The sequence below is a fragment of the Acinonyx jubatus genome, chromosome A1 (genome assembly GCF_027475565.1).
Source record: "Acinonyx jubatus isolate Ajub_Pintada_27869175 chromosome A1, VMU_Ajub_asm_v1.0, whole genome shotgun sequence".
Taxonomy (NCBI): domain Eukaryota; kingdom Metazoa; phylum Chordata; class Mammalia; order Carnivora; family Felidae; genus Acinonyx; species Acinonyx jubatus.
Genome location: NC_069380.1, coordinates 152,659,642 through 152,947,999, shown reverse-complemented (window position 1 = coordinate 152,947,999; position 288,358 = coordinate 152,659,642). Strand labels below are relative to the sequence as shown.

Genomic DNA, 288,358 nt, shown 5'->3' with positions numbered 1-288,358 from the left:
AAACTGAGGCAAGGGAAACTTCTTTTCCCTTTGGTGGAACTGCATCTCCAAGAGGGTGGTATCAAAGTGTTGATGTTTCCCCCTCTCCTTCCATCCTTCTGCCACGTGGCCCTGGAGGCAGTGCAATCACAAAAGAAGGTAATTTCTTAGCAGAAGACCAAAATGCAAAACCCAGTACCACTGGAAAGTGCCAGTGATATAGAGAGGAAATATCTAGGGAAATCAATAATTTTGTTTATTAATTCTTGGGAGAACCCCCTCACTAATGTAAACATGAATCTGATCATAATTAGCATACCATAAACTTTGACAATGGTGTTAAGGAGAAGATTACTCATCAAGTCCCAGACTGACTACGCGGCCATGCAAAGGCAAGATTGAAAAGGCAGCACTGCAGATGCTTTGAAAATGGAACTAACCTTGGGAACACAGCCTACAGAAGGCTAAAAGAAAATGATAAACATTCTCATAGAATATGAACAAGACCCAAAGTTTCATAGTGTAATATTTAGAACAAACACAATACAACAAAAATCACTTGGCGTATGAAGAACAGAAATCTCAGCTCACATGGGAAAATTAAATCAAGAAATACACATGAAAAGATGACTTCAGTGTTGGAATTACCTGGCAAGGGCTTTAAAGTCTCTGCTGTCATACATTGCTGTCATGGTTTCCACTTATCCATAGCCTATGATTACCCAATGCATTGTTACTATAATTACCTTGAACAAGCAGGTGTTTTTTAAGAACAATTACGAATAAGAAAAATAAGATTCCATTTTATTTTCATTTATTATTTCTCCAGTACTCTTCTTCTGTTTAAATGTAGATTCAAGTTTAAACCTACATACATAAATTTCCTTCAGCATGAAGAACTAACTTCTCATCTTTTTTATAAGGTTGGTCTTCTGGTGAGACAGTCTCTCAGTTTTGTTTGTCTGTGAAAGCCTTTATTTTTGTATTTTGAAGGATGGTTTTGCTGGATATAAAATGGTAGATTGGTTAGTTGGATTTTTTCCATTTTAAATATTTGACTCTCTTTTCTTGTTCTTTACATAGTTTGTGCTGAGAAGTCACTTAATTCTTACCCTTGTTCTTCTCCAGACAAAGAATTCTACCTCTAACTGAAGCTTCCTTCAAGGTTTTCTTTGTTTTGGTTTTTCTGAAGACTGGTTATAATATGCTGAGGTTTGCATTTGGGGGGCATAGAGTTTTTGTTCTGCTTGCTTCTCTGAGATTTCTGGATCTGTGGAATTTGTATCTACATGAATTTTGAAAAGTTCTCAGCCATTATTACTTCAAATATTTCTTCTCTATTTTCTCTTTCTACTGCTTCTGGCATTCCAGCTATAATTATGTTAAACTTATGATATTGTACCACAGTTGTTGGATGTTCTTTTTATTATTATTATTCTTGTTTTTTCTCTTGCATTTCAGTTTGGGAAGTCTCTACTGACATACCTTCAAGGTCACTGATATTTTTTTTTTTTCCTCAGCTGTCCTGTGCCTATTAAAAGCATTTCTCATTTTTGTTATTGTGGGGTTTTTTTCCTAGCATTTCTTTTTGTTTCTTCCTTAGAGTATCCATCTCTCATTATATTACCTTTCACTTCTTGCATGCTGTCTGCTTTTTTTCTGTTAGAGCCTTTAACATATTAAGCATAGGTATTTGAAATTCCTTGTCTGATAATTCCAATATCTATATCAGACTTGTTTGTGATGATTGCTTTCTCTGTTGAAACCGTGGGTTTTTTCCCCTGATTTTAGCATGCTTTGTAATGTTTCTTGAGAGCTGGAATGTTGGGTTAGGTAGTAGCTACTGAGGTAAGTAAGCCTTTAGTGTGAGGATTTATGGTAATCTGTCGAAGAGTTCTGTTTAATGCATGCTGTAGTTATAAGTGTCAAAGACTTCAAATTCCTATAGTATCCTTGTATTTGTTTCTCCTCTTTGCTTTGGGGCTTTCCTTTGTTCTCTTCCTCAGGTATAGTCTGTATCTTGTGGATCTTTTAGCTGTAATCCATTATGATTTTACTAGAGCTGTGTTGGTGTGGTCCTAAAGTATGGGAGAGGGAATCTTTTATTTTCTTCACATTAAATTACAGTCTTTTAATGGGTGTGTGTTTGGGGGATGCATCCTTCACAGATGTTTCTCCAGTGGCATAACTATCCCTCCCATGTCCTCTATTCTCTTTGCTTGCTGCAGTGCCCACCATCTATTTCCTTGAAGCCCTGACCCCTGTGACTAATTTTGTTTCCCTCCTGAGGTTAGATACAAAGGCTAGAGAAGGTGGGATGGGGATGAATTCCCTTCCTACTGCTGGAATAAGGCTTTGGAGTTGCGCTCTGGCAATGTCTTCTTTTCTGGATAGCAGTCCTTTGTTATGGAGAAGGTGCTAGATATATTTCACAATGGTTATTGTTCTTCCTCTGCCAGAGCCTCTAAGGAATCTTAGTTTAACACTCAGACTCTATCCATTTGTCAAAATTATTATTTAAGTGCTTTTACTAGCTTGAGACTTCATTGACTTCTGCTTTACATTAGTACCTCTCATCTGCTATATCTCTCTGGAAACATCTTTCAAAACAGATTTCAAGGTGACAATTTGCCTTATGATCTCAGGTCTCTGACAGGTCAAAAAAGTCATTAATATTCAGTTTGTCCAGCTTCTTCTTGTTCTGAAGATGAAGATTCTTCTAATCTCTTTACCTCATTTCATTTAGAGATGGAACCAGATGTCCCTTCTCTGCTTTTTCTCCCTGATATATATCAGAATCTAACAAGAAGTGTATTTTATTTGTTTATTGATTAATTAGTTAATGGTCTTTCTCTCCAAATTGTCATGTAAGCTGCATTCAGGCAGGATTCTTATCTTTCTGTCTCTATAACATTTCTATTTACTGGCAACAATCCAAAGTGAATGCCCAAACATTAAAAGAAAAACAATTGGTTTTTAGGCAATTGTTTTTGGGATAATTGATTTCAGGGTGAGAAATAATTTTCATCTCATGCACCAACTTAATAGATGAGTAGTAAGTTGCTTAGAAAACATAAAATAGTAGGAAAAAGTTCCATGATCAATGAGATTTTTTTTTCTACTAAATAGGAAGAACAATTGTATTACCCTTGTTCTTATATGCCATCTCTGGCCATTGGCACACGGACATCAAATAATTATTTTTAAATAGTGGACAATGTGATTTCCCTAAATTGCTCTTAGCTTTCTAATTTCACTTAGAATTTTCTCTTTACACTTTCTAATTTAGTCAAATTCTTAAAAATATGTGTGTGTGGGGTCTCCTAGGTGGCCCAGTCTGTTAATCGTCTGACTTCGGCTCAGGTCATGATTTCATGGGTTGTGAGTTTGAACCCTGCATCAGGCTCTGTGCCGACAGCTCAGAACCTGGAGGCTGCTTCAGATTCTGTGTCTCCCCTTCTCTCTGCGCCTCCCATGATCATGCTCTGTCTCTCTGTGTCTCTCAATTATAAATAAACATTAAAAAAATTTTAAAAATGTGTGTATAATTTATTTATTAACAATATATAATTATTTACACAAATAATTTCATCTTAATTTTAGTCCTTTCTAGAGAAAAAAAACTTTTTAAATTTCTAGTAACTAATGTTCTTTCTACTAATATGAGTAATCTTGGTTCAACCTACTTATATTTAACTTGTATTCTCTAGTAGCTTATATATGTGAGGTTTTCCATTTTAATTATATTTCCATTAGTCTTACAAAATCAGATTCACTAGGGTCAAATACAATAAATTTGAAAGTTATTTGGATAGATTTCCTTTCTGGGAATCCAGTTTCATATTAAGTGATTGGAATTTAACATCTTTATTTTAGATGGTAAGAGCTTTCAACAGTTGGCACTCTAGAGTTATCAGGAACATTACCACTTAAATCCTTGAAAAGTCTATCAGATAGTGTATCAACTCAAAATAACAAGGTGGGTTTTTTTTCTCCTGTATCAGGTGAATATTATATAGAAATATTTTAAACCTTTTTTTTTCATGTTGGTACACTATCATTAAAATCATTTGGACAAAGAGCTTCTAAGTTTAATTTCCAGGTCTAGAAAATACTGAGGAAATTTCCTCTATTTTAACTGCAGAATGAAAAATGGAGTATTTTTTCTCTGTGTGAAAACCTTGAAACAGCACAACATATCTTCTTGTCTCTGAGACATTTCTTCTTCTTATTTTTTGATGATTTTTTTTGAATGAAATGAAATTAATTCAAATTACTGGTAGCATTTCAAAAACTGAGAACCCTAAAATAACCTCTAGGAAACAAACATTTAATATCAGAATACAATGTAGGTTTGATTTGCTGAAAGAGATAAAACACAGTGAAGTATAACAGGATGTATAGACATTGATGTATTTGGATCGGATCCAGGTCTGCTCTGGAAACTCCATTATTTTTATCCCATAGAGTAGTTCTGTATAATTGTTTGATATACTGCCCTTACTGCCCTCCCAAACCATGCCCTTTTTGGTTCCTTGAGCTGGCATTTAAGGTTTGAGAGTAAAGCATGAAGTAAAATTAGATCTGGTTATCTCTTCTAAAATGCTTTAATGCAATTGCATACATTAAGGCTTAGATGAAGAAAGTTAGAAATTTTTTTCAATTTGAAAAGTCACTAGACTAGAGCTAATCTCTAGCTTGTCTAGGGACAAGCAAGATGTTCCTTTTCCCCTCCCTTGATTTGCTTTGCCTTGGTGCCATCGAGGTGCTAATTTTATTCCATCCAGTTTTTAAATATTAATTGTACATGTCAAAACAAAAATTTCTTCCTGGAACAGGATGTCATATAAAAAATGTCATCTTGAAAGAAACTGAAGCATGAACTCTAAAAGCTTTAGCTAGCTAAATGAATATTGACTGGCTAATGCCACCTATAATGAAAAAAAGCTTTCATAAGGTCTCAAGTAATAATATGAAGACTGCATCTCAGTTACCAATGTTTAATCACATCTTAAAAACGTAAAGTTTACTCCATTAAGAATGGTCAGGTTCATCTAAGAGTACCTCTGACCTCCTGTTTAGTTTACCAGATAGGCAGTGACTAGAGTGGAGTGAAATATGCAGTTCTTTTCATTGTGTGGAGCTTTCAGTGATGACTGAAGTGCTGAAGTTTAGCAATTCCCAGCTACTTCCTATGCTATATAATGAAGAGTCAAAGGAAACTGCATCATTAAATAAATCCAATAGTGAGATCATTGGCAAGATCATTCATACAACATTGATTTAACAGTAGTTTGTGAGATATGGTGTATGTTAAGGGACAGCTCCAAGAAAGATGAAGCAACAATTACTGTATTTCAAGGATTTTACTGAGCACTTTGCATGGACTATAGCATATAATCTTCTAAAGAATCCCTTGAGACAAGCCTATGTTTATCATCCTCTTTCCAGGTGTAAACAGTGAGGCTCAGGGATTTAAGTGACTTGCCTCTTAGGGACACATTGATTAGTAAATTAATAGACAAGATTTAGTTCAATCCAGGCATGATTTACCCTCCTTTCTGCTCTCAATTACCATATAGTACATTGCTAGAAAAATGACCAGAGGCAGAGGTAGTTAAGGAAGTACAGTTCCTCTACCACAGGTATTTAAATCTCTTTGCCCTGATTTATTTCCTTTGTTGTTGCTGTGTAGATTTAGACTATGGTAGGAAGGATAATGGCTCCCCAAAGATGTCCTTATCCTGATTACCAGAACTTGTGAATATATTATCTTGTGGTAAAAAGGGACTTTGTAGATGTGATTAAGTTAAGGATCTTGGGCAGATTATCCTGGATTATCCTCATGAGGCCAATGTAACCATAAGGGTCCTTATAAGTAAAAAAGGGAGGCAGGAGACTAGAGTGATTGGATATGAAAACTCAACCAACCCTTGCTGGCTTTGAAGATGAAGGAAAAGAACTATGAGCCAAGGAATACAAACAGTCTCTAGAAACTAGAAAAGACAAGGAAACACAGTATCCCCTAGAGCCTCCATAAGGAACACAATCATGTCAACAGTTTGATTTTACTCCCATGAAAGCCATTTCAGACTTCCGACCTCCAGACCTGGAAGAAAATATTTTGCATTGTTTTAAGTCACAAAATTTTGTTAATTTGTTACAGCAACTGAAGGAAACTGACATAAAACCCCAAAGCACACTTTTTCCAAAAACTTCTTAATTCCTCTCTTCCTTCCTGCCTCCCTGTGCCTCTCCCCCAATAATCCATAAAAGATTTGGAATGTTTGAACAGCATGTATTCAGGTGAGCTTTATTTGTAACCAACCAACCTCTTTGAGAGATATTAAAACACAATGAATGCATACTCTGAATCCCCTCCACCTGTCTGATGTTTCCACTACTACTTGGTGTAGGGGAAAGGATGAATAAAAATTTCATCTGTCAATGCTGATTCCTATTTAATAGTGATGTCATATTGGAGTGCAAGTTTGAGAAAAATTCTTAAGCCATGTGGAGGCTCAGTAGGAAAAAGCATTGTGGTCAATTATCAATGTACATATTGGCCACAAGCCCAGGAGGAGGAAAGCAATGCCAGTCCAGAAGTGGCGGGGAGACCTGGAGAGGCTGTTAGAGTTATGAAGGAGAGTTAATTGATTGGGAACAGTCAGAGATCATAAAGAAACTTGAAAGTATTGGGTAAATGGTGAAAGAAGAGGTATCCCATAATAAAAGTCTTATTTCAAATATTTTTTGTGGGCATCAACTTGCTCAACAATGGGCATGTCACAGTGAATTGGAGTAACAGTTTTACAGAGACTCCTGGTGTTTTAGCAGACCACAATCCATACATAGTAATACTTTTTTTAAAATTTTTTTTAATGTTTATTTTTGAGGAGAGAGAGAGAGACAGAGTGTGAGTAGGGGAGGGGCAGAGAGACAGGGAGACACAGAATCTGAAGCAGTCTCCAGGCTCTGAGCTGTCAGTACAGAGCCTGACAAGGCTCTCGAACTCATGAGCCGTGAGATCATGACCTGAGCTGAAGTTGGACATTTGAAGTTGGACACTTAACCAACTGAGCCACCCAGATGTCCTAGCAATACTTTTGTTTTTAATGTTATGTATTTTGAGAGAGAGACGGAGAGATGACGTGGGGGGAGGGGCACAGAGGGAGAATCCCAAGTAGGCTCCATGCTGGTGACACGGGGCTTGAACTCATGAATCTTGAGATCATGACCTCAGCTGAAACTAAGAGTTGGATGATTAACCCACTCAGCCACCCAGGTGCCCCCATACACAGTAATACTTTCTTTGGCCTAGGGAGATTTATACACTAAGCAAAACCGTGAATTATTTTGCTCATCATTACAGTTGATAAACATATTGTCAGCAACTTTTAGCAGTTAGACCAGTATCCCAAACTTAAATGGCACATGGCCAAGGAAAAACCAAGCGTTAAGTTAAACTTTGTATTGTGTTTGATGAGCCCTAATTAAATATCAGATTAGAGATCTTTCTCCTTTACTTAAGAACAAATTACCTGAAAAAAATACTTGTTAGAATTGTCAGATATTCCATTTTATCATTACAGCAATGCTTCAAAATCAACTGAAGGGAAAGGTCAAAATACTGACCTTCCTATCTGTAATAACTGGAAAGTTCATGGCTTTAGAGAATATGCTGGTCTAGAATGCACATTCAGGCAACAGATAATTTCCTTCAAATATTAACCTTTTAAGTTTTCATTTTTATTTACATATAACCTAGCTATTTCCTTGAATCATTTTCATTTATTGTTTTTATTAGCTGAGATGGGAAAAAAACTCTTATCTAACCATAGGAAGAAAAACTCTTCTCAATTGATGTGTTCATCATTTTAATTGGGCATAGTATATAATTATACACACTTGACAAAGGACATGTTTACAATTAAGGCTTCTTTACATTAGTTGTGACATTAACTTACTATGGCCAACTCAGCATTTAAATCATGTGCTAATTTAATACTAGGTATATGCTACAGTTGAAATACTCCTCGTATCAAAATGTTAGCAGGACTAAAATCATGTACCTTCTTTATGCAATTAAATCTACTAATTAGCAATCTATTCTTGTTGGCTTTACGGCACACAAACTTGTCACCAATCATAGGAGCTGTTGTCAGATTAAAAGGAGGAAAAAACGACTGCTTTGTGCATGTTGAAAAAATACAGAGATTCCTGATATATAATAATCATTTAAGACAATCTACATGTCTGTGGTTAAGTATAAGTAGGACGTGACACGGAGGGAAGTAGAAAGAGAGCAATGTCTTAGGACTGATATACAGGGAATAGCTTTGCACGAAAAATTAAGATTCATCTGGACCTACCTTAACTAAAGCATCCGGTGCGTGATAGAGATGGATCACTTGCTCTCATAAATCTGGCATTTAAACTGAACTGGTTGTGAATATTCGTGACAGAAAGATTTAGCTGTATGCCTCATCCCCCCACCAGTGACTAAATAATTAGTCTTTCAGTTAATCTTCATTACCATTGTCATCTTCCACCTTGTCCTTTGAAAACAAGATTGAAATAGAAGGGTATCTAGAAATTCATATTGAGAAATATGAGAGCTGTAAGCCATTCGTATGACAAAAGTGCTTGAAGAGACAGCAAAAGTTATTTCATCTAATCTATAGATACACCAGTGTTAAATTGATTAAAATTTCAAAGGAGATTTCAGTGCATGGTAATGCTGATGAATAGTCTATAGACAGCAAAGGGTAAGATGAAATGCAGGCTAGGAGGAAGCACTAAATTGTCTTTCACATTCCTTGTGCCTCTCTATTGTTCCTGCCCCCTGCCCTCAAACACATCTCGCTGCTACTTCAATCTTACAGTATAAAATTGTTTCTGGAAAAGAGTTTACGTGATAAGAACTAAGCTCTTGAATAGGCTTTTAGAATCCCCTTATGAATTCTATGAGGAGAAGAGAGATGTACTGAAACTTAACCTTCGGAGTTAAGTTCTTTGTCACTGGGAGGGCAACTTCATTTAGGCACTGTTCGCTCATTAATCACCAGTAGGAAGTGCATTAATTGAAAAATAAAGGTGATTGTAATACTATTTATTTAGCACCTACTAGGCATTAGGCAGTTTGATCATGTTACCTGATTCTTCCCAAGATCCTGCCCTAAGATGTTAATCTCCTTTTTCAGACAAGGAAATTGGGGCCCAAGAGGTAAAGTAACTTGTTCAAAGTAATTGAAAGTTTGTGGTAGAACAGTGGCTTGAAACCGTATTTATGGGATTTCAAGAAAAAAATTGTCAGGTCATTTTATTTGTGGATGGCATATCTCAATCACTACTTTTACTTCCTAGGTGAACCAAGGAGAGAGAAAGGGTACTGAGAAAAATCAAGCTTGTGGAGGAAAGCAAAAGTAAAGGAAGCGAAGAAATAGGCTTAATGAGAGAGACGTAGTGTTTGCTCAAGGTTAGATTTTTTTTAAGCTGAATTTATGCTGATAATAGCCATTTTATTCATTTATTTAAAAAAAATCTTTGGGTGCTCATTCGTCCAGTAACTCGTCTGAATAGGCAAGACGAGTTGGTTTTAGCATTTGTTTAACTGAAGTTATTGATAAAATAAGATAGTTTCATCCACTTTTTTTTCCCTTTCATAGACAGATAGCTCTTTTTCACAGGTCTTCTGAGTCCTTTACCTGGCCTGGATGTAGAAAAGATCATGCGTCCTTTATTTGCTTGCAAGAGCACACAAACAGAAGCTTCATTGACATTCAACAAGAGGGAATCTTCTCAGTGAAATTTAGAGAAGTCACCTTCCTGTCAATAGCAGATTTAAGGAAGTTTTGTTTTCAATATTCATACATAACTTGAGCCACTTATTATTCGATACCTTCTTTCAAGACCTAGTATCTAAATCAAGCAAGAACATCTTGTATTGTCACCATGTGATGAATTTATTTGTGAAAGAGTTGCTCTTTTGTTTTTCATTTAGACATAAATAAATGCATTCTTCTTCCTAGACATGAATTAATTAGTGCTTTTCTGTCTCAGACATCTACAACATGAAAAGAATGTAAATCCAGAACTATCGATACAATTAACATTGGAAACACAAGAGTTGGGAAAGAGAAAGTCGTCCAAGAATAAATTTATAAATTTTAAGTCCGTCATAAACTAATAAAATAAATTGTGAATTAAAATGAAAAAAGAAAACTCACTGGACTCCAGATTAGGTACTTTGTAGTTATGTTGTGTGGTATTCCATGTTATCTTCCTGTAATGGTGAACTGTCACCCTGAAATAATTAACTTCAACATATAAAAATTGTGATATTTTGGGCTCCCAATTTGGAAGAAACTTCTGCTTTTGCTTATAGATGCCTCTTCTTTGCATGGTAGTCAGATTTCTTCTAATCTAGTTAGAACATTAATTAAGATCATTATGACTCAACAGCAGAAAGTTTTGGTACCTGTTTTAAGATGTATATGCTTTGAAGCTAAACAGAAAAATTATGGCAGTCTGAGCTCTTTTCAAAAGTCAGGTTCAGGGAAGCATTGAATCATTCCTTAAAATACTTCATTTTTTTTTAATGTGTATTTATTTTTGAGAGAGAAAGAGAGAGAGAGAGGGGGGAAAAAAAAAAGCACAAGTGGGGGAGGGGCAGTGAGAAAGACAGACACAGAATCTGAGGCAGGCTCCAGGCTCTGAGCTGTCATGACAGACCCCGATGTGGAGCTTGAACCCATGAACCACGAGATCATGACCTGAGCCAAAGTCAGAGGCTTTAGCAACTGAGCCACCCAGGTGCCCCTCATTCCTTAAAATACTTTTAACTCAAAATCTTGATTACTTTAGACCACCAGATGAGTACATAATTAGGAGAAATTACTTCAGATCAGGGAGATTAAATATGGGGTGCTCTGTCATTCTCTCACCTTCTATCTGCAGCCCCACTGATTCCAGCACTGGCTAGAAACTTATTTTGGAGACTGTTTGATGTCTTCCCTGAAACTATATTAACAAATGTGTATTTTATTATAATGTCATCATATTTGTTAAAAGACATTTAAGAAAGTTCAAAATAAAATTTATGTTTATGTTTGCCATACATTTTTTTGAGGGAATAGTGTTCCACATAGAAGCCTCAAGAATGAATCTTGCTTCTACCTGAGAAATTTAAAGTTTTTCCTCCTTTTTAATGAGGGCACATAACTATGTTTCCCATTTTGAGTTCACTGCTGGAAACTTCAGATCCAAATTTTAAGCATGCATAATCTTGTTAGTCATGCTGACCCTTATCACCAACAAATCTTCATAATCTTTTCCTTGGTTCTGATGTTCCATTTCTCTTTTACTTTTCATTACATGTTTTTTCTTAGAATCTGCTTCAAGCTCTCTGTGGGAAAAGGTAAGATTATAAAGAAATAAAAATTTAAAAATATATGTGGTGGGACTGAATATTGTTGGATAGAAAATTGCCTACTATTTTTTCAATGAAGATGTTCCCACAAAGAAAAGAAAGACTTTCTATTCCAAGCAAACTTTCAGATATTTGAATGCTAAAATTCTAAAGCTCACATAGCCTTGTAAATATTAATGATGAGATAAGATAGGGGGTTTTGAGGTTCTTGACCCCAAGAGCTAAGTACATTTGTACACATGGATTTAGTCCTATTTAGCAGGGACTGCTCCAGATTTGCATACAGCTCGTTCTGCTTTTAGGTCCTGTGCTTTCATGCTTCAGTTCCTTCAAACTTACCTACAACTCTCACTGTGAAAAATAAGCCAATTTTATGTCATTTCTGTTCAAAACCGTAAATGACTTGTACTTGATGGTTGAATCTAGGTGGTAGAGAGATGTAGCATACAAGCCAAATGAATAACTTGTCATTTTGGGGAAGGAGAAAGAAAAACCTTGAGAATGTTAATTTAATAAGTATGCAGGGATATAGCCTTAAGACCGTTAAAAACTGTCATTTAAAGATTTATTTACTAACTTTAAGAAAGACATTTCATTCTTTGATTTCAGATACATGCTTATTAAAAGAGTAAACATTGCCTCACCCAATACTTTCAAACTCTAGCCGTATAGGCTTACTAGAAATTTGTAATTGAAAAAAATAAAAGATTTCACCTAAGTCCAACAGGATTTCCATTTGTTTTTCAAAGTAGTTTCTTTTTCCCTATTCAAAAATGGAAAATATTGCCTTAAGTTTTCTCTTCCCAACATCTAAGACAGTAACAGGTATGAGATGGTGGCCCATAAAAATGAACTTATACCCCTGAAAGCCAAATAATCAGTGACAATCCATATTTGGCTGCTTAATAAACCAAAGTTATATTCCTGTGAATTCTTGCCAGAACTTAAAATTTAATGTTATGAATTCTCATTATCTATGTGACCCATTTCCAAAACACCCATCTATAATCCCTCTGCTTTGCATGCATTAAAAAAAAAAACATAGATAAGAATTATTATTAAATCTTTGCCAGGCTGTGTCTTAAATTGAAATTTTTTTTTCTTTAAAAAAAGAGTCAAAATCAAAGAAATGTAGAACAGAAACTTGATTGCCAGGGGTTAGAGAAGGCAGGAAGTGTGGGATGATAAAAGGACAGCACGAGGAGTTTCTTCGTCATAATGAAACAATTGTGGGGGTGGCTTTAAGATCTCTCTCTCTCTCTCTCTCTCTCTCTCTCATCTGTCATCTGTGTATCTGTGTGTGGCAACTTGTCATACAATTATTTATAAAGACATACAAAAGTGAGTGAATTTAAAAATTAGCAAAATCTGAGTAAGATCTACAAACCAGGTAACTGAATTGTGCCACTCAGTTTTCGGTTTTGATAAGGCAACATAGTTATCTAAGATGTCGCCACTGAGGAAAGCTGGGTGATGGTTACCCAGGGCTTCTCTGTACCTTCAAATGGGTTTAAATTATTTTAAAAGAAAAAAATTTAAATATTTTTTAATGTTTATTTATGTTTGAGAGAAAGAGAGCAAGTCGGGGAGATGCAGAGAGAGAGAGGGAGACACAGAATCCGAAGCAGGCTCCAGGCTTTGAGCTGTCGGCACAGAGCCCAACATGGGGCCTGAACTCATGAACTTTGAGATCATGACCTGAGCTGAAGTCAGACACTTAACAGACTGAGCCACCCAGGTGCCCCCAAAGAAACACTTTTTAAAAAAAGTAATGCAATTAGCTGAAAGTAGGACAGGTCTTATTGATTTTGTTTTCAAGAAAGAGTCACCTAATACCTAGTAAAACGAAACTTCTGTATGAAGCAGAAATAAATACATAAAGAAGGAATTGTATTTAAGTATTTTTTGAAACTGATTTCCTACATCTTAATTTAAAAGGGTATTACAATTACCTAAAAATTTATATTCATTATTTTGCTATTACGTTGTGACAGAAAATAGCATTTTTCACTCACTAATCTATTTATCTAGATGTGTGAGACCACTTCAGGTGTGACAGCACTGTTCCTAAAGAGAGTAAAAGAATACCTAGACCCCAGTAAATACTTTGTCCAAAGGCTGCCTGGCTAACTGCTTCCATACTACCTCGGTGTAGAATGGTTTAATTTATGGAGAATAATTCCTGTCAAAGTAGAACAGTGCCTCTTCTATGTACTTTATGACCACAAATTGGTAACATTTATTGAGCACTTGTTATGTTAACAGGAACCATGCTAAAAGCTTTATAAATTATCTCATTTAATAGCCATACCCACCCAATGAAGTGAGTTAGTGTCACTGCAGTTTTAGAAGACTGGCCTACGTATGCCACAGGTTTCCTTTCGAACCTGATCCTGCCGGGTATTGGTTTGAAAACCACATGTTTAGCATAAACGTCTATCTACTAAAGGGTGGACTTTGATCGAGGTCCACATTGCCTATTTTGAAACAGCCGCATCTTCTCAGGCTCGCAACAATACTGCCTTGGTTCACAGTTTTCCAGTTTCAGCATTGGATTCCCCCGGCCAAGATCTTCCTTGTCATCAGTGAACATGACCCATTAGCCCACTTTGCAGTTCACACTCCCAAAATGAAATGTCGCTGGCCCGTCAGCTGCCAGAGAAGGGGAATCCCCGTCCTCTACTTGGATTTGCTGCTTTTGCATTAAAAGCCTAGTGGGATTAGTATAATTGCCCTAATTTATAAAGAGCAATTTATTAATCAAGACTTCAGGATTTGAGTGATGTCTCAATTCAGTGTTGCATGATTAAGTCAGGTCTTAAAACACAAAACAAAAGAAAAAAAGTAAACCTAAACTTTGAATATACAGATTCTCAAAGTTTAAAAAGATACCGTGGTGGTGGTGGTGGTGGTGATAATGATACACAAAGGATCAATTTACTTTTGGTGGGGATTTATTGATTCACCTATAGATTCTGTATAAATTAGGTTTTTGTGGTGAATTTGAAAGCACAACATAAAACATGTGTCACCTAATTAAACTATGCTATTCCTTATTTTGTTTAACCTTAATTCATGTTTTCAAAAGGTAGATTTTCATAAGTTTGGCTCTTTAAAGCTCCTTGAGAGCAAGAACTGTGTGATTTGTAATCACACAATAAGTTCCCAGCATAGGAGAGAGGCAGTAAGTACGTGATGGATTGATGTTTGGAGACAAGAAGTGTAACTGATCTAAAGCAAACAAGCACTGTAATACATCAAAACCATTCAAATAAAACTGAATCGCTGTTATCACTTCAAATTGCCACAGATGTTAAAAAAATTCTTTATTCACATTTCTATGGTTATGTATTTCTATATGGTATGTTGTGTTATGTGTGATGTAGTCTATAAATCATTATTAGTATATTTATGTATATGTGTGTATATGCATTCAACTTATTCTCCTAAAAATACAGTTTAATAACATAATTGTGATAAAAAATTAAAGCAATAGCCAGGTAGAAAATAAATGGGGTTTGGGTCAACCTTCTTCAAGAGACAAAATAGCTATTATATGTGCTTACTTTTAAGAGGAGTTTGGGAAATTTCCAAATTTTTGGTTCTTTAACCTTCTATATAAAATTAGCATAAAGGGGTAGGGAGGCAGAAAATAATTGCCATGCAAAATATATTCAACTGAAATATATTCAAAATATGTTCAACAAATCTGCTGTTTAACACTGAGCCTCATTAAAAACAGTGCTTTTACCTTAATTAGCCCTACCCCAATTATTAAGAATGCATAAGCACATATACAAATGTATATGAAAGAAAGTGAAAACCACAGGTAATCCCAATACCCTGAGATAATTGCTATTAATGTGTTGGCAAAAACATTAATGGCCCCAAAGTAGAAATGACCTAAATGTCCATTAACTGGTAAACAGTTAGACAAAATATGGTATATCTACATACTGGAATACTATTAAGCAGTAAAAAAAAAAATAGTGCCACATTTTTAAGTTGTGCATGAATCTCAAACACATTATGCTAAGTGAAGGAAGCCAGAATGAAAGGTCATATATTACATGATTTTATTTATATGAAATGTTCAAAAAAGGGAAATTTGTAATTTTTTTAATGTTTATTTATTTTTGAGAGAGAAAGAGAGAGAGAGAGAGAGAGAGACAGAACATGAGCAGGGGAGGAGAAAAGAGAGAGGGGACACAGAATCTAAAGCAGGCTCCAGGCTCTGAGCTGTCAGCACAAAGCCAGACGTGGAACTCGAACCCATGAACTGAGAGATCATGACCTGAGCTGAAGTCGGAGTCTTAACCAACTGAGCCACCCAGGTGCCCCAGAAAAGGGAAATTTGTAAAGACAGACGGCAGACTAGTGGTCACCAGGAGCTGAGAATACAAAGCAGAATCAACCCTACATAAGCATGAAGGATTTTATTGGATTTATGGTTATGGTTATACTACTTGGTAACGTTACTAAACCATTGAATTGTCTGCTTGAAATAAGTGAAGTTTATGATATGAAAAAAACCAAAACACTAAAGTTGTTAAAAAGACATGTGTTGGCATAAAGATTTCCCAACTTTTTCTAATACATGTATTAAAAAGAGTTGTAATCAATATGCTGGGTTTATAATCTTTTTTTTTTAATTGAGCACATATGATAGATATTTTTTATTTCAGTCCAGTACTACATTACCATTTTGGTAGACTGTGATATTTTATTATACCATAATTTATTATTTTTCTAATTTTTTTAACTTTAACATTTGTGTGTATATAAACCATTACACATTAGTTTTTCTTTTGTATCACCTAAAATCCTATAACTAGTTTTTAGTTAAAGTATGATACTTTATATATTTTTATATATACTTTATATATTTTTGTATATAAATACTTATATATTTTTATATATTTTATCTCTATTTTTTATTAACAGATCATTCTCATAAGCATATTGCCAATTTATATTTTCATCTCTAATTAATGTGATTACTCATCTGCCATCACCCTTAGCAAACATGGACTTAATCAACCTTATTAATACAAGCCAATGCTTAAAAAAATTATAATAGTGTTACTTTAATGTGCAGTACCTACATGTAGAGGTTAACATCCCTTTGTAAAATATATGTTCATTTTTTTTTTTGAGAATTTCCTGCTTGTTTATATTGCTTATTTTTTTTCAATTGAGTTGTTTAGTTTTAATTTATCAGTTAAGATTTATTTACTTACATTATTGGTAATTTGCTTTTTATATATTTCACAACATTTTTTCATAAAGTTTTCTTAGATATAAAAATTGTTATGCTTGTCATATAAAAGCTCACCATTTTTATGTAGTCAAATCTACCAAATTCTCTTTGGTGTCTTTTTCTTTTTGATGCTAAGATTATGAAATTCTTTCCTTCTCAAGGGATTGTAAAAATATTCGCCTAAATTTTTTTTCAGTACCTCTTTGATTTTACTTTTAATCTTAAATATTTAAATCACTTGCAATTTAGTTTGGTATTAGTAATGAGGTAAATATGCAGCTTTACTTTTTATTCTTAGGAGTCCTTAGTTGTATCAGCAGTGGTGACTGAATAAGCTATTTCTTCCCTAAACTAGTTTGAAGTTGGCATATACCAATCAGGAGTAATAGAAATGCATTTCAGAAAATTTTAAAATATATATTTATTATAAATATTTTGCAGGTGTTCTCATTCCCGACAGACAGTTTTGCAGTCCTTAGTTATTTCATATCACCAAAATCAAGTAAAACTTAGGACAAGAACTGTTTCCTATTTGAGAGATGAAGTAGGAACATTGTCTCTTCGGGTGCTGATTGACACTTTACAGTAAGCCATCTGAGAGGAGAGACGTAATGGCCATTTTTTGTTTGGTACTTCCGAGAAAATTCTGTTTCGTCATTGACTTGGAGTGAATTCTCTCCATTTACTACTTTTTCCTGGATAGGGTGTTTTAAATTAAATGGAATCTTAGAAATCCCTATGAATTATGATAGATATAATAAAACCATAAATATAAAATAAAAGATTAGAATCACAGTCTTTAAATATAGAGTATGCACATGTTGCCATGATTTAAAATGGATCATAAAATATGTGAGTGGATTTGAAGGTAAATTTTAAAGATTTTTGAAGAAAGCACTTTCTAGCACAGGGTAGGAAGGACCCTCGGCTTGAAATAATAAATGCTGATAACTGTTGAATGTTTTCTATTTGGTAGGCACTGTTCTAAGCAATTTGCAAAGGTTGACTGCTTTGATTCCCGCACTGACTCTATGATGAGACCGCTGAAAGGCCAAGCACTCACCAAGCACTCTGGGTAACTCACTGAGGGGCTCACAGTGGTGAACAGCAGAGCCAAGATTCCTCCCTCAGGCAGTCAGCTGTGAAGCCCAACACTTAACCACGACACTGGCTCTCCCACAACTCTACTGAAAAATACGAGTTTTTATCATTATTACAAAAATGTTGCCTTTTCCTTTTTATGGCATTTCATAAAGAACAGAGTAATAACTCTAGGCTCTATGAGTTACATACACTTCATGTATTCATTTACCCATCATTCATTCAAATAATAAATACTCAATGAGCAGTATTGTGAGCCTGTTTTTATAAGTGTTGGGAGCACAGTGGTGAACACCGAAGCATGGGCTTTATTCTCATGGAGCTTCCAAAGGGCTTGGGATAGAAGAGGAGGACTTTGCAGAAACTAAGCAACCCGTTAGGAGATGCAGAGTTCTGGGATGATGCTAATGAAATTAGTCCAAAGGAAGTATCATTTTCTATACTTAACACCATGAAAATCAATTCAGCTGAAGAAACCTTTCATGAAATCCTCTTCAAAATTAAAACCACATCATGTTAGAAGGCAGGGTGATTCTTTAACATAAGAAATCAATTATTATTTTAATGCTGTTACATCACAAATCACTATTGATGGAAGTTACACCAATCTGGAAAAAGTGCTTCTTAAGAATAAAACTTAGACTGAGTACTGTATTTAATTTTAGGTCTGTTTTTTTTTTTTTTGAAAGTTAACACTTGAGAACTAAGGTTTTGAACCTTAGAACAAACCTGGGATAGCAGTCACTGAGTAGAAACTTTCAGTTTCCAGTTTGTGGAGGAAGCACACAATCGATACCAACAAATAAACAACTTGGCATTTCGTCCAGACTTGAGAACAAACTACTAGATTCAACATATTAAAATTATCCAGGAAAATCATCAGAACTTACATCAGATTAGATAAACCAGTAGGATTTGTAATGCCAATAGTTCCATTTTATCATGAGATCAATAAGCTGGATGTTAATTTAAGCCAAGTCTTTTTGGTTTTATTTTTGCCCTTGACTCCTGGGTTGGAATGTGCCCCAAAGCCAATGTGACCAGAAAAGGAAGGAGGCTGAAGTAGGGGTGAACTGCAAGATGTGAGCAATCTTTTAGGTAACTAATATATTATTAGGAAATATCCTGGGGCACCTGGGGGGCTCAGTCATTTAAGCATTTGCCTTTGGCTCATGGTTCACCAGTTCAAGCCCCATGTCAGGCTCTGTGCTGACAGCTCAGAGCCTGGAGCCTGCTTTGTGGACTCTGTGTCTCCCTCTCTCTCTACCTCTCCCCCGCTCATATTCTGTCTCTCTCTCTCTCTCTCAAAAATAAACACAACATTTTAAAAAATTAAAAAAAAAAGAAGTATCCTGTATGGTGATGAGTCTTTCCTCTTAGCTATTGATGGAATTCCTTTTCATAGTTTATTTATAATGTATTTATTTATGGGCTTATTTATTCATTTATTTGTTTTACAGATATGTAGCAGTAACATCTCATGAACAAAGTTAAGCTATGAATTTCTAAATTTTAATATGAAAAACATGCTACCGAAACACCTAAAACTACCCCCAGATTTCTCCATCAGCTATTATTTAAATCAGATTAGCTGAGTCAACTGCTTGCAAAATACCAAATTCTCATATCCATCCTTTTCATAGTCACTGACCCCCAAATCTGAGTAAGTTATTTCCTTAGTTTGATATCTTAGCATTTTGCACTCTCCCTGGTGCTGGGATTTGGCATTTTCTACTCAAATGTCAATGCCCTCAGAGTATGAATAGTGTCTTTTTATTTACCACTGTATCAACATCTTACAATAGGGCTGATAGCGAATGATTATTCAGTATTTCGTGAAAAGACAACAAATACACATTTCAAACAGTCAGGTGAGTTATTTAGTCACCAAAGTTACTGAAAATTAAATTCAATCAGATGAGTAAAAGATTTCAGAACAGGAAGAATTAATTTGGAAATGTTAGAGTTTTGTCAAGTTTGGAGTTTTTATAAAGTTTTGAATTAATTCATATGGTGTATGGAATGCTGTTTAATGAATTAAAGTGCTTTCACCTTTAAAGTTTCCCAAATCCAATAAATGTAATATTTGCTAGAAAACAGATTGTTGTTAACACTAATAATTACTCTACTACATATACCCACACACAGTGCAAACTTAGCATTCAGAATTTCTAATCGTTTCAGTGCTGCTGAAAGTTTTAAGAGGAAGCTTTTCAGAGACGGAGTTAAGTAGAAACTTTATTTCTTGTCTTTTAATCAAAGGAAGAATTCATTTCCAAAAGCTGTCCATCTGGTTCCTTTCATGAGCTCTAAATTTACATGATAAAAAGGCAGAAATATAATTAATATATTTTTTCAATAAGAGCCAGTTTTAGGCATGTCTTTAGCAATGAATTGTGAAAGCTTTGACACATCTAATTTTGAAATCTATGTCTCCACCCAGAGAGAGGATGAAGGAGAAGGCAGGGCCTGCAGCCTTTTACGTCTGAGATCTTTTTGGTGATCTATAGCTGTGAACCATGGGAGGATAGTTTCAATTTTGCTCTTGAAACATGTATCAAGCCCTATTGCCAACACATAGTCTTTCCTGTCACACATTTCACTGATTCTAAATCAGTGAAGTAGCTGTCTTCTGGCAGCATTGCTGCATTTGAATCTCTACTCTTTCAAATCTAATCTGCAATTGCTAAACCTGGCAATCTGCATTACCCCCTCCAAAAAGAAAAAAAAAAAGGCAGTGACTGTAATAATGTTATGCCATTAATATTCCCAAGAAGTAGACTGACAGGAAATGGAACTTCTATAGTGTAGGGAAAAGAAGACCTGGGAGAATCCAATAGTATATTTTCAAAAGCAGAAAGTCTGGGAGGGGAACAAGATCCAACTGTCAGTATGCGAAGATCAGGTGCATTGACTTAATGCAGAAGTTCAGTCACAACACCGCCAGTGTGCAGCAGACTCATAGAAAAAGAGGAAGAAGTGTATGGTTGTTGGAAACTTAGGACCTCTGTCATAAATACTAGATTTACTAGAAACTGTTGCCTGACAAATCACTTAATTTCAGGCAGCATCTTCTGTACAATATTACATGTGGGTTGAATCTACCTAACAAAGTTCTTGTGATTAGCGCCTGAACTGGAACTTGGGAGGCTATTGCAGGAATGAGGCTTAGAGTTTGGGGGTTCACCTGGGCTCCTTTTTCAGAGATAATGGACGTCTATACATTGAACACTAATTATTCTTATTGTATGGCTCACCCAAGACTTGCCCAACGTGGGAGCCAGGGATGAAAGGAGTTTCAGAGGAATGTTTTAGAACCTGATTCTGTTGGAAGTTTCCACATATACATGTAAGGCACATAGTGAAACAGATTTTTGTTCACTTGGTAATATGGAATGATTGGTAAAAAAGGCTTGAAGATAAACATCGTTGTTAGAATGTGTTTATGCAAGGAAGATGAATGTCATTTATGCCTACACATTCATGCCAGCTTTGTACTGAGTTAATCTGAATATATATGTGTGATCCCTGTTGAACACACTGAAAGGGGAAATGAACAGTGAGAGCAGAAAGGGGAGAGCAAGACAGGTATTGTTAACTTTTCTAATGATCTTCCATACATTTTTGGTAGTTTAAAAATGTTTGTGGAGAAACATTAATGGAGTTAGCAGTTTGTTTCCAAGAAATGGCAAATTACTTTCTCATTTGGCTTAGAAGGTATACTCCTAAGCATCTGAGGCCTCCATGCTCAGAGAAAATTAACAGTCTTGTATGGAAAGAGAATTTTCAATCTATGCCATATCCATCCAGGAAAGACACACATTCATAGAAATTTGAACCCAGGTAACCCTTAACCAAGGGTAGGGAAAACTAATATATAAATAAGAAGTTGTTAAACACAAACGAATTTTACGTATTGGTACAGCCATCCTATCCAAGACCCAGAAAATTTCTTTCTAATTTTTCCCAATGGGTTTCAAAAAATATTTGAGAAACCAAATGCAGATTGAAGACCATAGGTACATCCCTATCAGTCCTTTTTCAGCATTTGTTTAGCTTTGCTGGTTTTGAAAATTCTAACTCTGTTTTTTCCCCAAATTGCCCAAACATAAACAGTACTTTAGTTTTTGAAAATATTTTCCATTCCACACTTGTTGATTATTACATGTATTCCATACATGTTGATAAAACCTAGGCCCGTGAGCAGTCAGAATTCCACATATTGAATAAACCATATTTACTTTTCTGTATATTTCTGCTATCGAGGCAACCTAGAGGTCAAATTCTGTCTAGGTAAGTAAGTGACTCTGTGTTAATAATTTATGTCAGGACATAGTTTATGTCACAAATTCTGCATAATCTAAATTATTTGTGCAAATCATAAGAAGAATAATTTGGGCATTCTTTGAACTCACCATATAATTTTTAGCAGATGTTCTAAGTGACTTGCATTTCCCTGGTTAACCAAATTGTATGAAAAATGTCAAATTAGGTTAATGATCTGTCAATGTATTTTAATAGCTCTTAGTATACTTATGGAATATTTTTATAATCTTGTGTTAATTACTAACTGCCCTATTCTTGGAAGAAAAGAACTAAGAATGAGAATAAGAAACTATCTAGGCATTTTGATATTTAGTCAGAATCAGTCTGGTATTTGATACTATGTGCCCTTGTGATGCCAAATACATTTATTTATATTCACTTATAAACAGAAAAAAAAGTGGCAAGGTGGAATTTCCTCTTCTGAATAGTTATTTGCCAAACATAACTGCATAATATAAAATTTTCCAATATTGACTATTCCAAAAATTTCAACAGTGTCACTTACCACAAGATAGAATTATTTACTCCTTATGTCTCTGACTGATTAACTCAGTATATGATTACAAATGTACTATGGGCTAAGAGTTGGGGCAAATAAGTCACAAGTGGTCTTTACCTGCCTAGAGTTCATAGCGATGATGAAGTCAAGGTAGAGGGTGGTTTATTCTAGACTTGCAAAGCCTAGAAGCAAGAAAGAAAATGGCTCCATTATGCAACTACTAGGGCCATGGATGGATACAGCTACAGTTTTTAGAAGAGAAGAAGCCTCACCTTGAAGCTCACCTATCTCCCTGTTGCCAGTGAGAAATACTTCTCCTTGGACTGTACCTTCCTGGTTATCACACATTCCTGTGAAAGTGTCAGTCTTCCAGGTCATCTACTGCCAGAACAAGCAGACCTATTATGTTGTGCTCATGCCCCATTCTAGTGCTCTAGTACTCGAAGGCTCCAATCTCATAGTGACCTTCAATCCACAGAACCCCCTCCCCTGGCCCCCCCGCCCAGCCTGGCATTTCAGGCGTGGCTTCATGGGTATACAACTGTAGAGTGGCACAGCGTCTCTGTTCAGACAGGCCTACCACTTAGTTTAATGCTCGACTGTCACCATCTGGAAATTTTTAATAATTTTTAAACAAGAGCCTGGCATTTTCATTTTGGTCTGGTTCTAATTCTGTAACCATCGCCCACTTCTGCCATTGCAGCCTTACATCTTTGAGATTTGCAGTTCCTTCTGCTTCAAATTATTAATTCAACTCTTCAAGCAACTGACCCATTTTCTTAAGATCTTGGCAAAACTTTCACTTTCTCATAGAGCCTTTTCTCTATCACCATTTTTAAAGAAGTCTTTGCCCAGTTTCCTCTATCCATGTCACTGGATTATCACTAAAGCATTTATGACAATATAGAACTATTTTATTTGTTTATTTACTTCCCTGCTAAAGGTATACTCTATGAAGGAAGGGGCCTTACGTAATCTCTTTCAGTACTTTAACTCCATGTCTTACAATGTTGAGTCGGTATTTATTGAATGAATGAATGAATGAATGAATGAGTGTGTGACACTCAATGAATCTGAAGCAAAGGAAGCATGAGGGGGAGTGATAGGAAAATAAAGCTGTTGAGGTAAGAAGGGGCCATAAATTAGGGATATTTGTCTTTATCTTCTCAAAAGGGGAAAGGTATGAACTGAGGTGTAGCTATCTTTTTTCAATATTAGAAAGTTTTAAATTGCATTTTTGTTTAAAATTGACATGCCTGATAAACAATCTATGTCTCATTACAAATCATCATGTATAAGTGATATTTGACTCAAAGGAAAAAATACACTCATTAAAAGTGTAACAGACACTGTATTATGAATATATAGATAAAGTAGACCAATTATCCTCAGTTCGGTCCAGCTAGAAAAATATGGCTGTTATTTTGTTAATACTCCTACCTTAAAAAAAAAAACATAAAAAGGGAGAAATAATATCTAAATTAAAATCTCAAGGGTCATTGTGTGTATTACAAATGTTCAGGCCATTCGGCATGTGAGAGCGATCTTTATCCAAAATTATACTATTTTCTGGTGAACATCATTTTTTCTCTGGGCATGTATTCTTTTCATAGAAAAAAATCATATATTCAGTTAAAATGATCTTATAATCAAGTAAGTAGGTGTATAGAAATGTCAAATAGGAATGATAATATTTCCCACCTACCTGCCTTTACAGGATGCTTTGAGAATTGATATGAAAATGTCTTTGAAGTGTTTTGAACTCTTTAGAAGGAAGATATGATATAAATACAGGGCTATATTTTTGGAAGCATGATTGTAATGGCCTGTATGATAAAGCCTATGACTTTAGAATTAGAAGCAATATGGCTGCCTTCTTGTTCTAACTCTCACTAGAGGTTTGAAACCCAGAAAGGTGAACATTTTTGGTGCCACTAACTATATAGCAACTTTTATTTTTTCAAGCAAAAATGAACATTGACTCAGTGAACTTTCAGCAGTGACTTCATAGCTTTGGGCATTGAAGGATGTTGTACTGGTAACTCAGCGTATTCATTTGCTAGGGCAGTCATAACAATCCTGGGTGACTTAAACAACAGAAATCTATTTTGTCACAAATCTAGAGGCTAGGAGTCTAAGATCAAGGTGTCAGCAGGATCGATTTCTTCTGAGGCCTGTCTCCTTAGCTTGTAGATGGTTATCTTCTCTTCCTGTGTCTTCCATGGTGTTTCCTTTGTATCTGTTTGTATCCCAATTTCTTTTTTGTATGAAGACACCAGTTATATTGAAGGAGGGCCCACCCTAATGACCTCATTTTAATTTAATTACTTACTTAAAGGCCTTGTCCCCAAACACAGTAATATTCTGAAGTACTGGGACCTAGCATTTTAACATACAATTTTGGGTGGACATGATTCAGCCTCTACCTGGATGTGGGCCTGGAATAAAGTCAGTAATTAGTCACTTCACGCACCCACACTTACAGCCTATTACTATTTCCCATTGCTTTTAGGGTGACATGTAAACCCCTTACTATAATCTACATGAGTCTGTATCTCATGCCCTTCTCCTTGCCCCTTACTCTTTTCCAGACACACTGTTCTTCTTCCTGGTTTTCCAACATGCCCTGCCCCTTCTCTCCTGGGTTTATGCCCTTGTTTTTGCCTGGTTAAGTTTCTTTTTAATCTCTTTATATCATTATACCTTGGGTCTTAGCTTAATGTCATCTTCACAAAGAGCTCTCTTTTGGGCACGTTATGTATATTAGTGCTGGTGAGGTTTATCATTTTATCCTGCTTATTTTCTGAGGAATCTGCAAGGAAAAAAATAAAAAAGAAGAAGAAGCAATCCCTAATGTCTGGTCATGGATCCATCACTCAAACCTAGGCCTGGATGTTGTTACAAACTGAACTCGTTGCTACAACTAAGCCACATTGTTCTCTTGCTGGACAATAATGACCCACACAGAACGTTCACGTCATCAAAATCACTAGGTAGCCCACAAAATACCCACAATCTCCTGTCACTAAATGAGTGACCACCACCTTTTAAAGCCAGTTACAGCTTTAACCTTGCCTTATCTGTCTTCTCTACAGATAAGATTTATTGAGATACTCCATGTTAGAATTGCGCATTCTTTATGAGAACACCCAATCTACCCCTAAACTAGCCCCAGTATTACCCAGAGCTCAAATGTTATAAAAGACTTTTTCTAATGCCCTTGTTGACACCACAGGTACCAAGAATGTGTACCGACCCCCCAACACCCCAGCTGCCACCCCCAGGCCGCAACAAGTCAGACACAACTTGTTCAACGGCAGGGGTTCCTGTTGATTTTCTTTCTTTGGCCAAATTAACTATTAACAGGATCATTGTTTATTCCTTGTCCTTTCCTGTCTGTCCCTTTCATGAGGGTGTAAACTACAGGAGAGAAAAAAAAAATTCTAGGTTTTCCCTATCACTTCTTTATTGCTAGTAGCTCTCATAGCAATTCCCACCGTGCCCGGCACATAATAGGCACTCAGTTCACACTGGATGAACAATGAATGGACACCAGAATCTTTATGACTCTGTTTTATATACTTCCGAAGCCTTCCCTCTAGAGCTTTGAGGGTCTTCCTAATAATATTATGGCTATATGAAGGGGATATATTCCCTATATAGAGAACGATGTATTGCAAATGGTATGTGAGGAAGATAATCTCAGCTACTGAGAGCAAAACAGAGTCCAAGGCGGGGGGGAATAATACATATCACCATGCTAGGTAATGAAAGTTAAGTTCTGAGTGGACACCTGGTTAGAGTGAGCAAATGGCCTGTTTGAGAAATCTGCTATGTGGCAGTGTCCCTCGAGTATACATTGGTTAGAAGGAGCCAGGATAATAAGTTTGACAAAATAGCTTCAAGCTTGTGAGTCTCTACAATTTTGATTACATTTTATTTGTTGCTCTCATTAAGTATTCACTATTTGTACCTGCCACGGAAATCTATCAACAGAAGCCTCAACTGTTTTCTTCATTATAACCTTATCTTGTAAAAATGGTTTGTATGTATCCTCTTCAAATGAAGCCATTGTTATCTGGAATAGGTAGGCAAATTGTTTTAGATATTTACACTTTAAGTTGTTACACAGAAACCTTCGCTAATGGATGTGGCGTGTAGTTTTGTTGTCTTTAACATTGTTTTCTCTCAAAAAATTGAAGGATAGCCATGCTATTTGTGGAAAAGAAACACCCCAATGAAAACACCTGAGCCCAATTTAAAAATCTTTTGGATATTGGATAAGAAACTATCAAGCATAAAATGAAATAGAGAACTATTTAATTTCACAAATATTTTGGAGAGTTAAGTTTTTGTAAAACAATACACAATATGAGGACTACAAAGATAGAAGAAACAATTTCTGTTTTGTAGCTGAGTGATATGGATGATCCATGCAATAAGTTCCGATTCTAAATTTTAAGTCTTAAATCTACTGCTTCAGTGCTTTTAGGATAATCTTACAGAAAATAGACTTTCTGAATCTTATAATTGGGTTTTGTTTTGCTGACAAAATTATAAATATTGGGTGCACTAATAATGAAAGATGTTGTGTATTATTTTGTTTATATTAGTATAAAATATTAATTCAACTTTCTATAAGTAATAATGATGTGTATCCAGATGTTTTCAATTCTACATAATCCTATGTTTTGTGCTTAATGCATAACAAAACAAAACAAAACCCTCTGATTACTGGATTTAGCAATGTATAATTCTATATGGAAATTACTGCTGAAGTAGTAAATAGTATTATATTCATGTTTTATAAAGATGAACGTAGGCTTGCTTATGAAGCATCTACTTAGAATCTGTCCATTTTTTTTTTCTTTTAATTTGTAAGCTCAAATTCTTTTAAGTGGCCAACAATTAAATCTTGAAAGGAATGCTTTGTTAATTATAATTCTCCTAATACAGACGTCTAGATGTTTCCTTTCTAAAGGTTTAAATAGAAAGTTTCATGCTACTTTTCTACGGTAGACATTTTTTGTGACTCTATCTTTCACTATGAGCTATTTCTGTTTTTGCATCTTTAAATCTTTTGAGTTCTGAGTTACACATCTAAACATCTGACAAGCATAGGCTTAAAACGCATTTTCCTATCAGAAGGGAAACTATTTTATGGAATGTGAACAGCTGTGCTAAATATGGACTTAATGTTAGAATTACCATTGAGTGCAAAAGTGTGGAAATTCCTTTTGCTTTCTTTAAAAAACAAAAAAGTTTTTAAGTGCCACCCTCAAAGTGTGACAAGGCAACAAAAGTAAGAAAGAAAGAGAGTAGAGAACATAACTTCACGTTACTGGAAAACAAGGCACCATGAGGACCTGAAATACAGCAGTGTGGGTTGTCTCTTACTATAGTTTTGTTTATTTATATTTCTGTACACGGTATTATGTACTCAAGTGTTTACTTACTTTTTCAAATCAGGTTTCTTCCTGGATCACATCATTTTTCAACTAGTTAGTTTAAATGAAGAAGTGGAAAAAGGATTCTGGTATGACTCACGTTTCAAGAGGCAAGCTTAAGGCGGCATCAAGGGCACACACTGGCAGGCACTGATCTTGCATGATGTTCATAGTCTCTGAATCATTTTGCTTGGGGACTAGCACAAAGAGATCTTTAATCTGGGGGAGGACAAAGGGATGGTGGAGGGAGAGCTTTAGAGCTGTCTCTTCAGTGGGTCTCCAGAGGAAGAAGGCTATTTTTTGCTTATTTTTATCAAAATATTAGGTGAGAATGGCTAGAGTGGACAAAGCTTGAGTTCTCTTGTTTGTTTGGGGGTTAAATGTGGACACCCAGGGCCTAAATATGGGCAGAAAGGATCAATTTTCCCCTTAGCCATGTTCTCCTTTCAGACCTCAAGTATTTAGGAAAAGAAAAACCAGTAGCCCTTATACCTATTACACAAAGTGATTATTAGAATTAAAGGCAAAAAAATCTTTACTATGACCTATTTTAATCCAATTTAGAAGTACTTGGTGTAGAAATTTTGTGGAAACTTGATTTTTTTTTTTTTTAGGATTGGATAGAATGAAATTATATTCTTGTTTTATGCTTATCTACTAGTTATTCTAATGGACCACTCCTTCATTATATATTTCCACCGTTCTTGGACATCGATTTTCTAACAAAATAAAGAAAGCATTCCTGAAGCATAGCCTATTAACTACTGAGGATTTATAGGACAGTCTTTTTTTTTTCCTCAAAACTTTCCCCAAGTTAATTTTTTTCCCTATAATGTAGGAAAGTAGGTAAATCGTTCTCAATTTTCTATCATTTTTGTAACTTTTTCAAAATTTTATTTAAATTCTAGCATACACTGGGGCACCTGGGTTGCCCAGTCAGTTGAGCATCCGACTTTGGTTCAGGTCATGATCTCACAGTCTGTGGGTTCAAGCCCCACATTGGACTCTGTGATGACAGCTTAGAGCCTGGAGCTGGCTTCAGACAGTGTGTCTCACTCTCTCTCTGACCCTCCCCATTCACACTCTGTCTCTCTCTCTTTCAAAAAAAAAATGAATAAATAAACATTAAAAAAATAAACTCTAGTATAGAGTACAATATTAGTTTCAGGAAGAGAATTCAGTGATTTATCACTTACATACAATACCCAGTGCTCATTGTAACCAGTGCCCTCCTTAATACCCATCACTCATCTACCCCATTCCCTGCCCACCTCCCTCCATCAACCCTCAGTGTATTCTCTATTTTTAACAATCTCCCATCATTTGTTTCTCTTTCTCTCTCCCACCCCCTCATATGCTTATTTGTTTTGTTTCTTAAATTTATGTATGAACGAAATCCTATGATATTTGTTTTTCTCTGACTTTATTTAACTTAGCATAATATACTCTAGCTCCATCCATGTCATTGCAAATGGCAAGATTTTATTCTTTTTGATGGCTGGGTAATATTCCATTACATATATGTTTGCACACACACACACACACACACACATAAGGGGTGCATGTACCCCTTTGAGTCTATAGTTTTGTATCCTTTGGGTAAATACCTAGTAGTGCAATTTCTGGACTGTAGGGTAGTTCTATTTTTAACGTTTTGAAGAACCCCTATTCTGTTCTCCAGAGTGACTCACCAGTTTGCATTCCCACCAACAGTGCAAGAGGGTTCCCCTTTCTCCACATCCTTGCCAACACTTGTTGTTTCTTGTGTTGTTAATTTTAACCATTCTGACAAGTGTGAGTTAGTATTTCATTGTGGTTCTGAGATTTGTGTCTCCCTGATGATGAGTGATGTTGAGCATCTTTTCATGTATCTGTTCAGATGTCTTCTTTGGCAAAGTGTATAAGACAAGATTTTTAAATGTTCATGCTTATGACTTAAAAAAGTGACTAGATTCTTACTAAATAACATTTCAGCTAAACATTTCAGGATTAATGGATGTTCATACCAATATTAATTACTCAGTCTATTTTACCAGTATTAGTTCTGAGAAATCTGTATACTTTCCCTTTGTTTCTTTAGTTCAACAGGATTTTACTTCATATTTCTTAATATGTTTGACACATAGGTCCCTTAGCCAAACTTGCTGAAATGAAAACAAAATCTCCTTTAGATATAGTTCGTCTTATTGCATGAACAACATTTGCATATATTTCCTGTATCAGTAGGCTTTTGGGAGAGTTCTAAAAGCAAGAATATATAGAGAAGTTTGCCTTTTGTGTCTTTTGTTTCATCTAGTAATTTATAATGAGTCTATTTCACAATCTCATAACAAGTCAAGTATTTTGTAAAGCTAGACTCATCGAAAATCTAGATTCAAACCATATATCTGGCAAAGGATTGATACCCAAAATATATAAAGAAGATATATACCTCAATAGTAAAACAAAAACAAAAACAAAAACAGCCCCATTTAAAAATGGGCAGGGGCACCTGGATGGCTCATTGGTCAAGCATCTGACTTTGGCTAGGTCATGATCTCACAGTTCATGAGTTTGAGCCCAATGTCAGGCTCTGGGCTAACAGCTTAGAGCCTGGAACCTGCTTTGGATTCTGTGTCTCCCTCTCTCTCTCTTCCTCCCTTGCTCATGCTGTGTTTCTTTCTCTCAAAAATAAATTTAATAAAGTTTTTAAATGGGCAAAGGACCTGAATAGATATTTTTTCCAAGGAAGATATTATTTGCTAACAGGTACGTGAAAAAGTGTTCAACGTTATTAATAATCAGGAAAATGCGAATCAAAAGCACAACAAGCTGTTACCTTACACCTGTTAGAATGGCTGTTCTCAAGATGACAAGAGATAACATGTATTGCCAAGAATGTGGAGAAAAGACATACCTTGTATACCATTGGTGGAAATGTAAATTGGTACAGCCACTATGAAGAACAGTATGGAACTTCCTCAAAAAATTAAAAATGGAACTACTATATGATTCAGAAATCCCACTTCAGGGTGTATTTCCAAAGGACATTAAGTCACTCTCTCAAAGACATATCTGTATCTTCGTATTCATTGCAGCATTATTTATATTAGCCAAGATAAGGAAACAACCTAAGTGCCCACTGAAAGATGAATGGAGATAGAAAATGTGGCATATATACACAATGGAATATTATTCAGCCATGCAAAGGAGAAACTCCTGCCATTTGCAACAACATGGATGAAACTTGAGCACATTATGCTAAGTGAAATAAGTCAGAGAGAGACAAATACCATACAATCTCACTTATATATGGAGTCTAAAATAAATAAACAAAAAACAAAAACATACAGAAACAGAGAACAGATTGTTACATTCCAGATGTGGAGGTGGGGGAAATGGGTGAAGAGGGTCAAAAGGCACAAACTTCCAGTCATATTATAAATAAGTCCTGGAGATATAATGTGCAGCAGAGTAACTATAATTAATAATACTCTGTCATAGACTTGAAAGTTGCTAAGAGAATAGACTTTAAATTGTTCTCATCACAAGAAAAAATTTTAACTGTGAGGTGATGGATGTGCGAACAAAAGTTGTTGTGGTAATCATTTTGCAATACAAACTTAGATCATCATGCTGTACACCTTAAAGTTATACAGTGTTGTATGCAATTATATCCCAATAAAGCTGGAAACAAAATCAGGATGATAATAATAATACACAGGATGTTGGAGGATGAAACAAGACTTTAATTGAATTAGCATATTGTAAAGAAACGCAAAATGACATTATTTATTATTACTCCTGTTGTTATTATTACTCTGATATTTTTCATTACTCTGGAAGAACCTGATTTAAACAGTATAAATCATTCACATGAGGTCTCGTGATGCTTTATATAGGCTAGAAAGCACACCAGTAGAAAGTTGGAGAAAAGCTCTAAAAACAATTTATTTCACTTGTTACGACAATGGACCTGACTGATCCTATAAAACTTACAGCTCTTGACTTGCGTGAGGGGTAACTATAATCATTCCTACTGATTTTTGGAGAAAGAGTAACAAATGAGATCTGGTAGGTTTTACAGGAACGCATGCAAGACATTTTTACACCTTAAAACTTTTCATTCAGAAAGGCAGGGCTACACAGTCAAAGCGAAGGCAGTACAAAAGGCAGCACTATCTCCCCTTTACAAAATACGTGCCTGGAGGAAAAACATAACCTTGAAATTTAAGAGTTGGTTGCATCTTAAGTAGCATTAGATTGTGTTAGTAGTCTAACAGGTAGTTTGCCCAAGGACATTTTGGCATTCCTTCCATGCTTTTCACAGGCTTTTAAGTACTCTTGAGAAATCAAAGTTATGTTCAGTATTTAATGTTTGTAGTTGACTCTGTGTAAAAGATAAAGGGAAACCATTCGTCTGACTCCCCTTCCTTATAGTTTTACAACATTCGCTTTTGAAGAGTGATAATGCTATGCACAGTATATTATTGCCTTAATTTCAAGAAGTGAATTTCCAGAAGGTTGAGACCTCTTTCATCTTCAGCCGTCCTCCCTTCCCATCCCACTTTCACACGTTGCCTTTACTTCTGTGACAGGAACTGCCATGCTCCTTCCTGAAATTTTTATTTTATTTTTTGAAAACTTTATTTATGTATTTAAAGCAGGCTCAACACCCAATGTGGGGCTTGAACGCATGACCCTGAGAGCAAGAGTCCCATGCGCTAGTGACTAAGCCAGCCAGGTGTCCCTCCGTTCTGAAATTTTTAGAGGTAGAAATAATTAGGAGTAGTGTGGACCAGCTCTAGAAATGGCCTAGAGAAATGAAGCATCATTCTCCAGCATCAGCTGGTTTCTGGCTGCACTGGCAATGTGCCAGAAATCAAAAGCAGGATTGGATCTTAGTGTCCAAACTGTCACTATATAACTGTCACAATAGAATGCTCTTTTCCTTTTCTTTTTTTTTAATTAATTAATTTATTTCTGAGAGAGAGAGAGAGAGAGAGAGAGACAGAGAGCGAGTGAGGTGGTGAGGGACAGTGAGAGGAAGAGACAGAATCCCAAGCAGGCTCTGCGTTGTCAGCTACAGAGTCAGATGCGGGGCTCGAATCCACAAAAGGCGAGATCATGACCTGAACTGAGATCAAGAGTTGGACACTTAACTCACTGAGCCACCCAGGCACCACTAGAATGTTATTTTTCATGCTGATGTTTTGAGTACCTACCTATCTGCCCATAGGTTTGGCCTTCTCTAATTGTTTCAATTTCAGTACGGAGAATAAAATCTTACTCCTACAAAGGTTTACTATATATTTTATTTGTCAAGGGGTGTGAGTAGGAGAGTAGAATGCAATGTCTGTATAGTAATACCTTTGTTAATAAATAGGACACACTAATGATAAAATTTGTGGTGGGGGGGGGGGAAACGTAACAGAAATCAACATGTGAGTGTGCCTGCCAAGATATCAGAGCTCCTGAAGAGGGGAGGAAGGATACTTTGCTGTCAGCTTCAGAGACAGCACAAGTGTCTCCACTTTGGGCAATTGGAGGTTAGCTGGCCCAGGGAGAGCGGGTGGGGTTGGGAGTGAATGGTGTATGTTGCTTGAGAAACAGTAGACTAAATGGGAGAAGTCCTTGAAAGATGAAAATCAGTTCTCCACTCCAGCCGGAGATGCTGAAAAGCTTCACTTAGACTTGCCGTAGGCTCCCTTCCAAATCCTATGGAACCACTAGCAAGCAACGTAAGCAACCAAACACGAGCATTTCTGTCCCTCTGCTTGAGGGTACCCTGCCCATCAGTGTCGGTTAAGTCCTTGCTGTCATCATTCTGTGGCATTCGCAAGCCTGGTACCAAATAAGTCTCAGCTGAGTCACTCTAGAAGGAATGTTTTAAAGAGCTCAATCCACACACTCTTTGAAAAATAACCCAGTTTATCCTTGTTTAATTGGGAAACAGGATTAAAAATAGAAGAAAATAGAAGTCTTCCCTAGGTGAGTAAAGACTTCAGGTAAAGAATACTGTACCTTGAAGACAAATGGAGGCAAATTATGAGACCTCATGACCTCCTCAGGACCCACCTATTTATCTCAACCAATCTATGCTCAGACGTGTGTTTTGTCAAACAGCTAAAATTTCAAACAACATTTTACGTGACATGAGTTTTTGGCTTTTTTTTTTTTTAACACTGGATTTCTTATAAATTTTCTCAGCTCATAGACGATTTTTTAAATATTTATTTATTGATATTGTGAGAGAGAGATAGAAAGCAAGTGGTGGGAGGGGCAGAGAAAGAGGGAGACAGAGGATCCCAAACAGGCCCAGCAACTGTCAGCACAGAGCCTGAGCCTGGGGCTTGATTCCACAAACAATGAGGTCATGACCTGAACCAAAACCAAAAGGCGCTTAGCTGACTGAGCCACCAAGGCACACCTTTCACAGGTAAATTTTAAATTAAACTATCATTATATAGCAACACTCAAATCCTTATCAGAAATAATAGGCCGTTGTAATAGAAATAAAATAGAGCAAAAGAGAGAGAGTAATACGATTCTATTCGTATTATTGAATGGTAATTGCTGCTCTTTACTTAAAAATATGTATCAAATTAGAAGTTGACTTTAATGATAAATGCTCCCTTGGATGACTCAGATGTTACTTATTTTAAAAGTTTCAAGGTTATCAGTGGAGAAGTCAGGTTGCTAAAAAACAGTTTAATGTATCCTTGTATAAGACTGAAAACTTGTCTGATAAGTCTGATAAGGGACCCTTTGAACAAGATGAAGCTGTCTGGGAGGCTAGTATGTAAGTTTGTGTTTAAAAAGTGAATAAAATGTAAAAATAAAATCTAGTGATTTCAGGACTTAACTACATTCATAATTAATGTTCTTACTCTTTTTTAGTTTTTTTTTAACGTTTATTTATTTTTGAGACAGAGAGAGACAGAGCATGAACGGGGAAGGGACAGAGAGAGAGGGAGACACAGAATCGGAAGCAGGCTCCAGGCTCTGAGCCATCAGCCCAGAGCCCGACGCGGGGCTCGAATTCAGGGACCGCGAGATCGTGACCTGAGTCGAAGTCAGACGCTTAACCGACTGAGCCACCCAGGCGACCCTTAACGTTCTTACTCTTGCAATTAAGGTTTAAAATTTATTTAAAAATGCATGTGTGACCATAGTTTATACATATTTTAATGTTTCAAGAGCAATTTCTTTTAACATATGCTTGGTTTTTTAAACGTGAAGATAAATGTGATAGGGAGGAACTGGAAAGAGGAAGACAAATGTAAGTTTGTTTCAGAATATTTTATTTTCACTATGACTATGAAATATTCCAAAGGGAATTACATCAGTATGCTCATTCTATTACTTAGGAACCACTATTAATTTCCCTAAAATGTAATTTTTCTTTGTAATACATTTTCCAGTACATTGCCTTTTAATCTCAAAAATACATTTTACATGTAAATCAAAATGGTGACACAGTTTGCTTTTCTTTTGCTGGGACGATTCAGAGACTGGAAATTACCTGATGATGGGTCTGGCAACAAAGAGACAAAGAGGTGAATAAGATCACAGTTTCGTTTTCTGAAGTTTGCTTTCCTGATGTGTACTCTGATGCTTGTAGTCGTTAAGTCCACTTAATGGCTCTGGAGGGGTGGCCATTTCCAGTGGGTGGCCGTTGGTGAAAGTACACTGTTTTGTGACAGGACAGTATTTGCTAGAAAAGTCAGTAGGTGGACAGACGGCTTCATGTATTGGTCTATTTATAGTTTTCAGTGGAAAAAACTTGTGGGCACCTGTTTAATAATCTGCATTAGGAAATGTAGAGTCATTGGAGGTTTAGTAAAATTTTCATTGATGGTAATTGTGAATATGAAAGAAGCCAGGGAAGTCTCCAGTTATATCTTTTTATATTTATTAGTATTATCATTTTACAGTTGTTGATATGTATCTTCAGGTCGCTGACAGGAGGAGGACCCTTACAAGGATGGGGAGATAGTATCCCACAGAGGGGAGTTTATTTTACACTCAGCAATAGCAATTCTATTTTAAGTTCTATGGAGAAAAATGTTCAGGTATTGATCCAACTGACCAGCTAGCTTGTATTTTTCAGAATAAAAAAAAAAATCAAACAATAACAAAGAACAAAAAAACCCTCCAAAACTAAATACAGAATTCAACTTTTGACTGCAGCGAGTAAAATGCTGCTACTTGGAACAAGTTATTATTATTTTTTTAAACAGTGGATTCATTTAAGTAAAAAGCATCCCTCACAGAATCTCTTTGTTCTACACGGAGAATTAGTCATTGTGTTTCGCCTTTTGATGTACTGTGGCACCAAGGATCCTCACATAGATTCTATTCAGCTTTGCTAATGTTCTATCAACTCTGGGACCTACGGATGAAACCTATAGAGATAATGTGGCTCTCGCTGCCAAAATCAAGTTTTCCCTCAAAGCACACAGCATGTTCCCATCTTCCACTCTTGGGCATTTCCTTTTCACAACAGGTCCCCTAATGGATATTAGACCAAAATAATAATAGCATGGCAGTCAAAAATATATTGTCTCTTTTCAAATGTTGCCCTACAGAGACAAAGAGAGTGTGCTAATTTCCCTCCTTTTAACTCAAAAAAGTTAATAGTAGCTGAATCCCTGACAATCAGCACTCAATCAAATAAACAAATAAATCAACAACAAAATTATTTTTAAGATATATGTGATCTAATCTGTAACTGAGAAAGGCCAAAACAGCATTCATTTTATGCAGACCTCGAGCAACTCAATTTCTGAAGGATGATTTTAATGGTAGCCTTCACTAAAATGCATATTTTAACAAGGCATATTTACAGTACATAATAAATGTTTAAATTAGATTAATTAGTATGTATGGTTGAGGCCTTCCTAGTGTTTAGAATTATTTGCCTTGCTAAAGTAGTAAATCTAGATGAGCTGAGCACTCAAATTATTCCAATAACAACACTTGGCATTTGTGTAGTACATTATATTTTCTAAGTACTTTATAATTACAGTATTAATTAGTTAAGTGACACAGTGATCTTGTGAAGAGGTCTACACCATTATTCCCTTTCACAAATGAGGAAACTTTAAATGTAAAGGACACAGTAATTCACATAGCAAGTAAATAAGGTTAAAACTGAAAAACCTTCGGTGTGACTTGTCCGGGTCTGATGTTCCATTTTACTAAGAATAATTTGTTTTGATGTCATGTCCTCTTTGCTTAATCCCAAATACACATTTTATGAAAGCTAAAAGACTAAGAATAGAAAAGGTGGTCCTTAGTTTCAGCGCACTTTGTCTCCCAAAATAAACTTGCATTGGTCCTGGAGTCTGAGTTGTTTTCCACATTTCTTTTTTGGATAGTTTGTTGTTAGCTCATACAGATGCAACTGACTTTTTGTAAGTTGATTTTGAATCCTGCAAATGTACAATTTATTTATTAGTGCTAATAGCTTCTTTTTTTTCTTTTTGTGTGTGAAGTTTTAGGTTTTTGTCCTTTTTTTTAATATATAAGATCATGTCGTCTACAGACAAAATTTTGCTTTTTCCTTTCCCATTTGGACGCCTTTTATCTCTTTTTGCCTAATTCTTACCTCATACCATATAAAAGTAACTAAAAGTGAACCCTAGACTTAAATATAAGAGATAAGACTATAACATTTCCAGAAGAAAACATGCAATAAAATGGTTGCATCTTGAATTAGGCAAAGATCTTATATACAGGGCACAAAAGGCACAAGCCATAAAAGAAAAAAAGTGAAAAGTTGGCCTTTATCAAAATAAAATAAATTTTTCTTTTTGAAAGTCACTACTAAGAAAATATAAGGCAAGTCATTGACATGATGAATGTGTTTCCACAAAACATTTTTGAACAAGGATTACCATGTTTAATACAGAAAAATTTTACAACTCAATATTTAGAAAGTAAAAGCTATATTTAAAAATGAGCAAAAATTTGAGAAGGCACTTTTATAACAAAAGATATGCCAATGGAAAATAATTATGGAAATGTAAATTAAAACCACAATAATTTAACACTCATGAGTGGCTCAAAAAATTTTTTTAAAGACATGCCCGAAACTGGTGAGCATGTAGAGGAACAGGGTATCTCACATGTTGCTAATGAGAATGCCAGTAGTTTGGAGAAAAATTAATTTCTAATATGGTTAAACATGCAGTTAACTATGATCCTGTAACCCAGTTCCAGAAAAAAATGAAAACTCTTGTCCACACAAGAAACTATATGTGAATTTTCATAAGACCTTTATTTATCATTGACCAAAACTGGAAACAAGCTGAATGCCTATCAGGATAAACAAACTGTGGCACATTCATGAAATGGAACGACTCATCAATGAAAAGGAGTGAAATGCATGCAACGTCGTAACAGAATCTTGTAAAAACATTTCTTGCTAAATGTAAAGAAACAAACATAAAAGTCTGGGATCTATTTATGTGGCTCTATGGAAAAGGTAATACTATAGGAACAGAAAACATTATCGGTGGTTCCCTAGGGGAAGAAAACAACTAAAAAAGGGCACAAGGGAATTTTTGGGGACATTGAAAATGTTCTATATCTTGATTGTGGACATGATCACACAATTGTATATTATCTGTGAAAATTTATTAAACTTTATGCTTAGGAAGAATGAATTTTATTGCATGCAAATTATATCTAGATCAACCTTGCTAAAAAAATGAATTTAAAGGCCAATGAAAGAGGACTTAAGAAATTGGTTTAGAGTAGTAAATTATAGTTAAAAATGTGGCATTCTGTGTAGCTATCAAAAAGAACAAAGTGATTTGTGTATACATTTTTGATGAATTTACTTAAGCATATCATTAAGTTAATGAAAAAAAAGGTGCATACCAAGAGTGTATTATGAAGAAATAGAAAATCTGAATGGACCTAAAAACCAATAAAAGACTGAATCAGGTATCAGAAACCTAACAAAGAAAGCCCGAGACTAGATGGTTTCACTGATGGAGTCTATCAAATATTAATTAATTAATTAATTTCTCTATCAAACATTTGAAGAAGAGTTAACGTCAATCCTCCTCAAACTCTTCCAAAAAATTGAAGAGAGGGAAACACAAACTTATTCAGTGAGGTCAGCATTACTCTGATTGATACTAAGCCAGACAAGGAAACTACTGGAAAACAAAACTGAAGACCAGTATTTTTGATTAATATGCAAAAATGTTCAACAAAGTCTTATCAATCAGTATTCAGCAGTATACTAAAAGTATTATACATACTTTTAGTACATACCAAGTGGAATGTATTCCTATAATGCAAAATGGTTTGACGTATAGAAATCAATGTAATACACTATTAACAGAATGAAGGCAAAAATGTAACATGATCATCTCTATTGATGGAGAAAAAGCATTTGACAAAATACAATGCCCTTGTATGAAAAAAATACCCAACAAACAAGAAACAGAAGGAAACTACATCAATTTAGTAAAAATCAATATCAAAATTCCACAACTAACATCATACTCAATGGTAAAAGACAAAACTTTCCCAAGGTCAGGAACAAGGCAAGGATGCTCACTTTCACCACTTCTTTTAACATAATAGTAGAAATATGGGCTAGAGAAATTAGGCAAGAAAAAATAAAAGCTATCCAAACTGGAAAGGAAGAAGAAAAATTGTCTTTGTTAGAGATCTTATATTTACAAAACACTAAAGATTCCACATATGAATACACAAACCTGGTAGAAATCAGAAAAAAATAATGTAAAGTTACTGGATACAAATCAACACATAAAAAGCAGTTGCACTTTTTAAATTTTTTTACTAATTATTTATTTTTTAATTTACATACAAGTTAGTCAGGGTATGGTGCAACCATGATTTCAGGAGTAGATTCTTTAATACCCCTCACCCATTTAGCCCATCCCCCCTCCCACACCCCCTTCAGCAACCCTCTGTTGTTTTCTATATTTGAGGATCTCTTATGTTTTTCTCCCTCCCTGTTTTTATATTATTTTTGTTTCCCTTCCCTTGTGTTCATCTGTTCTGTGTCTTAAAGTCCTCATATGAGTGAAATCATATATTTATCTTTCTCTAACTGACTAATTTCGCTTAGCCTAATACCCTCTAGTTCCATCCATGTAGTTGCAAATGGGAAGATTTCATTCTTTTTCATTGTGGAGTAATACTCCATTGTATATATATACCACATCTTATTTATCCATTCATCCATTGATGGACATTTGGGCTCTTTCCATACTTTGGCTGCTGTTGATAGTGCTGTTATAAACATTGGGGTGCATGTGCCCCTTCAAAACAGCACCCCTGTATCCCTTGGGTAAATACCTAGTAGTGCGATTTCTGGGTTGTAGGGTATTTCTATTTTTAATGTTTTGAGGAACTTCCATACTGTTTTCCAGAGTGGCTCAGCAGTTGAAAAGCGGTTGCATTTCTATACGCTAACAATAAACAATTTGAAAAGAAAATAATTTTACCTTTAAGAGCATCAAAAAGAACAAAATACTTAGGAATAAACTTAGCCAGGACACCAATATTTGATTATTGAATATTATAACATATACTGCTGAAATAAATAAATGAGAAGACATTCCATATTCATGTTTCAAGAGATTTAATATTATTAAAATTTCAACATTATCCAAAATGATATACAGACTTCATGAAATCTCTATAAAAATCCCAAAGGCATTTTTTGCAGAAATAGAAAAATCCATTCTAATATGTATATGGAATCTCAAAGGGTCCTGAATAGCCAAAATAATCTTGAACAAATTTGGAAGTCTCAACTTCCTGATTCCAAAACTTATTGCTAAGCTATGATAATAAAAAACCGTATGGTATGGGCATAAAGAGAGACATACAGACCAATGGAATAAAATTTCAAGCCCAGAAATAAACCTTTGCATATATGGTCAAGTGACTTTTTAAAGAAGTGCCAAGGCATTCAAAGGAGAGAGGACAATCTTTTTAACAAATGATATTGGGAAAACTGGATATCCACATGCAAAAGAATGAAGTTGGATTTTTACCTTATACTACATGCAAGAATTAACTCAAATGAATCAAAGACTTAAATGTAAGAACTAAAACTATAAAACTCAGAATAAAACATGCGGAAAAGCTCCATGATATTGGATTTCTTGGATGTTATACCAAAGCACAAGTTACAAAAGTAAAAATAGATAAATTATCTATGAAAATTAAAAATGTTATACATCAAAAGACATAACCAACACAGGAAAAGGTAACCTATGGGATGGGAGAAAATATTTGCAACTCATATACTTGATAAGGAATTAATATTCAATGTATATAGAGAACTAATAAGGCTCAACAATAGCAAAAAACAAAACAAACAAAAACCTCAATTAAAAATGGGCAAAAGGCTTGAGCAGATATTTCTCCAAAGAAGATATACAAATAGCTAAAAAGCATATGAAAATACAATCAATAGTACTAATCATTACAGAAATGCAAACCAAAACCATAATGAGATACCATCTCATACCCGGTAGGATGATTATTATCAAAAACCAAACCACAGCAAAACAAAACAAAACAAAACAGAAAGTACCAAGTTTTGGTGAGGTTGGTGGAGCATGTGGAATGATTGTGCACTGTTGGTGTTAATGTTAAATGATGCAACCACTGTGGGAAACAATGTGGCTCTTCCTCCAAAAATTGAAAAATAGAATTTAACATATGATCCAGCAACTCCACTTTTAGGTATATAGCCAAAGAATTGAAAGCAGGTGTCAAAGAGATATTTGTACTGCTCATGGCAGCATCATTCAAAATAACCAAAAGGTGGAAGCAACCCAAGTGTTCATGGATGGATAATGGACCAACAAAATGTGATATATGCATGCAATAGAATATTATTCAACCATAAAAAGGAAGGAAATTCTGACATATGCTACACTATAGATGAACCCTGAGGATGTTATGCTAAGCGAAAAAAGACAACCACAAAGAGACAAATGCTCTATGATTCCGCATTATGAGGTACCTAGAATAGTCAAATTCATAGAGAGAGAAAGTAGAATGGTGGTTTCCAGAGACTGTAGGTAGGGAGGAATAGGAAATTGTTTAATAAGTATAGAGTTTCAGTTTTTCAAGATGAAAAGAATTCTGGAGATTGCACAACAATGTGAATATACTCAACATTATCACACTGTACACTTAAAAATGGTTAAGATGGCAATTTTATGTTATGTAACCACAACTTAAAAAGTATTTAAAAGGTGATAAAAAAAAAGCAAAGTGCAGAATAACAGCCATTTGTATGCACCATTTATACAAATAAAATATAATTAAAAAATTGAATTAGGGCAAAAGAACTAAGAGTAAGAGAAAAATGGAAAAAAATCTTGCTTTATTTTTTAAGTTTATTTATTTTGAGAGAGAGGGAGCTTGAGCAGGGGAAGGGCAGAGAGAGAGGGAGAGAGGATCCCAAGCAGGCTCCACATTGTCAGCACGGAGCCCGATGCGGGGGTCAATCCCACGAACCCTGATGTCATGACCTGAGCTGAAATCAAGAGTCTGACACTTAACTGACTGAGCCACCGAGGCATCTCACAATTTTGTGTTTTATTTTCACCTTTGGTGTGTTTTGGAATTTTGTACCTGAGCATGTATTATCTCTACTTCGATAAAAACACTTAGAAATATAGATTGATGTAGGTATGTAGATAGATGGACTGACAGGAGACAGAGAAATAGATGGGTAGATGGATATGTAATTGGGACGGACCATATGAAATTGCCATTTGGTCAATTTTGACGTGCAAAAAAGGCACTCTCATACAATTCAATGAAATACAGGAATTAGCAGATGAAAACAAAAGTAGCTTAGTTAATATTTAAAATCCTTTCCAATTTTGATTTTATGAATCCAAAAAAGATAGCTTCAAAATATAAGTCTCAATTTAGTGTTAAAAAGTAGAAGTCTATTCAGTTTTTGATGTTATATCCCAAATTGCTTCATTTGCAATTCTGGTTGCAAGTATTGGTTTTTGTGGAGCATTTTAGCTCATAGAATTTCTAAGATTAGAATTTAGGCTTTACTGCGTAGTTTATTTACAGCACATTTATTGAGACTTAAACAATACAGACATATGTAGCATCTTAAAGAATATTTCTAGACAAGTCAACTTTGTTGATTATCATAGAGTGTTTTCCATGTACTAAATATATCAAGGGAGATAATTTGAATGTTATAGAAGTCGACTTGCCCTTTTTGGATCCACATCAGTTTAAAACATGCAGAGCAGAAAAACCATGATTGTAAAATGGGAAGAAGCTTAGAGTGTTTGGTTCAAAAATCTTTCTTTGCCTGTCATGGAGCTCATGTTCCTTAGGCAGATAATGTATAGTAATAGTTGAAGGCTATAATAAATATCCTTTCTTACTAATGTATTACATTTTATTAGCTAGATCAATATTGCTGTAATTTCCACCCATTAGCATCTCATTGCTCTAAAGTACATAAAAATATTTACATTAACACTGATCAAAATTGCAACGGCGTATATTAAAATATGAATGACATATAATCAGAATTTTCTGTTTCTACTGCCTCCAGTTATTTGTGACCCCAGATATGAAGTTCAAGTTTATACTTAATAGCACAATTATGTAAATCTGTAATTCTAACACTGAATTACAGCTGGTAATGATCAATAATTATATTTATGTATGATGGGAAGTTAATACTGCCACCATAGATTAATGTAAACAACAAAATTATTTCTGTAGTCAAGAGCTAACAAATCATCATAAACAAAGAGAACTGAAACAATCTCTTTAGAGCCTAATTTCTCCAGCAGAGTAAACAGATTTTTTATTCCCAATGAATGTAAAGCCCCCAATGAAAGAGAACACAACTCTACCAAAATACCATGATGGTTGAATGTTTCACTACACTTATTGATTCTTATTTCAGTCTTCAGAAAAGGGACAGTATTCGGAAATATCTACAACCAGTGATTTATAAAAACCAATTTGGAAAACATACACATATTTCTGTACATTATAGAGTTCAGAGTCTTTCCAATAAAAACAGACGGTTTTGCAAATACATCAGAAAATTGTACATAGTTATTTTGTTGTCTGACCCTATCTTGAATTACAACCACAGTTGTAAGAAACAGATGCTTGAAATATTCCAAATAAGAGAGATTTTAAGTGTCAATAATTATGAATTTCTGAATCAGGGGGAAGACCTAGGCATCATGTTACAAATCTTTGTGTTGCTTAGTGCTGTGTAAATAGTGTGTACTTGATAAACACACATAGATACAGAAGAGTCCTACTGAAATACAATGAAAACTGAAGAACAGTGGCAAGACTAAAACTATTATACTCCTCGCTAAGAATAAATTCAATGCCTTATTTCCGATTTCACTAATAAGGTTAAAAGAGGCGGGATTGTCTATAGGAGGGTTGGTATTTTACATCTGTTTTATTCATTCACCAATCACTTATTTTTAGCTAATGTTTATATAATGCTCCCTAAGGGCCAGGACCTGTTCTAGTTTGTACATAAGAACTTATTATTTCTCACAATCACTCTGTGAAGTAGGTACTACCAATATCCCCATTTTACAGATGAGAAACCTGAGGCACAGGGGCTTTCTAAGCTCATACAGGTAATAAGTGGAGGAGGTAGGATTTAAACCTGTTTGTCCTGAAATGAAAATCATGTTCATTGTTTCATACTATGGTGCAAACACCGAATTATTGGTGTTACTCAGTAGAACACTAGTAAAATACAATTTTAGCTTCTTAATTTAGGCCAAGCTAGATTATTACACATCACTGCACTCTGCTTAAGTGTGCCTGATTTTCAGCCCTATTGACACTTGTGAGTCACACAGTAGTTTGTTTGGAAGGTTGTCCTGTGTGTTATAGGATGCATGGCATGTCCCTGGTTTCTTCCCATTAGATGCTAGTAGCAGCTCCCCACTTAGTTGTGACAACCAAAATGTCCCCTGGGGGCTAAATCACCCTCAGTTGAGAACCATTAAGTCTTAGCCACATCCTAACAACTGCATATGGTAAAATGAATTTTTAATAAATGCTTTTCAATAACATAGAACACTTACTCAATAAAAGTCAAGTATTATCTCTATCCTCAAGCTACCTAGGAAATGTCACATCTTGATACTATCAAGAATGAGTCTGGAATATGAACATTGACAACAAGAATTAGTCATTTCCATGTAACAACTTCTCATGATGTTACCGGTGATGAGTGGTCTTCCTGTCTTCTATGGATTCTAATCTCTGACATAGCTTGTATTTCACTGTGACTGTATTGACTATACAAATAGACATTGGAAGGAGATCATTTCTATTCCTCCTAACTCATTGACACAAGTGTCTTATCCATCCAAAGACCAACTATTTCTGAATTAGTAAGTTAAAACGTTGTTTATGAATGTATTCCTGTCTTAATTTATTTTAATTTAAAATTTTTTTTAACGTTTATTTATTTTTGAGACAGAGAGAGACAGAGAATGAACAGGGGAGGGGCAGAGAGAGAGGGAGACACAGAATCGGAAGCAGGCTCCAGGGTCTGAGCCATCAGCCCAGAGCCCGACGCGGGGCTCGAACTCACGGACCGCGAGATCGTGACCTGAGCTGAAGTCGGACGCCCAACCGACTGAGCCACCCCGGCGCCCCGTATTCCTGTCTTAATTTAAATAAAGTTCTAGTTTCTTTTAATGGTCACCTTAACAAAATAATTCCATTCACTCTCATGCTATAGAAACTTTTCTTGGGTTGGCAGTAAGGAATTATTGGCTGATAGGCCAATTTTCTCTGAACAATCCTAGCCACTATTTTAGAAAGGGGGAAAAAAGCAGAATAATTCTACTCCTCTTGCAGAAGTTCTTTGTGACATGGTGTTTTCCTCACACCGTAAATGTTCACCTAGTGATTTCGGATTATAGACTTACATTTCTTACCTGGTCCCTGTGGGACTTCTCAGGCAGCTTAACCAAGGTTAAACTGGTTTATTCTCCCTTTTCTGTACAAAAATGTTTCTGAGACAATACATTTATGTGACATTTATTTGAAAAAAAACATACATATAAAATTTGTTATTTGCCAGTCACTGGTCTAAGAGAGTCAAAAGAATTAGCTAATTTAACTCTCAGAGTACTATGAGGTAGGCACTATTTCTAAAATGGTCTCAACTTCAAAAACAAAGAAACTATGGGACAGAAGGCTTAAATAACTTGCCCAACATCCTTGGCTAGTAAGTAGCAGAACCAGGATTTAGACCTAGGTGGTGTGGTTCCAGAACAGGCACACTTGGCTCTTGGCCACCCTCCAGAACGTTCTGAATCATTTTTTAAGGGAGTCCATTTCTTTTTTAACTTGAAAACCCCTCTACATCTCTGCAAAGAAAGATTTGCTATTATTAATACTTTTATTAATATAAAGATTCCCATTTAGCAGATAGCTGAGGTTTTTGAGATGAAGCTTGAATCCTAAATTTGCAAATGGAGATGTGTGTGTGTGTGTGTGTGTGTGTGTGTGTGTGTTTTGGACCAAACAAAGTTGTTATAATTACATTATTTGTCAACATTTAAACCTTTGGGAACTTTCTCAGAAAAATATGGATATTGGGTTTTCCTTGAAATAATTAGAAGATAAGAAAATAACAGATTTAGTTTTCCTATATGGCAACAATCTGTCACAGCTAAGCAGCTGTCCTTTTTATATAGAACGTGTAAGCCCCAGCACTTGTATCTTGCTAGTCATGCTCATGATGTTTCTTGATGGTTTCTGTGGAACTTTAAGACCCCTGATCTAGTCGCTGGAAAAACCAAAAAGAAGCAAGACATCTTAGTTCTCAGAGGACATAGGACTCCTGGGAGGTATCATTTCTAGAACTTGAGAATAAGATGAGATATTAGGCTCAGAAAAATGTTCAGAGCTCAATGATTACATCTGGGTTACAAATTACAATATTGTGATTATTAAGAAAACCCTGAATTCAACTGAATAAAAAGTAAAAATCTTACTGGCTTTATTCAATAATTCCCGAATTGGGCAGCATCCAATCTAGCAGATTGAAAGGAGCTCCAAGGGGCTGTGCATAATGAAAGACTTTTACAGGCACAAGGGAGCAAGAACAAGGAAGTTGTGCTAGTAAACTTGGTTGTGGCAAGGTCACCTTGCTTCAGGGTTTCTACCAGGAAGATTACTTCACTAATGCTGATCAAGTAAATCCTGATTTGACTAGTTTAAGATTCCATTTCTGGGAGAGCTGAAAGTGCAATTAAGTCTCAGTTTGGTGATGTGGGGTTTAGCATTAATGACTCCATTTTGGGCCTATTGTCTTGCTTTTAACATGGTTTGTAAAAATATATATTTGGTCATTCACATGACCCAAATATACTTCCTATATATTCAATCTTTGTCCACAGGTCCTGGCTCACAGCTCCCCAAACCCTTGGGATCTCCTGATTGATAAGGGCAGCAGAGACATCTTATGTCATAGTATTTAGTTCCTGAAAATGCTTCAGAGCCAAAGGGTGAAATCGGTAGCTTGTTATGAGTAACAAGCCCCTTTCCACCACAACAAGCTTTATGTTAACGAAGTAACTTTTGGAAAGCACCTGGGCTGGTTGCCAGTGGGACTAACCACTAACAAAGGGGTGGGACTTTCCGTCCCAACCCCCTGATTTACAGGAAAGAAAGAGGGATAAATGCTGAATCATCACCAATGGTCAATGATTTAATCAATCGTGCTTGTGTAATGAAGTCTCCATAACAACCCACGAGGAGAGGGTTCTGAGTGCTTTCAAGTTGGTGGAGTTCCTGGAGAGGGCATGGAAGCTCCCTGTGCTTTCCTTATACTTCACAGCTCTTCTTCTCTTCCATCTGGTGGTTCCTGAGCTTTATCCTTTTATAACAAACCAGTGATCAAGTAAGTAATTGAGTTTCCTAAGTTCTGTGAACCTTTCTAGCAAATTAATCAACCCAAGGAAGAGGCTGTGGGAACCTGTGATTTATAGCCCTTTGGCTGGAAGTGCAGGTAACAACGTTGGTTTGAGACTGGCATCTGAAGTGGGTGGAGGTGGGGGAGAGTTGGGAGGGGTCTCGGAAGGTTGTAGATGAGAGCAGTTTTGTGGGGCTAAGTCCTCACCCTGTGGAATAGGATGCTGTCACTGGACAGATAGTGTCTGAATTGAGTCAAAATTTAAGACTCTAAGCTGGTGTTGAGAATTGTTTGTTGGTGCAGGAAATCCCTAGCCCTGCCTGTGGAAATTGGGTCCCAGAACCCTATTAAATAGGAAAACCGGTAAGTCTGACCATGTAAAATTTACCATGCCATTACCCTATGTAGGCACCATATCCTCCCCTTGATAAGAAATAGGAACTAAATTAGCAAGTGGGGCAGCAGTGATTGTTAAGTTGGACCAGATGTGCAAGGGAGATTTGCAGACGGCTTTAATTTTATCTTTCCACTATTGAACATGCAAAATGTCCACTATTTAGATGTAATTATCACTGTATTCCTTGCCTTTGTATATTACCTGGGCTTCATTTTTGTCAAATAATTCTATAAGAATGTAAGTTCTATGTGATTCTCTGGAAACATATATTAGCGCTTATTCTCTGAATTCCATGAAAGGAGAACATATATAAGAATTTACTAAAGAGGAGAGGAGAAGGCTATTAAAAATGTCTTTGACCTCACTTAGCTAGACCCTGGAATTTCACAAAACTTAACAGTGGTTAATTGGTTTACTATTGAATGATGGACAGTTAAGGGAAGAAGCTGATAGCTGGGAGACCGTAAAGAGTCTGCAAGTGGGCATAAGTGTTTATGTGACAAAATCTTAGTAGAGAGGTCAGTGGAAGGCTTTAAACCTGAATCCAAGGGTACTTGATTATAGATAAAAAGTGAGAGTTAAGAAAGAAAGGACTTGTGAGTGAAGGAAAGAATCTCTAATGCCACAATCAGCCTGTTAGCATTGTCTCCCTAGCAAACCAGAAACTGAAAGACCTTTAGTATCATAGTTGTGTCAGTCGCTTCATGGATCCCATTTTCAAGGAAACATTTTGCAGGAACTTTAATGCCTTACAGAAGAAGTTGTTGTAATTGCATGGGTGTACTCACAGGTACTCAGCTTTAGAAATAGTTTATACCAGGGGTGCCTGGGTGGCTCACTCAGTTGAGCATCAGATTTTGGCTCAGGTCATGATCTTGCGGTTCATGATTTCAAGCCCCACACCCAGCTCTGTGCTGACAGCTCAGGGCCTGGAGCCTGCTTCAGGTTCTGTGTCTCCCTCTCTGTCTGCCCTTCCTCCACTTGTGCTCTCTCTCTCCATCTCAAAATTAAATAAACATTAAAAAAGTAAAAAAAGAAATAGTTTATACCATAGTATTTTTATTGATGATATTTATGAAGCAAGACGAGGCATTGAGAAATTACAGGTAAGCCAGGCCTATTCTGCCAGAAGCAAATCAATTTGAGAACTAGAGATTAAAATATATTTAGAGATTAAAATCAATGTGTGCAATAAGGGAAGATGAGCCAAAGCAGAATGAATGAGGAGAAAGTATTTGCAGATTTCTGGTTAAAGACATCATCAATACTCAAATGAAGAAAGCTTGGTCATTAGCTTCCAACTTGCAGGACATTTATAATTAAAGATTTTATACTTTGTGATGTCAGCAATTATATATTCTTAAATATATTCATTTAAGAATTCTGTTTCATAAATTCTCTATATATTAAAGTGTGAATTTTGTTCTTGTTTATTCATCTTCCTATGGCCATTTTAAAGTACAGAATTAAAAGGTTTTTTGTTTTTTTGGGTTTTTTTTTTTTTTGGAAGAATCAAAGAGAAACCATACCGGGTTAATCTGCCTGGTATCTAGAGACTCTATTCTTGTGCAAAGACAGAGCAGACCAGGTCAGTGGCATCCCAGATAAGGAGGTTAGACCAAAAATAGGACTGACTAGGTAGAGTTCCACTGCCTGGGCAGGATGGAGAGAATAGTTGTTTGGAGACCTTATATCTTTGCCATGGCAACATGATGAAAATGAAAAAAATATTCCTCAGGTTGTATTTTAATAGTCGATATTTGAAAAAAGTTAGACGTAAGTTAGATGGTTCAAACCCAGGTCATCAATCTAAGGCCTCAGGGGAGAGAGGAAGATTAGGCACTACATCAGTTATCTATTGCCGCACAACAAGCCAACCCCAAATTCTGTGGCTTGAAACCATAACAATTTACTGTCTATCATGAGTTTGGGCAATCTTTGGATGATCTTGACTCTTGGTTTCTCATGTGATTACATTTTACTGGAGAATCTGCTGGGCTAGAATATCCAAGATGGCAGGTGTTGCACATTGTTGGCTGGTGAATCTCATTTCTCCACGGACTGCTACCCTTCAGGGGTCTAAATTGACTACTTACCTAGCAGTCTTAGGGCAACCTAGTCTTAGGGCAACCTAGCCAGAGGTTGAAGACTGAAGGGGCGAAGTGTCGTGAGACTTAGAGTCTGGTACTTGAAAAACTTTACTTCAGTCATATTTATTTATTAAAACAAGTCCTAAGATTGGCTCAAATTCACTGGATGGGGAAATAAATGCCATCTCCTGCTGGGAGGAGCTAAAAAGAATCTGGACATGGAATAGAGACCTTGAATCAATAGTAGGCTTAAAAACCAGGGACCCAAGAAAATTTTTATGAGTTAGAAGATGAGAAGTCTAGAGCAATCTTAAAGGCAAAGTGTGAGTGCCCATAGCAAATATTGAAGTGTTATTCCTGTGCTTACTTACTAGTGTTTTGGGTATACTTGAAGATGTTTAGAGGGAGTGAATACCTGCAGAATGTGGTCTAAGCAGGGATTTTTCTGGGGTAACATGGTAACTTAATTATATACTTAAATATTTGGTTGGGATATGTACCATCTTCATGAAGTAATGTCTTCATATCTTTCACTGTAACAGCATAACAAAGTTTCAAGTGTTTTGGCTACAAAAATTTTCATTCATACTAAAGCTATCTGAATGGGGTGTTTCCTACCACACAGTTATATACTTTTCATTGAAAAATGATACTGTAATAGCATTCTTTGGAGCATATGGTAGCTACATTTGTGGTGAGCATAGCATCACATATAGAGAAGTTGAGTCACTATGCTGTATACCCTCAATTAATGTAACATTGTGTGTCAACTGCTAGAAAGAAAGAAAGAAAGAAAGAAAGAAAAAAAGAAAAACTCGGAAGGATTGTTTTCTCAGGATCAGAAGACAATTATACATGGATCTCAGAACTCCAGGAATTTTTTTCTTATATCTTGGAGTTGTGTGATTATGTGATTTCTGTTTTCTAGTTGCTACTCAATGGTACTGAACGCAGAGGACCCAACATGACTCTGGTGGTGATTTCAATAAAATAATCTCAGCTCTAAGCCTTTCTTATTTTAAGTTAGTCTTAAGTACAGCTTTGTATAACCACATGAATTGAGGAATGCCCGGTTTGGTATTTTGTGTTGTCTACAACTTACTAGGTTTATCCATACATTAATCATTATATTATGATATAATGATCAAACATCCCCAGCTACACAGAGCCCTGAATGTATTTTATGAATGACAGCGATAATCTAAGTTCACTCTTCAAATGTCTAGTGTATTCTTAGAGTGGTCTAGTTATTTATCCCAATGAGATATTAACTTACTTTAGTTTTATTCTTCATTTGACTTCCTAATCATGGCAGATAATAGATCTAAATTACCTTCTTTAAATTAGATGAGAAAGATAGGATTAAATTGCACTTGTGCCCAAAGTATCATTTTTCACTTAAGAAACAGCATCAATGATGTCTATACTTCCACTCATGTTAAATTCTCAGTTTCCCACCATTGTGCAAAAGTGAGCTTTTTTTTTTTTTGTATTTCTTGGAAAAACAAGGACACACCACTTCCCATATTTAGCACGCATGTATGCACTTATATCAGGTTTAGGTGTGACTGCATATTACATTTCCCCTATAATAGTAGGCTAAAATGTTAATTTTTCTCCAGCGTTTAAAGTTAGGTAGGCAGAACAGGGTGGTCTGGCAGTCCCAAACGCTACTTCAGGTTATAAGTTTCTTTTAGATCGTCTTTCTATCATTCCTAGACTGAGCCCATGGAACCCATGTGGTTAGTGGAACTCCAATTGTCACATGCATGTTCTAGAAAGCAGGAGAAAGGGAAAAGCGATAAAAGATAACTCCCTCCTTAAGTATATGATACTTTATTTTAATCTTACTGACTCAATCTTAGTCATATATATACATCTGCCAAGAAAGCTGGGAAAGGCAGTCTTTTAGCTGGATGTATGACTTCTGTTAAAAAAGAAGAGGAGAATGGATATTGAGAAGCAACCATCAATTTTTTCCATGGTACTTAGTAAGAATTAATGGAATTAAATTGAATAGAAATCAGAGATTTCTGATATGTGCTTTAAGAATCACTACCTGACGAGGTGTTTGAAATCATTCTCATTATTTGGTGTTCATGTTGTTGAAAGTGTAACCTGAATTTAGATTACCAGAAGTTGCTGTAACCTCTTAAAGTATGAATCTGTTTATCTTCAATTTCTGTGCTGAAGGCAACAGCTGCATCTTACCAATGAACCCCCATCTGATAGAAACATGTGTCTGATTTCTATTTTAGTCTTGGCATAGTAACTGTGAAAGATTTTGGTTGGCACTTAGTTATATTGCTAATATGTCACTGACTACTATTGCTACGAAACCAGCTTTTCTGTCACATCTCTTATCATGTAGCATATCTATAATCCTTATAAATAAGCTAGAATTCTACCCTTTTATAAAAATATATATCTTAATTCTGTGTCTAAACATATACACTCCCTCTGACTTGTGCATTTCACATTGTCTGCTATTTTCACTTAAATTCTAATACCATTATTTAAAAATTGTCAAACAGCCAAGAAAGACTGAAAAGAAGGAAATCAACTAGAAAATTACTGAGTTGGCAGCACTGTGTAAAAATGATCAAACTGTATATGTGTATTATTTTACACACAAGAGATGATTGTTTTGTTTCCTTTCTTTTGGTTTCTCACAACATTAAAGCTTAAAATTTGTATATACTCAAAATTTTGTTCTACACCCCCTGTAGTTAAAATATTGTCAATATCCTGAAATCAGAATTACAAGATGTTTAAATTGTTTTTCTTTTCCTTAAACAAAATGCCCTTCACAGTCTTCTGTGGTTAATATGTTATTGACATCATTGAATATGTTCTTTTTTTTTTTTAATTTTTTTTTTCAACGTTTATTTATTTTTGGGACAGAGAGAGACAGAGCATGAACGGGGGAGGGGCAGAGAGAGAGGGAGACACAGAATCGGAAACAGGCTCCAGGCTCTGAGCCATCAGCCCAGAGCCTGATGTGAGATCGTGACCTGGCTGAAGTTGGACGCTTAACCGACTGCGCCACCCAGGCGCCCCCTGAATATGTTCTTTATTTCAGATATTTTATTTTTCATTTCTAAAATTTCCATTTCATTCTCTTGAAAGGTTTAATTTAGTATTAAATGTTTTGTTCATTTCCTTCATTCTCATAAATATTTTTATCACAATTATTTCATAACCTGTTGGCTCCACAAATCACCAAATTATTAGAGTTATCGTTTCTTTTTACACTTTTTGGTTTTTAGGCATGTGGTTCTGTCTTTGTTGTGCCAAGTGACTTTTGATGGAATGTCAGATATTATATATATAAATCATGGGGGCTGCAGATATTATCTTCAGAGAGAGTACACCCTTTATTTTTGATAGGTAGAAAGAATGAAAGCTAATCATGCAAATAAATGAAGGAGAATGCTGCTTTGGTGAGGTGTGGCAACAGTGATGTGGCTTGGCTGATCCTGGGTTCACCCTGGACTCCTAGAATCTCCAGTGGATGGGCTTCCCCTTTAGGGGCCCCATTCTCTTGACAGGTCTCATATTCTGATTTTTATTTTCTGAGGCAATATAGACCTCCAGCTACTTTTCAGGTATTTTATTTTTTAGCTTTTTTAAAAAATATATTTTTTATTGTTTTTATTTTACAGATAGAGAGCAAGTGACTGGGCAGGGGGGAGGAAGAGGGAGAGAGAGAATCTTAAGCAGGCTCCACACACAACACAGAGCCTGACGTGTACTCTGATGTGGGGCTCAGTCCCATGACCCCGGGATCATGACCTAAGCTGAAATCAAGAGTTGGGTGCTCAGTCTACTGAGCCACTCAGGTGCCCCTATGCGTTAGCTTTTAACCTTCTACTCTGCATAGTCCCAGAATTTGGGTTAAACCCATTCATATTCTTGAACCTCCTTTCCAAATATTTGTCAAAAGCTCTGTTGGTTTTTCTTTTCCCAGGAGTAACACTCTATTAGTTTAAAATCCAATTCTCAGGCTCCTGCTTAAGCCCAGGATAGGCACAGGCCTCATGGTAAAAGCAGCTGCAAAGGTCAGCTTACTCACTCATGATTTTCCCCTCTCTAGAGTTTTAGACCTTCCAGTCCTTGGTGCCTCATCAGTTTTCCAGCATCTTCAAACAGATGATTTGCATGTTGTATCATTTTTTTCCTCCAATTGTTCTCTGAGAGAGCTTTGCTCTGCCCAAATCTACTCAATTCCATCTGGTATGATCTATGTTTTTGTACTGTTTGTTCATTTTATTTTAAACGGTATACCATATGGACATCTTGGAAATATACCTACCTTTGTAGTGTATTATTGATACACAAAATATCAATCAATGGTCTGAATGTATACTTTTTTTTAAGTTTATTTATTTTGAGATTGGGGAGCAGAGAGAGAGGGAGAGAGAATCCCAAGCAGGCTTTGCACTGTCAGCGTGGAGTCTGACACAGGGCTCAAACCCATGAACCATGAGATCCTGAGCTGAAATCAAAAATGGGATGCTTAACTGACTGAGCCACCCAGGCACCCCTGAATTTACACTTACATATAGGGAGGTATATTACTTCATGAATGGAAGCATAAAAAAAATATTGTCACAAAATATATAGTCTTAATAAAATTCTTTCAAAATTCTTAAGCTTTGTTAAATCTGTGCATGATATGAAGTCTTTAAAATGAGTACTTCAATCTCAAAAGCATATTCATGCATTCATAAAAATTTGCTATTTGAAATGTTTTTCTAGCAGAATTGGGAGAGAGGAAGAAGGTACACTTTGTGTGCTTTGCTCTCCCCTGAAATCTAATGTTACCCTATTTTTAAAAAGTTTATCTGGTTAACATACAACTTTTACACCTGTATAATAAAATAGGTTTTTGGAAATTGATAGATCTAAAATTTTGAATTCTATCTGTAGCTTTTTCTCTTTGAGAAATCTCCTCTATGTCTATTACTTGAAGCACCAGTTATACAGTAGTGACGATTCTCAACCCACGTAACTCTTTGGGGCTCCAAATTTGTACATAAAAAGTCACCAAGTTACTGTGACTTAAATGTCACCTGGGTATGTCAGACTCAAGTTGCTGAAACTTTATTTCTACCCTGTCTCTCATGGTACCTAACGTGCGGTAAGCGCACATACTCTATGTTTACCGATTGAATGAATGAATGACACACCCATCCTTCTCCAATCTAGAATCCTCTTCTTTATTCCTTCCTTTGGCAAACACAGGAAAACCAATCACCCCTTGTAATTAGCCCAGGTTCCACATATCACTTTCTGTTACTCATTTAAGATGAAAAATATCTCTCCTTTTTTCTGTTTCTTTGTTCTAATTTCTGTCTTCCATGAGAGGTGTTCTCAAATATCTGAAACCACTGGCCTTTCCATATGTATTAAGAATAAAGCAAAAAATCTGACTGGAAGCTCTGTATCTATTGTCAGGGATTAATGAGTGAGTGATTTCATACCAGGATTTGGGAGCAGAGACCTGTCATTTATATTGGAGAAACCCTCATATAGCAGCCTGTCTTTACTGGTCATTCAGTTTCATCAGAAATGAATCCTCAGGGCTCCTTTCTGTGAGCTATAGACCCATAGACTTGATGGAATATATTCTGGTAGTGACTTTGTCTCTCTCTCTCTCTGTCTCTCTCTCTCTCTCTCTCTCTCTCTCTCTCTCTCTCTCTCTCTCTCTGTGTGTGTGTGTGTGTGTGTGTGTGTGTGTGTGATGGGGGTGAGCTCACCATTAAGTATATAAACTTTTATTTAACAGTATCATAAGTCAGTCTCACCCTTGGCTGTTTCTAATGTCCCTAAATCTACAGGTTGTTTAAATTTCTCCAAAGAATAAATCTCTAGCCTCTGTCACATGGAGAGACAACTAAGTGGCCTTGCTAGTTGGTGAAGTCCTCAGCAGGTTTTTCATGTTCCCATAATACCCCATGTATAACTCTATTACAGCTGTCATAGTATATTATACTATGCTAGACATTAGTTTCCCCTCTGTTTTCTGACTATGGATTTCTTAAAACTAGACTATTATCACATGGACAGTATTTAATAAATATTTGAAGAAATGAAATGATTAGAGATATATTTATATTATATCATTTATTTATTACTACTTGATTATATTTATTTAATTCCTGATATATTTTTAAACCATACACCTTCACCAGATGTTTATTAGTAAGTGTCACACATGGTTTTAAGGAGTGGTGATTGATCAGTCGACAAAACAGTGCCTTATGAAACTTACAGTCTAGTGATAAGAGAAAAAAAAGAAAAGAAATGTTATAAATATTTAAGTTACATGATGAATAGATAGAATTTGATAAGTGCTATGAAAAAGACCTACTAGAGCAAGTTGAGAAGGACTGAGAGTGTTGGAAGAGGAAGTTCAGTTTGTGGTATTAAAGTTGTTCCTTAGGCCATGTTGATGAAATTAGAGCAAAGCTTGGAAGAAAAGTATTCGCTAAGAGAATATCTGTAGGAAGAATAGTCCAGATAACGAAAATAAATAGAGCATTGACCCCAAAGGAGAAAAGGTTAGTGTGGCTGGAGTGGAATGAGCAAGAAAGAGGGAGAGTGATGGAAAATGTGGTAACAGAGGAGCAGGACCAGTTCATGCTGGGATTTTTAGGCCATCACAAGGATCTTGGCTTTTATTCTAAGGGAAATGGTGAGTCATTGCTGAATTTTGACAGTGACGTTTCATGATCACAAGTACATTTTATAGGAAGACTCTGTTTGCTATAGTAAGAGTGGACTGTAGCAGGGAAGGGTGGACACAGGGTGACCTGGTAGAAAGGTACTGCAATAAAAATGAGACAACATGGTCATTCTAACTAGGATGGTAATGTAGAAGTGAGAAATGGTTAGATCTTCGATGTTTGAAGGTGGAGCTGATGAGGTTTGCAGATGGATTAAACATGGCTTTTGGCCCAAATAACTGAAAGATGAAACTGTCATCATCTGGGGCACAAAAAGGCTGTAAGTAAAACAGATATGGGGTGGGGAGAAGATCAGATTTGAACACATATTGGATTTGGCTCTTAGACATTTACATGGGTATGTCAGGTCATCAAGTCAGGACAGATATTTAAATTGGAAACATATTGGAGAGTTTAAGCACCCAGATGCTCTTCAAAGCCATAGGACTACACGAGATCACCAAGGAATGGGACATAGTTGGAAAAGAGAAGATAGAGGAGTGCACTCTGGGGAACATTCAGATTAATAGGCCTGGGAGAAAAGGAAGAACCAGTAAAGGAAACAGAGGAAGAGGCATTCATCAGATAGGAGGAAAACCAAGAGACTGTCACCTAGGAACCAGGTACAGACAGGAAGTGTCTCAAGGAAGAAGGACTAATCAACTCTGTCAATTGTTGGTAAGTCACATAGGGAAGGAACTTGGAATTGATCAATGGATTTACAATTAGGGAATTGTGATTGAAAAGCAGAACTTGGTGGCAGCGGTCATGCTGTGGTGGTGATCTAGACTAGGGTGAGTTTAGTAGAAAATGGAAAGAGATAAATTGGACATAGAATAGAAAGTCTAGGGCACTTGGGTGGCTCAGTGGGTTAAGAAACCCACTCTTGATTTCAGCTCAGGTCATGATCTCACAGTTGCTGGGATCGAGCCCCATGTCGGACTCTGCACTGATAGTGAGGAGCCTACTTGGGATTCTCTCTCCCTTTCTCTCTCCCCCTCTCCCACTCATGCTCTCTCTCTCTCTCTCCTTCTCAAAATAAATAAATAAACATTAAAAAAAGAAAAGTCTGTTGAGAAGTTTTGCTGAAAAGGGGAAAAAAAAACAAAAAAAGAGATCTGTCTAAAGATGTAAGTCATAGTGGTGTAATAATCAGAATATGATTTCCTGTGTGCTGATGGGGAAAGTCTAGCAAAGAGTGAACAATTGATATGACAGGAGAAAGCGAGGAGCACATTCCTGGGGCTCTGTCCATGAGGAGGGGGGAAAGATGGGAACTAGTGTGAAAGTCAGACTTGAATTGAGAAAGGAGCCTGGGAATGGCATGAGTCCCACCAGGCAGGAAGGCAGAGTATGTGAGCACATGTACTGGTAATGTGGGGAATAGACTCTTCGGAGGTTCTTTTCTGATTGCTTCAGTTTTTTTCAGTAAAGGAAAACAAAAATGTCATCAGCTGAGAGTACGGACAAGAAAGGGGGTGTTGAGGTTTGAAGAGTGAGAAGCCATGAAATACATGTGTAGGAGAATAGAAGTATAAACATACTGGAGACATATTTACTGACTACGATATTATTAAGGGCCCACTGTAGGCAGTAAACAGGAATATAAGACCAGTTAGCATGATGGAATGTTACTCTCTAGACAGACAGATTAAGCTGTATAGTTGTGGGATTTAACCAAAATCAAGAGAGGGGCAAAATAATTAAGGGTATATCTAAGGAAATGCTTTTAATGCTTGACCATGGAGGTTTTTTATGTTTGTTTTGTTTGGATTCCAAGTTAAATTTAGAGGAATCATACAAAATTCTTCTTTTTGTAAACCAAGACAATATTCCCTGGAAATGGAATGATAATAATAATGGATCCAAACAAAAACCCAATTTTAATATTTAAAGTTTAAATACAGCCTTGAAGTTTCTTCATCTCTTTTTAGATCTTCAATGAGATATCAGTATTGATATTTCAACAATTGATTATTTTGTGTCTATTCTCTAAGTGGAAGCATTATTAACTACCATGGCTAGTAAAGTAATGATGTTTAAAAACAAGGACTGTGACTGTCCAGTCATTTGAAGCATCTCTTCTGGAGCAGATAATTAAGGAAATGTTGGAATAGGAGAGAATAATGGGTACCATACTGAAGAGCATTGGATTTACTTTCAAATCTCATTTTCAGAATTGTTATTAGGACTATATATCTGTACAGTTGACCCTCAGACAACATGACTTTGAACTGCATGAGCCCACTTATGTGGATTTTTTTTTCAATAAATATAGCACAGTACTGTAAACGTATTTTCACTTCCTTATGATTTTCTTAATATCAGCACCCCTAGCCCCTGCATTGTTCAAGGGTCAACTGTGTATCCATTATTTAGTTGACCATTGAAATTATGCTGAAAATCTAGAAAAAAATGAAAACCGCATATTTATTGAAGTGAGACATCTTCCGTCTTTCAATGATCCTGGTTCTATAAGAGGCAATGCAAATGAATGTGTATATTCTTTATGCCAATGAATGTTTTTTTTTGTTGTTGTTGTCTATGCAGTATGGCCCAGTTTTTGACAGGAAACATGTAACTGATCTTTATAACCTGGTACTTAATTGCTTCTTTCCTATAAGATTAAGTAGAAACCTTTTAATCTGTAAAACAGCATTCTCCTTGGCACTAAAGGAAGTCTATTTCAAAACAATTCTATTGAAAGGGCTCTTAACCTAATGCATAGGAATTATTGTTTACATGACATATTGTTGGCAAAATGTGTGTGTGTACACTTAAACATACACTTGTGGGTAGAGATTGCTACCTTTCATAAACCTTTCAAAGGGATCTTTGACCTCCCCCCCCCAAAAAAATAAGTGATATAACTGACAATTCCATGATAAAGGGCTTTTTCCCTATGTTCTAAAGATGAGTAATTCTGTTGCATCCTTATGTCCATTAGACAGAGTAAAAATGTGTATGTAGTAGTTTTAATTTGCATGTAATGAAGCTGGATTACTAAAGGGACAAATGTATGTACCCAAATCACCCAAAAGGCAACAGTGTCCAACACAAAAGCCACATTAAAAAATTCCCTCTCCAATGGACTAACCAGGAGCATGCAGTTTTTCAGCTGTGAGCAATTGGCTACTGATAACCTTGTTCATTAACAAATCAAGCAGCTGTTCAGATCTGCAGAAAAGCCCCCATGTTGTCCCTAAATACTCCAGTACAAAATCAGAGTAAACCAATTAAGTTACACAATGGGAAAAGCATCAGATGTGTAACTGATGCTTCACTTAGCCTCAGCCTACTCTTCTTTTAGATTTCAATAATCCTCAACCTCCAGAAAATGATAAATTTCTACATTAATCTTGAGTAAATATTCCAGAGTCGATTCTACTGTGTACAGAGAAACATATTTTAGAAATTTTCTAAATATTTGGTGGCTACCTGAACTGGAATTATTTTTGTCCACGGAAGAAAATAATTTAAATCAGTGACTAGAAGTAATCTGTGGTCCAAAAGATTTTTATTACTTATGTTAAGAAATACTGTTTGTACTTACAAAGCTGTCAATTATCTGTGGAAGAAATGGTGGAGGTATTTATTATTCTGAAATTATATTGTTGTAATTGAATCAAACTGTCAATATGTACTCAGCACACTTAAGATACGTCAAAAAGAAATCTTAAGTAGGATTTTGGGGGTGTGGAAAATTTAGCACACAAAATTATACACATTATATTTTTCACACCAATGGAATCAATAAAACATATGGCCTACCTTCGTCTTTGTGGCTAGCAGTATTTTGAAGTAATTCATCTCAAATCTCATTGTGCAAGAGCTGAAATAATTTTACCTATCGCTTTTTAGTTCATCTTTATAATCTGTTATTTATTCTCTTTTGTTTGGGTAGTATCAAAATTGTGGTAAATATTAATCTTAAAAATCACAGCATTTTTAGAACTTCAAAGGATTCTCAAGGTTCTTAGGTCCAACTCCTTTATTACACTTCCTCAATAAAAAACTCATTAGGAAAATAATCCTATTTTTCACAATCATTTCTAAAAGGAACACAGATTTCTATGCTCTGTCACCCAGCCCAGCTCTTTCAGTGAAAGGAATGACCTTGAATTGAACTGTAGAAAGTACATGGAAGAAAAGTTTACTGAAGAAGTTTAGTAAGGATACAGGAGATTAATGCATATATTTGTGTTGGACACCCTTGCCTGTGCTGCATATTCAAAGTGATGGGATCATGTTATTTATTATATTTTTCAGATCATTTGCAATGTTAATTTACATGAGTTTGATATCGCTTTTGTCTTTTAGTTATGTGTTATTCTGAGAAATCCCTGGGGAAGCAGAGGATTTATATGCTTTGTGTACATGTTCCGCAGACTAAGCGCTCTGGCATAATTATTTTTGGCACTCGCTAACTGATTAAAACATCCAATTTAACTCATGATCAGTAAGATTAAACCTTTTTAATATACCTCAAAAGTAAATTATCATTTACTACTCAAACATCCCTTTCTGCACATGTCCTCAATAAAGCTTTTCTTTTTTCGTTAATGTACCTTTTAACGAGCATTCCCTTTTATTTCTTCCTTTGGGCAAAACTGCCTTACCCTTTATAGAGAGGTAGGAACAAAGATGAGATGGAGGCTGACTAGATAAATACATGGATTTTTAATGTTACACCAATTACAAGCCCTCGTTCTTATTGTATTTTGTAAAGAAGTTGCTATTCAAGAAGACATGCCCCTGCTTTGGGTTTATTTGATGTACAGACAAATGAGAACAGTTAGAAAGAAATAATATTTGAAAAAAAAAATCATTTATACGACTTGGCGAAAAAACTGCCTTTTGTTTAATTTTAAATCAGTTGCTTTTCAAAACTTGAGGTTACATTTCAGTTTTGCAGTGAAACCCATTTAATGGAATATCCAAAGCACGTAGCAATATTACAAAAATTTGAAAGGAAGAAAAGGTTCCCAAGGATGACTAAGTATGATCTAATCTTAAATTAGAATATTGGCAGTTTGCTGGTCCTCTCCTTGCCGAGGACTCTTGCACTGGATCGTCACTGTAAGGAGAGATGAGGAAAGTAAAATGCCCTAGATAACGTGTGCTGGTTAAGTCAGGAGCTCATAGAGCTTTAAAGCAATCACAGGTGTAAGCCCCTCACACACACACCTCACACGCTGAGGGAGGTAGGGGGCAGTCAGATTAGGAGAATCCTCCTGTGTGGATGTTAGAGTGTTATTGTGTACAAATGTTGTGGTTACTGCCTTTTATGCATAGGATTAACATCAAATGAAACAAGAATTATGGAGTAGGGCTTTAGATAGAAAATAGGTCAAGTCAATGCAATAAATATCCTGTCAGAATTTTGATCCAGATTTACAAATACTTCACCAGATTGCTAATAAGCCTGTAGCCCAGCATGTAAATATTTGAACAGTATGAAAAATGCATCTGAGTTAAACAACACGACTATGCCCCAAGTAGGTTGAACTACTGTAATGTTGCAAACCAGGCAGAAGGAAGACTTTTCTGGAATATGTGGTAGATAGACCAAAAACATTGCCAAAGTGGTTTCCTAAATTGTCAGGAAATCAAAATCTCAAAATAAGTAAATCTAGTAGTTGGTTACACAAATTCTAAGAGCTAGAAGAAACAAGCTTACAAACTTTGTGTAGATTTCCCATTCTTGGATCTAGAAGTGTTGGAGTCTTCTGAAAAAAATTGGCCACGCATAAAACTATCTTTGAAATTGCCATATCCATGGAGTGGTCTCCCCTCCAAGACAGATTCTGGATGTGAGAATAATTTGAAGACCCACTAACAAATGTGATTTTTTTATTAGGTGTGTTTGTGCCAGCCCTTTGGACGTTAGGGGTTGCATGTAGGCAAACATTTTGGTGGGCATTTTCTCCCTCTCTCCATTTCACATAAAATTAAAGAGTAATTTAGTGTTGAAGTCCAACATATGAATCCCTAGGTTAGCATATTAGTTTCAACAGTTATTAAAGCTTGCATAAGACCAATCACATTTCCATTGTACCATTGTAACTAATTTATGGTCTTGATTTCCACCCCCTCCCCCAACTTTCTGACCAAGCATGACATTAAAGGCTCCAAGGAAAACATTTGTTTAAAAGGTGAAAACAATAGTAGTAAATGTTCTGCTTTTTCTCCTCTGGTTCCAGCAGCAGTCATTCCAAATTTCTAGTATATTTACTTGTTGCTAATTGATGAAATAATGGCATTCTTTTCTATTAAGAAGCGAGTTCAATTATTGATCCCATCATCTGTAAAAAGGCAATATGCTATCAGTTTCCAAGTGTGTGATTTGTTTTTAACTAAGAAAGAAAAAAACTTTGAACATGGGAGAGGGTAAGCTTGTTGTGCTTAAATTTTCATAAATTGGCAACTTTTGGCACAGATGCCAAAGAGAGAACAAGAATAAATGTCTCAAGCCTTGGTTGTTAGGGTCTGATCACAAGCGTTGTGGTGTAGAATTCATGGATTATTCATGTGTAATTACAGATAGCTATTGTGCTCCTTTAAATCATCCCTATGGCCCATTATGGCCCATAACAACTGAAATAGCAATTGTCATAGTAAGGTTTGGGCTCTGTCACAGAGTGTGGACTCTAATCAATAATGATGAATGGTAAAATTTTACATCAAGCGGTCCAAAGTCTGGTTGGCCTCCTCCATAAATCTGTACAAACACTAAGCAGAGCAGCTGCAGGGTCTGGAAATTTAAAAGCCAACACTCGCCTTACCCCCTACATGCATTTACCTCTGTAAAAGTAAAAAAAAAAAAAAAAAAAAAAAAAAAAAAAGGGAGGAGGGGGGGAGAAAAGGAAATGCTCAATATATCAATTCTAATAATTCACATGCTGTTAGAAGCATTTCCCCCCTATTTAAATGGGAGTGAACCCTAGGTTGTTTTCAAGGTCAATTTCAGGTGAAAGGGGGGGTCATCTAAAGGTCACTTGAGCTCCCATGCAGGTCAATAACACCTCTTCACTTCCACAGCAGACAAGCGCTCACACCCAATCAATCCACCAGCGCTGCGGCTGCACCCAGTGTAATGAACAGTGAATAAATGTAGCCTATCATCACAAAACATGCTTTTTAAGTACCTTTCCTTTTCATGTAAAACCTCTCGCTGTCAAATTCTACATTCACTCATCCAGCAGTGAGTAGCAAAAGTGAGAAATCAGACTCTCATTGGGGTTGGTAAAAGGTCACAGCTGACAGACACGGAGGTTAAACTGCCGAGTTAAAATACTGTTCATTACCCACTGCAGCTTTTTGCTAACTACACTTCTTTGTGTTATAGTCAAGCAGTACATCAATATGCCCCTCCTCTTAATTTATTAGCAATTGTTGAATTGTGTGGGGTAGGGGCTAAAGGAGAAATTAATGTCTTATATGTGGCATATCTTTATATACACATATATATTTTGCTTTTGAATATTCTAATTCCCTGTTTTAATACTCAATACCCTGTACAGCATGGTGTCTACTTGAGATGTGCCCTAATTATTAGGGAAACATAATTCCTAAGATCATAAGAGACTGGGTAATCTGAATTCCAAAGGCCCAGGGTTGGTTGTTTGGAGACCGTTTTTATTCAGATATTTTTTCTTAAACGAATTGTATATGAGACCTTTTGATGGTTTTCAGTCAAAAAAAAAAAAAAAACCAAAAAACCTGGTTAAATATATGGGAACTTGTAATTTCCACCAAAACATGTAAAAAATACGTGTTAAATGTACACAGTGTTTCAAAATAATTCATTTCATCAAAAAGTGTGATGGTCTTATGTTGACAAGGGTAGCACCTATCAAACACATTGTCAACCCAGAATATAATCTATTATTTTTCCAGAGAAGTGCGTCATACCTGCATTCCCCCCTCCCCCAATTCTGATGGAGTCAAAGGAGCCTTTAATAGTGGTGAGTAATCACTGGAGTTTAAGAGGAAACAGTACTTTTTCTGAATTCAGTTGACTAAATGAAACGGTTTGGTGTTAAACCTGAATGGATTAGTACAATTTTCCAAAAATGAAATTTCATTCTTTGATTAATTAACACGTAGGTGGAAGGCCCTTTATTGAAGCACAGAGGCTTTGTATTTAAAGATACCAATATGAAAACAAGTTGTAGAGTGTTCCAGCACAAAATCACAAATCATGAATAAAATAAAGGTTTATTTACATGCTCTCTCCAACAATAATTTGACTCAACAAAATTACCATTATCTATTTACATCTTTAAAAAATGCATTCTGAGATTTATTCTAGAAAAATATATCTTTTTCCCCCTCCTGTATGCCTTCTCTCTCAGTGGGACTGAAAATAAAATGTTATGACTTAAATCACAAGAGGCTAACATCATTTTTAGCAACAAGGGCTGCATAATTTCAAGACTATGAGTGAGTGGCTGACTTTAACTAAAATGTTTCAGTTCTCTGCGTATATAGGTACATAAATAATTCAGAATTAATCCCTGCAGAGGGGACAATGGGAATCGTAAATTATCCATGTGCCGTCCTCAACATTAGAGGCAATGAACCTATAGTAACAAACTATGAGTGTTACTCATTACATACATTTCACAGACACCTTAACCTTTTGAATATTAATTTCCCTCTGCAGCTTGTAGCTAGGCAGTATCATTTTTTTAATTTTCCTTCCCACTCCTCTTGCCTTCATTTCGTTCTCTCACGAAATCTCCCAAACCGTAGTTAAGCCACAGCTACTGAGTGGATGTATTGGAATACATTGATTTGTTATAGAAAGGAGTTTTTTTTTTAAGCTGAATATTTTTTGTTTTGTAAAAACCCCTCAATATCAGAGGTAGCCTTTCTGTAGAATGCAAGTTGAGGTGTATCAGTCAGGCTGTTTTTATAAAAATAAATGGGCTTGCAAATCTGGACAAATCTGACTCCACTGTGGTTGATAGTGTCCTTCAAATTTCACAAATATATATCATGCTTTTATTTTTAACTAAAAATATATTGAAGAGTCGTCATAATTTTCATCTAAAGATGAAAATAAAGTAAAAAAAAAAGAGGTATGATAGTTCCTAATTATAAAATCAATTAAATTACAAAATTTAACTGTTAAATTAGGGAGTTTAATTTTTTTAAGACTTAATGAGATATAATAGTGGGTATTCTTATTTTTGTCTCTAGATTACCCTCCCAGGTAAAAATATCCTGATTAGCTTTAGAACTGTTATTTTGAATGACAGAGTAAAGAAAAGATTCTTTCTAGTCTAATTCATTATGCCCATTCCTGTCTATTAGATAAGATAAATCGAAATGTTTATCATAAAAAATTATGAGAAGTAACATTTATAAAATAAATATAAATATTTGTAAGGATATATATAAATATAGACAAACATGCATGTATTAGACATGTATGTAGATGAACTGATATGAACACTATTATAAATCTCTGCGTTTAACTGAACTATACATCATATGAAGATTGTCGACAGACACAGCTGGAGTGAAATTCAACAAAATTGTTTGTGCATCAGGCTTTTCAGAGATTTCAACATGCCCTTCCCCAGCATAGTTGCATGACTTACTCCTCCATCTTGTTAAGATCTTTAATTACCTCTCTGTACCTTCTGTCAGTGCCTAGTTTAAAATTACAAATCTACCAGGGGTCCCTGGGTGGCTCAGTCAGTTACGTGCCTGACTCCTGATTTTGGCTCAGGTCATGATCTCAGCGTTCTTGGGATGGAGCCCTCGGTCGGGCTCTGTGCTGAGAGCTTGGGATTCTCCCTCTCCCTCTCTCTCTGGCCCTCCCCACTGTCTCTCTCTCTCAAAATAAATTTAAAAAATGAAACAAAATAAAACCCACTAATATCCAAGATATCTCTTAGTTTCCTTTCCTTGCTTTATCTCTGCAACTCCTGTAACTCTGACATAATGCTGGAAAATTTTTGAGGACAGGAAGTTTTGTTGATTTTGTTCTTTGCTGTATCCCGAATGCCTAAGAGATAGTAGGAGCTCATTAAATACACTAAAGAAATGAAACATGGTAATAAATTTGAGGTGTCAAGAACTATTTGAAAATCACTCTAGTCCCAGCATGGCTGACTAATGGGGCAAATCATGATATGAATTTAAGGCAACACTGCCTTATTTCTTGGGCATCTCCCACAACTTGCACAAAACCTTCCCTTTGGGCAGCCATTGCCCTTGGACTCTCCCTGCAACTGCTTTTATTGAAATTAAAACTTGCTCTCACTAAAAGTCCGTTATCATTCATTGACAAATTGCACTGTACATGTTAATTTTGTTCCATAGAATGCATTTGCACTTTAGGCCTTATCTCATACAGTCAAAGGATTTGTTTTCTATGAAAGAAATTTCCAATAGAGACAATTAAGTTAGGCAAAATACTTTGGTTTTCCTTTTGGTTTGTTGCAATCTTGATTTTAGGTCTTCAATTCATGTTATGTAAATTTCCATCTTTTTCACCACAATTCTGCATATGGTTCATTTAAATTAACTGGAAATAGCCTTAGTACTAGTGCCTGAGGTGTGGCCAACAGGTGGCTCATTCATGCCTGCGCGCGCGCACACACACTTTTTCATGGGAGGCAAGTAACTAATTCTTTGTATTTTAAATTCTTTGTAACAAATTGTATTTTCTTTTTAAAAAGCAGACACTTTTTCCCTAAAGGTCAAAGAGTTCTTTGAAATTACATTATACCTGGATTTAGATTTTATTTTGGAAATGGTATTTGTAGATGTGAAGAAAATCAAAGAAAGAGCTTTACCTCAAACACTCAGGCCATCCGCTCCCAATTTTACCGCAGGACAGTGTTGGCTGTTTTTTTAGGACTGAGTTATAAATTTTATCCTATCATTTTGGCATCAATGATATTGGTGTAAAATAATGATTAGGAAATAACAATTCATAAAAAACAAAATATGAATTCTTTTAAAATTCAATTTTTATGAACTAATCACTGGTGAAGCTATAGTGTCTAATTAAACTGTTATTCCAATATGAATGTGGGATTATGAAAGCAAGGACCCAATACGTAAGTAAATCGCAGCTTTTTTATAGCAGGTAGTGACTATGTCGTTTGAATATGTGTTTTGAGACACACCCTCTTTTGTAACCCAGTCTTTCATGTGTTGAGCAGGAGTGCTCCTCATTTAGTCTGCTCTAGAGACTGTGTTGTGGCAGGAATGAATCTCAGTACTTGATTACAGCTTTGTGAGGAGTATAACATTTTAATTTTCTATAGGTTCTACTTCAGGTCTAAACTTGGAAGATAATATTAGCCATTCAGGGTGTCTTCTATCCATTCCTATGGGTGGAAATCTATGCCTCTGGGGTTGTGCAGTCGTTGACCCCCCCATTGGGGTCACAATGGTTATCTTGCTCCCTGCCTTTGCCATTACCTAAACTGGCATTTGCAGGGGGCATCTATTTACCTAAAGGATTAGGCTTTGGGACCAAGCACATGTCTCCTGTATTCTTCTGGACCTACAGGGCCTCTCCTTCTCTTCCAGTTCTTTGAATGGCCTCATTAATGCACAAGACACTGCAATTGTTTTGCCTCTCTCTTGGGTCACAGGAAACTTGAAGCTTTCCCCCTGACTTACTGGATCACGTTTTGTGTCAGAACTATATGGCTAGACATCTCACTGAGCCATCCTTCCGCTCCATCTCCTGGACCATCCATGCTGGTTGAGAGGGTAGCACTAGGGTGATAGAGCTTTTCTGACCCCTGCGTTAAATGGTGAGGGTTAAGCACCAGTCCTCTTTGTCCTTTGGTTTTCCCAAACCCATTTTTACAAAAAGAATTATGTTCTCCTCTTCTCTTATTAATCCTTTAAGGAGCAGGACAATGGATCCTAAGTGTAAAACAGATATTTAGGGTGGAATTACTTTGAGTACTTGTAATTATACTTCATGATGCCATCCAAATTTTTAGAAAAGACTATTACAGAATAGGCATGTTTATATATCTAATCAGCTATCAAGTTAAGGGTCATTACTATTGAAACTGTGTTACCCTGCAATGAGATAGGTGGTATTGGGGCAGTTACTTCTGTTTGGAGCAGAGGAGAACAGAGCACATTCTCCTTCTGTAGGAAGTCTTGAGAGCATGGGAAAAAGCAGACTTCTCTGTGACTTATCCCAGAGTAATCTTAAAGAGTACCGAGTAGTGGCAGTTGATTTCAAAGTGAGAAAACCAACTCAGTAGGGTTCTGAGTTGTAACTGATGAGGAGTCAGGTATCCCTTAGTCTAGAGGAAAGTAGTTTCCTTAATTCCCTGTTTTCTTCAGGGCACCATTTCTAATAGTAGCCAGACTAAGATTTAGCAGGCAGATATCTTCTTTTGAAACATGAATGTTTACATTCTCATAATTTTATCCTCTTCAGGGAAGGAACAGGATTAGTGAACGCATGTCCTAGTTATTCACGTTCATCATTTTTATTCCCTAGACCCAAAATATATGAATATAGTGCTGAGGGGCTAGCAGTTTCCTTTCCTTTAAAATTTAAGACCAAAACAGAGAAAACAAAGAGTTCTAGGCAAACCTGCAATTTAGTGACATTCCATAAGCAAAAGATTCAATAATACTGTTGAAATAACTTCATAGTGAATTCAAACTGAATAATCCTGGGTGGCTCATCCAGTTAAGCATCTGACTCTTGAGTTTGGCTCAGGTCATGATCTTACAGTTCGAGGACTGAGCCCCACATTGAGCTCTGTGCTGACAGCATGAAGCCTGCTTCGGGTTTCTCTCTCTCCATCTCTCTGCCCCTATCCTGCTCAGACATGTGCTATGTCTCTTTCTCTCTCTCCTTCTCTCTCTCTCCAAATAAATAAACATTAAAAACAAAAACAAACAAAAATCTGAATGATCCTATTCAATCAGGTAAGTCTTGTAAGTGGACTCAAAGGGGTGACAAACTGCAATGTCTTTGTCAAAATTAAAGTTGGCTAAGATACCAAATAGATGAACACAGGGCAAGGGAAAATAAAAAGAGAGGGAAGCAAGAGACTCAACTATAGAGAACATACTGAGGCTTGGTGGAGGGAGGGGGGTGGAGGATGGACTAAATGGGTGATGGATATTAAATGATTTTTTTTTCAACGTTTATTTATTTTTGGGACAGAGAGACAGAGCATGAACGGGGGAGGGGCAGAGAGAGAGGGAGACACAGAATCGGAAACAGGCTCCAGGCTCCGAGCCATCAGCCCAGAGCCTGACGCGGGGCTCGAACTCCCGGACCGCGAGATCGTGACCTGGCTGAAGTCGGACGCTTAACCGACTGTGCCACCCAGGCACCCCGGGTGATGGATATTAAGAAGGACGCTTGTTGGGATGAGCACTGGGTGTTATATGTAAATCATGAGTCACTAAATTCTACACCCAAAACCAATTTTACTATATTTGTTAACTAACTAGAATATAAATAAAAACTTGAAAAGAAGTTGAGATGTATAGTATTATCACACTATTAAAATTTATGTTCACATTTAAATCCGTTTCTATGAAAGGAGAATCAGGATAATTTAGAATATAAAATTAAATCACATTGCCAAAGAACTCTTTCTGTATGGTTTGGAATGAATACACCAAACACCTAGCCTTTTTTTAAAAAAATTATTTTGCATACAGTAAATGCTAAATAAATGCTTGAATCACTTTAGAAAACCATCTCTCCTCATATCCGTAAGTGCCCACAAATTATTTCTTCCTGAGGGATTTTAGATGAGTCTGTGAGAACATACTATCCTTAACAATAGAATTTATTGGTTTAAAACATGTCAATGTAGTAATATAAATAAAATTATGTAATCTGCAAATATCTGGCAGAGAGCTACATAAATAGTTAAACATTAGTTTGTCTGAAAGTTACATGAATAGAAGCAAGAAAGTGTGTAATGAGATCAGGAAGCTTCTAAGCATCTGAAAATAAAGGTGCTGCCACAGAGAGGAAAAAAATTTTTGAAAATGCAGTCTGATGACATCAAAGGAGGTATTTACTTATTTCTTCATTTTGGGGTTCCCAGTTTTTACTGTTCCCATTTAGAGGCTACACAGTAGCTCCTATCATCTACTTAAAACCTAAATGTTTATCCTGTGAAAATAAATATCTGAATTATGCTATTGTAGGGAAATTTATATATAAATCAACATAATACGTCAATAGCAAAAGAATAGTTACTGAATCATTAATTGTAGCCATGAAAAATCTAGACATTGATAATAGTACCCTTTTCTTTACTTACATAATTGTTAAAATAAGCTCTACTCAGAAATGCAAATTATTTTGCAATGCAAATACAAAGCAAAAGTAGATGTTTTTCCAATGTATCAATGCTTTTTTAATATAACAGAAATAAAGATGTTATGTATAATATAATGATATATTTTGGGACAATGTTACATGAATACTTCTTAGTGAAATTGATGAAAACATGCATGCTATTAAAAATCAACTTAAAAAAACAAACTAAACTTAAAAAAATGTTATAGTTGTGACATACAACCACTAGGATATTTCTAGAAGTGGTATCATACTTAACACCCAACTTTGCCTTTTTCCACTTTCACACTTATAATCTTGTGTTCTGCCATGATCAAACAGTGTGCCCAAGGCTACTGCTTCTCTGAGATGGTATTTCTGGAAATGACCTTATAATACTATCAGAAATACTGCTGCCAACTTTGATAATAGTGGGCATCGAAAGGTCTAGGACTTTATTGTAGAGACAAGGCAAAGCTACGAGAAAATGTTAAAATTTAGAGTCTCTGAAGTTTTACCCCCCAAAAAAACGTACACGCAGTCACATACATGACTTCAAAAAAACTAACTTCCAGAGGTCAAGTTTATATTATATATATGACAGTACAATTTGTTGAATGATGTAAAAAGTTCTCTATGCCTTGTATGTGCCTCAGGTACTCAGAACCCAGAAGTTTCTCTGGAAACTTAAGACCAATAATCCGCCAATATTGATATTTTGGGATATCTGCATTATAATTTTTTTTCAGTGCCTGATTTCTGAAGGGCACCATAAATGCTTCTGAATTCTTTCTTAAAGTTTATGGATAAACTGAATGGTTGAAAATATCTTAAAAGTTGGTGAGTCAACTAGAGAGAACCTGGTGAAGAATGTTCACCTACTCAACATTTTCCATAACCAGCCTTAAGTCAAAAAATTGAAAAAGCAAAAACAATAGCTATTTGAGTCATTCTTCAGGGTGTCAGTCAGTGATAGAAGAAACCAGTGCCAATAAAGGACCCAAGATTAGTTGAGATTTCACTAAAAAATTTGGATTATAACAAATCCTTCAGGCTTAAATTAGGTAACAGGAACTGTCCCTTTCCATCATGGATTTAGACTACACGTTCCTTTATAGCAGGCATTTTATTTTCTTAATGATTACATCCCTGGCATCTAAGACATGGACATTCGATTCATATCAATTGAATTGATGAATGAGTGAATGAGTGAATGATTGAAGAAAGCAATTGAAATACTTTTTCAGTACGTCATCAAATTATAAGTACTTTACAGTTCTGCCTAGCAAAGCACGTTCTACTATAGAACATAATGTGAGAATAGAATGGGTAAAGATATAATAAATGTGATATTTGTTAAGAGATGCTCATTCAAAACAAATCTTTGCCTCAGAGGCAAATATGAGTCAAATTAGTTTTATCTTTTCACAGTGTTATAATTCAGATGTTGACTCTCAAGTGTTTCATTCTATTAAGGGAGCCCTCTTTATTTTTCTTAATCTTGCTGTAAATTTATATTGAAATTAAATAGTATACTTTTATCGAAAACAACTCTTGAGTGGAAAGCTATTGTGTGGATATTTTAGTAAAAGAGTGAAGAAATCTATGCTTGATTATTTATTTGTAGCTCTGTTAAATTATGTTAAAATAAATCAAGTAAGCCCACATAACTAGGCCTTAAAGATTACATGATTTTTATTTTTAGAGGAAAAACCCCTCATAAACCACAGTCCAATTATTCAATTTTGCTTACTAATTATGGAAACTTCTCATTTCTTGGCCTCAAGCAGTAGATGATACATCTCTGAAGGGTGACACAAAATCTGTCACCATCTACGGCTCATTTTATTCAATGTAAATATTTTTGGAAAACAAAATAAATAGTTTAGAAATTCCTACATTCAGTGTGGTTGATATATGCATCATTTCTGATATGTGAGCCTTCGTTCATACTGTCCTTTAGGTAAGGTTGTGGGCTGTGCTTTTTCTCCCCTAGGACAGTGAAAAACACAGAAAGGCATCAGTTGGAACATAATTATAAACATGTTTTCTCATAATAAAAGCTGGTGTTTAAGCTATCAATAAAATTAGAATTAAATTGGGCCAATAGCTTATATTTTTAGAACCATCATGTGAGAAATTGTATCTCTTTCTTTCCTACATGGCACAAAAGGAATATTGCAGCATAGCAAGTTGATATAAAGCTCCTTCCATGCTTTCTCAAGTGTCCTCTGAAGCAGCTCAAAATTCAGAGCCAAATTAGAATCTTCAAAAAATGTTTTAAATGTTTAAGATTATAGAGAGGATTGATGAGACCGTGTGTATGGAATTTTCTCCATGCATTCATAGAATCCTGTACTAACTAGAAGTGTTAAAACTTCAAGTTTCATAGCAAACATCACTTATAGGATGTGGAGCTCACACAGTTATTAGATTGGAGATAAAGACTTGAGGAAATGTTTTCACTTAAATACTAACCTAGGAAGACTGGCCCTATATTTATGGAGTAGTTATTCTTGCCATTTTGAGTTTTTTCAGTAGTCCTCACTGCATTGTTTTAAGAGCTTTATGAGAAGTTAGGAGCTTGCTAACTTAGGTCTTGAGAATATATTCGTGTACTCTAAACGCACTTTTCATGAAATCATACTTTTTATTTAACTATGTAGTTATTTAACAAGTATGAATTTAAAAGAAACTGATGACAGTGATTCCTTGTTTATTGTTATTGGTGGATAATATTGAAAACAATTTAAAATAAGTAAATTACTAGAATTTTTATCACCCTTCATGTCATGTATTACTTAACAAAACGAAACAAAACATTATTTTTAACTTTTTGAGGAACCTCCGTAATGTGTTCCAGAGTGGCTGCACCAGTTTGCATTTCCACCAACAGTGCAAGAGGGTTCCTCTTTCTCCACAGCCTCGCCAATGCCTGCTGTTTCTTGTGTTGTTGATTTTAGCCATTATGACAGGTGTGAGGTGATATCTGATTGTAGTTTTGATTTGTATTCCCTGGTGATGAGTGATGTTGAGTGTCTTTTCCTGTGTCTGTTGATGATATGGATGTCTTCTTTGGAAAAATGTTTATTTATGTCTTCTACCCATTTTTTAACTGGATTATTTGGTTATTATGGGTGGTGAGCTTGCTAAATTCTTTATAGATTTTGGATACTAACCCTTTATCAGCTATCTCATTTGCAAATAACTTCTCTCATTCCGTAGGTTGTCTTTTAGTTTCATTAATTGTTTCCTTCACTGTGCAGAAGCTTTTTTATTTTGATGTAGTATCAGTAGTTTGTTTTTGCTTTTGTTTCCTGTGCCTCAGGAGATGTATGTATCTAGTAAGAAATTATTATGGCCATTGTCAAAGAGGTTCCTGCCTGTGTTCTCTTCCAGGATTTTTATGATTTCATGTCTCACATTTAGGTGTTTAATCCATCTTCAATATTATATGTATATTAACTAGCTGGAATTTAAATGAAAATTTTAAAAACCATTTAATTATTTTGTGAAATCAAGGTGGGGAATATTTTGAGAATCGTGTTTAACTTGAAACAATAAATAATTTAAAAGATATAAATGTGAGACAAAATTAATAATATTTAATTAAAAGTCAGAAACAACTTCCTGACTGGGCATTTTTAAAAGAAGAATCATATATAAATATTTACAAGTTTAGATATTACTAAATAGAGGACCTGGATAAATACCAGTCTAATAATGTGTTGCCTTATAGTGATGTATTCTACAATACAGCAATAGAAGAGATTCAAGGGCTAGAATATTAACTTGTCAGATCCCATGTTTTGTAGAGTATAAACTACAATGCTTATGTAAGTAAGTATATTAAGCATCAAAATGACTAGACAAATCTTAAATAAAGGGTTATATATATGTGAATGAAGTCAATATAATTCTGCCTACTGCATGTTAGTTGAATTGGATGTTGAATGTTTTAACTTTAGGGAATATTTTAGACCATTTCAAGTCTTATAAAACTGAGAACATCAGCTAGATTTCCTAGATATAATTTCCCTTGTTAAACATAAACATAAACATAAATATAAATATAAATATAAATATAAATATAAATTTTTTTTCAGGATAAACAAAAGTTATTGAGCTGGGGGTGTCATGATAGGAGAAAGATCATACTATTAATATCAGCTGGATTATAAAATACATGGGTACACATGGGTACATCTCAGTGTCTTGTTATTTTTGTGCCCTGACTTCGTTTTATCTGTGGCATCTGTTACTACGTAACATATTCTCTTTCCTCTCACTAGACCCTGTACTTTGTGAAAATAAGAACCCCATCTTCTTTGTTCATTTCTGGATCCTCAGAACCTGGTATGTAGTAGGATTTGAAAAATATTTGTGGAATGAAATAATTGACATTAAAATTTATATAGATGCATTTATCAAAACATCTATGGTCTTACATAAATAGAAAAGATAGTGACACATGTTACTTCCAATGTTTGCCATAGTATTTCTCCCTTATGGTTCCTCTTGTTAGTTTATATTTATTGGTGTATGTGGATGACTTCATAGATCTTTTCATTTTTTGTTGTTGTTGTTTTCTTTTTTTTTTTTTGCATTTATAAAATACTTTAATCTTTCTTTTTTTTAATATGAAATTTATTGTCAAATTGGTTTCCATACAACACCCAGTGCCCATCCCAAAAGGTGCCCTCCTCAATATCCATCACCCACCCACCCCTCCCTCCCACCCCCCATCAACCCTCAGTTTGTTCTCAGTTTTTAAGAGTCTCTTATGCTTTGGCTCTCTCCCTCTCTAACCATTTTTTTTTTCTTCTTCCCCTCTCCCATGGACTTCTGTTAAGTTTCTCAGGATCCACATAAGAGTGAAAACATATGGTCTCTGTCTTAGATCTTTTCAAAGAAAACATAGATATTAGGAAACTCACAGAACATTAAATTTATAACTAGCTATTTAAAGACTAGAGTAGGGAACAAGAAAAGATACCCCAAGCTAAAAGGAATGTGTTTTATTTTCCACTGAATTTTAGTTAGCTAATAATAATTTATGAACAAAATTATAGACTCATCTCTAGGGTATGAGGTTCCTGGGTGTAGTGGTTCTATAAAGAGCAGCAGAATGACTTTCTTTTCAATATGTAGTCAAGGATTACCTTTAGTCTAGGTATTTCAATGAAGAATAAAATAATTCTTTAGTTTTGAAGAGGAAAGAGAAATGGTTAAAGAGACAGGCAGGTTTGGGACATTAGGTGATAAAATTTACTTTGATTTAAAAACTTACACAAAAAACATTTTCATGATTTTAGCTCACTAACTGCATCATTGATATTTAACACTTATTTATAAACAACCAAAGACTACCTACTAATAAATATATTTCTGATAGATAAATTTCTTTTACCTTTTGGTATAATCGTGTATTATTTGCGAGTATTTCAGATGCCATACGATAATTTTTTTAAACCTTGTAAATTGATTTTATGGATGAGACTAAAATCACATATTCTAATCTTGCTTCATTTAATAATTAAAAGCAAACTTCTGCTCCTCAGAACATATGGGTTCCTTAAGAATTCCTCAAGAATTGGTTTCACAAAATAGACAACTTAGCTAACAAATAGTGTGTCGTATTGATTTTATTGTATGAGAGTTTTCAGTTGCTTAGAATTATGCTCCAGTTAAAGAACTTTGAAAGTACCCACAAAATGAAACAACACAGTTTTATAAAACATAAAGTTTTAATTAATGTTCTATGGAAAAGACATTAGGCTATTTTTTTCCACTAAATTTACCTAATTCTTTACATTGAATTAATCAGGATTAATCAGATATTTTTGTGTCATGAAATATTTCCAGAATTATACACTGGAGGTAATGATAATCCTGGAGGTAGACATGGAATTCTGTGTTTTATAATGATATGTAGCATTAAAAATTGAAGTGGTAATTATTAGCTCTTTCCTTCAATTGCCTGAGCATCTAGACTAAAAGTGACATTTTTACCATAGTTATTTTGACAAATAACTCAATTCTTTTATTCATTTTGAACATAATTTTTACATAAGCAAATTTCTAAAACTTTTGGAGCCATAATTCAATTGTAATTTACTGGAGAGAGATGTCATTTTAGAATACACATTCTCATGTTGCATCCATTTATTCATAACTTTTCAATCCCCCACATGGCTAATATCCTTGTTCTAGATTATTTTTCTTCTTGTCCTTTATAAGTGAACTGGACATCTATGGAACTCAAGCTTACACGCCTTTTGTCAACACACACGTTCTAGCTTAAAATATCTGTATGAGATCTTTAATTCCCTGATCATTATTATTATTATTTGTTTAGAGATGGTTTTTATCGCATTTAGACTTAATATTCCATACATAGCTACTTGGGCATCAATTTCAACCTTTAGAACTGTTAGCAGAAATACATAGGTCTTTGAAAACATGGGAAGCATTAAAGTGATGGGGACATTCTCGGCTGATATTTTAGTATTTGCCACAAATTTAGCTGGCAGTTACTTTAATTAAAAAAAAAAAAAAAGCTAGAGTAGAAAGTTATTCACCGGGAGGTAAGTGAAGACCACCAGGAATCGGCTAATAACTTATTCTTACATTAGACTGAACCTAGGTCAAAAAGGTAAGCATCTAGCTATTACACAGCCAACTTTATATCATTCAAGTCAAGCTTGAAAAAGCAGGTTTCAGATGTTGACTTTTGCTTTCCCCTGATATATGTGATCTTTGGAGGAGAAAAGGACAGCTTTAGGCTCTTGGTGCTGGCATTTTCATGTCTTTCTCAATACCGCAACCATGCTGTGTCCTTTGGAGATGTTCTTTTACTGGACTGCTCCCCAATGAAACTGGGTCTTGAAGTGTCAATGGTATCAAGAGAGATCATAGGATACCCCTCTAAATCTGCCTCTGGTTGATGTCAGTCCTGCTAGCCCTGTGGATTCTGGTCATAGCTGCCAACTTTCTCTTTGAAACTTCTTCCTTTTCATTATGTTTAGGTGCCTCTCAAGTCACCGAGCTTTGGTCCAGACTCAAAATCAAATTTCTTTTTTCTCGTCTCTCCCTGACTGATCTCAGAGATATTACAAAGCACATTAAATCTCCAAAGAGAGACAGCACTTAAAAGTGCTATTTCACTTTTGTGTTAACTCACAAAAGTCAGTATCTCTGACTGATCACCTATGAAAGAACCCTTAAAAAGAACAGTATCACATTAAAAATTTTTTAAAGCATTTTAAACTGCTCTTTGGGGTCTATCTTCTTTTAGACACTTCCACCTGATATAATGGTGGGGGTCGGTGGGTGGAAACTTGGTCTAAAAAATAATGATTAGCAAATTTAGGAAATTCTTTAAGTTTGGCTGGATACTTTTTGCTTTGTCAGAACTGTCAGTGCGTGCATTTCACCCTTCATTTGACCAGGTCCAATTACTTTATAAGAGTTTCTGTTTTTGAAAAACTGATTTCTTTTGTTGTTTTTTTTTGTCTCCAACAAAAGAAGTCATGGTAATACTAAAGGTAGACACAGAATTCTTTTTTCGTAAATGTAAAATTAAGAATATTAATTTATAACAGTTATACCATCTTGAAAAATGTTAGGAAAACTAAAAATTACATGATGGTGAGATTTTATCGAAGAGTGGGAGTCAGGTTAATCAGCTTGGCCAGAACATGGAAATGATCTAATAGTTGTTATAACTTACTTTGCTCTCAAAGAAGAAGATATTAACGTGAACATATTACCAAGAGGACTGAACATCTTGCCAAGCAGATAGAGCAAAGCTCAGAAAAATTAAGCTGGTCCAACCTTTCCAAAATCGTTTTTTTTTCAAATACTTATATGTAAGAGTGGAATCTATAAGGCTTTAACTAGATCTTATGGCACAGCGTGAAATACCAAGCAAAGGTACGAGATTAACAATCGTTTTTATTATGTCAAGGGAAAACAATAATTATCAGTCTCACATACCAGTAAGAATTGTCCATTTATATGTGGAATCTAAAATAAACAAAACAAACAACAAAGGGACACCTTATAGAAAAAGAGATCACACCTGCGGCCACCAGAAGCAGGGAGTGGAGGAAGGAGGAAGGGAAGGAAGGTCGTGAAAGGCACAAACTTCCACTAATAAGATAAATTAGTACCAAGGATGGAATGAGCAACATGATGATTCTGGTTACCACTGCTCTTTGATATACATGAAAGTTGGTAAGAGAGTAAATCCTAGGAGTTTTCATTCCAAGGAGAAAATCCCGCCCCCCCCCAATTTCTTGTATCTATATAAGATGATGGATGTTAACTTCCTGTGCTAATCGGTTTATAATATATATAAGTGAAATGTGTATGCTATATACTTGAAACTTATTCAGTAATGTATGTCAGCTGTAGCTCAATAAAACTGGGAAAAATTTTTGCTGAACTAAATTGGATAGAGTGCACCTGACATTACTTTTCTCTGCAATTTGATTGCTGTAGTCTGAGGTTGCTACACTAGACCCTGGGACTGACTCTCCAAATCAAGTGTTAGATGAATTCTTGATCTGCCCAGTGAATAATATTAGAAGCTTTTTGAAGAGTGCAACTGTCTTATACTTTTTGGGCTTATATTTTATATCAGAAATCCATCAGATATTACATCTACATATACTCAGTTGATAGCTTCTGTAAAGGAATTTCATGTAGAAATGCATGGAATGTGAGAAAATGTTTGTTTTTGTAAATAAATGATAGGAAATCAGATGTTTGATCTGTGTTGTCATGTGGGATCCATGAGCATATATATGAAACCATATTTTTGGTGTCTAGAATTAGGACTATGATTATAGGTGCTCAATAAATATTTGCTGAATGCTTGAATAAGAAAAAAAATCATAAAGGGCTGGGAAGTCACATATAGGTTTGATTTCCATAGAGTGTTTCTTATGACTTAAATTTCCCAAACTAGGCATGAGAATTTTAGGAACATTTATTTGATTTTAATTTTTGCAAATGGTGTGTATGTATGTGTGTGTATGTGTGATCTTCATTTTCTTATCTTTGTAAAGTGAACCTACTAAGAGGAGGAGGTCTAGAAACCAAATTTTGAAGTACCTGGTACCTTTAATGTGAAAAATAGCTACAAAGTATGATTTCCCCTCAACTAAGACTTTACGTATCGTCTTCCACATGGGAAAAGCAAACTATTAACTACAAAATATTCTTTCTTCGGTAGTTTTTATTACTGGCATCAAATTTATATTTCTTTTTCTTCCCCCTTGGGTTTTAAGCAACTGCTAGAACCCTTTATATCTTAAACTTTGAGGCAAATTGCATATAAGTATTTATATCCTGAAGAATAATTTTCAAACTTTTTATACTTTGGGATGGAAGAGATACTACATGTGAATCTGAGAACACTCTTGGAACTTACTAAGTTCTCATACATTGATATAGTACGAGGGTTTAGTTTATGATTCGATTTGCTCCAAGTCAGAGCATTTGACATTTTGATTTCAGATTTTACATATTGAAGTGTTGTTACAAATTCTACTTTCTAGCTTGTTCATTTGCACTGACTTTTTTTAGGTGAACAGGAGTGCACATCATTGACAGATTTTCCACATTTTGAGATAAGGTAAATTCAAAATCAAACTTAAATCTATGTTCTTAATTTTTTTAAAATCTATCGGGAGAGAGCACAATGGAGCACAAGCATTAGTATATCATATTGTAGACCAATTATAAATTGGTGCCCACTAAATAAATAGTTAACATCATTGGACAAATAATTTACTAGGCTTATAAATGCAAAAGGAATGCTTATCTAGTATGCTATTTAAAACGTACAGAGTTGACTTGTATGATGACCATAATGTCAGAGGAAGATAGAAATAGCTGTCACATAAACTTCTATAATTCCTAACTGGCAGACTGTTTGCTAAGTCCTCAATTTGAAAGAGTCATAAAATTAGATATATTCTTATAATGTTGTCCTCTTGGTTTTTCTAAAAGGGAATATACCGACATACTATCTAATAGTCTTCTGAAATATTTTACATTGTATGTGTATTTTAAGTTTTGAAAAAGTAATAGTTACTTTTTTCAGATATATTGAGTGAACTAATGCGAGCTTATGTTTCTAGCAAAAAAGCTGTCTTCACTAAAATTAGCGTGGTAATAGCCAACATTTTTTGAGCAACTGTTACATGTTAGATACTGCTTTATGCATCCACAGGTATAAACTTATTTAATACTTACAACAGTTCTGTGTGGTAAATACCATCATAAGATCATTTTGAACCTAAGGAAGTTGAGGTATAAAGTTGTAGAGAAAATTCCCACGGTTACACAGCTCCTATAGGTTGGATTCAAAACCAATGCCCTTAATCAATGATTTATATTACCTATAAAATATTTGCAGGACTTCTCATCTCTGTCCTGATCTGTATGGCTTTACTTAGTGTTGCTTTTCCAGAGGACAAACATTAAGATGAAACTGAAAATTTAGTTTATCATTTGCGATTTCTATTATTTTCTTATTACAAGATACAGGAAAATGTAAAGTCATTTCATAATTTTCTTGTTGTTTTTTGTGGTTTATTTAATTGCATCGAGATTTTTGGTCCTACACTGACCTAACTTAACAACTTAAATGGAGGCAAGCATACCCGAGAGAGGAAAGAAAGATTGATTGTACACACCTCATGACTACATGTATCTGTTCCCTAAAAAGTTGGTTTAAAGAAACGAAAATCCCAAATCTTAAGATATCTCTTAAAAACATTATAAGACATTTCAATTGAAAAGCTATGTTAAAACGTGAAAATTTTGGGTTAGCAAATTATTAGTTAGATTCTTATTAGTCACCGTCACAGACGCATAGTGTGACACACACTATAAGATCAAAAGGAAAAAAAAAACATTGTTTTATTATTTCCGTTTCGAAATCTACAAAGGAAGAAGTTGGGCTTGATGGGAGCTGAAGATGAACATCAGCTGCAGAGGGGAAAAGTGCTGAAATAAACAGAAGTTTTTTATCAGGTAGTGCATTAAGTTTCATGCAATAAACTAATTAACTAAAAAAAAAAAAAAAAGCAATTTACACAGATGCCCCGTCAAACACTACAGGGGAAGCACAGATGGGGCACTATCAAGTAGCATAATGCTCCAGTACTCATTTATAAAATCTGCATAATTCTTCCAAACATCTGAAGCCCTGTAAAGAAACACATGCTAAATTAAAAAAATATATATATTGCTCTAAATTCAAACACTCTTTTACATACTGCAATATATTTGAGTGGGTGAAGTTCTATTTGTGGGTAGTATTTGCCTCACATGCAGTAAAGTTTGGAGATGGAAACAAATGTACAGATACAGGGAATTCCCTGGAATAAGCAATATATCTGCCCGGTACCACAACACACACTGTGTTTTCAGCAATCATGCTCTACCTGGTTGAATCATTATAGGATATCTTGAGGAGTTGAACCATTCACTTGTTCGAAGACAGGTGTAAAATTCAGGAAATTTTATCTATGCTGTAGGAGAGATTTATTTTCTCCTTTTAAATGATTTTGTTTTTCAGGCTTCCAAAGCCCATTTTATTTAATTCGTATGGATGTTCCTTGTGTTATAATGCCTTTTGGACTGATGTTCAAAGCGAAAGCACCTAAATTTAATAATCACTGCTAAGTGCACCCGTGCATTTTCCTCTAATGATATTAGTGAGCAAATTTATATTGTTTTGCTTTATGCTTATCTTTTAAGGGTGTATTTTTGAAAATGACTCTAGTGCCCTGAGCGGTGTGTGGAACAAACATTAACTAAGTGCCTGACTCTTGTTTCTCTGACTTATGCCTCATCTTTTCTATGAAGATTCTTGATAGTCCTTTATGATTTTCTTGTTTTGCTTTTTAATTTTCACAATGGTGTAAGCCAACACATAAAATGCAAGAAGTGAAGTTTTGGGTTAAGGTTGGGGGCAGGGCACGAAAGCCTCTGTAAGCATTGTTTTCTTTTCCCCCCAATCTCTCTGCTACCTCTATTATAAAACATACAATATGCAATCTCATTGCCTTTGACCTTATTGGTTTCTCTTTCGCATGGGCACTAATAATTAATACAGAGCCACTGAGTGATACGAATATATTCTCTGTTGCATTGTCGAACATGCTAAATAATTTAAAACGCACAGAAGACTCTCTAATGCTTGGTGGGGGAGGAAAAACCATACCCATTTGGAAGGGGCAGGGGGTTGGGGGGTCTTTGCTTTTTTGTTTCTATTGAATGCTTTTCGGCTGTACAGCTGGAAAGGGCATTCCTATAGGACTTTAAAGGCAAAGTAGAAAAATGACATAAAAGCCTTGCTTGGATTTGATTGATGCACTCTCATATTTGAAGTTCACTCAGAGCTTTGTGCTAGAAGGCCTGGGTCACTCTATCCAGCACTCTAATGAGACTGTGTGTGAACACTTCCAGCTTTGTGGGCCTTGCTTTAATCAGAGATTGGAAAACACTCCTGACTGATAGGCTCCAGAATCAGATCTAAACAGAAAATAACATGCTCGATTTGGCCTCTGAAGGTGGGTTGAGCAAATCTTTGTGATGTATTGGAGCATTTGCTGAGTGCAAGTGCACGTGGGGTGGTTCCTATTTCTGTCGGCAAATACAAATTTTTCACTCAGCAGGCGTAATCAGAGCTAACTCGAGAGGAGAAATAACAAAAACTCAACAGCCCTTAGCAACTCAGCATGGCATAGAGGGATTTAAGACTTTAGCATTTTATCTCCATCAGTATGAAAATGTATGAGGAAATCTGAACTTTGAAAGTACAAATAAACACATTTAACACATTGCAAGCCACTGAAACCACTGGCTCTAGCTGGGCACTTTTAATTCTCCTTCTTTTGTTTAATCAATTGTTTATCAATTTCACTTAGGATTTTCAACTTTCATAAAACTTCTTTCCTAATTTGCACCGCGATCGTTTGGATGAGCAAGGAATAATCCAAGTAGTACCCCCTAATGAGTTACTGGTGCTTAGTGATAATCTGACGTTTAAAATGTTGTGCTAGATGCCAAAAGAGAGTGTCATTCACTGAGGGGCAGAAATTATCCTCATGTGTCATGAGAGATACTAGAAATCCCTGACAGTCACCATTCAAAGTCACCAGGGTCAGAGGTGCTTTTGGAACTCAGTTATAGAACTTATAATTGTTTAAAAATAATGCAATCATGAAAATAATCACAAAGGGTGCATACTTGATGCCTTGTTTACACAATTTTGATACAAATTCTCATTATTTTGTGATTTTCTTATCTTTGTTAATGTCATTTCTTGGAAGCAGTGATATAACAGAACTTATGATATCAAGGTTTAATATTGAACCTTATGTGCCTTTGTCATCATGTCTGATATATGACATCTTTCTTAGATAATGTTGATCTCAATCAACATTCTAATTACCAATGTTGCCCAAGCATTGATGGTGCTAAAATTCTACCAGAAAAGTAGTCATGTGTTTTATTATCCGAAGTTAGACACTTCTAAAATGAAAGAGCTCTATTATTAATGAGGCCAAGGGAACAAGTATACAATGGACCATACTGGGAAAACCAGGATGTATGGCACCTTACCTCCAGGAAACTTCTTACCTACAGGCCAATTCCTACAGGAAACTTTGTTTGAGTGATGTTAAATTCTTCTTGATAAATCTTAGAAGGATAATTTTTCCATAATGAAAATTTTACTTTTCATTTTTTTTGTGTGTGTACCTAGTCTTGAGTCAATTTGGTTTCCAACAGCACTCTAAAGTTACTTGATTCCACATTTTATAGATTTGTTAGCAATTAAGATTTTAGATATAGTCTTGTTTGAAAATTCTAAGGAAATGTTAGCAAGTGGCAAATACATGCTACATTACTTTTAATTACTATTCAGTCTAACTCCTGGAAGGACCAGAGTGATATGAGTGGTTAAAGGGATATTTTTTCTCTGACTTCTGGGCAATGAAAACATCATCTTTATCATAGAAGTGGGCATTAGACATCCAAATGAAGAGTGGGAAATTAATCTAATTCCATAGAACACAACCTGACTTGTTTTTTTTTTCAAGTTTATTTATTTATTTTGAGAGACAGAGAGCACAAGTGGGAGAAGGGCAGAGAGAAAAGGGGAGAGAGAATCTCAAGAAGGCTCCAAACCGTCAGTACAGAGCCCAATGTGAGGCTTGAACACACTAACAGCAAGATCACAACCTGAGCTGAAATCAAGAGTTGGATGCCTAATTGACTGAGCTCCTGAGGAGCCCCACACATCCTGACTTATGTTCAAAATCAATCTACCTTTCTCCTTAACCACTGGGGGTGTCTGTTATGAACCCAAAGAAATTGCCAGATCAAAGGATTCTACCCCCATAAAGGAGCCAAGGATGTACTGATGTCACAATTGTAAATTCTGGCATCAAATATTCTAGGAAAATCTTTACTTTCACTACTGCCTAGATACCCTCACCTACTCCCTGGGTCTGTTTTTCAGAATGCAAATGAATTCCTTGGCTTAGACTAAACTGTGCGCGCTCTCTCTCTCTCTCTCTCTCTCTATCTCTGCAACAGTATTTAAAAATAATAAACCTGAAACAAGAGAATCTTGTAAACCATCTAATCCCTTTGGCTTTCTTATTGTACAATTTGCGTAAATATTTGCATGTGTATGATAAAATAGTTTGTTGAATGAGTAAATAAATAGAACTAAATTAAAAGGTTAATGCAAACATTTCTATATATACCTAAATGAATAATTATACAAACACATTTGTAAATATTTTACTATTTCTTCCTAAAGAACGTTTAAAACTTTTTTATTTATTTTTGAGAGAGAGAGACAGAGAGACAGAGACAGAGAGACAGAGACAGAGAGAGAGTGAGAGAGAGAGAGAGAGAGAGAGAGAGAGAGAGAGAATCTAAAGCAGGCTCCAGGCTCTGAGCCGTCAACACAGAGTCCAATGTGGGGCTCAAACCCACAAACCAAGGGATCATGAGCCAAAGTCGGATGCTTAACTTACTGAAGCACCCAGGCGCCCCATAAAGAACTTTTTAAATTCAAATTGTCATTTATTCTAAAGTTGGAAAAAAGATTATAAGTTATTAAGTACACTCGCTGCAGTTCACTAGTTGGCAAGTATCTATGATTCTACATATGCCACAGTTGTTCTTATTTTTGGACTTTTTTGTTTTAAATAATTTTATGTAAAGTGTATGTAATTTCCTTGTAACTTGGAAAGAGTTAGTAAAATGAAAATGGTTACCAAAGAATCATGCTCTCAGTAAAATGAGGAAAAATTGATTACGTGTTGAGATATCATGGTGTTTAAGATCATAGAAGGTATATAGATGGGTAGACTTGTTTCTGTCATGTGCTTTTTTATGGTGTAATTTCAGTATATTTGGGGTTGTTGTCACGTGACATAAATGCTTTAAAAGTAGCAGGCAATAATCTGGTACGATTATTATTTGGTATAATATTATAATATTGTTTATATCCTTAACTACTCCTTTTTTCTTTTCTCTACCTCTAACCTAAGACTAATTTCTGTCCACTCTACCTTCTAAATAGCGGTCAGATAGAGCTGCTTCTCCCTGAATGCCTGTCACTGATTTCATAGTCTCCTACGTGAACCGCTTGCCTCCAGCTTCGTCACTTTTCAATCCATTCTCCACGTTGCGAGGATAAGCTTTCTAAAATTCAAATTTTTGACCATTCCCTGCTTACAGCTCTTTGAAAGCTCTCCACTACTCGGAGATAAAGCTACACTCTTAAAGTTACTGACAACTTCCTCTCCACCATGGTCCTTGCTGACCTATCACTCACACCAGTCTGTCGTTCCTCCAGTGTGCACCCCTGCTCATTTTCCCCCAACACTCTTTCTTTTGAATGCCTTCCCTTTTCCTTCTACATTAATTTAATTATTTCCATCTTTGAGGCTTGTTTTGCCACTCCTCCTGAAAACTTTCCATGATCTTTGAAGTCTGGGTAAGGTGTTCCTCTTTTCTGTGCCGGTAGTAACCTACACTCGCTTTATGATACGCATCCATTTATTTATTTGAACTCCTGCTGCATTGTAAGTTTCATAATGTTATTCACCTTTCTTTTCTTGTTCACAATAATAAACCAGGTTTAAGCGTGGTATCTGGTACATTGTAGGTGTTCAGAATTTGTCTGTTTATTTAATATGTGAAGCATCAGCCTCTATGAGAACAAATTGATATTAAAAACATATACATTTCCATCTTGTTAACCACACTTCCTTACACACTTCTAGGTAGAGATCTGGCTTCAAATACATGAAGTGATTTATAAACAAATTCATTATTTGATTTTGAATGTTGAGCCACCCATTCTTGTTATTTGTCTCCTTTATAAATATATTCTTACCTCTTTCTCACTTTCTCTCTCTGTCTCTTTCTCTCTTTGTCTCTGTCTCTGTCTCTCTGGTCCTGGCTGTGTTTCACAGTAAAACGAGTCACCAGTGAGTCACAGAACAAACAGTAGGCTTTTTCCATGAAATGTTGATAATAAATTCCAAAATCTTTGAAAGAAGAATGTTGACATGGATTCTCACCCCATATTGGTAGTCATTAACAGGTACATTTTCATTAACGCAGACTTCTCTGTAAAGAAAAAAAACATACTTCATGTAAGTTTATTGCTACTTCACTGTGAAGTGAATGTATACTCACCTAGCTATTAATTTTCTTTTACACCATTTTTAAGACCAGACAGCATTCTTTTTCTTCTCCCTCTCACACTTCTGGGTCTGAATCTTATGTGTCTGAACAATGGTTAGACATTTAATGTTATTAACATTTAACGTTAATGATTTGATTGTAATATTTTCCTCTCTGCAACTGTGACGTGATAAAGTTTATAATAGGAAAATATTTAATATATAATAAATAAATTTATTCCTTTTTATTCGAATTATTTTCAAATTCCTAAAATAAAGTGGAAATGGAAGAAATGAAACAGGAATAAATCTACTTATCTTAAAAAGGACGAAGTTAGAAGTAAAGAAAATCTCTAAATTCAGGTCAGTTTAAGAATTAAGAGAAAAAATCCTAAGGATTAAATAAGTTAATTGAAATATACATGAATAAATTGGCTAATATATTTAATCAGAAAGATCAAGTACCAAACATGTCAAGAGCCTTGAGACTAGTCTGGTTCATGTTGGACATACAGTTGACGCTGAACAAACACAGGAGGTGTGGCAACGCCACCCCCGCCCCCCACAAGATAGTCAGAAGTTATGTATACCTTTTGACTCCCTAAAACTTAAATATCAGTAGCTTACTGTTGACTGGAAGCCTTATGATAACATAAGCAGTTGATTAACACATATTTAGTATGTTATATGCCGTCTATACTCTATTATCTCAATGAAGTAAGCTAGAGAAAAGACAGTGTTACTGAGAAAATCATAAAGAAGAGAAAATACATTTGCAGTACTCTGTGTATACTTATTGAAAACAAATCCACATGTAGGTGCATCCGCGCAATTCACATCTGTGTTGTTCAAGGGTGGACTGTAATTTCCGAGTGTTTTATGTTTACTCACAGACCCAGTTCCCTTTCTCTTAATTTTTTATGGATTTGATGAATGGGAATGTTTCAGTAAAGTTTAATTAATATTCACATACGACTTGTCATTTTCTAACACATGACATCCTTTTTTCTGTGATGGGCACAGATGATAAGTGAAACATGTATCTTGAGTGAACAAAATGGTGCTGGTTCCGACAGTACAAGGGGGAAGCTACGTTTACTCGACCAGCTCATATTCCCCTCAAAATTGCATAACTGCATGACTGTGCCCTCTGAGTTCCAGGTAAATGTGTCTACTGCATTGGCACTTACACAGTTTGCACTATTACCTGCAGGTAGAATCCCAAGGATACATTAGAGGGCCAGACTAATAACTTTAAGATAGATTTTACTGAGTAGCCCAACAGTTGGTTTCTATCACAGGAAACAAAGAAACAGAGTTAATATACTCAACTCAAGCTCCCTCCGCTCTATTATTTAATTATATAAATACAAAATGTTTCACTACTGCTTCTGTTTGTATGAATGAAATCATACAAACTTGGGAAAAGTCAGGTGTTGATTTCTTACTACAACATCTACACGGAGTTTACTTACTTAGAACAAGTGCATCTTTCCACTTCACTTTAACTTGTGGAAATCTGACAAAATGAAACTCATTTTAACTAATGTTTTTAAAAGCATTTTATGTTTCTTTGTACTTTTTATAAAGAAATATCAGCTTTCTTTTTTTATTTACATTTTTTAATGTTTATTTATTTTTGAGAGAGAGATAGAAACAGAGCACCAGTTGAGAAGGAGCAGAAAGAGAGGGAGACACAGAATCCGAAGCAGGCTCCAGGCTTTGAGCTGTCAGCACGGTGACTATGGGGCTTGAACCCACCAGCTGCAAGATCATGACCTGAGTGGAAGTCAAGCTTAACCGACTGAGCCACCTAGGGCCCCCAAAATATCAGCTTTCTAGTAGCACTAATAGACATGTAATTTAAAATGTCCCAAACTGGTTTAGTTTTCAACTAAAAGTTCAAGATGTTTCCAGAGGTCAGACTAATTGTGATTGAATCATCTCCCTCCTTCCCCTAGACCATCCCTTTTAAAAAAGTGGCACTCTTCAGTAAATAATGTCATCATCGTGATAGAAGTTGCTCATGTGGGTTGAGAATAGTTTATTGCAAAGAGAACTTGATATTTGGTTGGTAAAGGAGTAGAGATTGGAATCAGAGGAAATCAATTTCAGTTTTCAGTACTTTGGTTCATGTCTTCTTAATGTTTTCTTTTTGTAAAATACAATTTGTTCTTAAAATCAGTATGCCTTATCTACCGTGTTGTACGTAAGGTGATACAGAAAAAACAAGCTAATAACAAATGAAAGAGCTGCTTATGTTTTTTTCCTTCTAAAATTCTAAATATTCCTACTTAAATATTATGCTGGCTTTTAAGGTACATTTTAAGTTCTCTCAATTTCAGGCAAATTGTGGAACGGATTTAGATTATGGTTACAAGGTATAAAAATATAGAAGAGGTAAAATAGAACTTATAATCGTTAAACTACCAAGAAGTCAAACTGAAAAAAGCCATTTCCTTTCCAAAGAAAAGAATCTCAATGTTTTTAAATCAAGGAGGAAAAAAAAAGCAAAGGTCTAACTGCCATGTAAACTCATTTTAAATGTCATGTCTTATTAGAACCTAATGATCAGAATGCCTATTTCCCCCTTTTGCTTGAGCTATCAAATTTGTCAAAATTTTATGATAATTCATCCCATCATTCCTTAGACATTTAAATGACAGACAGTCATGGTAAAGGGGGAAAAAGGATCTGTAATCCTACTCCTCATGTTAAAACTGCCTCCAGAGAGGTTTTAAAAATATTCCATATTATAGCATGTGGAGCCGCTCAACTTCTCAGTTCCACTTATGATTCCCTGCCTTTTTGGAAAATGACAATAAATTGGCTATCTACTATTCTTGACCTTGTGACTTCTGAACCATGGCTGACCAAATCTTTGCTGACTTGTTTAAGTCAGTAGCTCTAGTATCTCTTAGATCCTTTCCCAAAGGGTCCGAAGCTTTCTCTCTCCTGAACGGGTAAGCTCCCCCTCTAGTGTTCAGTGCTCATCAGATTATTCCTCCAACAAATAAGGGAACTGCCCGGTTTGGGGCTCCCTCTAGACAGACATAGCTTAGAGTGACATTTATAAGTGTTTAATAGCACAAAGAGGAAAAGGTATGCGTGAATTCTACATTTTGAAATATGTTCTTTCCTTTTTAAAGCGTCCCAACTGTTTGGTTCTGGAACTCTAGGAAGTGCTGTTTTGTGCGCCTTGCAGGCAGAATGTAGGCTGAAGAGATAGGATGATTTTGGAAACTATAAGATGACCCAGTAAAAGTGATCCTTTCTGTTGAGAAATTTGAAGCCTTGTTACAAATAAGGGACTTCTTACTGAAAGCTGACAACCCAGGAGCTCTTTATTTGCAGACCAACTACCAACAGAGGAGCAGGATTGGGGAGTATGGAGGGTTGAGCCTCCAGCATGTTTGTTTTTTTTTTTCTTTTATATAAGAATTTTGAGAAGGGCCAGTTAAAGAATTAAAACCCCTCGATTTTCTGTGAAAAAGAGCTTGGGTAAACAAGCTCCTGTACTCTACATGGCTTATTCTTCCTCTATCTGGAACAGAACCACTGGGCGGCAGGGCGGGGGGCGGGGGTGGGGAGTACAATGGATATTGGTGATAGTTTTAAAGTATGTTGGTCTCAGAGGTTAAAAGTTCAGCCACTTCATTAAATCTAGTGTTGAAACTTCAGTGAGACATAATCCAGAATTTATCATGAAGTTGAAAGTAAGAGAAAGAGAAAACAAAGAAGGAAAGATCAAACAAAAGAAGGGAAAAAGTAAAACAAAAATCTGAAATAGTCCCATGAGGTTAAAATTCCGCAGTTGGTTACCAAACTAAAACTTAGTAGGTTTATTTGTTTTTAATCATGGTACATAATTTTCAATTAAACAGAACAAAATTAGTCAGCAAATATACACCAACGTTTTTAAAGAAGGCCTAAAGAATTCTACTATTTAAGTAATTGCTTCGAAGTATGTTTCAGAGGATAGGATATAAATTGGAATAGATCATAGAATTCACTTAAAATTCAGGTTGGAAATAACATGAAGACATCAAATTAGCTTTGGCACTAATTGTCTGAATTTTGGGGAATAATGTAAGTCCTCAAGCAGTATTTTTCTTAATATAAGTGATTTCAAAAACATGCGTGGTTAATTTTATTCTTGTGTTATAAGTTAACATACATTTTTTAATGAAAGTACTAAGACCTTAAAAAGTGGTGAGAAATAAAGATGACCTCCCAAACTCGAGAGAGGAACTTCCTTTTAAAGTGTTCCATTTTAATATTCATGATCAAATGATCACTATTATCCTCATTATCACTAAGCATGTATCAAGTACCTACAAATCATATAAAACATATATCCTGTGAGATCCCAACTTACATTTTGTTTTGGTGTTGAATTATTATATGTTGGTGTAAGAAGTACATTAAGATATTTTCTAAAGTAAAATAAAGTATTCCTTAATAGTATTCCTTACTTTGTTGTTGTTTTCCTCTTTACTGGATCATTTTAAGTAGATTATTTAATGTAGCATAAGAATAATGTCTGCAGGGCCTGAAATGTTAGACCATCCTAAATTTTGGCTATTTTCATTTTTTTTTTGCTTCTGTGTTTTACTAAATTTCATTTTAGTGCTCTCTTTTAAAGTTGACTAAAGGGTCTTCTTAAAAAATCACCCTTCTTTCGTAAACTGATAGGATCAGGTGACTAGGGCCTATCTTTGGTCCAAGGAGTCCCTTTGAAGGTTTAAAGTCCTAATATGTTCCATAGTCCATTTAGTTTTGAACTTCTTAGATCAGACTGACAACTCATAGGATGACCATTTCCACCAGGTTTTCCAGGTGGACAGTCTGCTCTGAACTGGACTGAGATCACACACATTTGTCTCTGAATAGTTGTTTGACAGGAATATCCATCTATCACATGTCTCATACTAGATTGCATTATAAGACACACAGGATTAACTGGAAGCCAGCACAAATATATTACCGCCTTTATTTTTGCTCTCGTTGTTGTTGTTGTTTAGTTGCTGCTCCAAGTCACTGGTTTAGGTAAAGGTCAAACCATCAGTAAAATTCTAAAGTAAGTAGAATTACAAAGTAAATATAATACTATATAACAGGAAAGCTGACTTAAAAAAAAAATTAAGTGTTGATTTATTTTTGAGAGAGAGAGAGAGCGAGCCCCAAGTGTGGGGGCAGAGAGAGAGGAAGACACAGAATCCAAAGCAGGCTCCAGGCTCCAAGCTGTCAGCACAGAGCCTGACTTGGGGCCCAAACTCACGAACCAAGGGATCATGGCCTGGGCTGAAGTTGGATGCTTAACTGACTGAGCCACCCAGGTGCCCCGGGAAAGCTGACTTTTATGCAATTTTTATACTTCAAATTTAGTTGTACAAAAGTCACATCAAAATTTCTAGCATGGTGGAGGTCATGAGTTGGCTTGAGTAACTTTTAATTGCTAAGATTGTGTGGCGTCGTGAAGAACAGATGAAGGGGCCCCTATGTATCAAAGTGGTTATAGAAAAACAAATACAGAAAAACTGTGGAAAATTACAAAAATAAAAGCATGAAATAAAGTTAACTACACAGAACCCTGAGGGTCCTGGTAATTTGGAGTGACTCATAATAAGATTATACAATATACAAACTATAAAGGGACCTTATAGATGATCACATCTACTTTTCTCATTTGCCAAATCTCAGACCCAGGAAATGTAGAAAAATAAGTTGCTTACTTAATATCATGTGGCTACAAAATGGAGGAAAAAGCATTGGATCTCGGTCGTTGGGTCTCAGTGGCACTGCACCTTTTACCAAGTAAGCTTCGGTCATGCCCTGAAGGTAGGCAGGGGTGGTTTCATAGAAATAGAAAGAAAGTCATATTTTTGGAAAGTTTAGAATAGATGTGATTAGTCAAGGAGTTAGTAAATATTTAGAGACGGGTTAAGTTAAATGTTTGTTGGGAGTAAAAAGGTACTTGTTAAGCTCTTGAAACTCTTGATCTTGGAATTTACCCTCATTAACGTAACAACAAGTAAGATACAATTTGTTATTGAGATTAGGTATTAAAGAATAAATGATGGTTGATTGAAGCGTATTCTTTTTAACAAATACATTAGAAAAGTTTATCAATTTAAGTACTTACTGGTTAGGTCTCTGTAATGAATCCACAGTCCTGGGCCCTGGCAGAGGCATAAAAATGGTTCTTATGAGTTATGGTGAAAACTTTGATCAATTGTGCTCATTTATTTTCGGAAGAAATTGTGTATTCTTTGATTAACCAGCAGCCATCCAGGGGTGATGAGAGAAAACTGTCACAGGTCTCTTTAACAAAAGAAAGAAAAAAAAAGGTGGTGGTTTTGAAAGTAGTTTAGGAAAAAGTCTAGATACAGTTAAAAGAAAATGGTCACAAGGGAGTATAGATGGCACCTTTCGGAGTTTGACTTCAGTAAGGAAATAAAAAGGGACGTTTATTTGCAGGGGCCAGTGACTTCAAAATGTGCTTCACTGTTCTTATTGGGCTACTGAACTGAATAAGAAACAAGAGTATTGTTGGCATTTACATTTAAGACAAAACTCACGAATTGCAGATTGTTCTTTAGTGTAAGAGCAAAGAACACATCCATTAAACGTGAATCAGATTGCTTAGAATCAATTTTAATTAGTGGAAATTGCTAGTCCACACAGTAAACAAGTTACTGTGGACATGTTGGAATGTGATTATTTTGATCATCCTATGTAACTTGTCTTCACTTACAAGAACTCACATCATTAATTGTCTCCATTTGGAGGCCTGCTTTGTTACCCTTGTCCTCCCTTGCTCCTTTCCTCCTCTCTCTGTTAGGAGCCTAATTCTTTGCTTTATTTAGATACTGGCCCTTCCTACACTGACTCTACTGTAGATTTCCTCATCCTGGGTAGCCAGAAAGTGTTCAAGCGTAGTGGTTATATCTTGCTTTTCTGCATCTACAGTTCCCCCTTCTCACTGTCTGGCAAATAGTAGGCACTCAGAGAAAATTGTTTCATGAATGATATCTTTGCTGTAAGATTAGAATGAAAGAAAACTTTGATTTCCCAGTGTTCATTCTACAGTTGACTCCTTATTTTGTAGAAACAGCAAGAAAGTTTCCATGATACTCAACAGTTCTTTTTGCAAGGTAAAATGATGTATTCAAAATTGGAGCCATACTTGGAAATCATGACTTTAACTCTAAAAAATTGTACAATAATTGTAAAACTGCTTTGCTGTAAAAATATCAAAATTATGTCACTTTTAACATGTATCTCTTTATATATTATATAATACCTATGCAAGCATTTTAATCTCCTTATATCTTCAGTGACATATTAACCATTTCATGGCATTCATTCAATGAGTGTTTAAGGAATGTGCTGGAAGCACAGTAGTAATTAATTTTTTTTTCTTCATGAATTTACATACCAGGGCAAGAGGCAGATGATAAATAAATGTGACAACATACAATGGATGGAAAGAATAGCAGAATATTGGAGTTATGGGAAGCTAAAAAAAGGTCCATACTTGAAGTTGCTGTATGTCATATGTATGCTGTATTGTGGTGGCAGGTCCCCAAGAGTCTGCCTTTGTTCATATAAATATTATTCTATACAGACAACAGTGTGTCAGGTTGTTCTTCCTTAGCTTTTTCTAGAGATTCTATCCAAGAATATCGTGGCTGAGGCTCCAGTGTGGTTTCAAGTGTATATTGAATGCTCCTCACATTGCAACAGCTTGAACATTCGGCTCTTGGTTATTCTCCAGACATATTCAGGCCAATGTAATTTGTGGCAGAAATTATTACTTTAATAATATTTGAGAGATACGGAGGAAATGCCCAGAAAAAAAAAATAGAAATAATAAAGAGAGAAGAAAAGGGGCAATAGTAGTTCCCCAGAAATCATTAAGAAAAACAGAGCCGACGATCTCTTACAAAACTTAAACTTGCAGGTAAATTGGACAGGATTTAAAACAGATACTATGTACACATTTGTACAAATTGGACCTAATAGAAGGAGCAAAAAGTGATACAGATTACAAATTAGTCATTCTACCTTCAGTAAATTCCATGAACCTTAGACTGGAAATATAGTTGATGGAATTTAAGTAGGAATTAAAAGAGAGAAGACCCACATGACATGATTTTAGAAGCATAACATTTCAGAGATAAAATAGATCTTAGAGGGATGTTTAGATAAAATTTTTAACTTCATAGATGAAACTAAATTGAAGAGCACTGTTGAGTACAGACCACCTTGCAAAAGAGAAGATGTGGCTATTGATGTCATAATAAAAATGTTATAACATAAGCTTAATTCCTTTGCTTCCTTCTCTCGTACCTTTTATCATATCAATAATATGAATGTAAATTTCTAGAGTGTAGGAACTTTCTCTCACATACCACTGAAATCCTGCTAGTTAGCACAGAGCGTGGTATGATAGTTCTAGAAATCTTTATAAATAGTTGTTATAAATGCTCAATTACCGCATTACTTGCTGAATAAATGAGTGAATGAAGGGTGAATAAATATATGGCCAAATGTGCAAACTGTGATAAGTCAGAAAGTCAGCACCATACCATCTGACAAAACTTGACTTAACTTTTGGAAAATTTTCTCTCAAACTTTTAAGAAATACTGAAAAGAATTGCCTCTTCAATCTTCATCCTAATAAAAATAAAATCAAAATTAGGGAGTGTGAAGTGTGTGCCAAACCACTTTGCTTGTTTTGATTCACACCACAACCCCCTAAGACATATACTCTTGTCAATGAGAAGGTAAAGAAACTGAAGTCTAAGAGAAATTAAGCAAATCACCCCAAAAAACATCTACCTTTGCGAATAGCAAAGATAGATTTGAATCCAATTGGCTGGCTGTACAGCCAATGCCCGATGCCCTTCTGTGCTTCCATGCTCCCTTCTATTGAAACAGGTTTTGGAAAAGTGGTGTTTAAAAACCTGTGAGGGTGTGATATTATTAACTTAGAATTTATGAAAACATGGAAAGGAACATTGAATATAATGTAACCTAGCCCCTAGACTTTAGAGAAATAGATTTAAAAAATGTTGAGAGAGGGGCGCCTGGGTGGCTCAGTGGGTTAAGCATCTGGCTTTGGCTCAGGTCATGATTTCAGGTCATAATTTCACGGTTTGAGAGTTTGAGCCCCATGTTGGGCTCTGTGCTGTCACTTTGGGGCCTGGAGCCTGCTTCAGATTCTGTGTCTCCCTTTCTCTCTGTCCCTACCCCTCTCATGCTCTCTCTCTGTCTCTCTCAAAAATAAAAAAAACATTAAAAACATTTTTAAAATGTTGAAAGAAAAGAGACTTGATTCCAAGACCATACATTTTATTTATTTGTTTGTTTGTTTATTTTTATTTACTTTTTAATTTTTTTATGTTTATTTTTGAAGGAGAGAGAGAGAAAATGTGAGGGGGGAGGGGCAGAGAGAGAGGGAGACACAGAATCCGAAGCAGGCTCCAGGCTCTGAGCTGTCAGCACAGACCCCGACACGGGGCTCGAATCTGTAAACCAGGAGATCATGAGCTGAGCCAAAGTCGGAGGCTTAACTGACTGAGCCACCCAGGTGCCCCCCAAGACCATCCATTTTAAAATGGAAGATGGCTCCAGTGTTATAGAAGACTCTGAAACATGAAATTACCAGTAAAATCATTGACCTCCATTCTTCTAAATCCTGGCTTTGTCACTTACTAGTGTATTATTCTGGGGACATGGCTTGTCTGCACCTCATTTTCCTAATTTATAAAATGGTGGTAACAGTAATACTTTTCCTTACAAAGAAATTGGAGAGTTCCATGAGATGTAATTGTAAAGAAAATTCAGAATAAATGATTGGCACATAGTAGACACTTAATGGATGTTAGCTATTATACTGAAGATGGAGACGCCCAAGTATCAAATTGGTTCTATGATAAAAGATACAGGATCAAACAAGGGGCAACAGAGAGAAGGGAGTAAGTAAAGACAGTATGGAACAAAGGTCAGCGGAACCACTGGGACTGAAAAGTCAAGTCTCTTTAGGGAGAGGGTTGCAATAGCAGTCTGCATTTCTGAAGAATAAAGTGAATCTGGCAAAATCGAAAACGATTTGCCATGGCTCTGGGCACCAGGAGTGGTGCGGTCTGCGTGGCCATCAGCTTTGCAGAGAATAAAAATACCAGGAATCAAAAAGAAGTTAAAACCTGGGGAAAAGGGACTAAAATTTACACGATTAAAACAATGAGAAATAAATATAAAGATCTGCACTTAGGTCAAAAGTTCAAAAATTATGTGGAAAAATCAGCATTACCTTGGAGACAAATTTGTTTTTTGATTATTGAATCATATCTTTATTTATAATACTTCTCACGAACATTGCGTATTTTTTTTTACACACCCAGCTACATGTGTACTTACTAGAACGTATCTTTCCAGATAGCAGGGAGCTCATGCATCTTGTCCACAGAAACCTATGATGCGTTTAGTACAGTGATGGGCACAGAGCACGCACTCCAGAAATACTTTTCAACAAAGGCACTACTTTCACCTTATCTTGGGGGGGGGGGGGAGTGTTACTTAACCTAAGTTCCCAAATCTTTATCTCCAAAATTGTTGTAATAAATGAGATACGTAAAGCATTTGGCCTGATGTCTGGCCCATGGCAGCTTCTCATAAATGCTAATTTGATTCTTCCTGCATAGGGCTGCTGTGTAGTAGATAAATTCTGTGCTTTGTAGAGGTGTTCTTTAAATGCCATGCCTCACAAAGTACATAACGTTTTAGGTATTTTATCTTTTCTAGAAACTCCTAAATTATTTTACAATGAAAGTTGCTATTTACACTATATCTTTAGTACAACGTTGGTCAAAATATCAAAGAAATTCATGTACATTAAGTTTAGTAAACATTTATTGATTTTTATTACACTACATAGAGATAATACCACCTCTGTTTTCAAAGACTGCATACGGCCCAGGTGGGTGGACTTAGATTAAATAGCTGTATTTCAAAAATTATATTTTTAGGGGCACCTGGGTGGTTCAGTCGGTTAAGCATCTGACTTTAGCTCAGGTCATGATCTCATGGTTCATGGGTTTGAGTCCTGCATCAAGCTCTGTGCTGACAGCTCAGAGCCTGGAGCCTGCTTCGGATTCTGTGTCTCCCTCTGTCTCTACCCTTCTCTCACTGGTGCTCTGTCTCTCTCTCTCTCTCTCAAAAATAAATGAACATTAAAATTAAAAAAAAAGAAATATATTTTTAAAATTGTAAAGAGGAACCAAGCCATCATTATTTTCAGTATATGATTTTTTTTTTTTTTGGTTTTATAAAGTTGGTATTGAACTCTTGGAGATATCAACTTTAATACTAATAATTGTATACTTAGAGTTTCCTCTGGTTAGACAAAAGCACTGCGAAGCAGTAAAACAAATTACAAAGGATTATTTAGCTATTTTTTTTAACTTCAACTCCAAATGAAAACAATTATATTGGAGACATGCATTTAAGAAATGGGTGTATCATAAGGTCAAATTATCTTTAAAACAGAATCAAATGACCATTGAAATCTCTTACAAAAGACATTTGGCTTAGGAAAATTATTTTCTTTTACTTGAGACTCAGCATTTATACATTTGCTGTTTTAAAATTACTTCTTAAGATTATCTTTGTATTATAATGGAATTGTTGTGCAAATATGGCTTAATACATAAAATGAGAGCTATTATGGTCTCCCTTATGGTTCCATCACAATCCATAAAGCGTCCTCCCAGGTCTCTGTAGAGTCTGCCCTCTGGTGCCCTAGGTCTGTGCTGCCACAGTCACATTCTCCAGCTTATCAGCTCTGAAATAAAAAGCAAATTCTGACCTCAAAAAGAGACTGGACAGATGTAGCCTGAATGCAATTTAAGAAAATCAAATACTATCAAAGGCTGATTTTGAAAGAAGGCTTTCCACCATTAAAAAACAAAACAAAACAAAAAATAATAGATCTTAAAATGCCAGCTGAGTGTAGTTTCTAATCAAGAAAAAAGGCATGATACAGCAGAAACTTTCAATATGCCACATTTGACTTTCTTCAAGGATTATAAATTAATTTTAGAATTTCTAGAAGAGCATTTCTATTAGAAAAATCATCCATACAGTAATATGCCTAGCTATGAATTCACCCTTCATTATTTCAAAGATTCCTTCTTGAGAAAAAAAAAATTATAGCCAGAAAAAGTTAACAATTTATCTTCTTAGAGATATTTTGAAAAATTAAGCAGAGATTCAAATAAATGTACTTACTGATCATATGCTACTTGTAAGATTTCTTCTTTTAAGCTTGGTGCCAAAATTCTTATCCTTTAAATAAACATAGGAAATAAATTCTAGGAGAGGAAAAGCATGTTCTGAAACTCTAAAATATGGTTTAGAGTTCATAAATCACATGAAGAAAATTTATTTCATTAATTTAAACAAGCTGCCAGACTTTATGAAAGACATCTTCATATTCCAAATTGGTAGTTAAAATGTGATAGGTCTAGAGTCTTGTTTTAACCTGAAATGATCAAAATCAGGCTACTTAATACTTCGTTAATTATAATACATTAAAGAAGATGACTAAATTCAGAATCCACCAGTTGAATATGTGATAATAGCTGACATTTTGTGGTATTAACAGTTTATAATAATTGTCTTTTCACATATGGAATATTATTGATATGATTAGCACTGTACAAAATGAATAGCAAAGGGAAGTTATGTGTCTTCTGGAGGAATAGCTGACATTCTTTTTTTAAAAAAATGTATATATAGCATTGGAAAACCCACAAATCTAAGAACTGTGCATTAATTGAAGTATTATGAATTAATTTGTTAGGGGTGGAAAGCAGACTTATGGGTGATTTTAATGATGAGTTACATTGAATTTCTTGCACAATAGTATGCATGTCTTTGATGATATCAACCTCAGAAATAGATCATTTTAAACAGCAAAGGCAGCAATTATAGAAGGTTGTCAGATTACAAAAATTCAGCGATTAGACATGAATTTTATCAGGGCATGATGCACTGTAGATATGTTTTTTTTCATACTGATTTCTGTTATATCTCTTTAATAATAAAATATTTTAATCTCTCTCAAGATCTCTCTGTTTAACAAAATCCTCCTACCAGATATGCAAACTAGAGCCAGGCTAGTCATTTTGGAATTGTGAAAAAAAAAAAAGGGTAATAATGTGTTGTGTTAAACTCTACTGTTCCAATTCATTTCAATGAGAATCAGTCAATAAAAAGTCTCTGTTTCAGCAAAGGCGGGAGGAGAAACAAAAGGACTTAATGAAATGATCTGTTTACAAAATGCTAAGTGAGGGTTCTATGAGAAAACAGCATTAAATCCAATTTTCCTCTCCTAATGCAATTTAGGAAATCTCATATTCTCCCAGTTTTTGCTTGTCATTTTTTTTTTTTTTTTTGTAAATGGACTGAGGCATGTGGCCTTTTTTCTTAATGTTAATTTTTTTTAAAGCTATTTAACTTTCTTTCTCTTCAACTTTGCTACAGTATTTCTAAATAGCCCAGAAGAGATAAATCAACGCCTGAACTGTAACCTTACACTTATATACTTGTTAAATGACTTTTTTACAGTCTGTTATTGCTAGAAATTGGATTGCTTTTAAACTAATGCTGTCTGGCGGGCAAAAGTGAGTGAAACCGCAAAGCCTGGAGGAACACTAATTACTTGTTTTAATTAGCAGCAACTTTCACTAGAGTATAATCTCCCTACAGGCCACTTTTCGGTAGGTGTGGAAAAAAAAATCACGTACGAACAAACTGATCATCTCTGACTTTCGCCTAAATGAGAGCAGAACTTTGCGTCTAGTGTAGACATATTCTGTACAAGCCTCTAAACCCGCCGGGAACAGGGCCTACCAGGCTCGGCTACCCAATTCAAAGATCTTTAGCAATCAGTTACACAATAGAGCCCCCTATTTTATGCTGCTACATCATAAAAGTGGTCCTTTTGTTACATTTCCATCCTGAAAAGGGTCTTAATCCCTTTCTTTTCAGGCCAGTCTATGGCAAATTCCATTGGGACATCCCATTCGCCACAAGGACTGAAATGACCCACTCCGAAAGCAGCATGTGAAGCTTTGAGCCTTTTTTTTCCCCCTGCCACTCTCCAGAGAACATTAAATCGTACTTTTCATTCCCCTCACCATAGGGGGAACCCCCTTAATGATGACAGAGAAAGAAAAATTCCATCACACTGTCCTATGATACCATTCTGTTGTCAAGCAGGCGTTTCCCTGGTCAGAGAATCAAACATGGCTTCCAGCAGGTGGATGGTGCTGAAGGTCACAGGCAGCCAAATGCAGAGGTTACACACGGAGGAAGCGCAGGTTCCCACAGCAAATTAAGTCATCTGTGAAGCCTTCTCATTTCCCAGCGACTAAATTTATGACTGCTCTAAAGGGTCATCATCGCTTGCATGCACATGTGCTTTAATGAAAGTATTTGAGTTTAGAAGAGTGGGACAGTCCCAATTAAAAACACGTACATGAGCTACATGTTTAAAGGGATGAGTGAAATATTCAAATCTGCATATATAACTCTTTTATTCCTAAGGAGGTAAACACTTCATAACTTTTAATAATTTAAAAGTAAAGTTGTAAATACTAGATTGAACATGGGTGTATTTCCAAGGTAAGGTGGAAATTAAATGTTAAATGTGAAAGTGGAAGTAAAATGTTACTATTGGTAAATAGTAACATTTTTTTCTTTGTTAAAAAAACTGTTTTAACTTTTACATTAAAGATACTGAATAAAACCCCCCAATATTATAGTTGTGTAATGCTATTATAAATCTTGATTATTATGCTATTATTTCATATAGAACATGAAATATGCATTTCATTTTTTAAAACTCAAAGCTGACTTAAAATGTTTTTTTATAAAATAAAAATATGGAGTAGTAAATTAGTAGTTTTCATTTGATTTAATAACCTGAACTTGATTGATTTTATTCAAATTAAAAGTAAAGTTTTCTCATAGATTTTACCATATTTAAATTTTTCTTTAAAATACCTTTTAAATTATACTGTAATTCCTACTCAAAAGATGAGATTGGCTAATAAACTTTCACAGTTGTTAACATGTCCAACTGTAAATGGCGATACCATTGTAAATATTCCCTTGACCAGATTATGATATTTTTTTAATGTAGATATTTTTTGAAAAATTTTGTTCATTCTCTTAATAACTTAGAAAGGGACTTATCCCTCCTCTCTACAGGTATAATTTCTTGCAAAGTTTATTTATATATAATCACGTATCATAGGGAGCTATTCTATATATATATATAGAGAGAGAGAGAGAACTAAATATATATATGTATATATATATGTGTGTATATATATATATATATATATATATATATATAACTTCATATGGTCATATCATATACATACTTATTTATCTCATACTCCAGGATTTAAAATTTTCTGGATTATAAAAATAACCTAAAAAATCAAAGCAAACTCAAAACTAAGCATATTATTTCAGAATACAACAGATATTTTATTCTGCCATTTTTATATTACTCAGGTGATAATGTTTTCCCATGCTTTGTTGTTCGAAATATCAAGGAAACCAACCCTCCAAAATGCTTGTACTGTAACTTCCCTGTGTTGCTGCGGAATGTTTCTTCCCAGAAATCTATTTTAGCTTGCATTAAGGTACCTATAGTTACTGTTTTGTAAATATGAAAACTCACCATGCATTTCTACAAATTATCAAATCTTGGGCCTGAGATTCGTTTTCTTCAATGGCAAGCTTGTGCTTTGGTTGTGTGCAGCGTGCTGGAGGGTGGGGTGTGCTGTGCATGAGATAGCAAAAAGAGATCTGAATGAGTAAAAGTAAACATCCAGAATAAAGGAGCAGTTGAAAGGAGCTTTGTGAACAAGGGGTGTTGCAGCAGAGGAGAATGGGTGAGGGGGGGCTGCCCCAAACCCTTTGTTTCCCTTCACAGTGGTGCCTCTGAGGGACCTGCATTGTGCCATGAATGAACGGACCATCTCTCAAACAGGCTAATAGTCACCCCTTGCAAGCGCATTTAAATCATGTAGCCTAAATATTTAGAGTTATTTGGGGCTCTTTTTTTCATTAATTAGTGGCTACCTACCTACCACTCCTCAATTTTCTGTACGCTCTTTTCCTGATACTTTCCACGAGGCACATGCTGAAATCCCTGGCTAAAAGTTATGCCTAGGACTGGTGTTGTTTCATTGAGCCTGAAGAAAAATCATTTATTTTGTAAGATTTCTGTGCTTCAGAGAGAGAACCTGTACATCACATGAGATGCAAACTAAAACATAATTTATTCCTATTTTCCAGTCTTAATTTCTGGGCAGAAAGGCTTTTTGAGCACAATTTTAGTTTCTTTGCTTGTAAGTGGGAAAAGAAAACCCATGTCTGAAGAATTATCTTTCAGAATCTATACACCACAGAGGGAAGTTGACTAAGTACAGGTTGCAAAAAGAAGAAGCAAAAAAAGAAACAAAGGTGTTTTTTTTTTTTTATCCTTTTGCTAAATATCAAGGTATTTGTGTTTTATATTTCTGAAGATTCTCCAGGTAGGTGTCTTGATGGGAAATAGAACTTTAATGTCCATGAAGAACTCAACCACAGTTTCCAAGTGCCATCTAAATTCCATTATTAACTTTTTCAGTATTTTGACTAGTGATTAGCCTCCTAGGGATATCCCACCAGTAAAATCACTTAATTTAATTACTGAAAGTCCAAGTATAGAAGCTATGAGCATATATACATACATGTATTCTATAGCTGATAGCTTATTTGATAGGGCTTTATGAAAAAGGTAAATTTTTCTTCTGGCATAACCAGTCATAAAACTATAAAAGATTTTAATTATTGACCTTTGAAGCAAATATTCCTGACTTAAAATACCTTCCCCAATTATGTATGATGCAAAATTTGAAGGTGTGGGCATAATTACCATTTTGGTAATATAATTCTTTGTATCTTTGGAGAACATTTGTCTTTGATTTTAACATATAAATGCCGAAACAAAGATAATGTTATATTTGAGAAGATGTGATAATACAAACAAATATTTTAATTATAAAAAATTATAACTTTATCAGTACTTATGTATGGGTTCTGGTTACATGGCTGTGTTCAAATTGTGAAAATTAATTAGGCTGCTGTTTATTATCCTTATAGTATGTGTATTTTAGTTCAATAAATATCCTATTTAAAATTCTAAATGATTTCCAGAATCATAGAACTTCAGGAGTTACCTTACAAATTGTCTAATATAGATTCCCCAACAGGTCTTTCTTTTTTGATGGATAGTTTTATACCCAGACTGTCTTGACAGAGCAGAAGTCCCTGACCACATATTTATGGCATGTTTAAAAAGGGTATAAATAATAAACATGACAGAATTATGCAAACCAAAATACAAATTCTTAATTACGAAGTATTGTTAAAGTTTCTAAGGGATAGCAAGTTCATGAGACAAGTTTGCTTACCTCCAAGAATTCAAAATATAGAAAGGAGGAAGTTAGACATATTCATAAGTGTGACAGTTCTTCTTTATTTTTTTTTTAAATTTTTAATATTTATTTTTGAGACAGAGAGAGACACAGTGTGAGCAGGGGAGGGGCAGAGAGAGAGGGAGACAGGATCCAAAGCAGGCCCCAGGCTCCGAGCTGTCAGCACAGAGCCCTATGCGGGGCTCAAACTCACTAACTGTGAGCTCATGACCTGAGCTGAAGTCGGACGCTTAACTGACTGAGCCACCCAGGCGCCCCAAGTGTGACAGTTCTTCTGATTGAAATACAAAGAGTTATGGAGTATTTTTTTTAACCTTTATTTATTTTTGAGAGACAGAGAACGAGTAGGGGAGGAACAGAGAGAGAGGGAGACACAGAATCCGAAGCAGGCTCCAGGCTCTGAGCTGTCAGCACAGAGCCAGACACGGGGCTTGAACCCATGAACCGCGAGATCATGACCTGAGCTGAAGTCAGTTACTTCACTGACTGAGCCATCCAGATGCCCCTTGAGTATCTTTGATAAATGCTGACAATGTGCCAGTTATGGCTCTAAGGGTTTTACCTGAATACTATTTATTTTTCACAAGAGCCCTGTGAAATGGTTACTAGTATTTCCCCTCTACAGATGGAAAAGCTACAACTTTAAAAACATCAAAAACATAGTGTTAGTAAGTGTTGAAGAATGAATTTCAGTGAAGGAAGTCTGACTCTGCAATCTATGTTCTTCTCTTCTACTATTTGAGACTAATATACTTCTTAGGTCTCCTCAAAGTCCCAAGAGGGAGCAAGTAAATGTCAATTTCCTGACTTCTTCAGATGAAATGCATATTCAGTATGAATTAGACAGTGACAGAATTCAAAATATTTGTTTTCCAACTTATTAATTTAGATGCTAAAATGGATTTATACACAGAAATGCTATTATAAATATATTCCCCAGTTTACAAATATCTGGTTAATTCCTTCCTGGTTAGGATTTTTTGTGCTAATCTTATGGATGAAATTGCTGCATTTTAAGTTTTATGAAGTATTCATTGCTTAATAGATATTCATTATGGACTCTGTACCACATCAAAACATTGAACTATGATTATTAGGCCCACATATTCTAACAGAAGAAACATGGAATTATTGAATGCATTGTGATAAATCCTATAGTAAATATACTTTCATAGTATTCTAGGAATACAACAGAAGGTAGATTTGTTCGGGCTAACGGATTTGGGGAAGACTTTTTTTTAAGTTTATTTATTTATTATTTAAGAGAGAGAGAGAAAGAGAGAGTGAGAGCGCCTGAGTGGGGGCAGGGGCAGAGAGAGAGAGAGGGAGGGTGAGAATCCCAAGCAGGCTCCATGGTGACAGCACAGAGCCTGTGCCTTCCCCACTCGTGTGCACACATGTGCATTCTCTCAAGATAAATAACATTTCAAAAAAAAAAAAAACCAATAGGGGCTTTAACACTAAATAAACAAACACATAAATATATTATGATAAATTGTGATCAATGGTATAAAGAAAATTAAGACAGTGTTGTGAAGGGCAGCTATGAGGAGAATCTACTTCACATTAGGTGCTCAGGAAAATTACTCTGGAGAAGTGAGATGAAGAATGGGAAGGAGTAGGTGGGAGAAAATGAAAATAGTGAATGCTCTAAGAAGAAAGAGCAGCTATGTGGCAAGTCCACAAAATAGGAAAGAGCTTGGAATATTCTGGAAACTGAAGGAAAAAAGAAATAAGCACTATAACTGAACCATAAAAAGCAAAGAGGAGAACAGTTCAAAATGATTTGGGGGATGTGGCTCAAGAGCCGGATTTTAGAGGCAAACTCCTTTAAAAACATGTTTATTGATTTTGAGAGAGAAAGAGAGAGAGCCAGCAGGGGAAGGGCAGAGAGAGAGGGAGAGAGAATCTCAGGAAGGCTCTGGGCTTCAGGACAGATCCCGATGTGTGGCTCAGTGTCACAAACCACCACATCATGAACTGAGCTGAAGTCAAGAGTCCAATGCTCCACTGACTGAGCCACCCAAGTGCCCTGAGGAAAACTTTTAAAGAGCCTGGATTTAATCCCAGATTCAAGGGAGGCCATGTAAATTCTTTATAAGTGTTAGCTACTATTATTTCTACTTACGTTGTAAAGCATTTGCCAGCTCTCTTTCTAATAAAACATTACATTCTAGTAATGTTTATTAGTTTATTACTAACATTATAATGTTTATTACTAGTATAATTAGTATATTATAATACTAATATAGCATTGAACTTTTAATATTTTTCTTTGTAGAAATTTCAAGTCTTCTCAAGCCAAAAGCATGCTCTCTGCAGAAAAAAATTAATGCCATTTCTTCCTATAATTTGTCCCCACATGGTAAGTGCTAGGCAGCTTCTTAAAGTCACCTACAGTAGCACAGGAATTAACAAACAAAGAAAAAGGGCCCAGGGGGACTAGAGAATTGAAGTTCCATCTGATGTTAACATTGAAAAAAACAAAAAACAAAAAAACTTTCCCAATGGCCATAGTGAGGGCCAAAATAGGACTTAGGGTACTTGTGAGGCTTAAATAAAATAATACATGTATTTCACTCAGGATATGATGTGCCACATATTGGTGTTTCAGTAAGCATTCATTATTATTGTTATATTCAATGTATAATAAGCATTCACAAACTCAATATTTCTTTTCAGTAGGTCTCATTTATAGAGGCTAGCTTTTCTGCCATAAGTTACATGCAACATACCAACCTGTCACTGAATAGAGTCATTACTTTAAGGGCAAGTGAATTAACTAATTTTATACATAAGTCCAGACAGAAGTTCAGTTGCTTCAAAGGGAAGTTTTCACTCCTTTCTTGCATATCTCACAATACACTGAGGTCATTCAGGACCATGTCACCCAAATTTGGATAGTTGATGTGACCTAATAAGACCAAGGAGGTATAGACACTACTTCCTTTTTCTTTGTCACTTGAACATGCCACAGGTGTAAGAATGTGGTCATTACCCCACCCCCCCGAACCAGTTTTCTTTCTCTGTGTCTCCCCATCTGCATCTAGATGCAGATGCTCCTGCAGAGGACTCCCAGGGGAAAGGTACATCCATGAGATGGAGGGAGCTTGAGTCCCTAAGTCACCACGTGAGTGTTCTCCAACCAAACCCTGGGCTTGAACTGTGTGAGCGAGAAACAGGCATTTTTCCCAGTAAGCCATTTGTTGAGATCTTTGGATTTTCTGTTTTAGCTATTGGGGTAACTTGATTAAATACTGAGATACTCCAGAAAATGCCATTCTCTTAAGATATAAACATGTTTTTTAAAAATCACTTAAAATTCCCATCTTTTTCTCTGCTTTAGTTGTCTGTTTCTCCTAATAGTACCATAATGTTCCCAGGCTCTCCATTTCAAAATCTTGGTGTTATCATTGGCTCTGTTTTATTCCTCATACATTATTGGTTGCCATCTTTGGTAAAGTTTGAATCCTCAGTGATTCTTACATCTAGTCTTCCTTTAGCTAAAATAGCAGTTTATATCTTTGGCTTCTTTCCTTGATCATTATTTTCGTAATTCAACCACAATATATTTGCTTGTCAGTATGCGCCGAGCATTGTGCTAGGGAGTTATCAGTCAGAGTCCAGCCGGGAGACAGAAACCATACAGTAATTTGAATCAGGAAAATTCAGTATAAAGAATTAACTAGCATAAAGGGTAAAAAAAGGACTGTAAGGCTAAAGAAGTAGCAAATGCAAAAAGCAGCTACTCGTATCTAAGGCCAAGGGAGAGTGAACAAGAAGGAACTAAGAATTTAGAAAAGGAATTCTTCCCTGCCCCTAAAATGCAGAGATTCTTATGGGAGAAATTAGCACTCCCAAAGAAACAATGTTTTGACACATAAGAAATTTGCAGAAGTAAAAAGGGCGCCAACTGGCCCCTAAGAATTACCTGCGGAGGGGCTGAGAAATCTGTTCAAGGATGGTGTAGTTGTACTTCATTCTTAGGAATGTCCCACTGAATGTCTGAGAAACCTGTTGGAGGGTGCAGTCAGGCCAGAGCTGGTCCCTAGAAAACCTACAAAAGGTTTGTCACGTGGCCAGGTAAACTGCTAGAGGGTCTGGGTGGACTGGTCCCTAAAAATGGACTTGTTTTTACTTTTACTTGTGTTCCTCCAGTTCCCTCTCTTAACAAAGCCTCACATCAAGTCAACTGGTGAAGGAGAAATGTTTGCTGGTCCAATTATAGTATTAATATTAGAGCATAGAAAATGGATTTTGAGCTGAGAAATATTAATGTAATAATTAGCACAGGGAATCAGAGAATAACAACAAAGTCCCCACATTCTATTAGCTCAGAAACTACTTGGGCCATGATTCAGAAGTATTTGCGATAGATTTGAATAAGTGCTATGGTAGGGGTATATAAAATGTTGATAGGAATATAGAGAAGCTGACTTAATCCATACTGGGAAATGGGAGATGATCATGGAAGAGCTGACGTCTTGGGTGAGTTTCAAAAAGTCAACGGGCACCAGCTGGATGGGGTATGGGTGAAGAGGAGGAAATTTCCCAGATAGAGGAAAGAGCAAGGACAAAGGCTACAGGTGAGCTGGAGCATTGTTTATATGATGAATCATAAATTATGTAAATTATAAACTATGGGAAAAAAAGTGACCCTAATCTGTCAGCATGGGCTAGATCATAAATTTTTCTGTTTTTTTTTTTTTAATTTTTAAATGTTTTACATCAGAGACTAACCTAAGGATTAGAAATAGTTGGTTAAGGGCAGGGGGAGGTTCAGAATCACAACACTGAATATCTGTTGCCAGAGTGAACTTGATAAAAGTTCTGCAAGGGTTGATATCTGTATTTGCTGGTGAAGTTCACATGCCTCTGTACCCGGTACATAGCATAGGCTCAAACACCATTTGCTGAATAGATGAATGAATGAGTGAATTATAGTTCATTGTCAAGATGGTATCTAATTTGACCTGAGTTAGAAGTAATTGATTATTCAGTTGTAGAAGCTGAGGAGCCAGGTGGATATAAATCACCAGCTCAAGGCAGAATTCTACAAAGAAATTTAGTTTGGGAGTTGCCAAGATATGGGCAGGATTTCAGCTCTTGAGTCTAAATAAAATCATTTAAAGAGAATGTAATGGAATGATATGAAATGAGGGGTATAGCAAAATTTGGAGGCATCAGTAGTTACTATAGAATTAGAGAAAAAAGAATCAGAAATGAGATAGAGAAAAACCCAAAGATTTTGGACAAGATCTTGAGAGAGGTAATTTGAATACAAAGGAGGAGAGGGATCAAGAAAGAAGCAGCAGTCAACAGATTCAGCATAAGAATCAAGTTAAGATTAAAAAAAAAAAGTAATGTTAATATCTTTTAATCAGCTTTTCCTCGCTAACCTAATACTACAACCTAGGTACTGTTCTCTGTGGAGCCTTGCTAAAGTCTAGTTCTCATCATTTAACTTCCCCTTTAAAAACTTTCAATGATTCCTCATGACTCTTGAAATCATGATCAAGAACCAATCAACCAGACCTCAGGACCGGTGTGACCTCTGCTTTGAATTCCATTGCGTTTCTCTGGGACTTGGCCACACACAGCCTTTTGATTAGTATTTGTGTACTGTCTTATCACATCTGTAATGCCTCTCAACTAGACTGTAAGTTTTCTGAGAGCAGGAACTGAGTCTTACTCTTTGTATCTCTACAGATTTAGCATGATGCTTATTTTTTTCTTTTAATGCATTAAACACCATATTATGAAAATTGAACTACATTGCCTTTCCTGATAATGCTTTTAATTAACATTGAAACTCATAAATTGGGTATTATAGTCCCATTTTCCCTGTTCAGTGGAACAAAAGTTCCTTTCTACATTACTGTTCTGTGGAAAATTGGAGCTTCAGACTAGGACTGCGTGCCTAACAAGACTGAAATGCTTTACCACATTGTACCACACTGCCAATGGAAGGACACCAATAAATATTCATTTAATAAAATTGGTTTGAATTGATATGGGCCTTGGAAATGGCTTTCAGTTGTGTTGGTAGAGCTCCTTGCCTGGTCTTTTTTGCGTGTTATTTTAATTGTACAGCCTGGGTGATGATATAGAAAGTGAGGGTGGGGGATAGAAGGATAATAAGTTGTAGAGGACAGAATTTGGATTTTGAATGATACTGACAGGGTTGAAATGATGGGTTAAAGCGAATGAGTTGAAATTCAACCAGGAAGGATTCTGGAGGACGCATTAGCCGCGGGGAGGCACAAAAGGTGAAAGAGAAGTTAGGAGGGTTTTAAACAGTCCAGGAGAGAAGAAATGAGGACCTGAACTCTGTTAACGGGAATGGATGTGAGTGACACGGAGCATTTCAAGTCCATATACCTTGACAAGTGAATGGATGCAAGCGTGAGGGAGAAAGATTCAAATGGGACTTTAAATATTTGACCGTGAATAACCCAGAAAAGGTGAAGACATTGGCAGAGACAGTGAGGTCAGAAGAGGGACTCAGATGGGGAGCAGAATGAGAAGATCAGTGATTTCAGCTTTGGGCATGCAAGTTATTCAAGTGGACATAAAGTCATTTTTTTTTTTAATTGGGACACTGTTGATTCATCTCATTTATTTTAGGCAAGGTATTCAACCTATTCATAAGTTTTAAAGCTGTATAGTATTGAGCATACATACGTTGTGCCAGCAACAAAGCAGAGTGCTTTATATGCATCTTCTTACTTAGTTGCCATAACTTGCCTTGGAAATCCATTTACAGCTGAGGAAGTTGAACCTGGCAACTAGAAAAGACAACTTAAGATACCCAGAGACATTTTTTAAGACATCCAAAGACATCTGTGGAAATCACGAAAGCTCATATTAAATTCATTATTAAGGCTCATATTAAGTGAAATTGCTTTCTTTTGGTAATATTTCTGCCTAATATAAACTATTATTTAAACCATGTTCATCTCAGTGAACTTGATATGTACCTCTGTTTCCCATTTTGTCACCATTTTGGCACTTACTTATAGGCTGAATCTATCTGATCCTGACCTTGCTTAGGAGGAGCTCTAACACCCCAAACTACGATTGTGAGTCTCATCCATCTGGCTACCCTTAGCTGGCCATATCCCCCACCTCTGAGGAAAGGAACTTCGATATCCTCTGCCAGATATGTCTTGAAACTGTCCTACTCTCTCTGGGCTTTCTACGATTATAGTTTGAACTAGCTTTTGAAGTTTGAGGGAGAGTTTCATGAGTGAATAGGAGAAGAAAGAAATTCCAGATGGTGGAAACAGTATGTGCAAAGCAAAATGCAAGAAAGGCACAGCAGACTGAGGTGATTGTGTTAATGATTTGTTACACGCTTCTCAGTAAAAGGGTCTTTACCCTGAAGGCTGAAGATGAAGACCAAGAGATGGGTAGTTTTGTGTTTCACTTTCATCTTCTAAGAACAAGTGATGTTCCCTTTTTGTTCATTTTTGTATACCAAGCATAGCTAAAGTGGACTTTCCTGTTCCAGTCTTATCCCTAAAACTTTATCTCATCTTTGACTTTCTCTTCTTGGTGATGGTCACAAAGGTCCACGACATTTTTTTACTTCTAAATCTTAGGTCATCAAAACTGTGGTTTCTTAGGATAGTCCTTCTTTATTTCTTCATGGGTTTTGCTTTCATTTTTGTTTCGCTTAACTGTTCTGCCCTTAAGAATCTTCTTTGGGGAGCTGAGAGAGAGTTCTAGAAACCAGATGCCTACACTTTTGCTTTATTTTATATATGGCTTTCTTAAAAACCTAAGGCATATGTTTAGGAATCTCCAATAGACAATTTTTACATTTTTATGAACTCATAGTTGACATATGGCAATTAACTATTAGTTGTTCCTCCCAATATTTAGTTTTTCTTTATTTTCTGAGTGAATTCCACAAGCTTTACTGGGATACAGAATAAAGACCACACATCTCATGTTCATGGGCCTAAATTATGGCCAATTGGATGGAAGTAGAGATTATGTGTACACAGGAAGTGTCCTTAAAGGAAGGTGACATAACTTTCTTTTGGTAAGGATGAAATTATTGGAATTCTAGCCGCCATCTTGGACTGATTAAGAGGGCCACATCAGAAAAGCAGTAGCAATGATAGTGGCTGGCAGTATATGTAGCATTTGCCATCTCCTAGGAATTATTCTTTGCAATTTGCATATGTTAACTCATATGCAACTCATATGCACATGACAGTCATATGAGATGGAGATCTCAGTTTCTTCATAGAGCTTAAGCACAGGGTTCTACATTGCCTGGGTTATGTTTGATATGGCCTTTTATCATCTGCATCTTACTTAGCAGGTAAAGAGTTAAAAACAGTACCTGGACATGAGAAGCACTCATTAAATGTTAGCTACTGTTATGTTTGAGTACTTATTACAAATTATTACCCACAGTTTCAATTAGAAATTTCCATTAAAGTAATTTATAGTTAGTAATTATCAATCTATTTACAGATGTAGATACGGAGGCACAGAGAGATGAATTGACTTGCCAAAGATTGGACAACTAGGAAGTGGTGAAGTTGGATTCTGTGTCAATGTTCTTAACCTATTCCATTTTGAATGAAAGGCTGAGAGGGAACTGGAATCTGCACTAATTTGTTATGTTGCTACCCTAACCCTAGAGAGCTGACCTCGGGACTTTTTCAACAGAGAATGAAATCTTATGCACTAGGCCAGTTAATTTGGATTTTCTGTTGCATGCAGCTAAACTGGATTCTAACTGTATAGTGTCTTAATTCCTCCCAAGGTCATTGCCACTTTCAGATCATTACACAATTCTTTCTTTTTGATCAAAGTGAAGTTCAGAATAACAGTTCTTGTTCCCTTTGTATCGTCTGTGAGATAAAATTATCAGCAACATTAGTGAAGCATTTTAAATAGGAAATTCAAGTTAATGGAGTTGATGTTCCCATAGATATGTGGATAGATGTAGGCCCCAGAGCTCTGTCAGCATCTTCCACCTGGCCTGTATCATTTATTTCATGTATTAGGAGATCGTCATTCATATCCCCTGTATGTTTGGGCATCCAATAATACACTTCCACCAGCAAAACACTAGAACCTCTCTCTTTTTAAATTTTCATCCAGTATCAAGCATGCTTTTATCTTCATGGCCATGGATTTTAATAGAAATACATATCTGACGAATTTATCTCCAAGACTTATTATAGCTAAATTCATGATTTTAAGAATAAGAAGGTATTGAGAATTGGTGGACCTCTTTGTTTAACACAAACACTTATTTTGTTGTTTCTGCTGGGCATGTCTAATGGAAATACAGAAATATAGTGTTTAATGGAAATATGGTGTCTAAAAAAAGTCTTGCTGTCTAATTTTGGCTCTTAGGAATTATTAAAATTGTTTAGTATACAATGGCAGAAGTTAAAAAGTAAGACAATATGGTGAGCAAATTATTAACATTTAAGCTAACAAATTTAGAAGCATAGTTGAATCTAAGATTTTCTATTTGTTTTATTTGATGCTGCTATTAGGTAATAGCTGTAGTATAGAAATTCATCTATAGATCTTATTTTCTACAATTTCAGTGATCTGGCTAGATGTAGAAATTCACATTAGCACATTTTAATAATTTGCTTTTTCACCTTATTTTGTTTTTACTAATTCTCAGAAGTGAGAACTGGGAAATCCATGTGTTTGAATACGAGGAGAAAAAAAATAATGTTGTGTAAATTTTACCAGAATATCCAAATGGAGTATCTTTTGAAAACTGATCCATCTTTTGTTACTGCCGCCTAAGTAGTCAACCACAGGATGTTTTGATTTAACCTCAAATCTTCTCAGATACACTCAGAGGTGTAACACTAACACACTAAAGTAAATACCACAAAACATCCTTTGCCTTTGAAACATAACTGCTGTCATAATGACCATCTGCTGGCTGTAGGTTTCGAACATTCAGTGACCTCTGACATTTATGACAAATTATGTACCAAAGTGCTAGTGACGCCTTGTTAAAATGAAGCCAGAGGCCCTCAAGTTCCCAACCCCTCTTGTCTTTAAAAGCATGGGTTAAACGGCAGCAAGAGGCAGCCTGGACAGAAAACAGACATGGCGACAGCTAAAAGGAAATGAAATCCTAATCCTCTACCCTTTGACTTTTGTAGCTAGCTTCACTGCAATGTGCTTTCAACCATTAAACAACCTTAACCTTCGGAAGAGCCAAACCAGTTAAAATTGACTGAAAATTTGCACATTACCACCCAGGACTTGATTGATTCTTATTTGAAAATTGCGGGGAGGACAGTCGCTTACTGCAATATTTTTAACCAACAAAATGTTTCTCAGTCACCTCCGGTGCACAGTGAAATTGATGTCATATAAAAAGCAATGTGAAGAGCACTTTTCAAAGTCACAAAGTTAGTCTAGCTGCAAAATACAGTTGTGTCAGTTGGATTTAGACAGAGTAGACTATATTGTGTAAATGGTTTTTAAAAATACATAAAAAACAATTTTACTTTTTCATTCCATTTCCGAAGATACATACTCATTTTACATATATGGGATAAACAAGGTTAGATAGTTTTTATTATAAAAATCTAGTGGTATATTTTTGTAAGCAATAGTTATGTTATTACTATTGTCATGAAAAATGGTGAAAATAACATACACAGAATAAATTTATACAATGCAACTTCTTCACACAAAAAACAACGTGAGGTATTTTTAATTTATGATTTTGTGACACAAGGTAATGGTCTGAAGGCCAGAATCTTCAAATAAGTTAACATTGTAATTGATAAGCTTATGAGGCAAGCCATATAAAAGAAATGCATATAACTCCACATGATGGGATGACACAAAAATGTTGACATACTGTGAAATAGTAAGACATTTCTTAAGCAAAACCTTTAGGAAAATTGGAGCTCCCAGGTGTCCAATTTCTCACCTATGTTTTCTTGACTGATCAATGTAAAATAGATTATGCGGTCTTTGGCATGACAAAAAAAAAAAAAAAAAAAAGAACAACCGAGCCAGGGGACCATAGAGCAGTAAGGCATGTACTGAAACAATGCAAAAACTTACATTGTATCTCCATGCTTATCTAAAAAGGAGTTTACCTATACATTTTCAAAGAAATTACAAAGTTTTCATAACTTTGCTTTGTTGGAACTATTATCTGCAGTTTCTTTTTTCTTTTTTTTTTTTAATGTTTTATTTATTTTTGAGACAGGGAGAGAGACAGAGCATGAGCAGGGGAGAGGCAGAGAGAGAGGGAGACACAGAATCGGAAGCAGGCTCCAGGCTCTGAGCTGTCAGCACAGAGCCCGATGCAGGGCTCTAACTCATGGACTGTGAGATCACGACCTGAGCCAAAGTCAGATGCTCAACCGACTGAGCCACCCAGGCACCCCTTACCTGCAGTTTCAAGAATTACTTTAGATAGACAAGATTGTAACTTGTCCAAAGGAGAATTTATGACCCCTGCAAAACCAGCTTCAAATGAAGCTAAATTCTTTGTGTGAGGGGATGTGAGGTGTTCATTGAACAGGTTTGAATTTCAAAATTGGATTAAATAATAGACAAAAAGAATTCTAGAAATACCCCATTATCTATCATGTTTCTTCTTTGTGTGTTTTATAAACTCTATCAGGCAATTATTTCCTTATCTTTTTTCTGGACTACTTTTGTTTTATTTAATTTTTTTAATGTTTATTTATTTTGAGAAAAAGAGAAAGAAAGAGAGTGTGTACACGTGAGCAGGAGACGGGCAGAGAGGGGAGGAGAGAGAATCCCAAGCAGGCTCTGCATTGACAGCACAGAGTTCAACTGGGGGTTCTATCTCACAAATCATGAGATCATGACCTGAGCTGAAATCAAGAATCTGACACTTAACTGACTGAGCCATCCAGGCACATCTGGACTACTTTTATTTAATTAAAAAAAAACTTTATGTTTATTCATTTTTGAAAGACACAGAGAGACAGAGCACAAACAGGAGTGGGGCCAGGGGTGGGGCACAGAATCCGAAGCAGGCTCCAGGCTCCAAGCTGTCAGCACAGAGCCCGACGTGGGGCTCGAACTCACCAACCGTGAGATCATGACCTGAGCCGAAGTTGGATGCTCAACCAACTCAACCACCCAGGAGCCCCACCTCTGGACTACTTTTAGAGGGCATGGGTCACAGATTTAGATATTACACTTTCTCTCCTATTAGAATTTTATAAATTGTCGGTGCCTGTATAAAATATGCCCACAAATGTATGAATATGTTTGCATATATGTATATACATTTTATAATTATAATTTTATCATTTTTTATTTTAATAATTCAATTGACACTTCAAAAGTAAAATCTAGTCTTAAGCAAAGTAATATATTGTAATATATTTCCAGTTCCTTTGTGCCTTTGCATTTCAGCAGATTCTTTCTCCTTCATCCAGTGCCTTTCTTTGTCCTTTTTGCCCCTACGTGGACAAACACTTCCTTTTCCCCCTCAAAATTAGCAGCTATGTTGCAGTCCCCAGGGCATGTTTTCTTTTCTAGAAAGTAACAAAATAGTCACAATGAACACAGAAGCACTCACCAAATTTTTCCATGGAACGTTAACACTAAAACCTTATAAATCATAAGACCCAGAGGTTTTTCATAAATATATTTTTTTCATTAAAAGGATTCCTTTTACTTTTTCTGAAGATATCTGTTATTTGATGTGGAACTTAGAAGCCAAGCGCCCTCATTGCTAATCTTGACTTCTGCCTCTTCGAGCTTCTCTCCAGTTGCTATGGCGTATGACAGACTCCATGAATAGAGTTTAAAAGCTTTATGTAGCTCAACTCTACAGACAGGTAACTAAGTCCAGAAGAAGTGAAGTGACTTTGGCCCTGTGTCAGAAATGTTCTTCCTTACTCTGTCTTCATTTCTAAAACCCCTTTTCATAGGACTCCTATTCCGTCATAACCTGACTTCTCCTAGAAAAGTCATTTTATACGATTTTGTGATTACATGCTTTTTCTTGCAATTTTTGGATAATACTCTGCTGCAATTGTTTGTATACTTTATGGGGACAGAGACTATTTGACTCATTTTCATCCATGGCTTCCACCAGGGTCTGACGATAGCAGGTACTCATTAAATGTTAATATACATCAGTACTGTCTTTAGAGTTGACAAGAGTTATGTACAGCTTGACGCTGGCAGGAAAAACCAAACTAAACCGAAACTAGCCAGTTTTCCAATCTTTATTACAATGCTTTATCTACTGTGTGACTTTTGTTTTAGATTCTTTTCTAATAAGACTATATAGTAAGACCTTTATCCAGGCACTCAACTCAAAACAATTAAGTATGAGAATTTCAGATATAAAACAAAATACTACTGATATACCTATGCTAAAGAAATTACATTATATATTTTTTGGTAGCTAAATTTTTCTGTTAACACTTGTGGCTCCCAAAACTTTTTTTTTTTTTTTTTTCACTGCATGAATACTTCTGGCTGCTTCTCATTTTGCAGCAGGTATGTTTCTCCTACCCATAGCCAGGACTTTGCAGTTTCACTGCATACTCATTGGCTCAGTCTCATGGGAAGAAATTTTGCTACTTTAGGACTGTCTGAAATGGAATGGGTTATAATAAAATATAAATATTCAATGTTGTTGCTGGGTTCAAGTAGAAGACAGACTCTCGGTTTTCTAGATGTTCAGGAGTGAATTTATTTGTCAAGTCATGGAATAAACATGTGTCCACACTATTAAATGCACTAGTAAACTCATATCTATGTCCAAAAGCTCTGCCTTCCCCTATTAAAACATATAAAAGTCTGTGCTTCTAAGGTAAAATCCTGTACTTGTCCCTAATCAAATCCCTCCTCATCTACTCAAAAACATCACCCCAGCAATTCTACCTCTGTCTTCTGCGTCTTCATTGTTTCCACTAGACAAACACAATGTAATACTCTCCATCTTTAAAACAAATTCCTCCCTTGAGGAAGAATAAACTCTCTGACTGCTTATCTCTGTCTACTTACCACCACACTTCTCTACTCTGCCTTGCAGCAAAACTCTTGGAAATAGATCTTATATACATCTCAATTTCCTCCCTTTGCTTTGCTTTGATTTTCTGTTGATTCAACACTAGTCAGCTTTTTTGTTATTCTGAAACTCAGAATTACTTCGCCGAAGGATAGAAGATGGGGGCATTTATAACCCTGAGTCCCATCTTCTCATTAGTGTGAATTGCCTGTGGGGTCCTTAATTCCATACATGACCACAGGGACTGAGTGACTGGTTTTCACTTTGGAAAAAAACCTTGAGAAGTTAAGCAGAAAATCTTGGAGGTTCTTAGCATGAACTGAAACTGTCTACCACAGTTTCAGCTGAGCTTGGAGACTGACCAAAGGGATGTGATGCACAGGACACAAACAAATGTCTGCTTTGAACTTTTCCATGTTTGGTTCATCTTATTCTCTTTTTACAAAACCTCCTCACGTTTGTAACCTTTAAACTGGCATGCCCCAGGAGTTAATCTTTGGCCTTTTTCTTTTCTAACTACGTTGACTACTTACCTGACCTTATGCGATCCAATCACGTTGAAATAATGTTGATAATGTTAAATTCCAATTTTGTACCTACCTATTTCCTAAATTCTAGACCAAGACATCAGGTACGTACACAACGTCTCTCCTTGGATACTAACTCAAAACCAAACTCTTCACATAATTTTACCGTCCAAACCAGCAATTTTCCTCCACATACTCTACCCATGAGAAATAAAACCATGACTTGGATGTGAATAGTCAATGCCACATTATTTATAATAGCCCCAAGCTGGGGAAAAACAAAAACAAAAACAAAGTAACTGATAACATATCCATTCAGTGAAATATTATTCAGCAATAAAAAGGAAAGAAGTACTGACTCTTGCTATAATATAAATGAATCTGAAAACATAGCATTAAGAGAAAGAAGACAGATACCAAAACCAACACATGTATCATTCTGTTTCTATGAAATGTCAGAATAGGGAAATCTGCCAATACGGAAAATAGGTTAGTGATTGCCAGGGGCTTGAGATGTATATGAGGAGTTACTACAAATGGGTACCAAGCATCTTTTTGAAGCTGATAAAAATATTCTGAACTGAGGTCAGATTGATGGCTGCATAACTCTAAATTCACCAAAACTTACTAAATTCTATACCCCCAATGGGTGAAATTTATGGAATGACATGTATACTTCAAAAATGTTAAAAATAACCCGAATTTTGATCTTCTGCCTTGAACTTTCGTTTTTCTTTCCCATTTGGGGACACGTCAGCTCTGTTTTACCAGCTCCTTAAACGAGAAACCTTGGAATCATTTTTGACTCCTTTCTCTTCCATCACAAACCTAATCTGTCACCTCCACTACTGCTGATCTCCGTCCCCATTACTGCACTAGCAAGACCTCATCCTCTCTGGCCTTGACTACAATGCCCCAACCAGTCTCCATGTATTTATCCTTACCATTTTATGATTTTTTTTCCATACAACAAGTATTCCACTTCCACTCATTTGTTCAAAATGCTTCAGCACCTTTCCTTCTCGCTCAGAGTAAAATCCAAAGATGTCATCACTGTAGGGTTTCCAGAGAAAATACAGGACACCCAGTTCAACATGAATTAGAAATGAACAGCAAATATATATATATATATATATATATATATATATATATATATATTACATATGTCCTATACAATATTTAGGACATACATATATTCGAACCATTTGTTGTTTATCTAAAACTCAAGCTTAGCATTCTGTATCTTTATTTGCTAAATCTAGCAACGCCACACCAAAAAGTGCCCGATGACCTGGGCTCTCACTCTCTCTCTCTCTCATGTCACCTTCTTCCTCATCCTTTTTGCTCAAATTACTGAGACCTTTTCACCACTTTCAAGCAAGTTAAGAATATTCGAACCATAGTGCCTTTGAGTTTGTTCTTCCCTGTATCTAGAAACATTTTTCTCCCAATATCTGCCTGCTTTGTTTTCCCGTTTTACTTACCTTTCCGGCTAAATGACAGATCTACGTAGAGGCCTTCCTGATCAACCAGTCAATAACAGCTCTTGCCATGCACTTTCTCATTTCTTTCATGTGGCTTTCCTTATTTTCTTAGCACTTATCACAAATGGGCATATAATACATTTGTTTTGTCAATCTCTAATGTGAAGTAGAGGCAGAAAACTTGCCTCTGGACACTTCCGTATATAAAAGGACTAGAATAATATTTGGCAGGTAATAAGTGATCAGTAAATTCAGTCACACACTCATCCATCCACCCATTGATAGATCTATGCATCCATTCAACATTTTTTTCCTTTTCTACGTTCTAGGTGTCAAATCACATGTAGTGCTACTGTCAATGTCTCAAGTAGTGTATTTTTAGAAAGCAAGTGGAAAAAGAGAAGCAAGGGTGTGGTGAAGCTAACAGGGACAAATTGACAGGCAGAAATAGATATGTGTCTGTAGGCTAATGATAGCACGATAAGTTGGATGGTAGCATGGTCACTGCACTTGTATTCCTGAGTGACAAGCCCACCCACCCAACTGGAGTTCAGAGGAAAGGTTAAATCGAGAGACAGTATTTGGGACTCATCTGCCTGGGGTGATAGTTAAAACTGACGTATCCTGAGTTCCTGTCAGCAGCTGTTCCTATGCACTTGAGAACTCTCCATTAACATTTAAACTGACTGTCAAGTCCATGATTTTGTCCTCTCTCTTCCATCAATTACTTTCTTCCTTTTAAAACGTTGAAGTCTTCCCTGTCCATTGGCACATTCACCATTGCCTCCCCAGTTCTCCAGGATTTTCTATTCTCAGGATGATTTTGCTTTACTTTCGAACCTTGCTCCATCTTATTTCTCCTTTCCTTCATTTCTCTACTTCCTCATTATCTCACTTCAACCATTGAATTGAAATTGAATCCTTCAAAGTCACCAATCCCTAATCCATTTTTATTTTTTCCAATCTTCATTCTCCTGGACTTGTCAGGGGAATCTGAGACTATTGGCCGTAAACACACACACACACACATTCATTCATACATATATTACATAATATATGTATATATATAAAATACATGGATATATATATAAATATATACATAATATATATTATGTATATGCTTGCTTTGGTTTTTCCACTATTACTCAACAAAGTCTTTTTTCTTTATGTTTTTGCCCTCAGGAGTAAATAATCCTCAAGATTCTGTTATCAACTTTCTGTTGTTCCTTCTATAGTCTCTTGACTGTGGAAGCTATGTGTAGCCTTATGACTTTGAATTTCAACACTAGATATATGTCTCCAAAACTGCCTGGTTTCTTATTGCTCCATCTCTGGTAATGTATCACTATTTGTTTTGTGTATTCATTTTAACATACTAAAGATATACACATTGCAACATGTTGCAATATAACTTAATAATTGATATGTCCTGTTGTCCCAAATAGATTTTTATATTATTTAGCAGAATAAGCCCTGACATATACTTCTTTCCAAAAATTGCTTTTATATATATGATAACTGAAGAAATATTGTTTTAGATGAAAAGGAAAATGAAAAGTTGTATTTATTTATACAGATTAAGGACCATACATAACTGTGTACCAAGTGTTTTCCATTTTCTATTATCTTACTCTTAACCAGTTTGGGTCTTAAAGTATCAGTGGTACTTAGGAGAGCAGGATGGGAAAAATTGTAGATGCATGCACGTTTATGTTCCTACTCACATCGTTCTGTTGCCTTTAATCATGTTAAACTTCATATCATCTTCATTTATACCAACTATAGCCAATAAGTCCTGCTCTAGACCTGTGTTCAGTGCTTTCTTCTGATTCCATTCAACTCCAAAGTCAGTGATTAAGCAGTCAGCTCTGTTGGGAGAACTCTGATCATGATCTCTGGTTGAAACCAACCTCCCTCATTTCTAGTGAACCCCCTTTGTGTCTCAGTGTCTAATAAGCTGCTCAGTGGGTAGTGGGATTGCCATGCAAGAGGATTTTGCTAGAATTGACATTCTATCTCTTTAAAGATATTTAGAGTTTGTACTTAAAATTTTTTGAATTAGAAAAAAAAATTTTTGAACTTGAGAGAATTTAATTGTACTGAAAAACTTTTATTTACAGAACTTAGTAAAGAATCAACAAAGATAAAGTAAGCCTGGATATGGACATAATTAATCTTTTAACCATTACATATGTTTTGGTTCTTAACTATTTAAAGAAAACAAGGTTAGATGTAAATATATACCTGTTGACTTTACAGTCTGATCAGAACAAGAGAAAAATTGGGAATTGGAAGAGGGATGATGAAAAGGTGAGAAGGAGCTTCTAATTTAATTTAAAAAAGATAAAGACAAGCTAGGGAGAATAAAGAAGGAAAGGAAAATAACAATTTAGAAAAGGCAAGAAAAATCAGAGAAATGTATAAATCAGCAGACACAAAAGGTCTGTTGGTCTCTTTGTAGGAGTGTACTATTACCAAAGCAACACAGATTTTAACTTATTAAAAAAGCACCATGACCAAATCTTTAAAAATATATCGATGGTTACAATACTAATTTCAGTCATGTGAGAAAAAAATAAAAGAATTTCAAATAATTGGCATTAAGTGAAAGAGCAGTTACATAACTGTCTGGACCTTTAGGTAAGTAATTTTGTTATGTACATAAGAATATCTAAACAATACATACAAAGTTAGGAAGCAAATTGTCAAGAATAACACCTAGAAATTTATGGTAGAGTTAGTAGAGCTTGAACGTTTAATGCTACTTAGGTCCAATTTGATAATTAAAAAACAAACAAACAAACTTTTTTTAATGTTTATTTATTTTAGAGAGAGAGGGCAACACAGAATCTGGAGCAGGCTCCAGGCTCTGAGCTGTCAGCACAGAGCCTGACACATGACACGAATTCACAAACCTAGAGATCATGATCTGAGCCGAAGTCGGATGCTTAACCAACTGAGCCCCCCAGGTGCCCCCCAATTTGATAATTTGATTAAGGTGTCAGCAGTATACTATTATATGTAGTCTGTTTCTATCAAATAATATATAACTATATGACTACATATTATATCATATTGCTAGAAATTTTCTTGCACAATTTATATTTATCTTATTAATTTTAATAAAATGTATGAAATGTATTTATCATTATTTTTAATTCATTGATGAGAAAATGAGAGTAAGAAATATTAAGCAACTTCCGGATTACATAGGAGCTATTAAAACAGTGTCTTAGTAAACCCCAGACTTCATGCTTTTTCTACCACAGTATATTGCTTCCCTCCACATGTGAATCAAAATGTGGCTATAATTTACATGCATTAACTGTCTTTATATCTCAAAATATAACCTGAAATTATGCTTCAAAATCTACTATAGGTGATTGAGTTATTTGGGCTAAAATTTGTGAGTCAAGGAGTTCACCATTAAAATGCAAATATTATTAAAATGGTATCATGTAGTTATCTTTGATTATCAAATTCCCTAGCTCAAAGTAATCTGTAAGACCAATTTCTGACAGTGACAAGAAGAAGAGAGGAAATTGGAAGGAAGAATGTGGAGTATTGGCTCTCTCTGGAAACCAAAACTCAGGGAAAGGACTCACTGCTGGCAGGGACATTTATGTGGGTGGGGAAGGGTTTAGAAGGGGACAAAATGAGCACTGAGCTCCTTAGCTAAGGGAACAGGCACCAAATGGGAAAGGAAGTGTGAAAAACAAATTTCTTACTATGCCTTGGATTCAGTGCTGAATAGTAGGACATCATGCCAAAATTCAAGTTGGTATAACTAGCATGCTTCATTGATTTGAACATGGATAGATTTTCATATTTTAAACTCCAAAAATCAAGAGAGTATTAGATCATTGTTAAGTTGGCAGCATTTTTATTTCTTAGTAATGGTGTATCTTACAATTGATGATGACACCTTAGATTTGATGAAGGACAGTGAGTGAGGTTCATCTGAAATTTAAAAGCGAATGTATATGAGTCTATTCTGAGGTCCTCTAGTGATGCTCAACATCACTTCTGATGCTAATTCTCTTCTTGTGTTAATTCTCTTAATCTGTAATGATAAGACTAATGTCTCATAAGTGTGCCATTCATGTTCCCTGTCTGATGGATTCCTCTATGAAGATGGAGTGATGTCAGTTGAGAAAAGGAGTTAAAACTGCATTTATATAAGCAGTATTATAGAAAAGCTATGAAGTCTTCATGGCATTTAAAATAGAATTTTAAAAATCTCTTAGGATTCAAGATATTTTTACTTTTTAAGGAATTTTCAAGTTTTCCAAGCTGTGTGATTTTTGTAATCTTCTGTAGTCAAAAAAAAATGTTTTAACTAAGTTAAAATTTTAAGCTACTCTGTGATGTTAAGATTGAGTTCAGTGTAAAAGTCTTCAGTCTAATAAATTGAGTAGTGGTTAAGCTCAGAAAGCAAGAGCTCTGAGCTGTATGTTTCTAGCTGGATTCTCAGTTTTTGTTTTGTTTTTTAATAAGGCATAGTTTCCCATGCAGTAACATATGGTTTCAATATTTGAGCATTCTCAGCCATTTCCCCCATATGTTTGTTGTAATCAACTAACCACACATGGCCAAATTCTGCCCTTAGATGAGTGTGGAGAATGTTCACTGGGGTCGAGGAAAGCAAGCACACTTCTTGCAGCAACCTATGGCAGATAAACCAGATTTCCATCACTATTTGCACAACAATGAATAGCAAATGAATGATTATTAATACATTTTAGAAGTGACTTTGATTGCAGAAGCTCTTTTGTTCTGAGAATGTCTGAGATTAGCTGTTTCACGGAGTTATTGAAAGACTCAGGGAAAGTTAAGTGTGAAGGTATGTATGCATTGGGTAGGGGAATGGGGAGCATTAAAAATCACTTGGGGTGTGGCATGCAGAGATATCCAAGGCATTATTCACTTATTTCATTCACTCCACAAGTCAGCATGCATCTAAGTGCTGAGTATACATTATCTGCTCTCATAGAGCTCCCATTCTAGATGCCATACGGACAATAAACAGATAAACTAGTAAATAAACCAGGAAATGTGTATAACTGTAATGAAGGTGATAAAACAGGATGATATTATTTAGAGAGATATGAATTTTTTTGCTAGGGTAGTTAGAGAAAGTCCTCTCTGTCTAGAAGTGATATTTGACATGAGGCCACAATGGTGAGAAGGAGCCAGCCATGTGAAATCGCAAGTGGAAGTAAGAATTTACTACACAAGAGGAAGCCCCTAAGGCTTGAACAATCTATCTGATGGTTCTGGAGAGAGGTGGGGTTGCATATGCAGACCAGATCATGCAGGTTCGGATAGACCATAGTAAGTTTTGTGGATATTAGTCTAACCACAATGCAGTGTTTCAAGCAAGAGAGGGAAGCAAGCTCATTTATTTATACATTTATATTGAAATATACCATTACAACTGCTTTGCCCCATGAATGACCACAATGATAATCATTAGGATAGTAATGGAAGGTATAGAAAATACCACTATTTGATGGGAGTGAAAATTGTGACCCTGGCAAGCGCATATCAAGACATCTTGAACATAATTTTGGTTTTCTGGGATATAGTGTCTTTAGGCACAGAGTCCTTGTCTACCTACATACAATCTGAGAAGACATCTTCCTGTGAGTTTTAGGGGAGAAATTTAAGACATGGAATGGTCAACATGTGAACCTCATATAATTAACATAAACACACTTACATCTATGATAATTTTAGGAAAATTGGAAGGAAAAGTATTATAAAGATAGACTTCCTTTTGACTGATAAAGATTTTTGAAAATAGGAAACAATGGATATATTTAGAAATCATAAAGTGATTTCCAAAATTGAAGTTTGGCAGATGCACATACAGTAACTCTTCATCACCCCTGTGCAATTTCAATTTGGACCAATTTTTATTCACTTTAAATGTGATAAAGTGACATTTATACATCAATATTAAGGATATTAGAATTCTTTAAAAGAAGTTTAATTTTCAAAATAGCAAAAGGAATTTTTTTGACATATGAGAACATCATTACCCAACGTCTAATCTTTCCTCTTTTCCTTTCTAAGATAATGATAAAAGTAAATTCAAAGAAAAAAAACCCTAAATGTTTGAAAATGTTTAACAAATATTTGCAGATAGATTTATTTTCCAGATATTTGCTATGTATTTTCATGTTTTAAGGTCATCACTAGTTTTCATGGCACTTTCAAATAGCTATATATGTTCAGTGACATACAGAAATTTATATCAAACCAAGATTGTCTTGCTACAGAAATATGTAATCCAATAAATTTGGGATGATTGAACTTTGTCTTGAGATTCTGAGAGGGTATGGATTTTCTAACTTGATTGGTAGTTAAATACAGGAATTCTTTATTGGCCGTATCATTAAGACATGCTGTGGTAACAATCACAAATTTCAGTGGATCAGGACAACAAAATTCATTTCTCCCTTATGCTCCGTGTGGTTTACAGGAAAGTTTTGATTTTCATGGTCACTTGGCAATCCAGGTTGAAGGAGTTGTCATGATTCTTTTTTTAATATTTTTTTTTCTTTTTCAATCTTTTTGAGAAAAAAAAAATCACATAATGTGGAATTCACTGTGTAAAGTATACACTTGAGTGGTTTTTAGTATATATGTAGTGACATCCAACCATCACCACTGTCTCATTCCAGAACATTGCCACTACCCTTAAAAGATATACTGTATCTGTTAACAGTGACCCCTGACTCATATTTCCTTTTCACCCCTGGGCAAACATTAATCTACTTTCTATCTTTATGGATTTGCCCATTCTGGAAATTTCGTATAAGAAGAATCATACAATAGTCAATCTTTTGAGTCTGGCTTCTTTCATTAGCATAATATTTTTAAGGTTCATCCATTTTGTAGCATCTTTCTACTGCCAAATAATATTCCACTGTAAGGATATAACACGTTTGTTTATCCATTCATTAGTTGATGCACATTGGAATTGTTTCCAGTTTGGGGATATTATGAATAATCCTGCTATGAAAATTTGTGTACAAGTTCTTGTGTAAATATGTTTTCAATTGTCTTAGTTGTAGACCTAAAGGTGGAATAGCTGTGGCTTGCCGTAACCCTATATTTAGCTTTTCGAGGAATTGCCAAACTGTTTCCACAGCTGCACCATTTTATATTTCTACCAGCATTATATGTGGTTCCAATTTCTCCACATCCTCACCAAGTCTTGTTATTTTACCTTCTATCTCTCTGTATATATATATTTTAAATGGACATCCTTCTGGGTATGAAGTGGCATTTCACTGTGGTTTTGATTTGCATTTGCCTAATGATGAATAATTTTGGGAATCTTCTTACCTGTCTTTTGGCCATTTGTATACCTTCAATGGGGTAATGGTCTATTCAAGTCTTTTGCCAGTTTTGCATTTCTCTTTATAATTCTTTAATTATATTAATTATTTAATTATATCTATAATATTCTTTATAATATAAAGAATTATCTTTATATTCTAGGTAACTAGATCCTTATCAGATACATGATTTGCAAGTATTTTTATCAATTATGTAGCTGTCTTTCTATTTTATTGATAGTGTCCTCTGAAGCACAACATTTGTATATTTAGATAAAGTTCATATTATCTATTTTTTGTTTTTTGCTTTTGGTGTCATATTTAAGAAACACCTGAGAAATCCAACTTCATGCAGATTTATACCTATGAATCCTTCTAAGACTTTTATAGCTTTAGCTCTTACGTTTATGTTTATGATTCTTTCTGAGTTAATTTGTGTACCTTGTGTGAGCAGTCCAAATTCATTCTTTTGCATGTGAATATCCATTACTATTTGTTGAAAATACTATATTTTTCCATTGAATACTCTTGGTATATCTGTAAAAAAATTGACTGTAAAAAAAGGATTGACCGTAGATGAATGGGTTTATTTCTCAGCTCTCAATTTTATCCCCTTGATCTATATATTTAGCTTTTGCCAGTACCACATTGTATTAATCACTGTAGTTTTGTAGTAACTTTTAAAATGGAAGAATGTAAGTCCTCCAACCTTATACTTATTATTCAAGATGGTTGTTGCTCTCTGAAGTCCCTTTCATTTCATCATAAATTTTAGGGTCAGCATATCCTTTTCTTAAAAAAAAATCAACCTGGAATTCTGATAGGGATAACACTGAAGCTGTACATCAATTTGAGGAGTATTGCCATCTTATTGATATTAAGTCTTCTAACCCATTAACCAAGGACATATTTCCATTCTTTTAAATCCTCTTTGATTCATTTCATCCCTTGTTTCATAGTTTTTAGCATACAAATCTTACACTTCATTGGTTAATTTTTTTCTACTAAGTATATTATTTTTTGATACTATTAAGATTAGAATTGTTTTTAATTTCATTTGCAAATTGTTTATGACTAATATATAGAAATATAGTTGAAATTTTGTATGTTAATTTGATAACTTGTAACTTTGCTGAACTCATTTGCCAGCTCTGATTGTGTGTGTGTGTGTGTGTGTGTGTGTGTATTATTTAGTGTTTTTTAAAGTTTTTAATTTTTTTTTTAAATTCCAGTATAACTAACATACAGAGTTATATAGTTATATAGTTTCAGGTGTACAATATAGTGATTCAACAATTCTATCCATTACTCATTGCTCATCACCGTACCTGTACTCTTAATCCCCTTCACCTATTTTACCCATCCCCCGCTCACCTCCCCTCTGATAATCATCAGTTCTCTATATTTAACAATCCTGTTTTTTTTGGCTTGACTCTTTTTTCCTTTGACAGTTCATTTGTTTCTTAGATTCCACATGTGAGTGACATCATGTAGTATTTGTCTTTCTCTGACTAACTTATTTCTCTTAGCATTATACTCTCTATATCCATCCATGTTGTTGTAAATGGCAAGACTTCATCCTTTTTTATGGCTGAGTAATATTCTATTGTGCACATAGCCACATTTTCCTATCCATTTATCTATAGATGGACCCTTGGGTTGTTTCCATATTTTGGCTATTGTAAATAATGCAGTGATAAACATAGTAGTGCACCTATCTTTTTTGAATTAGCGTTTTAATATTCTTTGGGTAAACACCCAGTAGTGGAATTACTGGATCATATGATAATTCTAGTTATTTTGTTTTTTAGAAAACTCCATACTGTTCCTATAGTGACTACAGCATTTGGCATTACCACCAACAGTGCACTAGGGTTCCTTTTTCTTTACATTCTTGTCAAAATTTATTTCTTATGTTTTTGATTTTAGCCATTGTGACAAATGAAATGCCATCTCATTATGGTTCTGATTTTCATTTCTCTGATGATGAGTGATGTTGAGCATTGTTTCATGTGTCTGTTGGTCATTTCCTTGGAGAAATGTTTGTTCATGCCTTCTGCCCATGTTTTAATTGGATTATTTGCTTTTTGGGTGTTGAGGTGTATAAGTTCTTCATATATTTTGGATAATAACCCCTTTTAGTGTCTTTTATATATGAGATTATTCCATGTGCAAATAAATGGTTTTACTTCTTTCTTTCCAACCTGGACGATTTCATTTTTTTCCCCTACCTAAATGCCAGAAATTCTGTACAGTATTGAAAAAAGTGATGAAAATATATATCCTTGTCTGTGTCCTTACCTTAGAGGGAAAGTTTACAGTCCTTTATCATTAAGTATGATGTTAGCTGTGGGTTTTTCATAGATATGTTTTATCAGGTTAAGGATATATCTTTGTATTCCTAATTTGTTGAGTATTTTATTCTGAATTTGTGTTGGGTTTTGTCAAATGCTTTTTCTTTCTGTGTCTATCGAGATGATTGTATGTGTGTGTGTGAGTGTGTGTGTGTGTGTTTATTCTTTTAGTATGGTATATGATATTGCTTGATTTTAATATGTTCAAAAAATCTTGCATTCCTGGGATATATCCCACTAAGTAGTGTTGTATCATCCTTTTTATATACTGCTGAATTCTACTTATCAGTATTTTACCTATATTCATAAAACTATTGGTTGGTAGTTCTCTTGTGATACCTTTGTCTGACTTTAGAATTAGTGTAACACTGCCCTCACAGAATCAGTTCAGTAACATTTTTTTCTTTGATTTTTTGGAGGAGTTTGAAAAGAATTGATGTCAATTATTTTTAAAATCTTTGGTATAATACACCAGTGAAATCATTTGGCTCTGGGTTTTTGTGGTTGTTGTTGTTGTTAGTAAATTTTTGATTACTAAATCTTTTTGTTTGTAATAGTTCTACCCAGGTTCTCTATTTCTTCTTGAATCAGTTTTGGTAGGTTCTGTGTTTCTAAGAATTTGTGCATTTCATCCAAGTTACCTAACTGGTTGAAATACATTCATTCATAGTAGTTTCTTGTAACCATTTCTATTTCTGTGAAGTAAGAAGTAATGTTACCACTGTTATTTCTGATATTAGAAATCTTCTCTATTCTTCATCAGTAAGCATATTCATAGGTTTGTCTATTTGTTTTCATTAATTTCTCAATTTTAAATTTCTTATTTCAGTTATTTCCACTCTAGTCTTTATTATTTCCTTCCTGCTTGTTTTGAGTTTAGTTTGTCTCCTTTTTTTCCCAATTTCCTAAGATGGAAGATTGATTTGAAATATTTCTTTTTTATTAACGTAGGTATGTAAAGTTACTTATTTTTCTTGAAGGACTGTTCTGCATCCCATAAGTTTTGGTATTTTGTATTTTTATTCTCATTAATCTCAAGTATTTTCTGATTTCTCTTGTGATTTCTTCTTGGACTCATTTGCTATTTGAGAACATGGTGTTTAATTTCCACATAATTGTGAATTTTTCATTTTCCATTTTGTTACTGGTTTTTAGTTTAATTTCATTTTGATTGTAGAACATACTTCTACAATTTCAATTGTATTACATTTATTGAATCTTGTTTTGTGCCCTACCTTATCATCATTCCTGGAAAATGCTCCATGTGCTCTTGAGAAGAATGTGAATTCTGCCTTTGTTGGGTAGAATGTTCTATAGATGTCTACTTGTCTATTAGGTTGGATCTGTTTGGTTTTCACCAATAGGTCTATTAAGCTTACACTATTGTTAAAGTCCTTTATTTACTTATTGATCGTATGTCTAGTTCTAGCTTTCTTTGAAAGTTAAATGTTAACATCTCGAACTATTACTATTATTATTTTTTTAACATTTATTCATTTTTGCAAGTAGAGGTGGGTCAGAGACAGAGGGAGACACAGAAGCTGAACCAGGTTCCAGGCTCTGAGCTGTCCACACAGAGCCCGCTGTGGGGCTCAAACCGTGATCTCACAAACCATGAGATCATGATCTGAGATGAAGTCAGAAGCTTAACTGACTGAGTCATCTAGGTGCTCCTCCAAGTCATTTTTTTGTTTTGTATATTTTGGGGTTTGGTTATTAGGTGCATATATATTTATTATTGTTATATCTTCTCAATGGATTGACCTTTATATCATTATATGATACCCTTCTTTGTTTCTATTGACAATTTTTTCTAAATTTTTTAATGTTTATTTATTTTTGAGACAGAGAGAGAGACAGAACACGAGCAGGGGAGGAGCAGAGAGAGAGGGAGACACAGAATCTGAAACAGGCTTTAGGCTCTGACCTGTCAGCACAGAGCCTGACGTGGGGCTCAAAATCACAAACCGTGAGATCATGGCCTGAGCTGAAGCTGGATGCTCAACCAACTGAGCCACCCAGGCACTCCTCTACTGCCAAATTTTATCTTACAGTCCATTTTTTCTTTTATTTGTTTAGCCACTCCAGCTTTTTTATTTTATTTAATTAATTAATTAATTAATTAATTTATTTATTTATTTTTTGGTTACTGTATGCGTGGAATATCTTTTTCATCTTTTACTTTTCAATTTATTTTATTGTACCATTTTAATTCCTTTGCCATATCTTTAATATGTATTTTAGTTATTTTCTTTTTGTTGCCCTAGTGATTACAATAAACATTTTAATTTGTAATAATCAGTTCATATTAATACTACATTAATTTCAATAGTATACAATTTGCTCCTATATGACTCTGTTCTCTTGACCCCTTTAAGTTGTTATTGTTACAAATTATCCCTTTATATATTTTTGTGCCAAAGAAGACAGATGTAAAATTATCATCTATGCGGTTCTGTTTTAAGTCACATAGGTAAAAGAAAGATTTACAAACAAAAAATATCATTATGTCTTTTATATTTACCTGAGTTATTTCCTTTATCAGTTTATAAAATTTCTTTTCTTTTTTTTAATTTATTTCTGGATTCAAGTTACTGTCTATTGTCCTTTCATTTCAGTCTGAAGAATTCCTTGTAGCATAGATATGTTAGCAATGAACTCAATTTTAGTTTATCTGAGAGTGTCTAAATTCCTATCTCATTTTTGAAAAAGAGTTTTGCTGGGTATAGAATTATTTATCATCAGGATGTTTGAATTTATGTTTCTTTTAGCACTTTGCTATGTCATTCCATTTTTTTCTAGACTCTATAGTCTCAGGTGAGAAATCAGCTTTTAATCTTACTGAGGATCCTTCTATGTGATATCACTTTTATCTTACTATCAAGATATCAAGATTCTCTTTTTGTTTTTGTCTTTTATCAGTTTGCTTGTGCTGTATATAGGTTTGGCTTTCTTTGAATTTATCCTACTTGCAGTTTGTTGAAACTTTTGGATGTGTAGATTAATGTTTTCATCAGATTTGAGTTTTCAGACATTATTTTTTCAAATACTCTGTGTATTCCCTTTTCTCTCCCTCCGTTTTTGAGATTTGAATTATGTGTTTATTGTTATGCTTAATGGTGTCCCACAGATGTCTTAGACTCAATTCATTTTTAATGTTTATTTATTCTTGAGAGAGAGAGGGAGAGAGAGAGAGAAAGAGAGAGAAAGTGCAAGCCAGGGAGGGGCAGAGAGAGGGAGACACAGAATCTGAAGCAGGCTCCAGGCTCTGAGCTGTCAGCACAGAGCCTGACACGGGGCTTAAACGCACAAACCACGAGATCATGACCTGAGCCTACGTCAGATGCTTAACCAACTGAGCCACCCAGGTGCTCTGACTCAATTCTTTTTAAAAATTCTTTCCTCAGTTCCTGAAATGGCGTAATTTCAACTGGCATAATTTCAACTGACCTGTCTTCAATTTCACTGATTAACTTTTCATCAGGCTTCAGTCTGTATTCAGCTACTCTCGTGAATTTTTCATTTCACTTGTACTTTTTAACTCTATAAAGAAAATTCTCTCTCTCTCCCTCTCTGTGTGTGTGTGTGTGTGTGTGTGTGTGTGTGTGTGTGTGTGTGTGTTCATTTTTAATATCTCTAATTGCTGAGATGGCATCTCATACTTTAATTGTTTTTTTTTTAATTTTTTAGTGTTTTATTTTATTTTTGAAAGAGAGACAGAGACAGAGCACAAGTGGTGGAGGGGCAGAGGGACAGAGATAAACAATCCAAAGCAGGCTCCAGGCTCTGAGCTGTTAGCACAGAGCCTGACATAGGGCTCAAACCCACAAACCGTAAGATCATGCCCTGAGCCGAAGTTGGACACTTAACTAATTGAGCCACCCAGGTGCCCCTAATTCTTTAGACATGATTTCCTTTAGGTTTTGAACATATTTAAAATACCCTATGTAAAATCTTTTTGTCTAGGAAATCTAATGTTTCAGCTTCTTTCGGACAATTTCCATTGATTGTCTTTTCCTCTTATGAGCCACACTTTCCTGTTTTCTTTGCATGTCTCTTAATTTTATTGTTGTTGTTGAAAACTGGACATTTTCAATATTATTTGGCAATTCTAGGAATGAGAGAGCCCCATTTTTTTTGTTTTTGTTTTGTTTTATTTTGTTTTGTTTTGCTCCTGAATTACTTATGGTACACTTACTATACATATAGAGTACCTTCGAAGTAAAAAATTAAATTTTTTCCAAATTCAAAACTCTTTCTAATTAACACAGAAGTACCCTATATAACAAAGTAAATTATTTCTGGTTTCTGTTTTGCTTTCAAAAGTCACTTGGTAACGTTTAGGGGATTTAAGACTCTAAGTAACTAATTTCTGAAAGCATTAAACTTTAGAAAAATAACTCATTAACAGGTTCAAAAAAATGAAAAGTATGTATTAACATGGAATGCATTATTATTGATATTTTATTTAATATCTAACATGGTTAAATTTTCATTCTAAAACAAAGGTCATTATTTTGACCCAATCCAGGCAATACAGAGTAAATTATACAAATAGATACTATGATGTGGTGGACTAAGCTTTAGGATAGGTAGTGCAGTTTGTTGGGGCAGCTCAGTCTGTTAAGTGACCCACTTTGGCTCAGGTCATGATCTCGCAGTTGGTGATTTTGAGCCCCACGCTGGGCTCTGTGCTGACAGCTCAGAGCCTGGAGACTGCTTCAGATTCTGTGTCCGCCCCCTCTCTCTGCCCCTCCCCTGCTCACACGCTGTGTGTGTCTTTCTGTCCCAAAAGTAAATAAACATTAAAAAATTAAAAATAGGATAGGTGGTGCAGTAAGTATTTTCAACTCTGGTACTGCCTTATTACAGGATTGTGTTTCCTTGGGCTCAATTTCTTTGTTTGAGTAATGGACCCAGTTGGATCATTTGTAACATTCTATAATTTAAATCCACAAATCCCTAAAATTTCCAGAGTGCTGTCTATTTGTCACATTATGCTTCACAATCTGTTTCTGTTAGGTTTTTCTGTTTACAATAGAACTTGTTAAATAGCTAACCACATCTCCAATTTGTAGTTATTAAAATAAAGTCCTCATATTCCTGGTGTTTTTTTTCTCTCATGTCCTTATTTCTAACTCTGATGATCAATTAAAACTGCCTATTCTATATGAGTTTCCCTCGAAACATATTTACTATGTCTCCCTATGTACAGTAAAACCTTGGACTGTGAGTAACTTGTTCTTTGAGTGTTCCACAGGAGGAGCAAACATTTATAATTAACTTTAACTTGATAAATGAGCAATGTCTTGCAATATGGGTAGTACATGATGCCGAATGTCATATGATCATGACAGAGCCAATGGTTCCTGAAATTCACTTTGTTATATATACAAGTGCTTTGGATTGCAAGCATATTTCCAGAGAAAATTATGCGCACAGTCCAAGGTTTTACTGTATATAGCACGCTTTGGTTTTGTTCACGGTGGTGATTCAGCAGTGAAGGAAGATATCTCTTAAATGGTAAGGTTTAAATGACTAACCTAGTTGTTATCAGGGATATTGACTAGTCTTGAACAATAGAGATCTTAAAAGGGGGCAAAGGAGCAAGCTCTTTGAAGCTGATATCTTGACCCCCAACAAAATCTTGTCCAACCTCCATTACTACCATCCTGCATTCTCTTTAATTCGTCCCTCTGCCCTGTGAAGATAGATTGACAAAAGTTATTTGAGGGACAGATAAAAATGAAGGTGCTGCCTGCTCTATTTTCTCTGCCAGTGTCATTACAGGCAAGAAAATACATCCTCTACTGTCTGTACCTCCATTCAAGCATCTTTACTTATCTGTTTTTCCCCACTTCCCCATCTGCATCTTCTGCTATCAGGCCCTGGTAAATGAAAAGAATACAACATAGGTACTGGCTGTAAAAAGGTAGAGTGATTGAAGAGAAGGATTCTGATTGAGTCTTCCTTTCTCTTCTTCATCATTGCATGTGATTGTAAAACCCTCCATCATTAACTAGTGCAGACCATAAAAAGAAATTATGTCCCATTTCTAAAGGTTTTCAAAAGATAAAATTCCAAATTTATTTTTAAATTATCTTTTATTGTTTCATCATTTAATATGGAAATGGAAAGTTAGCTCCTCCCTTATTTTTCTTAGGAAAAACAATTCAAAGAATATCAGTTCTACAAAGGAACGAGCCATCAATTCTATGGTGTCTTCAACCTATGTTCTTTCCACTAATACTGATGGTTCAATATTTTTCTGTCACAAAGCAGCATAAATAACCCTGATGATGAGTCTTTTGAAAAGTTCCAGGGACGCCTGGGTGGCTCAGTCGGTTAAGCAACCAACTTCAGCTCAGTTCATGATCTCTCAGTCCGTGAGTTCGAGCTCCGCGTCAGGCTCTGTGCTGACAGCTCAGAGCCTGAAGCCTGCTTCAGATTCTGTGTCTCCCTCTCTTTCTGCCCCTCCTCTGTTCATGCTCTGTTTCTCTCTGTCTCAAAAATAAATAAAAACATTTAAAAATTAAAAAAAAAAAGTTCCAGAGTGCAAGAGTAAAACCTAACTAATTCAGCAAACCAGTGTGGGTGCCACACATGCCCTGAGCATACAGTTAGCAAATTATTCAGAATCTGTACTTTCTTGTCCTAAAATTTGAGTATAGGTGAGATGTGTTGTGTGTGTGTATATGTGTGTATTTTAAAGAAATTCCTGTCTCCATGAGTGAAGTAAAAAACCAACAGCAACCTAGGACACCTCACAATCCATGATGCTAATATTTTTTATTAAAACTTTTATTATAGTTTCTTTGCTACAAGATTCCAAGCTCAGGTCTAACCGACCCTGCAGTATGCCTCCAGCATGAAACACCGAAGTGACATCTTCAATATCCACCCTAAGGAAAGGGGTCAGGCATGTGAAAAGTGCCATTCTTAACATATACTTAGTATATTTTTTAGGCTAAGTTACTTTACAGATGAAATTAACTGATTAAATGGAGTTAAGTTGTATGTCAGTTTTTATAGGAAACCTTGGGGGTCAATAGTTTCCAGAGTTCACACAAATTCTTGAAGTAGGAACCTTGGTACTCATGGGTGTGGATATACCCACGTCATAAGACTTGGGAGGGGTTATTAAAAAGCTCACAGAGAGAGCACAAATTCTGCACCATTAATTGTACTAAATCAAAAGTCAATGGGCTGCACAACACGTAGGGACTCCCACATGTTAGTAAAGATTGCAAAGGCTTAGTGTGAGCCTGACATAATGAACATAAGAGAGCCAATTCTGTAGACATGGCAGAAAGCCTACATAACTTTCTTAAGTACATAGTATGATGCTTTGTACACAATGAACATTAACTGAATATTGTGTTTGACTACAAAAGAAATTGAAGTATAATGAAGAATAACATGAGACAAAATAATGAGATTTCCTTTTTTATCTCTTTAGCCACTAACAAAAATCTTCATCGGTCTTGTTATACTAGACTTTGTAATAATGCTTTCATATTTTTTAAAGATGGAACCACATCAAACATCTGTACTTAAGAGATAGACAAGGGAAAATAACCAGGCAAAGTTCCAAGAGAAGGAATGACCAAAGTTTGAGAAAACGGTAGTGTTGAAACAAGCCAAGGGGTGGGGTAAGGAGAAGCCAGTAGTGAGAAATACTTTCTAAGAAGGATGAAGTTCTTTCTAGTGTCAACTTACACTGAGGTTAAGTAAGAGAATGACTGAAGCCTACCCACATGCAGCACTTTCGGCAACAATTTTGGTAGAATGATACAAACACGAGGAGAGAGGGGAAAAGAACTCAGAACAGGTGTCTGTTGGATGTCAGCAAGTTGGGTTGACTCTCAACGATTTCTATGTTCCTTGCTGAATGGGAGGTAAGGTGATTTTCTAGGAGTGATAGATTGGGGTTATGGTACATGTTTTGGAAAGATGGGACTGAGTTGAAATAGTTTCTGTGAAAAATAGGTGAGGGAGCTGACCAGGCAGCCCTATGGACCTCGCTGGGGCTGCAGACCATGACTGTAGAGGGTCACAGATGTTTTAGTGAGGATCCAGGAATTGCCATGAATTGTCCTCTTAAACTCTGGGTTTCTCTTGAAGATGAGGACTATATCATAGCTCTCTAACGTCAGCAGATAACATAATGCCTGAACTCTGCATGCAGGCGTACCTCAGAAATATTGTGGATTCAGTTCTGGGCCACCACAATAAAGTGAATATTATAGTAAGGTAAGGAAAATGAATCTTTTGACTTCTTACTGCATATAAAAGTTATGTTTGCCCTACACTGTAGAGTGTTATGTGTGTGCTAACATTATGCTCCAAAACACAATGCACATACCTTAATTAAAAGTACTTAATTGCTGGGCACCTGGGTGGCTCAGTCGACTGAGCATCCGACTTCGGCTCAGGTCATGATCTCACAGTTCCGCGTTCGAGCCCCACATGGGGCTCTGTGCTGACAGCTCAGAGCTTGGAGCCTGTTTGGATTCTGTGTCTCCCTCTTTCTCTGCCACTTCCCCGCTCACACTCTGTTTCTCTGTCTCTCTCTCTCTCTCTCTCTCTCTCCCAAAAATAAATAAATGTTAAATTTTTTTTAAGTACTTCAATGCTAAAAAAATGCTCTCCATCATCTGAGATTTCAGTGGGATGTAATTACTGACCACAGATCACCATGACAATTGTAGCAATAGTGAAAAGATTGGAAACATTGCAAGAATTACCAAAATGTGGCACAGAGACAAGAACTGAACAACTGTTGTTGGAAAAATGATGCCAACAGGCTTTTTCTATGCAGAGTTGCTATGACTTTATATAAAATAACAACAACAACAACAACAACAACAAACACACAGTATCTGTGAAGTTCAGTAAAGCAAAATGCAATAAACAAGGTATGTCTGTAATTATCTACAATTATTTACTGTATAACAAAATGCTGACCTATGTCATAAGATGACAACAGCAATTATTGACTCTTACTCATGAGCATGATCAGATACAGAAACTTCCTTGTTATCTGACTATGCCAACCATGTCCTCACACTCCAACAATAGTTCTCCCTTCTAATTCTTTCTTTCTCTGTGGCCCATTTTCTCCCCCCAGTCAACTGATGATAATTACAGATTCTTAATCATCTTTCGAATTTAGCAATGGCAGAATCTTTTCAGTGCAGATTCTTGATATTATAGCTATATTAGGGAAATACCCCAAAAAAGACCACAGTCCATTTGTATAATAGACCCTTTTCTTGATCCTCAGTTATCAACTCTACTTTCCATCACAGCAATATACTATTTGTTATTGGGAAGCAATTAGATTCAGTTTCAATTCATAAAATCAATCTTTAGTGCTAGATAAATAGTCTTAAAACTCTATATCTCATGCTAAACAAATAGAAAAGCATCCTGTTTGTTTTGATCCGTGAAACGCTTGACAGAGTTAATTCACCACTGAAACTTGAGTTAAAACTCTAAATTGGTGGGGTGTCTGGGTGGCTCAGTCACTTGAGTGTCCAACTCTTGATTTCAGTTCAGGTTATGATCCCAGGGTCTGGGATTAAGCCCTGCATCAGGCTCTGTGCTGAGCATGGAGCTTGCTTAAGATTCTCTCTCTCTACCTCTTGCCACACCCCCGCTTTAATATGAAAAGAGGAAAACAAAAACAAAAACAAAAAACTCTAAGCTGGTTTAGTGAAGTGATCAAGAATATTGTCTCTCATTTTCTGTTTCCTTAGTGCCTTTTGATGACTTTGTTTCCCTCCGTGTGTGGGTAGAAGTAAGCAATGAAGAGTATAAAACAGAAAAAGGGAAGAGCCTGGGCTTGTATTCTGTATAGACTAATACGAAGGAATCAACTTGAACGCATGATGGCCAATGTCAGGCATGTCATAGGACAGCGGGGACAGGGCATATTTCACATCAATTCAAAATAATCTCTGTGCTTTCCAACTCACTTTAGCTATATCAAAGAAGGGGACAGACTGGGACTCCAGAAGATCGTATAGCTAGTAGCTTTCAAATTCAGACTGTATGGAATGTATAAGAATATCTGTCCATCATTCTAAATTGTGCAGACGCTACTCTTCATTTAAAAAGTGTACCAAAAAAAATTGCCTGATCATAGCCATGTTTTAAGATCTTTAATGCTTGTCTACGATTAGGGGCAAAATGGCTTTAAATTTTTTTTTTTTTTTTATAGAAATTCTGGCTTTTCTGTGAAGATCAGCCTCTTCCTAAGCTGCATCAACTTCAAATATTCTGCTGGCAGTGTCCGCACAAGAGGCTGCTAGGCTTCAGTCTGCCACAGGCCCTGGGATTCTACAGGGTCTAGAATCCTATGGTGTATGTCTATTCATTTCAAATAGTTTTCAAAAATAGAAAAATGTGAGAGGATGAATGCTTAATATTAAATGAAAGGGATCTTGGGCTACAAAGCACACATTCTGCCTCTGTTGTACAGAATCATAATTTGAGGTTGAAATTTATATTCTTAATGTAATTTCAGAGTGGAACATAGCTTTTAAAACAGTAAAACAATAAAGGTGGCCATGCATAGCTTACAGATATCGCTGTGCTGATAATGCCTGCACCGAAAGTGTCAGAGTTCTCCACGCACACGTTACTTTTAAAACCAGTCAAGATATGAAGAGAAGTATTAAAACACTTGAACCATCCTCTGAGAACATAGGGAGTGGGCGAGAGATACCTGTGAGTTTTGTATCAACACTTCCAATATTGAGACGCAAATTCTCATTTGGTTTCTGCCTGGATTGTCCAGGCACACTATAATGTTAATTACATCTTACAACTCCAGGATATCATTAACAATATGTAAAATCCTCATTTATATTGTTTTCAATTTGCATTTATTCTTATATATCTTTAGGGCTTAAATAATTATGGGAGGTAAAAACTCAAAACGTTGGAAATCTCCTTGTGAACCACAGTGATGAACACGAATATGGCCTTGGTAGTACTTGGTACCCATTTAGTAGAATCTGGTGCTTACTGTGGTCACCAAGTGTTGTACTTTCCAACCACAAGAGAGAAGGCCGTTAATGGATTCCTGGTCTCTAAAGAGGCGTCTTAGAAAATGCAAATGCAAATTGCGGTAAACAGTTCTCCAGTGCAATGCTTACCTTACAAGCGAAAGGTGACTTTTTGGAAATCAATTGTATCAACTTTCGCATCCTTACCTTGGCAATATTTTCAACTGCATTAATTTCTAATTTAGGTTATTAAGTATATGACAAATTTGAATATCCATTGTACACTCTACCTCATATTTTAACATTATCCAATTACCCAAAGAGACAGACGTAGAATACTTTTATTTTAGGATCAATTATGCCATATTGCTAAATGAAAATGACATCGTCCCTTAGCATTATCATTAATAAACCATTCATTAGGAAACTTGTATCATTTCTCTCAAAGTCTCAAGATTTTTCTTACGAATATATGTCATCTGTCTTTCCGGAAACAACAAATACATTTAAAAAGCGAAACAGTTGACACTTCAACTTTTACCATTTCCTCCCTCCTTTCTTCCCTGCCCCCCCCCCCCCCAGCAAAAACAACAGAAAATTATTTGAACTCGCTGGAAAGAGTTGGCTGTGATTAATTGCCTTTCTTGGTGTGTGTGTGTGTGTGTGTGTGTGTGCGCGCCACAGTTCATTTTATGATGAAGATTTCTGACTCGAGCAAAAGACGATATATCAAAGTTTAAATATCAGTAATAAAACAGTACAGGAGATATTCTGTGACTACTTAGATCTGAAAGCATTTTATTGAAAAAGGTTTGTTTTCTTTGGCAGCCTTCCATGACCTCCTACTGTTGACCAAACTAGCAGCCTGTGTCCTGTTTGAAGAGCTACTGCGGCAGAAGCCGCTGCCTCCAAGCGCTTACGGGATTTATCTCTAAATTAATATTTTCATCGAACACGCTCACGATACACCTTACATAATCTTTAAATTATAGGGAAACGCTAGAAGGGTGTTCTGCAAGTCACTGGCTGGAGTCCTGCGAGAGATTTATGGCTCTCTCAAGTCGACATTTGTGACTGACCTACAGCACACCAGGGCTGCTATTTCCCTTTCCTGATTCATGATAAGTGCAGCTGCCTCCAAATAAGCCTCCCGAGCCCATTAATGCTCAGTCCATTCCCTTCTGGTAAATACGCACATCCCCAGCCTCACTTTTGAATGTTCAGCGGCGACAAAGTTGAATAGAAAATCAGGTTGCCTTTTCCTGTTCGAAACCCTTTGCCAAGTGCCTTGTCACCAGAACGTGGGCGCCCCAGAGTCCAACTTAACCTCTGGCTCTAATTAAGGAGATACTTTCCAATATAGTTTACTCTCGCAAAAATAGCAAGATTGTTTTCCCCTGGCAACACGGGCTTTAAGGTCCTACACTGGGACGCCTTCCGTGTTTTGCTGCCAGCACCATAGCTAATTAACAAAATTGCATAAAGATTGATATGAAGGTAAATATTAAAGGCACAAAAGGGAAGGGAAGGCAAATTATTTAAAATGTCAGAAAAGCCAAGACATTCATCTTCCCTGCCGCAATTTGTTTTTCATTAATAAAATATACATTGTTTTCCGCTCGGAAAAGTTATTAGTGGCAACACGGTCTGCATGAAGCTTTGTCTCTTCTGAAATGAAGTCTTTGTTTAGACATCGGTGATGAGGGTTTTGTGCCATTGTCTAATCTGTCAGATTAGATGAGCAAGTGTATTTAGGGGTGCAAAGATGTGCAGCCACACCTGCTGTGCAAAGCTGTGAATTCACAACTCTTCTGACTATTAAAATGTGTTATCCTGGGAGCTCTTTTGTTGTAATGGAACTGTTGGTGGTTGTGTGTTTGAAGTCGCGCAAGTGTCAGGCCTTATTACAATCATAATAATCACTCCAAAAATAACCTCATATTTCGACCATTTCATGTTAATGCGCAAAAAATTAAAGGCTAAGCACCTAATAGATTTGAAGATGTGAAAGTGATTTTGCACTCAAATCTTTCTAAGCAAAAACGAAAGTCCATTAATGCAATAATATTCACAACCCAGAAAAACTATAGCCATTTGAGAGAGAGTTTTGAAATAATACAGGACGTGAACAAAGGACACGCAACCAAATGTGAAGCCAATATCGTGAGGATAAAATTATTCTCTGAGCGATATTAACTGTGATCCTTAAAAAACGCTAATTATCATTTCTTTATCTGTTGATGTTTGTCCTTTTCATGGGAACCTATCATGATATTTTATTCCCTCAACTAAATATTGGATTAAGCCTAAACAGAGCTAATATTTTCTACTTGTCCCTGATTATATTGGCCACTTTTTTGTGTGCAATTTCTTTTATTTTACTTTGTTGAAATGTAACTGCCCTTAATCTTGAAACAAAACAAGTAAATAGAGCTGCTTCATTTATTAACTCACCATGCAGTTCCTAAAACCTACTTTTCTACCTAATTTATATTTTTGATATTGGAGGTTTTTGTTGAGCATTAGTGTTCTTTAAATAATCGTTGAGTGTCTCATAAATCTATAGGACTTTCTTCATTGTAAGTTAGAGCATTTGCTAAGGAATGAGAGAATTTTTCTTTTCAGTATTTTAAAAAGCAAGGGAGAAGAGGAAAGAACAAAATGTTAAGCCTCTGTTGTTACTTTTATAACACTAAGCAGCTTGTGGCAGGTTTAATAGACCCTAATCTAGAGAGGCCTTTTTAGGGACCTTAGACCTGTATGGCCTCATTAATTCACATGGTGCGTGACAGTTCAGAGGTGTCCTAAACCAGCCATTACCTGCATAAACAGGCTCTGATGCCAGCGTGGCACGTTCACTGTCCTCAGATCAGAATTCCTCATCCTTGATAGCTGTGATTAGACAAAACCTCCGTAATGTAAGAATATTTTCTTTTTTTTCCTCTGTAAATACCAATGAAATCGGATCACGAACTACGGTGCAGTACCTTGCAAAACAGATTTTTAAATATTTTTAGCACTATCCCACAAGAAGATAATGCACACTTAACCGAGAAAAGATACTGGCTTAAAATAATGGAAAGATATTGGCCTTCTCCAACTCTCCAGAAATTGTCATTTTACTGAGACTCGGGCATACAATTAGGTGGCCCTCATTTGACAATCATTACGATGCTGAGACCCGGATTTCATATTGTGTAACATCTGGATGGTCCTGCACATGTAGCAGGGTGACAGCTTCACACATTCCTTGAAAAGAGGCGTCCACACACTGACAGTTACTCATCATTCAGAACCAGAAAAAAAAAAAAATGAAACGAAAGAAAGATTTTCCTCCTGACTCTTAATTTAGGCTAATCTATGTAAAATACATTATCTAATAGCAACCAGCACAGGAACAGTTTTCTGGCACATTTGCAAATTGCAGCTGGTCTGAATTATAGCAAGAAATATTTTACCTTGTGATAGAAAAGGGAAAAAAGTTTTTACCAAAGGCCAAACTGTGTAATAAAGGAAATTAAGAGTAATTGAAGATTTGATTTAATTTAATTAACTTTGTAATAATCTTAAATTACTTCTCTTTTTTATCCTTATATAAATGCCCAGTGAAGACATTGAATATGAAAATGCTAAAATAATATGTAAACCTGGTATTTTAATTAAATCAGTGCCAAGCTAATTTCTAGCTATTACTTGTTGAGAGAAGTCTTCGTGATAACAGGATTGTTCATCTCAAGGCTGTATAAAGTGATGAAAAACATATAAATATGTGAAAATTAATATCTGCATATGTGTTTTTTTCTTTTCAAGTACGCTGAAATCTTCACAAACCTTTAATATTTCTCATTGTGCTTGGTTCCCCCAACAGTATTGGTGTTTCAGTCTCTTACATTTTCCTCAGAACCCTGTGTCCTTGTTTCCCTGACTAGTTTTGATCTGGATAGGTAAAATAGTGATGCTGCTTAAAACTTTCCTGCACAGAAGATATTTAAAGCAAGGCAGATACAAAGATTGGTTTTCCTTTCCTGAAATTAATGAAAGCCACTGTATGCAATGGATATTTAGTAGAGAAAATGCATTATTTTATGGAAGATATTTTTTTTAAATGTTATGCGGACTTCTCTTGCTTTGCAGTGTATCCACACCAGCTAAAAAGATTCAATAGTCTGACTACACTTTTACGTGCTGGATTAGTCTTTATATTTGTTTTGATAGAAAAGCAGGCAACAGCCTATTTCATGGACAATAAATTCAAGATAGTAATGATGAGATAGTATTGCCTCAGCTAAGTGCACCCAGATTGGAGGGTCACATATTTGACCTCGATCTAGTATGGTCCTTAATGAATCTATATACTTGATTAGAGTTACTGTCTTTTTATGGCTCCAAATAGCTTTGCATGGAAAACTAGCTCATTTTAAGTAGAGTTGAGAGAATTATTTTGCTTCCAACGAATCTCTGAAACTTTTCCAAAGACTTTTGAGTGCTTGCTTTAAAATTTTTGCTTCCCAGAAAGCTACCCTTCTCCTTGCCAATTTTGGTTTTGTTTACAACCTTCATTGCATAGAAAAGATGCGCTCTTCTGCCACATTTTAAAGGTATGAAAAATTTGGGCTTTTCAAATAATCAGCAGAATTACTGAAATATTGTATGAAAGCCCTGGTCTTGCAGCTATTTAGGAATTTTGCAGATCTTCCTTGCCTCGCCCATTTCTTAGGACAGAGTAGAAGAATTGATGCTGGCGTGTCATATTGAGAGATCAGTGTAAAAGTAGCAGTAAGACAAAACAAAACAAAACAAAACAAAAAAGATCCAGGAAGGATTAGAACTCAGAGCCATTGGAGGTCTTCTGTCCTATTTTGCGTGTGCTTTGTTTCTTTTATTCATTTACTTTTATTTGCATTCTGTCAGCTTCTAATAATAAGTGGAATTTTTATAGCGTCTTGTTACAGACATCACCTCTAATGTTCCAGTGTGCATGCAATGCACCTGCTTTATTATGCAATGGTCTTTTACAGTCTCCCTGCTTCTGTGATGTAGCTCTCTTCTCATCTCTGCTTCCAACTCCATCTCTCTTTCTCTCTGCTTCTCCGGCTGCATCACTCACTCTTAATTCAAGAAAGTGATTTCTTACTTCTTGTCATTCTCTTTCTTTCTACCACTCACTCTCAATCTATCAGAACTCATTTCCTGATTCTGACTACTCTGGGCTCATGTATCTCCCTCACTCCGTTCCTCTTCCAGAAATATGATCGAAATTCTTTCTTTCTTTACCTTTTTTTAAAATGCAGCTTTCAGAAACTTTTATTTTCCTTCTTTGTCTTTACTACCATTTAGGATTTGGAGGGTAGACAAATTTAGACAGTAAAATCTCAAGTTCACATCACTCTGGGCACTTCTGAAGGAATAAATATTTTCTGAAAGTATCCACAAATATGAAATGGTAGACTCCTGCAGTATTACTCATTAATAAATATAGTGAAGGTTTTCAATCAAGGACTTTTGGAGATGAAAGAATTAGCTCTCAGGTGTGGGGTATTGTCTCTAATAACAACAAAGAATTAGGGTACAAATAGATGACGTGTGCATATTTCCAGGTGTGTCTCTTAATGTTGGACTAGGGTCTGAATCTGCAAAGACCAAAAACACTCGGATTTTACATTTTTTAGTGTATCACTTCACTCACTTAGATTGCTTTGCTGTTGTTACTTCTTCATGTTCTAAAATGGGTTGGTCATGCATTCTTCTTAACATATGATCTTAAGTGGATATGTTGATGTCACAATAACAGTGCCAGAATAATTAAGTCATTCTAACAATATCAGGAATTTCATATGTAATTCAATAGTTACACGAGTTTTAAATAGCATTAATACATCCCTAAGCCCACCACAATGAATATAGTATATAGTCAATCAGTTTTGCCTAAGTTTAAGGACAAAACAAAAATGCAACTAAAAAGAGATTACTGCATCTATTCTAGAACTTCTTTTTTACCGGGGTTACAAATGAGGTAATTTTCAATCACATGCCACCAAAAGTAAGCACCTCACAAATAACCATTTTAATAATTTAATTCCATTTAATTCCAATTTTGAACGGAAATTCTCTAGTAACTCTGTCAGATGAAGTCTGTCCTAAAAACAAACAAAAACCCTCTGTTGGCATAGAGATCTCCAAATAGTAACGAAAGTGAAGAAAATTAGAAACAAAACAAACAAACACACATTAGGGGAAAAATAAACCCCACAGTTAAACCTAAATTGAGGACACTGAAGCCATCTCTAACATCTCTGTATAATTTGTAAATTATATATTTTTTTCCTTGGTAAGTTAATGACACATGCATCCTTCCAATCATTACTAGGGGGAAAAAAACTCTGAATGATATAAGTGTAATTCAAAAGAAAATAAATTGATTTGCCTTTGCTCCATGTAACTGTCACTTAAGTAGGCCATAAGCTATGATGTAGGCAACACCCACGGCTTATTGTAAGAGAGCTCACATTCCCATAGTCCAGCTTCACATACCCTAATAAACAGAATAAAATATTTAACGTGATGGTAAAGCTCAGTTTTCTTTCACTTCTCCTCGACGATAATTCCATAGCTCGGTATCCTGCACATTTGTGCCTGAAGAGGATGAAGTATTTTTCTTTTTGGATGATATTAATCTATTTTGCTGTCTTAGCAGGGATACATTAACCAGGCCGAACTCTGAACACGTTTTTATTTCTTACCATAGAAAAGACAGCCAGATAGCTCATTAAAATATATCAATGAATAATACCTTCTTCCTTTAAATTAACTAATATCTAAGTTTAATGAAGCTCAGTTTATAGTAATTTTCTGGCTGAAGTGCTCTTCTTTCTGCCTAATTATGTGCACCGTTTTCAGACAACAAGGAGTGTCTTTAACATTAGATAAGAACCTGGGCTTTTATCTCAATCAATAGTCTTTAGCCTTTGAACTCGTGTCAGTGGAAGACCAGTCCGTCACATTCAGTTCTACCTGATCTCTTTTTCTTCTTGATGCATGCTGCCATTTACAAAAGAAACACACACACACACACACACACACACACACACGCACGCACTCACGCGCGCGCGCATGCACGCACTCACACATGCTCATACACACCCAGGCACACACTTAAGATACAAGCAGGCGAAGTGTTTAGATTATTTGTGTGTCAGTGTGTATGTGCATGCGCACAAGCATGTGTGGACAGGATCCTTTATAGCTGTAAAGATGTGTGACTGTAATGATGATGTTAAAATTTTCTTGTTTCCTTTCACTGGGCTTTGTGTATCTCAAAGGAGCCCCATATGGTGCTCTTTGTCCGTGTCATTACCTCGTTACAGCCACTGTCTGCCAGCCAAAGGTAGACCGAGCGCTGCAGCTGTAGACAGCGATACAACTGGAATTGTCTAAGGTCAACAGTGCCGTAATTACTTTAAAATGTCAGCGTACAATAAAATACAACAGTTCATCTGGCAGAAAGCAAATTAGCTTTGACCATAGCGTAATTACCCTTTTCTCAGCACCATTAGAAGAGATCAAATCTCCACATTCAGTGTTTGAGGAAAGGCCATCAGAGTACACTCTACCTGACAAGGATGCACATTTGCCATTTTCAGATGTAATTAATTGTCCCTATAATAGAAATTTTTATATTTGACTCTGGAATTGAAATGTGTAATAACCTGGCTTCTTCATTTTAACCATTTTGATGCTGGAAGGAAAGGTATGTTTTGCCTAGTACAAATAAGTAATAGCAGTATCGTGCAGAACGTATTTTTCATTTTGGTAACAATTAGTTCTCCTGCAGGAGTGATTTTTCTGAAGTGACTTCCACGTATATTAAGAATGGTACTAATGTCTATGTCTATATCCTACATCAGAGGAACCTAATTAAGAAATTAGCATCATTAAAGGCTTCCTTTCATAGCTTCTCTCTCTTTTTTGCCTGTGTACTTCCTATCTGGCTGGGATGATGTGAAGGGGAGTAGCTTTTAGAAGGACTTATTAGAGGTTGATTGCTGCCAATGTTCTTCATCTACCCCTCTACCTCACATGCAAGGGCAATCTAGGTAAACGAGTCCCCCTCCCCCATCTCCCACAGGATTAATGAGCCATTATGCCAAGACATCCTCTTCTTTTCAAAGACACTCACCATTAATGGTGGAAGGTACAAATGCACCAATGATATAGTAATTTGATTAACTCAGAAACAAACAGCAAGGAGCTGACCAGTGACAGTCCCTGTAGGGCAAAGACTTCACTGCTTGTTGACTTTCATTAATATTTAAGGGTGCCAAGGATGCTTTAAGCTGATTTGAAACGACTTAAGGTGTCTAAGCAGCATTTCTCCGTGTGCCTGGTTGTAGATACACATGAAAAACAGCTGTTTTGTATCAGAAGAGCCTTGCACTGTATTTGGGGAATTCTACCACCATAAAGATGTTTACGTTTTCTTGATGTTTCATTCACTGTGTTGTGGGCTTCTTCATATTTTTTCAAATGAAAGCATGTTCTCTTGAGTTCAAAATTCTCCCTTTTGAGCACAGATTTCCTGGGGGGAAAACTATCTATGAAACCAACAAGGAACTTTATAGTTGGCAAGAAAATTCTTAACACAACCCCTTCTTATTGAACCATTGCTAGTTTTAATGTGCTAAAGCCAAAACAATAAACAGGCTTTCTGGTAAAATCACTGTAGCGTATCACTGATCAGTTTATCTCTTCAGAGCAGAAAATTATGGCACATACTGAGCTTTCTCCCCAACTGCTGAGTTGCTTTGTTCCTCTTCAATGTCATTTATAACTCAGATCATTTCATAATGTAAAAAAAAAAAAATAAGGCCAGAGGAATGTTTAAAAAATAAGCAAAATGGTCAGAAAAAGCTTTTAAATAGATGTGAACATTTGGGAAGAAAGAGAAAAAAAATTGCTTTTTTGAGTTCATCTTGTTCCAGATTAAATCAAGATGCCTGCTAATATATTTAATGGATAATTTGTAGAATTCAGGGAAGTAAATCTCACAGGGTGAGCTTGGTAGGACTTACTCAGGCTAACACTTTTAAATTGGCACGACTGACCAAACTGGAACTTTCAGCTGCTTGTGAATGGCATAAATTAATGACTTGCTATCACTTTGAGAGAGAATGATTTTTTTTTTTTCCGCCTAATAATACTTGGAAGAGCCCTTGGCAGGCTAACAAGGCCTCTGAAATAGTCAAAACTTGCAGTTGCCCAGAATATAAGGCCTTTGACAGTTTACCCAAACTCACCCTTATTCTCACCTTTTCCTAATGCAAACTCACCCTCCAACACCCCCACCCCCACCCATGTAACCACAGGTCTCTCCACCTTGGTGCCTCTCCACCTCTGTGTCACCTTCCCTGCTGTCTATTACTGCCCTAAATAAGATTGATATTACGCTGTCTATCTCAGTAGTATGTCCATAATGTTTCGCCACTTGTCCATTTCACAATTGTATTTTTCTTTTCTGAGTATCTAAAAATTTTATCATCTGATGAAATAATCCACCAATTAGATGGTTTTTAGAGGTTTTTTTAGTATCCCTCCTCTTATTTGCATTAATCTTGTTTTAATATTAAAAATAAGTTCTTATGAATGGCAGAGATCACATACTATTTGTCATTTTTTTTTACCACTGGTGTGCTATAATATGCACATAAGTAATTTTTTAAATTATTGAATAAATCAATTTGCTAAAAAAATTAGGGAAATGTGGGAAAGATATGAAGGTATCAGTATCTGTATAAAATTAGTAACTATGACTTACATATGGTGAAAATGATTAAGAAAAAGTCAAATGCTAGATTCCTAAATCCAAACAGTTCTTCAAATTTTTGTATTAAATCCATGATTCAAAAGCATCACCTTATTCTCATTTGATCCAGTGGCGTAACATGAATAACTACAGTGAAAATGTAGTCTACGAATACAAAAAATGACATCAAGTCAGGAAGATGTAAATCAAAGCTGCCAGGGGGCGCCTGGGTGGCTCAGTCGGTTAAGCATCTGACTTTGGTTCAGGTCATGATCTCAGCGTCAGTCTGTGAGTTCAAGCCCCTCGTCCGTCTCTGTGCTGACAGCTTGGAGCCTGGAGCCTGCTTCGGATTCTCTCTCTCTCTTTCTCTCTCTCTCTTTCTCTCTCTCTGACCGTCCCCCATTCATGCTCTGTCTCTCTCTGCCTCAAAATTTAAATAAACATAAAAAAAAAAAAAAGCTACCACTGGTCACTGTGCTACATACTCAGTATCTGGAAAAATAGAAAAAAAAAATAAAAGTAAGCATTCTTGAGGAAATCACAAAATAAATTTATCAAAAGATATAAAAAATGTAAAAGAGAGATAAATCTTAGGGGAAAAAGATTAAAATTAACATTATGTACACCATTTAGAGCCAATATGTTCCTTTTGGGATTCAGCCAATATTACAGAAAAGGAAAATAATCTGTATAGAAAACAATGTATCAGTTTTCTTCAATCAACTGAGCAAGCAGTCATTTAAGGGTACCCAAATATACATTTGACATTTTCTTTACTAAGCCCAGATTGCTAAGATTATGTCTTTATAACTAAATATTTGTTAAAACTATCAGCCCACTCCACTTTTTTTTTTTAAAGCTTGACGTCAGAAAGCATTTCCTTTTCAATTAACTGAAATCATTAAACTACAAGTAGAATTGGACATCCAAGACCTAGTAACTGGGTTTCACGTTAAAAATAAAGACAGGTTTAACATGAGCAATTAACGATATTTTAATTTATGCACATTTACGTTTCAACCGTTTTCATATAACTCCTTAGTTTAGAACTATCTCATTTTACATATAATGCCTAATCATTTTAACACACTTTCAAGAGGAGATTTGCATTACTATTCTTTAAGAGAACTATTTCATGCCTTTACTTCTCTCAGAACTCAAATCCCTACACTCATTCTCATTCTCAGTTCATGATTTGCTTTTATTCCACTGACAAAAACAAAACAAAACAAAAACAAACAAATAAATGACTTCTACCTCTGGCCAAGATGGGAAAATAGGGATCAGGTTTACCCTCTAGACCCAAGGCATCAAACAGCAGACAAAATATAAAAAATAAAAGTTTTCAGGACAATGGAAATCAAGCAACTAAGTACAATGACCCCTGAGAGATGGGAAATCAATCAGGTAAGCTCCATTACTGCCACAGTTTACTGCCTTAAGAGAGATCCCAGGTTGTGGGATAGGGAGAGAAAACACGAGGGGGCCCAGCACACTTCCTGCACGGAGAAGACAAGAGCTGAGAGTCTGGGTAGTTGAAGCTAGGTAGATGTCCCAGAGCAGACTAGCAGAGAAAAGACATCTGCATGAAGAGAGAGCCCCAGAGACCTGCAGAAAATACTAGAGGAGCAGTCAGAGCCTCTATGTGAATGAAGAAACCACCCAAGGCCAGACAAAGAATAATTTAGTAGAGTTAAAGGGAACAGCGCTAAGGCTTGCACAGGATCCAGAATAATGCTTATTCTCACCAACTAGATAGGAAAATTTCATAATTTATGGTATGGTAGGTAGCATATTCAAAGCAGGTTGTGCCTCAGCAGTGGGAAATAATTAGCTCTAGGCTAAACACTATTCCATATTTGACTTTGAAAAATCATAATCAAATATCTAAAAGGATCAAAATGTTTTTAAGTAATTTAATTACATTTCAAAGCAAAACTCAAGAATATTTATAGGAATACAAAATACCCAGTTTTCAACAAGGTAAAATCAACAATGTGTGGCATCCAATCAAAGAGTACCAGACATACAAAGAAGCAGGAAGAAAAGATACATAATTAATAAGCGATCAAACAGATATTAGAATGAGCAGACAGAATTAAAAGTTATTACAATTTTATTCTATGTGTAAAAAAAAGTTAAAAAGAGACATGAAAGATATGGAATAACAAGTGACAAAACAAACCCCTTTATCATACTTCTAGACAGAAAAGCAATATCTGAGATGAAAAATACACTTGAGGGTGTCTGGGTGGCTTAGTCAGATAAGGGTCCAACTCTTGATTTTAGCTCAGGTCATGATTTCACAGTTCATGAGTTCAAGCCCTCAAGTTCAAGCTTGGGATCCTCTCTCTCCCTCTCTCTTTTCCCCACCTCCACTATCTCTCTCTCAAAAATTAATAAATAAACTTTTAAAAAAAGAAAAATACACTGGATGAGATTAGTGGCAAATCAGATTTCTTATAAGCATAGATGTAAAGTTCTAAACATAATTTTAACATGTGTCCAACAGTACATAGAAAAATAATACATGATGATCAAATAGGTTTTATCCTAGTAATATGGGATTAATTTTAATTAACAATATTAAATTTGCACACTACTGTATTAACAAAAAAGAAAAAAAAATCATCTCAATAAGTGAAGACAAGTACTTGGCAAAATATGATATCCATTTATGATAAAAATTCAGCAAACTAGGTTTCAAAGGGAACTTCATCAACCTTATATAGGTCATCTACAAAACACCTTCAGAAAATAACACATTTAATGGAGAACATTTAATGTTTTCCCCCTAAGAACAACAAGACACGGATCTCACATGCTCATTTCTACTCAGTATTGTTCTATGGTTCTAGACAGTAAAAGCCGGCAAATATAAAAAGCATCCAGATAGGAAAAGAAGAAATATAACTATCTTTATTTTTAAGTGACATGAACACCTAAGTAGAAAATTCAGTGAAAACTGGAAAAAAGCTGTAAGGACTAATGAGAAAGTTTGGCAGGATTGCAGGATATGGAAATAAATATACAAAATTAATTACATTTATATATCCTAGCAATGAATAATCAAAAATTTAAATTAAGAAAATACATTTTAAATAGTCCTCATCCTTCATGCTAAACCTCGTTCAATGTGCTCTAGCCACACTGAGTTATTCCCTATTTCTCAAAATACGAAGTTTATGATGGCTTTAGAAATTGTATACTTTCTTTGTTCTGTCAGAAGCACTTCTTTGTTCCCTATGCTCATGGATAACTCATTGAAGTATCAAGATCTCTGAAGATATATCACTTCCCCTGACAAATCATCTCTGACCATCCTATCTGAATAGCCACCACCTTGGAAACTTCAAGCACTGTTGATGGGAATATAGACTGGTACAGCCACTGTGGAAAACAGTATGGAGTTCCTCAAAAAATTAAAAATAGAAATACCATATGATCCAGTAATTCTACTACTTGTATTTACACAAAGGAAATGAAAAAAAAAACTAATTTAAAAAGATATATGCATCCCCCAAAAAGATATATGTTTATCAAACCCTTATTTAAAATAGCTAAGATATGGAAGCAAACCAAGTGTCCATTGGTAGATGAATGGATAAAGAAGATACAGCACATCCCCCCCACACACACACCCCACACAATGGAATATTACTCAGTTATAAAAAAATAAGATCTTGACATTTGAAACAATATGACGAAACTAGAGGGGATTATGCCAAGTGAAATAAGTCACACAGAGAAAGACAAATGCCATAAGGTTTTACTCATATGTAGAACCTAAAAAACAAAACAAACAAAAAGCAGAAACAGACCCATAAACACAGAGAACAGACTGATGGTTGCCAGAGGGAAGGAGGGTGGGAAGATGAGCAAGATGGTGAAGAGGAGTGGGAAATACAGGCCTTCAGTTGTGGGATGGATAAGTCACGAGAGTAGAGACTATAGGGACTATAGTTAATGGTCTTGTAATAGCATTGTATGGTGACATATGGTAGCTACATTGTGAGCTTAACGAAATGAATAAACTTGTTGAATCACTATGCTGTTCACCTGAAACTAATGTAATATTATGTGCGAACCACACTCCAATTAATAAAAAAATGAAAAAACTCCACTACAACCACCCCAATCACTTCATATCCTCTCACTATAATTATTTTCTTCAGAGCTCTGTCACTGTCTACTCATTTGTTTATTTTTGTCTCTCCTATTAGATGGCGAGTTTCATGAGAAGAGAGACGTCACTATCTTGTTGTTTGTATTTATCATCTAGAACAGTGTTTTAGAGATAGTAAACCACAAGTTATCTATTTTATATTAGTGGGTAGCATACTTAAATGTGAGCTGTTTTAAGGTATTAGTTTGTTTTTAAAGAGCTTTTGCCTCCTGTCTTGAAACTTTTCTAAAAATGATTAATTTTCCGGAGTACAGGGAAACAGTTATTACTTGCCTCTGTGGTATCAGATAATGTGATGGCATTGTAATTCTCCCTGATTGTTTGACGGCAATGGTGGGATAGGAATAGTGGGCTCCAGATGTACTTTCAGTCAGAATAACTCTATCCTGGGTGTAGACTACATACATGCTAGTTGCCTTACATACGCCATTCCATTTACTCAAAAAGACAACTATGAGCATTTCCATTTGTACTGTGCATATGAAGAAATTGAGTCTTGGTAAGGAAAGTTAACTTACCAATTAAAACAGAGAAGCATACGTAGATCAGTTTGGGGTTGGTCAGACCTGAGTTTTCCCTGGGAAATTTCTATTAATCCACATAGGTTTTTGAGAGACAAAATGTTAGATGGATATTGCTCTACATGCTTAGATATAGGTTGTCTTTACTTAGTCTTCTCTTCTTATGACATTTTTATTGTTTTGTTTTGTTTTGTTTTGTTGGTTGGTTTCTCTCCCCTTTTTTCACTCATTCACCAAGAAATAAAGAGGTACCCTCTAAAGGCCAATACAAATTTTTATTAAATCATTTGATGAGATTTCTCACTGGTTCACATTTTTAAAAAGTAGAACCAATAAGGGACCACAAAGACCAGGATGACTGTGTTGATTAGAGACTCCAGTGCTAAGAAAAGCAAAATTTCTCATTTATTATTACTTTACACAGCACATTTCCTCAGTTTCACTTAGGGCCTGCTTTATTTATATAACCATGTCATCAATACAGGCAATGCTCAAAAAAATATACATTGGGTAAGAAATGGTGGATGTCACAGAGATACTTATTTTTAAGAGAGGTCATTACCTTCATTTATTGCAAAATGCTTTTAAAGTCTATGTGCTGAGTACCACTTTGGAAGGTAGGTACTTTTTTGTTTATGTTGTTTTCAAAATTAGCATGCACTAAAAAAATGGAATAATCTTCCCATCCCTCCATCCCCACAAATGTGGAATTGCCATCTTCTTCTAATATGGAAACTTAATTGCTTTTTCCCCCCGAATGACATTACCCTCTTTTTACAAATGGCAATCATTGTACATATCCCTAAATGGAGGCATGTGTTAGCATAGGACCAATGGAAAGGATCAGGTGCATATGCTTAAGTAAAAAACTTTGTCAGAATGAATTTCATATTGATAGAGGGTAATAGAGACAGGCAAGAGAAAGCCAAACACCACATGGAAGCCATTTGTTCCTTCAAAGCATGATGCTGATTCAAACCTTCAGATAAAAATGTACAAGCTGCCGGCTTCAAAGGAGAAGCATTAAAAACTAAAAAAAAAAAAAAAAATTAAAAAAAAATTGAGAATTGTACCTTGCATACATAAACACTTAGTGTGCACATGTGTGCTGGTACCTCACATTCATAGAGCATATCTGATGTCAAACCATATTATCTTAATAGCTGAATTAGAAGATAACAGTTAAAACCTCTGAATTCATAAGGCTTTGTGTACATAAAAAAATTCATAAGATTCTGTGGAAATCCTGGCATATACAGCATTTAACATTATTTACATTTAAGTAGGTAAAATCAAATCTCACAAAGTTCGTTCATTAGATTTCTCCAAGGCCAGTTGTTTATGTAAGCAATGAATCATTAATATGCAGTTTCTCCCGTAATTATAAGGCTATCAGATAAGAAAGCTGCTGCCTAGAACAGATAAAGAAACTTGGAGATAGTCACAGATATAAACCCCAATTCACACTGCTAGAGCATTTAGAAAGATCTTGCATGAAAATGTGAGTCACTTTACAGAGGCAAACAATAGAAACCCAAATGGAGCAGTAAAAGTCAGGTTATTTATTTTTTTTTCTTTCCTATTTAAATGGAAAATCAAGTAGGTAAATAAAATAGTGAAGATATTTATTTGAGTTTGCTTTTTTTTCATTTAAAAATGGATTGCAAAAGTAGAAAACATCTTTTTCTTAACATAGATATGTAGAAGAAGATGGACCCAAGTTACGTTATATCTCCATCCATGATAATTGTTGCAGCCCTGTTTTCTGACTACTATTCCAAACAGTGAGTTTTGGGTGATTAGAAATAGACGTATCTGCCAGTTTGTTGAATTCTTACAGGAGAAGTTAACTCTACTGACTCAATTTCCTATAGTGTCTCATATATGTCTAACCAAATAGTCATATTCTCAGTGAAATCGTTTTCAGTCCTATTGATTTTCATATAGCATCTTCTCATCCCTCTGTTTCACTATTGATGGACTGAACCTAATGTCCATGTCTGTTGCCTGCTCCTTTACAAACCCACCACCACCTCTGTAACCCTCAGTGCCTCCTACAGGCAGGACTTCCATTACCTCTTTCTAATCTGCCTAGTGACAAAAATAATCATGATTCCAGTGCAAAATCTCCACCGTTCCTTCACCCTTTTCTATGTATCTCCCTTTGGTTGAGTGTTGAGCTCCTGGTGGCCCAAGGCACTAAGTCCTTAACTCTCTTCCCTCTAACAGAGGGTGGAGTCCACCTCTCCAAGGCAACAAAAGCAACGATTTACCAGTTTCTTGAGAGGTCCTGAGAGGGGAGAAAAGAGATTACTTTTGTAAAACATGATATGCCTTTCCTCTTAGAGTTTCCCAATGTTAGTTGATTAAAAATGCCGAAAACAGAGTAGAAAAGAAACTTGGGTTTCTTTTTTTAAATTTATTTCTTTTTTTTAAATTTATTTTTTGTGAATATAATTTGCTGCTCAAATTGGCTTACATACAACACCCAGTGGTCATCCCAACAGGTGCCCTCCTCAATGCCCATCACCCATTTTGGGTTTCTTTTTTAACCTAGTATTTTTCAATCCGTTTGAACACAACCATCTTTGCTATCATATAATAATTCAGAATATTTCTATTTTGGGAAATAGATTTTAAAATTATTGATATTACCATCTTGGATATTCAATGTTTTGTTTAAGAAATAACTTTAGGAAATACATCATGCTTTTATCTTTACCCTGTGTTATCGCATCATCCTCAGTGATTTCCAAATATATTCAAATTGCCCATCTAAAACCAAGCCTCATAGTTCACCATTTTCCCTTATTCAACTTTTTTGTATTCTACCTCAACCTTCTCAACATGACCATACCCTTTATTTCTTTACCTCAAAACAGGACTTTAAATTCTAAATCTTTCTATCCACAACTGCAGCTTCTTTGTCTGACACACCCCTTCTCAGTTTTAGCTACTTTAAACACTCTGGTCATGTTACTCCTTTCATTTAGCCCAATCCTTCAGTGTTTCTGCCCTGTGCTGCCCACCTTGAGGTTCATGACTAGTTATTTCAGGGCTGCCCAAGCTCTCTCAGGGATGCCATTGTTTCCTTAATCTGTCCTGGCTAATCATCAACCCAACTCTTCTTTTATCTGTCATTTATTTCTTTGCTTCTGTCCCAAATTTGTTCTAGAAAAACTGAAAGAGTCTTCCAGATAGTGGTCAACTTTAACATGACTGAACTAAGTATTACTAGATAGTAACTCCACAGCAGTGAGCGCACCATTAGGCGCTTAAATATTCTAGGGTTGGCCATAGTTTGCTTGAATAAGTAAAGATTTTGGAGAAGAAACATACAACCCAAAGATAGATCCATCAGAGTTCATGGATAGAGACCCATCTACCTAAGTAAAAGTACCCCCTTACTTTCTTGAAATTATTTACATTACCATTTCTCTCACTTTTTGGTGATTTAATTTGAAAAACAGATTCTTTCCTTCCTCAATTCTTGGACTAGAATGAGGAAAGAGAAAAAAAAAAGAGAGGTAACATTTTAGAGTCTGAAGGACAGAAGCAACTCAAGAATCAGTGAAGTTCTAGAGAAGTGATTTGGGTAGTCAGCAGTATCTACAAAATTAGCCTCCTGGAGAGTAAAAGAAATCTGTCTCAGAAATGAAAGCAATCAAAGGGAACTTCAGCTAACCTATAATTCTGATAGAATTATTTTTGCTAGTGACTCCACCCACATGCTATAGAAAAAATCATCTCCTAGATGTTTTGGGGCTACCTGACGGAAATTGCCCATGTTTGCATCTTCTATGGTCCCATTTGTACCTCACCTCTCCCCATTTACTACCAGGGTGTTTTTCCCAGTTCTGGGTCCAATCTTACAACTCTTCTCCCTCTTTGTCTTGATGAGTTTGTTTAGTATCATGTCTCAGAAAGTACTTTTATGATGATGGTTAATAGTGAATTGGCCTAATCCCTAATTTGTTTGTCCCATGTTTTCAAATGTACCCTTCATTGTTCCTTAACCCATAAGCTTCCTTTCAGCTAATTCCATTTATTTACTGTCCTTCAGGTCTGCCTTGCTCATTTTTATCTTACTATGCCTTTCCTCCTCACTACGCTCACTCAATAGCCTAATCCTCTCCTTTCTTAAATATGCAGCCCAAGATTCAAACTTTTCATGAACCTTCTATGACCTCTCTGGGCCACAATAGACTCTAGTTCCTCTGAATTCTAAAATACTCATGGCTTGTACCACTGGTGTGACCCTAAATACATATGACTTTGTATGGTTATTTCATTTTACTTTAGGTATATAAGACCTTTTTTATTATTTTGTATTCACCAAATCTAGCACGTTAGACATAAAATAAAGGCCACTTAAATGAATAAATGATGTTTAACATCCAAGACCCTTAAACCAAATCACAAAGGACTTCTGAAACTTCAAATACAAAAGTCGTTCAGGACTATTTAGTGTATGAGTGATATTTTAATTAATTATAATTGTATGAAGCATGATAATCCATGTATAACATAGTAATTCAGTTTATTAGGGTACTCATTTGAGAACAAACTCTGGGTTGATGTGGGGTTCATATTTCCTCATTTCCTCTGTAGTTACCATCCAACAAATTTCTATACTAACAAAATGAATTTCAGTTTCATGAAGAAAAATGCCCCAGTCTTATGAACAGAAAAAACAAAACCAACCCAGAACTTTAGCAACGATGCAAGACAAAAATATACATTTTTATTTATTTTTTTAAATGTGTATTTATTTTTGAGGGAGAGAGAGAGCACATGCAGGGGAGAGGCAGAGAGAGAGAAGGAGACGCAGAATCCGCAGCAGGCCCCAGGCTCTGAGTTGTCAGCACAGAGCCCCACGTGGGGCTCAAACTCATGAACTGTGAGATCATAACCTTAACTGAAGTTGGACATTTAACCAACTGAGCCACCCAGGCATCCCCAAAATATACATTGTTAAGGAATACATTAGTCTCAGTTAAAACATTGCCCAGGAAGATGAAAATCAATAAAAAACTTTTAAATTATCAATCAAAAGCTTTTTTTATTATCAATCAAAAGCTTTTAAAATATACAGGTATACTTTAATGCAGTGATCATCTTACTGTAAAATAAAGAAATAATGAGGTAATTTTTGCATGAGTGTACGTATAAGGATGTTCACTACAAACCTATTTATAATGACTCAAAACAAGAAATGCCATAACGTGATGATAGAAAATGGATTAAATAAATTAAGGTACATGTAGATATTAGATGTAATGGAATGTGGTCACAGAACATATTACATTTCTAAGATATTCTATTGTGATCATGTATTACTTGTACAATTTAAAAAATCAACTCCATGTACCATTGAGATAAGGAAAATGATTTATGTCATGTCATACTTTGGAGGTTGCAGGTATAAGTGAAGAAAAGAAGTAACAGTTTTTTATCATTTTTATTTTAATATTGACCCACATATCATGATTAATTTTTTTATTATGTATATAAATTATTAAATAAATTTATGAACTTATACTTTGCTGAATATCCATGAAGTTCTAAATATAAGGTTAATGTATACAAGACAACATAAATGTTTTCAATTAGAATTCTATTTCTCCTTAGAGAACATAATACAGGTGTACCACATTGACTTCTATATTAAATCTCATTTAGGGATCATGGGATTAGGGTTTAAATAATTTTATTGTGTATAACCCAGATCAATTCATTATAACAAGACAGACTCTACCGAAAAGGTGATGTAAATAAACTACTTTTGAATAGGAATCATCCGTTGATAAAACAAATAAAAAGTATTATTTCATAATAATTAATTTTATAAGTTATATACACAAATATAATTGTTACTTCTTATCGTGGTTATGATAATAGTAGCATCTGTATCTTGCACTTACTACAGTGTAACTATTTTCTTTCAAATTTTTAGACCAAATAGAAATATCTCATTTTAAAAATTAATGTAATTTATGATGAACTCAGTTGAAGGTAACATAGATAAGTAGTGCCTTTATATAGTTATCTGCAATACAATCATTTTATAATTTTTTATACACAATCTTAAAAATTAAATTAAAAACCAAAGCACAATCTTCAAATTGTTTCCGTCCAGGTTTGTGATTGTCGTCAAATAAAAATATTTATAAGGCTTGAAATGTTTTTGTAACCAAACAATTTTATTCTTTTTACTACTGAAAATTTTAGGTACAGTCAGCTGTAATTTGGGCAAGGTAATGTTAAAAATGTTTTAAAGCATTTGCCACATTATGTTAGGTTCTCTACATTTAAAAATCTGATAAGAAAAAGCAAAAAAATAGAATTTTTGTGCAAAGATTTGTTCATGAATCAACTGCATCACAATCACCTAGGTATTTGTTAAAGATTTGTAGATTCTTTGGTGACATTCTAAGTTTTGGAAGATAATCTATGTTGTAAAGCCCAGGTGCTACATTTTATTAAAGGTTTTTTTTTTTTTTAATGTTTATTATTTTTTTTAACTTTTTTTAAAGTTTTATTTATTTTTGAGACAGAGAGAGACAGAGCATGAACGGGGGAGGGGCAGAGAGAGAGACACAGAATCCGAAGCAGGCTGCAGGCTCTGAGCCATCAGAGCGGGGCTTGAACTCACGGACTGCGAGATCGTGACCTGAGCTGAAGTTGGCCGCTTAACCGACTGAGCCACCCAGGCGCCCCAATGTTTATTTATTTTTGAGAGAAGGACACACAGAATATGAACAGGGGTGGGGCAGAAAGAGAGGGAGACACAGAATCTGAAGCAGGCTCCAGGCTCTGAACTGTCAGCACAGAGCCCAACGTGGGACTCGAACCCACGAACTATGAGATCATGACCTGAGCCAAAGTTGGACGCTTAACCGACTGAGCCACCCAGGTGCCCCTGAAGTTTTTATTTAACTTCCAGTTAGTTAAGATGCAGTGTAATATTATTTTCGGGTGTACAATATAGTGATTCAGCATTTCCATACAACAGTCTGTGCTCATCACAAATGTACTCCTTAATCCCCATCATCTATATCACCCATCCCCCCCCCCCCACCTCCCTCCTGGTAATCATCAGTTTGTTTTCCATAGTTAAGAGACTGTTTCTTTGTTTCTCTCTCTCTCTCTCTCTTCTCTCTCTCTCTCTCTCTCTCTCTCTCTCTCTCTTTCCCTAGGCTCATTTGTTTTGTTTCTTAAATTCCACATATGATTGAAATCATATGGTATTTGTCTTTCTGTGACTGGCTTATTTCGCTTAGCATATACTTTCTAGCTACATCCACATATTACAAATGGCAAGATTTCAATTTTTTATGTCTGAGTAATATTCCATTAAATATATATCTCACTTTTTCTTTGTCCATTCATCAGTTGATGGACACTTGATTTGTTTCCGTAATTTGGCTATTGTATATAATGCTGCTATAAACATGGAGGTGCATGTATCCCTTTGAATTAGTGTTTTTATAGTCATTGAAGAAATACCTAGTAAGGTGATTGCTGGATTGTAGGGTAGGTTTGTAACCTTTGAAAAACCTCCATAGTCTTTTCTATAGTGGTTGCATCAATTTACATTTCCTCCAACCGTGCAAGAGGGTTCCGCTTTCTCCACATCCATGCCAACACCTCTTGTTTCTTGTGTTGATTTTAGCCATTCTGACAGGTTTGAGGTGATATCTCATTGTGGTTTTGATTTGTATTTCTCTGATGCTCAATGATGTTGAGCCTTTTTTTCATGTATTTCTTGGCCATGTGGATGTCTTCTTTGGGAAAATATCTATTCATGTTTTCTGCCATTTTTTTTAATTGGACTGTTCTTATTGTGGGTGTTGAGTTTCATAAGTTCTTTATATATTTTGAATACTAACCCTTTATCAGATAGGTCATTTACAAATACCATCTCCCATTCCAAGATTGCTTTGGCTACTCAGGGTCTGTTGTGGTTCCATACATATTTTAGGATTGTTTGTTCTAGCTCTGTGAAAAATGCTGTTGGTATTTTGATAGGGATTGAACTGAAGGTGTAAATTGCTTTGGGTAGTTTAGACATTTTGATAATAATTGTTCTTCCAACCTATGAGAATGAAATGTCTTTCTATTTCTTTGTGTCTTCTTCAATTTCTTTCATCAGTAGTTTATAATTTACAGAATACATGTCTTTCACCTCTTTGGTTAGGTTTATTCCTAGGTATCTTAATGTTTTTGGTACAGTTGTAAATGGGATTGATTCCTTAATTTCTCTCTCTGCTGCATAAGCTTCCCAAATAACCTTTGATCTACAATTAAATCTGAGAGTCGGTACTCTAAGAAAATGTTCTAACAGGATATCTAATCAGAAACTCAGAGGCTAGTTGTAAAATCTGGAATAGATAATTATGAGTTAAAAAAAAAGAGTTTAGAGGAAAATTTCTGTTCCTGAATAAAATAACTTACAAGACATAGGCTTCCAACAGGTAGTCCCCTCATCACTTCTTGCCTTCATTTTGTCCCAGGGAATAGCGGAAGCAGAACAGTTTGTGGACTCCCACATCAATGCATTTATAAAGTTATTCAAGTACAATTTTTAATTAAGAAGGTTTGTTGCTTAATACAGTAAACTTTGCTACTAGTTACCTCTGCCCTAAAGATTTACCAGATTATTAGCAGCCTAAATCTAAAGGGCCTGCTGGGATCCCTGAGTTTTCAAATCTTAAGTGATGGGCAAGAGCCAGTGATAACTTCAGATTCCTTTCAAAGGCAATTGGTTTATTGCTTTAGCCCAAGAATTCTAATTCAATATGTTCTTGTCTGCAAATTAGAAAACAAACGACTGTACGTAAAAGTAGTACAGATAATGTCTACAAGTAAGAAGTTATTTTTAGATTAATTTTATCTTATACAATCATTGCATCCATACTAATGCTATCATGTAGTATAGTATTATATAAGCAGAAATTCTTTTGTTTGCAAGAACCAAATAGAAGCAAAAAAAAAAAAAAGTGGGTCAGGGTGGCAGGTGCTTGGAGCTTGCAGTAAGGGGACACATGCAAGAACATAGTTGAACAGGAAGACTTAAGAGAACCTAAGCCAGCACTCTGTTATTTTTGCTCCTCTATGGACATCTACTTCTCTTCTTTTGCACACTGGCTTCTTTTACTCATCCCAATTTATGTCATAGAGAATTTAGTTACTAACAGCTTCTGAGAGAAATTGATCACTTTTTTTTTCTCTCTGAGTCCTATCATCTTTGTAAGTGACAGCTCTGCCCCTGGGCTAGTTAACTTTGTCCAGCTATTAGGGTTTGGGAAAGGGACTCTGATTTGTCACTCTTGGACCTAGTATCCACTTCTATATCTGTGGTTGGGGGTATAGGCAGGACACTGAAAGAGGATGGAAAAGGGGAATGGGGAACACATTGTATGAATATGATTACAGGATCTCATGCAGATTGCCAGGAGGGCAATGACCAAAGAGATGGAATTACGGGAAGCTTCCTATCACAGACTTGATTTTTTATAGAAAATCCTAGTGACTTGAAAGTAGCTATTGTGTCTAAATGACCGAAACTGATCCTTAAAGGGGTAACAAAGCATTACAGTATTAAGAGGAATCTTTTGTTCAAACTGCTATAAGCCAGGGGCTTTATGTACATTATTTCTTTTTTTCCCCTGCAACTCAATCATTACTTCCATTTTACAGATTAAAAAACCTGTTGCCCACTAACAAGTAGTAAAATATTAATCCAGATATCTAAACCAGGTCTGTCAAAACTAAAAAGCCATGCTGATTTCACTACATAATTCATATTTTCTGGAGGCAAGGACATATTCTGAATAATTATAACATTATTTTAATAATGAAAATTTTTGGCCACTATACCTAAAAGAAGAATGATCAGAGAATAGGGTGAACCAGGATGGCATCATCATTGTCATCATCCAGAAATCCTCTCAATGTTTCGGAGGAAAACTTAAACTAAGGCCCATACCACAATCTGCTCATTTACTCCTTTAGCTAGTTCCCTGAGTGTAAGGGAAGATAGTTTATTCTGTGGAAGAGGATACGAGAGTAAGTAATCAGAGACTTCTTTCAGGGATAAATCTGGTATTTTGCGAAGATTTGTATGTCAAGGCTGCTTTGCAATGTTCAGTGGCCTAAAAGAATGCAGTGTCCTGAAGTACTTTGTCTTCTTGAGTTACTTGGGTACTAACAAAATTTGTCTTCATTTGTATCCTTACTCTGAGAGCGGGATGTGTGGGTACAAACTTTCCAGGCTGCTATTTTCGGAACATATGGGCAAAGCTGAAATATATGAACATATGTATGTATGTTTGTGTACGTATATGAGCATGTATATTTGTATAAGCAACCACGTTTTTATTCTCCCCCTCATTCTCCCACCCTCTTCTACATTTGGAAGATATTTGAAATATGGAACATGTGCTTGGTGAGCAGGCAGTATTATTTTATAATGATCAAACTACCGTGTGTGTGTGTGTGTGTGTGTGTGTGTTGTTTGTGTATGTGTATCTTCCTTAACAAACCTACAAGCAATTAATCTATTCTGTCGCTAAAAATTATCCTATAGGATCTATTCCCATTTTTTGCGGGCATACACTGTATGCTCTTCATGAAGACACAGATAATTTGTTCTAATCTTGTGAGAGAAAATTTTATCCTGAATTATTGTATACACACCAGTCAAATAGGAATTTGCTAAAATTTTAAAACACACAAATCTTAAACAGATAATAGCTTGTGGCATTATTTTAGGGCATTCAGTATAAAAGCACAGCCTATAGAAATGGGGCTTTGTGCATGTGTGAATAAATGTGTGTCCATGAGATAAATGGGTCTGTGAGCATACGCAGGGGGAACATCTGTGAGCTGGGTCCTTACTCATGCTTGTACTTTCTGTTTGACAAATTTTGGTGGAACACTGATTTTTTAAAAATCTTTTAAGTGCTCAATTATATTAATAATATGTTATATTTGACAGTGTGCCAAATACCAAAGGTATAAAATTGTGCGGTCTTCCCTAGTAATGTATTCTTTCTTATAATGATCCATGATTCACCATGCCTTCCTTTTTCTGTTTAGTTTCTCTATCCTTTCCATTTAAAACAACTAAAGAAAAATGACTAAAAATATGGTTGATTTATGCTAACTTTAGGCTCGGACAGTCCATTAAAATCTGCATATCCCAAACAGGATAGTTGGTCAAATGTTACCATCAGCTATTTCAGAAAACGGAAAGCTAAAACCAAGATTACAAATAAAAAAGAAAATTGTACCAAATAATTACTGATTAGAAGCTCTTGATGCTGTTTGTGCATTTAAACATAATATGGTATTCTAGTTATTTCATCTGATGTAATAATCTTACTTCTGGTCAGTTGAAAGTTCCAAGGAATTATTTTTTTTCAAAGTTTATTTATTTACTTTCAGAGAGAGAGAGACAGAGAGAGCCTGCACGCGCTTGCGGTGGAGGGGCAGAGAGAGAGGGAGATAGAGAATAGTAAGCAGGTTCCACACTGTCACTGCAGAGCCCAGTGTTGAGCCTGATCTGGTAAACTGGGAGATTATGATGTGAACTGAAATCAACAGTCTGATGCTGGGACGCCTGGGTGGCTCAGTCGGTTGAGTGTCCGACTTCAGCTCAGGTCATGATCTCGCGGTCTGTGAGAGTTGAGCCCCGCGCCGGGCTCTATGCTGACCGCTCACAGCCTGGAGTCTGCTTTGGATTCTGTGTCTCCTTCTCTCTCTGCCCCTCCCCTGCTCATGCTCTGTGTCTCTCTGTCAAAAACAAGTAAACATTAAAATAGAAAAGAAACCAGTCCGATGCTTAACCGACTGAGCCACCCCGGTGCCCCAACTGAGGAATATTTGTTGAGGATAATTCTGACCGAATGGACACAGCATCTCATTTTTCATTCAGAATGCAGCCATTCTCTAAATGGGAACTGTGTCTACACACATTGTGGTATGTATAATGTATATGAATGCTTCAAAGAATAATACCTATTTGTTTGTCATGAGCCTTGGGAAAGCGAGGTGAAGAAGAGAGGATAGGAAACACACAGAGCAAGCAACCTTTCACTCAGTACTACTCCCTGCAAGCTGAAGGTGTTTGGGTACAGCTTTTTTACTCAAAGCTCCGTTCCTCTTTCAGTAAGTCAACATATTCTCGATAAGGATTTACCCAACCTCAATTACTATTCCTTTACTTTGAAAACATTAACCTGCATCTCTTAAAAACAGCAATCAGAACAAGATTAGTATGTTTTTAACACAGTAATGGCATACGTGTCAGCCTGTTACCCAATTTCTATGCTTCCTATTACAGATCTCTTATTACACACTCACAAGCACTGTTTTCCTAAAAGCACCTTTCAAGTACCCTGCCTTTCACTGAAATGTGGCTGCTACTGTGTACTTATTTTAAAAATGGCTTGACAGAATTGCTAATGTTCTCATTCCTTCAGGATATTTCCTAATACTTGTAGCCTTTTCATGTTTCTAATTAGGCCAGTAATGGTCCCTGAAGTTAAACCAATTAAAATTATTTACTGTGACACACAGTGTGGAGATAATTATCTGATATCTGAATCCAACTTCTGCTTACTTCGCAACATTACTTAATAGAAAACAGAGAAACTGATGCCCGGGCTTTCATTTTACTTGTCTACCAAATGTGTTTGCCCTATAGCAAACTGTTTAAATAAAGCATTAAAATCTTTGTGGTGCTAATCAAAATGTTTAAAATCCACTCACACTCCCTTTATAGTTCTGAAAAGCATATAAAACTCTTACACATTACCTTTTACATTATAGTTGCTGACCAATGTAGTATTATAGCCACATTATATACAGATAATGCAGCTTCTGCAGTTTCTAGTAACTTTACTTTTCTCCCTTCCTCTACTTGTTTTCTCCAATTATTCTTGTTTCTTTTTAACATTTCTCTTTTTCTCTCATTTTTTTTTCTTTTCTCTTTGTCGTGTGCTTTGTTTCAGTATCGTGTGGTTCACCATAAGGGGCACAAATCCAGTGGATTTTGAAATATAAGCTTCCTACAATGGAAGGTAATTCTGTATAGTCTACACAATTATTATAGCATGGAAACGCCACACGTTAGGTTTATTACCATTTTATCTTTGCATAGGGTTGGGTGTTTGGAAGATGGGAGATTTAAAAAGAGGTTTTACTCAAAGGCAGAAGTCTTAGTAATAAGTTCAGTTTATATTTAATGTAAAGCCAAAATCCCTCTAGGAAAAAAAAATGCACAGAGCAAGTAAATCATGTCACGAAGCAATGCTTTTCATTAAAAGTTGGCTGGCATTGTGTGGAGAATTTGGACAAATGTAAAGACTAAGCCTGCAAGTTAGGCTTGCATATGCTCTAGTTAAATGCCAAAGTGCAGTCTCATAAAGAATTATAGCTTAGACACTTTTAGAACATTTAGCCCATAATCCCAATGCAAATTATTCTAAGAGAAAATTGAGTTTCATGCCAAAATGCCACCTTGAGACTGGCAATGTAAAGTTGGACATTAAGCCTGATCTTAGGATGGATTCCTTTACTGTTTCCTGCTTTCTGTTCAAATATTCATGAAAACCAGCACAGATACAGTACAGACACAGATACATTTTCCAAGTCACCATGTGCTTAACTAGAGCCCCTTGGCTATTTGTAATAACTTTACTTTGGAAAAACAGATTGCAACAGGAAGTTAGGCATGGCATTTAATTCAGAACCATAGCCCAAGAGTGTGGTGTTTGGGAACTTCCGGTTCAGGCCCTAGCTTTCGAATGCTAATGGATCAAATTTGAGAATCCCTGTTTCAAGTGGGATGATCTGAGATACCCAGTTATTTTTCCCAGCAGGCGGAAGGGAATGCGGTCTATATAACACCTATGCTTGCAAAGGCATCAGGTCAGCAAGGTGCCAGGAAGGTCAGTGAGGACTTCTCAGAGAGCCTTGATCATTCAAGTATGGGGTGGAATCCTTTGCACAAGATGTCTTTCCGGTAGCACTGCGTTCAATCTTAGCAGAACTAACATTTGTTTATGGTGGTTTATAATTGAAGAAATCTGTGCTCCTTTTCTGTATCATCATGTACTTTGCACATACCTTCATCAACACAACACACATTAGCATTCCGATTATTTGTCTTTGTTGGTAAATAAATGTTGCTAAATAAAACTGTAGCCAACAGCATTTCTTCAAGGTTGGTGATTAGAAATCTTTTTGGAGTAAGTGGAGTGTTGGTTATGAAAATTTTAAAACCTTAAAATATTAGAAAAGATGACTTTTCCAACTATTTCTACTTAAGTCTGTTGTCTCTTATTTTATTTCTTTTGAATTTATTTATGTACAGTATTCTACATTAATATATATGATATCCTAAGTATTTTATCAATACTAGCTTTGTCTTCACAACTAGGTTAGGACTTTGGCCCAAGCACTTGTGACTTGTAAAATATTTAACACAGAGAACATTGCAGAATAAGTATACTATTATTAAATTTGAATACAATTTCAGAACTATGGATTCTGTGCTATGAATACAGCAAGAGCTCAATAAATGATCTTGTACACTGTGGTCCAGAAATTTGTACCACACCGTTTTGATTAATAATTTGCCAGTGCATTTATCTGGGTTCCATGAGAACACGGGAGTGAAAGGAGGAAATAAATTTACTTTTTTCAAGCTTTAAATATTAATGTGACTCTTCGTCTAAATTTTTGAAGTTTGATATACCATTATAATGGCACCACTCATTTTCTTCTTTTGCCCTATTTATAAGCATGAAGGATACTGTTAGTAATAAAATTATTTCCCACACTCTTGCCCCTTTACTTTTATGTCTTCACATAATATTCATGCGCCTAAACATATGTTGAAATAACATACAATAATAACATAGGCTATAGCTTTGTGTTCACCATAGAGGCTGAAAGCAGGATGGATTAGGGGAAAAATACTTGCAATAGTGAAAATTAAAGTAACTTAAGGAGGAAAGACAAACATGAAGAGAGGTTGGTTCCGAACATGTGAATATAAGAAAGAAAGCATTACTAAGACACTAGTACCCACAGTAATAAAAAAAAAAAACAAAAAAACAAAAAAAAAAACTTTGGAGGCAATAGTCATGCTACTGTGAGCAAATTTTAAACAATATCCAAGGTTAAAAAATATGTTAACTAATCACACATTTCTAGACTTTCTTGGGAATGATGCAAGAAAATCATGAAAGATTCAGAATTCAATTTTTCTAAATTCTATAATTTTAATCTCAGAAGAGACTGCATGCTAGAAATTGCCTGGATAATACATGTTATGATGACTTCATTGTTGTAGACTCTCATCTAGCCCAGCCTGGCCTATTAGTCAGTGTAGTGGAGGGTGGGGGGAGGGAGGAAAAGGAATGATAATGTTGCTTTGAAGGAAGGTCTAGCCACTATACTTACATTAATAGGCAAAACATGAACATTATAGATAATTAGTCCTATAAGTAGGGAGAAATTAGGCCATCCTGCTCATTTTAGAGTCAATCAGTCAAAAAATATTGATTGAGCACTTTTTCTGTCTCTCACCACTGGCATGCAGGGATAAACAATAATGACAGTCTCTCTCCTCAAGGAGATTAAATTCTAGGGGAGAGAGAAGAGACAATAAACACATTAATAAGTAAGATTATATCAGGAATAAATAAATGTGAAAAAAAAAAAAGATGAAACAAGGTAATGAGGGAGAACCACCAAAGGTAGAAATTGGAATTTCATGAACTACAGTGGTTGCAACCAAAAGATGGAAGAAAGTTATGTGCCAAGGTCCTGTGAACAGAATAAATTTGGATTATTTGGGCAGTGTGGCTAAATGGGGTAAAGAAAGGAACAAAAGGGAGGATTTGAGTTATTAGAGACATAAGCAATCTCCAGATCATATGGGACACAGGGACCATGGTAAGGAGCTTGAACTCTTAATGTTGTTGTTGCAAAAGCAAGCTACTATAGGATTTGAAACATGGGAGTAAAACATTGTGAATTTACTTTTAGATGAAAACCTGAAACTCATAATGGTTAAGTAATACATACGCCTTTTAATGTTGAGCAAAATGATGAAAATTACAGATGGAAAGCTTCCAATCCTTAAATCAAAAATGACCAAAACCACCGAAGTAATAATTAAAACTCAAGGAACCACCTGTAGTAATGAACAGCTGTGTTAGTTTACCAGGGCCCCCATAGCAAAGTACTACAAACTGGATGGCGTCACAACAGAAATTTATTATCTCACAGTTCAGGGGGTAGATGTCTGAAAGTGAGGTGGGGGCAGGGATGGTTCCTTGTGAGGGCTGTGAGGGAACATCTGGCTCAGGTCTTTGTCCTTGGTTTGTAGATGACATGTTTGTTTTCATGCAGTGTTCACCTTGAATGTGTGCCTGTGTCCCAAACCCCCATTTTTATAAGAGCACCAGTCATATTGGTTTAGGGACTCAACCTGCTCCAGAATGTCCTCATTTTTAACTAATTACATCTGCAGCAACTCTGTTTCCAGATAAAATACTGAGACACTGAGGATTAGGACTTCCATACATGAGTTTGAGGGACACACAATTCAGTTCATAACAATATGTTGTTAACAAGTTGGAACTGTTAAGATACAAATAGAAAAAAAAATTTCCTGTCTTAACCATCCTTTAAATCCACTGTGTAAAAATTTCTTCCTTACCTTTCAGATGAAGTTTTCACCTATGTTTTCTTTCTTTCTTTCTTTTTTTTTTTTTTTTTTTTTTTAAATTTTAGTGTCAAGGATAGCATTATTTCAAAAAGTAAAATGTCCAGTCTGGTAGCACAGTTATATATATAACTCTTTAATATATGCAGTGTAAAGATTCTTCCTTCTTATTATGTCTTTAAGTGAGGACACCTATAGGGAGAGGGTATGGGCAGAGTACTCTTTCTCCCCTAGCTGCATTTCCTATGTGCCCCATTTGAGGGACTGCTTTGGGGTTTCTTGAGTGTTTTACCCAGGTAAGAAGAGTGATTTAGGGCAAAGGGACTTACAAGAAGACACAACTATGTAACAGGCTAGGGAAATATTTAAAGCTGGCATTTGATCTCCTGGGCTACTTTTGTATATTTAATACATGTATATATTTAATATATAATATATACATATATATTTATTATTATAAATACATAAATAATCCCTTTTGAAAAATTCTAACTACAGGTTTCAAAATGGAGGGAAATTGGATGTCTTCTTCTTTTAGGACACCACTACTCAGTTCTTGCATGGTCTCTACACGGTCTTGTTTTGTTTGAGGCCATTGGCCCTCCATGGTCCATGGCTGTCTTGAGTTGAGTTTCATTTCAGGTAGCTTTAGGCTTTTTTCTTTGGTTCACATTTAAGTTTCCAGAACCACCTCGATTTTCTGTGCAAGCAGTGCTGGGACGGTTTGCTTCCAGTCCCTTTCTCTGCTCTTGTGACTCAGAGCCACACTGCACCCCACATTTAGATTTCTGAAATACGATTCAGATACTAGTCCACCATGGCCCCTGTTCTAGTGATCACATTATCGGCACTCTGAGTAATCCCCTGAAAGCCTTCTCTGTGGTGCTGAATTGTGGAGGATGCAGCCTCTACCCATTTCCCCAGGGGAGGGCTTGGCTAACAATTTCAAAGAGGGGGTCGGAAAACTACAACTTTGTCATTTTATTCTGCAAAAAAACCCCCAAAAACAACTATTTCTCTTACTGTTGTTCTTTGATACCAATTTTTCATTATTTGCCTGTGAATGTTAGATGAAGGGTTCACCCCACCGCTGGCAAACGTCTTTAGAATATAGGGGAAATAGCACTGTTTGTTTGTTTGTTTTTTCCCTTCACTGTTGTTCTTGATTTTCATTGTCTCACCTGAAAATGAGGTAAAGTAGTCCCATTTGCCATTTGGCTACATATCTAACAGTAAAATTCAGGTTGTAAGAAGATGAAATCTGCTAGGTGACACTTCAAAGCCCTATTAGTTCATTTTGGCCCTTCTGCCTGCATGTGAAGAAGTCCTCAGGAAGATTCCGTGTCCCTTCGTAATTGATAGAAACATCAGAATTGGATTTGTTTTGATGCCTTCTAGAGATACATTTACTTCAAACATCCTGATAGTACTCAAAATCAGAGATCTTTTCTAGGACACAGGTAATATATTGCTCCGGATCTTTATCTGGGTGCTTTGGAAAGACTTCAAGTAGGGAAAAACTTCTCTTAACATGGATTTTACTGTTTTGTTCACATCCCTTTATCAGCTGGTTCACCACTTTGTGCTCAAATGCTGGGCCCAATGGTTTACACCTGTGGCCTTTGAAGAATTACTCTTGGCTGACCCTAGCCAAGTCCTCTCACCTGGATATGGCTAGAAAATTATGCCCTCCATGCAGGTGTAGACAGTAAATCCTAATGGACAAAAACCGGGCTTTCTTGCTTTGAGACGCTGTTGGGCAACTCTACCTCCAAGTTTTGAGTCTCAATGAAGGTAAGCTTAGACTTTACCTGAGATCATAGTCCCAGTTTATTCTCCTTTTCGTTTCCATGTTTTCTTCTTTCTCCTGCCAAAAGCTTTCTCTTGAGAGCATTTCTGTCTTGAGATGGGAAGTTGTTTGTTTTTTTTTTAAAACAATTTATTCCATTGTCATGGCAGTCAAATTTTATATTTCTCCTCAAAGTCAGATTTAGTAATTTCTAATTTTCTGAGAAAGTGTCCATTTCCCTACACTTTCAGATTTACTGATCTGAATGTTTTCATGATACTCTTCTTTTTAACACCTATGACAGCTGCAATTAGGTTTCCTTTTTCACTCTAAATTTTGTAGGTCTTTTTTCCCTTGATTCTTGAAGGTTTTGCGTTTTATTATGCTTTTTTAAGAAAGGGTTTTGGCTTTACTGATTTTATTTATTTAATAGTGGATTTCTATTTCAGTAATACTTTTTTACTTTCTTTGCACTTTTCTAATTTCTTACCTATTTTCTCATTTGTCTAATATAATTACATAAGTAATTTTTTTTCTGTACTGTTTTTGCTGCTTCCAACAGGTGTAATGTACTATTTTTCCATGAGTACTTTTGCATAACGTTTAAGTTTTCTCATGTTCAATGATTCTTAATCTAATTTGGAGTGGCTTGAGAATGTAATCTGTATGATCTCAATTCTTTTAAAGTTCTCTGTAATTGCTATTATCCTAGCATATTATCAAATCATGTAAATCTTCCTTGTATCTTCGTGGTGGGGGCTCAGGGGTTCTCTCTGATAAGGAGAGAAAAGTGTTTTATCTATTTGTTGTTTTTATAAGAAGTATTATATTCAGGTTTATTAATATGCATGGTGGTTCTCTTAACTTTTGGATTTGTTTGATCTATAGATCAGTGAGAGAAGAGTGTTAATATCTTCCTCTACCATGTTGGTTTTAACAATGTTTGCCTATTAGGTTTGTTTGTTTATTTATATATTTATTTTTCCTTAGTGTATTTTGAATATCCATTTTAAGTTCTTACAGCTCTTGTTTAGTATTTGCTTGCTACGCTGTTTTTTTTTTCCATTTATCTTCTGGTTTTGTTTTTGTTTGTTTTTTGTTTTTGTCATTACGTTCTAGATTTGGTTTTTTTGTGTCAGCATATGAAGGGTGGGGATGTTGTTGGATCCATCCTGGGAAGCTTTATTTTTTTTTCCAGTGGAGTGTTTGATGTATTTTAATTGCTGTTAATACATAATTGCTATATGATTTTTATCACTGTTTTTTTTTCTTCGCATTTCTCTAAATATTAAGGATTTTTTGGGTTTTGCCATCTTTGGATTGGTTACATGTGTGAAATGTATTCATTTTGGATTTTGTTTTTTGTCTTTAATTGACAATAGAGTAGTTATGTGTCTTTTTATACTGTTGTATTGCTACCTCTAAAAATTTTTAACATGAGTATTTAAAGTAAAAAGTGTAAAATAAAAAGCATCCTTCATCAATGCAATACGAGAATGTTAGAATGTTTTAATGCTTATAAATCCCCAGCCAATTTACATAGTTCTGCCCAGTGTTTTAGTCTTACATTTTTTGACTAGGAATCTCATTCCTTTTTGCTTCTGGTATGAGTCTCCTTGTTGCACAAATAGAATAATGTGATTTATAATAAATACATACTTGGTTTTTGTCCCCATTTCTGGCACAGAGCTCTTAAAACTCTTGGAATGTGACAAGAGCAGTAAAGGTGTTTTAATATTCATAACAAACCCTTTTCAACCACAAGTGAGTTTATGTTAATGAGTGACTTGTCAAAAGCTTCTAAGATGGGGGCTGGTTGTCACGGAAACCAACCAGGAGCTTGGAGAGTGGAAACTTCTGTTCCCATTCCCCCACACCCATGCCCCACTGGAAGGGTAGAGGGGCTAAAGGCTGAATTGATTGCTAATGACCAGTTATCAATCAATCATGCTTAAATAATGAAGCATCCATTTAAAAACCCAAAGTACTGGGTTTGAAGAACTTGGGGATTGGTGAACACGTGGACATTGTTGGGGAGAAGTGTGCATCTGGAAAGGGCAGGGAAGCTTTGTGTCCTTTTCTTACCCTTTGCCCTGCATCTCTTCCATCTGGGTTTTTCTGAGTTCTAGCCTTTTATAATAAACTGGTAATGTAGTTAGTGAAATCTAGATCTAGGAGTTGATCTAGCAAATTAATTCAACCCAAGAAGGGGGTGGTTGGAAACTCCAATCTATTGCCAGTAGCTCTGAAGTCCATGTAACTTGGCTTTGAAAAGGAGCAGAGACAGAGGGGGAGTCTTCTTGTAGGACTGTGTTCTTAACCTGTGTGATCTGTTACTATCACAATGGTGTCAGAATTGAGTTGAATTGTAGGACACCCAGTTGGTGTCAAAATTGTTTGGTGGCGTGGAAAAACCTACACACATTGTAATTTGGAGTCAGCATATTACTGAAATACATCTTTAGACATTATGCTAGGGAGGGTCAGTTGTAATTGATTTAGATTTTTATTTCCAGCACTTAAATTATTCATGAATCCCTGGAAAAATTCTTAACTATACTTTTTCTACGAATTCTGGCAGTCTCATTTGGTATATGGGGGATCATCTCACTGTTTTCTGGGTTTTTTTCGGTATTTTAGTCTCTTTTTCACATTTCCTATCTTCTGTCTCTGCATGTTATATTCTAAATTATTAGTTCAGGTGTTCAGGTGAACTTGGGTAAGAGCCTGTCTAATCCTTTACAAGAACTAGGAAACACAGGTCACAAGAATGGCATTTCTTCAATCAATGTACAGATGGACCTTACAGGGATGGTTGAAGTAACAGTCCATTACAAAGGCAACAACTTTTATAGAACAAATACAAAGGAAAGAGCCCTGGGAGCATAAACATTGATGGGGGTACTTGCCTCCTGCCCAGAGATGGGTGAGACAGGCTGTTGGGCTCAGGGCCAGTGGGGACAAAGTCCAGGAGGCCCCTTGGGGCTCCAGGACTGCATCCACTTCTTGCACTTAGAGGCAGTACCTCAGGGATCAATGGACGGATTTCCAGTCTCAATGCTGGAGGACCCCTGTAATAAAGTTGAAAGATCAGTATAATAAAATGAAACACAAAAGTGCTTTGTACCTAAATTTAATAATTAATGTTATCACAGCACACTTAATTTGCTCACTCTCTAAATACACACATGCACATGTATACTCATGATACCTCTCAGTAATTTTGCATATATGTCCCAGGAAATTTGAGAAGTTAACATTAATTTTGGGTACTTGAAATTTTAATCTACAACAGTGTTTTTCACTGGGGCAATTTTGTCCTCTGAGATGTGTGCCATTATTCAGACATGTTTGTTTAAAATGTGTGGGGGTGTGTGGACAGAGCTATTGGCATCTAGAGGGTAGAGACTGGAGATTGTGCTAAACACCCTACAGTGTACAGGACCATCACGTAAAACAAAGAACTTTGCAGTCCAGAATGTCATTAGTGCCGAGGTTGAAAAACCCACTCTAGAACTTGACTTTTTTTTTTTTTGCATTTCATGGCATTGTTATTTTTGAAGCAGCAAGGACAGTTGGCATGTAAAATGTTGTAGAATGTTGAACAGTCTGGCTTTGTCTGTTTCTTCATGACTAAATTAAACATTTTGGCAAGAATATCATTTAGTGATATATGCCTAGTCATTTTTATAGTCTCTTGTTCTTCATTATTCTTTTAATACTATGTTTAATTTCTTTAATGATATTAAATACCTATTTATTCCATCTCTTTAGGTCTTAAGTCTTCTGTGGAGTTTCTTGGTTTTGTTTACTTGTTTCAACTGATTGTCAATTGAAATAGGATATTACTTGTTTTGAGTTTTTGGGGGGTAACACTTGATTATAAATGTATCCTTTGCTTTATCTGTAGGAACTCTGTGACACACAAAATTAAAGAGACCTTTTTCACCTTTAATTCTCAAGAAAATATTTAAATTTTCCGCTTTTTTTTTCTTGTCAAATGGTTAATTGGAATTAATGAATCCAAACAAAAGTGATTGTTGACAGTTTCTCTACAAAGATAGGCAAGTATTTCTACCATTTTCTTCTCTTCGGCAGGTTTTGACTACATTGTTGACTGAGTGTGTTCTCCTTCTGGAGTATAGCACTATGCTGTACTTGGCTCATTTGTCTCTTCCTCTGGTCCCAAATCTGTTCTCTGTGCTTAGGTGGACACAGGTGCTAGGTTGATGGAGATGGGCATATCCCCCAGGGCAAATACCATTAGTTCTTACCTCCTTGGTTTTGGACTTGCTTGTTGCCTTGAGCCCCCAAATACTTGTTTACTTTTCTGACAGCCCATTTCTGCATCTAGAAATATCTTTTCTCTTTTATCCAGCATTTTAAGAGTTTACTGCTCTCCCTCCTTTCAAATTACTTGAATACACTTAAATTTTGTCAGAAACAATGTCCTTTTATTTAAAATGTACTTCAAATAGTCCCTCTAAGACCTCTACTTTGGATGTTCATGCAAATGAATGGTATCCTAGGCAGTATTCAGGTATAGATAGCTATTATAAAACTGCTAGAGAAATTTCCAAAATGGAAACTGACATCATGATTTTTAATTTTACCCATTGGCTGTTATTTTCCCACCAAATCAAGATCAAAATTTACCTCTGTATCCACGTGACTAAATCCCACCTATGGGGCTGATTGCCCTCATTTCTGCTTCCTAATTAATGGTTTGTATACGTCATCTCATCGCTTTTTCTCCATTAGTGTGTCGTTTTCAGCTGGAGGCCTGACTGTGTTCTTTGGCTGTCAACAACTTAATTTGAAAAGAGGCAAACTTAATTTCCTTTTGTGAGTCAGGAGGGGAGTGGGGTTCCATAAAATACAGTAGATGTCCAGTAGATATTTTTAAGGAGTCCTTAAATAGTAATAACTTTTTTTGTAGTTTCAGTTTCACTAATATGTATTAAGCTCCTTCCTTGTGACAATCAGAAAGTTGAGAGTACAGCAGTGAATAAAACAAATATTGCCTGATTTTATGTGACTTTGTGAACAATTTGAGGATGCAGATAATAATGCATTACAAGTAGTGCATAATGTAGAACAATGATAGATGTCTGTAGAGAAATAACAGGGTTTTATTAGAATAAAAGAGTAATAAATACCTGTGGCGGGGCGTGGCGGGGTATGGGGAGAAGCTGAAACCTAAGTGAGGGATATGCTATTTGAGTAATGGGCGGGGGAAAAGATTTAAAAGAAGGCAAGGGAATTGGACTTGACTCCTGAGAGAAGATAATGTTTTGAGGGAAGTTAGAAGGCAAAGTGTGTAGGTCTTTGTAAACCACTTGAAGATGTTCTACCTTATTCATAAAAGGGAGTTGCAAAAAAGAATACTAGAAACAAGACAGCTCACACTTTCACAGTCAGGAAGCTATTGCAATAAACTAAAGGACATCACATAGCACTTAGATCATGCTAAGATCCTGAGTGAAGGGAAGCAAGAAGGGGCAAAATATATTTTAAACACGGATTTAGTAATACTTTGGATAGATTAGATTGGGAGATTGAAAGCCCCTAATATTCAAGGTTTATAGGTATAAAGGTGTAACACACTCATAATTAGAATACAAATATGCGGGATATTAATGCAACTATATTGATTGTCACCTTAAATCAAAAAGTTTAAATGAACTAAGTAAAAGGCAGGTGTTGTCAGAGTTGATTAAAAAAAAAAAAAATACCTCAACTATATTTTTGTCTACCAGAAACCCACTTTAAGTGATCAAACGATAGTTAAAAACAAACAAACCCACTTAGAAAAGCCCAAATGAAGTAAGGAATAGGGACAAAAATAGGAGCACTAGAGGAATTTGAAGCCCCTGTCAGTAATAGGTAGCCTAAATCCTTGTATTAAAGGTGTATTGGGGCACCTGGGTGGCTCAGTCAGTTGAGCATCTGACTTCAGCTCAGGTCATGATCTCAAAGTTTGTGAGTTAAAGCCCTACAGCAGGCTTTGTGCTGATAGCTCAGCATCACTCCTATCACTCAGCATAAGTCCATCTTCCAACCAAAAAATTAGGCATTCTAAAGGCAAAACAAACCGTATGAAGAAACAAAGCAGTCAACAGAACCAGTTCAGATATGACCTAGGTCTTGAAAATATCAGACAAGGATTTTAAAGGAATTATGATGAATATGCTAAGGGTTCTACTGGAAAGAGTGAACTACATGCCAGAACAAATTGGTAGTGTTCTGCTTGATAATGAGAACTGAAAAATGAAAATTAAATACTTGACCGAAAAAAACACACTGAAACAAATGGAGAATGCCTCTGATGGGCTTGCCAATAGAGTAGACATAGCTGAAAAAAGAATCTGTGAGCTTTTAAGTACGTCAATAGAAACTTCTCAAGCTGAAATTCAAAGAGCAAACAATGAGAAGAAAAGGTTGGGAGAAAGATATACTGTGCTAACACTAACTAAAAGAAGGCTGGAAAGCTGTATTAATTCCAAAGGAAGTAGCCTTCACAACAAAGACAATTATCAGGGATAGAGGTATTACATAATGATAAAGGGGTTAATTGCTCAAGGAGACACAATAATCTTAAACAGTATTAACTAAAAAACAGTGTCTATGAACCTAACAGAGCAGTAAAATATATGGAAGAAAAACTGATAACGCTGAAAATTAGAATAGATGAATCCCCTAATACCATTGGTGACTTCCTTATCCGTGTTATTAATAGATCCACCAGGCATAAAATCAGTAGATATATAAATGATACAACAGCCATATCCATTGAATTAATCTAATTTATAGACCTCCTTATCACACAAGAGTTGAAGTCCTATAATAACCTTGAATAGAACTTTCACCAAGGTAGCCCACATTCTTGCTGAATCATAGAAGGCACCTTCACTTAGACCATGATGTAATTAAACTAAAAATAACTGAAAGCTAACTGGGAAGTCACAAATGTTTGGGAAGTAAACACATATTCCTAAATGATGGATGGATCAAAGATGTCTCAAACTGGAAAATACTTGGAACCAAATAAAAAGAAAAATAGAATTTACTAAATTTACAGGATATAGTGAAAGTTCTTAAAGGGAAACTGATAGCACTACATGTATAACAGAAGAGAAGATCTAAAATGCATAACTTAGTTCTCACCTTAAAAAATGAGAAAATGAAGAGCAATTTACATCTAAACCAAGAAGAAGGAAAGAAATGATTAGGGGCGCCTGGGTGGCTCAGTCAGTTGAGCATTTGACTTTGGCTCAGGTCATGATCTCATGGCTTGTGGGTTCAAGCCCCTCATTGGTTCTTTGAAAAGAATGCCTGAAGTTTCTAGCATTGGAAGCTGATTGAAATGAAGATGATACTGGCTGATGGGGGAAAAATGAAGAATGAAGGAGAAATAAATTTTGGAAAATAAGTCAAAGATTTAGCACTGGACATAATTATATTTAAGAACAGGTTTAGTTATGAAAGAGACAAATTCTTGAATTTGAGGCTCAGGAGAAACTTTTGGCTGCAGCAGTATCTTTAGTGGTGTGGAAATGAAGGAGTTACCTAATGAGTGACCAAAGGGAGTAGACCATGCCTTGCAACGTCATAGACTCCTAAAATGCCCTGGCAGCATCAAATGAAGAATGAGTATCTTGTCGAGCAACATGGAGCCATTTGGTGGCCTTAACAGTAACCAAATTACAGGGGTGATAAATGTGGCAAATAAAATCTGATATCAAGGAAGCAGGGAGGGACAGCAGTGTGAGTAAATGAAATCATTAAAATGTCACTTCAAGTGTAGCAAAGAGGTAAGTTGTAGCTAGAGGTGAATGTAAGGCCTAGGAGGTTTCTGTGTTTCTTTAGGATTGAAGTACTCATTTTCCTGAAGGTGTGCAGAAATGACACCTTATGAAAGGGAAGTTTGAAGGTACAGGAGTAAGTCTCTGAGGAAGAGAGTTAGCTGGTTACATAGTATATGTAGACGAATTAACTACCCAATATTGTGCATGGACTGTGTGATTGATGTTTAGACCCAGAGCTTTATACAATAAACCTCTGAGGTTGATATTTTCTCCATTTCGTAGTGAGCAAAGCCAAGGTTAGAGAAATTAATAATTAGCCCAAACTCAGCTAGTAAGAGGTTGACCCAGAATTCTAACTGGATATGATGCCAAAACCTGCATTTTTTAAAGCTACTATCCTGCTTTGCTGCCACTGCTGTTTCCCTTACCTCCCATCCCATACCTGCAACCAAATGAAATAAGTATGATTTCCCTGTGAGGGCAAAATACTGAAATCATAATGGAGCTATGCCATGGACAGAGTGGTTCCCAGTTTGGCAACATTTGCCTGGGAGTCAAATAGATGACTAGACCTAGACAGCATTCTGTTTGCTTTCATCTTTTCTTTTGTACCCAACACTGCACACACTATTCTTTGTTACCTGAGGTACTACTTCTTGGTTGTAGGATTATTGATTTTCTTTAACTGTGACTTAAATGTCCCTTCGTCAGAGAACCCAAAGGAGTCCATATCAAGGGTAATACTGAAAATGAGAAACAAAGGCGGAGGTTGACAGTGTCCACAGCACAAAAACTGTCCAGAGGAGAAACTGAGTCTAACCCACAGATACTGAGCGTTTAGGCTCCATTGACAAGCTCATTCTCTGTCTGCCATGTTCTTGCTTTGTGATCTTAACCAAATTAATGAACTACTCTGTGCCAGTGTCTTCACTATAAAATGGAGATGATAATAGTAGAACTTCTTATAAGAGCTTTTATAAATATTAAATGAGCTAATTAATATAAAGTGCTTAGAACAGTGCATGGCACATAAGTGTTCCACAGGGTTAGCTACTAGTATTATTAAAGTCCTCTCTATTTTGAGAAGGGTTACATCATTAGGCTTTTAGCATGATGATGTTAAAACATTTGATTGATATAATTCCCCTTTGCTTTGGTTCCATATTTACAAAGAAATTGCCCATTGGTTGATTGGCTTCACTTGTTATCTACGGACAAGAAGGGAATAGCCTGGCCCCCTCCGCTTGGTATCTATGACAGTTTGATTATAAATGAATAAATGAACATTTGTCCATAAGCGGAAATTGGGTGTACTATCCAAACATAGAATATTCTGTTCCCTCTGTCAGTTATTTCTCCATTAATGAAGCTTTATTTAAAGCTTCTCGAGCTTGGAAAATGTAAGTATATCCTGATATTAATCTGCTTTGGAGGTGTTGAGAAAAGCAGGTTGGACAGCAGATTAGTGACTTTCTGGATGATGAGTCACTGTCTTGGGAGAGAGGGGGCCGCCTTATCCGAGGCAGACAGCATACAATCTCCTCATATTTCCTTATGCAGAGTTTGCTTATTTGCATTTTTAGAATCCATGCTATTATCTTCATGTTACAGATGGTGATCAGAGAAGCAAAGTAACTGGCTCAAGGTCGCATAAGTGGTGGAGCCTGTACTCAGACTCTGCTTCGACTGACAGCAAAGGCTTCCCACAATATATACACTTGGTTCCAATAGTAGTAAATACAAGAATGATCAGAAAATTATCCCTTTGAGGGTAAAAAAATCATTTGAAATATTTGTTTAATGATGAGAGCTCTGTAAAAAGATCTTAGCAAAATCAAAGGAATACTTAAATATGCATTTATGCATATAACTACTGTCTAACACACACACGCATGCACATTTATGCCCTTAAACAGATTTGCTAGTATATTGTTGGTAGTTCTTGATGTTACTATTTTAAACTCAACAAACTGTGGGCTAATAGATTTAATTGGTGTGTAACAAGAACACGCTTGGGGTAAATTAAAAAGACATTTCAGAAAATTGCTATTTATTTAATATGGTGTATGGGTTACAGCTTATTTAGGTAACTGAGTAACTTGGTCATTCTAATGTTTTTTTTCCATTCCAACCCTCCACTGAAAAGTTTGGACATCAATAGCTGACTTGGTCGAAGTACTAACTTAACACAGACCTGAGTAATGTGGTTTATAAACTAAGTGATAAGATGGTAGAAGCTGCAGCAACCTAATCATGTTTCTGTATGGAGTGTTGTTTGGCTCCTTTTTTTTTTCTCCAAACATCTCCCCTTGAAGTGACTCCTAAAGAAGATTTTAACCACATTCCACCCATTCCCTGGATCTCTGGCTGCCATCTGCACTGCTGAGCTCCGTGGACCTGTTTCATGCTTGGCTCCGTTTCTGTAGAATTGTTATTAATGCTACAAAAATGTTAACAGATCCATCCACATGTCATAGAAGGCTGAGAAAAATGCAAGTAGGTCAAAATGGAAGTTTACACCATCCTCTGGTAAAGGACAATATATATAGTACCTACAAAAGAAAATGACCACAATTAGATTCAAGAGACTGGGAAGGAAGTGAGGAAAAATGCAATAATGTCTTCTCCCCCCCCCCCCCCCAACAAATAAGGTTAAGAACAGTAATCTGAAAAACTAATTACATGTGATTTGGTAAGGAGAAATCCAACGTTATTAAGAATGCTTATATAAGGGCGCCTGGGTGGCTCAGTCGGTTAAGTGTCCAACTCTTGGTTTCAGGTCAGGTCATGATTTCAGGGCTTCTAAGTTTGAGCCCTACATCAGGCTCTGTGCTGACAGAGCAGCGCCTGCTTCGGATTCTCTCTCTGCCCCTCCCCTGCGCGCACCTGCTCGCTTGCTCTCTCAAAATAAATACATAAACTTAGAAAATTAAAAAAAGAAAACTGATATAAAAAGGCTACCATTAAATATAAATTTGAGAATATTTTTCTGTAGCATCTCTAAGATTCATTCTTTTTATTCTTCCTCTGTTCTTCAGTTTCTGATTTCTGGTTTCTCTTTCTGCTCCAGGCATAGCTTTATCAGCAAATTCTAGACGGATGGCATAGTCTTGTACAAATTCTACTCGCATGAGCTAATCTTCTATTCTGGTCATTCCTTTATTTTCTAGTACGTGTGTCTTTAGGTCCCGCACTATGCACCTTGCCAGTATTAGGATACTTCTCAAACTTTTCCACTTGGGTTTATTTGTATTCTAGTTCTATGCTATAATCTCATGAATGTAGCTTATATTTGTAGTATTTCATCACCTTTTCATAGTTGAGTGTGCTTAAATAGATATTTACATAGAATCTTGTACAACAGACTATTCTCCCCATGTAGTATTTTCAGTTTGTGTAAGAATAGATTCTTGTCTCAAATACTGTTAAAGAAAATGAGTTACATCCAAATATGAAAATCAAGAAAGTGGTAATGTGTGCTTAAGCAATAATAGAGGAAGACATAATGAAGACTATATTAGTAGAAAGAATATTTTCAAATATAAGCCTTGTTGCTTAGTTCTAAGACTGTGCAAATGTCTTAATCTCTATTCCTGTGTAGTAAAATGGAGAAAATGCTGAATTTATACATTTAATCATCTAGATATTTTGGCATTTTTGCTTTATGAACAATCATTTATAAGTCAAGCAAATGTTTCTTAATACCTACTACTGTTCTGATTTCCATTGTCTTAGTCAGCTTGTAACCATTTTCTATCAAGTCATATTTCCCATAAGAATTCTTTTATGGAGTTTGTAGTGAATATTCTTTTAACAGTGTTTTACTCTACTGAGAAGGAATAGGAAAATGTGAAATTTAGATGGCACAGATTTACAAAGGGTAATAAATATGGTCTCTAAGATACAGCCTAAGGGAAAAAAACCCTCCATATTCTACCATTATGCCAATTAAATGAGAAAGACAATCACTGAAATATAGTAATTTCAGGATCTCAGTTCAAAAATTGTATAAATTGTATTAAAACTATTCATAGTCCATGAGGTTTAAAAATAGGCCTTCCATAATACTACTAAATGAAATGCATTGCCCTGATAAATGTTAGACATTTCTTTAGGTATTCTGCCAATGTAAGCAAAGACAAGTGATTCTAGTCCTAATGTCAGTCTGCTAATCACCATAGCTAATCAGTCCTGGCATTCTCATGGTTCAGTGGCCAGCAATGGAGTAAATGGCCAGTCTTTGGCATTAAGGAGTTAAATAGTCCTTAGTCCAAACTTTGAAAAAGTTTTGCTCCATGCCCTTTTAGACAATGACTAGCTGTTAAGCTCAAAACTAATTAACATTTCAAAAACTAGTGTTAATCAGTATTAGGAAGACTCTAGGGAAACACTTCCCTGCAGAGACCCCTTTCTTCCTTTGCTTTAAAGCAATAACTTCTAAATTATTACTTTAATTTTAAGTTGTGTTTGGCACATAGTAAACAAACCTAAAAATCACTAAGCTAAAAGAAATGGAATCGCAGATTTCCTTATTTCTTATTCTTTGTAATAAAGGCAGTCAAGTCTGTTGACTTGATTTTACTTGTTTATGGAAACCATTTCTAATATGTGCAGTAATCTTGCTCTTTAATATGGGTCCATAAACTCATAATCATAGACTGTTATGAGTGGGTACACCTTAATCCCCTATAGCATTATTGTATTACTCCTGCTTTCTGCAGATTTAGAAATAGGGCTGAATTATTGTCCATTTGTTTGAGATTAAAGTAATTGGATTTAAAATTTCATATTTGACATTAGAATGTGTCTTTGTGACCAAAGTTCCTATCAACCAATTCATTTTTCACTTGGAGACCCTGAAGTCCAAGCTCAGAGAAGTAGCTACTGGTGGACATGTATTGAGAATACAGCTGTTTCCAGGTATATTCTCTGCTCTTCTCACTGATGAGCATCTGATCAAGTGATAGTAATCATGTGTTTAAAATTCCAGTTGTGTTTAATTGGGATATGTAAGTAGCAGTAAACCTTTACTTTCTTAAGAGCTTCTACATGTAAGATCTTTTAAGAGATTTTTTTTTTTCTACAGGCAATACGTTTTCTTTTTCAGTAACAGATCTGTGTAAGTCTTCTAGGTTCTTGGTAGCACATTGGTTGACATATGGACTCAGGATTTTCTGGGCTCAAATGCTGCTGCTCCACTTGATAATTATATATACTTGTAGCTAAGGTCCTCTTGCTAAGATTTTGTTTTCTCACCTATGAAAAGAAGACATGCTTGCTCTGAGGCTGAAAGGAAACAATATATGTAGTCTTGCCTAGTAAGGGTTTAACAAAGCAGTAAAAGAGTTACACAAATATTGAGATTGTAAGGTCAGGACCAATTGGAAAAACGAGCTCCTATCCTGAAACACTGAAGTACTATAAGATGCCTCTGAAACCATTGTTATATTTGTGGAGGTACTTACTTGATTTGTGGTGGCTTTGTCAAGGATGCTGCATGTGACAATATAGATAGGAAGTGATGGGTTCCTTGCTATGTTGGCTTTAAAAAAATGAAATAAGTGGTTCTAGAAAGTTCATGAGGAAAAAATAACCTGAGAAGAGACCTCAGACCTGTAGCAATTTCAAATAGTCACAGTAAGAGTGAAGAAAGTGATGACTGACAAAAGATTTTTTTTTTCTATCTTAAAGGCTGCATCTTACAACCTAAGTAATAAATAAAATCTTGAAGCCTATAATAATTTGAGATTGTGAGAAAAGCAATATTGAAGAATTCAGCTGTGGTCGGCACAATATGCTCATCTCAAAGCCTTCTGTGAATTGTCCCTCTTCCTGGCAGTCCAAGGCTCTGCCTTGACTTAATTGTAACCTTGAGAGTTTTGCAATAGACTTTTGTACTTAATGACATCCAGTCCAGCAAGCTTCCAAGAACATTTGTTTTGGACACCCAAGCCAAAACACTGTTTCTCCCAAGTCAAACTCCTTACTAACTCAGGAAAGAATCATTAGATTGAAGTGTAGCTAAGGAAAACTGATTTTCCTCATTCATTGTTTAAACATATTTGCCAGTAGCTTTGGACCCATTCATGAAAAGATAAGCAACACTCTTCTTCACTTCCTTTTCCAGTGATTCTGATAATTAGAACAGGAAAAACAACACACACTGTGAGAAAATGATGTTGTTTTCTGTCTTCATATTTAGTTTTCTGAGGCCTGAAACCCCACTGACATTATTCACCATTGAGTTTCCAGGGCCCCATATGTGTGGGTGGCAAGCAGCAATAACTCTGTAAATAGTTATGGTTTCTGTTTACTTTCTTTTAATTCATGAAACCTAAGAGCTTGCAAGGGGTAGATGTACTTTTCATCCATGTGACAATTGAGAAACCAGGAAGACTGGGAATAGAGGGAGGGGATAGTATTTCGAGTTGAAAAGGTTCACTTAAATTCCAAAACGTTGTTGCTTTTAGATAAACTTGCTACTTCATTGGCATCAGGAGGTGAAAGTTGGCTGGGAAGGGATAATTTAGGAGGCAGTTGAGTTGTAGAGAAATTCTAAGACTATAAGAATTAATGTGCATAAGACTTTATTAGAAAGAAAGAATTGTCAGACTGTATACAATTCTGTACAAGTTGAAGGGAGAAGCATTCAAGTGGGATAACACTTACTTTTAAAACATAGTAATTATATATCTCAAATACTACCTTTGAGAGAAAGTAAATTACAAGCACGTGTATGAATATATGATATGTGTAGGGTCATAGACCATTAAAGAGCATGATTTCGCATGTACGGGACAATAATCCATTTACCAGAAGCTTAAAAATACTTACCTCAATGGGAAAAAAAATGATACTAAGAGAGAAGGGATTTTTTCTCTTTCTACATAGTATGCACCTATCATATTTGAAATTTAGCAGCAAGTATGGTTTACTCTTGACACTGGGGAAGAACCCACACTCTGGGATCAGACTCTGTTCTGATTACAAATACTCAACATCTGTGTGCTTCTCTTTCCTCATCTTATAAAACTGTGGTAATGATGATTTTAACTTGATAGAATCGTGAAGATTACAGAGGATAAAAGGAGATTCACCCAGTGATGACCAGCACAAAGTAGCAGCCATTGTTATTATTGGTGGTATCATTGTTACAAATCAGAAAAATAACTTTAAAAGACTAAAACTGCACTTGACAAAGATCTGAATGAAAACTGTATTTTTCAAGGTACTTCGTGTAACGTGTTAGATCTGACACCTTCTTCGTGAGAAGTTCCCTGACCATTTTTTTCTATCTCAGGACCACATTAATTTTTTTCGTAACATGTCCTACCTAATCGTTTTCTGTTTCTTTTATTGTTTTTTTTATTAAATTTTTAATGTTTGTTTATTTTTGAGACAGAGACAGAGCATGAACAGGGGAGGGGCAGAGAGAGAGGGAGACACAGAATCGGAAACAGGCTCCAGGCTGTGAGCTGTCCGCACAGAGCCGACGCGGGGCTTGAACTCACAGACCATGAGATCATGACCTGAGCCTAAGTCGGACGCTTGACTAACTGAGCCACCCAGGCGCCCCTGTTTTATTTATTTGTTGATCTTCTACCTCCCTTGTGAGTGCGTTAACCTAAGTTAGGGTAGGGATGATACCTGTTTTGCACAGCATAGCCGCACAGCTCCAGATCCCCCATTCTAGCACAGTGTCCATCCCTAGTAAACAGAAAACTAATATGTGGGTCTGTATTTTTGTTTTTTTACATTTATTTATTTTTGAGAAGCAGAGTGAGACAAAGCATGAGTGGGGGAGGGGCAGAGAGAGCGAGAGACACAGAATCCGAAGCAGGTCCCAGGCTCCCAGCAAGTGTTCAGCACAGAGCCTGACGCGGGGCTCGAACCCAAGAACTGTTAGATCGTGACCTGAGCCGAAGCCGGCCGCTCAACCGACTGAGCCACCCAGGCGCCCCTGTGGAGCTGTATTCTTCGCTTTACGTAATAGGACAGTTCAAATGACCATCAAGAAGTATCTACTGGCTTGAGCAAACAGAGGCCGATTCTGTGATTTTCCAGTCTTCTAGTTTCTCATCTAAAGAAATAGAGAGCTGCCCTGGAGAAAGATGATCAGTCAAGTCTGTGTCACATGGTAAATCCTTGATGGGAGTACAGTATACAGACTGTAACCTTCTGAGCCCAGGCTGTTACTAGACCAGGAAAGGAATATTGGGAGGAAGCGGAAAAAATACCTTTTTAGTAGTCATTTGGAATGCCTGGGTGGCTCAATCCGTTTTGCTCAGGTGACAATCTCATGGTTCTTGAGCTTGAGTCCCACATCGGGCTCTGTGCCATTAGCATGGAGACTGCTTGGGATTCATACTCTCTCTGTCTCTCTGTCTCTCTGTCTCTCTGTCTCTCTGTCTCTCTGTCTCTCTGTCTCAAAAACAAACTTAAAAACTAATATTTATATAGCGGTTTGGGTTTTTGAAAGCTACAGTGCTTTCAAACATCGTGGCCACTTGTACATGACATAAATGAAAGCTCCAGTGGCTGTGGTGTGGGTACTTTTAATGTCAAATATTTAAGTTCATGGAGATGAATGTCAACCGTTGATATCACCAGCCCATTCCTTCACCATGGTAGGAGAGCATTGCTGAATAAAGAAATATAGAGTTAATTGGTGGGGATAAAGCTGATAGAGAAGTGGGTAATTGGAAATAAAGAATATAATCGTATCCTTGAGATCCTGGTCATGGAAACATGCAAGAAACAATCAAATGAAAACTAGTTTTTTCACAGCAATTCCTAGAAGAAAAGTGGAATAAAACCTATGTTTAAAAATCCAAAAATACAGAATGGTATGTAAAGACAAGATATCAATATATACTTGTAATTTGGAAAAGGGAACTTGGGGAACTCTCTAAAATCAGATAATATTTTCACTGAGTTAGGTTTACAAGAATTGGTGCAACAAGAGGCTTATCTTTCCTTAATTTTTTTTAAATTTATTTTTTATCAATTGCTACTCCACCTTCTGTGTGCGTGAAATTAATGGGTCTGGATAACTAGATTGAGGAACTAGTGATACTTAGTCCTGACATTTCTGGAATGTCAGAAATTCTTATTTTGAGTTATTTTTTTTTATTTTCAGAGTTTAAGATGGTTGTCTTTGAACACGGTATGTTTACATTGAAATTATTTTGGCCATTGACTTTATTTATAAAAATTTGTGAGGTTTTTGTTTTTTTGTTGTTGTTTTTTTTTTTTTTTTTTTGTACCTGATAACACGTAGCAAAAAAGAGGTATGAAAAGGGAAGTAAACCTGATGTTGTTCGATGAGTCATGAATGGACATGCACAGGGTCGTTAACTGATGGAGAAGTTTCACCAAGGAAAATCTTTGACTGCTTTGATAAATGCCGATGATGATTAAGTATGTGACATTGTTCCCATTTATTCAGTGCTGAATCAATCAGTGCCCCAAGTCAGCCTGCTGCAATGGGCTACTCTAGATGTGGTCCTCTGAATAAGACAGAGTGTTAAAATGAGGTCATGACCACTTTTCATGGTACTTTTTTTTGCTTGGCTACATTCCAGCTTCGCTAATTAAAGTCTGTATTTCTAAGACCCCTTTACAGTTTTAATTGGGTATGTTATTTCTTGTGAATTGTATGGAATTGTTATTCACTGTCATAAGCAGTGGCTGTATTTCACCATAGAAGTGGTTGCATTTCATCATAGGGATCAAAGGAAGGGAAACATGAATATAACTTTTTTAAGAGCACTTTGCAATGCTTTGAGCTCTATGGAAGAAAGCATTAAAAAGGAAAATAATGGTGTTCTTAAAATGTAAAGTATTGTCATTATCATTTTTTAAAGAAAACCCGGAGATTGAGAATGTGTTTTCTGGCAAGGTTCAAGAAAAATTACTTTATAGTTTCAGAAAACGAGCGTAAATAGGATTATTAATTGCAAATTTAATGAAAAACTTTATTCTCTCTGAAAAGTCTATTACCTATGTCTAGGGAAAATAGTTGGAACTTCTAAGCCTTTCTGACAAGAGATTTTGTGGAATACACTAGTTTCTTAGTGCTGACAATAACTACACCTGCCTCTCAGTTTATATTAGCTAAAGTTTTATTTACAGTTAATTTTCTCTACTTTCTATACAGATTGACAGTCTATATTGAACAAATACACTCCTAGACAAATGATAAATTTTCACATCACACTGAGCCTTTGTTGAGCCTATTTTTAGTTCCCTTAATTGATTGGTTGAGTCACACCTCTTGGAGGGGCGCTCCCACACACATACATACACATGAACACCTACGACATAAGAGTCTCTTGAGCACAATAGTCGGATGGGGGAAGGGGGAAAGGAGCTTTATACTACACAGGTGAAGCCAGTAAAATTACTAGAAATTTTCCAAGCACTTCTATTTTTAGGATCAAGAAATTAGGTTGATTTAACAGGGTGTAGTAAAATAGAATGCCACAGAAGTAGAATTAAAGAGAGAGAAATGCAAATAGATAGGATGGAAAAATGGTTGTGATGTAAAAAAACGAAAAACCAAAAAACCAAAATAATGATAGTTGATATATTTGCTACAAGTATCGCCCAAAGTTGGGTCTGTGCGTTTTAACAATTAAGGTAAGAAAATATTTTTTAAAAAATACACTTTAGCTGCACAGTTCACCGATTTTTGCAAAGATAAATGAGAAATTGTGTGGCAATGTAAAACAATTTCTTAAAATCATTTGAAATTTTCTCCCTGCATAGAGAAATACTCTGAGATTTAACAACAGCCTCAAAAACACCCTTAGAAGAGGCATGGTTTTTCAGAATTGTTAACTATAAAGATCGTAAGAGGATATGTTTGCACAAAAACATAATCCAGTAAACTTCTGGTCATGGCTATCCAATCTAACATGTAATAGAACTCACCTTAGCTCCACACTTGTCTGACTGCTAAGTTCATAATTTTCACTTCATCATACTGTGCCAGTAGATACGGCAGCATTAGCTCAGCATAATGGTGTTTATTCAGTAACATGAGAATAGTGATCCATGACAGAGCTGTCTCTGTGTAAATTTCATGTATGTTTAGATATACAGATATTCACATGTATGTATACAATAAAAAAAGAATACCTTCACTCTCAGGAGCACAGAACTGGATTAACCCCAATCCTCATTTTTTAACACACTACCATCCATCTTTGATCTCTGTATGGTCCTATTCAGTTAGCCATTGACTCAGGATCTAAATCCAGAACCCCTGAACACCAGATATAAAACATTACAAACAAGTTTCAATAATGCGTTCTTTTTCTATCCATCCCTCACCTTCTTCAGAGGCAGCTGGCCATTATCCTGAATTCTGCATTTACCATTTTGTTGCCTAAAAACACACATACACACACCTTACATGCCTGAACAATGGCTTTAATAAAACTTTTGAATTTCATAAAAAGTTTTTAGACTGAATGTAATCCTCTGTGGCCCATTTCTTCACTCAACTTCACTCAAGTATAGTCTAACCATATTGCAGGTATCGGTTGTTCACTACACCGTAATATTTTAGAGTATAAATACACCATTATTTTTCCTCTTTTCCTGTCTAAAGTAGTGTCTAATCCTCTGCTATTAACAATATTATTGCACACATTTCTGTGTATATCTCCTGAGCAAACATATTAGAGTTTCTCTTCAGTAAGTATTTAGGAATAGAATAAGTGAGTCTTAGGTTATGTTCAACTTAACAAGGCAAAAGGTCCTTCAATTTGCATTCCTATCAGGCATATTTAAAATATTCTCTCAACCCACGTCATCTCTAATAGTATCATAAAACTTCTTAATATTTGCCAAACAAATGAGTGTAAAATGGTATTTAACTTTGGTGACATTTTATTATTTATTAATAATTTTTAATCTGTTTTTTTTTTTGCTAGAATGTAATATTCATAAAGCCTGGTACCTTGTCTCCCTTATTTTATTCCAGATCGTGTGAGAGTGTCTGGCACACAGACACATAATGGATTATAAAATTGGTCTTGGGTACCATATTGATACATGAGAAAATACACATATAATTAGGGCCTTTAGAAAAAATTTAAAAGTAAGTATTTATGCCGAAAGCAATGGCAGACTACTTAGTTTTCTGAACAGAAAAAAAGATGCCATCACTTAAATGCAAAATCTTGACATGGCTAAGATTTAAAAGGGAATTTTCCCACGAATAATCTGAAAGATAGCTACAAAACAAAAACAAACCCATTAAATCACTAATGAAGGTAACGTTCATGGTTGGATCTCCAAAGACCTACAGTAGCTGCCTCTTAACACAAACTATTTTATATCTATTTCCATAAAGATCTAAAAGCATCTCAGAGTGTTATAGTACTCATTTATCATTACAGACATAAGATTATGTTAGTTTATCTGAACTTGTATATTTTTTTTAACTTTCTGATTGAGGAGTTTTAATTTCATTAATACAGAGTGCAATATTGGTCAACAAGTTTTGGTAAGACTCGAGTGTAAATTGTCCAGGGCAGTGATTGTCCAAGTGTGGCTTAAGGAACTGTGAAGGTCTGTCAGACTATTTCAGGGGGTAACAAAGTCCTTTGTTTCCCAACCGTATATCTTTGTGGGGCCGGATTTTTTCCCCATATCCTATATTTAAAGTAACCAAGGCAACAGAGAGAATGCTAAAGCAGATACAAGAGTCTGTGTTTTATAAGCCTGATTTTTTTAAAAAAAGGTGAAAATGTAAAGGGATGTCACTTTGCTTGCTATTTGTTTTGGAAAATAGCATTTCTGTAAAAAATAATTTCTTAAATTTTGATTTTATTTAAAAATAATCAAAATCTCTCAGGGTACCTGGGTGGCTTATTTGGTTTAGTGTCTGACTGTTGATTTTGGCTCAGGTCATGATCTCGCAGTCGTGAGATCGAACCCTACATCAGGATCCATGCTGGGCATGCAGCCTGCTTAAGATTCTCTCCCTTCCCTGCTCCCTCTGTCCCTCTCCCCCATTCATGCGTGCTCTCTCTCTCTAAAATAAAAATAAAACTAATAATAAGCATATTATTTTAATTTCTAATATAATTACCATCAATAGATGAATACTACCTTAACAGAAGCTCTTTGCCAATCTCCATATTTAAGAATATTAATGAGTCTGAGCAGCAAAACATTTGAGAACTGTTGCTCTTGGGGAACACATTTTGAATAGGTAATTATACACACCAAAGATGTGTTTATACTTAAAAGAGTCACATAATCATTCATCAGACATTTATTTAAGTTTTACTATATGTGAGATACAGTATGGGGCTGTTGGGATACAATAATGAAAAGACTAAATACAAAATCCCTTCCCTTGTAGAGTACAATTGGCCAAAGCTGGCAATTACCAAGTACTTGAAGAGCTGTGGCTTCACATAAGAGCGGTTTGGTCAATATTGTTATTTAAGTTAGAATACTGGTATGATGGAAAAATAACTACCGAAAACAGGCATCCCTCAGAGACGTTGTTTGAAACCACTGCAATAAAATGAATCAAATGAATTCTTTGATTTTTCTAGTGCGTATGAAATTTACATTATGCTATACTGAGGTCTATTAGATGTGTAATAGCATTATGTCTAAAAATATATGTATATACCTTAATTACGAAATATTTTATTGCTAAAAAAAAAAAAATCTGAGCTTTATGGAAGTGGTCATCACAGACCACAGATCACCATAACAAGTACATGAATAATGAAAAAGTTTTAAATAAAGAATTACCAAAATGTGATACAGAGTGTCACATGAAGTGAACAAATGCTGTTGGGAAAATGATGCTAATAGAATTGCTTGGGGCAAGGTGGTTCCAGTATCTGTGAAGCCCAATAAAGTGTGATAAGACGAGATAAACCTATAAAGTAGGCTAGATTAGCATTTGTTCCTTAAAACATATGCTTAGGTTTCACTCCTGCTTACACATACACATATAAATTATTGAAAAAATTTTCAATTGGAGACAATGTGTTTAAAAGCCATCACTTAAAATGTAATGGATGGGGGCGCCTGGGTGGCGCAGTCGGTTAAGCGTCCGACTTCAGCCAGGTCACGATCTCGCGGTCCGTGAGTTCGAGCCCCGCATCAGGCTCTGGGCTGACGGCTCGGAGCCTGGAGCCTGTTTCCGATTCTGTGTCTCCCTCTCTCTCTGCTCCTCACCCGTTCATGCTCTGTCTCTCTCTGTCCCAAAAATAAATAAACGTTGAAAAAAAAATTTTTTTTTTAAATAAAAAAGAAAATAAAATGTAATGGATGAAAATAAATAGAAGTGATTTGGAGAGCCACATAATTTAGAAACATTTTCAGAAGATCACATGTGAACCATATGCAAAAATTCCCGTTTTGTTTAGGTTATTATTTCTCATGTATTAGTATTTTTAAATGGTAGCTTAGTTTGTTAGAAAAAGGATATTGAAAAACATACATTAAAACAATATAATGACATTATGCCCTGTTTCATTCACTAACCTGTTAATGTGTCAGGATATGCTTTTTGGACAAAACTTTTCTGAAAATAAAGGTGTATAAAATATTCCTGAGATATTCCTGATGCTATAAAATCGTTAAATCTGATAAAGAAAACAAACAACATATAATGAAAACTACACTGGCTAGAAAAATACTCACTTAATTATTTTCTTTGACTATTAATTAAAATCAGCATGCCAAGCTTCATAAGCCTGGGCCCAATCTACTCCTCATACACTCGGATATCTCTATGCTACAGGCCCCTAAGGACATGAAGTACAGTGAGGTGCATGTTTACTATAAATTGATAGGGTTTTAGAATCCTGAGGTGAAACCAGAGGAAGCTGTAATGCTCACTTCATTACCCTGTTGCCATCTTGGATTTTACATGCTGCTTTATATATTGATTTGGTGCATTTTTACCTCATTGATACAGGCTCTTAAACCAAATGCCTCTCCTCATTCTGCTTAGCTATCCTCCTAGGTATTTTTAACTAGAGGTAAAGGTAGTTACAATACATTGTCTAATTGTGATTATAATTTCTTTTATGACTGACATCCTTCACTCGGCAAGGGAGTATAACCACAGGCCCACCATTCATGCTTCTTAAATCATCTCTATACCAAAGAGGAAAAACATGCCCTCAGCATTATGTTTGGAACACTAAAGTATGGCTTTATGCATTTGAAACTATATTGGCAGGTTCATGCTATTTTATTATACACTTGGCTTTCTAGCTTCTTCTTGTTCACTGCAGTGATTGGCTTGTTCCATGGTGCCCACCCCCTTTCTGTCTGGCCTGGTGTCTGAGCCAAGCACCGTGGGCACCCATGGGGTGAACTTGGCAACTGTGAGACCCAGATGCTGAGCTCTAGCATGTAATTTTCCAGCAACAGCATCTGGGTGTTTGCTTGGCCTTTTATGTGGCTTATGTTGTCTGTCATGGTAGCTGTAGAAAGTCTGTGAACCTGGCACAAGATGTGTCTCCTCATCTGTGGGCCTGTCTTGTCTGCACAGAATGTCATTTCCTATTGATGCTTATTTGGTGTTGTACAGTTAACCTTGGCAATACATCTGGATAAGGAGTCAGAACAAATTCCCTGGCAGTCACCTACACATTTAACATTTTTACATCTTTGCCTTCTAACTTGCCTGGCCAGTCTCAGCTATGTATTTTCTACTTAGATTCTGTGGTTGTGTGTTCATTCTTTGTCCCCATTTCTGTTGTGAATCAAAGTATAATAAAATGATTCAGTGGCTGGCACATATGTGCAGGAGCCGTTTCTCTGTGATTGGGCCCCTAGGGCTCTGGGCTTCTTTCAGTTTCAAGTTCTAATTTTAGACCTGGACGATGAAAATACAATTCATATCTCCTATGCCATATTCATTGCTTGAATAAAAGAACAACATTATTAATGTTTAAACAGGGTAGGTCTTTTAACCAGGGCTTTAACACAACATAGATATCTGTCTTTAACACAGTTCTTTGGCAAATATCAAATAATTTTTGGTTTTATGTCTCCACAACCTAAGATCCTATCATTTGAAAAGATGGTGTGTTTTCCTTTTGGTTTCCTGGTTTGCTCTCAAAGAATTTTTGTTTTTTTAACTTATCCTTCTACTAAGGATTTATAAGATTATAGTTCATTGGGCAACAGTTTCTTACTATATTCAAACTTAAGTTTCTATTAAACCAGTAAAATGAATGAAACTCAAATATTAATAGCCATAAGCATTTTTTATATTTGTTTGATATTAGAAAAAAACATTATTAAATTATGACAACTGGATTTATTTTCTCTATGATCTAGCTTAATAGAGAGCCCAGATAATGTAGGTGCACAGTTGTCCTTGATGTGAAAACATAACTCCCTATATGGTAAGATATGTGACATCTTTCCTCCTGACAAGTGCTTACAGTCCTGTTCATTAATTTTATCACTAACATAAACTTTTAATATGCATATGATCAGAATATAGGACTTCCAGGGCAGCTTAAAGTGACTGTAACCTGTAATTACTGTTCCTGTACTTGATTATAATAATCTGATTGCAATTATTCAGTGATTTTAATACAAGCCTCAAGCTACATAACAATAATTCAAGTTCAGTGATTGGGAACATGTTTCTGTTTGGCTGTGAAATGATGTTTTAATCCGTAGTGATTCAAAGATCTGAACTATACTTCCGTTCAGGTAATTAAAGAACATTTCTATTGTCAGGTAGAATAACCTTATTTTGAAGTGGATTAATTAATGCAAAAATTTTATATAAGTCAAAATAGGTCATTACCATGTATTTAAGAAAATGTAATAAAGATTCGTATGGATGGGTAACTTGACCTCTGTGACTATCTATCTAAAACTGGCAAATGGAGATGGAGGAAGGAGACCAGGTAGAGAGAATCAGAGGATGTATCAGTTATAGCACATTAATGCTACTCTAAATAGAAATAATGAATTAGGGCACTTGAAAGGCTTAAAAGTGAATGAATAGGCATTTATTCTATAAAAAAGTTTTTAGAAATACCAAAAATGAAGAAAATGAATTGATACAGGAATTATTTCATAATAGAGGAGGCAAGAATAAATGGCAAGGAAGGACAGAAACACCTCTTTATCAGATACATTAAAGGAAATTTCTTTAGAAAACAATGAATCTATGGAGAGAAAAAAGGTATGGCATACTAGATCTATGACGGTATGCTGACTTCTTATTCTGCTATGCATTTGCTTTGCTTTTTTAAATTAAAATTAACAAGCAGTAAATCTTGACTCTAAAACGAGAAATGGGGAACATCAAATAATGCTCCCAGACACTTCAACTTCATCTAATGGTAAAGCTCAAAATGAGAGATACACAGTGCTAGAAGAGAGGGATAATAGTTTGAAGATACTACGTGGAACTAGAATGTCAAAATTACTGGACTGCCTAAAGGGGTAGATGAGGAAGACCCAATAGACTTCCTCGAAAAATGGATCCCTAAGGCTCTTCAACTAAATCTAACGAGCGACCCAGTTTCCTTCTAGAGGTGCTTAAGAATGTCAGGAAACAAAAAGAAGCAAGGAGAGGAAGCATAATCCTGATTTTTAAAGTCCCCAATTGGAGAAATAAACAATGAGTTATCAGTATGTATACCAAATGAGATGCCATTAAAACAACAACAACAACAACACTGTATTTTCCCTTTCTGACATTACAACTACATTCAGGTGAAGAAACTTGAAAATAATTTTCGTGCTGGTTGCTTTCAAAAACTGGGGAAATTAGGGTAAAATGTGTATCTTTAGATTATTTATAGCATGCAAACAGTAGGATGAAGTCGATAGAAGTGATTGGTTTAAGAGTAAATTCCCAAGGACAACATGTAAAAAGGAAGGCATCACTTCTAAACAACTGACCATGATCTCCTTGAAGTGAGTTTTCACAGTACAAGAGGGATTTGGCATATGATCACCAGATGCAGTTGGCAGGGTTTTTGAACCACATTCCCGAATGAATTTACTTCCTTTTGCTTCCCAGCATAGCTCTGGAGAATGTGACTTACCAGACTTTGTATCTTAGTCTAATGTCAAACCATTTCTTGATTGGTGGGCGGTGGGGAGTAGAGATTCACAGCATGGTATTTTACCAGTGAATTCTTGTTAGAGTTATATACCTTGCCTGGTTTTGAAGGGTTGGAAGTGGGGAGAGAAAAACAGTTTTTAATTCTTAAGCTATTTTCTTTTGCTACAGCTGGGCACAGGAGGAGTCTCATAGAAATGAAAAATACTCCTAAGTTTGGGAAATGTAAAAAGCTTTACAGAATTATTCCTTAGGCATGGTATTGAATATAAATCTCTTGAACCATGTGGGTATGAATGTTTGTTTTCTTCTCCCATACATGATACAGAGTTTCTATATCTATGTATTAAAAGATTCTACAGAGCTGGATAGAATATGTCAGTCAATGCAAGCAACCTATCTTTGAGTTCCACTTGAAACCTTATAAACAAAAAACAAAAACATGCTTTCAAACCAGTTTTTGAGAATATATGAATAAGTTTCAAATAATAAAAATATGAAAGGATTTTTATGCTTTATGACCTGCTACTTTTAATATCCTGATTTGTCATTATTTTTAAAGCCGACTCAAAATAATTTTTCTAGTTCTTAGAGAAAATAATGTTTTACTTCATTAAGAGGTATATGTAGTTGTAGTTTAAGCTTCCAAAATGATGGCACCTCAGACTAAGGCCATGCCTTAGTTACTGAAGGAAACTAAGGAAGGATTTAAATGCTTCATGATAAATATTAACATGATGTAAACAACAAGCAAATGCTAGGGTGCCTGGGTGGTTCAGTCAGTTAAGCATCCAACTCTCAATTTCAGGTCAGGTCAAGATCTCCTAGTTCGTGAGATCTAGTCCTACATCTTGTTCTGCACTGATGGTGTAGAACCTACTTGGCACTCTCTCTCCCTCTTCCTCTCTCTCTGTGTCTCCCCTACTAATACTTTCTATTTTTCTCTCTCCATCTCTCTCTCAAAAAAAAAAACACTTTAAATTAAAAAAAAGAGTGAATACTGATATTCTCCATCATCCTAGATGCCTTCTGTACCTCTGGGATGGACCTTCCTACATGTTGAAGCATATTGTTGATGTTTATATATAATCTTTTCAGACTAGCAGTTCCCCAGTTCTAATTCTGTGTCAGTTTTGCCCTTGATGATTTAAGATCAATTTCAATGAGTTGGTGGTAGAAATATGACTGTATTCTATGGAAAGCAAACTGTTACCTCAAGATATTTCAATATACCGTAGACAACTATTGAGAAAATTGTCACAAAAATAATCTCAGCACATAAAGATTTAACTGGCTTCTAGAAGCATATCACATAATCAAAGGATTTTATTTTGGAAGGAAACTAAGTATTGAATAATAAAACATAGGCGCTTAAAGTAGAAGTGATTGAGTCCACAAAAATGAAGCAAGTTTCTAAGATGATGGATTTGGTCAGTGGCAAAACCAAGGCAACCCATGTTTCCTGACTTCTTCGATATTTTCCAATACCTTACTTATATTTTAACACTAAGTGAATTGTTCTAAAAATGTATATTTTGTATTGTGCTCAAAACATTATAAAAATAATAGGAATGAATCAGTGTAACCAATTCCCTTAATTTGTGTTTCCCTGAAAATAATACGTATAGGAAACAATAGTTTTATATACACACACACATCTATATATACATCTATATATATATGTATATATAGATGTGTATATATATATGTATATATACATGTGTATGTGTGTGTGTGTGTATGTGTGTATATGTATATATATACATATATATATATACATATTTATATATATATATATATATAAAATTCATTCCTCTGAGTTGTTTATTGTAATTCTCCAGTTAGTTACAAAGTAAGGCTCAGAAAAATGATATAGTCTTCCCTTATCTTAACATATGCTTCTTTGCTAGATAACACAAGGCAGAAAGTCTCCACATTATAATAATCTCTAAACAAACCTGTGGCCATCAAATGATATTAATGGAAAAATCTATCCAGTAACTGATCTGGGGCTGTTTCTTTAAGATATTCTCATGAAGGCCAATATTTGTAACTAAAAAATAAAGGTGCTGAGACCAGTCTACTACACTTGTTTTAATCTATTTACCATCTGTGAGTACTCTAAATACTAATCTCACCAAAGCCATTTTTTCCTCATCCCACTTTAATAGACTGGTTTTTTTATTCATCTGAAGTGGTTTCAATTTCCAATAGTGCATCAAAGTCAATAAAAGAAACGGATATACTGCGCCTACTTTTAAATCTCCGGAGATTTTTTTTTTTCCTTCCAAATCATTAACCAAGGTGAGCATCTCACCACTACTTCCACAATTGCTTTTGCCTAATGACACTTGGTTAATATCTAGCAGAAGAATGCTTCTATCATCATCATAAACTATTGGTCCCAACTGTATATCATGTAGGAAACCACACTTTCATTGACCACAGCCACCACAAATTCACATTGTGACTTCCTTTTTCTGTGTAAGCAGTAGTTGATTATAGACTCATCCATTAGCATCTGTAGCATCTAAAAGTTCAAATAGCCAAGTCTATTCTAACCTATACGTGGTAATTTTAACAATGGTGGTGCAACTAAGTCTGCTTTAAGAAATTATGGTAATCTGTTTTTTAAATTTTAACATCTATTTATTATTGAGAGAGAGCAGGAGCATGGGAAGGGCAGAGAGGGGGGAGACACAGAATCTGAAGCAGGCTTCAGGCTCTGAGCCGTCAGCACAGAACCCGATGTGGGGCTCGAACTCAAAAATGGGAAGATCATGACCTGAGCTGAAATCGGGTGCTTAACTGACTGAGCTCCCACCAGGCGCCTCATGGGTAATTTGTTTTGATAACCAGACATATCTGCAGTGCTGCATAAAAGTTAAAAGATCTAAATTACAGCCTCTGTTGAGATTCTAGAGGAGATACTTACATTCAGTATGGCACATTGTATTTTTTTTTTCATCCATATCATGGATACAAATGTACCTTAAAGAGTTGGGTGGTGAGTTATGTTTAATCATGTTATAAATGTTCAAACTGTGTATGAAGTTAGATATTGGATGTATTGTGGATTGCATATGAGTTTAAAAATGCTGAAGAGATAATAAATGGAGGATATGTTAATTCTTAAAGCTAGCAGTTCACATTTCAAAGTAAAACAAATTACTTTGAGTTTTTTTCTGAGTTGTAGTATTTTTCCAGGCTTGAATGTAAGCTGGATGCTTTTTGAAGAACACCAACATCTCTCTACTCTTTAAAAAGGACTCTTCCATTGACTTGAAAATACTATAGCACATCCAAACAGCTTATTAAGAAAAAGGAGAGCAACTTCACAGTTTAGAATACTGATTTTCAAAGGGTGTTTGCTTACCCAACAGCACAAGTGTCATCTGGGAGCATGTTAGAACTTCTTGAATCTAGCCTCAAACATAACATACTTAATCAAAAACGATGTGGGTGGAGCCCGTCAATTATTTTTACTAGCTCTCCATTCTGACAACTTAGAAGAGCATTGGTTTAAACACAGGTTGGCAAACATTTTCTGTTAAAAGGCAGAGAAGTAGGTCTGTGGGCTTTGTGAGTCATAAGGTTTCTAAAGCAATCATAACAATGTGTAAATGACTGGACATGGCTATATTACAGTAAAACTTTCTTTTCTTTTCTTTTGTTTATTTATTTGTTTTGACAGAGAGAGAGAGAGGGAGCAAGAGAAGGGCAGAGAGAGGAGGAGACAGAATCCTAAGCAGGCTCTAGGCTGTTAGCCAAGAGCCCAACACAGGGCTGGAACTCACAAACCATGAAATCATGACCTGAGATGAAATCAAGAGCCAGAGGCTTATTTGACTGAGCCACCCAGATGCCCCACAATAAAACTTTATTAAAAAAAAAAAAAGGCAGTAGGTTGAATTTGGCCCATAGGCCATAGTTTGTCAACTCCTAGTTAAGAGTAACATTTTTTAATTTAAAAAAAATTTTAATGTTAATTCTTGATAGAGAAAGAAAGACAGACTGCAAGCACAGAAGGGGTAGAGAGAGACAGACAGACAGACAGAATTCCAAGCAGGCTCCAGGCTCTGAGCTGTCAGCACAGAACCTGATGTGGGGCTCAAATTGTCAAACCGCGAGATCATGATCTGGGTTGCTAACTCAGTCATGGAACCAACTGAGCCATCCAGGTGCCCCAAGAGAAACTTTAAAAAAAAAAAAAAGTCTCTCCCATTTGCTAGGTAACTGCTATTAGAATCTAAAAGTCCTAGTGCTTACTTACAGTTAACTACATATTAAGAACTGTAAATATATTACAAAAGACTTTATCAATAAAGTTAAATGACTGGTTATTCTGTTGCCTTGTTTGATTGGAATATACTTATAGAGAACTTTAAAACTCATGATAGCATATCGCTTTTTTTTTTCCCATGGGATATGCAGTTTTGCAGTCAGTTCCTTCAAACAGTGAAGATGGAAACCCTTAGGAGTTTTAAACTCCTACAGTTATTTTCTATGTAGTAGAATTCAAACCTATATGAGTATCTATATGGGCTCAGTGTACATCTGCAGAAATGTAACCCAATTTTGAATTATAGTATTAGATTATCTGTAGCTGAAATAAAATATCATGGATGGAGATACTAACTTTTATCATTAGGTTAAAATATTTTATCAAGTCCCATTAAACAGTAGAGTGATAAATGCAGAACTGAAATAAAGTGAGGCATCTTTGCAAAGATAACTGATGGAAAGAATCTTTTTTTTTTTTTAAGCTGATGTGTATTTATTTTGAGAGAGCACAAGCAGGGGATGGACAGAGAGAGAGAGAGAGAGAGAAAGAGAGAGAGAGAGAGAGAGAGAATCCCAAGCAGTCTCTGTGCTTCCAAGGCAGAGCCTGACACAAGGCTTGAACTCAAAAACCATGAAATCATGACCTGAGCTGAAATCCAGAGTCAGACACTTAACCCACTGAGCCACCCAGGCGCCCTGATGGAAAGAGTTTTAAAGTTGTTTTAAACTCTAAATTTAATCTTGTTCAGACAGACCATTACAACCAGGAAGAAGAATGAATCACCCATGGTCATTTTGCACAGCCTCTGGCCTTGTTTGATTAGCAACATTTTTGAGTCATGTTTTACCTTAAAGAACATGACAAGGTCACCAATGAAATTCAGAAACTCATCCAGATTTAGTGTTTCTAATATCCAACAGATATTAGTCCTTAGAATTTGGGAAGAAAATAAGGGAACACCTTATTTATGCAGTTTAAGTATTATGACTAAACACAATAACAAGCAGCTAACGTTTTGATATAGTAAGGTTATAATAAAAATTTGAGAACTATTTTATGAAATAAATAATGAAAAATAAATGCATATATTATTACACACCAAAACACTACGACAAGATGGGATATTTCAATGAATTAAAAAATTACATTTGTTAGAAATATTTGATAATAGCAGTAAATGAGGAAAAATAATATAAAATAAATATATAATATAAAATTATGCCAAATAAAACTTTGAAAATAATAAGTACTTAATTCTTGTAAGTTACCTTTCTTATTTTTAAAAAACACAAATCACTAAATTCCCCCATTTAAAAATAGCAGTATTTGTTTCATGATAAATATTCCACATGTAGAAAAATTTATTTCCTATTGACAAGGGTTGAGTAGTTACAAGTGCTTACAAAGGCATTATCAGCTTGGGCATTCAAGTATACGTTGCTTCATGTTAAGTTCAGTGATAATTTTTTTCTTTTTCTGCTTTACCTAACCTTGACTTTGCTTTTGAAATTAATTTTGTTTTTGTTGACTTTTTTAGTGAAAATGTGCTTGTTTTCTCTATTTCCTTCTAGAATGTTTCAAAGAACCATAGCCTATAGGCAACACTGAAACACTGGAAAACAGCAGAAAGCATTATTAAATAGAACATATGACTATTTCATTTTTTTAAATGCTGTCAGGTTGAACAGAAGTACATGCATCAATTGCCAATTTAACAATTTACTTGCTAATTTGTTTCTTGGATCACTCCTAGTATTTGTATAAAGTATACAAAATGTATAAATTTAATATTTTAAACAACTCATTGTAAGCAGCTCACAGAGCCAAGAACAAACACTTAAAACATGGCCATAAGCACAATCATAATTGACTGATTAGATCATGACTGCCTCTGGCTTATGTGATCTTGCCTGTTTCCAGGAAATGTCCACCTTGACATTGGACCCCGAGTGTCCACGTATTTGATTTTAGCTTGATGTCACTGGATTCTTTCAAACCAGTAATGTCTCTGTATTGATTTTAAGGTTTAATCCTCACAGAAGGCTTCTGATACATTTTTCATTTTTTTCCACCAATTCCTCAACTGTTAATTCTTAAATCTTCAAAATTTAGAAAAACGTAAATTTCCCAAAAGACACTGGAAAGAAATTCTCATGTGAGGACAGTGTTCAGTAATAATATTATAGTCCTATTCATCATACTACTTTGTTTGTGTGATGAGTGCTCATGCCACTAGGTTGTCAAACTTGTGTCCCACAGAGCAAAGAAAATGGCATTGATAGGATCCCGGTTTTTACTAATGCAAAATAAAGCACCAGTCACCATCAGAAAATTACCCCCAGATATTAGGCTCAAAAGTAACAGCTGTCCAATAACCTACTGGCATATTATTTGGGAATAAGAGTAAATGGTTCGTGAAAAAGTACACAGCAGTCTTTGAGATGAGGAGATAAATGGGTCAACAGTGACAGACTCTGCAAACAAAAGTTACATCCAATAAGTAAGGAAGTGATTCGATCAGTTTACAATAGAAAACATGTGATTCCTTTTATTTTGAACCGAACTCAGTTAACCAGCATGTCAAGTAATGATTTATGTGTGTGAAAGGCAAAATACACTGTGAATGATAAAACTGATGCCAAGAAGCATAATTTAAGAGGAATGCAAATTCCTTTCATTTATACAACCATCTCCTGCGGGGTGTGTGTGTGGCTAAAGTTGGTAAATTGGCAAATGCCTTCCTGACCTAATTTTATTAAAACAATAAAGTTTTATTAAACGATTATGTAATTTGCTTGGCTTTGAATTTATTTAGAAAACACAGGGTGTTACTTTTTCTATTTGTGGCTACAATTTGGCATAAAGTTAAATGATACTTAAGATTGTTACTAGAGTACAGGAACTCCAAGAAAACAGGCAAATAAACCTTTAACGGAGACCGTCAAAATGAGAAAGACAAATGTAAACAAGGGACCTAGAAAATGATCTAAGCTTTGTTTATTTTTTTGTGTTTATATGTGGCAGTGAAAATACTCTTCTTGAATGTTTGCTTGCTTTTTCTGGCTTTAGATTCCACAACATTGATAACACACATATTGGTGCTTAGAAAATAAATAGCTGAGTTTTAATAAATACCCGCACACTCAACCCTTTGATCTATATGGCTGAAGATTCCAGAGGTGATTCAAAGATTAATACTGGCATTTGGCATATTTTTCTCTAAGAATTCCTCAAGTTTTTGGTGAGGGCTGAATTTAGTTACCATGTCCTTAGCATATGTTCTTTTGAAGAGCAGCTGTTCTACAGCTTTGTGAAGCAAAAAGCATTAAGACTAATATGGGATCTAAAGCAAGCACAGGGGTGGTCAAATGGTCGGTTATATGTCAATTACAGCAGGTTGGGCAATCTTCCAGTCCATCAGCTCTACAGGGCCCATTAAAGCAAGCATCAATAAGAAACATGCCTCGCTTGACAGCTATAGGCTTAGCTTAAGTTGTGTAAATACTGAGGAAGATCCATGGAGTCAAATTTTGATTTAAAAAAATTGCATTTGAGAAAACGAGACTTTTTTTTTTTTATATGTCATGATCTACATTAAGTGAGTCAATGATCGGGCTCACCAGTCACAGGCATTTCAAAATTACTAATTTTATAAAACATTTAGGTAGTTTATTTGGCTTAAAATAGGGACTTTGATTTCCTCTTTCTCTGAATTCTATACTCTTAGCTAGTTAGGTAATATAACATTTATATCTAATATATAATAAAACATACATCTTAAAGTTAACAGAAAGTTTTATTTCATTTTTTGAATTTAAAGAACTGACAAATGGCAACTTTTGTATTATATAATTAAAGTTCTTTCTTTACTCCTAAATTGAATGTAAAGCGGTTTACCAACTTTGCAGGCATGTACTCTACTGAGATAGCTAATGAGTTGCCACATGGTGGCAACCCATTAGAACATTCTCAATTGTAGGGATAAGGGATTTGCAGATGAGACAGTTTCACAACATTTTTGATCTAATCGAAAATTGACTCCAATTAATATTTCCTCTAAGGCAAGAGAGAGATTCCACTGAGACATGTACCTTCTTTCACTCAAAGGTAATTATCAAGCTCCAGGAATGATTGGTTTAATAAAATTTCTAGTGATCATATACAATGTATAACATAAATCAGAAGACTAAGTTTTCCTATAAATTCTACCAATACTGAATGAAAGATAGTTACACTGCTTCAAGATGTATATGCGCTGCATGTATCAGGTAAGCATGCTACAAATATAGCCAGCTGTAGGTGTTTTTTTTTTCTTTTAAAAATATTTTTTGGAAAATGTACATAAGCATAAATGTAGACTCATAAATGATAAGGTACAAACTATTACGTAAAACTAAAGATTTTACTATAAATTTTTATATGCAAATACAGCATACAGTTCTGTAAATTTCTGTGTTGAGTTTTTCATTAAAGTAATTTGATTTCTGGAATTCTTTTCTACTTACAGTCACTAGAAAGAGCACTTGACCTACTGGGAGAGATATTAAAATAGATTCCTATCTGGAGAGAAAATAGAAGGGAATACTTTCTATTCATACTAATCCTGAAAATGTTCCAGGTCACTGACCCACACTGATAGGGTGTACATTAAACTCCACCTATCGTTTCATGATACATTTAATTTCTGGATACTAAATCTTAAAATGTTCCTGTTATAACCTAATACATTGTTTTTTCATCTTTCAAGGGGAAAGAAGATACCATGCAATTCAAGCTCTGTGCACACAAAAATAGAAATACTGGACAATGTATATTGCTTAATACACCAAATTGTGAATGCCTATGTGGAATTAAATATAATGTTAAATCTCTGCTGCTTAGCTTGCCTTACAAGCAACAGAAAATAAATGCATTTTACTTTTCTGGGCTTGGTAAATATCCAGAAAAAAGTTGAGGTTAGAGACCACACAAAGATTTAAAAGTAAGTTTTAATTTTTTCCCTTAATCACTTTTTGCCATGAATCACTGTACACATGTACTCTCAAGGTACTGTGTAGAAGCATTTCAGTCAAAGATCTGTAATGAAGACTTAATTGAAAATAATTGTGTATTTTCATTTATTAACTTAGGTATTGTAATATGGGGAAATGAGTATTTCAAATCTTTTTAGGACTTTAATGAGCACATTTTAAAAGATTAGTAACGCCTCTTCAACTCACCCAACTTCTCAACCCTGCTCTAAGGGAATCACATGAGCACTTGACCTCAGTAAGATTTTAAGAAGAAAAACAAACTTCATAAAATTTAATCACATTAGTTGAAAGCTGGAAGGATGTTTTAATGCTTCTCCTAAGCCACCAAGTTCCATTACCTGAATCCTATCAACATAATCCTTTCTGAGGAAGAAAAGAATGAATCAAATGGAAGAGATTTGTAATTGAATTATCTTCAGTCTTAGGGCCAATTAGAAACATTTTTTATCAGCACACCTAGATATAACCTTGACTGTTTCTAATTAGTCCATCAACTCAGATAATAAGAAATGCAAGAACATTTTTACAGGGCTGTAAATTGGGAAGAGTTCATATTGTTGATAGCATTTGTATTCTCCATGTATGAATCGATGGGGGGAGAAGGAAAGAAGTGCATTTATAATAGGGTGAAGTGTTAGGACAGAAAGTATTTCCATTAGTGAGTAAAGAAGGTCATTCCTTTACACAGAAAGAATTATAATTGCTGTCTGTGCCATATTCTTTTTAAGATATTACCAGGTTTTAGCCAATTGTTCTGTTTGACGAAAAATGAATGTGGTGTCTAGTAGGTATTAAAGTGGAACTGTCAGCACAATACAGATTTTTGGCATGATTTTCCATAGGAAAGACGAGAGTAAAAACTGGGTAGAGAGTGATGGAATATGTGCATTTCTAACTGAGTTCTGATTAGTTAAAACATTTTTACATGTCAAAGTCCATTTCAGAAGTGGAATTGAATACAAAAGGAAGCATGCTCAAATCTCTATTCTGATCTTTGGCGTTAAAGAATACAACATCCTTATTATTTCTTGGAAAAATTGATAAATGAACACCTTGAGACCTCCTGAAAAGTGGTATTATGGAATTAAATGGAAAATGATCACTGCTGCATGGATTATGGCTTGAGTGTTGTGTGGCTTATTTTTATTTCATAATTTCCCCAAATAATATGTATTTCATCGCTCTGGTTTTAAGAAGGAATGAGTTATTTAGAGAGGAAACCTCTCTGGATGGAAATTTTCCTTCTTGCAAATAGGAATTCTGTGTGATGGTTTGGTAATAATAGATTCAACCTATTTTTATAATTAGTGAAAGGTGTTCTTTTCTTTAAATTTCACTGAAAGTTACTTTAAAAACTTACTATAATCCAATTATTTGAGACCTTTTTTTTTTCATTCACAAGTTGCCTTTCCAGTATTTTTTGTGCTGCTTTTTTCTAACAGATGAATAATTATGAACAGCTTTAAAGCAAACTTTACGTACCCAGTGAGTGAAGTTTTAGTTTGTCCAATGAATACGTGTTTACTGAATACTTACTAGAGACTAGCCACTTGATGTAGATGAAGTGTAGGTTAAAGAATAAATAGAACACTGTCACTGCGTCAGGCAGCTTTGGGTTAGATATATTTAGCTATATGCCTTAATAGGAGAAACTATGGGGAAGGGACAGTAACTTGATCATAATGGCTATTTAGCAATTATTTGTGAGATGAAAGACTAAAGTTTACAAAATAACTTTTTCCAATCTCTATAAATTTTAATTTTTAAATATCTACAAATTTACTTTCTTATTTTTTATTAAACACATTTTGGCAATTTGGAGATACAATAAAGGAACTTAAGGTGGAAAAGGAAGTTTATATCTACCAAACAAAAAATATGCTGCATTTCTAATTTAATGATGAAAATCAAGGTTGCCTTAAGTGATTTGGAAAGACCCTTAACTTTCCAAGTTAGTTATAAAGCTGGAAAGAAAGTAGTCTCAGTGTAAACATACTGCCTGCAATTTGCAGTTGTAATTTAGAAAGGTTATTCTCAGCATAGGAATTTCACCATTTATCACTTTTGCCTTTATGTAAATTAAATGAATTAAATTATCATGGCTAGAATAAAGAATCATTAACCTTACAGCTCAGTACTGATTTTTATTAACCTATCTTTTGATATTGCTAGTAACTACATTAAGAATGGGGGGTATAATTTTTACTAGTTATCTGTATAGAGTAGACTGTCTTGAGCTTTCTCCTCTTATGTTTGCATATGCAAACTGATTAAGGGTGGGAAGAGTAGCAGGCAATTCCCAGTGGCTCCTGTGAATTTGCAGTTGAGAGATTGTAATATCAGGTCCTGGCTCTTTTGCTACTAGTGACTCAGAATCATTTAAGAAAAACTGTACCCTTACTGGTCCTTGTTCTTTTTAGAAAGATGTAGGTCACATACAATCTCCTGATGTCATTCCCGCGTGCACAATGCCATATATGTCAATTATAAAATATGACTTCATACTTTGTCCCTAGGGAGAAAGAAAAATTAGGCAGACATATAAAACTGCAATAGTCCTTTCCAATCTAGAGTCAAGAGAATAATTCTTAGGGGCTAGAAAAAGACTGTGAGGAGTTAAATTTGGGTTGAATATTGAACTAAACTTATCATTAAAGGAAGTCAAGTTCTCAATTAGTTGCTTGACTGAAATGGCACCAATTGTAAATTCTATATATAACTTCCTAATAGTTTACTGTGACACTATGTATTTTTTCTCACATAGTGATAATTATCTTTAAAAACATAAGGAAATGAAAGGGAAAATAGACTTAATACAGTTAATAAAAAGTTTTGCTTGGATGCTAAGAGTTAAACAGGCGTCCTTTTGGCATACACTGGTCAGTGAGAAAGGAATGACTAAAATAATAATGATAAATTCTATCTCAAACCCAATATTTTCTGCCTTTTACTCTGATCTTGTCATTCACACATCTCTCTCTTACTAATAGTCTTAGTGAACAGTTTAAAATCTCATCTTTGAATGCCTGAACATTAACAGAAGATAGTCTTTCCAGATAACCAAAAGGACAGGTATTTTAAAACTTTAATCATACATTTACATTTGTTACTGATGTCTTAATGTTCCAAAGTTGGTATAAGTATTTAAAAGAAAGCACAAGAAAAAAAACATGAGCTTGGAGAAATGTATTTTTTAACCAGTGGAACATTAATATGCCACTTTTATTTTCTCTACTGACACACTGTAGTTAAGTAAAAATGTCTTTGCTGTGGTCACATCTTACCTTGATGATATCTATAGCCAAGGTATTCAAAAACAATATAATGTGTAGCAATAGAAAAAGTAAAACCCAGATTCCTTTAAGGATTGTCTCATTCTTCATAATAATTTTGTGCTTAATCATAATCTTAAAATTTATAATCCTTCCCATTTTACTGCTTTTTCCAATAAAGATGAGTTTTGACATTGTTGGTGTTCAAAAAAAGCCAAAGCTAGAGCTTAATATACTGAAGGAGATAACAACTATAGCAATGACTTCATATTTATATAATTCTGTATAATAGATAATATGCTATGAAACTCTGGAAAAATGAAAGTCCAGATGAAAATCCTAAATAAGTTTCTTATTTTAATTAATAACTGTTTTACAATTATTTTATGGACTGAAGGTATGCAGTAGAGAGATCTGGTATTTATTTTGAGGGGTGCATTGTAACGATTAAACAGTATAAACCATATATTTCACATCTCATGGCAAAGCTAGCTTAGGTTAATAAATCCTTTCCATTCAGAAACAACTGTTGCAAATACGTAAATTTTAGATAATAAAACTAAGGCCTTGATACCTGTAGTCTGTTATGAGCCCCCAAATCATATTGGGGATACTTAATTTCATCTCATTGTACACGATCTCTTGCACATAGTTTTATTTTGTTAAGGCGGCAAATTGAATGCCTATTTTGGAGGCCATTAAGATCTTTTTCTCTTAACTTTCAGATGTCAGAAAATAGTGCTTGGATTTTACATAGATCTATTTTATTTCTTCAGAATGCAAGCTCTGATTTCAGATTTAGTCAGAAGAGAGATACACATAAATCTATATGACCAGAAGAGATAAGTAGATCATAAAAAGTCCACACACATCATAACCCTGAACATCTAACACGGAGATAAGGACAGTTACAGATTATTATGGCATGGATAGCTTGATAATCTATGGTGAATCTATGATAAATTTCAAACTATAACAAATACAATGACTCATTTTTTTTTTAAAGAAACAAACCACAGAGGCATAAATTTACCTTGAGATTTGTGTCACTAAGAAACTGAATAGTTCAAAGTCAAACATTATGTGACATGCTTTAGATTGCTCTTATGAAAGGCACTATAGAAATGTCACCCTATTATAACCTACTGTATTTAAGAATTAACTGCAGCCGAACAGCCAGGGGAGATGAATATATACTGATGTGATCGTCCCCATCTCTTACTCACCAGCAGTTAATACAAAGCACACTTTAGAAAAGAGTCTCTAAGACAAAGAAATAAACACATTGTTAAAAGGGGTGCATTTAATATCAGGATTTCTTTTTATTAATTCTAACAGACCCTTATACTATAGTATTTTCTCTTTAATAATAGGAGTCTTTCATGTAAATGATGCAATCAGTATGCCACAAGCGAGTTCTTTCTTTAGTGGGAGGAGTTAGCAGCTCCAACATTCAATTGACCTGTTTCCAAATAATCTACAGGAAAAAAATGAAGATTAAGTCCTCTAACAAGAGCAGTTTTCACAGCCTTGCGTACAAAGAGAAGGATTCGGTAAAAAGATGAGAGGGCAAGCCGCATTGTGCTGGTCCACTTAAATCTTATTTCCAATTCACTAAATGTGTTATTTGACTTGGCAAGTGAGCTAGTATGTGTATTAGATCAGCAGGGAGCCTAATCAAGGAGATGCCAAGTTTACTGCAGCCCCTCTGAGCTGCATTAGCCTCAACTACTGACCTTAAGCAAAGTGGGTGGTTGAACCCAAAAGAGAATAGCATTAACTTTTGCTTGAAGTTCAGCCTGATTTGAAGTCTCCTTTTGTGCCTTATCCTCACCCCCCCCCCCAAAAAAAAGAAAGAAAGAAAGAACGAAAGAAAAAGCAAAAAGCATTTAACGGAATTGAATCTAGTCTGCTCAGCACCATCTTCACACGCAAGGCTTCATAGAAGCTTGCCTCCATTAATGCTGACACATGCAAAAGAAATGAAAAGCATTAACTCAGCTGAGGCACTTGATTTTGCAGCTGCAGAACAATTCACTTTGTAACTCAGATGGGGCTTTTCCACCCAGATAAACTGCTAATTTGCTAATTGATACAAAAAGTATTTTCAAATATTAAATAAACTGCAAATAAAGCAAAAAGAGAACATGAATTACAAGGATGCATGAAAGATACATAGTTTAGTTTGAACATTTCTAAGAAGTGAAGTATCCAGAGACCTATCTCCAAAGATAGCTTTTACCATGTACTGGGCATTCCTTGGATGCATTCTCTGTTTCATGTAATAGATGGCATGCGTGAGTAAACTCTTCAATTAGATTTTGTACCAAGTAAATCACAAACCTTTATAGTTCAGAAAGTTGTTATATAATTAATGCAAACAATAGATTTAGCTGTAAACACGGATTTGTTTTCAATTTGTTTGCCCTATTGTAAACGTGGCTATCTTGTTTACATACTCAAAGATTTCTGATGCCAGTTTTGATACTCTGGGCTGGAAAACACCTAGGATTCAGTTTTCCACTCCAGGATGATGGACTCACAAATACACAGGACAAATTGGCTGGATATGTAGACTGTAAAGTTACCAAAGCTCAAAGCTATGAATATTTTATAGGATGTTCTATGCAGCCATTGGCATAAAACTTTTTTCCTACACAAAATGGAAGATGGGGTTCTTTTTCTTGCGTCCTTCATTTTCCGCTGTTTGTCTGACTTCCCTCTTCAAGTCTGTCTGCTACATGAAACTGAGTGAAGCATCATCACCTTCTGGTAACTGTAGAAATTACAATGAAAATCAACCAAGCAAAGCAGTCTTCCCGTGGATTTGTCTTCTTCGTATTTTAGTGATGAGATGACGCCACAAAAGTCAGATTCAACGTTTAGCTAGATGCTCCAGGTCACAGAGAGATTCTACTGAGGCAATTTGAAAAAAGACCATAAAGCCACCCTGTCAATTTATACTTCAAGGTAGCCTTATGGCCTCCATATCATATGTATTTAGAAAAAGTGGCTTAAGACAATCTGACTAGTGTTTGGAAATGGGATGCTTCAATAATTGGCATCTTCTTTTTAAACTCTGGGATTTCAAAACATTTTCCAAACATTAATTGCAATGGGACCCTTGTGAGGCTGATAGTATCATACCTATTTTCCAAGACAATAAGCAGGGAGAACGGTGCCCATTTCCTGCCTTGCCCCATGCCCTTCAGGGATTGGCCAAGCTCAGAGCTCCCCTAAAAACCATTGCATGGGCTTCATGGGAGCACAGAGGAAAATGAGAAATGGGCTTTTGGAGATTTAAGGGGTTTTGTAAGGTCATGTGTGCAAGTGAGCTGTAGCTGAAAGTCAAAACTGAAAATGTAATACTCCTTATTCAGTGGTTATATATATTTGCCCATCAGAAAAATCCACTTAGAAGTAGAATGTCAGATGTACAGGAATACGCTGGTGAGAAATGTAACAGGTTGCGTGTGTTTTAGTAACATTTAATAACAAATGTCTCCCTTTGATTTGAATACAAATGACAAAGTTTTCACAGGCAGCATGTATAGGAGACAAGCAAGGACCAACAGTGAATTTCAACATTGACTTTAGAAATTCTAAAAGAGATGCCAAGAGCTTAATTTGAAGTAGAGACTTGATTTTGCCCCGACAGCAGGTTGTGGTATAAAGAAGAGGCATATTCAGAAGGTGGAATGAGGGGTTAAAAGTCACACCAAACATGCGGCATAGGCCTGTGGGCATCTCAACCTTTTTCTCTTTAATTGGGAGAAGAAGAGCTTTTGACTAAAGACTAAGTTCTACAATGTAGGCCGGTAGCCCAACTGGGAAATACTCTTGATTTGAACAGTGTGCGGCAGTTCTATTCTGAACTCTTTATATAGATCCTCTTTCAATACTGGGACACCTATTTTAAGGCAAAAAGGGTATTTTACTAATTTCTTTAATGAAGCTTTGACTGCAAGCAATACTTGGAGTTGGTAATCATCCGCTGGTTCCTTTCCCCTTCTGCACTGCAGGAATGAGGGCAGTTTCACAGCTGGTCGTCAGCACAGGTCTTCTTACTAACACCAATTATTGATTTTTAAAAGGCCTACGCTATTAGTACCCTGCTACATGCCTTCACACACGATATGTGTTTTAAAAATTCCTTTTTAAAAAATATAAAATCCAAGCCTCACCTTCCTATCATCAGTGTGCTTGCTCTTTACATTTCATCTTAAATCTTCACAGGAAAGCAAACCAGGAATCTCTCCCCCCCCCCCCCCCCCACGCACACCTTTTTCTTTTTCTCCTGGTCTAATTTAGAAGCAGAGATGCTCGCCCATATGATCTGTCTGGCAGGTATCACGTTAGGAAAAAGCAAATGGTGGGCAGTGAAGAGAGAACAAAAGGACACAATTAGAAACTTTAGGATCTTCTGTCCCCTTTTCCTTGCCTTTATTTCATGTTACTCCAATCTGGCTGAACCTCTCATAAAAACCCACCTGGCCTCATTCTCAGGAGGACGGTTGCTTTTGCATAGGGTCTTGATCCAAAATTGTACTTTTCTCTTCCCTTTGCAGGTTTCCATTGGTTTATTCTAGGAATCCTTTCAAAATAAACTATATGCGTTTTAGCCACTCTAATGATCCATCTTGTCTCTAAATAATTAGTTCTGAGAATATTCTTCAGCAACAGAATATAGATGTCTCACTCTGCTAGGGTTGCCATAACAAAGTACCACAAACTGAATGCTGACACAACAGAAATGTCCTGTCTTCCCGTTCTGGGGGTCGGAGGTCTCAGGTCAAAGGGTCAGCAAACTTGGTTCCTTCCGAGGTCTCCCAGGGAGAATCTGTGCCGTGCCTGTCTCCGGCTTCTGGTAGTTTTCTGGCAATTTTTGGCATTCCTTAGCTTATAGATGCGTCTCCCAGATAGAAATTCATACATACATAGTTTCTCCGTGTGTGTATGTGTATTCAACTTCCCCCTTTTAAAAGGACATAGTCAGACGCACCTGGGTGGCTCAGTCATTTGAGCGTCTGACTGCGGCTTAGGTCATGATCTCAGTCTGTGGGTTTGAGCCCCACTTTGGGCTCTGTGCTGACAGCTCCGAGCCGGGAGCCTGTTTCAGATTCTGTGTCTCCCTCTCTCTCTGCGCTTCCCCAGCTCTCTCTCTCTCTCTCTCTCTCTCTCTCTCTCTCACTCAAAATAAACAAACACTAAAAGAAATTTTAAAAGGACATAGTCATTGGATGAGGGCCGTCTCCAATGATGTCATCTTAACTTCATCATCTGCCACAACTTGATTTCCAAATAAGGGCACATTTACAGGTACTAGAGATTAGGACTTAAACATTTTTCAAGAAACATATCTTAAACCAAAATGGGTTTTGTTAAATGTCTTTACGTGTATCACTACTAAATAATGCCAATGCCTCAGCAAAGAAAAAAAAATGAATACATTGATTACTCTGTATGTGGGTAGTTTGCAGGAATTGATAAATATAAAAAATCAAGTCTCATGAGTTTTCCAGAAATTTGGATGCTAGAGAATCAACTCAATACGTTTAATACGTACTAAATGAATACCTGAAGCATGACTCACATTCTGATAGACATTTTTCAGCAGCAAATTCAATATGAAAAACTGAACATACATTTTCTTGACCAACTAATATGTGCCCTACTGCTACTGGGCATTAGAATTCTAAAGGTAAATGAGAATGTTAACCTCTGGATAATTTAGACAGGAGGTGTGAGGTATAAACAGATCATTGAAATTTCTAAGGCATCATAAAAGAAAGGGATAGAAACAGGGGGAAGAAAAGGCAGGAGTAACTCAGCCTGCGTAACTGCCTCACAGCTGTGAGGAAATTTCTTGAAGGAAGTGAGCATATGTCTTTAGAAAAGAATAGATCTGGACAGCCTCACCTAACAGGAGGGTTGCCTGGAGCAGCAGTAACAGTAGGGGCACATACTTCATATATCTAATATATATTTTTTAATATAATATATTGTCAAGTTGGATAACATACCGTGTATACAGTGCACTCTTGGTTTTGGGGGTAGATTCTCGTGACTCATCGTGTACATGCAACACCCAGTGCTCATCCCAACAGGTGCCCTCCTCAATGCCCATCACCCATTGCCTGCGCCCACCATCAACCCTCGGTTTGTTCTCTGTATTTAAGAGCCTCTGAGGGCTTGCCTCCTTCTCTGTTTGAAACTAGTTTTCTCTCTCCTCTTCCCCCATGATCTGTTAAGTTTCTCAAGTTCCACATCTGAGTGAAAACATATGATATCTGTCCTTCTCTGACTGACTTATTTCACTTAGCATAATACTCTCCAGTTCTATCCATGTTGTTGCAAATGGCAGGATATCATTCTTTCTCATTGTCAAGCAGTATTCCATTGTATCTATAAACCACATCGTCTTTTTTCATTCATCAGTTGATGGACATTTGGGCTTGTTCCATAATTTGGCTATTGTTGAAAGTGCTGCTATAAACTTCAGGGTACACGTGCCCCTATGAATCAGCAGTCCAGTATCCTTTGGATAAATTCCTAGTAGTGCTATTGCTGGGTCATAGGGTAGTTCTATTGTTAATTTTTTGAGGAACCTCCACACTGTTTTCCAGAGCACCTGCACCAGTTTGCATTGTATTCCCACCAACAGGGTAAGAGAGTTCCCATTTCTCCTCATCCTCACCAGTATCTGTTGTTTCCTGAGTTGCTAATTTTAGGAATTCTGACTGGTGTGTGGTGGTATCTCAGTGTGGTTTTGATTTCTATTTCCCTGATGATGAGCGATGTTGAGCATCTTTTCATGTGTCTGTTGGCCATCTGGATGTGTTCTTTGGAAAAATGCCTATTCATGTCTTTTGCCCATTTCTTCACTGGATTATTTGGGTTTTGGGTGTTGAGTTTGGTAAGTTCTTTATAAATTTTGGATACTAACCCTTTATCTGCTATGTCATTTGCAAATCTCTTCTCCCATTCTGTTGGTTGCCTCTTAGTTTTGTTGATTGTTTCCTTTGCAGTGCAGAAGCTTTTTATATCTAAATTTTTTAAATGATCAATTACCAAAATACTACCTAAAATATATTTTAATTTCCTACCTTGCTAAGTATAACTTTTGAGCAATAAAATATAAAATAATTGTATGATTGTGAGGTTTTTATATGACTGGAATAAGAATAACAGGAAACATGATAGAGTTTCATTATTGCCAGTGTTTATAGGTCTATTGTTGAACTGGTGATAGTTTAACAAATATTAAGAGACTTACATAATTCAGAAATGTACATGTACGTATTTTGTACAATTTTTTCCACCTTCATTTCCGTAAAATGCATTTTTGTTTCCATTGAGATTCTCAGATATTGTGAAAAAATTTACCCTTAAGAATTTAAGTTTTTCAGGGCACCTGAGTGGCTCAGTTGATTAGGCATCAGTCTCTTGAGTTTGGCTCAGGTCATGATCTCACAGTTTGTGAGTTTGAACCCTGCATAGAGCTCTGCGCTGGCACTGTGGAGTCTGCTTGGGGTTCTCAATCTCTCTCTCAAAAAATAAAGTAAAAAAAATGAATAAAAGAAAAAGGAATTTTAACCATTGCAGTGCATCTCAGACCTTGTTAAAATTAAATCTAGTTACTTAATAGCATTTACTCTATATTATCATCATCCATGCCAGAATATATATCATCATCCATCAGCCATGCTATATTTATTTTCTTTTAAAGTCTACATAAGTAATGATCTAGGTATGTGATCTGTAAGATGATAAATAATTACTTAAAATGAGAAATATTAGCCTTTTATTTTTCTCTTCAAAATAGTGATTTTAGTAGCAGTTTTTTGGAAATTCTAAAAGGCAATAGAAACAAATCAAAATTAAATAAACAACATGCACATTTTATAAGACTTTTGGAAACATTGGCAATCTCAGTAGCAGCAAACTACAACATCAAAACTCCAACACATCTGGATATTGGGTTTTGAGTAGCAGTTGGATGTTTGAATTTTTTTTTTCACATTTTCTCCTTTAGTTTTGGCTTAGTGCAGACACAAAATACAAAGAATTAATAAAATTTCCTTGATTTGCAATTTTTTTCCTCAGGAATTTTCCAGGAAAATGTACCCAGGCTTGGTGGTCTGATCCTTTGAAATCTCTCAAGAAGCTTAGATAGAAGTAAACAACAATGTGAAATCATAAAAACAAAATTGATTGTTATTTCCAACTGGAGAGACTCAATGTTAATGTCCACCCACAAAGGCAATTCCTTGGTTCATTTCTCTGACACTATACTAAAATATCAACCTATGTAGATTTACTATAGATACAACCATTATTTTAGTATTAAAAGGTAATTAGTCTTTACCGTAGGAGGAGTTATCATATCATCATTTTGCCGATAATCTAGTGATGAAACACAGAACACGTGGAAATAATATGGCTTCTGAATCTTCTCTTTAGATATATAGCTTACATGAGCATATTAGATGAATTAATGTTACTCGTAATTGTATCAGTCAAAATAGATTGTGTGATTCTGACATTTCTGGAGTGGGTTTGCTGTGTAACATAATGCAGCTGGAACTTCAGTGATACCGCCCTGTTCACTCCAGAAACTAGCCGTGAAACATACGCTATGCTCTGGGGACCTGAGTGGAGCTTATTAGACTATAACTTCCACAAAAGGCGTTCTATCTTAAACACATCCAAGATTATTACTGCAAAAGTGTTATTGTTTAAATAATGAGTGTGTTGACCATGTAAGGTGACAGTCTTTGACATAATTTATTAAAGACAAATTAGCAGTGTTAAGGTTGCCAAAAGGAAACTATTAAAACATGAATGTTTTCATTTCTTCTGATCTTGTGCTTTTCTCACAGCACTATGTATGACTTTAGTACTTCTTAATTAAGAGTGATGCCTTCCTCCAACTCTAGATCTAGAGTGCAAGCATTTCCATGTCCCTTATTTCTTTTGATTAACAAAATAGGATATAGACCTGGAATGCATTATCTTAAAATCAGCACCAACATGTAACTTTCAGTGGTTCATAACAATGATTTCACTACATGCAATAAAAATGTATCTAGGAAATTTTCTTTTTTCAAAACTCTCTCTCCCCCTTTCCTTCTAAATTAAGATTATATTTTATTATTTTAGAAAGTTTCATAATCTAAGTACACCTAACATATTAAATTAAGATATATGTTTTATATTTTATCTATTAAAATGTCTAGCATTTTTTGGAAAAAAAAAACCTACGATGTCTATCTCTTATGTAAAATTAGAAGCTGTAGGTAGATAAAATAATAATGATGTAACATTTCATTTTTTAGTGAAATTTTTGAGACAATTATAGATGCACATGTGATTTTCCCAAATTAATCCCCACTTTTTCCCAAATTAAAAGAAATAGTTGAGATCCTGTATACTCTTTACCTACTTCCTGCTAATGATAAACTATAACATACCAAATCAGGATAATAATGTTGCTATAACTTATCCAGTAGTCTTATCCAGCTTTCCCAATTTCACTTGTATCCATTTGTGTGCAGTGTATTTAGTTGTATATGCTTTTAGTATAGTAACTTTTAACTTGAACATGACAGTATTTTCAGTTTTAAACACCTATGCCTAACAGGTGTTTATGGGTTAGATTACATATACTTAATCTGAAAATATATAAAACACTAAAAAACAGATTTTCTTCTAGAATTGAAACCAATGTGCATTTCACATTTTTAGACCTGGTTCTATATTATTGGCAAGTAGTTTGGAAAAATAACTATTGTTGGCCAAAATGAAGAAGATCGTTAAAAATGAGTGTAGGGAACCTTTTTTTTTTTCTTTTTTGCTTCTGAAAGCACATCATGGCTTTAAACTGAGATTCAAAAGAGGTTAAGAAATATGAATCCATTTTCAGTGTTTGGGGCATCAGCTCATTAAGAGTAATAGAGCAGGCTTCCAGTTTGAAAAAGGCACTGATTCAAATGTGTAATGATTTCACTTTCAAATTTCTTTTATCTCAGCTGCTTCTATTTCAACAAATACAAGTGCTTCAGATATAATAAGACTAATGAGCATTGCAGATGATTACAAAAATATAATACTTCCTAAGGCATAATGATATCTTTTTACCCAAATTAAAAAAAAAAGGAAGTTTCCCTTGTTAAGAGTCTTCATTGCCTGCATACGACCTCAGTTAAAACTAAAACCTCAATTTTTGAACACATCTAGAAGAAAGTGTTTTGTGAGCAGAACTCTTGAGCTTATAAGTTTTATTAACTTTAGCCAAGACTATGTAGGTGCTACAGGATTAAATCCTTAAAATAAAATGTGCCAAAATGGGTCATTTGAAATCACTGCCTCATTGCAGCTTGGAGTTGGCATTTTGCTGATCAGCTCACCGTGTACTCTTGGGTACTTTCTCTATAAAGTAGTTACAAGTCCAGCCTTTCGATGTTATAGTTGGATGCACCATATAAAAGGGCCATTTTCTAATAAGTACCTTACTTGTTTCAGAGCCAGAGTGCAGAAGCTCTTTTCATCAGTCACAGTTTTGAAACAGCAAGGGGGGCAATGCATCAGTTTTTTTGAAATAGACATTGTGCTTTTTAGGTAGACATGGTGACAGAAATCAGGAAAGAATTTACAACCAGAGTGATGCCATATAATTTAAGAAACAAAAATTGTGCCTAATCTGACCCACAAAATGAGACATCTGCAAACCGCTATAGCAAATTGTGTCGTGAACAGCATCTCCAGGGTCTTGTCATGTAACTCAGCTGTTTTTGGCTCTCTTTCATTTTGGTTTGAAGACAGATTGTTTTACAAGGTACATCAGCCTTCAGGGAACAGCAATTTCCTACTCCCACCCCCACCCACGTTCCCTCACCCCCGCCAATAACACAAATGTAACTTTTTAAACTATTTATCTTTGATCAAAAATACATTACTTAGCGCACTAAGTAAACTGCCTAACAATTTGTCATAGAAATTACTGCTTCCTGAGACTATTTTTAGTGTTTTTAAAAAACATTCACTTGGCAGTTGGTAATGAGAGCTGATAACCCTGCCATTTGTTTTTTATTTTTGTAATGATCTCAGAAAAACGTTTTGAAATATGAACTGCTCTTTAATGTAATGGATAAACTACTATGCTGCCAGGAATTATACCCAACTTCCTGCCCCAATCGTCATGGGAACTGAAGCAGCAACCACAACCCACACACATAATGCAGGAAACGATATGGAACACATACATTACATTGCTGTGGTGATACGTTTACCAAGAAGGGCCACTTCAGCATTAATGAAGTTCCAGAAATATTAAATCAGGAAGATTCAGTCTATGGAAATTCTGGTAGAAGAATATGCTCAATTGTAAAGTATTTTGCTTTTTGAAATAGTCTGATAGCCACCTATTAAATAATGAATTTTATTTAAAATAATACTCGTAAATGTGAAAGGGAAAACAGCTTAAGGATAAAACTATTCCATTTGGTTCTTTCCTGGCATGCAAAAACATTTTAAGCCCTATATACATTTTGAATACTTTTGTTAACCTTAAATACAGCTATAGTTTTGGTACAGTTATTATAATGTATATAGTAAAACAGTCCATGGAATTCTATTATTGTTAGTTGCTGTTTTTGAATATCAACATTAGAGAAGTTATATCTTTGTACATATTACCTGTCTGTTCCTCAGTCACTATGGAGAATATATTTTCATTCTTGTGTGTGTGTGTGTGTGTGTGTGTGTGTGTCTGTGTGTGTGTGTGTACTATTATTTTGGAACTCCATTTCCTCTCATGTTTAGAATAGTCTTAAAAAGTTGAGGTAATCAATTTCATTTTCTAATATATTAGATATGCATCTAGAACATACAGAACAAGTTTTTACTTCTTCAATAATACTTATGGACTGCACGATGGATAATTTTAATTTACTGACAAAGACGCTCTTGATCCTTAACAGTGACTATATGTATTATCATTCTTACCCTATGTTTAATAATCTTACTTGATTTCTTAATACAGGAAAAAGAATAATTCTATTGTTGGTGGAAGAAATAAGTTTTACTTCTTCTGTTATCAGTCTTACCACAAGTCTGATTGTTTTTTTTTTTTTAATTTTTTTTAATGTTTTTATTTATTTTTGAGACAGAGAGAGACAGAGCATGAGCAGGGGAGGGGCAGAGAGAGAGGGAGACACAGAATCGGAAACAGGCTCCAGGCTCTGAGCTGTCAGCACAGAGCCTGATGCGGGGCTCGCACTCATGAATCGCGAGATCATGACCTGAGCCAAAGTCAGACGCTTAACCGACTGAGCCACCCAGGCGCCCCAGTCTGATTGTTTTTAAAAAGACGACATCCTTAGGGCATTTCATGCATCATGCTGTGCTTCCCAAATCCTATGCTCCATTAAGTAAAAAAAAAAAAAAAAAAAAGTTTAAGGAAGAAAGAAATTGAAACTAAACAATATTTCAGAAATACATAGATTCAAGACTTTGTCAAATCCCTTCTGATGGGGGGGGTGCCTTTTGAAGGTTTAAAATGAGAATGTTGGAACATGTCTCCACCTTCTGTTTGCTCTCTCCCATGTCTGCTTAAGTTGAGAGTCAGATGTCCTCTGCTACTAACATTATGAACGAAAATAAGAATCCCCCAGAGTGTTTTTGAACTGTTAACTATTAAGATTTTTTATAGCTGTGACCAGACCTCTTTTATTACACTTAATTATATTATTAAATGCAAAACTGGATATATGCTCACACTGAATTTATATATATACTGCATATGTATGTATGCTAAGCAGTTATATATTCCTGATTGTCTCACTTCATACAAACAATTATGAAATTACCTCCAACAAATCTCAAGTTGTGTTTCTTGATGGAGACAGGATGCAAGTGTAAAATCTTACTTGTTTTCACTCCAAAAACTGTCACAGAAGTTAAGTCCCGTCCTTTATGGTTCCTCCTTGAACCCAGAACGTGTGGATAGTTAATGGAACAAAATAAAAAAATCAGTTGCTGTGTGTTATAAAGATGTGAAACATGGCTTTTAAACCACCACCCAAAAACACATAAATTTGAAACAATTTTAAAGCTAGTAATTATCTTTTTAAAAGTAGTACTATTATTTGATTGAGTATATATTTTGAGAAGCAAAAGATGAATTACGGAATTTTAATAATGTAAAAACTAGATAAATCATAACCTATGACAAAAGAAAATAAAAATATTTCCGTATGGCCTCTATTAATTCCAGTTGGTACAAGAAAAAAGTGTACACCCAGAAGTGCAATTTTTCCATAGTTTATAAATGTCAAAGTTAAAAAAAAATAAATGAGGGGCGCCTGGGTGGCGCAGTCGGTTAAGCGTCCGAGTTCAGCCAGGTCACGATCTCACGGTCCGTGAGTTCGAGCCCCGTGTCGGGCTCTGGGCTGATGGCTCAGAGCCTGGAGCCTGTTTCCGATTCTGTGTCTCCCTCTCTCTCTCTGCCCCTCCCCCGTTCATGCTCTGTCTCTCTGTCCCAAAAATAAATAAACGTTGAAAAAAAAATTAAAAAAAAAATTAAATGAATGTATCTGTAGAAACAAAATCGCACAATGCTTTGCCAGTTTTCCTAATGCTTAGGAAGTAGACAGAACATATGGATTACAATTACCTCTTAAAATTCTAATATAAGCTTTAAGGAGATTATTCTGTATAATAAAAGTGGAATTGTGTTCTTAACTCAATGTTCTTAGTCTCTCACATTCTCCATAATTTCACAAAGTAATGCTTAAAAAAGAAAACCAAATTTAAAATATTATATATCATAAACACACGGTAGCTGTCAGATAATTTCAAAAGCAAAGGCTTGTATTAATATAAACAATATTTGATGAGCAGTGCTCTGACAGAGGATGTTTCCTACAGATCCATTAAAATTTGATTTTTCAAGGATTATATTGATTTTATATTATTTTTTATGCATAAGCCTTGTTATGAAGAAAAAATATGTGAAAGTGGGCTGCAAGGAAATTACAATCTGCATATACTCTCCCCTTACATTAAAAACGAGGGCCATTCAAGATACTTGTGTATTAGACCAGCCTTCATCCTATTAGAAACATAAAATTGAGGGGCGCCTGGGTGGCTCAGTCGGTTAAGCATTCAGCCTAGGTCATGATCTCATGGTTCGTGAGTTCAAGCCCTGCATCAGGTTCCGTGCTGACAGTGCAGAGCCTGCTTGGGATTCTCTCTTTCCCTCTGTCTCTGCTCATCCACCATAAACTTAAAAAAACAGAAACATAAAGTTGAAAATAAACATTTTTTTCTTAATCAGTTAAAACTGTACTCTAATAACTGCTTTTCTCCAAAATAAATTTTTTTTGCACCCCGTTGACTATTCTATAATGCATTTCCTATTATTCTCTGTTAACAGCTCCACATCAAGGTACAAGAGAAGGCACATGGTATTTTCACCTGATCACTAGTTATGTGACTCAATTTTATTTTGAGGAATACCCACAAGAACCTATGTAAAATAATGCTATATGGTACTTGACCCAAAGTTGGGTATTACAAGACTACTATTATGATTCCCTTCTTGGCATATATCCAGAAATCGTTTCATAGTTTGAATCTGCTTGTTATCTCCATTTGTTCCTCTGGGTCAGATTGCTTAACTACATAAAATGCAAGTTCTTGGATGAGCATTTCTGTGTATTTATAGAGTTTTATCTTTCTTAAATCCAGCATTCTTAGGATTAATAATTATAGTATCTATCGTAAATACTCATATGTGCCCAGTACTATATTCACTTGGATATCGTTATCCCTCTTCTCTTTAATGAAACTAAGCCTCAGAAGCCAGACCTCCTAGTTGGAGTGTTGCAGACGTAAAATTCAAAGTCTGTTGGATTTCAAAGCCAGTACTTTTCTTCATGTGACATACTGACTCCTTTGGCATATTGGCCCCTGTACCTCACAGTGTAAGTCTACAAAAAGTTCAAATATTCTAAATTAGACTTAGACTATCTTAATATTGACTTCTGTTTCTTTTCTGGTGTAGATTGGTTTAAAGTTTTTCTTTAAATTCAAATTTGTGAGCTTTTTTGGATTGTTAATCTTTTTATTTCATATGAACTATTAGGGATTATATGAGTTACTCTAAAAGAATACATTTTCTGTATCTTGAAAAACTCCTTTAAATATTAACTTTGTTCTATTATTTATGAATATTTTTTAGTTCAAGGAATCTTTAAAGGTATCAAAATGTGAGTAAAGAGAAAGGGTTCTTTTCACACTGTAGTCCACTTTGAAAGTGATGAAATAAAATAATTATAGGAGTGAAACGAATATTAACTTTAGGACTCCCAAGAAGGGCTAGCAATGGAAATAATTATTTTCCATCTACTTTCCCAGGGATAGGTCTTACTTCTTTCAGCGAAAGCTAAGTCAAATGATCATGGTAAGAAGACTGGCTGGGGTTGAACAGGCAGTTGCCTGAGGCACCTTAGTTGGTGACAAAGTGTAATGGTTAGCAGCTGTTACTTTAAAAAAAAAAAATGAGGTAGGAAAGCATCACCAGAAGATACCATGATGGAGATTAAAACAGAGGCTCATTTGTTTCAAAATTTGGATGTCAAAACATTTTACTTAAATGACTATGCTTGTATATTTGTTATGTTTACTATAAATTCTTAAAAAGTTGTCAAACCTCAGGCAGATAATTTAAAGAAAACTTTACCCATTAGACTGTAAGCTCCTTGGTAACAGGGATCCTGGTCTATTTTGTTCATTAATGTGTCTAAAGTGTCTGGACCAACCCTGTATTATAAGAAGTATTTGAGAAATAGTTTATGTCTGAATTATTTCATAATATCCTAATACTGTATTCTGTGCTCAATTAAATTCAGAAGAAAACTAAGTTTTTGGTTTTGTTTTTAATATGTAGGTGTTTGATGTGAAATTTTAATTTTAATTTGTATAAGTTTTCATATTACGTAAATTAAAGCAATCCTATCATAGGGGACTTGTGCTGGTTTTCTACGTTGACCCTGGAATCAGATTGCCTATGTTACTATCTTGGCATCACCACTTACTAACTTTGTGATCTTGGGAAAATTAATAGATCTGTGACTTGGTTTCCTTTCTGTATGAAATAGGCATTATGAATGACATCATAAAGTCATTGTGAGAACTGTATATTCAAGAGGATATTAGGTTTTAAAGTGTTGCAATCATTATATAAAATGGATATTTATTCAATGGTGTGTAAATGCAGTGCCTGCATATAGATAGGCCATAGGTAAGTTACTGAATTACAGTTTTAAAAAACTTAATCATCTTGAAAACGTTTCCAATATCTTTGTTGTTGGAATTGAAATGCACATATCGGTCCCTCTTTTGTACTATATATCTTACAAAAGTATGCATTAAGCCAATATTGGCTTAAATGACTTATTCACATGTACTTAACAGAATGGCTAGACAGATAAGCAGAATTTTAAGATAATAATTATAGAGCCCTTCCTGTATCCCAGGTAGTGCACTCAGTGCTCACATGACAAAGTTTTGATGAAGACACAAAGAGCCACAAGAATGACATTTCTGGGGAAGAGGGAAATCCCCAGAGAAGTAAGGTCCAAGTACAAAATCGCAGATGGTTATTACAGCGATCATTACTATGTGAGGTGTTGGGCTGGTTTAAAGTCAATCTGAAATTATAGTTTGCTGACTTAAGAACAATCCTTGGGAATGTATATATGCCAGAACTGAGAAAAAGGGACACTGAGAGGGAATATATGATTATCTAAACCTTGAAATGTAGTGGCACACCTTGCTTTTAGTTTGCAAGCAAAGTTAAAAACATTAAAAAATAAATAAATAAATGAAAAGGTCTGATGACTGCAGATTATTCGATCTCTCTCCCTCTCTCTCTATTTTGCTCTCTCTCTCTCAATGAGAGTATAGCCGGAAATGGTGCAATTACTAGAAACACTTAGAGCAAGAATACAGTTCCTGACAACTTACATTTGATTTATTCAACAACCATCATATACACAGAAGCAGCTTCCTGGCTTCATTGTCTTGACACCATCTCCTCCCTTTGTTTCCAGCAAGGGCTGTAATTTTTATATTTTAATAGGGTATCAGGAAGCAGAGATAAGATAGAAAGAACAATATAAAATGTAAATGTAGAATAACAATCTTTGATGGAAAAGATTGTTCAGAAGGCTCAATGGAAAATCTCAACCAGTGAGACCATTGGCCACATAATCAAACATTCACCCTTGTAAAATTCTACTACTCATTGGTGGCTGAGGGAACAGGTTTCTTCTAATTCAAGGCAATGTTAGTAAATATTCATTTCACCTTAACATAAAGGACACGAGCAGTATTTTATGCTATGTCAAATATATAAACGCAGCAGTGGCAACCATTTAAAATAATGGGTTGTGGAGCATCTGGGTGGCTCAGTCTATTGAGCATCAGCTCTTCATTTTGGCCCTGGTCCCAATCACCGTGTTGTGGGATCGAGCCCTGAATGGGGCTAGGCGCTGAGTGTGGAACCTGCTTAAGTTTCTGTCTCTCCCTCTCCCCCTCTCCCTCTTTCACACACATTCTCTCTCTTTATCAAATAAAAAAAAATTAAAAATTAAAAAAAAATGGATTAGCCTAGTAGTTAGAACTTGAGTTTTTCAGGTGAATTTCATATCTTTACATTGCAGCTCAGTACTGTTTGCATAAATTGAGATTCTCATGCACTGTGGTTTAAACTAGCATTATGACACATGTTAAGAGTTAATTAGCAAAACAAATCCAAATGGAACTAAATACCTAATAAAAAATAGAAGCTTGTGTTAAGAAATATTTTTCTTACTTTTCGTCTCTGTATACTTTTGTGTTCTACTCATGGATGGGCCACATCCAGCCTGCCACCTGTTTTTGTACAGCCCACGAGCTAAGAATCATTTTTATCTTTTTAAGTGGCTAAAGAAAAACAGGAATATTTTGTGAAATGTAAAAATTATATACAATTCAAATTTCAGTGTCTATAGTTACGGTTTTATTGGAACATAGACGCTCTCATTTGTTTATGTATCGTCTAGGGCTGCTTTCACACCACAATGGGAGAGTTGAGTAGCTGTGACGGAGACCGTATGGCCCACGAAGCCTAAAATATTTACTGTCTTGTCCGTTACAGAAATAGTTTGCTGACCCCTGTTGAAGCTCATGCACTGACCCTCCTGGGAAGCAAAAGTACTCGAGAAAATGTGTGCATAGTAGTTTGAGTCTGGGAGACTTCAGCAAAATAATTATGTTGGCATTCTATTTAGTACTCTAGTCTTAATTAACAGGTAATAAACGTTCCTAAAATGGTTACAGGACCAGTAGAAAAGGCACACTCCAAGTGTGAAAGATTTTTGCAGCTTAAAGGAACAGTATAGCCACTTTTTCCCCAAAGGACTTTGTTTCCCCCATATCCCGGAGGTCCTTGAGTCAGCAAATGGCTGATGAAAACACAGACTAGCTAGGTAGATCCTTAGCAAAGATCTGGTCTCCGTTCTCCACCTGGGTTGAGTTCACATAATTTGGCAGCTCATTTTTTTCCCCCATTTCTCTCGGAGCCTGTGCTACCATCCATTGTCAAGTATGTAGCAAGTCGCTGCAGGAATGTAAAATATTTATTTTCATGCAAATGTGGGCATATATCTGGAAACCTCTGGTCTCAACCTAATGGGCCAGGCTTTGGAAATAACTTTCTCAACGTGTTGAAGTATGTTTTCTTCATTTCTGTGGCATGGCCTTACTTACTGTTACAGTGATGGTTGTGCACCATTACACCTTAAATATATATTTATAACTGTACACCCTTTGCTCATCATATGTACTTTTAAAAGATGACTCTAAATAGAATAAAGAGACACTTATTTTCATTTATGACGATTCTACTCTGTGAGGGAAAAATGACAATTTGAATCCTTGTATTAAAAATCTTAAGCCTTATAACTTGCCCTCAATATACTTATTTCTCCTTAAAATTATTACTCTTGATGCAGCGATGGATACTCTATACTTAGAATTTAGGAAATGAGGACTTTAGCTAGCACTGTAAAATTATTGCACTGCTTTTTAATTGTAGTTTAAAGAGTCACTAGACTGTTAGTGCAAATGCGCATGTAAATTAAAGTTCCATTTAAAAAATCACTGTGTTTGAAAAATAATATAGACCTTTAAAATCCTGGTTAGATTACCACTTTTGAAAAAAAAAAAAAAGAGGTTAAAAACGGAAGCCTAAAAAGGATGTTAGCTACCAAACTTCTTCAGCGTTTAAACTTCAGCCAAGTACTTAAATCATAGAAAAATGGTTCCCAGGTCAACTGATCTCAAGCTGTTCAAACACCTACCAGGATAATAATTTTTCCCACCAGTCTGCAAACAGGAAGTTAATAAAAAAAATAAGGAAGTTTAAGCAACAAGTTTATATTGTACATAACAAACCTCATATGTATAACATACACAGAAGTGTGAAGGCTGCCAAATTCCAGTCTCACATATATGTTTAGATTGGATCTAATTTACAAACATAAAACAAGTTTAGCATGCAGACCAGCAAATTAAAATGAGAAAAAAATAGCTTCTTCCTTGTTCACAATGACACACACAACATGAGTGACTTTCTTGCTGTTATCATTAGAAATACTGAGTTTTTATCTTTAAATGTTAGTTCAAGTGTGGTCAAACTTAGGTTATTTTTAACGTTATGTACTTTTTTTTTTTCATAAAATTGATTTGATAAGTAGTTCTTTTTTTCCACAGATGGCTTTATGAGATTTTGTTATAAAACACAAAACAGTCACTTTTTAATCTTTGCATTGGAAATACCTATAAATTAGTATGTATTCATGGTATCTTTGCTCCCTTGGCTCTCTCACCCTGAAATGAGAAACTTGCAGCCACCTGGTAAATGTGTTTAATGAGTATGTTAGCTTTGCAGTCGGGCCCAGTTTTTTCTAAATATACTGAGCGTTTTCCACTCTCCCCATACTGTGTCATCTGTCAGAGTCTCGGACTTTGTAGGGAGATCCTGCTCTCCCTTCCACATCAAAGCCATTTTCTTCATATAAAAGGAAAAACACATACTACTTATAATAACTTAGCATATTTTCCAAGTTATAAAAGCTATGATCTACACCAGAGTGTGGATAACATGATTCCTCTACCTTTGGCTCTTTTTGGAGGCCTGCTGCCCCCCAGTGCCCAGTCCCCAAGTGGCCCTAGTCAGGTGGTCAAGTATCAGTCCTGCAGCTCTTGGGGAACTAAAAACCAGCACTTAAAGCTGAATGATGGAAAAATAGACCTACTTTATGACCCAGCAGTAGCACTGCTAGGAATTTACCCAAGGGATACAGGAGTACTGATGCATAGGGGCACATGTACCCCAATGGTTATAGCAGCACTCTCAACAATAGCCAAACTGTGGAAAGAGCCTAAATGTCCATCAACTGACGAATGGATAAAGAAATTGTGGTTTATATCCACAATGGAGTGCTACGTGGCAATGAGAAAGAATGAAATATGGCCCTGTGTAGCAACATGGATGGAACTGGAGAGTGTGATGCTAAGTGAAATAAGCCATACAGAGAAAGACAGATACCACATGTTTTCACTCTTAAGTGGATCCTGAGAAACTTAACAGAAACCCATGGAGAAGGGAAGGAAAAAAAAAAGTGGTTAGAGTGGGAGAGAGCCAAAGCATAAGAGACTCTTAAAAACTGAGAACAAACTGAGGGTTGATGGGGGGTGGGAGGGAGGGAGGGTGGGTAATGGGTGTTGAGGGGGGCATCTTTTGGGATGAGCACTGGGTGTTGTATGGAAACCAATTTGACAGTAAATTTCATATATTAAAAAAAAAAAGCTGAATGATGGAGGGAAAAAAAAAGTGGTATAGTGGTGAGCATAGCTGCCTTCCAACTCAGCCACATTAGTCACCTGTCACTATGTTATCTTGACATGTGCTTAGTGTCTGGAAGACCCCCTTAGGAAAATAGTTCCTCCCACGTTGAAAGAACATTTAGCCCTTTTCCTCTTCCATTTCTACATCCCTGTCTTCAATGTAGGAAATAAGAGAAATTGATCTATGGTCCTCTATTACAGCATTATTTTATTTATTTATTTAGTCAGTTAGTTAGTTTAGTTAGTTAGTTAGTTGGTTTTTTTGAGTAAGGTATTGCAGGGGCACCTGGATGCCTCATTGGTTAAGCATCTGACTCTTGATTTGGGCTCAGGTCATGATCTCATGGGTTCATAAGATTGAACCCTGCATCCAGCTCTGTGCTGACAGCCCAGGACCTGCTTGGAATTCTCTCTCTCACCCTCCATCTCTGTCTCTCCTCCACTTGTGCTCTTTCTTTCCCTCTCCCTCTCTCTCTCTCTCTCTCAAAAATAAACATTTAATAAAATAAAAGGTATTGGAAACTTTCATTACTATAGGTTTATTGATTACGTTTTATTTTTCGTTTAGCTATTTATATGAGATACACAGAGCCAGACGAAGATAATTAGGGAAAAAATATGCACTGTCCTTGTGCAAGTATAGCTTAAAATAAAATTAAATGTACCAAATTTGTAATTTGTAACAGAATATTGAATAGCTTTCAAAATCAGGAACAATTCAAGTAGTAGCATCCTACACGGGATTTGAACTAATAATCTAGACATAAAGATTGTGTGAGCCATTAATTGCAGCCCTTAGGCACAAGTCCACTAAGCCTATAGTTTCAATTTGTGTGACCATTAGAATAACAAATATGTAGATAATAAATTTGCCAGTTTAAATTGATTCAATCAATTCATTACATTGGTTTCCCAATATAACACACATATATTGAGCCTCCTTATGTATATACACACCTTTATCCACATGCATATATAGTATAATACATAACTTGATGCATTTTTAAAAATTAAAAAATTGAAAACTGTTAGGAAATAATCTAAACTATTTTTTTCATCATTATATCTTCTATGTCAAGAGATTTATTAGGTTGGTATGGCCCGAAGCATAAGGTAATATCTGTAAAGGGCTGGTTTTCTATAAATACTGGGTTTTTAGACTGAATGTTAATAGTTTTTGTTGATGTTCAAAGATTATGATTAGTAGGCATTGTTGTAGCAATGTAGTATGAGAGGTTAGAAAGCTTAGTTTCTTAATAATTGCTAACTAGTCACAGTGAATCGATTCCCTTGATTGAAATTACTGTTATGACACCAGTTCAAAGACTGAGGATTAGACAAAAGGATTTTGGAAAGAATATTTTATTTCTAAGATCCAAAAGCATATGGTTTCAACTGACAAATTAAACATACCAAAATACAAATGTATCAATCAAGAATTTGACAAAACTAGCCCCAAATAAAATAAGGTTAGAATTTTTACCATTTTTCCCCCCTGGGATTTAGATAATATGTTTGTGAAACTACATTTTGACCCATAATTATTTAATTTTTAACTATTTTTGTTAAAAAACTTATTGCCAATAAATAGTTTACAAGAGCATATGGAAACAGTTTTGAGAGCTAAGCAAAATTGATATTATTAAGAAATATTTGGCTGTATCTGATAATGAAAGCAATGTCAAGAAGTGAAGATTCCTCAGCATAGAAATGTCCTAATATGAAACTTATTAAAAATTGGGTTTAAGGGGCCCCTGGGTGGCTCAGTCGGTTAAGCGGCCGACTTTGGCTCAGGTCACGATCTCGCGGTCCGTGAGTTCGAGCCCTGCGTCCGGCTCTGTGCTGACAGCTCAGAGCCTGGAGCCTGTTTCAGATTCTGTGTCTCCCTCTCTCTGACCCTCCCCCGTTCATGCTCTGTCTCTCTCTGTCTCAATAAATAAACGTTAAAAACATTTTAAAAAATTGGGTTTAAAAGTTTTAAATGATGCAAGTAAAATTCATTTACTGATGAGATGTTAGGCTGAGAATGTATTTTAGTTTACACAATTATTTGTGAATAGAATTCTAGCTAATGTGGAGAAGTGTTCAGTAAGGGAAAAGTAATACAGGAATTAAAATTTAAAAAGAGAAATCGAGGGTATTCTAAAACAGAGGAGGGTTCAGTTCTTTTCAATGAATGTTGCTTCTTTCCAGAGGATAACAAGGAGAAGAAGATAGCAAAGAAAAATCAACGTTTTAATTTATTCAGCTCTGAATTTCATTTCATTTGTTAAGAGGAATCTGTGGTTTTTTTCATAATTAATAAAAGGTACATGCTATAATGCAAATGAGTCCAAATTTATAATTTTATGTAGGAGGAGAGAAAAATACAAGTAAAGGCGGTGTTTGCTACACACTTAGCCAGATTGGAACATTCAAGGATGCTTCGTTCCAACAAGAACATTCATGGGTATTGTCTTCATAATTATACTAGGCATCCAGGGGTTCTCTTCAGCTTTGTCTTTGTCCTGCAGGATGCTACACACAGGCATCCGTGCTCCTGGGGCTGCTAAATGCTGTCAAGGGACGATTGGCGGCAAGAGAGTTAATCGCTTCTGCATCTTGACGCTAAGGTTACTGGGGATAAATGGATGAGTGTACCTGGTACAATTGGTGTGAAGATGTAGTCAAGTAAGAACGAGTGGCGTAAATGTTTAATGTGCCTACCCTAGTGAAGTGGTTGGCCGGTAGACTGATGATGTTAAGGTTTCTTCTACCTTCTTGCCAATGAGCAGAAGCGAAAAGCACAGATTGCTAACGCCGTTATCTATAAATCGATGATCTATAGCGTTCACACATAGATACTGAACGATTTTAACAACTGTATTATTAGTCTGTTTCAAAACTGACGTGTTCCCAACGATGGAGTGAAGCAAGAATGGGAATATTTTCTTGTTTTAAAATTCTAAGAAAGAAGATCGGCTCTTTTTTAAATGCCATGCAGCTAAAGCACATGTCATGTTAGAATCAAACTCTTTCATATCTAGCCAAAATTATTTTTATGTAAAATAGTAAATGTCTACGAGTTTTAATTTTTAGGTCACAAATTTTTGGGGGGCAGTGAATCTGTAGGATCTCTTTGAGTTCTACTTGGAGTTTATTGGAATTCTTTGACATATAAACTAATATTTTTCATAAAATTTGGGGAGGTTTTGACCAAATATCCTTTCTTTTTCTTTCTCCTGAGGCTTCCATTCTGTGATTGTTGGTATGCTACATATAGTCCCACGGATCTCTGAGCTAAGCTCCCTTTTGCATTCTTTTTGCTTTTTCCTGTTCCTTCAGACTGGATAACCCCAATTTTCAGTTACCTTTTTTCATGTTTCTGGATTCTTGATTCTTCCCGCTCAGATATATTATTAAGTCCTTCTAGTGAATTTTTAATTTTAATTCGTTTCATCTCTAAGATTTTAGGTGTATTTTTAATAATTTCTGCCTTCTTAATGATATACACTATTTGATGAGACACTGTTTTATAGTTTTCTTTCTATTCTATAGACATTGCCTTCTTTAGTGTTGGAACTATTTATAAGAACTGATTTAAAGTCTGTCTAGTAAGTCCAACACCTGGAATGAGTTAAGAAATCAGCTTTAGGATACTTGTCATTGACTGTTTTAGTTCTTTCCATGTGGGCCGTACTTTCCTGTTCATTTGCATATGTAATTAATTTACATTTAAATCTAAATGTTTTATAATGTGCCAATTCTGAAAACTACATTTCTACCTTCCCAGTCCATTTTATTCTAAGTTAGCTTAACGGTCATCCAATGATTGTTGACACATTCCTTGTAATGGCTTGAACCAATGACTCTTCCACCTTTTATGAGGGATCTGTGTTTTTGTTTGGGCATGCCTTCCTGCTCACTTAGCTTAGAAGTCTGTCTAGCTTTCACTTTCTGCTCATGTAGGGACTTAAGGTCAGTCATGTGAGGGATTGGGGTCCTCTTTCTTGTGTATGCCCACAGAACTACACATAAATGCAACTTTCTAGATCCTGAAGAGTATTTCAGAGATTTACAAAAACCCTATGGATATATTCTCCAGATTTTTCTTTTGAATTTTAGTTACGACCCTTTTTGCACCAACTAGTATCACAGAAATAAGTAGCTTTTATAATCAAAGAAAACTTACAAGAAATTAAAGATATGACTTTACATTCTCAACCAGCCTGCATAGTATTGAGAAAAGTGACACATGCTTATCAAGTGTGTCCACTACGGGATATGTACTATAAATCTAAAGATAAAAGAGAAAGTCCTTGGGCTCTTCAGACAAAGCAAAACATTCATAAGGACCATTGAATTAAAGTAGCATCATTCTACAACTACAAAAAGTGATATACAATTCAGGTCAAAGATAAGAAGTATCGAGGAAGGGGGAGAAAGAGGAGAGCGGGATGGAAAGAGATGTTAAGAAAAAAGTATAAACTAAGGATTTCATATCCATTCAAGCTGTCCTTTAATTGTCAAGGCCATAGGAAAACATTTTCAAGAATCCAAGATTTCATGAGATACTGTTCCAAAGAGCCATCTTAGAAAACCTATTATATGCATATACTATTAACTACATCTATAGTTTTTTCTCCATTATTAAGATATAATTGACATATAACATTGTGTTACTTTTAGGTATACAAATAATACTCATCTAATCTTATTATAAATATCAACCTTTTTTGGGAGCTAATCAATATGACATTAAAGTTCACATAAAAAAAAATCCTGCAAGAATGCCCTGCCCACCACGGGTTTTTGTTTTGTTTTGTTTTGTTTTGTTTTGTTTTGTTTTGTTGCCTTTTTGAATCTGCTGTCAGGAAAATTGGGCACTTTTTTTTCACTTTAGTTATATTTTTTTAAGTATTTATTTTGAGAGGGAGAGAGTGAGTGCATGTGAGTGAGGAACGGACAGAGAGTGAGAATCCAAAGCAGGGCTCTGACTCAGGAACCATAAAATCATGATCTGAGCCAAAATCGAGAATGGGGCTCTCGAATGACTGAGCCACCCGGGCTCCTCTCAGTTATACTTTTTAATTCTAGAATTTCCCATCCCATTTCACCATTTTTATATAGGTTCCATTTCTCACCTGAGATTTTCTGTCCACTCATTAATACCATATTTTTCTTTAAGTCTCTCAATCCCTGTCTCCCCCCTCTCTCTGCCTTTCCTGCTCCTTCTCCTCCCTCTCCTCCCCCTCTTTCTCTCTAATATCTAATATATATGTGTATGTATATATATATATATATGATCAGTCAATTCATAAATTATATATTTTATTGATTGATCTATACATCTATCTATCTATGAAATCCAGTATCTGAAATATCTTGGGATTAATTTCTTTTTAAAACTACAGGTTAAATTCTCCTGTTGTCTAATACATTTTGATTGTGTACTAAGCTTTTTGGATTATATATTGGGTAATTCCCCTGAAGAGTGTTGTGTTAGTGTTTGTTTTCACTGACATCTTGAACAGAGGTCCAAGTTGGAGTGCATCCTTAGAAAACCCAAATTTTTCCAAGCTCCTCTTTTTTGGTGGAATTCTACTTCCAAATTATGTTTCACTTAATGATTTTGTTGAGACGTGGGTTTTGGTTTTGTTAGGACCAGTCTAGTGTAACTATTACCATAGGTGTGAACTTTATTCCTAAGAAAGGACCTTTCTTGAGACTGAGATGCTTTCTTCCTTCTGACTCAAGCTGGAACTCCACTGTTTCTCAGTACTGCTTGACAGTTATTATCTGTGGTTGCCCCATAGCAGCTGTTCCACTAAAACCTTAGGTAAGCAGCCAGTAACACTGATTTCTGCTTCATCTCCAGCTTCCTGTAGAGATCCAGAATATTCATGGGACTTGTTTCCCGAGTGTCTGTTTTTTCAGGAATGGCAGTATGCACTGCCTGTTGCCCAGTCCGAAAACAGTGGCCTCATGCATTTTGTGGTTGTATACCACACCAGGGTGAATTTAGTTCTAGTTATTTACACATTGCCAGAAGAAGTAGAAGTTCATTGCATGGTTCCTAATTGTTTTTATTTACTGTGATTTCATAGGTTGTAATTCCTTAAATGCAATAAGTTACAGCAATGTGTTTTTTATTTTAATTCTCTTATAGTTAACATTCAGTGTTATGTTAGTTTCAGATGTACATTATAGTGATTCAACAATTCCATACAACATCCCAAGCTCATCACACAAGTTCACTCCTTAATCCCCATCACCTATTTCACCCATCTCCCCACACCCCTGCCCTCAGTAACCAACCGTTCATTCTTTGGAGTCTGTTTCTAGGTTTGTCTCTCTCTCTCTCTCTCTCTCTCTCTCTCTCTGTCTCTCTCTCTGTCTCTCTCTCTTTCTCTCTCTCCCCCTCTTTCCCCCGTTCCCCCCCTTCTCTCACTCTCTCCCTGTCCTTTCTCTCTTATTTTTACCTTTGCTCATTTGTTTTCTTAAATTCCACATATGAGTGAAATCGCATGGTGTTTGTCTTTCTCTGACTTATTTTGCATAGCATTATACTGTATCTCGATCCATTTTGTTGCAAATGGAATGATTTTATTATTTTTATGACTGGATAATATTCCATTGTGTGTGGGTGTATGTGTGTGTGTGTATACACACACACCTTTATATACCACATCTTCTTTCTCCATTCATCTATACAATGGACACTTGGGCTGCTTCCATAATTTACTATTATAATTAAAGCTTCAGTAAACATACGGGTGCATGTATCCCTTTGAATTAGTGCTTTTGTATTTTGGGGATAAATGCCCACTAGTGTGATTGCTGGATCCTAGGATTGTTCTATTTTTGACTTTTTGATGAATCTCCATACTGTTTTCCACAGTGGCTGCACAAGTTTACATTCCCACCAACCATGTGAGAGGGTTCCTTTTTCTCCACATGCTCATCAAAACCTGTTGTTTCTTGTGTTTTTTATTTTAGCCATTCTGACAGGTGTGACATTCCTGTGATATTCCTGTGACATTCCTGTGATATTTTGTTATAGTTTTGACTTGCATTTCCCTGATGATGCCCAAAAGATTGACCATCTTTCCATCTATCAGCCATTTGGATGTCTTCTTTGCAAGAAATGTCTGTTCATGTCTTCTACCCATTTTTAAATTGGATTATTTGTTTTTTTGGGTATTGAATTACATAAGTTCTTTATATAATTTGGATACTAACCATTTATCAGATATGTCATTTGCAAATATCTTCTCCCATTTTGTAGATTGTTTTAGTTTTCTCGATCATTTCCTTTGCAGTGCAGAAGAATTTTATATGTAGTACCAATAATTTGTTTTTGCCTTTATGTCCCTTGCCTCAGGAAACCTATTTAGTAAAATGTTTTTATGGCTGATGTCACAGACATTACTACCTGTGTTCTCCTCTAGAATTTTTATGGATTCAGGTCTTACACTTAGATATTAAATCCATTCTGAGTGTCTTTTTCCTATTGGATATTCTTTCCAGCTTTGATGGAGATTAATTGATCATGTAATTGTGGGTTTCTTTCTCGACTTTCTATACTGTTCCATTGATGTATGTGTCTAGTTTTGTGTCAGTACCATACTAATTTGATTACTACAGTTTTGTAATGTAACTGGAAGTCCAGAATTGTGATAACTCCAGCTTTACTTTTCTTTGCTTTTGGCTACTTGGGGTCTTTTGTGGTTCCATACAAATTTTAGGATTTTTTTGTTCTCTCTCTGTGAAAAATGCTGGTGGTATTTTCATAGAGATTTCATTAAATGTTACATTGCTTTGGGTAGTATAGACATTTTAACCATATTTGTATCTAATCCAGGAGCATGGAATGTCTTTCCGTTTTTTTGTGTGTCATGTTCATTTTCTTTCATCGGTATTTTGTAGTTTTCAGAATATACCATCTTTTACCTCTTTGGTTAGGTTTATTCCTACGTATCTTATGGTTTGGGAGCAATTGTAAATGGGATCAATTCCTTGATGTTTCTTTCTGCTACTTCATTATTAGTGTATAGAAATGCAACAGATTTCTCTACATTTATTTTGTATCCTGAAACTTTACTGAATTTGTGTATCAGTTCTAGCAATTTTTGGTGGAGTTTTCCAGGTTTTCAATATAAAGTATCATGTCACCTGCAAATAGTGAAAGTTTGACTTCTTCCTTGACAATTTGGATGCTTTGATTTGTGTTGTCTGGTTGCTGTGGCTAGGACTTCCAGTACTGTGTTCAGTAATAGTGGAGAGAGTGGAAATCCCTGTCTCGTTCCTGAGTATAGAGGAAAAGTTCTGTTTCTCTCCACTGAGGATGATATTAGCTGTGGGTTTTGTATATGATCTTTATCATGTTGAGGTATGTTCCCTTTAATCCTACTTCATTGATGGTTTTTATCATGAATGGATGCTATACTTCATCAAATGCTTTTTCTGCTTCTATTGAGAGGATCAAATGGTTATTATCCTTTCTTTTATTAATGTGATGTATTGCACTGTTTAGTTCATGAATATTAAACCATGCTTGCATCTGGGGAATAAATCCCACTTGATCATGGTGAATGATTTTTTTAGTACATTGTTGGATTTGGTTCACTATTATTTTGGTGAGGATTTTTTACATCAATGTTCATCACAGATATGGGCCTGTAATTTGCTGTTTGTTGATGTCGTTATTTGGTTTTGGTATGAGAGTGATACTGGCCTCATAGAATGAATTTGGAAGTTTTCTTTTCTCTTACACTTTTTGGAATAGTTTGAGAAGAATACGTACCAACTCTTCTTTAAATATCTAGTAGAATTCACCCATGAAGTCATCTGATTTTGGACTTTGGTTTGTTGGGGTAACAACAAAATCCAGTAAGTCCAGTAAGTATCTTTATGATTATGATTTTAAATTCTCTGTCAGACAGGTTACTTAGTTCTATTTGACTTAGATCTCTTGCTATGATTATGTCCTTTATTTTCATTTGGGACATATTCCTCTGTCTCCTCATTTTGTCTACCTCTCTGTATCTGTAAGAAAATCAGCTATGTCTTCTGCTCTTACAAATAGTGGCTTTACGAAGAGGTACGATAGTGCCCTGCAATGCAGTGTCCATTGTTCATCAGAACCTGGCACTTCATGGGAGTCTCCTATGTGTGTTCCTTGCATCCCGTTATTGTTTCTTGGTCAAGTTCCCTTTTAGTCCAGAGGTCTGCACCCACTTCCTGCCTGTTGTGAAATGTGATTGATCTTCATGGTGTTAGTGAGACCCAGACAGGATGGCAGGATGTGGGGCAGTAATGTTAGCAAAATTTGCACTAGCAACTAGTCCTAGGCCAGATCTGAATTCCCTGAAATTTGGTGGCAGCCAGGGGTGAGGTATACAGGGTTGGTTGGGGTACACCAACCAAGAAAATTTGCAACCAAAAAAATTTGCATTAACAAAATTTGCATTAACAAAATTTGCACTCAGACCAGGACAGAGGACAGTGGGCTTGGAATAGGCAAATCCCCAGGAGAACTGATGGGCAGGTTACACCACCAGCAGGCTAGGTAGCAAGAGTCTGTGCAGAGTAGCTTCCTTCAGATGTCTCTGTGTTTATGCTGGGGTGCAGGAGGGGGGATGGCACCTGCTATCTCCTTCATATCTGGAGAAGTCCCCCAATATCTCTGAAATCCATTTAAACAGATTTCCCTCCATGGGATACCTGGGTGGCTCTGTCTGGTTAAGTGACAGACTCTTGATTTTGGTTCAGGTCATGATCTCATGATTCCTGAGATCAAGCCCCAGCCTATGGCTCCGTGCTGACAGCCCAGAACCTGCTTAGATTTCTCTCTCGCTCTCTGTCTCTGCCCCTCCCCTACTCACATGTGCACTCTTTCTCTTTCTCTCTCAAAATAAAAATAAGAATAAAAAACCTTTAAACAGATGTTCCTTCCATTTGCCCCAGGTGTTGTGTCACCTGTTGTTTCCATGTTGCCTCTCCACAGGCTACTGTCTCTCTAAGAGCAGGGACCCAGCTATCACTTGCCCTCCCTGCTGGCCCAGTGCTGAATCAACTGGCTTTTCTAGCTCCAGGTTCCCAGTCCCACTGGTTATACAAGCTCAGGGAATTCAGCACCGCTGGTTTTCAAGGCCAGACTTAATGAGGCTTTGTTTTCCTCCCGTGTGCTCCTTGGCACTTTCCCCCTCCATGCCTGCAGTTCCCTCTTCCTGTGGGCAGCTCCTCACCACTTTGTATGCCCTTCCTAACCTCTACAATGTGGCTTCTCTGGTTAGTTGTAGAGTTTGTTCTGCCAGTCTTAGGATTTCTCTACAGTTTATTTACTTGGATGTGAATGGTAACTAATTGTAAATTTGGGATGGTAAGCTAAGGGCTCTGCTCTCTGACATCTGTTTGTATCTGCAATACATGTTTTTAATGCAATAAGATCCTTGCTTTCTTGGAATTAAATAAAGATTAGTGAAGTTTCGTCTCTCTCTTTATATACTATTTCAAAGTGGTTGTTGTTTTTTTTTTTTTTGTATTTTACCCGGTATTTTACATTATATTCACAAGTGAAACTAATGTAAAGATTAATTTTTAGTGATAACTTTTGTTTAGTGGAAGACAAATGCTAACTTCAGGAACAAACTGGACAGCTTTTTATATATTTCTATATGTTGAGACCATTTAGATAGGGAAGTTATTATCTCTTATTTAAATATTTGATAGATTTTTGCATGCTATTTTAGACCTACTACCTTATTTCATGGGTATATGTTTGCAACTCTCTATTATAAATACTACTGTAATAATAATTTTGTGTTTTCTTATATAATCACTTACATACCACTCAAACTTGTTATAAAAGGTCTTTTAATTTGATAAATTTGATGGATAGGAAGTGTTTCATTTTGCTTTGAATTCTCATTTTAAATATGAGCTAAATTCAGGCTGTTCTTATGTTTTAATTTTCCATTTTTTATTCCAAACTTTATGCATTTTCCTAGTTGGTATTTGGAATATCTGTTACCAATTCATAGGAGTTTTATTAAAATCTTGGTGCCAGGCCACTGTCAAAATTTTCTTTACATTGCAAATATCTTTTACAAGTTTGTAGCTAGTTTTTAACTCATTGTTTCCTTTAATTGAAATGTTTTCATTTCAATATAGTCTTTTTAAAATATTTATCAGTTTACCATTTTTGTCTTTTCTAAGGAAACCTTTCTTATTCAAATGCCACATAGATATTCATTCCCCTTTTGTAGAAATCTTAGCTTTCTTTTTAGTTGTAATAGTTTTCTCTTTCCATTCTTGAATTTTCCAGATAAATCACCATTTGAAATGTTCATATCTTTTTCCTTTGTCTAGTTATATTGGCTACTTGCTCCAAAAAAATTAAAAATGAGAGTGGAGGCAAATAATATTGTTATGTTCATGTTTTTAATTTTAGTAGGAATACTCCTGATGTTTTTTTCATTGAGGGTGAGGTTGGCATTTGGCATGATGGTCTATAAGGAAAATATTTGTCTATTTTTACTTTTAAAATTTTGAAGTTATACCAAATGTATTTTACATATATGAATTCAGTCATATCCATAACACATAACTAAATTTTGAACACTTACTCTCAAATTTGTTCTAATTCCTGTTCTCTGTCTCTCAAAATAAATAAAGTTTTAAAAGATAATGAACAAGTGATAAAAATATAAATAAGGCAGGGTTAGATAGCAATTACTGTTAGGTAGAAAAATAAACAGAATAAGGGGCTCTAGAAAGACAGTAAATGCCCCTTTAAAAAGAATGGTTCAGAGGTGCCTTGGTGGCTCACTTGGTTAAGTGTCAGACTTCCCTCAGGTCATGATCTCACGGTTCATGGTTTCAAGCCCCACATCACACTCTGTGCTCCAGCTCGGAGCCTGGAGCCTGCTTCAGATTCTGTCTCCCTCTCTCTCTGCCCCTCTCCTGCTCAAGCTATGTCTCTGTCTCTCTCTCAAAAACAGATAAACATTACAAAATTAAAAATTAAAAAGAGTAGTCAATTACAGTCTCTTGTAGAGGGGACATATTATCACACCAGAATGGTCTTCCAGATGTATGGGGAAGAAGGTTATATTCTGAGCAAAGGTAAGAATGAGTGCTTTATGTGCTAATATAATTAACTATTTTAACACGTTTCCTAATACTGATTTACTTTTGAATTTCTGGATTAAGCTCCACATAATCACAGTGTATACATTTTTTTTTTTTTCCTGGAAACTATCTTTGATTACTCTTTTCTGGTGCCATTGCTTTGGTGCAGATATTCTTCATCTGGACTATTTAGTTGGTTTTTATCTAGACCCTTCTAGACTGTTTTAATTGCCTCCTGTTAGACCTCTTGTTTTCTATTCTTTTCTGTTTTCTATCTCTAATCAAGTTAGGACTGTCCTTCTAAAATGCAAACTTTTTGTGCGTTCTTACTTAAACAGCTTTCTACAATTCTCCTTTGCCTCCAGAATAAAACTCCAGTGCACCAGTCAAGGCATTTGCAACATCACCTCTTGTAACACTGTATTCCAGCCACTCTACATTTACATTTCTGTAAATGGAACATGCGTTGTGATCCATAGGTAATGTGCTAATTCTTGTAAGAAAATAATTAATGACAGATAGAAATTTCCTTCCCCAAACTGGCAATATAGAGACACAGTTAATATAATAATAATTTGTATATAATAAGTTCAATATATATGTAAAATTATTCCCTATGCAATTCAGTGATTTCTGTATTATCAAAAGAAAAAAAAACAAATTATGCTCAAAATTGTCTTAGTGTTGTATGAATTTTATTTTTAAAATTTTATTTTTTTTTAATTTTTTTTTCAATGTATTTTATTTATTTTTGGGACAGAGAGAGACAGAGCATGAACGGGGGAGGGGCAGAGAGAGAGGGAGACACAGAATCGGAAACAGGCTCCAGGCTCCGAGCCATCAGCCCAGAGCCTGACGCGGGGCTCGAACTCACGGACCGCGGGACCGTGACCTGGCTGAAGTCGGACGCTTAACCGACTGCGCCACCCAGGCGCCCCTAAAATTTTATTTTTTATTAAAGTATTATTGACACAAAATATCCTATTAGTTTCAGATGTACATCACAGTGATTCAGTATTTTTATACATTATGGAATGATCCCCATGATGTTTTATTACCATTTATTATCATGCATATTTGATGTATAACATCATATAAATTTAAAGTGTACAGTGTATTAGTTTCATACATTTATATATTATGATATGACTATATCAACGATCATATTTATCACATATAATTATACTATAATTTTATTATCTGTTTTCATTATATTGTGCATTAGAGCTCTACTGGCTTATTTACTCACTACAGGTTTGTACCCTTAAACACCATACCTTTTTAAAAAACTAATACTGAGGTAGAGGCACCTGAGTGCTTCAGACAGTTAAGCAACCGACTTTGGCTCAGGTCATGATCCCACTGTTTGTGAGTTCAATCCCTGTAATGGGCTCTATGCTAAGAGCTCAGAGCCTAGAAGCCTGCTTTGGATTCTGTGTCTCCATCTTTCTCTGCCCCTCCCCGCTACACACTATCTTTTCCTTTCTCTCTCTCTCCAAAATAAATATTTAATTTTTTTTAAAAAAATATTGAGGTGTAATTGACACACAGTGTTACATTAGTTACAAGTGTACAACATAGTGATTCAATGAGTCTATACGTTATGCTATGCCTACCACAAGTGTACGTACCATCTTATACAAATGCTATTACAATACTGTTGAGTATATTCCCTATGCTGTGCTCTTAATTCCCCTGACTTACTCATTCCATAACTACAAGCTTGTAGCTCCCATCCCCCTTGACCCATTTTGCCCTTCTCCCCACTCCTTCCCTTCTGTCAACTGTCTCTCTGTATTTATGCCTCTGTGTCTAATTTTTATTTATTTTCTTTGTAAATTCATTATTTTTTAAATTCCACATATAACTGAAATAATACGATATTTGCCCTTCTCTGACTTATTTCATTTAGCATAATAACCTCTAGGTTCATCCATGTTGTCACAGTGGCAAGATCTCATTCTTTTTATGGCCGAGTAATATTCCCTTGTATATCAATCTTTTTTATCCATTTATCTATCTAAGTGGAAACTTAGTTTGCTTCCATATTTTGGCTGTTGTAAATAATGCTGCAATACACAAAGGTGTGAATAGTCCTTTTTAATTTGTGTTTTCATTTTCTTTGGGTCGATACCCAGCAGTAGAATTAGTGGATCTTATTATAATTCTATTATTAATTTTTTGAGGAAGTTTTATACTGTTTTCCACAGTGCCTTCACCAATTTACATTCTCACTAATGGTGCACATGGGTTCCTTTTTCTTTATATCCTTGCCAACAGTTGTTATTTTCCTTTAGATTCTAGCTATTCTGACAAGTATAAAGTGATACCTCACTGTGGTTTTGATTCACATTTCCCTGATGATAAGTGATATTAAACATCTCAAGTGTCTCTTGGCCACCTGTTTGCTTCTTGGGAAACTTTCTATTCAGGTCATCTTCCCATTTTTAACCATATTTTTTTGTTGTTGGCATTGAGCTGTATAAGTTCTTTTTGTGTTTCAGGTATTAACTCCTTATTAAATATATCATTTGAGAATATCTTCCTCAGTAGGTTCCCTTTTTACTTTGTTGATGGTTTCTTTTGCTGTGCATATGATTTTTAGTTTGATATAAACACCATCACTCTTATCCCTAACCTCCATACCCTGATAACCACCATTTTATGGTTTTATACAAGTTTAACTTGTTTTAGATTCCACATATAAGCAATATCGTAAACTTTTCTTTCTCTGACTTTTCAGCATAATGTGTTCACGGCCCATCCATGCTGTCACAAATGGGAGGATATCTTTCTTTCTCAAGGGTGAATAATATTCCATTGTATGTGTGTACCATATTTTTAAATCCACTCATTAATTGATGGACATTTGGGTCATTTCCATATCTCAGCTTTTGTGAATAATGCTGTGATAAACATGGGAGTGCCTATACCTCATCAAAATCCTGTCTTCATTCCTTTTGGGTATGTACCCAGAAGTAGAATTGCTGGATTATATGGTGGGTCAACTTTTAATTTTTTGAGGTACCTCCATATTGTTTTCCATAATTGTTGGACCAATTTACATTCTAACCAGTGATATATAAGGGTCTTCTTTTCATCACATCCTCACCAGTACTACTCTTCTTGTCTTCTTGTAATGATTCTAAATGATATGACATGGTAACTCATTGTGGTTTTGATTTGTGTTTCCTTGACAATTAGTGATGTTGAACTTATTTTTATGTGTCAACCATTTTGATGTCCTCTTTGGAGAAATGGCTATTTAGTTATTCCCATTTCTTAATCAGATCATTTTAGTTGTTATAGAGTTGACTGAATTCTTTATATATTCTGGATATTAATACCTTATGGTTTGCAAATTTTTTCTCCCACTCTATTGGGTTGTCTTTTCACTTCCTTTAATGGTTCATTTTGAGTTTGGTAAAGTTTTATTTGATTTTTTTTTCTTTTGTTGTTGTTGCTTTAGGCATTATGTCCAAAAACGTACTGATAGGACTAATATCAATGAGCTTCTTCCCTACACTTTGTTCTAGGGGTTTTATGATGTCAGATCTTAAGTTTAGTTCTTTGATTTTTTTTCTGTAAACTTTTTTGAGTAGTATGAGATAGGAATCCATTTTCATTGCTCTGCATGTGTTTTCCCAATTGTCCCGGACCACCCTTTCCTCATCAAGTATTCTTGGATCCCTTGCTGAATATTAGTTGACCATATATTCCAGGGTTTAATTCTGGGTTCTCTCTCCTGTTCTGTTGGCCCCTGCATCTGTTTTTGTGTCAGTACAATACAATTGTATTACCATGGCTTTGTAGTATAGTTTCATATACAGAAGCATGATACTTCCAGCCTTTCCTTTTTCTCTCAGAACTGCTCTTGTTATTCCAGGTATTTTGTGGTTCCACACAAATTTTAGCAATGTTCCTTTATTTATGTAAAGAATGTCTTTGGTATCTTTATGTGGATTATATTGAATCTTTAGAGGGCTTTGGGTGGATTTTAATTTTTTTCAATATGGTTAAATCATCTTTGTAGGCTTGTTAACTCTGAGTTAAAAAAAAATCCCTTAACCAAAAAGTTAATTTATTCCTAAGGCAAGTGGAAATTTAATTACATACTGTTAAAAATGTTTTTTTTAATTTAAATAAGGTACATGTATAAGCCCTTTAAAATACGTGAGATACTATTTTTTTCTTAAATTATGGGCACACCTATATTTCGTATAGTTGGATTATTATTGTCATTATTTTCAGATAAAAAATTAGTAACAACTCTGTATTTGTTGTATACAAGTAAGTCCATCATCTTAAAGGACACCACTGCGAAATTAGAACACTGAAGAATAAACAAGCAAAAATTATTAACAGTTCCCAATTAATCACTGGCTTACCTGTGGTGGGAGATACCTATAATTTTTCCATGTTTTAAATTCAGCTAACCCGATATTTTATATAGAGTATATGGAATAATTCCATATATAGAATATACATATACACTATATGTATACTGTATATAGAATATAAAATAATTCCATAATTAGACTTTCTTTCCAAGCATTCTATCTAGAGTCATAAGAGTACTTGGATTGTCCATTTGTATGTTTTTGTGTATGTATTAATATTTTTTAACCCAGAATCTCAAAGGAATAGGCTGTTCTAAAGTATTAGAAAGTATTTCAAAGATTTGAAAGCATTGAACTCCTTTTTTTTTTTTTTTTTTCATTATCTCACCAGCCTCAGAATTCCAGCCCTGGGGGGGGGGGGGGGGGGGCTGGCTATAATGGTATGTTGAAGGTGCATTCATGAAGAGTGGCCTCTTGAAAATATATTATATTACTTAAACCTTCCAGTCCATGAAAGTAGTCTTGTTTTTTGGAGATGCTAATTTCTGTCTTCATTTTGCTTGATTCTACTTTGACAGCGATGTCTACCTTGAAACATTGGCTTTAGCCAAGGGTTTTATCACTTGGGCCACTGATTTGGGCCTTGATCCTTCGCCTAGATTGGTTAGTTCTGATTTAAGTTGTCTAATTCCTCATCATTGTTGTGATTTCAGTAACATCACTGGACTACTTACATGTTTCAATATTATTTAATCTTTCTGATTTTTTCCTTACTCTAGCTTTGCTGCTATACCTTGTGATGTGGCTCCTATAGCTTATAGGAGTATAATAGATAGTATATTTTATTTATAACCTTAAAATTTTTTCATACTTAATCTTCTTAGAATTCTGATACTAATTTATGCACTTAAATTCCATTTCATTCATTAAACTTTTATTATATAGTAAGTATGAGACCAAATGTTAAGAATATAAATATGAATAAATCCCACTGCCTTTCTTTCCAGAATTGAATTTGTATTAACAGAAAAGAAATTCATACACCTAGATAATCACAATGCAATGTACTATTGGTAAGTGTGATTATATAATTATGAAATGAGTATCCTGGGAGTACATTGGAGAGAGTTTATATATATCACCTTATCTGGTTGGTGGAAAAGGAGATAAGTAGTCCACAGAGAGTTGGTTCTTGAAAGATGACTAAGAAGGTATATAGGATTAGAAGTTCAAAACACCTCTTCAGTGAGAAATTTTATCCTTTGTCTCTGAGATATTGATTGCCCATAATTGTCTAACAGACATAAGTTTTGCTATTTGATAGCAAACATCAGCATTGCAGTCTTACACATTGTTTTTTCCATTGGTTGTAAATTCTAAATCTTTACTTCATATTAATCTACCTGCTAGCATCATACAAATCCTAGTTTGGCTACTAACTAGTTCTGTGAACCTGTATGAAATTAACCTCTGTAGGTTTTATTCTCTTCAGTACAAATCAAGTTGTGAACTCCACTATTGCCCAAGTCACTTTCTCCACTGACCTAATGAAGAAAAAAATCAAAGATACAGTCATTGAAAATACATTTATTCATATGTAAATGTTATTCATTGATTGTTATAATTTGTAGATAAATTTTATTTAACATTGTCAAAAGTTCCTAAGTCAATAAACAGACAGGTCATGCTATATTTCCCATTTCCTTGGATAGCTTTCAACAGGATGAAATGGTGAAAATCTCCCAGTTTTAGAAATAAACCTATGTTCCTGAAGAAAAAAAATCACATTTAGTTTACTATATTATTGTGCTTAAATTATAATGGAATAAAAATTTGAGTAACTTTAAACAAATTTGATATTCTTAAGATCGTATTAATTTGTTGCCAAGGAATATATGACACTTTGCTTATATTGCAATTTAAAGAAGACCGATTGTTAATCATTTGTTTTAAAGATACTCATATGAGAAAAAAATGAGACATAGATAATATCTCAAGTATATTTCACTCTGAAAGTTTCAAGTTTGTGCTGCTATTAAGTTTGTGAGATATTCCACAATAAAAATTAATGATGAAATGATCTGATTTGAAAGTATCATGAAACTCAAAGGCAAATCCATATTTAGAAAATTCTAGTGATGTTTTGAAAACAACTGAGATGACTCATGTAATGAATGATAGTGTGGCTTCCTTGGAATTCTCAGTATTTGAACATTTTCTCACCTAACACCCACTCCATCTTTCTGCTCTTCTGCATTTTTGTGTTCAAAGAATGGATAGGAACTAAGGCATTTTTGGACCATACCCTTTAACTTTCATATTCCCATACTTCTTCAGTTCTCACTAACACTAACTATCACTATGGTTTTAAATTTATAGTTATGAAAAAGCCTTGTTTAGATAGTGAGGTCAATATAGATGGAAGCAGGGAACCTGACGATAAATTCACATTCTGGTTTCACATAATCTTAGAGGTAAATCATTTAATTTCACTGGGACTCAATTCCTTTATCATTTTACAATTTCATATCTAAGACTCTTGGTAATCTCAGTTAATTTGTTTATTTAACAAATATGTGTTAAGTGCTTCCTAAGTGCCAGGTACTGTACAGGGCACTTACACAAACACAACCTGCAAATAGCCGAGACCACTTTTGAAGCTGAGTGACCCAACCATATTTAACTTTGTTCTCTTATTCCATTGCAAGAGGGAGGATGAAAAGAGCAAGATAATTTTATAAGCCAGGTCAGGAGGACAGGATTATTGCTTCTCTCTGTATGTACGAAATAGGACAATGACTTATATGTGACTTTAATTTACATGAAATATTGTTACCTGAATCAAAACAGAGAATCCTGAAATAACATAATAAATAATTAAAATTACCTTTTGTTCTGCTTTAATTTAAAAGCAGTTTTCTGGTGTTTTTTTTTCCTCCTTAGAGTTTCTGAAATGTATTAATCCATTTTTTTAAATGTTTTGATTTCAGAATAACCCATTTGCTAGACACTTTTCCAGTAATTTTTAAATTCATGTTTATTTTTAAAGAAATACAATCCATGTGTTTCTGATTCATTTCACTTTATCTATCCAAATGTTGTTTTCTGTGAGTGTACTAATGGAGAAAGACTTTCTTTTATTGGGTGTTTGAAATACTTTAAAGAAACAACAATTTGCCAAAAAGTAAAGTAACTTCTGAAAGTTCTGAAGTTCTTGGTATCTATGAAATGCATTTCAGTAAATTTACTCAAGCACTTAATTTAAGAATCCTCATAAAAATAAAAACAAATTTAACTAAATCAAGATCTTACATTCCTTTCCAAACTGAATGAACCTAGTGTCCATTTTTTCATAATCTGATTTAACATTTTTTTTTCAGATTCCTATCCGTGTTTCAGACAATAAAAAAAAATTCTAATGTATTACTATAGAGACTCAGATTGAGAATAGCTGAGTGGCTGAGTATGAGTAGGAGGAAAATATTATTATTTCCACATGCCAGTGAATATTATGCAATTAACATAAAAATAACAAGAAGGAAGCAATCTTCCTTTTCAAAGAAGTGTTGTGAACTTTCTCATACTTCTCTGATTTATCTACTGAATACAAACAGCTTTAGACTTTTCCTTGTTTTCTTCCCTAAAGGAAACTTTCCTCCAGGTACATGCATGTTCAAACTATAACAAAAATACCAACAAAGACAACAAAATTCCTTCACTGTTCCTTCACTAGACACAGGCTAACATGTTGTAAGAACTCAGAGAAACAAACCATGTACAAACCCAAGCTCTATCACTTATAAACTGCTTGACCTAAGAGAACTTTTTTGACTTCCCAAGACAGTACCATTTATTTTGTAAAAAGAGATGATGATATCTGAGTTGAAAAGTTGAGAAAACTATCTAAAACATTTTATTCCTCCCTTCCTTTCTAAAATGTATCATATTTAGTTCTAGGTGTTGATGGGCTACCAGATATTAGCTGAATCCTTTAAACCATGTGACTATAGTGAATTCAATGTAATAGTATTTTTTAAAGGAAAGACTGAAACTTCTATCAGTTTGTGTACTATTTTCCACAGACAGATCCTTAAACACATTATTTTCAACATTTTTCAAGTTTTTCAGTGCAACTCAGAATTCCTAAAGTTAAAAGATTGCTACTTGGGAGGGAGTATTTTCTTTGATGGATTGAATTTTAAATAAATTCTTGAGTTGGTGTTATTCTTCTTTCAGACCCTCCAATTTTGATCAAAATTAATTTATCTCTTATTTGAAGATCTGAAATAGCAGCTGACAATTTGGACTTTTGACAAAACTAAAAAATAAAGCAATTTTATGATTCCCGATGGGGGGAAATACTCCTTCAGGGAATATCTGGGTAATTAAAGATCAGAAAGAATAACAAAAAGGTGATAAAGAAAATGTGCCAGCTATCTTTTTTTTTTTTGAGGAAGATTCTTGGAAGATTTTTGAATTCTTGTCAAAAAATCTTGTACTTCTATCTCATTGGCCAGAATGTAATCACGTGACCACACTAAGATCTTGTGAGCATTTAGAAATGTGACCTGAGTATCCATGCACCCAGCTTCTTATTTATTAAACATGGAAGGAATTCAGAACAGTTATTGGAAACGTTGTGTCTTCCTGCCATATGAACCAAGTCTGTTCCTTTAAAAATTCTCTAAGATATTTCCTGCTCAGTAAGTATAAAGCAATGCAGTACAAGTACCTTCTTGTCTAAAGGATTTAACCCTTCACTATATGTGGAATCTCTGTTAAAATAAATGGAGAATATACATATATACTAAAGGTACAAATGGGTAAAAATAAATCCCTTTTCTTACTGTTTGTAAATATTATTATTACTCTTTTATAAAAGAACAAATTCTTCCTTAAAATTGCTATAATCTCTCTTTGGCCTACTTAGTCCTAGTCCACCTAAATATTTCTTTCTGTATTTCTGTCTTACCTTTATTTTTCATGTACTTATTTTCTGCTCCCATATTCTAACTTAAAAATATTTATAAAAAATTTCTTTATCTTCAAATAGAATAACAAAGGAAAATGTATTCGCTTTCTGAATATATATATGTACATATATATGTGTGTGTGTATACATACACACACATATACATACACACACATATATACACACATGCATATGCACGTGTATATATATGTGTGTGTATGTATATGTGTATATATATGTATATATGTATTTGAGAATTTACATTATAAAATCAATATAGTATCTAGTAAAAAAAAATAGCTCGATTTATTGGCTAAGGAGAATAGAGAAGTAAACAACATAATGCATATTCACGTTTTGGAGAGTTGACACTTATATACACAAAAAATAATGAGTAATGTAAGATCTTAAATATTTCCATGCTAAATTTTGGGGTAAAGATTAAGTATAAGAGACAAATATTCTTGAGTAAGAAAACTGAAAATGAATATGGAAAGTCTTCTAAAAGTAGGGTTTATAGTGTTCTTTGAGGGAGGGGTAAGTATTCTAAGAGGAAAGAGTACCTCATTGCCAGAGATAAGAATGACCGGAACAATAAAAGAGGTGGGAGTGAGCAAGGCAAGCACCAGGTTATTGAAGGTTCTGATGATACCAAAGAAGTTTGAGAGTAAAAATAATTTTACTTGAGTGTGAATACAAAGCCTTCAAAGATGTGAAGAGTTTATCATTCCTTCCGAGTTAAATTAAAATCAATTCTTAAATGACTTGTAAATTTTAGAATGGTGTTTGATAGGTAGGAAAGTTGTGAAGATAGTGGGAGTTTCCCTATACTTAAAATTAGTAATGTTTTATCGTAATTATGGTACATTCATCACGATTATTGAACCAATATTGACACATTGTTAACTAAAGCCTATATTCAGATTTCCTTAGTTTTTACCAAAACTCCTTTGTGTCAGGATCTTTTCCAAGATAACCATATTCTACTTAGTTATCATGTCTTTTAAGGCCCTGAGTTGAGATAGTTGTTTTTACTTTTGTTGATTTTGGCACTTTTGAGGAACACCAGTAGGTATTTTGCAGAATGTCGTTCAATTGGGATTTTTTAGATTTTTTTATCATGATTAGACTTGAGTTATAATTTTGGGAGACATATCACAGAAGTGAAGTGCCATTCTCATTACATCACATCATATCAAAGGTACCATCCATCCATCAACATGATTTATCACCATTGATTTTAACCTTCGTCACCTACTTGACTGAGGTAAGCTTTGTTAGGTTTATGAGGTAAAGTTTCCCTGCTGTAAAATAACTCTTTATCCCACTTTCCATGCCCTACTCTTGGAAGGTAAGTCACTGTCTACAGCCCACCTGAATTATAGGGAGTTATGCTCCACTTCCTTGACAGCAAAGTATATAAATTATGTGGAATTCTGCAGAGATTTTTTCTCCTCCATTTATTAAGTTATTATATTATCATAGATAATTATTTTATTCCTTGCATTATAATCCAAAAATAAAGCAAGGAAATGTGAGTATGTGAGCCTGCTTATATGCGTCTTTTAATATTTTTGTATTATTTGTGTATACATCAAGTAAAATCAGCATTATGATGAGTCCATCCTGATATAAACAAATAATACATACAACTTTAATGCATCACCACATGGATTCTAGCCTCCTCTTGTTGCTTATCTGTAACCTCCCACTCCAACACTAAGAAGCCTGGCTCCTACCATCTGGGATCCAGTTATTGTTTAATTCCAGTATCCAAGTCTTATGGCATTAGAATTGTAACTCCTACTCTCATGGGAAACAATCAACTAGAGTACAGTGCTTAAGTTCATTTATTTTTGCCTTTAGTCTTACAGTCTTTCCTCTTTTCCAATGTGGCTTTGGTTAACATCTTTCCCTCCTTCACCTTCAGTGAAGTTTTTTCATAAATTTATAATATAGTTAGATTCTTTAATCACAGTCTACATTTTATCGTGAAATCCTCCAATCTCCTAAATATTACTTTTTTAATTTATATACATTAAGGGTAATTTTTGTGCGGTAAAGTCTTACAGGTTTTATCAAATGACTAGTGTCATATAACTACCTTTATAGTGCCCTATTTATTATTTTCACCACTGTAACAAAAAATTAAAAAAAGGAAAATCTGCACTTTGCCTATTTAACCCTCTCTTCTTCCCAAGGCTCAGTCCACCATTGGATAAAATCAATTCTTAAAGGTAATTTTTATAAAACTATATGAGAAAAAGTAAATAGTTATGATGCTGGAATACTTTATTAATTTTTACCTATTGCTATAAATTGTAATAGAAAAATTATTTCACCATTCTTAGAGTTGAATAATTTTTTAGTGTATTTCAGTGTAATAGTTCCTCTATATCAGATTTCCCCAATCATTTAAACCTCTAAGTATTACTTAGTGTAATACATATTATTTAACATCATTATGGACTGTTGGCTTTTGCATAGAACAACTAAATACAACAGTATAATATTCATCATACGTGGAAATTTTGTCCAGTCATCCAAAACTGGGAACCACAGTTTGCCAGATGAAGTTCATTTAGGGGTTTAGTCAATACTAGCAAATATCGCAATAATTTCATGGAATATTTTCACAAGGATTTCAGATTTTCTTTTTTTCCTCTCATTTTTCAATAGTTGAAATTTCATTCATTTTGGAAATCACAATGTTATCAATAAGACAGGATATATACATATGTATATATATATATACACACGTGTGTATGTATATGTGTATGTATACATATGTATATATATATACATATATATATATACACATATATATATACACATATATACATATATATATATATCTCCTACCACCCCACATTTCTCTCACATTATTCAAATAAGATTGTAAAGATTGAAGAGCCTGGACATGTGGTTTTACAGCAAAAGCCATATAGCTGTTTTCAGTGGAAAGAATTTAAAGAACACTGTAGGATTTTGACTGTAACAAGAAAGTGATAGATTTTGGCCCTAAGTCTCATACTGCAGCTTGGCTTAAGTGTACCAATACTGTCTTTGCATTGTTTTATGTCGTCCATAATGATGCTTAAGGTCTCAACAAAACTCTTTCTAAAAGACCATTCTAAAATGAAAATTCATTTTGATTTCACATGTTCTTATGTGTTCCTCTAAACACACATACACACACACACATAAATAGATCAGCACCTTCAGAGATGTTTACAAATACCTTAACCAAATTTGGCATCAAGTTAAGCTGTTTGGCCCAGTATATTTTATAGGTCGCTGATGCTTTGCTATGCTCTTATGCTGTGTCCTAAATTTTTCAGTAGAAGGAAATGGCTCAGGAAGAAAACAAACCAAACCAGGGCCTTAAATGGTATGTAGAAATGTGACAAAGATTTTCTCTTTCTAAAATAGAGTTGGATTAAGGAGTGGAGGGCTATCAGGTGCATCAAGTTTGAGTAAGAGAGTAGCAAGTGAATGGGGCATATTTCATCTTGAAAATCCTGCATTTTCCATCCAGGTAAGAACTTCTCTGTAATCATAGCACAGCGGTAGGTGTGGCAGAGCACACAGGGCTGCATCCACTGCACCAGAGACCAAAGTGTCATTACCTGAAGGATTGTTTGCTGTTGGAGAACAAACAGGCATGCAAACCAGGAAGCTGTTCTGACCTTCTACTCTTTGGTCCCCAGGGAGGCCTTTTATTTAAAAAAATAAGGAAACCATTGGTTTTTTATATCAGACAGATACATATCACAACTAGTAGTAAATTGCCCATGATTCCCTGTATTATGTTCCCCAGGGAGTCCTTTGTGAGGGGAAACCAATGATTTCAACTTTTCAGGTATGAAGTTGTCCTTAAATTATCTCCTTTATGGTCTTAGTCCATACTGTGTCAATAACAGGAAAACAAAAAGGGAACATAGTTCAAGCATATTAAAAAAAAAGAATATTTGCTGAAAAGACAAAAAACCGAATGTGTCTGACTACTTTTATATACAACTCAACATTGTTTTTCTCCATAAATATAGGAATGTTTTATGTCCCAACGAATACACACATTTGTAATAAGACAGGATTAGCTCCATATCGGATTCCTACTCGTAATCATCATCTCTAAGTGTAATAGAGAGTTGGAATGTTAAAAATATCCACACATTTCCTTTTCTCATGCAATTATCCTAGTTCTTATCCCCTTTTGTGGTATCTTAGAATAGATTTTGTTCTGAGTAACTCTTTAAAAATGCAGTAATATTTAAGAATTCAATGGGGATAAAAGAAAAAAATGAAAATCCAAATGCACTGATATCTTTATTTACTACCTCATTTTTGGAAAAAAAATGATTTGGGGGTGCCAGTCTCATATGTAAGAAACATAGAGTTTGGTTACTACAAGAGTTCAGAAAAATGCATAGTAAATTAAATGTATGTAGCACTAATACTTCTCTGAACTCGTATAATTTAGCACCTCTGAAACAAGGCCCTTATCTTACCATTTCCATGTACTTTTAGGATCTTTATTTTTCACTGAATAGCTTACATTTTCAAATGCTTTCCTTTTTACTCATATGCTCCTGTGGCCTGCTAACAACCATACCACCTAGAGGATACCTGTATTAAAGATGTATTTGTACAAGTCCTACAGTTAGCTCAGACGGATTTGTTTCAGGTATCGGGGGCATGACCCAATCATGGTGGCCCAGGTGATGTGGCATTCCCATTGGGCTGATGCGGCTCTAGTAGAATTGTGAATGTAGTCAGCCCAATGAGGAGCACATGGGTGGGAGTTTTATTTAAAGGAAATCAGGCTGCAGAAATCAAAAGATGGGGAAATCGATGATTGACAAAGTCCTCTACAAGTTGTGGTATTTAAAAAAAAAATTAATGTTTATTTATTTTTGAGAGAGAGAGACAAAGCACAAGTGGGGAAGTGGCAGAGAGAGAGGGAGACACAGAATCCGAAGCAGGCTCCAGGCTCCGAGCTGTCAGCACAGAGCCCAACGCTGGGCTTGAACTCACAAACTGTGAGATCATGACCTGAGCCGAAGTCGGATGCTGAACCGACTGAGCCACCCAGGCCCCCCCAGGCTGTGATATTTTGTGAAATGGAAAATATTGGGATTTGAGTATGTATGAATTCAACTGTGCTTATTTAAAAACTATCATTTACTGATTGTTCTATTATGAAAACGAGAGGAAGAATGTTATAAGGAAAAAAGTGTCCTTGAGGTTGAAAGTGGAAGAACTCATCGTTAATTGCAGTTTTACCACTGAGTTAGACCAGACACTTTGAGCAGGCAAAACAAGAGGTTTTTTAGATCATTTCTAGGTCTCTTCCACCTCTTTGACTCCATAATCCATGAATACTGTCAGTGACCTAAAACGGTGTATGTCTGAAGGAGTTGAAACCAGATGGGTGGCCTCATGTGATCGGAACAGTTGAGGATAAAAGACTTATTGTATTTGGGAGAAATCCAAAGTTTATGAATTATCCCAAGTTTGTATCTTTGTTCATATTTTCCTGATAGTTTGTTGTAATTACTCAATAATTTTAAAAACCACCCAAAATAGGCATTACGAGATTGTATTTTCATTCTAGCCTGCCTCGTTGTTGCATGCCTAAAGAAAAATAAATAAAAACCCTGAAAAGCAGCCAACTCAAATATTGCACACCTGGCTCCCATTTGTTATAAGATTATCACTGAAAACAAAGATTCTTGACTTTTACAACCCTCAATCCTGTGGCCTCCTCAGCAGTACTCCCAGTCTAACCTGGTGGAAACTGAACCAAGAACAAAAGAAAGCTCTCAAAAAGACCCATGCTATGATCTCCATATTAACGTCTCCCTCTCCTGGCCCCTGAACTCAATGACAACATTTAAAACAAAGGCATAAAAAAGGAATTATGACAGCAAGAAACATGTTGGGCTTCTTCCATCCTCCCACCCATGTGTGACGATAAATCTAAAATACGACAAAAACATTTTCCTTTGGCAGGAGGGTTTTGCTTTTCTTTTGGAGATACCAAGGCCCCATAAAAGAAAAACATTTCTCTCTTCAGTTCTTTCCGTTTTAAAAATGTTTAAGTTTTTTAAATATGCAATTGGATTAGAAATCACGAAGAGCAACACAATAGAACAGACTGCCAGAAGGGCCGCCTGCTGCCTAGGTGTGTCTACATTTAACCATTCCATTTTGCTCCAGCTCTAAATTGTAATTTCGAATTACAATAGGCTTGCCAGGTTCACTGGGTCTGCGAAGAAAGTAAATACAGACAACAGATTCTAAATACAGAATTCTATTTAAAAAGACCTCCAGATCATTCAGACCAGCCCTCTGGCTGTAACTGCTCAAGTATCCCAGAGATTGAGCAGGTGGCCTTTTTGTGTGTGTGTGTGAAGGTCTAGATGCATATATTTGAATAACAACCTCATCGCATTTAAAAGCATCCACATATCTGAAAGTCTTTACTAAAAGGAAATTCTGTGTTACACTTCATCTATAGCTATTACGTCTTTTTGAAGCCCATTAAAAAATCAATCTCCTTATATATGGAGACCTGCAATATTCTATCCTTCTATATTACATGAATAGCGCAAATATATTAGGTATTGTCTAATTTAAAATAACACCACCCTGCACTTGGGCAAACCTTGATAATCTGTCCGATGTGCCCAGCCCTGACAGAGGATAATACTCTCTTTTTCTTCTGTTTTCCCTAAGAGATTCTAAATACACTATACCTGAACTCCCGTATCTTAATATAACCAAGAATTGTTGTTAACTATTGTGAGTAGTTTGACCATGACACAGGAGAGTTGTGTGAATAGTGGGTCTAGGGATTACAAGTGGTTGATTAGGGAAAGACAGTGGGGAAAAGGGGGATAATTCCAGCACAGTGCTTTGGGAGAACTGGAGAAATGGAAGGTAAGTAGGTGTAGAAGTGTCTGTTTGAGGACTTAGCTGTGGAGGAAATGCTGGAGTTTCGTTGAATTGATATGGTGCATGGTGATTAGTAGAGGACTTAATTTTGCATGGACAACAAAGTAAGGGATGGGCTTTTCAGGAAATGAAGGTGATAGGTAAAGCTTCATGTAGGAGCACTGGCAGGAGATGACAGGTTCAATCAAAGTCAAAATGAAAGGCGAGGATCTCCTGGTAGTGAACTGGAGTATGTACTAGTAGAAGACAAAAACTTCAATAACAAAGCCTGGACAGAGGAGGTGTGGGAGTACAATATTTCCTATGGATTATATCCTCTCTCTAACTTCTTGCCAAGCCACCTACCTAGGTTGATAGTTATAGTTTCTTTTCTTTCTGCAACAGTAATGAACTGAATTACTTTGCAAACATTCAAGAAAACTGCCCTGAACTTAGGGATGGAAACTCTTGGGTAGTTATCAGTTGTGAAATCCAAAGTGAAGAGTAGTTCCAAGAACAGCTCCATCTGCAAAAGTTCTTCGTCTATGTTGCGGCTTTAAATTGATGGTTTTTGAAAGTATGAAAACCAAATATGGCCATTCTTTTTGAAGAAAGTGAATCTACAACTTAATTAAAACTTCTATGACCAGTGTTGCCAAAAATGAAATGAAAGAGGTGTTCTCTTTTCCTACTCTTGGTGGAAAATACATAGGTGATACCCTGTCAGTCTGCACGCAGTTTTAAAAATACTGATACTATTAATTCCTAGGAAGTTGTCCTAAAAATTACACTTAAGATAAATTCTAAATGTGAATATTTATTACACTATACTTTACAGTAGTATCAAATTAGGAACAGTTCAAATAGCCAACAATAAGGAATTAGATAGTAAAACTTTTTTATTCATGTTAAAGAATATTATCCAGTCAGTTAAAAAGTCAGCCTATTGAAGAATAGTGACAAAAAAGAACATTGCTCATGTAGTGAAAAGCAGCATATTGAAATGCGTATGATTCATGTCTTGATCTTGCAAAAACAAATTTTAAAAGATGGAAAAAGCACAAATAAATTTATTTATTTAGTCATTGATTTTGTCAACGTGGTTACTGAGCACCTAGCTGAGTATACACATTCCTATCTTACAGAGTTTATACTTTGTGGATAGGAGACAGATAATAGAGTAGGTAGGTATGTAGGTAGGTAGATAGATAGAGATGTATATTTAGTTATATTAAATTGTGTGTGTGTGTGTGTGTGTGTGTGTGTGAGTGTGTGTGTGAGTGTGTGTGTGTGAGTCACGTAACATAATTTCACTGAGTTTCCTGAATGGATAAAGTCAGGAACATTATAAAAGTGTCTACCTGATAGTAAGGTCAAAAGAACTTAATAAATACCTACAAAGTGCCTAATACAATAAGTGAGAAATAAATGTTACAGTTAGTTTTTATTGTTATTCCCTCTTCTACACATACAGGTAAACTTTATGAATGGGATCCTCCAGGCTTTGACTCTAATAATGCAAATTTGACAAATCTTATTCCCTGAATACAGCTTTCAAGCTTACTGTTTTGTTAAAGCCTTCTTCTGATTTAGGATTATATGCTTCACGAGGCACCTGAGTGGCTCAGTCAGTAGAGTATCTTACTCTTGACTTGGGCTCAGGTCATTATCTCATGGTTCATGAGTTTGGGGCCCACCTTGAGGTCTGTGCTGACAGCATAGATCCTGCTTGGGATTCTCTTTCTCTTTCTATCTCTCTCTCACCTGCTGGCTCTCTCTCTCTCTCTTTCTCTCTCTCTCTCTTTCTCTCTCTCTCAAAAAAAATAAATTTAAAACAGAGGATTATAGGCTTCATGAATGAGTCAGAGAATGAGAAACTCCTATAAAATTATTTAAAAGGTGAATTGAAATAGATGAGCTTAATATTTGACAAATATGATGCTTGGTATATACTTTTAGAGTGGATTAATGGATTAGTGGTAGGTGAGAAAATGGGAAGAAAGAATAAAAGTTTTTCAAAAGTTTGGCTATAAAGGAGTAAGACAGGGAATGCAGGAAAGGTAACAGACTCTAGAATTTTTGTTTCATTGTGTAATTTCTTGTCGGTTGATGACTTTTTAAAGATGGAATACTGGGGTAAACCTTTGCCAAATAGGACCACCAACAATGTTTCCCCTTTTCTTATGATCCCACCTCTCATGCCATCCATGAAGATGGAAGATGCATAATCTAGTTCCTTTCACCTTGAATCTGAGCTGGACTTGTGACTTGGATTGATCATCAGAGTGTGATGGAAGTGAATTTTCAAATCTCTAATATCAGTCTTGAGAGACCTGTAGCTTCCACATTTACCCTCCTGAGGTTAAGCATCCATATACAGAAGCTTAGGCATGTACATGGAGAGAGAGATTTGATCGGCCTCCAGATAATGGAGGCACCACAAGTTAGTATAGCCATCTTGGCTTTTTTTTTTTTTTTTAAACCTGTTGAGCTATCACCTGAAGGCAGTGCCATAAATGACCCTGACTTACACCACATGGAGCAGAGACTAGCTGTCTATGTTGTTTTCTGACCAAATTTTGAAATTGAGAGCGATTAAATAGTTGTTTTTTTTGTTTGTTTGGGGTTTTGTTTTGTTTTGTTTTTGTGTTTGTTTTTTTTACCAAAGTCTTTTGGGATCTAATTCACTGACCATACAATTCATCCATTTAAGTATACAACTCAGTGTTTTTTTAGTATACTGAGATGAGTTGAGCCATCACCACAATTTTGGAACGTTTTAATCACCCCCAAAATAAAACCTCATGTTCTTTAGCTATCAGTCCCTGTAGTTCATTCCCCTATAACCCAGAATACACACAAGTGGCTTTAGCAGGGACCTGAGTTCTGGGTAAAACCCTGGAGGAGGGAAAGGAGTCTAAGGACCAAAGTCAGTACCTTGGGATTGTGGTGTAATGCCACCCAAGATGTGTCTTGTTCCTGAGCTGGGAGATTTCTTTTGTTCATTAACTTCCATAGTCAAGAATGAAGAGGGGATAGCTCTGCAATGCCCCAGTGACATGAAGACCCCAGGGCACTTGTCCATGCAGGCAGGACTGGCCTTCAACAGCAATCCAATTTTCTCTCTTCACCTCAGAATGACCACTGTCATTCTTGGAACAGAAAGGAAGAGTTTTCTTGTTTGTTTGTTTATTTGTTTTTTTTTTTAAAGGCCCTAAGCAAACTCTGATCTCTCTTGTGTCTGTATAGATTTTCCAATTCCAGAGATTCATATGCATGAGATCATATAATACATGAACATGCATGTCTGGCAACTTTTATTTAGCATAATGCTTTCAAGATCCATACAAGCTGTAACATGTGTCATTACTTCATTCCTGTTAGTAGGAATAATATTCCATTGTACGTATATACCACTTTCCTTATCCATTACTCTGTTGGTGGATATTTAGTTTGTTTCATTGATTACTTGCACTTTTTAGCTATAATGAATAATGCTGCTACAAGCATTCATATAAAATATTTTTGTCTAGATATACGTTTTTATTTTTGTTGTATATATATATATATACATAGTAGAGGATCATAACTCTGTTTAATCATTAGGGGAGCTGCCAAACTGTTTTCTGAAGCAGGTGTACTATTCCATTTTTCCACTAGCAGGCTCTGAAAGTTAAATTTTCTCTACATTGTCACTAATACTTCTATTTGTCTTTTTTTTTATTATTATAGCCATGCTGGTAGGACTAATGTTGTCTCTTGTGATTTTGATTTGTATTTTACTGACAGTTAATGATGTCTAGCATCTTTCATGTACTTACTAGGCACTTGACTATTTTCTTCGGAAAAATGACTATTCAGATCCTTTACCAATTTTTAATGGGGTTATTTTTTTATATTGAATTGTAAGGATTCTTCATATATTCTAGATACCAGTCCTTCATCAGATATATAATTAGGAAATATTTTCTCTCTTTCCATCGATTGTCTTTTTTACTTTTTTATTTGAAGCACAAAAATTTTTATTTGAAAAAGTCCAATTTATCTATTTTTTGTTGTTGTTGTTGCTCATGATTTTGGTGTAATATTTAAGAATCCTTTGCAAAATCCCAGGTCATGAAGATTTACCCTTTTGTTTTCTTTTAAGAGTCTTAGAGTATTGGCTCTTACATTTCATTATTTGATGCATTTTGAGTTGATTTTTGTATATGGTTTACGAAATGGATCTGACTTTATTCTTTTTCTGCTATTCACTTGTTGCAGGAACATTAAGTGAACATATTTTTCTTTTCCCACCACTGGTTGTGGCACACTTGTCAAAAATTAATTGACCATAGATGCATGCATTTATTTCTGTGCTCTCAATTTTATTCCATTTTTCTATATGTCTATCTCTGTCCCAGTACCACAGTCTGTCTTTCTTTCCTTCCTTCTTTCTTTCTTTCTTTCTTTCTTTCTTTCTTTCTTTCTTTCTTTCTCTTCTTTTTTTTTTTTTTAAGTTTATTTACTTGGAGGTGGTGGTGCAGAGAGAAAGTGAGAGAGAGAAAATCCCAAGCAGGCTCTGTGCTGTCAGTGTAGAGCATGATGTGGGACTCCATCTCATGAACCATGAGCTCATGACATGAACCAAAATCAAGAGTAAGGTACTTAACCAACTGAGGCACCCAGGTACCCCCTAGTACCCCAGTCTTCATTGCCACTGCTTTGTAGAAAGTTTTGAAAACAGAAAGTCAAGGTCCTCCTACTTTCTTTTTTTCATAATTGTTTGGCTATTCCGGGTCCTTGGAATTTCAAATGGGTGTTACAATTAATTTGTCAGTTTCTACAAAGAAGTCATTGGAGCTTCTGATATGGATTGCATAGCATATGTAGATAGTTTACTGAGTATTTGCACTTTAATGTTGACTCTTTTGACTCAAACAGGATATTTTATAAAATGCATTTAGATTTTTAAAAATCTTGTATAACAACATTTTATTATTTTGACAGTATGAGTTTTGGCTCCTTTTATTCAATTTATCATTAAGTATTTTATTATTTTTGGTGTTATTGTGAATAGAATTATTTTCTTAATTTCCTTTTTAGATTAATCATCATACATGTATAAAAATACAACCCCTCAAAGACAGTAATATACGTTTAGCACGGAGAAGTTACAACATTAGAGGAGTAACTTGGTGATAAATACAGCAGGAGAAGCGAGATTATGGTGTGGTTAGGCTTGGAGATCCAGACCAGAATTGAAAGATTGTGTTACAATATGTGATAAATAATAATTCCTTTTTTTTCTTGGAAGATAATGTGGCAAAGGCTTTAAACAATAGATATTTTTTATTCTTTTTTATTCTTTTGAAGTAGATCCACTGAGAAGGAGAGTAGACAAGGTGTCTAAGGTGTTTCCTCTGACAAAGGAAACAATGTTAAAGGGCCTGTAAAATTTGGTGACTGAATTAATGGTAGTAGCAGCATCAGTATTCCCACTTAGTGTATGTTCTTCCAGGCAGAGGTATGGGATGTAATTTGGGTTATTTCTGGATTGGAATTTCTCTAAGAAGGTGTGATGTAAACATATGAGAAAGAGAACTTAAGATGTTAATATAAAATGTGATGTAAATTATTTTATACTTTTAAAATAAAAACGGGGATTTATGAAGAGGAACAAAGTTGAAGAGTCATTGCCCTTGAGGTTCCAATGAGGTCAAAAGAACAACTAATAGGGAAGAATAGGTGATCTGAAATAAGACGAGGTTGTTGGAAACTAATTCATTTGATTTAATGACAAAACCAGGGTTTGATCACAATATTTTGTACATGAGAGAGTGACAATGATGTCAACGGTAAGGAAAAAGTCAAAGAAATGAAAAATTTTTGTTTTAATTGTGTTGTTCACATTGAAAGCTTTTAGGATGATAACTGAAGTTAGGATGACAGAGAAGAAAACAGTGAGCTATGTTATATGTTAGGTGATGAAGAAAAGGACCAAAATGTGAGCAGATGGCAACAATAAGGGATAGTTTAAATTTCTAGTGGCATGAGCAGAAAAATAATTGTTTTAAGTCTATTCATTGTGACAGAATTGGTATATTGGTTTAGATTTTTTAGGCATGAAAATTATGTAGTTCTATATTTTTAGTATAGAGAACTTCCTATCACCAAATGTAAACAGCATATATAGTATGATTTAATTTTTATAAAATTATGAATCAAATCAGAACAACATAGACCTATAAGGTTACTAGTGATAATTTCTGCAGAGACCCAGCTGATATTTTCTTTTATTTTAATATATTGTTTAAAAATAAACATTATTTTGAAGTTCAGGAAAGATAAAATAAAATCCATTTGTTATTTTGAAATATGAAAAGGAGTTTCAGGAAGCTTATATGACACAATCTCAAAATTCAAATGCATGAGATTTGCTCTTGGGAGAATGTTAACATGTAAATGTAGAAATATATTACTTCCTTTATTTTGCAGTTAAAAACATACTTTTCAAATTATAGATATATGATGGTAAATCTCTGGGGGGAAATGGGAAAAATAAGTTGAATGAAGTGATCAAATTACTTTGTGTCTGTCAGTGAGTATGGCAGAAACAATAACCTGGAAAAAATGTACTTATATTCCAGACTAAGGTAAAGGAAACTTAGCTACTCAGGAAAGAAATTGGACAGAAAAGGAGATTACAAATTTCAACAGTACTGAAAACTAAGAATGGTAGTTACAAATACATGAGTTTCCAAAAAGAAAAAAAAAATTGAATGGCAGGGTGGGGGGCGGGGAGCCATGAGAGAATAATATAGTCAAGAAAGCAGAAATTAGATGTTCTTATACATTCTTGTGTTCTTATATGTCTCCCTGGGTGAGTGCTTGAAGTAGGAAGCACTAATTATAAGATGTCAAAGTTCAACTGTTTTCATCTGAATTTTCTTTTAGACATAGAGACAATATATGTCAGCCATCTCTAGATTCCAGAGTGTGATGGGGCACTGATAACTCAGGCCATTAAATGGTCAGAAGTCTACAACTTCCCTGAGTCTTTTATTTTCCTCTGGAACTCGAGCAAGTTACTTGTCTTCAGATGAATACAATTCATAAAAGAGGCTGATAGAGAAAGCTGTGAGGTGGTTACAGTTCCAGAGTATAGGGAAATGAGTCCTTCATTCCTGAAGAAGGATTATTTATTTATTTATTTATTTATTTATTTATTATTTATTTATTTACATCCAAGTTAGTCGGCATATAGTGCAATAATGATTTCAGGAGTAGATTCCAGTGATTGATCCCCCATGTATAACACCCAGTGTTCATTCCAACAAGTATCTTCCTTAATGCCCCTTGCCCATTTAGCCCATTGCCCCACTCACAACCCCTCCAGCACCCTTCAGTTTGTTCTCTGTATTTAAGAGTCTGTTGGGTTTTGTCCCCCTCCTTGTTTTTATATTATTTTTCTTCCCTTCCTTTTGGCTCATCTGTTTTCTATCTTAAATTCCTTACATGAGTGAAGTGATATGATGTTTGTATTTCTCTAATTTCGCTTAGCACAATACCTCTAGTTCCATCCATGTAGTTGTAAATGGCAAGATTTCCTTCTTTTTGATTGCGGGATAATACTCCATTGTATATACATATCACTTCTTCTTTATCCATTCATCCGTCGATGGACATTTGAGCTCTTTCCATACTTTGGCTCTTGTGGATAGTGCTGCTATCAACATTGGGATGCATGTGCCCCTTCGAAACAGCACACCTGTATCCCTTGGATAAATACCTAGTAGTGCAATTGCTGGGTCGTAGGGTAGTCTTATTTTTAACTTGTTGAGGAACCTCCATACTGTTTTCCAGAGTGCTGCACCAGTTTGGATTCCCACCAGCAGTGCAAAAAGAGATCTTCTTTCTCCACATCCTCGCCAATATCTGTTGTTGCTGGAGTTGTTAATTTTAGCCATGCTGACTGGTGTCAGGTGGTATCTCATTGTGGTTTAAATTTGTATTTCCCTGATGATGAGTGATGTTCAGCATCTTTTCATGTGTCTGTTAGCCATCTGGATGTCTTCTTTGGAGAAATGTCTATTCATGTCTTTTTCCCATTTCTTCCCTGGATTATTTGTGGTTTTTTGGGGTGTTGAGTTTGAAAAGTTCTTTATAGATTCTGGATATTAACCTGTTGTCTGATATGTCATTGGCAAATATCTTCTCCCATTCCGTAGGTTGCCTTTTAGTTTTGCTGATAGTTTCCTTCGCTATGCAGAAGCTTTTTATTTTGATGAGGTCCCAATAGTTCATTTTTGCATTTGTTTCCTTTGTCTTTGGAGACATATTAAGAAGTTGCTGCGATCAAGGTCAAAGAGGTTTTTACCTTTCTCCTCGAGGATTTTGATGGCTTCCTGTATTATGTTTAGGTCTTTCATCCATTTTGAGTTCATTTTTGTGTATGGTGTAAGAAAGTGGCCCAGGTTCATTTTTCAGCATGTCACTGTACATGTACATGTACATTGTCCCAGCACCGTTTGCTGAAGAGACTGTCTTTATTCCACTGGATATTGTCTCCTGCTTTGTCAAAGATTAGTTGGCCATCCATTTGTGGGTCCATTTCTGGGTTCTCTATTCTGTTCCATTAATCTAAGTGTCTGTTTTTGTGCCAGTACCATACTGTCTTGGTGATTACAGCTTTGTGTAATACATCTTGAAATCCAGGATTGTAATGCCTCCATCTTTGGTTTTATTTTTCAGTGTTGATTTGGCTATTTCGGGTCTTTTCTGGTTCCCTACAAATTTTAGGATTGTTTGTTCTAGCTCTGTGAAGAATGCTGGTGTTATTTTGATAGGGATTGCATTGAATGGATAGATTGCTTTGGGTACTATTGACATTTCAACAATATTTGTTCTTCCTGTCCAGGAGCATGGAATCATTTTCCATTTTATTTTGTATGTGTGTGTCTTCCATTTCTTTCATAAGCTTTCTGTAGTTTTCAGTGTATAGATTTTTCATCTCTTTGGTTAGATTTACTCCTAGGTATTTTAATGGTTTTTGTGCAATTATAAATAGGATCAATTCCTTAATTTTCCTTCTGTTGCTTCATTATTGGTGTCTAGGAATGCAACCAATTTCTGTGCATTGATTTTATATCTTGCCACTTTGCTAAATCATGGATCAGTTCTAGGAGTTTTTTGGCGGAATCTTTTGTGTTTTCCATATAGAGTATCATGTCATCTGTGAAGAGTGCAAGTTTGACTTCCTCCTTGCCGATTTGGATGCCATCTATTCCCTTGCGTTGTCTGATAGCTGAGGCTAGGACTTCCAATACTATGTTGAATAACAGTGGCTAGAGTGGACATCCCTGCCTTGTTCCTGACCTTAGGGGGAAATCTCTCACTTTTTCCCCATTGAGGATGGTATTAGTGGTGGGTCATTCATATGTGGCTTTTATGATCTTAAGGTAAGATCCTTATATCCCTACTTTCTTGAGGGTTTTGATCAAGAAAGGATGCTACATTTTGTCAAATGCTTTCCCTGCATCTATCAGGAGGATCATGTAATTCTTCTCCTTTCTTTTATTGATGTATCACATTGATTGTTTTGCAGATATTGAACCAGCCCTGCATTCAAGGTATAAATCCCACTTTGTCGTGGTGAATAATTCTTTTAATTTATTGTTGGATCTGGTTGGCTAGCATCTTGTGGATTTTTGGATCCATTTGCATGAGGGAAGTTGATCTGTAGTTCTGCTTTTTAGTAAGGTCTTTGTCTGCTTTTGGGATCAAAGTAATGCTGGCTTCATAGAATGACTTTGGAAGTTTTCCTTCCATTTCTATTTTTTGAAAGAGCTTCAAAAGAATAGGAGTTAACTCTTCTTTAAATGTTTGGTAGAATTCCCCTGGAAAGTGAACTGGCCCTGGACTCCTGTTTTTTGGGAGATTTTTTATTACTAACTTGATTTCTTTCCTGGTTATGGGTCTGTTCAAATTTTCTATTTCTTCTTGTTTCAGTTTTGGTAGTTTATGTTTCTAGGAATTTGTCCATTTCTTGCAGATTGACTAATTTATTGGTTATAATTGCTCATAATATTCTTTTATTATTTTTTTTATTTCTGCTGCATTGGTTGTGTCCTGTCTTCTTTCATTCTTGATTTTACTTATTTGGGTCCTTTCCTTTTTGTTTTTGATCAAACTGGCTAGGAGTTTATCAATTTTTTTAACTCTTTCAAAGAACCAGCTCCTGGTTTCATTAATCTGTTCTCCTGTTTTTTGTTTGTTTGTTTTTTGGTTTTGATAGCATTGATTTCTGCTCTAATTCTTATTATTTCCTGTCTTCTGCTGGTCTTGGTTTTATTTGCTGTTCTTTTTCCAGCTCATTAAGGTGTAAGTTTAGGTTGTGTATCTGAGACATTTCTTCCTTCTTTAGAAAGGCCTGGATTGCTGTATACTTCTCTCTTATGAGCGCCTTTGCTGCGTCCCAGAGGTTTTGGGCTGTGGTATTAACATTTTCATTGGCTTCCATGTAGTTTTTAATTTCTTCTTTAACTTCTTGGTTAAGCCATTCATTCTATAATAGGATGTTCTTTAGTCTCCAGGTACTTGTTATCTTTCCAAATTTTTTCTTGTGGTTGATTTCGAGTTTCATAGCATTGTGGTCTGAAAGTATGCACAGTATGAACTTGATCTTTTTGTACATAAGGGCTGATTTGTGCCCTATTATGTGATCTCTTCTGGAGAATGTCCCATGTGCACTCGAGAAAAATGTGTATTCTGCTGCTTTAGATGAAATGTTGTGAATATATCTGTTAAGTCCATTCTTTCCAGTGTGTTATTCAAAGCCTTTGTTTCCTTGTTGATTTTCTGTTTAGATGATCTGTCCATAGCTGTAAGTGGGGTGTTGAAGTCCCCTACTATTACGATATTATTATCAATCAGTTTCTGTATGTTTGTCATTAATTGATTTCTGTATTTTGGTCTTCCACATTTGGAGCATAAATGTTTACAATTGTTAGATCTTCTTGGTGGATAGACCTCTTAATCCTGATATAATGTCCTTCTTCATCTCTTGTTACAGTCTTTATTTTAAAACTTAGATTGTCTGATATAAGTGTGACTACTCCGGCTTTCTTTTGGTGACCATTAGCATAATAGATGGTTCTCCATCCCCTTACTTTCAATCTGAAGGTGTCTTTAGGTCTAAAAAGGGTCTCTTGTAAGCAGCATATAGATAGATCTTGTTTTCTTATCCATTCTGTTAACCTTTGTCTTTTGAGTGAAGTGTTTTATCCATTGACGTTTAGAGTGAGTACTGAAAGTTATTAATTTGTTGCCATTATGTTGCCTGCAGAGTTAGAGTTTCTGTTGGTGTTCTCTGGTCCTTTGTAGTCTTTGTTGCTTTTGGTCTTTTTTTTTTTTTTTTCCACCTTTTATCCCCTCAGAGAGCCCCTGCTAAAATTTCTCTCAGGGCTGGTTTAGTGGTCACAAACTGCTTTAGTTTTTGTTTGTCTGGGAAACCTTTTATCTCTCCTTCTGTTTTAAATGACAGTCTTGCTGGATAGTCTTGGCTGCATATTTTTCCGATTCAGCACATTGACCATCCTGCCACTCCGTTCTGGCCTGCCAAGTTTCTGTGGATAGATCTGCTGCAAACCTGATCTGTCTTCCCTTATACGTTAAGGACTTTTTTTTTTTCCCTTGCTGCTTTCATAATTCTTTTCTTGCCTGAGTATTTTGTGAATTTGACTATGATATGCCTTGATGATTGTTGTTTTTTGTTGAATCTAATGGGAGTTCTCTGTGCTTCCTGGATATTGATGTCTCTGTCTTTCCCCAGGTTAGGAAAGACTTCCACTATGATTTGCTCACATTAACCTTCTACCCCTTTTTTCTCTCTTTTCATCTTCTGGGACCCGTATGATTCAGATGTTAACTTCTTTTTAATGAGTCACTGAGTTCTCTAATTCTTACATCATTCTCTTTTGCCTTAGTTTCCCTCTTTATTTTCTGCTTCATTATTCTCCATAAGTTTGCCCTTTATATCACTGATTTGCTGTTATGCTTCATCCGTCCTTGCTACTGTGGCATTCATTAGAGATTGCATTTCAGTTATAGCATTTTTAATTTTATCCCAACTAGATTTTATTTCTTTCATATCCACAGAAAGGAATTCTATGCTTTTTTCAACGCCAGTCAAGTAGTCTTATTATCACAATTCTCAATTCTGGTTCAGACATCTTGCCTTGTATCTATGTTGATACATATACAGTCCCTGGCTGTCATTTCTTCCTTTTCTTTCTTTTGGGGTGTATTCCTTCTTTTCAACATTTTGAAGGAAGAAAAATAATTAATAAAATAAAATAAAATAAAATAAAATAAAATAAAATAAAATAAAAATTAAAAAATTAAAAACAACATAAAAAATTCAAATAAAGGATGCTAGGTTCCCAGTGTGTTTGGTCTGGTTGTTGAAAGAAGCTTGATAGGATAGAGAAAAGGGGGGAAGAAAAAACAAAAAGAAAAAAAAAAAAGGAAAACCTTTGAAAACTTAAAAAAATGAATACGATAAAATACAATAAAATGAAATGATCAAAGTAAGGTAGAATTTTAAAAATTTACAAGAAAGTAAAAATATGGTAGAAAAAAATTAAGTCTTTTTTTATAAAAAGAAAATAAAAATATTTTTTTCTCTTCCTGTATTCAAGAATAAGAAAAAAAAAGAAAAAGAAAAGAATAGATGGACCAGCAAACAGAATGAAATATGATTGGAATTACATACGGTTTCCCCTAGAAGTCAAACTATGAAGCACTTTATAGTCCACAAACAAATCAGGCAAAGAGACTTGCAGTGTTGCTTTAGAGCAGTTAGCCCATTTGGGGGGGGCGAGGAGGCTTGGTATAACAACTGCATTCTCCACTAGATGGAGCTGGGATGGATAGTTGTGGCGCGAGTGTAGGTTGTATGCGCATGTGCGGGAGGGGTAAAAATGGTGTCACCCAGCTACCCAGTCTCTAGTATCAGAACTCTGTGCTCTCTGGGACCAGAAAGCAAGCACCCCTCCTTTACCTCTGGCTTCTGTCCACTCCCTGCTTCTATCCTGTCCCTGACCAAGCTATCAGTCTACCAGGTGGCACCTCCCTCCCAAGTTTTATCTTAGATGGGGCTGTGTTTCCAAACCCCTCATTTCTGAGGGCCCTACAGCTTTGACCCACTCAGACCCCCTGGGAGAGGGTCTTGCCAAGCAATGTCTTATGCTGGCCTTCCCCCAAGAACATTCATAAGATCGTGCTGATGCAGATGCCCAGAGACTGCAGCCGGGTGCCAGTCTGTCCCAGAAAAAGTTCACATGATCGTTTAGCAGCAGTGTTTCATGGATTGTGGTAAATCAAAACACACATCTGGCACCAGCCTTCATCCTAAAAATCCTTGTACTTCCACCAGCAAATGTGGCTGTTTTCTGGGGTCCACTGGGACCTTTGTGGTAGAGGCCGCACAGCCTCTACCAAATGCCCTCCCAGCAGGGGAACCACCTCTTTCCATGTGGCCTGAGGACCTCTCGGACATTCTGCTCTGCTCCTGGGGATTCCCCCTTCCCACCAGAACTCTCCAGGTATTGAGCTACGGAGTTTCAGCCTCTGTGCTCCCCTGTTTATAGAGTCTTAATGGAATTTAAACCCTGGCCTTTCTCCTTTCTCCCTTTTTTGTTCAGTCCTTGCAGCTGTTTCCACTCTGTCTCTTTCTCTCCAGCTGCTTTCATGGTGGGGAGAGGGGAGGAGGAGTGCTTTTCCTGTACTCATCCTCTCTCCACAAGAAAAATCAGCTCCCTACTCTCCACGGCTTCTTTCTCCCCCGGTTCTCCTCTCTGTGACCTGCTGATTTCTGTGGCTCTAGATGTGCAGATTGCTGTCTTAATCCTCAAATAAGTTTTCTAGGTATTCACGATGGTTTTGTGTTGATCTAGCTCCATTTCAAGGATGAGAGAGGCAAAACAACCAACAACAACAATAACAAAAACTTCCATGCTGCCCCACAATCTTGGCCCCTCCCTTCCTGAAGAAGGATCTTAATGAACATTCACTAGGTATTTAGTCTTCCAAATTGAGGATATAACATGGGTAAGAAGGGGACTATTAGAAGGAGATTATTTAGAAAGCTGTGGGTATTTTTATTTCTATCTATTTCTCCCCTTACTCCTCACTATACACATGTTCATTTTCCTACCTCCTTCCTACAGGGTAATTTTCTTTTACTTTAAATGTAGGAAAGGGGGCTTTAATTGGTACCCTTACAGAACTTGATGTTTATGTCCTGGAGTTTACAGAATGCATTAGATGAGTGTCTAATTCATAATGGTGAGCTGCTATCTGTGAAGCAAAAATCACTCGATGACTTGAGATTAGCAATGGCAACACATTCAGTTTCTACTATGATCAACTAGACAACACCAAAGGTCTCCCCTTATTATGCCATGGATCCGCTTTTTAGTATAGTGACTCTACTTGCCTTGTCTTTGGTGACTAAATACTGTCCTTCATACCTGCCATGTAATCATCTTCATTGTATTTGGGGAGGTCAGTTTGATGATAGCAATTCCTACAGTAAGTCCAGGTCTATAGTGTGTAGCCAGTACTGAGCTCTTCAAGATGCTCTTGTTCCCCCTGCAGTGCTTTTCTCATCATCTTGGTGTAGAGTGTCTCCCAGGCCCTCTGGGTGGACATGGTGTGCTGTGTCATGGTGATTGTGTTCCTAATGTAGCATTTCCAGTATCCCTATATGTTCTCTTACATTGTACCAAAGGTGTCCTGGTATTTCAAGTTCATTTGGTATAGGCCATATTTGGTTCTAGGTTTCGGTCAATAAACCAAACTTCTCTGGTCATGGCCAACTACCTAAGACAATACATTCAATACAAATCTTTATAAGATTCTTCATCCAAGGAGAGAATCACTTCAGTCAGGAGAGGAAAGGTTTCTTCTACCGACAAATGAAGCTCAGCAGAATTTAGGCGTTTGATGTCTCCAGTTACACTGAAGTAAGCATAGGTGTGCCAATTCCGTTTTCAGGGTTTAATTTCTTCTCAATAACTGCTCTAACTTTAATATTGCACAACCCAAACTTTTTAATTTAGTTTTCACTGTAATACAACCATCTTCAGAAATAGACTTTTGGTTAGTTTTAGAGAAGCTTTGGCCCTGTCACTACAGAGGAGATGTTTCTTTGGGGCAGCCATGGAAGCATTTGGTCCCTTATGGAGATCTTAGGCTGGTAATTTCTAGCCCTGCCTGAACCTTTCTTTTCCTAGATTCTTTAATGCACTTTGAAGAAAGCACTCATCTTAATAAAGCATGTTCCTTATTTTCACTATAATCTTCTATATCATTAACAACTTAGTTTCACCATGCTTTGTCTTCTGTACATCCTTTACTACAGATGTTTACAGGTAATAATTAAATATCTGATTTACCTGTGCTTTCCTTGGACTATGTGTATTCCCTTCACCAAAAAAAATAGAAACATCGATGTCTTTAGTCTTATTAGGTATGAGGCCCATTCCAGATATCTTAGAGTCAATTCTGAAAACTTATTCCTAAGGTTCTGTTCCTCTGGAATATTACTGTCCAATAGAAATATAAAGGGAACCACAAATGCAAGCTACTTCTGCACTGTTAAAATATTTACTAGGTACATTAAAAATATTTTTTAAAATTAATTTTATTTTTATTTTATTTAATTTTAATTTTAATTTTATTTTTATTTTATTTTAAATCAAAATATCTAAATGTTATCATTTCAACATGTAGTCAAGGTAAGAATTATTACTAAAATATTTTTATAATTTTTTTCTTACTACCTTTGAAATCTTGTGTGTATTTTATACATAGAGAACGTCTCAATTCCAACTAATTACGTTTCAAGTTGCTCAACAGCCACATGTGGCTGGTCGCTACTCTTTAGGACTCTTCTTTATTAAAGAAGCCGACCAACATAAGTGATACAGAGTAAGGGATTTTATATAAGGACTAGAAATTACTCAGTTATGGAAATGGGAAGAGGCCTCCTTGCAACGCTCTTTCTCTGCATCTGATATTGAGAGCGAAGCTGTTTGCAAATGGCCATGAGGTATCAGACCAGCCGCAGAAAGGACAGCTGGGTATATACAATACCCAGGATAAGGACTCACTAGGATGAACTGGCACCAACATCATTCTTTTGTTGTCTCCAATTACTGCAGGGGAAGTATGGAAGAGCAGCTGCTGCCCTTTACCATAGACCTGTACCCTCAGCAGTCCTGGGAAAGTAAGACGCAGGAAGGCTCCCAGGTCATCAAAGTGAGACTTCAGATAGGTGAGTAAGGGTGTGACCTGCCTCAAGGCATGGTATTCTACACTAATCTTCTTTGCATAAAAGATGTGGCTGCTGCTTCACCTCCCCCTTCCAAATTCAGGCAAATTTCTTTTGTAGCTGGTACGAATCTAGAGCCATACGGTACAGGGAGCTTTAAATGCCATTTCCAGCCCAACTAAGGTGACGCAGTAAGAAGCCACGACAAAGATGTTACATTCAAAAGGGTAAAAAGATGAGCAAATTGAGAAACAAAACTTACATGAAATATCATGGGAAAAATGAATATCCATAATTAGTAAAGGACTCTCACCAGTCACTTAGAAAATAGTAGTAACCACCAATGAGTAAATTGAACATGGAACATTCTCAAAAGGTGAAAATAAGCTATAAAGGGTGGCAAAAGTACAGCCTCATTTCTCATAAAAAATAATGTAAATAAAAATATATAACTGGCAATTTGGTATTTTTTATAGTTAGAGTTCTGAGAACATGCTATCATACATTGCTGGGTAGCATAAAAATCAGTGTCAAACCGATGAAGTGTAATTTTGTAAAATGTCTCAGAGCCTTAAAATGTTTTCACTCTTGAGGTGCCTGGGTGGCTCAGTCAGTTGAGTGTTGGACTCAAGCTTAGCTCAGGTCTTGATTTCAGGGTACTGAGTTCAAGCCCTACATTGGGCTCCACCCTGGGGTAGAGACTACTTAAAAAAAAAAGTTTCTACTCTTTACTGTAGCGATTCCACTCATTTTGTATTCATATTTTGAAATGGGTTAAGTTTTATAAATATCCAAAATAAGAAAATAACAATCATATAAAATACTCTTAGAAAGTATAAACATGATGAAAGCCAGATTCGTTACTGTGTATAAAGTGACAGTATGATCCCAACGATTGAAATCCACATTATAATGAAGTATTTCCCCAATTAGAAAAAAAAAAATTTAAAGGAAATATTTTAAGATGTTAACAGATATTGTAGATTATTTTTAATTGTTATTATATTTTCCTCTCTCTCTCTTTTTTTTTTTTTTTTACCATTTTTGCAATTTGGTGTTCACTAAATTCTAAAACCTAATCAATATCGTTAAAGTGTTTAATTTAATGGCACTGTTTTTGCAACTGTTTGGTATACATCATATATTACACATTTTTTAAATAATGGATCATAGTTAATGATTTAGTGGGTACTATAAATAAGTTTTCTTAAAATCTTTTGGCCAATTTAAGCTTCTCCCAGCATTTTATGGGCATTCTCTACATTCTTGCTATTGTCATTTTAGCCTGTTAGTCATTTTTATGGGTATGTAGTGATAGGTCACAGGTGTTAATTTGCACCTCTTTGAGAAGTAATTTTTATATGCATCTTGGCAACTTGCATGTCCTCTTTTGTGAAGTGTTTTTGTTTACCTTTATGGTTATTTGTCTTTTCTTATTGGAGGTGTTCTTTACTCCTGGGATGCTAGTCCTACCTCATGTTTATGTATTGCCAACAAGTTTCTGCACTCTATTCCTTCCATTTGCATTTTCTATTTTTTTTTAATGGCAATGAGATTTTAATTTTAATGCAGTTCAACTTACTAAGCTTTTCCTTTAGGGTTAGTGCTTTTCACTGTTACTGTCCTATATAAGAAAAACCTTCGCATACTCCAAGGTCATGAAGATGTTTTTGTATGTTATCTCCCCAAAATTTTATGGTTTGACCTTTCACATTTAAGTCTATGATCCATCTCACTTGATTTTTTATGTATCATGTGGGGTAGAATTTAATTTTTATGGTTTTTTTTTCCTAAATGGAAATCTTGATTAAGCCTCATTTATCTTGCAGACTCTTTCATGGCAATAGTAATTTGGCTTTAACTTAGATTACTGTATATGTGTGGATCTAAATCTAGATACTTTGTTCTATTTCACTTCTGTCTTCTCCTGTTGTACATATATATCACTTTGTTTTGAATACTATAGCCTTATAATTGGGTTTACATCTAGTAGTATACATCTTTCAACCAAGTTCAATTCTTTTTTTTTTTATATATAATTGACATATAACATATCCAGTTTTAAGTGTATAATGTAGCGATATGACACATGTATCAAATGATCAACATAATAAGTCAAAATAATACCATTACCATACAGTTGCAACTTTTTCTTGTGATGAGAACTTTTATGGTGTACTCTTAGCAACTTTCAAATATATAATACATTATTATTAGTTCTAGTTACCAGGCTGTATGTTATATTTATTTTATGACCTGCAGTTTATATCTGTGGAACAGCTTCACCTATTTTGTTCATCGTCCACCCCCACCACCTGCCCCTGACGATCACTCAAATGTTCTCTGTATCTATGAGTTGCTCTGTTGTGGTGTTGTGATTATTCTTAGGTTCCACATATAAGTGAAATGGTACAGTTTTGTTTTCCTCTATATGACTTATTTCACTTAGCATAGTGCCCTCCTCAGTATCTACCCATGATGTCACAAATGGCACAATCACATTGATTTTTTGTGGCTGAATAATATTCCTGTGTGTGTGTGTGTGTGTGAGTGTGTGTGTGTGTGTGTGTGTGTGCGTGCGTGTGCTACTTTTTTTTTTTTATCCATTCATCTATCAATGGACACTTAGGCTGTTTTCGTGTCTTGGCTAATATAAGGAATGCTGCAATGAGCATAGGGGTACATATAGCTTTTTGACTTAGTGTTTTTGTTTCCTTTGGTTAAATACCCAAAAGTGAAACCGCTGGATTATACAGTAGTTCTATTTCTAATTTTTTTGAAGAATCTCTGTGCTGTTTTCCACAATGTCTGTACCACTTTCCAACCAACAGTACAAGGGTTTCCTTTTCTCCACAACCTCTCCAATACTTGTTTCTTCTTGTCTTTTTTATAATATCCATTCTAACAGGTGTGAGATCATATTTCATAGTAGAATTGATAGCATTTTACTGATGATTAGGGAGTACATTTTCATGGGTCTATTGGCCATCTTTATACCTTCTTTGAAAAAATATGTATTCAGACCATCTGCTCATCTTTTAATCAGATTGTTTTTGCTATTGAGTTGTAGGAATTCTTCATATCTTTTGGGTATTAACCTCTGATTGCATACAGAATTTGCAAGTATTTTTCCCATTTGGTCGGTTTTCTTTTCATTTCCTTGATGGTTTCCTTTGCTGTGCAGAAGCTTTTTAGTTTGAGGTAGCCCCAATTTTTAATTTTTGCTCTTACTCCCTTTGCTTTTGGTGTCAAATAAAAAAAAATCACCACCAAGACCAATATTGAGGAGTTTACCACCTGTTTCCTTTTAGGAGTTGTATGACTTCAGGTCTTATGTTCAAGTCTTTAATCCACTTTTAGTTTATTTTTGTGTATGATGTAAAGTAACAACCGTTTCTGACATTTAACGGTTCAATCCATTAACTTCATATTAACTTTTCATGGAAATTAGAATATTTGTTCATTTTTTTCCTTTATTGATTGCTGATTCTTTTTTTACGTGTGAAACTCCTGCATAGAGATCCCTGACTTCACAGAATATGATAAGAAGTATATGTCATTTAACTTTTAGTGAGAAACTGAGAGAGGAAGGAACAATTATTTTCAGTTTATAAATAAGTAGTCTAAAGACTTGTAAAATCTGAAGTAAATTGCTAATAAGAGTGAGTATATAAACAAATTGGGTGATTTTAAGTAATACAGAAAGCACACAAATATGCAGTTATGAATATAGAAGAACATTGTATTTTGACCTTCTACATCAATCTGCTCACACTCTTGCCTCTATAGTTTATCAAACATGCTATTTTACCATAGTCCAAATGTAGGGTTTATCTCACAAGATAATCCTGTTATAGACAATCTAGTTATTGAATGTCTTCAACAAAAAAACACTTTTGTTAATAGCTTTTTGTGTCACTTTAAATCCATCTAATATCTGGAACTCCATTACATATATTTTACAAAAATCTCTCCTTCCTCAAACTGATGGTGATTATTTTGCCTAGAATTCATAGTGTTTCACATAAAACAAAACAAACAAACAAAAAAGCGAAACAAAAACTTACTCAGCTGGTAAAGTTTGTCTATTCTTTTATTTTTTTTTCTTAGAAACAGCAAAAAAAAAAAATAAATAAAACAAGGATTTGAATGACCAAGGTTTTATTTATTCCAGTAGCCAATGTCTTTCTCACTTAGAAGTACATAAAGACCATTTTATAACATTTCTTGAGCAATATTATCCTTTATATCAGACTTGATATGAAAAGATAGAGGTTTTCAAAGCATTTTCTATATATAAATTTAAATGTTGCTTACTGTCATCCCTCCAGGGTGTTTCCCACCTGAAATAAAAAGGTACATTCTAAGCTTTTTCATAGAAAGAAAAGACCTATGTTTAGTATCAAAGAAGAACTTGAAATTTGATCTTTCAGATAATCTGAAAGACAAACTACAGTTCCACAAGGAATACTTCCCAGAAAGGTTTACTTACTGTCAGGATAAATGGCCTATTTGAAGGAAAGGGTAATAGCAGGTGTTGAGAGTAGAAACTGTGAGCTTGATTCTGTGTCAGGGATTAAAGGAGGGTCTGCAGTTAGTATACAACAGAGACAATTAGTTCAAGTTCACATAGAGAGTGAGAAAGAGAGACACTGAAGAAAACACTCTTAATAAGTAGAGTTTCAAGAAAGTACTGTGCATGTCACTACCAATACACAATGCTGAGTCTTTTTAGAGTAAGAGCTCATGTTGCTGACATTTCCAAATGCTTCCTACTTTGTGTTCCTGAAGCACTTTGAATATGTGTGTGTTGGCCCATTTATCTTAGGGCTTTGTTTAGGGTTAGACATGAAAGCTAATAATTTTGGTGAAACTACCTTGTTTGTCTCTATATCCTGAGCATCAACCATGCATTATATTAGTCTAATTCTTAATATTTTTTTTGTTTAAAGTTGTTTTTCTTTATTTTAAATAATATTTGACTTGAAAGTCTGAAATTTTTCCCTATCTCCTTGAATAGGTTAGAGATATATGGTTGGAGGCATACTGGAAAAGAAAAAGATAGGATGTTAATTAAGGCTACCCATCTGACTTTTGTCTACCTGAGTAATGGATACTTGATGAGGGTGGGAGCTGAAGGGTGGAGGCAAAGGGAAAGGATTTGGAGGCTTATTAGAGAGGAGATAAAGCAGATGATAGGACAGAAGAATTTGGGGGAGAAGAGGAAATTTTAAGGGAAATTTAATTAAGTTTCTGTGATGTGATAACTTCACATCACACTTATAGTGTAAACTGTCTTGTCTGTTGCCCTAAGGAATCTTCAGTAAAATATCTAATTTTTATTGATATATTTCAAAACTGGAATTAACTTTAGGAGCTGAATCCAAATACCAAGTCTTGTGTCAAAACAGGTGTTGGCTTAAGAACAGAAGTAATCCATAGGAAAACTGTTAGGTCAAGTTTATAAAGAAAAAGTAAAGTAGCTCTTTGGTAAGATTGACAGTTAAAAAATACACAATTATGGAAACCATTACTAAGGTTTTAATAGTAGTTAACATCTATTTAGCACCTACTATTTATTAGGCATATGCTAGTATTTCCTATGCATTATTTTATCCTTGCAGTAGGCCATTGAGGTATTTTGGTATAGTAATGCCTGCCAATAAAACATAACATTCTCTTTTGTAGTCCCTTCTAGTACTGGCTCTAGCTTTGGCAGTGCAACTTACTCGAACAGTGTGACATTAGTATAGGGGTTGGAGATGGAGGCTTGAAAAGTTCTTGGACTTTGGAGCTTGCCCTCTTGGACTGCTGCTATTATCACAAAGTGAAGAAGCCTGGTCCAATCGTCTTAAAGATGAAAGACCCTCAAGGAGAGTAAAGCCCAGCCAGCCTAGCTGAGTCCAGCCCCCGTCCAACTCACCATCTGAAAGAAGTGTCATGAGTAAGCTCAGGCAATACCACTGGGATTTAATCTAGGAACTGTGAAAAACAGTAACCTCCTTTTTGTTTCAAGACCCTAAGTTTTGAGGAAATGGGTGGGTCCCTTCAGAAACCTAAATCATGTAACATTTGCTTTAGAACGGGGTAGAGTAATGGCTGGGAAGGGAAAAGGACATTGTTATTGGGGGTTGAGAATGCAGTGGGGAAACCACTATTGGAAAATGGAAAGATTGATGGCTCATGTTTGTAGTAAAACAATTGGCAAGATTATCAACTGCTTTTAAGTATAAGATAGCTCTTTGGAGAAGCAGATTTCCAGGTACCATGTTAAAAATGCCAGTTGACCTTCACAGCTGCATAGTAATAACTGATACAACCCTAGAGGTAAATACCATTTTTCTCACCAATTTACAGATTAAGAAATTAGTCCTAAAGAGGCATTCTTGCTTAAGGTCACTGCGCCGCAATTTGTTATAGGGCAGATTTGGCTATATAGGTTTACTGGTATTCATCATAGAGTCTATCCATGTGAAGACTTTTTACATTATTATGAAATAGTTATATATGGTTAAAATATTATGTGAATCCTAAACCATAAAGATAGTATGCTAGCAAATTTTCTACGTAATAGAAGTACAAAAAGTTCAATATTTCCCATATATTATATTATATGTGATATCCATAATGGTGTACATTACTTTGCCTAGTTCTTACAACATGTATTTTTTTAATGTTTATTTATTTTTGAGACAGAGGCAGACAAAGTGTGAGTAGGGGAGGGGCAGAGAGAGAGGGAGACACAGAATCTGAAACAGGCTCCAGGCTCTGAGCTGTCAGCACAGAGCCCGATGCAGGGCTTGAACCCACAAACCGTGAGATCATGACCTGAGCCGAACTCGGCCGCTTAACCGACAGAGCCACCCAGGCTCCCCTTACAACATGTATTTTTAAAAAAAACTATTCCTGATACAAATCAACAAAATTTACTCTTCAGTTGAGTCAACTGTTCTTAAATTCTCTCTGGTCTTTTATTCAACTAACATGGACATTGCTCAGGCCCTGTAGGTCAACTTTAGTCTAAGATATAGCAATAGCTACTTAAAAGTCTTCCTCTGCTCATGTCTTCTCCTGAAGGTTCATTATCTTTGTTGAATGCCTTTAGATGAACACCTAAAAAATACCATTTTTTAGGTCACTTTTATAGTGAGATATTTTCAATAGTTTCTCTCTGGCCAAATTTATTCTAAAACTATCTCTCTCCTTACATGTCCTTCCTTTTCTTTTACTCTCTTTTAAGTTCGGTCTATTTGTTTGCACAGCTGGTCTAATCAAAGTTCTTTGGACACCTCTATCATCTTCATGTGGATGTATATCAGGTTCTCTCACCTGGAATGCTCTTCTATATCCTTTATTAAGTCTTACCAGCCATTATTATCTGCTAGCATTCATAGGAATATTGGAGATAACAATTTGGATTTTTTTTTTAGAATGCCACCTACATCCTACTGGTTGTGTCTTCCTGGGCCACTGTTTTGAGATTATTTCTATTGTCATTTCATGATGATGCACCTTCCCATGATACTCTACAACTTGCTCAAAGACCAAGAGAAGAAAAAAATCATTATCTTCAGTGTTCAGTCTGTAGACAAACATGCTATAGTATTAATTCTGAAACCATTGAGATAAAAAAAATATAGTAAGCTTGTGTGATTAAAAGGTTTGCTTCATATCTATTCTGATTTTACTGCAACAGCTCCAAAAGTACACAGCTAGATGCACATCATAGTTTTCATCTTCCAACAGTTGGATGTTTAAAGCTATGTAATCCAAACGTCCCAGACTTGTTTTTTAGTTTGGCATCGATGAAATACAGTGAAACATTATTTAAGGAATTAAATATATTGAGTGAGTATGGTTGGTTTAATGGTGAGGTAGAATTGTTAACACAACTGAAATGAGTCGTAGGTGAATCTAACTCTGTGTTGTTATAAATAAAAATAACTCTACAGAAAAAAAAATGTTTGTTCAAGATTAAATAGGGTAAATATTCATAAAATATTTTTATGTTAAAAATAATTATTAAAACTTTGAAAACAACAGATCTGTAATGATACCTTGGTTTTTACACTCAAAATATTAACTAAAAGTTAAGTTCAAATTTCAAAGTCTAGAAACTACATCTTCCAGTTAATGTGATTGTTTGAGAGGATATCATTTTGAAGAATAAAATCATTTTTTACATACAAGACAATTTTGATAATGGATTTCTATTGTAATTGTTCATTTACTTTATATCAAAGCAGTGTTAATGAGAAAAGTCTAGTGGTAATGATAGTAATGAATTTGCCCGCTTAATTACTGTCACAGGTATAAAATGAATTAGAATTAGAAAATACATTCTTTACTATTTTTTAATGTCATTGTTAAAGACAAGAAGGCGAGGAAGGAGGGAGGGCAATGACATAATGGCCAGAAGCTCATAGGGGCAAAGACAGTTCTTTTAAAATATGTCCTCACCAAATAATTGCCTCTTTTATGAACTGAATGTCTGTATCCCTCCCTCCAATTCTTATGTTGAAGCCCTAACTCCAGTATAGTAGTATTTTGGGATGGGGCCTTTGTGGTAAATGAGTATAGTTGAGGTCAT

The 288,358-nt window shown here is 35.5% G+C and overlaps 1 long non-coding RNA gene across 2 annotated transcripts; it reads left to right on the top strand.

The window, feature by feature from the left end:
* The first annotated feature begins 47,706 nt into the window (after nt 1-47,706).
* On the top strand, nt 47,707-285,263 carry LOC128316123 (uncharacterized). Of its 2 annotated transcripts, none has more exons than XR_008299706.1 (3): nt 47,707-47,988; nt 75,825-75,888; nt 279,659-285,263. It is a non-coding gene; the product is annotated as an uncharacterized LOC128316123 (long non-coding RNA). The 2 variants fall into 2 exon arrangements; XR_008299712.1 differs by lacking the exon at nt 279,659-285,263 and adding an exon at nt 143,425-152,224 and having other exon boundaries at nt 47,708-47,988.
* Nucleotides 285,264-288,358: the final 3,095 nt, after the last annotated feature.